The sequence below is a fragment of the Heterocephalus glaber genome, unplaced genomic scaffold (genome assembly GCF_053883595.1).
Source record: "Heterocephalus glaber isolate CG9 unplaced genomic scaffold, H.glaber_assembly_v1.0 deba00000071, whole genome shotgun sequence".
Taxonomy (NCBI): domain Eukaryota; kingdom Metazoa; phylum Chordata; class Mammalia; order Rodentia; family Bathyergidae; genus Heterocephalus; species Heterocephalus glaber.
In genome coordinates this window covers 27,770,805-28,052,168 of record NW_028258137.1, presented here as the reverse complement: position 1 = coordinate 28,052,168, position 281,364 = coordinate 27,770,805, and the positions used below count along the sequence as shown (strand labels likewise).

At 51.5% G+C, this 281,364-nt stretch overlaps 6 protein-coding genes and 1 non-coding gene across 39 annotated transcripts; 4 read left to right on the top strand and 3 right to left on the bottom strand.

Annotated features, from left to right (window-relative positions):
- Positions 1–3,032: 3,032 nt before the first annotated feature.
- Positions 3,033–39,704, top strand: Adgrg1 (adhesion G protein-coupled receptor G1). 4 transcript variants are annotated; one of them, XM_013071614.3, is made up of 14 exons: positions 3,033–3,164; positions 27,002–27,100; positions 27,615–28,037; positions 29,369–29,501; positions 30,026–30,173; positions 30,654–30,785; positions 31,336–31,452; positions 31,682–31,727; positions 31,917–32,020; positions 32,953–33,071; positions 34,496–34,764; positions 35,725–35,833; positions 36,932–37,200; positions 38,270–39,704. In XM_013071614.3, the coding sequence occupies exons 2-14, from the start codon at positions 27,037–27,039 to the stop codon at positions 38,398–38,400; spliced, it is 2,064 nt and encodes a 687-aa protein (XP_012927068.1). In that variant the 5' UTR covers positions 3,033–3,164; positions 27,002–27,036; the 3' UTR covers positions 38,401–39,704. The 4 variants fall into 4 exon arrangements, with proteins under 4 accessions (XP_012927068.1, XP_004843212.1, XP_012927069.1 ...); XM_004843155.4 differs by lacking the exon at positions 3,033–3,164 and adding an exon at positions 9,903–10,089; XM_013071615.3 differs by lacking the exon at positions 3,033–3,164 and adding an exon at positions 19,410–19,583.
- Positions 39,705–42,476: 2,772 nt separating this feature from the next.
- Adgrg3 (adhesion G protein-coupled receptor G3) lies at positions 42,477–68,282 on the top strand. 3 transcript variants are annotated; one of them, XM_087206057.1, is made up of 13 exons: positions 42,477–42,674; positions 51,923–52,097; positions 56,627–56,762; positions 58,306–58,452; positions 59,222–59,356; positions 59,795–59,834; positions 59,931–60,031; positions 60,164–60,276; positions 62,061–62,249; positions 63,035–63,315; positions 63,478–63,571; positions 64,518–64,792; positions 67,263–67,553. In XM_087206057.1, exons 1-13 carry the CDS (start codon positions 42,623–42,625, stop codon positions 67,376–67,378), a joined length of 1,854 nt encoding a protein of 617 aa, XP_087062183.1. In that variant the 5' UTR covers positions 42,477–42,622; the 3' UTR covers positions 67,379–67,553. The 3 variants fall into 3 exon arrangements, with proteins under 3 accessions (XP_087062183.1, XP_004843211.1, XP_087062178.1); XM_004843154.4 differs by lacking the exon at positions 62,061–62,249 and having other exon boundaries at positions 67,263–68,282; XM_087206052.1 differs by lacking the exon at positions 62,061–62,249 and having other exon boundaries at positions 64,518–64,707; positions 67,263–67,722.
- Positions 68,283–73,316: 5,034 nt separating this feature from the next.
- Drc7 (dynein regulatory complex subunit 7) lies at positions 73,317–92,972 on the top strand. 9 transcript variants are annotated; one of them, XM_013071608.3, is made up of 18 exons: positions 73,317–73,357; positions 76,068–76,295; positions 76,887–77,061; positions 78,113–78,238; positions 78,585–78,779; positions 80,480–80,641; positions 81,066–81,284; positions 84,369–84,497; positions 86,685–86,814; positions 87,800–87,928; positions 88,124–88,252; positions 89,399–89,619; positions 90,377–90,592; positions 91,088–91,198; positions 91,277–91,387; positions 91,541–91,735; positions 92,463–92,602; positions 92,689–92,972. In XM_013071608.3, the coding sequence occupies exons 2-18, from the start codon at positions 76,102–76,104 to the stop codon at positions 92,780–92,782; spliced, it is 2,676 nt and encodes an 891-aa protein (XP_012927062.1). In that variant the 5' UTR covers positions 73,317–73,357; positions 76,068–76,101; the 3' UTR covers positions 92,783–92,972. The 9 variants fall into 9 exon arrangements, with proteins under 9 accessions (XP_012927062.1, XP_004843208.1, XP_021112656.1 ...); XM_004843151.3 differs by having other exon boundaries at positions 73,342–73,417; positions 86,685–86,757; XM_021256997.2 differs by having other exon boundaries at positions 73,342–73,417.
- Positions 92,973–97,993: 5,021 nt separating this feature from the next.
- Positions 97,994–119,121, top strand: Katnb1 (katanin regulatory subunit B1). Of its 6 annotated transcripts, none has more exons than XM_021256993.2 (20): positions 97,994–98,213; positions 99,333–99,637; positions 103,836–103,966; positions 107,076–107,193; positions 113,205–113,305; positions 113,596–113,637; positions 114,193–114,276; positions 114,473–114,588; positions 115,027–115,098; positions 115,281–115,431; positions 115,538–115,728; positions 115,799–115,929; positions 116,323–116,373; positions 117,189–117,256; positions 117,369–117,488; positions 117,588–117,737; positions 117,938–118,014; positions 118,095–118,169; positions 118,334–118,450; positions 118,723–119,121. In XM_021256993.2, the coding sequence occupies exons 2-20, from the start codon at positions 99,598–99,600 to the stop codon at positions 118,853–118,855; spliced, it is 1,968 nt and encodes a 655-aa protein (XP_021112652.1). In that variant the 5' UTR covers positions 97,994–98,213; positions 99,333–99,597; the 3' UTR covers positions 118,856–119,121. The 6 variants fall into 6 exon arrangements, with proteins under 6 accessions (XP_021112652.1, XP_021112655.1, XP_004843199.1 ...); XM_021256996.2 differs by having other exon boundaries at positions 98,039–98,222; XM_004843142.3 differs by lacking the exon at positions 97,994–98,213 and adding an exon at positions 98,229–98,358.
- An 812-nt stretch (positions 119,122–119,933) lies between these two features.
- Kifc3 (kinesin family member C3) lies at positions 119,934–205,416 on the bottom strand. 15 transcript variants are annotated; one of them, XM_087205953.1, is made up of 27 exons: positions 205,337–205,416; positions 201,444–201,510; positions 198,825–199,006; positions 198,566–198,700; positions 195,017–197,948; positions 193,558–193,665; positions 189,980–190,084; positions 148,179–148,386; positions 145,668–145,810; positions 141,630–141,768; positions 138,727–138,929; positions 131,612–131,677; positions 130,979–131,128; positions 130,638–130,877; positions 130,029–130,202; positions 129,371–129,518; positions 129,159–129,289; positions 127,803–127,914; positions 126,448–126,629; positions 125,653–125,757; positions 123,404–123,534; positions 122,805–122,928; positions 122,498–122,627; positions 122,186–122,415; positions 121,760–121,894; positions 121,253–121,361; positions 120,776–121,092 (listed from the first exon to the last, which is right to left on the bottom strand). In XM_087205953.1, the coding sequence occupies exons 8-27, from the start codon at positions 148,351–148,353 to the stop codon at positions 120,956–120,958; spliced, it is 2,964 nt and encodes a 987-aa protein (XP_087062079.1). In that variant the 5' UTR covers positions 148,354–148,386; positions 189,980–190,084; positions 193,558–193,665; positions 195,017–197,948; positions 198,566–198,700; positions 198,825–199,006; positions 201,444–201,510; positions 205,337–205,416; the 3' UTR covers positions 120,776–120,955. The 15 variants fall into 15 exon arrangements, with proteins under 15 accessions (XP_087062083.1, XP_087062087.1, XP_087062090.1 ...); XM_087205956.1 differs by lacking the exon at positions 193,558–193,665; XM_087205957.1 differs by lacking the exons at positions 193,558–193,665; positions 195,017–197,948; positions 198,566–198,700; ... (1 more) ...; positions 201,444–201,510; positions 205,337–205,416 and adding an exon at positions 119,934–120,569 and having other exon boundaries at positions 120,777–120,803; positions 121,007–121,092; positions 189,980–190,489.
- Positions 144,631–144,702, bottom strand: Trnaa-agc (transfer RNA alanine (anticodon AGC)). The gene has a single exon. It is a non-coding gene; the product is annotated as a tRNA-Ala (tRNA).
- Positions 205,417–211,326: 5,910 nt separating the features above from the next.
- On the bottom strand, positions 211,327–280,711 carry Cngb1 (cyclic nucleotide gated channel subunit beta 1). Its single transcript, XM_087191941.1, has 32 exons — positions 280,530–280,711; positions 278,009–278,066; positions 277,710–277,782; positions 276,805–276,922; positions 276,662–276,704; positions 275,663–275,699; positions 273,539–273,614; positions 273,221–273,260; positions 272,712–272,859; positions 271,683–271,758; positions 270,152–270,188; positions 265,047–265,206; positions 263,446–263,535; positions 255,844–255,946; positions 255,421–255,457; positions 249,285–249,447; positions 244,127–244,234; positions 241,903–242,060; positions 241,453–241,608; positions 239,689–239,897; positions 238,422–238,472; positions 237,898–237,984; positions 235,536–235,600; positions 234,580–234,702; positions 230,474–230,615; positions 229,703–229,862; positions 228,412–228,509; positions 228,237–228,320; positions 225,827–225,945; positions 225,443–225,589; positions 220,529–220,745; positions 211,327–211,581 (listed from the first exon to the last, which is right to left on the bottom strand). Exons 1-32 carry the CDS (start codon positions 280,704–280,706, stop codon positions 211,327–211,329), a joined length of 3,615 nt encoding a protein of 1,204 aa, XP_087048067.1. The 5' UTR covers positions 280,707–280,711.
- Positions 280,712–281,364: the final 653 nt, after the last annotated feature.

Here is a 281,364-nt window from a genome sequence, read left to right as displayed (position 1 = left end):
CCCTGCTGGGTGAACCAGGTCTCCTGACCCCAGCCAGGGTACAGAGAGATGACCACATCTTGGCAGAACTAGAAGGCTGGACTTGAAGGTGACAAAACACACAGAGGGCAGAGAATGAACTCTGGAAACTTATCAAGGGGAGGGCAGTGCCACCACCCTCCCTCCCTGCCTCTCCTTTCTGGAAAGCATGGGGAGCCCTCTGGGGCTGATCTCGGCACTGGCTCAGAGCTGTGGGCCTGTCCATCCACATCTGGCTGTGGAGACCACTTTCTTCCAGATGCGGCCCAAAGGTAGAACATTTTCCTATTGATCTAATGAAAGGAACAGAAGTCAACTGCATTCAACAGAGGCAATGCTGAGAATGGGAGGAGCTTTCTAAGGCTGGGAATGTGAATTCCCCTTGCATTTGGATGTGGCAAACATTTATTGAGCACTTAACTGTGTGCCGCCAGGGTTCAGAGTACTTTAGCATTTAATCCCCGCAAAACACAGATAGACACTGACACCACCCCTAGTTTGCAGACAAGCAGAGCTTGGTCTAAGGGGGGTGAGCTGGTCTGCTTGAGTGTTCCAGCCCTCACAGAATGTTTTCTGAAGCAGGCCTGGCAGCCAGTAGCTACTGGGCAAATATTAGTTTAGTGGATGAATAGAGGAACTGGTGAAAAATGGCCCATGGAAATTAGCCGGTGAATGGAAAGTCACTTTAGAGACCATTTTGTCACCAAAGATGAGGCAGGTGGCTTCCCCCAGAGATAGAGAGCCCCTCCTGACCTGGAGTCCTGTAGAGGCACAGGGTACTCTTCACATTCCAGACAGGGAAGAAGTCTGCACTTCCCAAGATGTCCACTGAGTGGGGATAGGGTATGAGCAGCCTCAGGCTGGGCTTCTCCCAGACTCCTGCACAAGCTCTGGAGTCTTATTGGCTCCGTGTGACCCCAGTCCTGTCCCTCAGCCCTTCCTCATCTTGCCTGTAGGCCCACAGTACTAGGTAGCCCAGCCTCATGGGGGCATAGTGAGGAGTTCATGGGGAAATCCACACAGTGGCTTTAGCTTGGGGCCTGGTTGGCAGTGCTAGAGCGACTATGGTCATCCCTGTGGCCCCCAGGTATGCAGTTTGGGTGCTTTGGTTTCATTTCATTTGAACTTCATCCCAGGGGATGCATGGGGAGTGGTCCAAGAGACCAAGCCCCCGCCCCGCACATGTTCCTCATGTGTTAGAGAAATTTCCTGACTCCTGTGTCTGGAAGCAAGCAGTGCAAAGGCGCATGTCCTCATTTGATAGATGACCCAAGGGTCTGAGAGGTTAAGCAGCCACCCCAAGTGCACTCAGAAGAAGTGGGCCCAAACCGGGGGCTGGAGCCTCAGCCCCTGATGCTCAAGTGATAGGACTTGGGGACAATGTCACATATCAGGGGCCCCCAGGACAGAGGGGTGGAGTGGAGTATGGGGGTCAGGAGTGGGAAAGTCACTGGCACTGCCCCTGTGTCCGTATCAGGGTGGGTGCCATCTTTGGGCTGCAGGGAAACTCCGGGCCTTAGGGGTCAGGCTGTCTTGCTGCTGTTTCCTCCTGGTGCCCCTGATTTGTGTTCAGCCAGGGAGGTGCATACTTCCTGCTGGGCAGAGGAAGGCGCCTGCCCGCAGATATAGCAGAGGTTGCATCGGCAGCTGGGAATTTCCACAGGGAAGAGGAGCAAAGGGGTGATCTGGGGACCAGGAACCCCAGTGGGGTCCAAGATGAACAGCAGCCAGCAGACAGACTCTGCCTGTGCCTTCTGGGGGGGCGGGTTGGAGCCCCCTCCAACACTTTGCCCAACTGGATCCTCCCTTTTTCCCTTGTCCACCTGTCCATCCACCCTCCCTTCACTTTCTGGTCTCATTGCTTGACCTTTCACTCAGCCACACAGCTGAGCAGTTTCCAGCTATATCCCCCGTGCCTAGCACAGTGCCTGGTCCTCAACAGACACATGCTAAATGCATGGCTGCATCCATCCACCTGTCCATCCATACTTCTGTCCATCGTCATTCCTTCTCTCACATTCCCTTCCTCACCTAGCATTTCTCTGATCCAGGCCCTGAATGTGGTGCCCTGGTGGAACACACGGCCGAGGAAGGGATAATCCTGAGCCTGGGGGATTGGTCACAGGTGAGAAGGTGCCCAGGTGGCTGTAGGAGACGGTGGGGTGGAGGAAGTAAGGGAAGGGTCCCTGGAGCACTGCTGTACACACAGCCCCTAACCCAGGGCCTGGCCCACAGTGGTACCCGATGCCAACTATGTGGCACTGATCAGTGAGTGCCTGTTTGATCCTGGGCAGGAGTAGTGGCTCAGCCAGTGGTCTCAGTGTTGGGGTGTAGTGGGGGTGGGTACCAAGGTGTGGGAACGTTAACCACCTCAACTGCTGGTCTGAGATGGGGTCTGAAGGGCAGAACTGGGGCCAGGCAAGCTCTTCCTGTGGGCTGGAGTAGGGATGTGCCCCAAACCTCTCTGCTGGGGGCAGAGCTGGTCTGGATGACCCTTGACATCTTCCCAGGATACCGGAGGCAGCTGCTACTTCCCCTCCCCAAGAACAAACGCCCATCTCTGTCCCCACCCTTTGCTTTCTTGGGTCCCTTTTTGTGTCCTGCAGGAGGCTGGACATTTTAAGCCCCCACCCCCTGCACTCCACCTTGGGTTCCCACTTCTGCCAGCAGCAGCTGGTTGTGCCTGCATTTGATTGCAGCAGGTGAGTGTGGGCCTGGGTTCAGGTGGGGCCCAAGAGAAGAGAGGAGGTGGGAAAACACAGGAGGTGTTGGCAGATTGCAGATGGAAGGAGCACGCCCCACCCCCCACCAGCACTGAGACTCCGAGACAATTGGTGACCCCCACACTCACCCAGTAGCAGATTGTGCTGCCTTCTCAGGGCAGAGGTTCCGAAAGTCCAGCAGGGCTGAGGCAACAGATGGGAGACAGTCCCCAAAAGCCAGGTCAGGCAGGCCCTACAGGGAAACCCTGGAATGACAGGCTGGTGGCAAGCGGAAGTGGTGCTAACTGGGCAGGCGGAGTCTCACCTGGGCCAGGCTCGCTGAGCGGCAGGACATGCTCTGACTGGGAGCTGGGTGCCCTGGGAAGAGGAGGAAGAGGAGGGAAAAGGTCTGCAGTCTGCAGAGGGGCCTGCCCAGACCCAGAGGTAAGAAGCTGCCACTCAGGTTGGGGACCGGGCAGACAAGGTCAGTGGATATGGCAGCCAGCCTGGCCTACTTGACCTTGGCCGACCCGGGAGTCCAGTTCAGTGTCCTGAGGTTACCTGTTTGGTGCTCCTGGCCTCTTTAGGTTCTGGGTGTCTTCAAGGGGAGGCTCTGAGTTAGTTGGCCGTGCTGGTCCCCCTTGCTGCTCCGAGTATGGTCTGGGCATGCTCATGGGCCATCCACCTGGCACTGGGACACTATCAGGGTGAGAGGTATGTCATTCTTTCAGAGAAGATGGCAGACCCTGAGGGCAGGGCTGCAGCTGGGACCCTGCAACTGGATGGGATGACAGGGGGCACACATTCCCCTGGTGCCACCTGCCTCCCACTTCCTTGAGAGAGCTTGTTTCTTCCTGGGATCCCATGAGAAACCGGTTTGGAAGCAGGTTGGCCTGGGTTGTTTGACTTTTGACAAGAGAGGTGGTAGGCAGCCTTTACCGGGGAGTTAGCAGGGGACGGGCCTAGGCTTGGGGCCCAGTGCCCAGCTCTGTTGTCCCCTGCCCTGGCTGCACTGGGCAGGAGGTGAGAGTCAAATGGTGCCTTCCTCTGTGGGCCAAATCTCCTCTATGGTGGACAGGGAGCTGTTGGGGAGAAAAAGGCCAAGGGTGACTACAGTGGCCTTTGTGGGACCCTGCTTTCCTTGTCTGGGCCCCTTTCCCTGTCTGTCCCACATCGAGGTGCAGGGACAAAGTCTGACAACAAACACTGGAGCCCAGCCAGATGGAGGTGGGGGGCAGGTGGGGAGCTGGAGTTGGGTGGGCGCCTGGTGTCTTCCTGCTCCGCTTCTACCAACTGGGCTCCCTGGGGTGTGTGGGCAGCAAAATGCACACCCCCCCCATTCCCTCTGTGCACGAGGCAGCCCCTGCTAATGAGCGGCAGTCGTCATTGCTCCATTACGCCTCCGGAGCCATCTGTGCCCCAGCACTTAGGGGGAGGCCCCGGTGGCTCCCAGCTGCTGGGGCAGAGGTACTGCAGAAGGCTGTGGTTCTGGGAGGTGTTGGAGGTGTCTCCTGGGCTGGGGGGCTGGGTGCTTTGTGGAATTTTCATGAATAGTTACAATGCCAGCTCTTTATTTTGCCAAAAGTGCAGCAGCCCTGTTTCCAGGTAAGGAAATAGAAGTATCCCTCAGCCCACATTCTGTGCTGGGCACCAACTCTGTGTGTGTGTGTGTGTGTGTGTGTGTGTGTGTGTGTGTGAGAGAGAGAGAGAGAGAGAGAGAGATTCAGGACCCTAGGGACCCTGTGGGTGGTGAAACAAAGCAAATTACCTGCCACAGCGGTGCATGCCTATAATCCCAGCTTCTTGAGAGACTGAGGCAGGAGAATTGCAAGTTTAAAACCAACCTGGGCAACTTAACAAGACTCCATCTCAAAAATAAAGGTAAAAGGGCTAGGGGTGAAGCTCAGTGATAGAGTGCTTGTCTAGCATGCATGAGGCTGGGTTCAGTATCCAGTATTACAAAAACAAAAGTCCAAACACATGCACGAGTGTGCGCACACCCACATACACAGCAAAGTGGAGCAAGTCCTGCCATCTGCACGTGCTGTCCCATCCGTGGGTGGCCACTAAGCCACTCTGGGCCTCATTTGCGTCCATGGCACAGGTGTGACGATGCCTCACTGCCTGACCAGAGGCACCTGGACCAAGACAGGTGTCAAACAGCTGCCACTCAAACCTCCCAGGCCAGGACTAGGGAGCCACTGACAGAAGGGACAAAACTGTCCAGCAGCAGCTGGGATGGCCTGGGTGGGGGATGCTGGCCAGGGTTGGGCCCTTTCGCCCAGGAGGAGGGCTCCTACAGAGGAGTCAGAGTCACTTCTGCTCCCACCCATGGGACATTTGTGCTTCAAAAGAGAACCCAATGGGGTGGAGGATGCCGAACCCCAAGATGGGAGGGTGGCAGTGAGTGAACTCTCGCACTTCCCAGAGGCCCTGGGTATAGGCCGTGTACCCACTGCACACAAAAGAACACTGAGGCTCAGAAAGGTCAGTCAGGACCATCTGATGTCAGATTCCATAGTGGGCTATTTGGGGACTTTGGGACAATGCCAGGGGGAATCCAGAGGGGTTTGGACAGGTTCGGAGGCCCCAGGCCAGGATCCTCTGAGCAGGGCACTGGCAGGGTCCCTGGAGTCCCACCTGAGGAGTGTTGGGAGCAACGTTGCATAGTTCTAGGGAAAAATCATTTGAGTAGGCCTAGTTCTCCTGCCTGCAGTCCAGCTGTGACATTCCAGACATAGTTGTATTTTGGCCTCGGGTCACAACTGAGACCTCACTGATCCCCGGATGCTGTAATGCTCCAGGACAAGACCACACCTGCGGGGGATGCCAGGGAAGAACCAAATCTTCAACTGCATAGTTCCTCATTGTTCTTAGATTTCCACTGCCCCCCAGTCTTTTGTTGTTACACCTTGTTTATCCCAATGTGAGATACTGAACTCTACATTTTACTTGTTACATCGGTTTCCCCATGTACTAAATAAAAGGTGCTGCAAGCTAGGGGTTCTTGTCTTTGCTGCCCAGAGCAGCACTGATCAGACCCAAAGCTCAGCTGCTTCTCAGTCTCATTTGTCCACCTTTCCTGTAATTCGCCGTGTGCTGCCGTGGCTCTCAGGAGACTAGGACTTACTGCAGAGGTTCTGGTAACGTCCCCTTCCCCTGTTCCCTACATTTGGCGCCCGGGCTCAGAGGCTCAGCAGGACAGCCCCATCCTGACCCCACCCCCCTGATTTAGTCTCACAGGAGGCCAGGCCCCTAGATGCCCCACCCTGCACACTGCGAGGGGCCCAGGCTGGCAGCCATGCGCTTGGGCTGCAGAGGCCTTGTTCAAGGTGAGGCTCAGGGGCTTCGGCATGGCCAGTGACCTTCCAGGGAAGTTCTGGCTGGATCCAGCCCTCCTGCCAAGTACCCTGGGGGCTGGGCTGAAGATCAGACATTCCATCACCCCAAGGAAGGGATAGGCCATGCCCCTGTGTACCTTCGTCTCCTGTCTCCAGCAGCTGGGCACCCAGGCATGCCCACCTCCTGGGAGGTCGGCGGGGGTGGTCCTGGGCGGCCCAGCCAGCCCGAACCTGTCTAAGGAGCTGCATTTTGTACTGGCCCCCTTCCCATAGGGCAGGAACAAGGTGACCATGGGGGAGGAAGACTGTGTGCAGCAGGTCCAAGGGGACTTCTTGTTGGTCTGTGGTCAAGATGTCCTTGTACCAGCAAGAGGGTAAGGGGGAGGAAACAGGCCTGAAAATCAGATCCTGGCTCCAATCCTGTGTGACCCTAGGCTAGCCTCAGTCTCCTCTGGCCAGTGGGGCAAAGTCTCCTTGGCAGGGCTGTGGTAAAAAAGGCACATCAGAGGTGAGCAGCAAGGGACCCGTGGGCTTGGAATCTGGAACTGTCAGGGAAGAGGCAGAGAGAGGAGAGTGCTGCCGCCAGGGGTAGACACAGGGGCTGGGCAGGGCATGTGGGCATCTGGGGAGTGCCTCCTCTTTGACCGAAAGCACCAGTGTTTTGAAACCTGGAGTGCAGGTAGGAGTGAGCGGGGCACCTGCTGGCCTCACCCCAGAAGGAGCCACTGGTCTTGGAGCTCCAAATAAGGTCTCAGACACCAGAGTGGACCTGGGCCATCTCCCTGCCCTGTTGCTAGGCCTTTTGTTCCAGTTCCACCTCTGGAACTGGCATCAGCTCTGTGCACCCCAAGCCTGGGCTTGAGTCCCCACCAACCAGCCCAGGAGGGTAGCTCTCGCCTTCCCACCTCTTGACTGTCAGGCTCCTGGCTCTTCCCTGCTGGGGGCTGGGGCCTGGTCAGGGAGGCAGGCCCAGGCACAGGGCACACAGCTCCCTTTGTGAGGGCGGCTGAGTCACATGGGCACCACCGGCCCTGCTGGGCCCTGGGGCGGGTGTGACGGAGACGGCAGCGCTATCACGGGGCTGTGCTGCCCCCACGCTTATGGGCCAGAGGCTTTCCCACGGGAATGAGCAGGGAGGTGGCTGGGAGCATTGGCCATGAAACCTGCCTCTGGCTTACAGGCTGCTGACTTTGGGAGAGTCCTCTCTCTGGCCTCAGTTTTCATCTCTGCTAAGTGGACCAATCACCCCTCTTTTGTAGAGGATGCTGGATGGCAGAGGGCTCTGCAAACTGTAGGGGGTTGGGCCTTTGGCCCTTACACTGACTTGATGGTAATATTGATGACATTATTGATGCTCTGTCACCTTTGCTGGTCTGAACGGCAACACCCTAACAATGCCATCAGGGTGTTTATTCTGTGCCAGGCCTGTGCATATGGCCTCGTTTATGTGCCCAATTGGTGGTGCTATTTGTGTCCTTACCTGACAATGAAGGATGAGTGGGTAGAGAGAGACACTGTGGAGAGGAAACCAGGGGGCCTGAGCCCAGAGTCTGGGTCCCCTCTTCCCAGCAGCATTGCATCTTCTCCTCTGTCCCTGAAATAAAGGGACGTCTTCAGCTTTCTGTGCTCCCACCTCTGACACTGGCCAGTCACAGACCTTCTCTGGGCCAGCGGAGCCCTTCGCTGCCCTACAAGTGTCTCCAGCTGGCTGTTGGAAGCAGGGGAACATGTGCCTGCCCCACATGCCACAGGGCCACCCCCATTCCATGGTGCCCCAGAGCAGCCTCCCCTGCCTCCAGGTCTGTACCCCAGCCTGCACTGTGAACTTAAGGAAAGTTCTGACATCTTCCCTCTCTGTGTCCCTACTCTCCCATATGTGGTGGGGCTCCCAGCCTTGCTCTGGTCCTACCCCAGCACTCCCTTCTGTGTTCACCTTCTTCAAGGCCCCAGGTGGACTCCATCCCCCATCCCACCATGGCTGCTTTGAGCCCCTGGAGTCAGGCCCAGGACTTGTCAAGGTTTACCAGGGACTGGAGGCCCTGGCACCTTATTAAACAACAGGCTCCAATTTGGCGGGTCTGTGAGACACAGCTGAGGCTGCCTCAGCTACCAGCTGGCAGGGCCCCAAAAGATCAACCTTGGGGAAACTGAGGCTGGCAACCTGTTGGGGTCGTGACGTGTCAGAGACACCCATCCCTTCTTGGATAACTCACTGCTGCCCCCTGCTTTGCTGGTCCCCACTGTGGCCCGCCCCTCATGCCCTGGTAACAAGGCAGGACCTACTGTGGCCCGGATGGGAGCAGTACATCTCACCTGGGCCAAATGCTCATTATGGCATCATGTAGGCACATGCCACAGCCTGGTCAGTGGGGCTGTGACTTTGGAGAGCACAGAGTGGCTTTCAGGGAGCTCTGGCATGTACCCCATGACTGTACCCCATAGGTGGCCTTATTGCCCTTCCTCTTCTTGCAACTTGATTTAGCCCAGGCTGGTGAGGGGCTTAGTCCACCTCCAGAAGATCTGGCCTCCTAGGCTGCCTGGAAATCGTCCGGTGGCACTACTGGCATGTTTCGTGGGCAGCTCTGCCAGGCTTTCTAGAATGCAGACCCCAGGGGGAAAGGGGGAAGGAAGTAATCTTAAGTTCCTGAATATCCTCCATGTCTGGAGGCTGATTTGTGCATGGTTAGGAGAACCCTCCACCTCCCAGCTGTGTGACTTTGGGCAAATTGGTTCTCTTCTCTGAGCTTCATTTCTCTGCCTTCTTTATCATTGCCTTCCTGGGGAATATTTATTAAGGGCTCCGGTGGGTACTTAAGGAGATGGCGTGAGGGAAAGGCTGGAATACTGTAAATGGTCAGTAAGTGTAATCCGTGATCTTATTACTGTTATTATTGCTGTTGTCCTCTCTTCCCTCGTTATGTTGAGAAATCCTCTGAGCACTTAGGACTTGGGAGTCATTATCCACCACGCTGCACGGAAGTGGGCACATGGGTGTCCTATTCCACCGGCATTGGTTTCTCCGAAGCTTCCCCACCAGGCTCTAGAGGAGCTGTGAACTTCAGCCAGGGGAGGGAGTAGCTGGCAGTGGCAGAGCCGGGGATGGGGACATTGGCCCATTTCCACATTTGTCTCTCTGAGCTTTTGGAGCCACTGGGAATGACTTTTGCACTTGGGCCTCAGTTTCCCCTTTGGCTTGGCAGACAGACTAAAGAAGGCTGTTTCCAGAGGGCCCTAGGCTCTGAGGATCTAGAAGTCGAGTCTTGGAAGGTTGAGACTGTGGGAGCCTGGGGAGCCGTCACATGGGCTCCTTTGCTCAGAAGGCACTCAGTCAGTGGCCTCCCGCCAGACTGCTGACACCCCCTTCCTCCTGGCGCGCCTTCCGGTCAGCACCGGCTCCTGACCGCTGCCAGGGAGGCTGGACTCTCCTTCAGGAAGGGCTGGGGGCGGGGGCAGGGGCAGCATCCGAGTGGCCTGTTGCCATGGCAACCATGGCCTCTTTTCGAGAACTTCAGGGAGAATAGCCCCAGAGGAGTGACAGCTTGGGGGTGAGGAGGCAGCATCACTCCAGCCCATGTCTGACCCTGAAGTCTGATACCTGTATCCCTGGATGGTGATCAGGGAGGCTGAGGTCCCCCCTTGCCCGGTGCTGAGTCATGGGCATCCCCCAGGGTCACGGCCTCAGCTCTGCCCCCTCCCTCTGAGAAATCCATGACTCACAGTCAATCTTGTCATCCCAGCCCAGCCAGCTGAGGAGGGAGGAGCCCAGCTGGGCTAGGAGGGGGTGCCCCACAAACACAACCAGCCCCTCCCCTGACTCCTTTCGCACTGGCTGCCGCCCTGCCCTGCCTGCCGCAGGAGAGGGGCTCGGGCCTCCCATGTGGGCTCGCCAGCCATCCCCACAGGCAGCAGGGCCGGGAGTGGCAGGTTGAGCCTCCGAGGTGGACCTGGCAAGCTGGTCCAGGCGCCTGGTCCTTCACAAGACCCTTAACTGGCACCAGCTACCTGGCCGAGGACTCAACAGACAGCAGGTGGAAGGAGTGGTTGTGTGTGTGTGTGTGTGTGCGTGCGCGCGCGTGTGCGCGCCCCTGTGTTTGTTCATGTCCTCTCATGCAGAGAGTGGGGACGGCAGTGGGAAGGGGAGTTGGGGGTCTCGGTATCTCACTGGGCTGGAGCTCAGTTGAGCACAGCTGTGGAAGGCTCTGTAGAGCAGAGGACGCACGAAGAGGGTGATGCCTGGAAAGGGATGGAGCCCAGGAGGAGCCGAGCCTTTCAGAGCCACTGGTCATTTGTAGCTGGGGAAACTGAGCCTCGGAGGGGTACAGTCTCTGGGCCCAGCAGGCTGGGGCTGCTCTCTGGGCCATGAAATAGCAGCTCTTATTGCATGGATGGGAGAACTGAGACTCTGGGAGATCACACAGCCAGTCCAGGGATGGAGGAGGCGCCATGGGGGCAGGGTAGGGAGCACTCAGGGCAGTTTCCCATGCAGCTGTCTTGGGGGCCACAGCTGGGGACCCCGTCAGGCCAGGGCAGTGCAGGTCTTTGTCACCTGCCAGCAAGGTCTGACCAGGAGGCACCTGGGGTGTGAGAATCCTGGGAACCAGGGCAGATAGAGGGGAAGCCGGGGTGAGGGCCATGAACCACCAGACTCGGGTGGCCGTCTGCTTGGGATGGATGGGCTTTCCTCCCTGTTCCGCTGGGGGAAACCGAGGGTTCTCATCCCCCCCATGCTCTACCAGCACTTTTGGGTAGTGCTGGGCCAAGTCTCCCAGGGGCCTCATCTTGCTAAGGGTGGATTGGGATGAGTCGAGGCAGGGCCCCTCTTTTATTTTTAGTACCAGGAATTGAACTCAGGACCTTGCACTTACCAGGCAGGTGTGGTAGCACTGAGCTAAATCTCTAGCCTTCTAGGGCCCCTCTTGTCCCCCTGTCCCCACCTGGAGCATCTGTGGTCTGGAGTAGGTGGGGTGGGCAGGAATCACTTTCGTGCTCTTTTAGAAGGTGAAGAAAGTTATTTATATGAACATTTATTGAGTGCCTACTGTGCAGGCTGTACTGCCTGAAGCACGGCAGTAAATCAGGCAAATAACATCCGTTGGAATTTATGGGTGGCCCAGCCCCTGCTCCCTCTCCACAAGTCCCCAGCATCACAGAGTTGGTTCCCTGTCATCAGAGACTGTGAGAAGGAGTGGCTATGGTCAGTGGGAGCCATAGACTCCTGGGGATCCCCAGCACCCAGGCCAGTAGGCCTGTGGATTCTTCCCGTCTTATCCTGGAGTGAGACTAACTCTTGGGTCAGCCCTGACTTCCCTTTGCTGCAGGGACCCCAGGTTCCTGAGGTACAGCCCCACCTTGGCCAAAGCATCACTTGTCTGACCTCTGCCCTGGGCCTCAGCTATGCCAGTGGTACAGGGTATGTGCAGTGGAACTGGGCTCTGAGGGTGGCTGGTGGGGCAGAAGCCTGATTCCAGGAGTGGCCAGTGAGTGGGAGGCTGTGTGTGCAGCTTGCACTGTGCTGTGACTTTACTGCCCTAGGCGGGGGCCAGTCCACCTGGGGTGACACCCTCATCTTGTGAGGGACAAACAAGTTGGTGAGATTGAGGAGGGAGATCAGCTGCCCGGGTGCCAGGAGCAGGAGAGCCCTGGGAGGACCTGGAGGCTGCGCTCTGAGAACAGTGGGTGGGGATTGGGGTCTGATGTATGCAGGAGCTTGGTCAGGGATCATTCTGGGCAAATGGCTCAGGGAATGACGAGGGCTGGAGGGCATTGGATGGTGATGGCATTGGAGGCCAGTATGGTCTCTGGAGGGGATTTGGTGCCAGGCTGGCGAGTCCCAGTCTGCTCTGCAGGGGGAGCCATGGGGGAGAACTCAGGTGTGGCTGTAGCCAGGCCGGGTGGGTGCCCAGCCAGAGGGGAGGGCCAGGTGGGCTGTGCTGTGGACCTGGCCACAGGGTTGAGGCCTGAACTTTGGAACAGGTCCTGGCTGAGGGGAAAGAGGAAGGTGGCAGCCCAACCTTGAGGGAGGGCAGGTGTGATGGGGGGCAGAGCTGGGGCAGTGTCCTCGTGTGTTATGGGAGTGGCCTGAGCATGACAAAGGCAGAAGGGAGAGTGGGGAGGGACAACAGTGAAAGGGGTCCCTTCATCCTGGGCAAGTCACATGTGAGTGGTGGGCACTGTGCTGTTTCAGGGATTCAGAGTGGGCTTCAGGGGGCAGGGGAAGGGGCAGGGCTCTGAGAGAGGCCAAGAGGAACCAGTGGGAGGTGGAGGTAGGGGCGAGTGGGGACATGCGACCACCCGGACCTGGACCCCAGTGCTGTCCCTCATCCCTGTCCTTGGGGTGGCTGCGTGGACCCCACCTTCTGACTCACAGCAGATGGGGGCATCATGTGAGCACACCCAGCAGCCAAGGGTGACCAGACTCCAGGGACCAGGCAGATGGCAAATGGGGGGTGGGGCAGGGCTGGCACAAAGGGCCCTCTCAAGTGAGTGGGGCAGCCAGGCTGGCCTCTGCCTCACAGCCTGCTTTCCCCGAGCCATCCCCCATTCCCTGCCAGGTCCTCCTACCCCATCTGGGCTCCTGGAAGCCCCTGGGGCACCTTGCAGATTCTGGGGCCAGGCCTGGGCTGCTGGGTGAGGGGACACACTCTGCCCACTCCCCTGCTGGCTAGCCCTGACGTGAAGTGGGCTGAGACATCCTCCCAGGCTCCCAAGTCTCCATGGTTCCCTTGTGGCTCAGCTGGGCTGAAACAATCCTACTCCTTCTTCGATCCCAGATTCTGCTGGGCACTGATCTCTGTGATTAGCATGCCATGCCCACTTTAGAGCTGAGGACACTGGGGCAAGGAGAAAGCCACGGAGTCTGGGGGTCCTTTTGCCTCTCTCAGAGGGATGAGGCTCCTTGGCTAGGTTGGGCACTGTGCTGGGTACCAGAGGACACATGCCCTTGTCTTGCACCCCTTCTCTGCCACTGCTAAGCCCATGTTTCTCTAGGACAACAGGACCCAGAGAGATAGCAAGGCCAACTTGCCTAGGGAGAACCTTGGAGTTATTCCTCTCTGGCTGGGTGGGTGTTGGCCTATGCCTCAGTTTCCTCATCTGTAAACTGGCTAGTGATCACATCTTCTTCAGGGAGCTGTTATGGGCGGGTAAGGAGTTTGGTGTGGGGAAGTGTTCAGAAGAGCATCTGGATGTCTTCCTCTCTCCCACCGGGCAGGTGGGCACATTCTGTTGTAACTCAGGAGCCCTTCTTCCCATGCGCCCAGCTCTTCGAGAGCTGGCCACCAGTGTGCCTCACCTCCTGTCCTGCCAGTCTGATCTGTGCTATGGTAGGAAGGCCAGAGTGGTGGATGCCGAGCTCCTGGGCTGGCACCAGCTTAGGTGGTTTTAATGAGCTTGGAAGTTCCATGCAGCCAGAGATGAGACCTTAGCCCTGCAGGAGCTGGCAGCGCTCTGGCACCAGCAGATGGTTCTGGGAGATGAGTTGGGCCAGGGGTGCACTGTCAGAGCCGGCAGCTCTGGTCCCTGAAGGGTCAGTGAGCCTACAGCTATGAGCTCCAGGCTGGCTCCCCAGGGAGGGCCACTTTATCTCCAGAACAAGCTACCGTGAGATATAAAGCCACCTCTGCTACCTCTCAGACCACCCACCCTGTTCTCAAGCTGCTGTCTTCTGCTTCCCAGTCACCCCCACTGGGTCTTCAAGGGCCTCGAGGGAAAGTAGGTGGACACTGAGGACTTCTGTCCTTGTGCCAAAGGTCACAGTTCCCCTGAGCCTCAGTCTCCATGCGTGTAGGTGGCGATAACAGTAGGGTCAGGGCTGGAATGTAAGTCACACACAGCTGCGAAGTGTGTGCTCATCAACATGTATGACTTTGAGAGCCTCCTGCAAGCCTTGCTCAGAGTTTTATCTCAGTGGTGTGGTTGAGATACAGCTAGGATCAAGTCCCCGATAAGTACCTTCAGCCAGTGGCTCCTTTCTCAAAGGCTCATTATTAGGCTATAAAATGGAGATGAAGACACCAAAACCTCTAAGAGCTAAATGAGACCCCATGGGGATTAACGGAGAGGCCGCACATAGGGGATGGTGAGACACAGACGCCATCCCAGCTGTCCCAGGCCTGAGCTTCTCCATCTCCACCTCAGTTCTAGTGCCATCCTCAGTGAAAGACCCTGTGCTTCCTTCTCGTAACTTTTCAAAGGAGCGTGGTAAAAGCATCTCAAGAGGGGAAAGGAACCCATTAGATTTTAAGCACTGAGCATTGTGCCTGGCACACTGTAAGTGCTGTCGTTATTGTCACTGCCCTGAGCCACCACCCAGCCCTTCCTTTGGGGAGCAGCAGAGACTATTCTAGAACCACCCCACACGCTCAGGATGCCACTGGGAAAGATGCCCATTCCAGAGCGCTCACCCCCTCGGACATGCCCATCCGAGGGGTCTTGATCTGCTGGTCTGAGGAGTTGTCTGGCCTGGGGATCCCTTCTGCTCCCCCAGACCTGAAGCCGTATTAACAGACTGAGGTTCACTGCTCACCACTCGAAAGCCGACACTTGGGAGATGAGAGTAGAAAATCAGGTATATTCAGGGCTGGCCTTCTGGAAGAGTGTGCTGTTGTCCTCAAGCTCCTTCTTGAAGGAGTCTGGTACAAGAAAGGTCTTTTACAGGGATGAAAGGAGGTGCAGACGATGGGCAGGAAAGCTTCACACTGAGCAGGCTTTTGTCATCCAGAGTAAGTCTCCTTTCTTCCTCCCTCTGGTCAGAACATGGCAGTCGACCGTGACCTCTGGGGCTGAGCCCCACAGTTCTGTAGGCAGACACACCACTTCGCTGCAAGTTGAGCTTCACAGCAGTGTATGTGGCCTAGGTTAGGTGATGCATGGAGCTAGCAAATAAGGAGGGGTGCCACACATTCTGATGTGATCTGAAGGTCCCCGATGTTCTGGATTCTGTAAGGTTGTAGAAAGACCATTCAGCAGTTAACATCTTAATTATTTGTTTGGTTTTTTGTTTTTTTTTTTTTGGTACTGGGGATCGAACTCGGGTCCTTGTGCTTGCGCAGCAGGCGGCGAAAACACTGAGCTAAATCCCCAGCCCTACATCTTAATTATTTAGGTGCGGCTTCTCTTTAGAATTTAGAATGCTGGCAAGGGGAGGTGACTAACCTTGCAGAGGGAGGATCATAACTTTGAGAAAGAAGGGTAACTCACAGAAGAGCAGCCACTGTGACCACCTGGCCTGGTTGGCCACTATCCTGGGCCTGCAGGCGAGGCTGGGGCTTGAGCCAGGCTGGCTTTCTGGGCTGAGCAGTGGCCTGTGGTCCCTCATATGCTGGACTAAGTTTCCTCGGTCCCTGGGGGCTGGGCTGAGTGGCTAAGACTGGACCTCGGGGTGTGGCTCTGTGGCTGGCCCCCTGGGTTTCTGACCCTGTAGCAGGGGAACAACTGCCCAGACCCACCTGCCTGGATGGTGACAAATGTGTGGCGTAGATCCCAGGGGCTGGATGGGGCAGCTGAGTCATGCTTGGCCCCATTTCCCTGCCTGTGCTGTCACTGTCTGGGCATGTGCCAGACAGCTCAGGGTGCTCATAACCAAACCCGCACCCTGGAACCTCCTCTTCACTGGCTGCCAAGGCTCTCCTTCACTGAAGTGCTGCCGGCCCTCTATGATTTGAATATTTACATTTTCACAGCCGAGGAAGCGGGTCCCAAGCAGCCAGTGGCAGCAGGAACTCGATCGAGCCTTGCTCTGCTGCTTCTAAGCCTGAGCTTATTCCTGTGGTACCACACATGGCTTCTCCCATTGGAGGTAGTGAGCTCCCCATCCCTGAAGGTGTTCAAGTTTTTCAGGGAAGCTGTAGAGGGGAGGTGAGGATCCTTCACAGCTCCTTCCAGTCCTGAGCTTTCCTGGCCCTGCAGCACATCCTGCCCAGCTGTTGTGTAGATGATGCCTCCATCAGGAATCCCTGTCTGTAGGCTTGCTGCTCACCGTCTCCAAGTTCTCCCCATTCGCGCCATCCGCCTGGCACAGATGGCGGGCTCTGGTACCCAGCCGTCCCCTGCCTGGAGGTGGGGAAGCTAGGCCTGGACACCACCTGTCACCAGCTGTGGAGACCCTGCAGGGGGCATCAGGCCAAACGGGTGGCCCATCTCTTTCCCCCCACCTGGGAGTGGGGAACCAGAGTCAGCAGCTGAAGCAACTGTGACTCGGAAGCCAGTAGTGTTCACAGCCCATGTGAGTAGGGCAGGGTGATCCTGGGTTGCAAGCCCTTGGGGTCATGGCTCAGCCTCTCTGGGCCTCCACAGCCACCTCCACAGAGTGGCTGGTGCTGCTGCCTCTCTGTGTCACAGGGCTGGGGGCACATGGGACAGTGGTGTGTGCAGGCTGGATTTGGGTACTAGATCTGTGTCCCTGGATGTACAGCTTCTCGTCTCTGAGCCTCAGTTTCCCCAGCTGTAAAATGGTAGGAGGATCACTCCTCACAGTGGGGTTGTGGTGGCAGGTGCACACCATGCCACTCATGCTGGTACATGGTCCCTGCCCGGCCCTAGCTCCCTCCTGGGTCTCTGGAGGATGGTCCCCAGGACGTGCCCACCCCAGGTCCCTGGACCCTAGGATCCCCGGCCACAGACACCTATCACTTCCCCTCCTGCTCTACCTTGGATGGCCCACAGCGAGCCCACGGGAAGCCTGGTGCTTGGAGCAGGCGGGAGGGATCCACCCTCTCCAGCTAGGCTCCCTTAGCCCTGGACCACAGGCGCAGGGGCACCGGGTAGTAACCTTGCCTTTATATAGAGAGGAAACCCAAGATTTGCTGCTGATGGGATCTTAGCAGCTCAAAGTGTGCCTGTGGTCCCCATGGAGTAAGAAGAGCCTGAGCTCTCGGGGTTCAGCACTGAAAGACTTCTCAGAGCCTTCACCAGGCATCTGTGTGCTGGAGAAGTTTCAGATCCCCGCCTGGCTCCCATCTCGGGAGCCCCTCTCTGGCCATGCACCTGGCACAGGTGTGTGTGCCCCTGGCACAGAGTCTGGGGAAGGGGGACACCTCAGGGCCCCTTGTCCATGCTGCCCCAAGTGGCACTTTAGCTTGGATCCAGAGTATGAGGAGCTGGCTCCTCTTGGGAAGATGCTGAGTGTCTCCCTGACCTAACTTAGAGCCCTGGTGCTTTCTCATTCATTTGTTAACTTAACTAGCAGTCATAAGGCAGCACTGTGGACTGGGCAACATGCTGGGACCCGAGGCTGAAGTGAGAGGAAAATAGAAAAGACAGTGAGCTCTGAGAAAGGAAGCAAGTCATACCTAACACTTCACACAGGTGTTGGTACCCTGAGGATAGTGAAGCGTGTGACAGAGAAGACCATGATGAAAACAGGAGACAGTTTTGATTGGGCAGTCATGGAAGGGATGTCAGGGGTGTGCACATTTGAGTTAAAACCTGAGAAGAGGCCAGTGGGGGAAGGATGCTGGGAAGAATGTGCTGTGTTTTGGGGGGAAAGCATGTGCAAAGGCCCTGAGGTGTTCTGGACAGAGGAGTCTAGGGCAGCTGAACTTGGTGAATGCAAGGTAGTGAGGGGAAGCAGGAGGTGTGACACAGGTGTGGTCACTACCTAGTGACTGTGGTAGCCACACTTCCTGAGCCTCAGTGTCTGACATAAAAGGAACTTCACCATCTCTGTGCCTGCCTCCACTCTGATCAGCAGCATCATTGGAGCTGAGTGAGGACATGCATCGTGGGTCTCTGGCTTCAGGCTCTGGGCTGCAATGAGCCATCCCAGGAATTTTCCTCATTGGAAGGGAGCAGGTGTTTAGGGGCTGCTGGTGGGACGAGAAATGCCAGTGCCTGTTTTTCCGGGTGTCGCTGCAGATAGTAAGCACCAAGTGTGTGCAAGGCCGGGGTGCTCTCCCCCTGGACGCCCAGTACCGCAGCTCCCTGCCAGCTCCTTTGAGGCACAGGGTCCTTTGATCACACCACGGCTGCCTTCTCGGTCCAGCAGGCCTGGAACTCTTTCCGGCGGGTGAAGGTCCCCCAGAGGACAGCAGCTCCTTTCTTTGCTTTCTTTTCCTCTTCCTCCAGGCCTAAAATAGTGCCTGAATGGGCCCGGCTCTGGCGGCAGCGAGACAATAGCTACCTCCTGGCCCTGGGCCACAGCGGTTGCGGGGGAGGTGCGGAGGCTGCAGTGTCCAGGGCCCTGCTGGCCCCCACCAGGGGATGTGATCGCCTCTGGGGTCCCCAGCGGGCTCTGGGAAAGTGCTTGCAGCACCTGGCTGAGACCCCAGTCCCCTGGCCTGCTGCCGGTCTGGAGCTGGAGGCCTTGGCCCCCAGTATGGTTCTTTCTGTGCTGTCCGGCACACAGAGGCCACCATGTAGTGTGGGGGGATCTTTTCCCTCTGAATTATGGATATGAGGGACTCCTAGAGGTAAAAAAAATGCATCTTCTTGCAAGGGAGGCAGTGAACTCCCTGTCCCTGGAGGTGATCAAATAAAGTTTGTGTGTGTGCTGGAGGTTGGGGGAGGGGATAATCAAGCATCAGATGGCTGTCAGGGCTGGAGATCTTCACGTCTCAGAGGAGATCTTGGTTCGAATTCCATGTCCCTTGCCTGCCAGTGAGGTGGCATTTGATGAATCACTTCCCCTCCCAAGCCTCGGTTTCCCCATCTGTAAGATGAGCTCAACAGCCTCACCTTGCAGAGTGGTGGGCCCAGACCTCCAAAATGCCCAGGGAGGGCTGGTGCACAGTGAAGCTTTCAGAAACCTTGCCTCAGTTCTCCCCTCTCAGACTCACATCCACTCTTGACTCCCAGGGAGCTCTAGAAGAAAGCCAGGAGGAGCTCCCAGGCCAGGCGAATTCAGGGGGAGAGTCTTGGTGAGCTATGCAATCTAGGAGGGCTTCCTGGAGGAGGTGGAAGTTTTCAGGGTAGTTTGGTGCACATTCTGGGCTCACAACAACCAGAATCAGGGGTTAGAGGATGTCCACCCTGGTTTAAGGCCAGGGCCACAGGTCGGCAAACTCTAGGGGTCAACTCCAGCTTCTTCTGGGCTCAATTTGGTCATAAGGGTGTCCCCTACCAGGTTCTAAAAAATGTGGTTTAAAGCCATTGTTGACAAACTTGAAGATTTCACTAAAAATCTGAGGTTCTGTTTCTCTTGAGAACTGGGAAGCCCTGGCTCTTAGTGGTCCCCCAGTGCTTGGGTACAGAACTAGTCGGGAGCCCGTGCTGCTCTGCTGGGTCGAAGCTGGCAGTGACGTGGTCCCTGCAGCTGCCAACAGTTGCCAGGGTAACGGTTGCCAGGGGCTGCTGTCACCTGCGCCCCTTCTCTCCGGCTGGCGCTAGACGCTGGGGCTTCTGCGCCTATCTTCTGGCTGCCCTCTTTGTTTGAGGCTCTGGGTAACAGCACGGCTGGGGTGGCCCTGCTTCCCCTCCCCCTTCCCCACCCCTTGGGGAAACGGGGCTGCTGCAAACAAGAAGACCCCGCTAATCATTCCTACTCCTGGAGAGTGCAGCCCACCCTCTGCCTGGAGGAGGAATCCAGGTACAATTCTCCCTCCCCAGACTCTCCTCCTGGTTCCCGCCTTCTTTCTGTCTCCCGCCCTCTTCCTTGGTCCCTTCTCCTCCTTCTTTATTCTCTCCCTCCTCCTCTCCCTTCACCCGCTTCTCCCAACACTGACAGTGTAGCTCATGGAAGAAGCAGGGGTGAAGCTGGGGTGGCGCAGGGGACCCTCGGGGAGCCATAGATGGTTCTGCAAGGGGACTTGATCAATTGAACAGCAGCCTGGAGAACTAGTAGAAGGAAGTGGTTGGGGGTGAGGCTTTACACCCTCCCCTCCCTCCTACAAAGCCCTGGCTACAAAGATCCTCTTTGGCTCCTGGTCTGCAAAGATAACCCTCTGAGAGGCAGTGGGAGGAGGGCTGCCAGGGCCACTGAGGGGCCTGGATCAGGTGGGAGGCGCTGTGTGGGGCAGGGCTCCAGCGCCCCTTGATCTGGGCTTTTGTGGGGACAGTGCCCGGCGTAACCCATGGGAACACCTTTATACTGTGGCTCTTGATGCGAAGCCCTTCCTGACAGGAACAGGTGAGTTCCATCCGAGGGAACGGCCTCCCATCCAGAGTTCGGTGTCCTCCGGAGCAGCCCTGGGTCCCGGCCAGCCTTCCTGGCTCACTGACTGTGTGACCCTGGCCCTAACCCGGCCCCTGGGGCCTCATTGTCATTCATTCAATGTGCATAATAGTGTCTCCTAGGTTTTTAAGAGGATTAAATGTGTTAATGTGTATAAAAAGCTGTGTGTCCCGAGTTCTCAGAGCACAGGGGCTGTGTTCTGCAAGTGGTAAGCTCCCCGTCCATCCGGGGCTGCAAGTGGCGGCTGTGGGCCCCTTTGTGCCGGGGCCTGAATGCTGTGTTGTGTGCTCAGTGAGCTGTCTCCACTTCCCCTCCCTGGAGGGGGCCTCGGGCATGGGGGGCCCTGGCCCCAGGCTTATTTGGGAGGGTGGGTGGCTCCCGGCTTTGTGTCCTGCCTGTCCCTGAGCCAAGGATCTGGGACGTGGAGGAGGAGAGAAAGGGAGGGAAGGTGGCGGCCTTGGGAACCCGGAGGATCCTGCCCTCCCAAGATGGGCACTCTGCCCGCCTGGGGGAGCCGGGCCCCAGCCTTGAGGAAGGGGAACTTCAGCTAGACGGTGGGGTCTGGCTGTGGTTTGAAGGGAAAAAGTCTGGCCAGAGCGGAGGAGCCAGCCCGCTTAGCACCCTCTTTGCCTCTGGCCCTTCCCTCGCCTGTGTGCACCTCCAAGCCTTCTCAGTTGCCTTGTGGCCCTGGAGGACCCCTGGCTACAGAGAAGGCAGGCTGGGGACAGGGATCATAGTTGCCCAATTGACCAAGGAGGACCCCGGTGGACACGGAGCTAGTCTGGACCTTGTGTCCACAACTCGTGGCCCCTGGCTCTGGGAGGTGCATTCCCTGGCAGGGGCTGGCTGTGTGTGCCTGGTGTCCAGGAGGACAGCTGCTCCTTGGACGGTGCCAGGTCTTGGAGATTTGGACACAGCCCTGCCTGGCTCTGCACTGCCCAGGAGCACACGGCCGACCAGGCTGGCGCCAGTCTTTGCATGGCTAGAGAAAACCCTGTGCCCAAGCCCTGCTCAGATGAGACTCACTCTATTCTGGGGCACCAAGTCTGGGCCCCTGGGCTGGGTGTTCTCATCCCCTCTCCTTTCTTGGGTCCCAAAGTCTCTTTGACCAATTCTGAAATTCCTAGTGGCTTTGATCCTCAGCAACTCAAAGCTCTTGTGCCCTCATTTTCTCTCTTCCCCACACCCTAACATTCTGAGTGTCTTGGCTGCTTGAGGCGCGACCACAGGCCCAGCTGGCCGTGGCTGGTGTTAATGGAATGGCCCTTTTGGGGACAGGCCTGGCACTGCCCCTTCCTGGTGAGCTGGTGCTGCAGTGGAGCGAGGTGGGATGGGCCTGAGCCTGGCCCAAGCTCACTGGGGACCTCTCGCCTGGAAGTGTCAGAGATGTGATGAGTGGCCCCAGGGACCACTGTAGCCTAACTGGCTCTTGCAGCCCATCTCCTGCTGGCTAATGGCCTTGGGGACAGCTCAGAGGGGAGGGAAGGAGTGCTGGCAGGCTGCTTTCCAGTGGCATCAAGATTCCTGAGAGCGATAACAGGTGTCCATGCTGAAAAAGCCCCACCATCACCTTGGGCTGGGAAGCTGGGCTTAGCCAAGCTTTGTGCAGAGCCTTCCTGCAGGACTTATCAGAGGCTTTGCTGGGCAGAAGCACAAAAGAATGCAGGGCCCAAAGCATTTCTCTAACTGGAGGACTAGTGCTCCCTCAGAGTGCTTTGGCAAGTTACCTTATGATAAAGATAGGGAGATGGAGTCCCAGGGAAGGAAAGGACTCAGTGGATCACAATGGCTGAACACATGGGCTTCAAGGTTAGACGGGCTTGGGTTGAGTCATGACTTAGCTATGTACTTACTATGTGGTCTTGGCCATGATCTCGCCTCTCTGGGCTTCTCATCTTTGAAATGGCATCATTTCACAGTTACTGTGAGGACCACATGGCTCACAGTACCTTCTTCCTTGGCTTGTTGTGAGGCTCTGGTGTGGGGAATGGCCTGCCTGGTGCAACACTGATTCTGCGCTTGCTAAAGGGGAGCAGGGACCCCTCCACTCTGGATCCCCAGGGGAACCCGTTCAGATCCACACCATCCATGTCCTGCTGGCTGTCCCGGGCCCGGGGAGATGTGGAGGCCCCAGGTGCACCGCACTGGGATCCTCACGGATGTGTCACAGGTCGGCACTGCAGGGGAGAGGACTTCGGAGTGCACAGGGCTTGGAGGAGGGAGGACCCGAGGCCGCACCTCTCACTGGTGTCTCTGAGGCGTCCGAGCACACATCAGGGTCCAGGTACAGGAGGCCACAGGGTGGCTGGCCCCAGAGGACTCGCTCTCGGGAAGGACTCGGGTCCACAGGCCCTTTCCTGTCCTCTTCCTTGGCTCTGATCTGGGACTGCAGTGCCAAGCGCCAGGACACCTGGGTGTGCAGAGGGAGGCTAGGCCCCGGCCAGCGGGGGCCTGCAGCCGGGCTGTGGAAGAATGGGAGACTGCCTTGGCAGGGGGCAGGCAAGGCCTGGCAGCTGCCAGCTTCTGGTTGCAGGCTTTAGCTTGATTTTTATTACCCTTTAGTACAGAAAAATTCCTGAAACCTGAAGTCATTGGGCTGCCCCGGGGGCTGAAGCAGCCTTCTGGGTGAGAGGTGGGGCTTCTGGGGCATCAGGCACCCACTGTAGAGAGGGACAGAGGGAGCAGAGGGGTTCACATTTGCAGGCTGTGCTCCCAGAGTGATATGCACAGCCGAGGGACTGGGGTTGGGCCAGGTGAAGGTGTGGCCCCAGTCTGGTCTCACCTGTCCTGGCTAGGCATGCACGCGCGCGCACACACACACACACACACACACACACGCACTGTGCGTGCACTCCCCCTGCACTCCGCAGGTGTTGCCCCCTCCCCAGCCACATCCTCCCTTCCCAAGCCCCTGCTGGGGCTCCAGGTGGGTGGTGGGCAGCTCTGTGTTGGAGGGCAGCTGAGGCCGGCTGTGCAGCTGGAAGCAGAGCTGGGGCCCCTTCTATGGCTCCCTTCACTCCATGAGGGCTGTTGGCAGGGGGCCTAGGTGGGCAAGACGAGGCTTGTACGGAGACGGGCTCCAGGGCTCCCTCCTTCCCTGTTTGGCTCCCGGCCCCCACCCACCCTGCTTCTCTCCCCATCCTTCCTGCACCATTACCCTGCTAAATGCTGGGCAAACCACGGAGGAGTGTGGTGCGTCTCTGTCGAAGGTAGGGAACAGGCACCTTCCTGGCTCCTGGTCTTGGCCCTGCCCTTTGGCCACCGAGTGTCGTGGAGCAAGTCCTCTCCCCTCTCTGACTTTCTCTAAAACAGGGCTCCTGGTGTTTCTCCGGGCTGCAAGCGTGGTCCCCAAGCCTGTGCTGTGTTAATCAATGTGACACTTGCGAGAGCCAGAACTCCGAGGCCTGGTGTGCCGGGGCTGCAAATCGGCATTGTTGCACAGCCCCTGGGATGTTCTGGGCACCTCTCGGGGCACACCCGTGGCAGTGAGGGCATGTGGTGTTGGCGTGGCTGTGACACGGCTTGGCAGAAGCCGGCTGGCTTCTGATGCGGAATGGGCAGTGGGGTGGAGCTTCTCCGAGTTTGTGTCTCATCTCAAAGCCGAGCTGGAGAGAAGGGATTCCTGGCAAGGGAACAAGGGTCTAGGGGTGACCTGCGTCCTTTCAGGGCTGACCTGGATCACAGTGCACAGGGGAAGGAAGGCCCCGCAGAGACATCGGCCCCGGGAAGGGTTAACCCAGCGTGCAAGTCCGGGCTGCTCAACTTCCACCTCTGTCCTCTGAGGAAATGAGTTTTCCAGGAGCTCGGGCTGAACCAGCGGTGACTGGTAGCTCCACACAGGATGGCAGAGGAAGTGACTCAGGCCCCAGGGGAGAAAGTGAGACCCGAGTCCCCTGTCATCCATGCAAAGGGGAGGGCTGAGGAGGACCCCTTCTACTGGGCAGCTGGCCTCCGTGGCTATGGGATGTCTCTGCTCAGGAGGGTCCTGGCTGTCCTCGGCCCTGCTGGACCCTTGGGGACCCCGGGATGGAGGACCCCATTGTGTCAGGCTGGATCAGCTTGTTCTGTTCTCTGTGTGTTTACGGAAGGCCTGAGGTCAAGGTCAGCTGCTTGGGAAGGGAAACTTGCGGGGAGGGCTCAGCCTGCACCCTCCCTTCCAGACTGGAATTGGTTGTGCTGCCTGTGGTCTTTACTGCCCCTCACTTTTCTCCACTCTTCTTCGGGTGGACCCCGAAGCCTAGGGTGGGGGGAGTCATCTCTGAGACCTTCACCAACACCACCAGCCTGGCAGTGAGGAGGGCTCAGCCCCAGCCCCAGGTGACCTGGGAACAGGGAGCCCCTCCCTGGCCTCAGTTTGGGGAGATCTTTGAAAGGGAGAACTTGTGGGACCTGCCTGTTGTGGCGATCCTGAAGATTTCATGTGATGCTGTGGATGTTGCTGCTGCTGTAATCATCTGGGTGATGCTGCTGACCCCAGCCCTCTGAGACTCCCCTGGCTCCAGCCAGCGCTGTGGGAGGTGACAAGGGCCTTGCTGTCACCTGACACTTAGTCCTAAGATTCTTGACGGCCAAGGCCAGCCAGTGCTGCCTTCCTCATGGAGGCCAGAGACAGGTCCCTGGGCCCATGTGTTCTGGGTTCAGTCTCTAGACCATGGGCCCCTCCTTCCTGGCTAGGCTAGGTGATAGACACAGGGCTGACCCGGTCCCCCTGGAAGCCCTGCTCTAGGTACAGGGGGCTCAGCTCCATCACGGGCTGATGTGGACAGGATGGTGCTCTCCTCTGCCTGGTCTGGGTCTGGCATCCTCTCCTGGTCCCTAGCCCAGCTGTTTTGTCCCCCAGGGGTTCTGCAGACATTCAAGCCTGTTAGTGGAGAGGGAAGTTTTTAGGTGGGGTTTCAGCCCCCCTCTGCTCACCGGAAAGGAGGCTTCATGCTCCAGGAATTTCCCCTTGAGGCCTTGGAGGCTGAGTGGGGCCACCTGGGAGGCTGGCGCTGTGGAAGGGGAGGAGATGGAAGTGGGGCACGTAACAGGCCGGGGCTGTCAAAAAGTACACAGAGCTGGTAGCTCCCCCCAGTGGATATCAATTAATTTAACTCCCATGATTGAATTTCATCTTTGAAGTTGAGCAAAATGAGGCCCAGAGATGGTGAATTACTAGCCCAAGGACATACAGCTAGTAAGTGTGGGAGTCAGGATTTGAACACAGACAGCCTGACTCCAGAGTCCACCTCATTAATGGGATCCAGGCAGCCCTTCCTCACTGAATCCTGGGAGTGCTGATGGGGACAGCATTGTCCTCTTCACAGTGGCTGCTCAAGTAGCTCAGGTGGAAGAGTGAGCCAGGAAGTGTCAGGGCAGTGAGTCCCTTGTTGGAGTCTGAATCCCTTCCGGGGCATCCCGTGGGGTTGCAGTCTTGCTTGTGCCCCTCCAGTGGTGGGGAGCTTATTCTTGCCCAATCCTGGAGGGGCTGCTGCACAGCGGGCAGTTCTGCCCTGTCCGGGGGCCTTGTTGACCATCATGGTGGCTCAGTTTGAAGGTCATTGGCCAGAGGGACACACGAGTTCCAGCCAGCTCCACCCTTGCTTGTTGTGTGAGCCCAGGAAGCCACTGGCCCTTTCTGAGCCTCAGATTCCAACATCCCAAAATGAAGAGTGTGAACCAAATCCTCAATGGAGTTTGGGAGCTTCTGGTTCACAAGTGAAAAGCACGGGGCCTGCCTGGAAGAAGGGATATTTACCAAGGGAGAGGGGTCAGCAACAGGGGCTGGGAGAAAGGAGAACGAAAGGAGGCTCTCGGGGGTACCTCTGTCCCCGGATGCTGGGTTCCTTCTTCGGGGCTAAGGCAGTTTGAAAAGGAACCCAGTGCTGAGAGAGGACTCAGAGTGAAACCGTGGAATCACAACCCCAGGAAAGGAGCCCTTCCCCACAAAGCTCTCGTGTCCTCTGCAAGCCCCAGGATGCTCCAGGCAAGACAGGCAAGACAGGGAGACCACAGGACCTGAGAAATTGGGGTTCCATTCCTCCATTGGGACCTAGGGGACTGGCTTTTGTCAGAGGCTAGATTGGCTTGAGGGAGGCCTGGTCCAGGAAAGAGATAACAACATCCTGCTTGGGCCACTGCTGCCTTTAACAGCACTCTCTAATATTCAGTCCTCCTGTGTTCTTCCAGGAAGTCCTCCTTGATTTCTTCCACACCTCTTGTGTGCCCAAGCTGCCAGGTTTCCTTTCTTTTGGTTTGTGGCAGCTGATTGCATCTGTTACTGCTGTCAGATGAGCTCTCCACAAGATGAGGATGACTGGCTGGGTCTATCAGCACCCAGCTTGGTCACCAGACCAGCTGGTGGTAGGGAGGGTGAATCCACCTGGTATCCCTGTGGGCACCAACCACTGCGGTCCTGCACAGGTGGGGAAAGTCCCTGGCCTGTGTGGCATTCTTGGGCAGGGCATTTAACCCCTTGCACCTCAGGTTCCTCATCTGTGCAATGGACCCTCTGTGGTGCCCACCTCCCATGCTGAAGTGAGAGTTTATGCAGGTGGTGGTGGGGTTATGCAGCAGCACGGAGGCTGCTGGGTGCTCAAGTTATAGCGATCATGGGCAGTCAGGGGGGCATCGGGGTAGCTGGGGCTCCTTCCCTGCTCTGGGCCATGCCAGGTCACATTCTAATTTAGAATCTCCACCTCTGCTCTGCCCCGGCCCTGGCGCCGGCTCCTCCTGGTGGTCAGGATGGGAAGCGCCCTTCCCCTCTGGCCCCTGTACAGGGCACCGTGGCTGCACTGAGTCCACATTGCTGTCCCTGAGGCCCAGCTCTCAGGTAAGGCCATGGTCTCTTCCAGGTGGTGACTTCTTGGGCTGGCTTCTGGGCGAGACAATGGCTGTCCAAGTGCCCCTGCATACGGCACTGTCCCTGCTGAGTCTGCTCTTCCTGGCTCAAGGTAGGCTGTCCAGGGTCCCTGGGACAGTTGCTGGAACTCATGTTCACCGCCCTGTGCCTAGGGCAGCTGGCCGCCTGTGCACAAACCCCTTGGACAGGCATGGGTTTGGCGCACAGTTTAGCTGTTCAGTAGCACCTTGGAGAAAGAAAAAGGCTCCTCTTCCTCTGGCAGACGCCACCCCACAGAGCACAGCGCAGAGTGGAAACATGGATTGGATCTCAGCCCCTCTCAGTCAGCATTTTTGAGCAGTGCACAGATCACGCAGCAGTCTATGGCACTCATTAAACACTTTACTGCTATTACATTCTTTTGGCCTTTGAAGTTATTATTTATTTTCAGTGTTCTCTTTTGTACTCTGAAGCCAGTAAGTTTTGAGCAAGGCAGACTCGAATTTTTGCAGAGCCTTTGATGTATAGGCCTTTAGATTGCATGCAGGCCCAGTTCTGCACCGGTCTTATCCCCTCCCAAGCTGGTGCCTGCCTTGGGATCCCATCTGCAGCCCCTGCCTCCCCAGGTGCCCATGGTTGTGGCTCCCGGGAAGACTTCTGCTTCTGCGGCCAGCGGAACCAGACACAGAGGAGCAACCTCCGTTATGAGTGGACGCGAGAGCGGCACATCGCGATCAGGAACTCCGAGGAGGCCCTCACCATCCACGCGCCCTTCCCTGCCTCCCTGGAAGTGTCCTGGCTCTTCCCGGACCCCAGGGGCCTCTACCACTTCTGCCTCAGCTGGAACCGCCATGCTGGGACGTTTCGTCTTCACTATGGCAGGCACAACTATGTGCTGAGCAGCCAGGCCTCTGACCTGCTCTGCTTCCGGCACCAGGAGGAGAGCCAGGCCTCGGGGCCTCCGCTGCTTGCCACCTCTGTCAGGTCCTGGTGGAGCCCAAAGAACACCAGCCTGCCCAGGGCCTCAGGCTTCACCTTCTCCTTCCACGGTACGGCAGCTGCTGGGCAGAGGGCTGGAGGTGGGAAGGCGGGTGCAAGGCAGGATGGCAAGTGGGCTCCAGATCAGCAGGCCACAGGCCTGGGCTTTGTTCACAGGCAGTGGGAGCCATGGAAGGTGTCAGAGGAGGGGAGGAGTGAGGGCCCAGGTGAGCTTCAGAAGCTGTGTGGGGCACAGGGGAGAGGGTAGTGGGGCAGGAACCTGTGCAGAGGCTGCAGGGAAGATGGAGGTAGAAGAGGAGGAGAAGTGAGGGGGTGGGGAGAACAGAAAAATAGAGAAATTCTGCATCAGCACCCACATGCAGTGCTTTTCCCTGTTGTAACTTAGGGCCGGTGGGATGGATGGACAGTGATCAGGGGAAGGACAGGATGGAAATAAAGATATAATTGCTTGCAAGTCCTGGGGCCCGGGCACCCGGAGGTGACACACACCCATGCACATGCAGGTTAGGGAGCTCTGCTGAGAGAGGGCCCTGGGCCGATGCTTCTGCTAGAGTCCACAGTGCCACCTAGACAGATTCCCCATGGGTGCTTTGATTGGCGGGTTTAAGGCAGCTGACCCGAGTGCCTGGAGGTCAAGGGGTGCTGAGAGGTGGTCGGTGCGGGCTGGGGCCGGTGGGACCCCCCTGAGTAGCCTGTTTCTAGTATCCCGTGGGAGATGAGGCACAGATCTCAGGGACCACACTGAGGACCAGGTAAAGGTGCAGAGCTGGCCTGACCTTGGGTATGGGGAAGTCCAATTCCAGAATGGGTGTTGAGGCAACAAAACCATAGATATTCACTGCAACCTCCATGTCACCAAGGAGGAAACTGAGGCTGAGAGAGCCTGCTGCAGGATGCAGCTGACAGGTGGAGAAGTCTGGATTTGAATCCAGTGACTGATTGGCATGGCGGGTGGGGAAAGCAAGCAGGTCAAAGGTCCAGAAAGCTGGAGGAGGATGCTGAGGTCTGGGGACCGCATCTGCCTGGTGTGACAGGTGTGGAGTGGCCTCTGTCTCCCTTCCATGCCTGGTGAATGGGGCGGGGAAGGGGCAGCAGAGGGCTCATGAGCTTCCTCACAATTGTCCTCCTGGGACTGCCCTGACCCAGAGTCCGCCTGCACACGTGCATGTGTGCGTGCATGCGTGTGTGTGTGTGCCCGTGTGTGTATTTTAATCAGGGTCTCACTCAGTTGCCCAGGTTGGGGTCTGTGAGACCAAGTCCCCGTTTGGCTGCTTCACCTCTGAGTGGCCTGAGGGGTCCCTGCAAAGTCTCAGGGCCTCAGTTTTCTCTTCTGTAAAGTGAGGTAGAGGCACAGAGGGTCACGGCCTCCGTCTGTCTGTAGACCCTCCCCACAGGGCTTCCCCCAATGCCTCGGTGGACATGTGCGAGCTGAAGAGGGACCTGCAGCGGCTCAGCCAGCTCCTGAGGCTGCCGCAGAAAGCCTCGCGCAGGCAGCCGGCCACCTTTGCCAGCCAGTGAGTGTGGTCAGGGAGAGAGGCCGGCGGGGGGCCGGCGGGGGGCCGAGGGAGGCTCCTCAGGGCTGGAAGTGTCTCTGGATTTCCCATCTTTCCATCTGGGTGGGGGGTGACACACGGTCACCAAGCTGAGCCCCGAGTCCCTCTGGATGAGCAAAGACCTACACACCTGGCCAGCCAGCCACCCAGGCCTCTTCCTACCAGCAAAGAGAAGCAACCAGTCCATTCTGGGGCCTGGCAGAGGGGCTCAGAGACCATGTGCTGAGTCCCAGGACAGTGCCGCCTTGTCCTGTCCCTCCCCTGTCCTGTTGTTCTGAGGCCTGGCCACACAGCCGCCCTCGGCTCCAGGTCTCTCTCCCACCTGCTCCTGCATGCAGCCGGCTGTGTGTCCCTTCTGTCCCCTCTCCTCTCTCCCAGACCCCTTCCCCTCTCTGGGGAAGAGAGTGCCACCTCTTTCCTATGCACCTGCCTGGCCCCTTCTCTCTGCCTCAGTCTCCCTGCCGTCTCCCACCTCTCCCCATCAGGCAGCTGCAGAGCCTGGAGTCGAAGCTGTCTTCGGTGAGGTTCCCGGGGGACACGGTGTCCTTCGAGGAGGACCGGGTCAATGCCACGGTGTGGAAGCTGCAGCCCGCAGCGGGCCTCCAGGACCTGTATATCCACTCCCACAAGGAGGTCAGCTGGGCCAGGCTGGGTGGGAAGTGGGGGCCGAGAGAGCAGCGCCCCACAGTCTGTCCGCTGGACCCCAGGAAGTGGGTCCAGGGCCACCTTCCTCAGTCAGTGCCCACCCACCCTTGGCACTGAGAACATCCTGGGCAGTGTGGGGGAAACAGAGGTGTTGTCAGCTCCTGACCAGGGCTCCTGGGCACAGGCCCATGAACAGCAGGCCAATCCCCATGCCTAGGCCTGCACCCCGTCTCAAGACTGCCCTTTGCAGGGGACTCAGCTAGCTGGAGGCTATGTGGATCTCTTGCTGACCCCAAGGCTCTAACCACAGGGCTCCCTGGCTATGGCCAGTGCTGAGGGAGAAGCGTGGGGCCTGTGAACCAGGCAGGATGTGAGCTCAGGGTCGTCAATGTCCAGAAAGGGGCTCGTGTTATGGGGGCACCCGAGGGTCTGTGTTCAGCTGAACCCTAAGAGGGCCCTTGTTTGCAGGAGGAGCAGAGCGAGGTCCTGGAGTACTCGGTGCTGCTGCCCCGTGTGCTCTTCCAGCAGACCAAAGGCCGGCGCCAGGAGGCTGAGAGGAGACTGCTCCTGGTGGACTTCAGCAGTCAAGCCCTGTTCCAGGTTCGAGGTCTCCCCATCACGTCCGCCCCTTCCTGCCCTCCCTGGGGTATCATCAGGTTTTATCTACAGAGAGATGGAGAGAGGGCCTGCAGTTAGCCTCCCTCCTCCAGGGCCACAGCTGGACCTTGTCAATTGGAGATCAGACTGCAATGTGCAGACCTTCCTGGGAGAGGTCTTATCTGTGTTCTCACTACAGTGTGAATGACTTCACACACACACACACACACACACACACACACACACACACACACACACGAGTTGATTCCAAGGAGGAGGATGAGGGGCTGCAAGGGCAGGTAATAGGGGACATGAATGTAATAAAATACATTATACACATTGAACTCCTCCTCCCAAACATGAAACCCAGGGTGAGGTGGGGGTGGTTGAAGTATGTTATGTGCACACACAAATCCGCCCAAGTGAAACCCTTGAATCCGTGTAACTGGTATGCACTAATCTTAAATGTGGGGAAAAAAGAATTGGCTTTGGAGGGAGACGTGTGTGGGAGAGACTCTTCAGCCTCACTCTTCCCCCAACCCTATGCGTCCAGGACAGGAATTCCAGCCAAGTCCTGGGCGAGAAGGTCCTGGGCATCATTGTGCAGAACACCAAAGTGGCCGAGCTCCCGGAGCCTGTGGTGCTCACCTTCCAGCACCAGCTACAGCCGGTGGGTGCCCTGCTCTGCAGACAGGGGCCCCTGGGCCTGGTTCCATCTCCCTGGGCTGGGTCCCCCTGGGCTGGAGGTCCTTGCCTCCTTCCCTGTGTCACCAAGCCATTGCCGGGCAGCTCCAGTATGGAGCAGGGGGGTGGCCTGTCCCTGTCCTGCGTGTCCTCTGTGGGCCCAGGTCCGGGTGAGCAGCTTGTGGGGCCCACACTCCCCGCTCTTGCCCTCACAGAAGAACGTGACTCTGCAGTGTGTCTTCTGGGTCGAAGGTGCAACGTGTGAGTGTGGAGGGGCCCATGGAGCAGGAAGCATGGGGATGGGGGATGGGGGGCAGGGTGCACCAGGAGAAGGCCAGGGATCTACTGGGCGGGGCAAAGGCTGGCAAGAGCCCCGGCCTGCACTGAGGTAGGGGCAGGATGGGGTTCTGGGCTCTGGGGCTGACCGGAGCCCTGTGCCGTCCTCCGCAGTGAGCAGCCCGGGCAGCTGGAGCAGCGCTGGGTGTGAGACCCTCCGGAGAGAGACCCAGACATCCTGCCTGTGTGACCATCTAACCTACTTTGCAGTGCTGATGGTGGGTGACCCTGCCCGCAGCCACACCGAAGGCCAAGTACTTGTCCTGTGCCGGGCACCTGCCCCTCCAAGGGAGTTTCTGCTTCCCCATTGTATAGTTAAGGAAATACTGAAGCTCAGAGAGGATAAGTAACTTTACCCGAGGTCACACAGCTTGTTAACAAAAGAGCAGCTTTGTGAAGCCCTTGTGTTTGCACCCAGATTTTGGCTTGGGATAAAAATGCAGATTCCTTCTCCTAACCCACAGAGCTGGGTCAGCACTGTGTTTCTAAGGAGCCCTGACTAGAGCTGAAGCCTGGCACAGAGGTCAAAAGGTGGGCTTCAGGGTTCTCAAGATCTTACGGGGCTTCGTGTCCCAAGTTCCTGTTCCCAAAGTCCCTTGGGCTTGGGACATACACTTCCTCTGGGAAATGCATTCTAATCATCATGGAAACATTCAGATATTGCTCAACTTACAGTGTGGTCACATCCACCCCAATAAACCCCCAGCAAGGTGAAGATGTATTGGATCCACCTAAGCTGCCTCCCTGCACAGCGGGTGGGGCGGTGGGGGCTCCCCTTGGGTGGTGGGGCCGAGGGAGTGTGGCTCACTGCTGCTGCCCATCTTGGCACCCAGGAAAAGATCAAATTCAAGCTTCCAAGTGCAGTTTCTGCTGACTGCTTTTGTAGCCCCGCAAGGCTGGGAAGATCCTGTCAAACCATCATCAGTCAGGGGATATCTGTCCTTCAGTGCTGGGCCAGCACTGGGGTTCTCTGGTAAAGGGCTCTTGACCTTCGTGGCCTCGAACCCCTGTGGAACTGGGGAAGCTGTCAACCCTCTGCAAACCTGTGCTCAGGGCCCCAGGGCTGCTTGGGTCGGGAACTTCCTGTTCCCAGCCCTACCAGGGTTACTGGCAGCATAGAGCTGGCCCTGAGACACTGCCTGTCCTGCAGGTCTCCTCTGTGGAGGTGGACGCCGTGCACAAGCACTACCTCACCCTGCTGTCCTACGTGGGCTGCGTCATCTCTGCACTGGCCTGCGTCCTCACCATTGCTGCCTACCTCTGCTCCAGGTAGGGCCAGGGAGGCAGGGCAGGGCAGTGTCCATTCTGCCTGCAGGCCAGGACCCCAGAACCAAGGTTCCCTGGGATTGGTGCTCCTGTTGGACCCCAGGATGAGGGAATGCTGGGGAAAGCCCAGTAGAGCTGCTGACCCCAGGGGGCCACCTTTGATCTGAACATCTGAGACTTTTGGGTAGACTCTGATTTACACATTTTAGTTCCTGGCCAGCATTTCAATTGGAAGAGTTCTAATAAGAATCCCTATTTCCCGCCTGCCAGGCGATCAGCTGTGAGACCACGGGGTACTCAAAATAGTCCAGTGGTGATGGAAGTGATGATAGTGAACACTTGCATGGAGCTTTCTAGATACTTTCCAAGTGTCAATTTGGGCCAGCCCACAACTGCCCTATGCAGGAGGGCTCAGAGAGAGTGACTGGCTTGGTTTGTCCAAATCACACAGCAAGCAAGCTTGTCAGATTGTTGGTGCCTTGCTTGGCCTGGATTGGGGTCTGCTTTCAGGCAGGCCGTAGGCCTGTTTGGGTAGTGGAGACATCCTTGGTTCTGGGGGACACCCATGGTGTCCTCATTGTCCCCAATCAGGAGGAGGGGAGAACCAAACCATGTGCAGGTGTGCACGAGCACATGTGTGGACGGATGACCTTGTCCTGTATGTCTACAGATGTCCACTCTGGGGGCTAAGCTGGTAACCATGATGAGGAGGGACAGTTGATGGGCCTGGAGGAAGGCAGAGTGGGAACAGAAACCTAATGGATCACAAACATGCCCAACAACACGGGGTCAGGAGCCATAGGAGCTGAAGTCTCCCCTGTGCCAGACACTCACCTCAACCCCAGGAGGGACCCTCCTCCCCTTCACAGAGGGGTAGGCAGAGCATCTGAGCCCAGGGGAGCAGCCCAAGGTGGTGCCCCAGTTAGAGGAGGAGGGGGGTCCAGGATGGCGAATTCCACAGGGGGCTGAGCACTCAGGGCCCTGCAAGCCCAAGCCCTACACACCCGCCCCGCGCTCCCAGATGCACAGCCAGAGAGGCAGGCACAGCACCTCCCATCCAGCCAAGGTGCTCACATGGCCCACCGTCCTGGCCAACCTGTCTTCCTCCTATTGACTGTACACGTGGTGAGCCCGTGCCCTGTGGTCTGAGAGGCCAAGGTGAGAGGATTTCGAGTTTAAGCTCAGCCTTAGCAACCCAACAACTCAGTGGGACCCTGTCTAAAAATAAAAATTGAAAAGGGCTGGGGATGTAGCTCAGTACAAAGGCCTTGGGTTCAATTCCCAGTACTGCAAAAAACATGTGTGCGTGGTTCCTGGAGTGGGGGGGCACAGTAGGTTCCAGGGACGTGTGTGTGTGTGTGTGTGTGTGTGCGCACGAGCACGCGTGTGTGTGACTCTGGCCCACCTCCCTGCACTCCCACCTGCAGGAGGAAGCCCCGAGACTACACCATCAAGGTGCACATGAACTTGCTTCTGGCCGTCTTCCTGCTGGATGTGAGCTTCCTGCTCAGTGAACCAGTGGCCCTGACGGGGTCCAGGGCAGCCTGCTGTGCCAGCGCCGTCTTCCTGCACTTCTCCCTGCTCTCCTGCCTCTCCTGGATGGGCCTTGAGGGCTACAACCTCTACCGCCTCGTGGTGGAGGTCTTCGGCACCTACGTCCCCGGCTACGTGCTCAAGCTGAGCGCTGTGGGCTGGGGTGAGTGAGTGTGGGTGAGGGGTCCCCAGAACTGCCTTTCCCAGCTGTTTCTGGCTGAACATAGGCAGCTGGCTCTGCTTCTCCTCCTAGGTCCTCAATTCCCTCATGGCTTCCTTCACTCACTGGTTCTCTGGGGTCCTTACCCTGGGCTTGGCCAAGGTCCCCTTTAGGAAGATACAGTGGTGAGCCCTGTCCCCAGGAAACACTTGCAAATTCTCCACACTGTTCACTCTGTTAAAGGGGAATTTTGGGTCAGGGCCTCCATGTACGAATGTGCGGGCTGTGCACTCTGCAGGGACACGTGTTTGGGGGATATGTGTGGCTGCAGTCAGGTTGGCCTACTCACCTGACTCACTTGGGCTGGCAGTGGCCCTGCCTGGGGATCCCCACGGACCTCAGGTGCCAGGTTCTCTGTGGCTTTATCACTTTGTTCGTGGCCAAGGACACTTCATCTGTGACCTAAACCACTCACTTTCCACCCTGATCTCGTGGGCTCATAGCATGGGCCGCGTTGGACATTGCACAGACCTCCGGCCTCATGTCCCCAGGCCCTGTGTCTCTCATGGGCCCCTCTTCATTGCCCCTCCTGTGTCATGGAACTCCTTGAGTTGACTGTGTGTCAGGCCCCAGGGAGCCTTCTGTCCATCTGCGGACAGACATCCCTTTGGTCCCGAACTCCTGCTGTCCCCTGAGCTGCCACCCTTCCATGTCCTCTTCTCTTCCCATCTCTCCTGTGACATCTGTTCCCTGTGCAGGGAACTGTAAACCCTTTCGCCTGGGGCCCCTGGAAGGTTAGGGAAGATCCTCCCCAACACTATGGGAAAGTCCACCTGGAACGGGCAAGAGCAGGGTCCAAACTTGGGGGACTTCCCAGTCAGCTGGTGGCCCCAGACCCATCCAAGGGCAGGCAGTGGCCTCACTGGGATGGTGGAAGTAAGCTTGGGGCTCTGCCACCCCCAGGCTTCCCTGTCTTCCTGGTGACGCTGGTGGCCCTGGTAGATGTGGACAACTATGGCCCCATCATCCTGGCTGTGCACAGGACTCCAGAGAGCGTCATCTACCCGTCCATGTGAGTGGTTGGTATGTGTGTGTGTGTGTGTGTGTGTGTGGGGGGAGTGTGAGCCTCTGGCTGTAGGGGACAGAGAGACTTCTGGGGCCCAGTTTGCTGTAGGGATTGGCCTGGTGGTGGCTGGAACCCTGGGCTGAGGGTCACATGGGTGACAAAAGGCCTGGATGGGTCACTCAGGTGCCAGGCAACCATGCATGGGGCCTGGCCCTTCTTTGAGCTGAGTTTCCTCACTGGTGGAAGGGTGGAGCCCATGACTCCTGCCTTGTCCCTAGGTTGCCCATCTGCCTTCCTGCACAGGTGGAAAGAGAGAGGCCCTGAGGGCCACTCTGGTCCACACTGGGGCTGCTCAAGGGCACCCACTGGGGGGACGATAGGGCCAAAGTCCAGCCCTTGTCCATTCCCATAGTCTACCTGGCTGGTGGCAGCCCTGTCTGCAGTCCCGAGTGAAACCAGCCTGGCAGCCAGGCTTCCTGAACTCCAGCCGAACAGGGAGTGGTTTCCACTGGCTCTGTGGTCTTGGAATTTGCAGCCCTTTAAGTCATTCCCTGCGACTTGCCTCTCCCTTGTATCATCGCTAGCATTATTCACTTAATGTTTTTCTGTAAATCATCAGACTTGTTAATTTACATGTGCTTTAAAACAATTAAGCCAACTCCATAAATAGAGTGGTGGCACAGGCCTGTAATCCCAGCACTCTGGGAGGCTGAGGCAGGAGGAGTGCAAGTTCAAGCCCAGCTTGGGAAACTTTGAATCTTAGCAAGACCTTGTCTCAAAATAAAACATTTAAAAAGGGATGAGGAGGGCCGGGGATTTAGCTCATTGGTTCCAGCACCTGCCTCGAAAGCTCAAGGTCCCAAGTTCGATCCCCGGTACCAAAAAAATAAAAAATAAAAAATAAAAATAAAAGGGGATGAGGATATAGTTCAGTGTGGAGTCTCTGGGTTTGATTCCCTAGTACAGAGAGAGAGAGAGAGAGAGAAGAACAAAGGAAATAGGAAGTACTTGGCATAACAGTAACCATGGCAACAAGTGTGGCGCTGACCGTGGATTTGCAGCCCCAGCCCACGCATGTCTGAGCCCTTGCGCCCTGGCCTGCAGGTGCTGGATCCGGGACTCCTTGGTCAGCTATGTCACCAACCTCGGCCTCTTCAGCCTGGTGTTTCTGTTCAACCTGGCCATGCTGGGCACCATGGTGGTGCAGATCTTGCGGCTGCGCCCGCATAACCAGAAATGGCCGCATGTGCTGACACTGCTGGGCCTCAGCCTGGTCCTTGGTTTGCCCTGGGCCTTGGTCTTCTTCTCCTTCGCCTCTGGCACCTTCCAGCTTGTCATCCTCTACCTCTTCAGCATCATCACTTCCCTCCAAGGTAGGCCTGGAGAAGACCCCAGCCCGAGCAGCTGGCCTGCGGGGAGCACAGGGCTGGAGGAGAGGACCGCGGGCACCTGAGGCTTCCCTGTCTGGGCCTCGGTCGTGTGGTGTTCGGAGCTCAGCCTTCGTCGAGTAGGCTGAGCCTGAGTCCCAGACACGTAGCCATTGAGGGCAACCTCGGAGAGAAGGGCAGTTGGAGTGGGCAGTGCTGTGGGTAGCACGTGGGCCGGCATGGGAATGCTTTAGGGAAGGTGGCCTGGGGGCTTCTGTGTGTAGGAGACAGTTGAGGAAGACAGAAGGACGCTGCCATGGAGAGATCCAGAGCCTCATTACTCCCAGTGGGCTCACAGGCCAGATCGGCATCACTGGGGGCTCTGCTGCACAGATCTGCACTTTAGTAAATGCCCTGTGTGCACTCACAGCTGAGGAGTCCTGGGGTGAGGAGGGAGCTCCAGGCACAAGCAAAGGTTCTGAGGTTGGATGAGGCTGTGTGTTGGGAGAATGGTGAAGAAGAGCATGGCTAAAGGGCAGCTTGTGAGGAGCAGGAGCAGAGGGCAGGATTATAGGGTCCCAGCTTGACACCAACAGAGTCCGCCCTGCGCTGCGCTACCCCTCTGTTGTTTATTTTTGAGCCTTCCTTTTCTCCCCGCTGAAAGGAAGGTGCCCCTAAGAGTTACAGTGAAGTGCACACGGCCACCCAGACAGCACCGAACCACTCCTCCAGCACAGGCGAGTCACAGGCGCTCACGTGAGCAGGCTCCAGAGCCTGAGCTTCCTCCCACCCCAGGCTCAACCAAGTTCCCTTCCCTGGGTCCCCAGGCCTCAGTTTCCTCTTCTGTGAAACAGAGTCATGATGAACAGGAGTAGGCCTGTAGGAGGCTGTAGAGGATGGAGAGGCGAGGACCAGGGACGAAGCGCAGCACCTGGTGCATGGAGGCAGCACGTGTGGGGAAAAGGCTGGAGAGGAGGGGCACGGGCCTGAGCCAAGGTGGCTCTGGGAGAGGTGAGGTGGGCAGGGCGGGGCATCCCTGCCTGCTGAGCCCATGTACCCCCACTGCTTCCTGCAGGCTTCCTCATCTTTCTGTGGTACTGGTCCATGCGGCTGCAGGCCCCGGGCGGCCCGTCCCCTCTGAAGAGCAACTTGGACAGCGCCAGGCTCCCCATCAACTCAGGCAGCACCTCGTCCAGCCGCATCTAGGCCACCAGCTCAGCTGCCCCATGTGAGGACGTGGAGCTGTCCACAGCCCCGGGCCTGGTCCTGACCGGAGAAGGCCCTGGACCTCGGAGAGATGGGCTGCTGCCTTGGTAACGAGACCTGACCTTAGGGACGACTCGGCTCCCAGGTCTGGCCCCCAAAGGGCTCAGGTGTACACCGCCACTCTGGGTGTGTGACTGTCCCCCGCCATTCCAACCTGGCGCTGAAGCCTTGTCTTTCCCGACCACACCTCCCTTGCTGGTGGTTGGGACCTGCAAGCCTCGGGGTCAGGCCTTTGGGTCTTGGAGGCCTGGCACATTCTTACCTCTGTGGCCCTGACCAGGACAAAAATGTGGCTATAGCTGCCCTGTGCCTGGTGGTCACCGAGTAGGATCCTGCAGCCCCTGTTGTTCTAACCCGAGGGGGCACCAGGGCAGATTGAGTGGGGCAGAGCCCCCAGAGTGAGAGGCCCATGGAGCACAGCAGCACTCCCCTGCCTCTGCGCCCAGCCCGTGTCCACCAGCTCCCAGGCTTTCCTCTCCCTTCCCTCTCCTCCCTCCTTCCCTGTGGTCACCCAGTCCTCCCCCCACACCCGGGTCCCCAGTTTTGGGCAGTGGTTCCCAAGAGCTGCCTGGTGCCTGCTATAAACCTTCGTCTACTTCTCAGACCTTGGCCAGTCCCTGCTGGTCTCAGCATGATGCCTGGGCTGGGCCGGATCTGTCAATCTGGGCCTCTTCTCTGAGCTGCCTCACCCCTGCTCTCACCTCAGAGGGGCTTCGGCCTCTCCTCTCCGGAAGCCTGCCTGTGGCCAGAACCAGGGGATGGAGCAGCCTTGTTTTCATCCCAACACTTGGAAGGCTGAGGCGTCCTCCTCTGGTGACGCTGGTCTGGACTTGACTTCCCTAAAGGGTCATCTGAATCCTTGCAAGTGGCCCCAGATATGCTCACTGCCCATCATGGTGAATATTGCCCAACAAACACACGCTGGACTGTCACCAGGTGATGCTAGGTAATAGGGACACAGATGACCAGATCTGGCCTCTCCCTTTGCAAACTCTCAGCCTAGTATGTGAGCTCCAGGCATGGGTCTGGGCACCACCACTCCTGGCTGAGAATCCAGGGAGACTCCCTGTGGGAGGTGGCATTAGATCTTGACCTCAGCCATAAAGATGAGGAGGTTGTTTTTCAGTACTTACTCATTTGTCTTTTGATATGAAAAAGAAGTAATGTCTGTTGTAGAGAATTTGGAAACTGTAGAAGATTGTGAAGAAGAAAAATAAAAATCAGCTCTTGTTATTGTCTGAGAAGCCAGTGCCAACATTTTAGAGCATTTTCTTCCGAGCTTTCCCTTGTGCTCCTATTGGAAGCATTGCTGACCCAGACACCTTTGGGCCAATCAGGAAGCAAGAAAGAAAAACAGGGCTGTGTTTGTGGGAAAGGCAGCTGCTGGGAACCTTTCCAGCCTTAGAAACAGGAAAGGAGGAGAAAGGGCTGGGTGGTGTGGCTGTCAGTGTTGGGGAGGCAACGGAAGTGGGGGGTCTGGTGAAGTGCAGATTATAGACCCCACAAGGAGTGGAGCCAGTGACTGCTTGTGGGAAGAGGCCCCGTGCAGCCAGGCCGCCTACTGTTTCTGAGAAACACAGATGATGGTGTTAAAATCCATTGATTTAAAGGTGTTGGCAAATCCGAAACATTCTCTGGCCAAAGCGCTCAGATCTGAGAGCTGAATGCGGCCGTTGTCTGGTCATGTGACACAGGTGACCAGGCCAGTGAGCAGACTTGAGTGGGTGGGCTGCAGCAATGAACCAGAGTGGATTTCCTCCGAAACTCTTCCTTAACCTTGTTCTGCTTAATCTCCCTTCCTGTCCCGTGGCACGGGTTAGGCAAGAATCTGTCCCCGTCCAGGTCACCTTTGGCCATTAGTGTTGAGTGTGAAGTGCCACTGCAGTGGTGGTCAGAACCCACCCCCTGCGGGTTCCTGCTCCTCTGCCACTGTCCCAGGGAAGCTCGGGCAGGGGAAAGAAGCTGGGGGTCTGCGCTTTGGAGGACAAGCGCCAGGTCGCCTTGGTCCTTCGGGGAAGATGAACTGTGCTCGTGGTGGGGCCTGGATGTGGGAGGTTTGGGGACCTGCAGGGACCTTAGCACGTGGAAAGCCTTGAGCCCTGCCTCTCTTCCAACCCCTTCTGGTGACCTCTGCCACACCTGTCTCCACATAGGGAGTTCTTGTGCCCCCTACTCCTGACCACAGAGCCCAGATGTCCTCACCAAGTCCCCACCACCACCACCAGGTGTCCTGACTGGGCAGCCCCAGGGGCCCTGAAGGACCAATCCTTTCAGCCTCTTGTTTCCTCTTTTTTTGGTACCAGGGACCAAACTCAGAACCTTGAACTTGTGAGGCAGGCAGTAGAACCACTGAGCTAAATCCCTGGCCCCCTTTTAGCCTCTTGGTCCTCACAAGAGGAGCTGTCTTAGCCCCATTGCCAGGCCAGGCTTGGAGGGGGTGAGGTTGCTCCTCCCCGCCTTCAGCCCTCCCCCTGGCAAGTGAGCAGCACCCCCAAGCAAATTCTTTTCTTTGAATACCTGGTTTTGAGATTCAGGAAGCTGGCTCAGGGTTAGGAGGGGTCTCAGTTTGGGTCCCATTTCCTCTGAAGGGCCCTGCATGGGCACCCTGACGGCTCTGTGTTGCTCCTTTGACCCTGATGGCTCTTGCTGGGCTATGGGGCGGTAGGTAACAGGGTCAGCCTCCCACCAGGGTATGGCCAGATGGGCATCTGGAAACAACCCTCTTGCATGGGAAATGGAGTGGACGACCCAGGGGTGAGTGCTAGCTGAATCTAACCAATGGGTTGAGGCCTTGCCCACCTGGACCCATTAGGACAAGATGGGGAGGAGGTGACAGAAGGGGACACTGCAGTTCTGTTGGCCCTGGGATTTGGGGCCCCCAGACTCTGAGTGGCTCCATGCCAGTCCCTGGACTCTTTCAGAGACTGTAGGCGAGGTGGCTCTCCTGGCTCTGCCTGACCATTCCCTGTCATCTTCCCAGCTGCTGGGGTCCTAGCAGGAAAGGCTCTGTGTCCCTGGTGTTGGCCTCCCAGGTGGGCTCGATGCTCTGGGCTTCTGGGTTCTGACCTGCTGCCCCTGCTGGATTCCTACTGCTCCCCACAGCCCACGAGTGATCATGACATTCCTTTTCCACCCCTCCCCAAGCCCAGAGGACCCAGCAGGGGAGTATGTGGGAGGAAGGGGAAATAGAGGCCAGTGAGGGGACCAGTGACTCCCTGGGGCAGAGTGGCTGGCTCTGGCCTGTGGGTCTGAGGGGTTTTGGTGACTGTGCACCTTCTTAGTGAGAGGCCCTTCCCCTTCTTATCTCCCAGTGGCCATGGGACCCAGCAAGGTCCTGCCCACACACAGGCTTCCTTGGGGCCTGAATAGCTGAAGCCCAAGTTGGCGGCCGCACCCTTCCCTCCTGAGGAAGCTCATGTGTATCTGCTGTCCCTGCTTCCTGCCTGGGGGGCCCGACAGTGACCAACAGGGTAATTTCGCAGTACAGATCGTCATCAAATGACAGTGACAACACCCACACCCTGCAGCTCCCCAGGCATCACCTCTTGGTCCGTCACATGCTATGTAAGGGTCATCAGCCAGGAAGTGGCCAAGACAGACGTCAACCAGGCCCGATCACTAGCCAGGGCCCAGGCTTCTGGCCCTGCATCCTGCCTCTCTGTGCTTCCTGTTATCCAGCCTGGAGGGGGAGGCTGGCTCCTCTCTCTTTCTGGCCCCAGCAGGTATGGGCTTGAGTCTGGCTGCATTCAAACCAGGTGACATCCAAATCCTTGACCTCATCCTTGTAGCCAGGCTGCTGTGATCGGAGTGTTAAAGGTCATCAAATCCCAACAGAGCCGCAGGAGGCAGCCTGTCACTGTCACTGGTCTGTACAGAAAGAAGTGAGGGTCAGAGAGGCCCCCAGCTTGTGAGAGGAGGTGGCCGTGGGAGGTCCCTGTGGGGCTCAGCCTGGCTCCCTCTGCAGATAGTCTCCGGTGGGTGAGGCTCCGTCAGAGCACTGCCCAGTTCCCCACACTCACCTTTCACAACCCAACCGATGGTGCCACTGAGCAGGAAGAAAGAAGCCACAGGAAGAGGTGTGGGGCAGGCAGGGGGAAGACAGGCAGCTGGACAGAGCCCAGGACCAGAGGACTTGACAGCCACAGGGCTCTGACTGCTGCAGATGGAGACACCCAGGGGCCTGTGGGCCTTGCTCCTCCTGCTCCTGGCCTCAAGTAAGTGTTGGCTCCTCGGCCCCTCCTGCCAAGCCTGGGAGACCCTGTGCTGCAGATGGGCCCAGGGCAGGGTAGACGGAGACCCAAGAGAAGGCAGGGGCAGGGCAGGGGGATGAGGAGCTAGGGGGTCTGGGACGTGTCCTCTGAGGAGCCCACCATGACCGCCTCCCCCCTTCCTCCAGCCTTGTCCCTCTGGGCCAGTCCTGTCATCCCGATGAACCACGTCAGCGTGTGTCTCAGGTCCCTTTGTCTCTCCACAGTCCCTTGTAAACTGGAAGGTGGAGGAAGCTCCCCTCATCCCAGCTGTGGCTTCTTGACAGGCCTGGTTCCGGGACATGGGTGGGCCTGGGAGGAGCTACTTGGCTGGTCTCTGGGCTCCTGGGGAAGGGGATTGGGCTCTCTGGAAGCTGAGGCTGGATAGGGGTTGCACCCACTCCACCCACACATCCATGTCTCACCACGGCACCACTGTCCTCAGTGACAAGGGCCATGATCCAGAGCTTCTGGCCCTCCACCCTCCCGGACACACAGGGTCTCCAGAAGCAGCTGAAGGTCTGCCTTCCCCTCTCTCCCAGGACAACGCCCCCCCCTCCGCCACACACACACATCCCTCACCCCCTAGCCTTTCTCAGGTGTTCTGCGGCAGCTCTACAGTCCCTTCCCTGATATTCGTTCACATCTGAGCTCCTTGGGGTTTGCCCTAGCTTCAGCAAGTGGCCTTCATGTCTGTCTCCCTGAGTGTCTGTCCTGTATCTGGCCGTGTGATGTTGGCCACAGGGATCAACCTCTTTGGGCTTCAATGAACTCTTCAAATGTTGGGAGATTCAGTGATGGGCAAAGTTCAGTTTCTGGCTCAAAACAGAGTAAAAAATGGAGGTGCTGTCTCAGTGGCCGGGGAGGTCCTCATACAAGCAACCCTGGATGGATGGATTAACTTAATCACTGATGGCGGCCATGACCAGGTCCCAGAGGCCCCCTCAGGACTCGGGGCCTTCACAGAGCTGTTACTCACTGGTGGGCCTCCACGGCCCTGAGTGGTGGTATGTGCCTGATTGGTGTGCAAACTCCAGCAGGGCAAGGCCACAGCCATCCGAAGGACATATGAAGCCTCGTGGCTTCATATCTTGCGGTGGACCCTGCTGTTGTGGGTGTTTGTGTCCATTTGCCGGTCCACTCATCATCCACTCCTTCCTTCTCCCATTCATCCACTTGTTCCTCAGTCACTCCTTCGAGAAGTCTGGAGGCAGTCCTCAGCGCTGTGCCAGGCCCTGTGTTGGTACTGCCACCCAACCCCCAATTGGTCTGAGGAGGTGCTTGAAGCTGAGATGAGGTGCTTAACCCACCCTGAATATAGACTGTTGGAGGCTCCCCAACTCCCACTGTGGAAAAAGAATTTTCAGAACTCATCAGTAAGAGGCACGGGAAGGGCTTACCAGGAGAGATTTTAGTCCACACTCAAAAAATAAAGTGCCAGACCTCAAGAGAGAGAGGCACATTATGGGCTGGAGCTGCATATGTCTCTGGGGTCTTGGGAGCATCTCAGGATGGGTGACCTAGGATGTGTGTTCCTACGGTCTGTCGGTTACCATCTGGCAGGCTTTGTCAGAGCACAAGCCATAACTATGTTTGAAGTTGAGATCTGCTGCCCGCTAATACTGCTGCTTCCTCAAGGATGGAGGAAGCTCAATTCACAGGCGAAAAGGACAGGTCCAGAGCCCAACTTACAGGCTTATTGTGTCTCTAAGACCTTTAGGATTTTTTTTTTTTTGAATGAGTTTCCTGGAAGGGAAAAGGGTTTCAGAGTAACTTTTATGGGCTGGAGCTGTAGGGGTTTTTATTTGTTTGTTTGTTTTTATAAGTATGGTACAATTTTAAAATTCCAATTTCCTTGTCTCCTTTTTACCTATCTTTTATTTCTTCTATCCTACCTCAGAACCACATGGTCCCTGCCCCAAGGTTCCCAGTCTAGCTGAGTGAGAGCTACTTTAGTCCCAAGGAGTGATGGGGATCAGCATTTGGGGACTGGGCTGTTAGGACCGAGCAGGGGACAGATGTATGCTCCCACAGGCAATGGAGCTTTCCTAAAGGGCCACTTTACAAGCTGGTGGGTGCAGGGTCATGTGCCTGTAATCCCAGCATTCTAGGAGGCTGAGGCAGGAAGATCACAATTCCAGCCCAGCCTGGGCAACTTAGTTTTATGACTTAGAGAGATCCTGTCTCAAAAAATTTCTTAAATAAATAAATAACATGGGCTGAGGATGTAGCTCAGTGTGAAGTGATTAACCTCAGGGCCACTGAAAACAGGTAGGGGGGAAGGACCCTTTCCAAAGGTGTAGACTGGGAAAGGGAAACAACAATGTGAAAAAGAAAAAGAAAAGATAGTCTGCCTGAGGGAAGATCTCGGTACTCTGAGGCTGAGGAGCAAGGGAGGGAGTCCCAAAGGAGGGGAAAATGGCCGCTGGTCTGTGTGGAAGAGGGGTTGGCAAATGCCTGCTCTGTCCACCTCCTGCCCTCTGGCTCCAGCCTTCTGCCCAAAGCTGAGCCCATACGGGGTGCTGAGGAGGGAGAGCAATGGGTGAGTGTGGTGGTGTCTGGAGGGCTGAGGGGGCCTCTTCCCACACTCAGGCCTAGTTCAGGATCTACTTGGCTGGGCCAGATGCAATCTTCTCTGTGCTGCTCTGCACTGGATTCTTGCCAAGAGCTTCCTATCAGTGAGTTGTGAAATACAGGGCAGAATGGGAGGGCAACAGGGCGGGAGAACAGGAGGGAAGCTCTGGTCTCAGCCATCCCATGGCCTGCACCTGTCCATAACCCCTGGAGCAGACAGAGGGGCTGGGAGGACAGAAATGTCCTCTCTCCTTGAGGCAACAACTTCCACTCCTCCCTCCTCCGCTTCCCTCTTCCTTCTCTCTTTTTCTTTCCTCCTCCTCCTCCTCTCCACCTCTCTCCCTTTTACTTAAAATGCAACCACACATCCATCACAGAGTGCTCCTCTAGCACCTGCCTTTTCTCATCAAGCAATGTGTGATAAATATCTTTACAAGCTAGGAGAAGTAGCTTAGGTGTCTTCGGCTAAGTCCCAGAAGTTGCAGTCTTCTTACAAAGTACAGTTTTTAGTTATGATTTCCTTGTGTTCTTTCTTTTATTTTTTCTTTCCTACCTCACAACTATATAAAAAATAAGGTGAAAATCTCTTCAAGATATATCAAATGAGTGATCTTATTTGTATAAATTTTTAACTGATCTATATACAGTAATCCCAGCACTTGTCAGGCTGAGGCAGGAGGATCACCATGAGTTCTAGGCCAGCCTGGGCTACACAGTGAGTTCAAGGCCAGCTTACACTACAAAGCAAGACCCTGTCTCAAAAAACCAAAAAAAGGATCTTCATACAGCTGAGCATAGTGCCACACTCCTGTGATCTGAGCTACTCAGAAGGCTGAGGCAGGAGGATCACAAATTCTACTCCAGCCTGGGAAATTTAGCAAGATCATGTCTCAAGAAATTTTCTTTTTATATATACATACAAAATAAACTTTTAAGAGTGGTAAACTCTGGGGGTATAAGCTGGGATCTGCAAGAAAGATGACTTTTACTTTTTCATTTTGTGTTCTTGTGTATAGTTTATCAGTGGTGGCGAATCTATGGCACGTGTGCTGTTTGTTATCACTGAAAGTTCTGAAAGGTTTGCCATCACCAGTTTAGGTTTTTTAACTCTATGGATGTACTACTACCTGTATTGGCTGCTCACTGCAGCACAGGGGTTAAAACCCTTAACAGCAGGCTCCAATAAGAGATTAGCAGTACTGATAAAAGATAGCAACACTGATAGAAACAAACCTCTGAGGTAAGGGCCATTCATTCCTCCTAATGAGTACAGACTCTTTACCTAAAGCCAAAGGTCTTCTGTGAACCAGAAGAAATGTTCTTGTCAAAACTGCAACAGTAAACGTATAATTTTTTAAAAAAACACAGGTTCTCCCCAGAAGAACTACAAGATGCTAAATGATTCAGGAAAGACATTCTCTAGATAATCACATTTGCTGCCAGATCCTCTTTCTACATCCTCAAACCCTTATAAAACCCCAATCTCTCACCCTAAAGGTGCAATTCCTCTCTTGGAAACTCACCCACCATCTCTCTTGACAGTGTGCCCTGACTGAAATAAATTCCTGTCTTTTCTAAATTCCTTGCCTGTTGGTAAATTCCTATTACTGCCTGCGTCATTGGCTTGCTGGCTGTCTTGCATGGCATGACCTTTGGAGAGAGAGAGAGAGAGAGATGTGTAGACACAAACACACACCAATACATGCATATGTGAGTAATCTGTCTTGGAATAAACTTCTCATCTCTTAGTATAGATAATGGTTTTTTGAATACCAACTGATGGGCCATTTCCTTTATGTGTATTATCTCTAATCTTGCTCTAAAGCTTAAAAGGAAGATATTATCAGCTCTTCTTTGCTGATGAGAAGATACAGCCTTAGTTGGCTGTATTCTTTACCTACTACAGTAGGTAGTATAAGAGATAGTTTAATTAGTTAGCTTTAAAAAGTGTTAATTCTAGAGCTTGGGATTTAGCTCAGTGGCACTGCACCTGCCTTGAAAGTGCAAGGTCCTGAGTTCTATCCTGGTACCAGAAGAAAAAAAAAGTGTTAATAAGATGAGTTATCTATTTTACTTGTTAAGATAACTAAGTGCGGACCCCTTACTGAGGAATTACTGAACTAAACTCCACTCTATTCTAAAGGTAGCAATTGTCTGAGCCATTTGCTTCAGTTTTTCTCCACTGATGGGTACAGTTTGTCCAGTTTTTTGCTGGAGTCTTATTAAGCCCCACTCCAAAAATGTCCTTAAAATTATATATTATATGTAACTAAGTTGGGTATAACTAAAAGTTTATGCTTTCTCTGTCTAAAACAACTAGGTTTTCTTAAGATAATGAGATGCTGTTGGTTAAACTTACAAATCTAGATTAAAAGGCAAAGTTTCTATATTTTACTAAGATAGTTTTTCTTGTGTTTTCCATTGTTAGGCTTTTAGTTACTAAATATTGAGCTTTAAGAGTTAAAGATTGTTTAAGTATTGGCTCATAAAATGTTTTCAATAATCAGTTTATGATTGGTTAAATAAACAGTTATTATCTTAATTTATGACACAACCAATATATCTGGGACTAGAGATACATCTAAAAGCAAACTATGTGGTGAGTATATGCTTTAAAATTAAATTTATAAAATTAAAATTAATAAGATCAATACATTCAAAGTAACTAATAGATGCTGTCTTTTATATAATATACATCTAGACCTTAGACATATAAAATGATTAAAAATTTGGCTTCTCTTTAAATTTTACCCTGCCATTTACAACTTGGTCTACATCTATTGGCTTTGAACAAACATTTTGCTATTGTATAAATAAAATATGTATATATAGGGTAATAAAGTCTATTCATAGTTATCAATACCACTTTCTAAATTTTTGTTTTGTTTTGTTTTTTGAGACAGAGTCTCACTATGTAGTTCAGGATGACCTTGAACTGACTATTTTGCCCAAGCTGGCCTTGAACTCATGGTGATCCTCTTGCCTCAGCCTGCCAAGTGCTGAGATTACAGGCATGCACCACCATGCCCAGCCATCACTTCCTAAATTTACAAGAGCTCTAAAGATGTCCTTCAATTCTTGTCAGTGAAATTACACACAATAAACCTGTTAAAAGAGTCTAAATTTTGCTTAAAAATAAAAACTATGTAAATACATGTAAAGATTCCTATATAGCTGTGATGCTAATTAGTGCTAACCTCATGATATATTAAATGTATTTGTCTTTCCCAAATGTACAGGACTTCAAAGATGCAAAACTGAAAAAACATCTTACTATACTAATGACTTCCTGGCTAAAGTTATTTATGGTGGTCAACTTTTTCCGGCTCCAGCAGCTGGCTTTCTCTAACTTATTTTCCAGCTGCTTGTAATAAAATATGCATGCCAATCCAATATGAGACAGCCAGTCAGATAATGTGGATAGATTTTCATGCTTGTGTGATTGTTATATGCAGTGACTGTGTTATAATAGTTAAAGATACTTCTTAAACACTGTGCAGTCCCGACAATGTCACTCTAATAATTAGAGATTGGGCATTAATAACCTATACTCGCTCCAGGGATTTAGCTCAGTGGTTCTGCTGCCTGCCTCACAAGCTCAAGGTCCTGAGTTCAATCTCTGGTACCAAAAACAAAACAAAACAGAACAAAACAAAAAACAACAACAAACCTATACTCTATAAACAAGTATATTTTACTTAAATGATACTCTATTAAAAATAACAAATTTTGGGACCAGGGATTTAGCTCAGTGGTTCCAGAGCCTGCCTTGCAAGCGCAAGGTCCCGAGTTTGATCCCAGCACCAATAAAAAAAACAAAAAATGGCGGGGGTTTAGCTCCTTGGGGCCATACCTGCCTCATAAGCACAAGGTCATTAGTTCAATCCCCAATTGGGGGGGACTACAACAAATTTAGGTAAAAGTTTCTTTATGTCATTTAATATTTTATAATTAAAGATAACTGACTAAAAAGTTATTTCATACTAAAATTGAAATTTAAACATATTTCGGAGATAATAACAAAACCTAATTGTTCAGGGCTCAGGATTTAGCTCAGTGGTGCCACTGCCTGCCTTGCAACCAAAAGGTCCCAAGTTTGATCCCCATACCAAAAAAATCCCCCCAAAAACCTAATTGTTCAAATATAATAATGTCATCATAATTGTCATGCTAAAATGCAATGTTTCTCTTCATCTCAAATTTTTTCTCTAAAACTTTAAAATTGTTATCTGTTAGCAGTTACCGAAATTAGACTCCTAAGACAATCATGATGGGTAAAAAATAAGTTTTCTGGTCATACTTTGTATTTCAAGGTGCTTGATATCTAGTTATTTTTTATTTTAGGGTTTTTGTTTTTGGTTTTTTTTTTTTTTGGTATAGGGATTGAACTCAGGACCTTGTGCTTGCAAGGTAGGTGTGGTGCCATTGAACTAAATCCCCAGCAAGGTGCTTGATATCTAGATAAGATAGTTAAACCTACTGCTCCTGCTGCAATACTGGTATAACTAAACTCCTGGTGTTCAACAACTGAGGTTTGGAGACCGAAGCTAAAAGGATAACTGGGTTAAGAGGACAGTCAATATTTTGGCCCTGGCTCTCTAAGATCAATAAAGACCCTGGATATAAGGATAAATTTCTATGAGATCCTACAACTCTGGTGAGTTACCCAATCTCCTGAGCAGGGAGATTGTTGGGTTTCTAAAGAGAGGAATGTCTCCCGTGCCTCCATAGGAAGCCATATGACCAAGCAAGGCCATAACCCTTCCTGGCAGATGACACTGACAGAGGAGCTGTGAGGCTCTATACATGGTTCCAGAAGTAACACCTGAGGAGCCTTAACTGACCTTGATATGCATAGTGAGAGGTTAATTTTGATTAGCACAGGTCTCACTTTAACTTGGTCTTAAACAGCCAGCAGGAAAGTATAACCAAAAGATATATAAACCAATAATAATATAGGCCAGTAAGGAAAGGAGGCTCCAATAACTGCACTGGCCCCTGATGGCAGTCGCCAGCGACACCTTTAGTTGACCACTGTTATGATTTAATGAGGCTAGAAAGCCACAGTAACATCTATAAAAGCTCAACAACAGTCTTTAAATTCCTTAGCTAAACTAGAGCTCTCCATCTTCCTACAGCAAAAATTAGAGGGATTTGTGCACTAACAAAACTTTTTGTCTTTAGATAAATAATTCAGATCAGGTTTAAAAATTTTTAAAACAATAAAAGAAATATTAGACTTAGAGATGACCTCCATACAGACAGGTCTAGGACCCTGCTGGTTACAATCTCTGTTCCACTCCCTTAAAAATAGTATCTAAAGGGCTGGGGATTTAGCTCAGTGGTTCCGCCGCCTTCCTTGTAAGCGCAAGGACCAGAGTTCAAGTCCCAGTACCAAAAAAAAAAAGTATCTAAACTTGGCCCCTTCCTCCAATTTTCCTTTTCATTCTCGTTCTTGTTTGGACCTTGCATGTTTTTGACAAAAGTTACATTTAATTTACAATGCTTAATCTCTTGATAAAATTTGTTTCTTCTCACCTAGAGTGGAGACGGTCAAACTCCAAATGGTCACACAGATAGGGCCGACGATGATTGTGCCAAACTCCTTTTACTAGGATTCACTAGATTGACCTTTTAAAGAGTCTGAAACTGCTGAACCCCTAACATCTACCAAAGCCCCCTTAGATTAGCTGTCTGGAGAAAGTCCTGGACTGTTGTTTTCCCCACATCTTCTGTTCTCCCTTAGCAGCAGTTAAGGATGCTTCTTCAGAGAGAGGAAAATGTAAAGATAATTTATTTAATTAACATATGAGTGAGGCAGTTAGATAGGGGGAACAGCAGAGGTAGAATTGGGTGGTCTGCCATACCACCAAAGCATGGGAATTTAAATATAAATAGCAAACTAGGACTTTGGACAAGAAATGAACATTCCTCAGCCAACATGGAATGCTGCCCCTCCCTCCTAAAAAGGAGTGAATGCCCCCCCCCCCCGCCCCGCTCAAGTTCCTGAGTTCTGAGGAAATTATATTGCAAAATAACCAGTTCTTTCTAAGATCTCAGTACTGCAAACACTATGTAAAGGAACTGGGATAGTGAGCCTAAGTTCCAGTTGCTCATTTCTTTAGCTTCACAGGGCCACTTGTGACAGGTGACCACTAAACTGTTAAGTAATCCCTGTGCCCTACTTTACCTGTAAGTGATTTTAGATCAAGTGGCCATGCAGCTTCCTGGCTTGGGACCCCTCCTAAAAATCCAGGAGCTATTCTATTCTCCTTCTTGTTTCCCATCAAAACTCTCCTAACTTCCTCTTTTAGTTCTTCAGTATGTTCATTCTTCAGTGTGTATGGAACCACAAGCCAGGTATTCACAGTATCAGTAGCTGTGAGGGTTGTAGCCACAGTTATAAAGATTACAGATTCTGATATGAGGCAGCTCAAAATCCCTGCAGGAGGTAGTAAAGGAGTAATAGCGCTAACAGGAAAAAATTTATTTCCAGAACTAAGTTTCATGTTTTTCCCAAAGCACCCACCGGCCTGTGAATGTGTGTAGATACTTTCTTTCACTTTGGTAACCAAGGCTTGGAGAGGGGCAGGTGGCTGCAGCTGGGATCCTGGCCCTGTAAACTGTGACCTCTTCCTTAGATGGAGCAAAGTCCACCAGTGTGCCAAGAAAGGAAGAGCCAAGAAACCCCTGCAAGAGCCTCCTCAACAAGCCAGACCCGTCTGATCTCTACTACTTGAACGACACAGCCCAGTGCTTTGCTGAGTGCAGGCAGGAAGGGAGCAGTGACTCCTGTGCTCCAGGGAACCTGGAGAGGTGAGAGAAGTGGGAATCTGGGGCTTCCATGTGGGGAGAAGGGGGGTAGTGGGCAGGGACAAGGCCATCAGTCCCAAAGGCACCAGAAAACACTGCTCCCATCTTATTGCTTGACACCCAGTCCCCCACCCCTGACAACTAGGGGTCCCCACTGACTCAGGGGACACAACGACGAATCAGCATCTGTTCTTGTGAGTTGTGGAGGGACCGATGAGAACCCAAATAACCATGACTCCAGAGTGTGTTACCAGCCACTTAGGTTCACACACTCATGTTCGTTACCTCGCTGCCGACAAAATCAAAGGAGGCCATAGATTTTGGTGAAGAGGAAAAAGGATTTATTCAAAGCTAGCTCCAAGGAGATAGAGGGGCTCATTTGCCTCAAATCACCATTTCACTGTGCACAGGTGGGCAGGGGTCTCTTATAGTAAGGACCAGAGGGGAGGGGGTGCACAGAGAGACAGTGCAGACTTCACACTTGCTTTATGCATCCAGCCACCTTCAGCTCATTGTCCCCTTTCTCCCTCTCCCTCTCTCTCACATGCCTGAAATTGAACTCAGGACCTTGCACTTTTGAGGCAGGCACCAGCACCACTGAGCCAAATCCTTGGCCCTATTGTCCCATTTCTTATGGGAAGGAAATAGCTCCAGCCTTCTGGGCCAGCATCTGTCTATTTTGTCACTTCATCTGGGCTGGAGAACAGACAGGGTGTTGGTTATGCACTCGGCAGAAGGAAGCTTGGAGAAGTTGCTTATCTCTAATAGAAAAAAAATATAACTTTAAAGTTCCACTTTGAGATGCCAGTTACATGAACACACAAGGGCAAACAAGGTACCAGTTTACGCCAGAGGAGGGAAATCTAACAAAGCCTCACAGAGGAGGCAACCACGGAAGAAGGGCTTTGAAGAGTGCACAGCTTTCCAGTTGGCTCCAGACAATGGCAGATGATACAGCAGCAGGGCTGCAGAGGACTGCAATACTTTGAACCCTGAGAGTATAAAGTGCTGAGAGATGGAGGCCACAAGGGACAAGGTGGGACAGGTAGAGGACAGGATTAGAAATGCAAGCAGGGACTGAGGAGTGACAGTTGTATAAGCTAGACCAACCCCAGGAAGCAAGGAAATGACAGAGTCAAAGGTCAGAGAGAGTGTGGTCAACTCTGCATCTTAAAAAGATTGTTGCAGTTTAGAGAAGGACATAGAGGTGGAGATGCAGAAGGATCATGGGGTGTGACTGCAGAATGACACTGCCTCCTGCAATGAGAACTGTGCACCTGGATAGGAAAGGACTGGGGAGGTCAGATGATGTGGGGTCAACAGAACCGAGAGACAGGTTTAGATGGGGTGAGGGAGAAGATCTCCAGTGTACAACATCTCAGGAGTCAGCTCCAAAAGTATCTCTGCCCACTGTCCTCTCCCTTCTAATTACATTTGTCCATAACTCCTCCAAGTACCCACAAAAGCACCTAGCTTATGGCTGGTGCTCACTATTTGCTGAAAGAATGAATGAAAACCCTGTACGCACAGGCTTCATGTTAGGACAGCAATCTGACTGAATCACATTCTTCCAGTGGGCTGAAAATGGCCCCATCCTCACCTATAACTCCCAGCACCCAGAATCTATTCTGGGGGCCCCTTTCATGCTGCCTCATGATGGGGGTAGCATCTTGGAAAAAACAGAGGCATGGGCTGGGGATTTAGCTCAGTGGTTCTGCTGCCTGCCTCACAAGCGCAAGGTCCCAAGTTCAATCCCCAGTACCAAAAAAACAAAACAAAACAAAACAAAACAGGGGCATGGGGTGAGAAAATGTGGACTTTGTCCCCAACTCTACCACTTACAAACTGTGCCAAGCACCTTGAGCTATCTCCTTTAAATTGTAATGACCCTTTTGTCTACTATAGTCATAGCATTGTGCTGATTAGATCTGATGAGCAGAAAGCAGCAAGTACTTAAGGTGCCTTAGGAAGAAATATGTGAAATAAACCCCATAAGAATTCAGGGGCCCATCATCTCAGTGAATTTTCTGAACATTCAGAAGGCTGGAGAATGTGAAGAGATCTTTTCAAATTGAAAGATGAGTCTTTAGACCTCATACTGCTTATTATGAAAAAAAGGCACAATGTGGAAAAATACATACTATGCAAACACTAGCCCAAAGAAATCTGAGTAACTATATAAATCAGACAAGGAAAATGATACATAAGTGTCAGCTTTATAGTTAATAATTCAACTGTACATTTATGCTTTGAATTTGTTGAATATGGGTTATCTTTCACAACTTAAATAATTTTTAAAGTACCCTGATGTTGTGATTTAGATCTTTAAGATGAAGAATACCCTTCAAAAATTAAGAAGGAGGGCCAGGGATTTAGCTTAGTGGCACCAACCTGCCTTGCAAGCACAAGGTCCTGAGTTCGATCCCCGATACAAAAAAACAAAGAAAAAAATTAAGAAGGACACAAGGTATGGATAAATATCTTATCACTTAGGGATCCCAGGGAGCACAGGGCACACCTGGAGGCCACAGACATGGATAAGTTAGGGAGTGCAGGCAGGGAGAGAAAGGTCCATGGGCCAAAGCTTTTCTTGGGGCTCAGGGAATTATCCAAACTTTTTCCAAAGGGAGTTTTAATTGGCAGCATTAAGAGAGATAGGCCTGAGCTCCAGTGAGTCACACTGTGACTGAGAGGTGCCCCTGTGTCACATCTGCATGGCCATGCAAGGTTTGGGAGTCAGGAGAGCCAGTAAGTAGGTTGATCTTAGCTATCCCACAGGTAATGGCCACCAGGCACAGGGGTATAAGGCAGCTCTCTGGATTAAACACAAGAAGGAACTTGGAGGTAGTGTAGAAACTGGACACTATGTCAAAAGTGATCCCTGCTTCTGGTATAAGAAAGTCCAAATCAAAATAGATGCCAGTTCAACAGAAGAGCATAAGAATCAGCACACCTAGATATTTTAAAGCAAATAAAAACTAGGATCAATTGGTCTCTATTTCTGGCTGGATGGTTTTCTATGCCTTTTCCATTCAAGCATATTTGTATATATTTGTATGGCTTACTGTTTTGGTTATACAATATATTTTCTATAATCTTTTTAGAGTTTGTTTCCCACCTTGATTACTATTCACAAATGATGACAAAATAAAAGGCTCCCCCTTTGTCTCCATGGCTACTCCTTTCCCATAGTCATAGTCTAGCTGTCTCTCTCTTTGTTCCCTTCTCTCCCAGTACTACTTCAGCCCTCACTTTTCACAATTGCTAGGGAAGAATGGGCCAGAGTTCTTCAGCCCCTGGGCCTGGGAAAAGGAACCTGGTAGACAGTGAGGGTTCAGCACCACGGAGAGCGCACCCGGGTTTCCTCAGCCGGCAAGGGACCGTTGCTATCTTTCATGTTGTATGTGGTTCCAACACCTGCTGTGTTCCCATGCAATCAGTTCCCACACTGCTCAATTTCCAAAAGTTAGATTTCTAGTATTCAATAAATTCACTAATGTGTGTGGAGAGATTTTTTCCAAATAAGAGATGCAAGGTCAAAAAGCACATGAAAAGACGCTCAACATCACTGGTCATTAGGGAAATACAAATCAAAAGCACAATGAGATGCCTCTTCACACCCACTAAGATGGCTACAGTTAAGATAAAACAACAAGTGAAGAACTGTAAGTGTTTACAAGGATGTGGGGCAATCGGGACCCTCATATTTTGCTGGTGTGAGTGTGAAATGGTGTAGCTGTTGTGGAAAACACTTTGGCAGCTGCTTAAAATGTTAGAAAGAATTATCATGTGGTGCAGCAATTCTGTTCTCATGCATATACCCAAAGCACTTAAAGCAACTCTTCAAATAAAATCTCGTACATGAATTTTCACAGCAGCACTATTCCCTATAGCCAAAAAGTAGAAAAGACCCAAATGTCCATCAATAGATAAATGCATAACCAAGATGTGGTATATCCATACAGTGAAGTTGTATTCATCCATAAAAAGAAATAAAACAATGACATGTGCTTCAACATGGATGCACCCTGAAAACATTATGCTAAGTGAAACAAGCCAGACACCAAAGGCCACATATGACTCAATTTGTATGAAATATGCAGAGTAGACAAATTCGTAGAGATTTAAAGTAGATTTAATGTTTGTCCAAGGCTGGGAGAAGGGGGAAGGGGTGGCTGTTTAAAGGGTATGGGGTTTCCTTTAGGGGTAATGAAAATATTCTGAAACTAGTTAGTGGTGATGGTTGCACAGCATTGTTAATGCACTTATTCCCATGGAATTGAACTTTAAAATGGAAAATTCTGTTATATATATTTTATCACAAAAAGAAAAAATAGACACATAAGAGGCTCAGAGGGATCCATGGCCAATTCCCTCAGGGCCAACCTGGTTCCCAAACCACCTTTCTTGTTCCTCCAGTGAGTTCAAGTTTTTGATGTTCTGGGTCAGCCCTCTCCCTGCAGCAGCCTGGTGAGTGGGTACCTCAGCCTGCAAAATGCTACCTCCCTGATCCCTGGCCCCTTCCCTTGCAGACACTGGCTACATTATGAGTCCTACCTGGTGGAGAATTCACTGGAGACAGTGGACAGGCCTTTTGTGAAGTCTTTGGTCCAGAACATCAGCATCGACACCTCAGAAGACCTGCTCTTCTCTCTGAAGCCCTCTCAGGTGAAGGCTTCCTTCCCCATGCCCATTGGCTGGGTCAGATTCTGTGCTCATTTCACAGCTCTGAGAGCTACATCCTGTCCTGGTGCCCATCATGCTTAACCCTCCCAGGTCCCATCCAGTAGAGGTAACTGAACAAGCAGAGCCTTGGCATAGGTGATCCAGGTACTGGTACAGACAAGTGGGAGGTCCAGTGGATTGTGGTCAGGGCACCTAGGTGCTATCTAGTTTTGGCCTTTGCACCACTACACTAGGTATCCTCTGGAACACCCCTCTCTTTCTTTGTGCCCTGGAGTCCTTATCTGTAAACTCAGCACACAGGCTCCTCCAAGTCTAAAATACTCATGAGCTCTTCTGCCCGGGGAACATATTTGAAACCAAGGAAAGGGCAAACTTGGCAACTAAAGGGCTAAACAAGAGGACCCTGCATTTACATTGATACAGATTCAAATTCCAGCCCTTCCCCTTCTCAGCCATTGTGACTTGGGGTAAATTACTTTTTCTGAGCCCCAGCTTCCTCACCTGTAAAATGATGAAGGTATTGCCCACTTCTTAGGTGACAGGGAGGATCAAGTGAGATAGTGCACAGGAAATTTCTGGCACAGTGAGGGCTCATTGAATTTCCAGGCTCCCTGGGGAAATGAACCCAAGGGTGGAGATCCAGGCATCCAGGAAAGCTGGGTATTATCAAGGGCCTTGTAAGTATGTCTGGAGAAGGGGAACTGGAAGAGAGGCCCTTTCTCAACCCTTTATTATATCAGCCAGGCAGCTGAGCCTACTGCACGGGTGTGGACTGGCCCCAGAAATCACCCACATGTCCTTTTGACAAGGGCTGAACTGAGAAGGAGGAAGTAGAGCTCTTGAGCTCTGACTCTTAGCTCCCCTGTTCCAATGTGCACACAGGATTTCTCTGAGGCCATCATCAGGCAGGAGCAGGATGCAGCCCCAGGAGAACCAGGGAGATGAGAAGATGAACAAAACATGCTTTGTAATTACTGCTGAGGCTTATTTTAAGATGTTGACCAGTCTTAATTTTTAAAACATTTATTGTTGGATTTCACATTCCATGTGAATTCTTATGTTCCTGTCATTTCCCTTCCTGAATTTCTTCCTAATGACTTTGTTCTTTCCATTATTTCCAAGGCAGAAGCAAGATGCCGCCACCACCAAGCTCTATGCTAACACAGGGGCCTATTAGGACCTTAATCCAAAGCACAGCACAGTTGGCCCTCTTGCAAACTGAGCTTGCCTGGGTGTCATCTCTTCACAGTTCTTTTCAGCATGGGAGGTGGCCACCCAGGAACATGGTTAGCTCTGTTCTCCACATTGGAAAGGGTGGAGTCCATATGTGCTGTAATTCATCCCTGGGCCCAGAGCAGAGCCTGGACTGAGCCCTTTACCCCACCTCTCAGAGCTGACAGTCTCTAGGTGCTGCTCCTGTACCCAGCTGCCTCAGTTTCCTGTCTCAGCTGGGGCAGTGGCGGGACCTGTGTTGAGGTCTGGAATCCTTGGGTAAAGATGGGAACCCCTGGGTCTGTGGTTGCAGATTCCGAGGCAGGTGATGAAGGTCGAGGACAAGCCTTCTGACAGAGTCTGGCTTCCCAAGAGCTTCTTTGAATCCCTGCCGGGCGACAGGCCTATGGTGCGCTTGGCTATAACTGTTCTGGACATTGGTTCAGGGAACATCTTCAAGGTGAGGAGAGGCCTGCTCACTGAGGGAAGTCCTCACTGAGGACGGAGGGAAACTGTGAGATTCAAAGCTAGTTTCACCAGGGACTCCTACCCCAGCCAGCCCCTGCCAGAGACTCTGGATCAGTGAGGAGGGATGAGGTGGTACTGAGCCTTCAAGAGTGTCTCAAAGCAGCCCGGTCATCCCCGAGCTGGCTCTAGAGTCCATATCCTGAAGACTCATACTGGCACCTCATGCCAATGCCTCTCACCACTTGGCTTGCATGTAGGCACCAAGTCTGTTCACCTACCCTTGTGTGTTCTTGTGCATGCACAAACATGAGTGTCCCTTTCTACCTGTGCATACACAATTGTGTGTGCTCAGGTGTGAACATGTCCATGTTCATGTCCATGCACAGCCATGCAAATGGCACGCATCCCCTCATGTGCAGATACATGTACCCAGGATGTGCATGTGCTCATGCACCTGGAGGCCCCCTCTGCCTCCTGTCTCCAGGCTGATTTTAGCCCTGTGCCCTGAAGTTAAGAGGGCAGAGAAGCCCTGGAGGCCAGCAGTGCAGTGCCATCAGGAACATGGCTTTGCAACCGGTTGATGTGGAGCACAGGGCCTGACCCAGCCTGAGTGGGACACTACAGAGAGTAGCAGGGAGAAGGTTCCTATGCATCCTCATGGCTCTTTGACCCCCTAGCCTCAGACTTTACCTCCAGGCAAGGGTCACAGGTTCTGGAGGTTCCTAGACCCACCAGCCAAAATTTCCCATTTCCCCTTACAGGGCCCAAGCCTCCTCCAGGAGGAGGATGGCAGCGTGCTGAACAACCAGGTGGTTGGCTTGAGTGTGGGCCAAGTGCCTGTCACTGGGCTGTCGGATCCTCTGGAGATCACCTTCTCCCACCAGCATCACCCCTCTGTGAGTCTCCTATCCAGGCAAGGCAGACAGGCAGGCAGAGCTGACGCACATGGGAACTTGTGCCCTCTACCTTTCCATGTCCACCTGGGGGAAGGCACTGGGGCCATACACACAACTGTGCTCAGGGACAAAGCCCCCTTAGGTCACATGTGTGGCTGCACCCATACACACACCTGTGCTCACAGAAGTGTAGATGAGGACCCGGCAAACCCACCTGTGTGCACACTGCACCCCACACCCACCTGCGTAACACTCACAGACACGTAAACTGACCTGCAGTGCCCCCTCACAGCCATGTTAGCACCTCACCCAGGTACATCAATCGATGCAGCTGGTTCTCCTACACAGCCCACAGCAGTGTGGTTTATCCAAGGCTCACGCAGGCTAGGCTGCCCCTCCTCCACCTGCCCCTGCTGAGACTTCATTTTCTGGTTTCAGAACATGACCCTCACCTGTGTATTCTGGGATGTGACTAAAGGTAGGGCATGGAGGACCTCTCTGGGATAGACAGGAGGAGGGTGTGGGCTCCAGAGGACCCCTCTTCATCCTTCCTCTATGTTCCTGCCCCATCCAGGGCCCACAGGAGACTGGGCCTCCAGGGGCTGCTCCACCCAGCTGGGAGCTGAGCAGACTGTGTGCCGCTGCGACCACCTGACCTTCTTCGCCCTGCTGCTGGTAACAGCCCACTCCGATCCCAGCAGTCCTGCAGGCTTCCAGTCCCTGCCCCCCAGGAGGGTTCCCCAGGGCCTTTGGAGTGCGTGGGCCTGGCCCCAGCTGATGTGGTCCCGACTTGGGGCTCATCCACAGAGGCCGATCTTGGACAGGGCCTCCGTGGAGCTCCTTACACGCATCTCCCAGGCAGGCTGTGGAGTGTCCATGATCTTCCTCGTCTTCGCCATCATTCTCTACATGGCTCTCAGGTGAGTGACCCTGTCTCCACTCCACACCCTCTTCTGGCCCTTGTAGTGTTACCCTCTTCACTCCTTATCTCCTCTCTGACAGAGCTGGGTTAGAGGTTGAATGTGTCAGGGCTGTTTTGTTGCAAGTGGCAGAAGCACAACCCAGTCTGGCTTACCTCGGTAGGGCATATGTGGTTCACGCAATTGAAAAACCCAAGATGTATGGACTTCAGGCAGGGTTGGATCCAGGGCCTCAAAAGAAGTCCTTGGGTCCTGGTGTTCTCCTCTCCCAGCTTTGCCCTCCCCTCATCAATCATGTCCGTGGCTTCACACTTGGGCCCCTGGAAGATCCAGGCTCACTTCACAGCTCCTTAGATGCTCAGGAAGAAATATAACCCCAGGATTTAGATCTCTTTTATTTAAAAACTTGTTTTTAAATAATTATAAAGGAACTGAAAATTGCAAAAATTTTCATAGTCCTTTCTCCCAACTTCCCCCAGTGGTAACATCTTATATAACACAGTACAGTATCAAGACCAGGATGTTAATAGTGATGCAGTTCTGCCGACTAGACCTCTTTCCGTTTTCATCATTTTAGATATACATTCGTGTGTGTGTGTGTGTCCAGGAGTAGGGATATAATTTGTAGGACCCAGCCCAAAATAAAAATGCATGGCCCCTTGCACAAATATTATTCAGGTCCGAGGGCTGAGGATTTAGCTCAGTGGTTCCTCCCCCAGCCTCGCAAGCTCAAGGTCCTGAGTTCGATATCCGGTACCAAAAAAAAAAAAAAAGAAATGATTATTCAGGTCAGGCGCAGTGGTACAAGCTGTAATCCCAGTACTTGGGAGGCTAAGGCAGGAGGATTATAAATTTGAGCTCAACCTGGGCTACATAGTAAGTCCAAGGCCAACCTGGATTATGTAGTGAGAGCCTGTCTCAGAAGTCAACATGCTGGGTGTGGTAGTGCGCACCTGTAACCCCAGCTCTCTGGGAGGCTAAGGCATGGGAACGGCAAGTTTGAACCTAGCCTGGGCAACTTAGTGAGTTAGTGAGTTAATGAGACCCTGTCTCAAAATGAAAAATAAAATAGGCTGGGGATGTAGCTCAGCATGAAGGCCCCTGGGTTCAGTCTCCAGAACTACAAAACAATAACAACAACAGCGAAGTTATTCAGAATGTCAGGATGGTCATAGCAAAGTATTAACCAAGACTGGGGCCCTGGTGAGCCCAGGGCCCTGCAGAAGTCACACACCCATGACACTGGCTGGCTCTGTGTGTGTGTGTGTGTGTGTGTGTGTGTGTGTGTGTGCGTGCAGTTTATCCGTACACACAGCAGAGTGGAGTTTTACAACTCTGCCTGGGACCAGCCTGTGCCCACAGGCACTGCTGGACAGGCCTGGCCCACGCCTGCTCTCAGAGTGGAGCTGGCACAGAACTGACCACCACCACCCTGTGTGCTTCGTGGCTGAGCGTGGGGAAGGGTGTTCTTCAGGGTCACCTGGGGCCGTGTCGAGTGTGTGGAGCAGGTGCAGGACAAGCAGGAAGAGCAGAGAGCACTGTCCACTGGCTCCCCCAAGATTTGTCCCTTGCTGAGGAGCCCCAGGACCTGACAGCAGCACCCCAACCTAGCCTGCCTTGTCCCCCACTCCTGCAGCCCCAGCTCACCAAGCCCGGCCTGGAGCAGCACCCCATGGGTCCCCGTTTTCCAGTCTGGGCTCCCCTTCCCCCCTCACATGCCTCTATGCCTCTGTCATGGTGTGGCCCTGGGCTGTAGCCCCATGAGCCCGCCCACCCCACCACAGGCCAGCGCCCCTGAGTGAGTGGTGCTGCCCCACCCATCCCTCTCCGAATGCTGGCCTGCGACACTGTCCCCAGCCCCAACAAGCTGAGCACCACTTGACAGCTGGCTGCATTGCTGGACCCTGTGAGCTGGGCTTGGAGCGCAAGGCAGAAGTGTCACCAGCTCCCAAGGGTGGGGCCTGGCATCTCAGGTGAGGGCGACATTGTCCCTTATGCTCCTCCAAGTTGCCACAGGCTCCCATCCCTCGAATGAGAGTCCTGTGGGATCTGATTTGCAAGGAACTCAGAGTGGGGGCCCCATGGTGAGGGAGGTGAGCCCTGCTGGGAAGCACTGGGCAGAGAGGTGGCCCCAGGCTCTGTGACTCTCAAAGTCCCTGTCCCTCTCTGATTCTCTCTCCCTACTACATCCTAAGCCTCATCCACCCATCCTGTACCCACCCTGTCACCCAAACAATGAATCCAGGGCCCTCCTGCCCACTATGCTGGGGCCCTGGGTCCACAGAAAGATGATAGCAAGAGGAGGATATGGTTCCATTGCACTGCTGGGAATATCCAAATCAGCCTGGGCTCTGGAGCATTTGGGGCAGCTTCCCAAGAAGGAAATGTCCCAAGGGTTGTGAAGGCAGTGTAGGAGTTGGGCAGGCCAAGAAGGGGCAGAGCCAAGGAGTAGGAAAAGGTGTTGAGATCAGGGGGAAGAATGTGCCCCATCTGGGTGGCACGAGAAAGCAAAAGGCACTGAGGAAATGGCAGGCTGTGCAGTTTGGCTAATGCATGGAGTCAAGCGATGACACTTGGAGGACAGGAGCCGCAGGGACCTCAGGCCATGAGACAGCTCCTGGACTTGAACCTGAGGGCTCACACTTGGGCTCAGACAGTGAGGGTGCCAGGGTGGAACCAAGAAGGTGGCACAGACAGGACTGGGAACCTCCACTGAGCCTCGGCTCTTGGGGCCCCCCACTGACCCTTCTTGCCCCAGGCTCTCCCTGCAGAGGTTCAAGTCGGAAGATGCCCCCAAGATCCATGTGTCGCTGAGCAGTAGCCTGTTCCTCCTGAACCTCACCTTCCTGGTCAGTGTGGGGAGCGGCTCACAGGGGTCCAGTGCCACCTGCTGGGCCCGCGGTGCCGTGTTCCACTACTGCCTGCTCTGCACCTTCACCTGGATGAGCCTGGAAGCCTTTCACCTCTACCTGCTTTCCATCAGGGTCTTCAACACCTACTTCAGCCACTACTTCCTGAAGCTGAGCCTGGCGGGCTGGGGTGGGTGCTGCCTGGGTGGGCAGAGGTGCTGGCTGGCCTTGGGCAGCAGGAGGGGCCCTCTCAGATAAGCCCAGGGCTCGAGGGATGGGCAGCTGGAGGGGATTTGGAGGTAGATGTGCCCAGGACCCCCTGGCAATAGCCACTTGTTCTCCTCCTGCCCAGGCTTGCCTGCCCTAGTGGTCATTGGCACTGGGAGTGCCAACAGCTATGGCCTTTATGCCATCCGTGACCAGGAGAACCGCACATCACTGGAGCTGTAAGTGGTGGCCACGGGAGCAAGGTGACACCAGGCTCACATCCTGGGGCTGGAGGGAGGTGGGGGAAGAACATAAAAGCCAGAATCTTCAGATCTACCTAGCTTTGGGCACAGGGATGTAAGCTGAGACCTGAAGAGAGGAAGTGAAATGGGAGAAGGCCCAGGAAGAGGAAGCAAAATAAAAAAGGTGACTCCCCCCCATGCCTAGCACTCAACCTGGTGAGGGCAGGCTGGATTTCAGGTGCCCTTGGGTGGGTCACAACCTGCCCAATAATTCCAGCAGCCCAGTCTCTCCCCTGACTACTAGAGGTGTGTCTTGGGAGAGCCTGGCCTCTCCTGGGGTCCCAGTCTCCTCATCTGTACAATGGGGGAGACGATGGGCAGGCCCTTCAGCCCTTTTGCCCTGCAATACAGGGAGCAGTGAAACTGGGCTGAGCCCCCAGACTCCCACCCAATGATTTTCTAGGGTGCTCATCATTGAGCCCATGGCTTCATCCTATGAGGGGCTACTGGAGCCTTGCCCTTGTCCCCAAGGCCCCAAATGCAGGATCCACGGAGGCCAAATAGGTTATCTAAGTACATGTGGTGGCCAGGAGAGGACTGCAGTGGACTGGAAGTCACCTGTCCATCTAAAGAACTGCTGGTCACCATTAAGAGAGGGTGTTTTATGCCAAGCCTTCTGTTTTCAAGTGTGGCTACTAATTCAGGATTTTTACAATATGATATGGGGCAAATGAAGCATGCCCCTGGAGTTGATTCAGCCCTTTTACACCTGTTGTCTACAGACACCAGGCTGGCCTCTTGCCCAGAGGGAGACCAGGGGCAGATGGATAGAAATGGTGAGAAAGCAACTTCTTGGTCCCAAAAGGTCGGCCAGGGGAGGCTTCTGGGGCTTGCTGTTTAGCGGTGTCCTCTCCCAGTCCCTGTGATCATCTACCTCCTCCAGGTGTTGGTTCCAGAAAGAATCTGCCCTCTATGCCACTGTCCACGGCTACTTCTTCATCACCTTCCTCTTTGGTGCTGTGGTGCTGACCCTGGTGGCCTGGAAGATCTTCACTCTGACCAGTGCCACAGCAGGCAAGGAGCGAGGACAGAACTGGAAGGCCGTCCTCACCGTGCTGGGCCTCTCAAGCCTGGTGGGCATGACCTGGGGGCTGGCCATCCTCACACCACTAGGTCTGTCCACCATCTATATCTTTGCCTTCTTCAACTCCCTGCAAGGTGAGGCTCTGGGGCCAGGGAGGCATGGGCTGCCTGTCTGCCTCAGGGGCTGCTTGGAGGTGGAGAAGAGGGTGTTTGGGACAAAGAGGACTCCACAGAGGCTAGCGCAAATCAGGGGTACTGACTTTACGTATTTGGGGCTCTCTTAGGGTCTAGGGCAGCAAGCTGATTCATAGGGGCCAGTACCAGAATAAGGAAAAGCCACACAAACCAAAGCATATTCTTCTCCCCTCTTTTGTTTTGAAGCTATGTGTTATCTCTAGTTGGGTGTCTGTGGAAACTCCTTCATTTTCTTACTCTTCCCCATTGCTACCATGACCCCAAGTGGCTGCCCAACATGGCTGCCTGTATAAAACCTTGCAAGTCAGCTGGCCATCTCTAGTCCAATCAGATGTGACTAGAATGGCAAGGTCATGTGATTTGATGTCCACATGACAAGGATAGGGTCTCTAAGTAGCTGTTGAGGGAAGAAGGGGATGATTGTTATGTCTGTTACTTGGCCCAGCTCCTCCTTCCTCTGACATCCCAGGAAAGGAGGAGGAGCCCAGAGAGTAGGTCACAATTTCCTTCCCACACCTATAGTCTTTGCTCCTTCATCCCTTATTCACATACACACAGCTCTAAAAGATATCCTGCCTGACTGTGAGGGTATCAGGCAAGAAGACGGTGATAAGATTCATCCTGTCTGGGCCAATCATTGAGAACTTAGCTATCCTAGATGCAGTGGATACAAACTCACAAGACCAGGGGTGGCTCCCAGTGCCTCCATGACACTGTGTGCATCGTGGTTGGGGCCAGGCAGATGTGGATTCAATTCCCAGCTCCATCCACCAGCAAGTTATTCAACAGTTCTGATCCTCATTCATCTCTCTTTTTTTTCCCCATGGTGCTGGGGATCAAACCTAAGGCCTGAGCATGTAGGGCAAGCACTCTCCCAACTGAGCCAGATACCCAGGCCCTCTTCATCTCTAAAGTCAGGACAATCTCAATTCCTATCTCTCCATATTTCATAACAAATAACTAATCAAGCAAATGTAGGACCCAGTAGATCTTTGGTATGTAGGAACTATATTAATAGCAATAGAGATGATTATTTTGGGGACATCTGAGGCTATTCCCAGCTGAAGAATGCTGAATCCATGTCTAGAAAGTCTCACTGGTTAAAGGTTGGGGAGAGATATATCTTGAAATTTTGGATTATGTCATTATTCTTTCAGAAGTTACTTTAATATTTCAGCCTGCATGCCTCACTCTGTTTAGTTAAACTTCTACTGAGTCCAGAGTATTTGGAATTTCTAGTTTCTTCCCAACAGAGCCCTGGGTACATTTTAACTGCCCATGGGACACTTCTCAATATTGTTATTGTTCTATAGCATTTTAGTTATGAGTTTCCTTTAAATGCCCACATATTCTTTCTCAGTCAATGTCTGTACTTTCTCTAATTTCCTATATCCCACACATTCCCTCTTGCTGAAATGCATCCTGTAGTAATTTTTTACAGAGGAACAGTGGCAAAGCCAACTGTGGTAATGGTGGTGGTTTTGTATGTCTGAAAATTCCTTTATTTTGCTCTTTCTTTTCTGTGATAGATGTATGAGGTGAGATTGAAAAATATGGTGAGTGTTTTAAACAGAAAAAAATTACAGCAAAAAATTGTCATTAATAATCCTCAAAATACTTCCCCCTTGCTTTGAACACACTTATCCCATCATTCTTGCCACTTTCTGTCTTTACTTGTGCTGTTATGGCTGCCTTGATGTCCTGATTCAGTTAAAAATGTTTGCTTTTCATGGTCATTTTGACTTTGGAGAAGACCCAGATGTCACATAGTGCCAGATCCAGTGAATCAGGTGGAGGAGGATACACAATAATTTTTTTTCCAGTACCAGGGATCAAACTCAGGACCTTGCACTTGCGAGGCAGGCATGGCACTACTGAGCTAAATCCCCAGCCCATACACTGTAATGTTTTTACAAACCTGCCTTTCCATAGGATGGCGCTCAGCAGCAGCTTTCATCATATTTTTTATCACACTTTGTAAATACACCCACAAAAGACATCCAGCACTGCTTTAAAGTGGCAAGAATGATGAGATAAGTGTATTCAGAGACAGGAGTATTTTGAGGGGGATTCATGGCAATGTGTCTTTTACTATAATGCATTTTAAAAAAAATTTTAATATTCACCTGTTTTTTTTGGTACTGGGGATCAAACTCGGGTCCTTGCACTTGCAGGGCAGGTGGCTCACCTTATTTTTTGATCAGCCCTTGTATGTACATATTTTATTTCAAGGTTTCTGCTTTTCATTTCCAAAATTTTTTGTGGGTTTCTCTTTTTATAGGAGTAGGTTTTATTTTTGCCTGCTTTTTTTCCTAAATCCTTGAACATTTACAATGGAGCCTTTCTGCCCTCAGCAGCCACCGACCAGGCTGCCTAGCACAGGCTCACTGAGTTCCTCTCTCCACCGCAGGCGTCTTCATCTTCTGCTGGTTCACCATCCTCTACTTTCCGAGTTGGAGCTCCACATCCTCCTCTTCCGGCACCACTGCCCACCTGGACCAGGCCCGCTCCGTGTCACATGAGTAGGAGGTGCAGCCCTGCTCTCATCACCTCTGGCTCACTGTGTGGCCTCAGTGGCTCCCTGCCTTGTTCTAGGCCTCAGCTGCCTTCTCTGTACCTTGTGGCTGCAGAGGGAAGCAATGGGGACCAGGTTGGACCATGTGGCCTCAAATGTCCCAGCTAGATACATCTGTGGGCCCGAGAGTCTACAACTTCAGGTTTGCAGGAGGCTGAAGTTCCTGTGGCTCCAAGACCCCCACCAACAAAGCATCACCATCCTCCTGCCCTACCTGCATAGCAAAGCTCTCTGGCTCTCTGCCATTGCCCACCTTCTGGTCTCAGCAGGGGCCTGATCCCAAAGAGGGAGTCTGGTTGGCATAGCCCCTTGAAGGAGCCCCCAGCCTCTCTCCCTGCTCTCCCTGTTACAACTCTGCATCCTGGCTGTCCGTCCCCCTGAAGGCTATTCAAGAGGTTCCTGGGGAACCGGGAATTGTAAACTAGAAGTTAGTTTGGGGGTGGGTTGATCCTAGTCTCTGCCTACCCACCAGCATCATCCTCATGGAAGAAACGCTACCGTTCAGGGGGCAGCCGACCTCCAGGGGGCTGGGAACAATGGTTTTCAGAGATTGTCACCTAGTGTGTGGCTCCCTGAGGTGTGTGTGTCACCTGACTGCCAGGTGGGTGGCTGGACCTCTGATCTGCTGTCATTATGGGAGGCAGAAGCAATGGGCCCAGGCCTTGCACACTGATCCATTCAGTGTGTGGGGTTGAGGGTCAGTGGGGGAGAGGCTTGCTGGGCAGAGGGTAGACCTTCCCTTCCCAAGCAGGGACCTGAGCAGCCTCACTTACCACTCCAGCCCAGCCCAAGCCCAGGGCTGGCCCATGTCAAGCCAAATTGGTGCAATTATTCAATAAATACTCATATTTGCTGGCTGAGTAGATGGATGTATTGGCAGGCCACACCCAGCTGGGGGGTGTCACTTCCAGCAGTTGGGCCTCCTTTCCTAACTGCAGACTGATTTCCCAGGAGGAAGCAAAAAGCAGCAGAAATAGCAGAGATAGAAAAGAGACACAGAGAGGGAGACAGAGAGACTTGACGGACATGGAGAGTGACTGCTGTGACCAGGCCAGCCTCTGTCCACTCCCCACGAGCTCTTGTTCCCACTCTGGCCTTAGCCTGCCCCCTACCTCCCCACCGACCACCCACCCTCTCTGGTGTCACCTTGGACTGCACAGGAGGGGAGTTACTGTCTTTCTCAGATGCTCCCCACAGCCACCCACGCTGTGGGCTGCTCTCTGGGAGTAGGGGTGCAGTGGGGGTGCAGAGGCACCTCCCTTCTTTCTCCTTTCACCCAGCAAACAGGGCACTGGAGCGATGAGACAGGAAGGGAGTGTGCTTTGCACAAGCCGCTGCATTCCTGGAAGGGAAATCCTGGGGTGTGGACACTGTGTCCATTGGGCACAAGTGTTTTTGGGACAAATATGGTGCCTTTGGGGACTTATCTTTGCAGACATCTGTTTCTCATGCTGAAGGTCTTGGCTTCCTTACCCCAAAGTCTCTGACTCAATGACCTGAGTAATCCAAGCAATAGCTGTCCTCATTGGTGGGACAGTCCTGGGTTTAGATCATGGCTCTTCTACTCAGGAGCTGCATGACCCTGGGCCTGTCCCCTCTCCAAGGCTCATTTTCCCCCTCCATTTTTTTCTTTTTTTTGGTACCAGGGATCGAACTCTGGTCCTTGTGGTTGTGAGGCAGACGGTAGAACCACTGAGCTAAATCCCCGGCCCCTTCCCCCTCCATTAAAATGGGGATAATAGGGCCAGGGATTTAGTGCAGTGGTTCCACTGCCTGCCCCGGAAGCGCAAGGACCCGAGTTTGATCCCCAGTGCAAAAACAAAACAAAAAAATGGGGATAATAAAGTCCTTGCTTCATCCTAAGAGCATCAAGTGATGGGATAAAAACAAAGAACCCAGCACTCACTCAGCAGGAACTGGCTGGCTCTCCCTGTCCCCTTTTCTCAGAGAAGGCACTGTGGAAATGGAGGCCCAGCACCCTGCCCAACCAAAGTCCCTTCTGAGGCTGGGCTGAAGCTGGGGCCAGGCTCCTCTCCATAGCTGGCTCTTCTCCCCAGACTATCCCCTGGCCTCCACCCTGAACCTCAGGAGAGGCCTGGGCTGCAGCATTGCTAGACATGCTGGGTAGGGTGCAGGACTGACACACGCTCCAGTCAGCTGGGTTTCCTGGCACAGACTGGGAGGTGGCCAACAATTTTCCAGCTGGCTGTCCAACCCAGGGCGAGGCAGGGGACAAGTGGCCTGGGTCAATGCACAAGTGTCTGAGAGGGCTTAAGGCTCCAAGGCCAGGGCTGATGGACACAGTTCCCATCATCTCCAGGCAGCATTAGTGACCAAGGAGGGGGACACTGTCTCGGTTGGGAACAGCCCTGCTCGACACAGCTCCTAATTGGCTGGGCCTCACATCCTGGCCTGCTCTGCTGGGTGCACAAAGGGAAAATCATGAGACACTGGCTCTGGACTGCCCAGTACCTATCCCCCAGCCCAGCATGAACGTGACCGAGCCAGAGATTTGCCTGGTCCTCACCTGGGAGTGGCTGTCAGTGAGCAGCAGAAAGGCTCCTCTTCGCCAGGGTCTCTGCCTCCTCTCTTTCTGCCATGTCTTCCTCCCCAGTATTTTTATTACAACATCTCAAACGTGCAGGAACTAAGAAGATGTGTTTGCTCTATGCTCTCAGATGACTTAATATTAAGAGATCTAAAATCTTTCATCAATTAATCTATGAATTCAATGCAATCCCAATAATGATTCCAGTTGATTTCATCTTTTAGACTCTCCAAAAATGTACTCTAAAATGTATACGGAGGCATGGAAGCTTTAAATTACTGTCAGTCTTAATGAAAGAGGGCACAGGAGGAAGACTTGACCTCCAGATATGAAAAGATATTTACAAGGTCAGAGTGCTAAACCCTACATGGAGACTTCAGGGACAGGAAGGAAAAGAATGGAACAGAACAGCACACTCAGCCGCAGACTCACATACAAATAATGACAAAGCGGGCAGTGGCAACAAGGATGGGCTGTCTGCTGATGGCACTGGACAATGGCTCACATGAAATAAGATCTGTACTAGCGCAAACACACAGGTGGGCTCCAGGCACATTACAGGCCCAAGAGGGAAGGCAAAACTATAAAGATCAATCTAAGATAGTATTTTGTGATCTAGGGACAAGGAACGACCTCTCAAACAAAAATTCATGAAGTACCTGTAATCTCAGCACTCTGGAAGGCTGAGGCAGAAGGATCACAAGTTTGAGGCCAGCCTGGGCAACTGGGCAAGACCGTCTCAAAATTTTAAAAGGCCTGGGATGTAGCTCAGCGTGAAGGCACATGTTCAACCCCCAGTACCATAAAGAAAGAACCCAAAAATATCAGACCCCAAACTGATACATTTAATTCCATCAGAATTGAAGCTTTCTATTTAATGGAGCAATTGCAGCTGATGTTAACAGACAGGTGCCAGGAAAGGTGTCTGCAACGTCTAAAACCAACACCCATCTAGCAGTCTTATGGCTCAAACCAAGGACTATAGCCCAGTAGAGAAAAACGGGCTGAGGTGTTCAATAGTTTCATAGGAGGAAACAAGTTAGCATAGGAAGCCACACTTAAAATCATTGGCATTAGCTGCACACTGAATTGCTGGGATGGCCTTGTGTCCCTATTAAGCTGGCCACTGTGGGAAAGCTAGATATTGCCAAAGGCAGGGACAAGGGTACGGGGATCCGTCACACATGGCGGCAGGCAGAGAAGGATGGCCACTGTAGAGGTGGCCATCCTGCTCCTGGACACTGATCCCAAAGACATGTTCTTCAGAGCTTGAAGGGATGAGACCGATGATGACATTTGCTACATTCTTTGTCTGTGGCAGGTGAAAGTTGGTGGGAAGTCAATTGGTGTTCCATGGGGCTGGAGTTGTCCCAAAACAGTGGCAGAATTCCCTTAAGAGATTGTCCCAAACCATGCAAATAGGGCTGGTTGGGATTCCAAAGAGAAGCACTGAGCACTCTAGGGTGATGGGGTGTTGGTTCCAAAGTTTGTATGAAGTTCAAAGAATTTGACCCCTTAAGGGATGTTACTAGTTTCTATGTGTTTAGCAACAGGCTTGATCTCTCAGTGGTTCAGGTATCAACCTAAACAATGCAATGTATCAGTAGCTGGTCTTGTTAGAGACCGCTGCTGGATTAAAGCCTGCAGGGAAACATGCAGCTGGGGGGTTCTCAGAGCTGTCAAGGCATGCTGTGTTTCTCAGGACAAAGAGAGAAAGTGGAGTGAGCTGGGGGCCCTGCATTGGGTGTCCATCACCAGAAGGACCAGCTGGGAGTTGGTGTGGATCCACGCAGCATCATGGGTAGAGCTTAACAACGTATCTCTTAGCGGAAATATGAGAAGTGGGACAGGTGACTATAGTATCATTTGCACACATGAAAAACACCAGCATGCAAAACAATACTCATTTTGAAAAAACAACAACAAAAAACAAACACATCAGAATGGTTCCTGGACCAGGTGTAGGGAATGGGAATATAGAGAAAAGGGGTAATAAATAAACAAATACATAAAAGGAATGCAATGTTGCATGGAAAAAAGGAAAAGAGTCAACCTTCCATCCTTCCAACCTGGCACATGGCCCCTCCTTCCTCCCTCTCTTCTTTTTCTGCCTTCGTCCCACACAACTTCCCCCAAGCTCATCACTGTCTGCTGGGTATCAAGGCTGGTGTCCTAGAATGTCCCTAAAGGGCCAGTGTGTTAAGGGCTTGGTTCCTGGCCAATGATGCTACTGGGAGGTGATAGAGTGGGAGATCTTAGGTCATTGGGACCATTCCCTAGAGGGGATCGTGGGTCTCTTCTCTGTCATTCCTGGCCTCATGAGATGAATGATTTCCTCTATCTGCCCTCCCTCCATGATAGGCTATCTCATCCCAAGCCTGAAAGCACAGAGCCAAATGATCATAGACTGAAATGGGTAAAAATTACATTTTATGACTGCATTGTACAAAGATGGGCAAAATCCATAATAATATAGTCATTATTATTCTATTTGTTTTTTCTTCTGATAAGTGTGCATGCTCCAGAGGAGGGGTGTGCTGGGGATAGAACCCAGGACCTCACACATGCTAGGCAGGCCCTGCAGCATGAAGCAATAACTCCAATCCCTCTTCTCAAATTTTAAGAAATTTAGATTAAACATTTTCACAGGCTGCTAACCTAATAGACGGGATTTCCCTGTCCTGAGATGTCATCTGCTAAATCAGAGGGCCCAGCTAGACTAGAACCCAGCACTTGGTCAGGCAGACTGGCTCTGTCCCTCACTCAGGAGTCCCCCAGCAACCATACTGGGTTCTCTTTGCCTGGGTGAACACCACGTTCCCCCCTGCAGTGGGCAAGGGCAGCTTGACAAATGTTTAACAATTGGCTTCCTGAAGAAAAAGCCCTGGTCTGTAGCATTTGCTCATTTCCAAGGTGAAATAATCCCACAGCCAGTTTTAAGCTGTTGCTCTGACATCATTCAATGGAAGCTGGAAAGAGATATGTGGTGCTTCCATTGTACAGAAACCACCTCAAATATAAACAACCTCAAGAGCCCAGGGGAAAGCAAAATAGAGTGAAAAAATTAGGAAGTGATAAGTTTTGAGTATTTATTACTTTTGTTTTCAACATAGTTACTTCCTTGTAGGTTTTTTTACTTCCTTGTAAGTATTTATCATTTAATTTTTAATAATCCTGTGCTTGATAACTGACTCACAAAAATTCCTCAAAGCATAACTAACAATCACCTCTGGCACACTGGTCCTCCACCGTACCAGCCTATAAAGGCTGGGGACCTCGGTGATCACAGAAGACTACATTTCCCAGAAGCCCCCTCTCCCAGGACCAGCCCTCAGCTGTAACCATGGAGATGGCTAACAGATAGTGAGGCTGTCCACAGAGGGTAAGGAGACTGCAGGGGCCTGGGGTGGCTGGATTGCCTGGCAGGGGGAAGAAGAAGCAGGTAGGGTAAGAAGCTTCTTTGAGCTGGAGCCCCCAGCCCTGATCTTTTTGGGAAAGTTTTGTTTTATTTTGGGGTGTGTGTGTGTGTGTGTGTGTGTGTGTGTGTGTGTGTGTGTTTAGTGGGGAGGCGGAGGAGGTTGCTGCTAGGGAGTGGTGTGCAGGGCCTGTGTTAGTCAGGTTCCAGGGAATTTTGAGGGACACTCCCCCCACGTTGGCTGTAGCTGAGGAGGAAATAAAGTGTCACAGGTCTGGCTCCAACCCCATCTCTGACAAAGGTGTTCCATGACCCTGGGCTGAATGCCTGCCCCAGCTACCCCCGACCCCTTGAGCTTCTTCCCATGCTATTTCCTTGCTCACCACTTCCCCACCCCCACCATCCCTCTAGAACTTTGCCATCTCCTGAGGATCTGAAACACACAGGTTTCAGAGCCAGAGGTATGTGGATTCATATCCCTAATCTGCCACTTACTGCTGTGACCTTAGGCAGTTCACTTAACTTCTCTAAGCCTCAGTCTTCACATCTGCAAAGTGCATCCCGTAAGATTGTCTGCCTCTTAGAGTCAGTCAAGGTTAAACGAAGCCCTTAGCATAGGACCCGGCCGGCAGCAGCTGTGCAATAAACTGCACTCCTTGGAATGGTCCCCACCCTACCAGCTGGCCTCCCTGGGCTCTGCTTCTCTGCCTGAGATGCAGACAGCTGGATCTGGCGACGAGCTGTGGTGCTTGGCTGGAGGGAACTGGAGTCCTGACCAGGCCCTACTGGACAGGAGACCTCACCTACCTGGGACTCAGGCAGGCTGACCTCCTGCAATGAGTGCTTCTAGCCCTTCCTGAGTCCCAGGACACATTGTCAGAATTGGACAGAAGGGCGTCCCTCTTTCTGTTTTTGAACTTCCAGCTGGGCTAGTTAGGCCTCACTAGCCACATTGAAGTTGTGTGCAACTTTATTTTCCTGTTTTTATTTTTTAACAGTGCAGGAGATGGAACCCAGAACCTTGCATATGCTAGGCAAGCGCTCTACTTAGCCACACCCCCAAAAGTCCCCATTTTTATTGCAGAAAGAGAAACTGAGGCCCAGAAGGGGTGAGGGCCCACCAGGAGCTGTTGGCAGAACCAGATCTTCCCCTAGCAAAGCTCAGTCCTGACAGGGGACTGTGACTCAGCTCCCCAAGAGGCAGAGCTGGCCTGGGCAGGGGTGAACAGTGGGGAGCTGGGTACCCCTTTGCCCTAGCCCCTTTGTGTGGTGCTAGGGATTCAACCCAGAGCCACATTCATGCTAGGCAAATGCTTTGCACTCAACCACATTCCAGCCCACCCCCCTCTTAGTGCTGGGTCCTCTCCAGGGGGACAAATCTGAGGGAACCCTGCTCTTTTATTTCCATGCCCCCAATGTCTCCCACCATTACTGGTGGGTCAGGGTGCTGGACCTTTGTCCTGTTTGCCATTAGGAAAGCCGATCTAAGGGCTGGTGGTGGAAAGGCCCCAGCTGGAGGCAGGGGACTTCTGGGTCACCTGGGATGGCATTGGGTAGCCTAAAATAGGGATCCAAGGAGAGGCTGAGTTTCCAGATGCACTGGAAATCTGGAGGTGGCAGTTGGGCCTCAGTAGTGTTACTAGGAACCCCAGCCTCCTCATTTCTCCACTGTTACTGTATCCTTAGCAGGCGGGCTTGGTGCTCATGTGCGGACTCCTTACAGGCAAGCCCAGGCTGCCAACCTCCTGCCTCATGTGCATGCTTCAGGCAGGAAAAGGCGAGGGGGCCTCAGGTCCTTAACTCACCACCCAGCAGCTTCTGCTCACTCTCATTGGCCAGTACCAGGTTACCTCACAGGCCAGGACAGTCTGGGCATCAGAGCATTTCAAACCAGGCACATTGCTGGCCCCAAAAAGTGGGTTCTGCTCTAAGGAAGAGGACCTGCATTCTTGGGTAGGTGACCAGGAATCCATGTAAGCGAGGCTGTGCTCTGTGGCCATAGGCCAGGCCTTCCTGGGGGTACCTGAGCCTAGATAGCATCTCAGTGTGGACCAGAGAATGATGACTGTTCCTTGGGCTGTCACCCCACGTCCTTTGTCAAGGTGCCTTGGCAGCAGCCTGCTAATGCTCTCTCTGTGCCTCAGTTTCTAGTTTGGCAAGATGAGATATCATTCACCTGCCACCTTCTTTTTTTTTCTCTTTTTTTGTCATATTTTTTATCACCTTACTATTTGGAATAATTTTCTTTAAGCCAAGTCTCTTATTGGCCGTAATGAATATATCTTAATAGGAAACATTATGCTATGTAGCTTTAATAGCATCACTTGCCAGAAAGAGAAGGTAACTGTTAAAAAATAAAGATAATGACAGCAAAGCCACATTAGGGACTTTGGGATAGCTGCTCCTGCCCAGGGGTGCTAAGTGTCTCCAACCTGAGTCCTAAGTGCCTTTGTTGATTTGCAAGTGGTAGAAGTGTTACAGATGTGCCAAAAGTGTAGATGTGTTAGAAATGTACCAACCAGAGACTTTCTCCTTAATTTAATGGAAGTGTAGCAGGGATCACTTCCCTAAGTGATTGAAACCGCCCGAAACCATGCCCAAGGCCATGCAGGTGGTCTGGATGGCTCCTGCCTGGCCCGACAGGAGTGGTGCTGAGAACATCTGTCCTTCCCTCCAGAGACATCATCTCCAGACAGCCAGAGACAACCAGAATGGAGGTCCTGAAGGAGAAAGTGGAGGAAGAGGAGGCTGCCGAGCGGGAGGAGGCTGCTGAGCGGGCTGAAAGGGTGGAGAAAACGAGGCCAGCGGAGGTGCAGAAGGAAGAAGCCACCCTGACCCAGGAGATGCTCCGAGACCTGGGGAAGCAGCTGTTGGAGATTCAAATGCCCACACCAGCAGAGCCCCCGTGAGTGTGTCAGGGTGAGGGCAGACCAGAGCTGGGAGCCGGAAGAGCCAGGCAGAATGGTGGTAATCAGCCTGGGAGGAAGATAGAGGACATAGGGGAGTTAGCTAAGACTGAGGGCTCTGCTTTCAGGTGGTCTGGTCCAAGTGCTCACCTGCTTCTCCATGGCAGTGTAACCTTAGACAAATCACTCAACCTCCCTGTGCTTTCCTTCATCAGTCTAAAAGTGCTGGTGCTAGCCAGTGGTGCACATCTGTAATCCCAGCTACTCACTCAGGGGGCTGAGGTAGGAGGTACATGTCTGGGGCCTGCCTGGGCAACTTAATGAGACCTGGTCTCCAAAGAAAAAATAAAAAGGGTTAGGGATGTAGCTCAGGGCTCCCTGGGTTCAATCCCCAGTACAAGACGGAAAGAAAGAAGGAAAGAAAGAAAGAAAGAAAGAAAGAAAGAAAGAAAGAAAGAAAGAAAGAAAGGTGACAATAATGATGCCTGGCTCCCAGGTAGCTGTGAGGATTAATAAAGAGGTCGACAGCGGGTTCCCTGAGTGCCCAGCACAGCCTCACTTGGACTGATGCCATCTGCATTGTGGTGCAGGATCGTAACCAAGGACACCGTTGACATCTCCAACCTGCCCCTTTCCTACAAAACCAACACACTCAAGGAGGAGCACTTGCTGCAGGTGGCCAACAACTTCTCCCGCCAGTACAGCCACCTGTGCCCGGACCGCGTGCCCCTCTTCTTGCAGCCCCTGAATGAGTGTGAAGTGCCTGTAAGGCTGGGACCAGAGGGCTGGGCCCAGGGTGGGGCGCACAGGATAGAGGGAGGTGACACTGGTTCTCTGAGGTCTCCACTGAATAGCAGGTCTCCTGCCAGTCTTGAGCTTTTAGTCCCTGCAGCATAACAGCAAATGCCAATGAGCCACATGCTCAGGGTCACTCAGCCCTGCAAGCCCAGGCCCACTGTAGGAGGCAGTGCTGATTGCTGCAGGGGACATTGAGGCCTGGGATTAGCAAATCAAGGGAAAAAGGGAATGGAATGAGGTTTGAATGGGGATCTGATTGCTGAAGGTGGCAGTTGACACAAATGTTAGAAATTTCCATGTGGGCCAGATAAAACGGGGCAGAGGGGCACTGTTGGCCTGTGGGCTGCTGTTTTGCAACCTTTGGATTAATTCCATGCCATTCCATCTACAGATGGGGAAACTGAGGCCCAGAGAAAACCAGGGAGCTGCCTAGGGTTACAGGGTTGGAAGGAAGAAGCCAGTGCTTTGGTCCTGGTGCAAGTCCTGGTCTATTTTGTTCTGTTTCTCTGCCCTTTCCCTGCTGGGGTCCACCTCTAAAACTGGAGCACACCCGGGAGCTGCTCCTACCCAGAACCTCTGTAGGCCTCGGCAGGGCCTCACACTTGGCAGGAGACCTGATCTACTTCAGCCCTGACTTGCTGGGTCACCTTGGCCAGCTCACTTAGCCTTTCTGGGCCTCAGTCTCCCCCATTGGTACCTGGGGGTTGGAGGAAGGGATTCACTCAGGCCCTCCCAGCCGAGAATCTGAATAAGCTTGTTCTGTCTCAGTGCTGATCATATGATAGGTACCTCCAAGCCATTGCCACTGCTCCACCGACAGCTGCCATATGCCAGACCTGGACGCTGCCTTTCCAGCCAGGGGCTGCTCTGCTACCCCAGGGCCCTCAGGCCTGGCCTGCTGCATGGGCCTCCATTCCCCGGGTCTCCCTGTGCTTTGGAGGAAAGAGGCCACTCCAGGTATAGGATTTCAGGAGTCCGTACTGTGCGTGGCCCCCTGGCATGATCTCTCCCCTTACAGAAGTTTGTGAGCACTACCATCCGGCCCACACTGATGCCCTACCCAGACCTTTATAACTGGGATGGCTGTGCCAACTTTGTCTCCAACTTCCTCACCAGGGTGCCTCTGCCTGACCCCCTCAAGCCGGTAGGTGCTCTGCATGGGCTGCATCCATAGCCACAGTAGACCTAAGATGAGAAGCCAGGCAGGGTCTGAGGGAAGGATGCTCAGCCAGGCTCAGGACACAGCTCCTCAGAGACCCTCTATTGGGAAACAGGCCCAGAGAGAGTTGGCTACTCGTCCAAGGGCCCCTGGGCACTGCCTCTTTGCTTCTTCTGCCTCTTTCTGCCTCAACCGCCTCCATGACTCTAGAAGGTGTAGAAAGGCATGGTGGGGGGATGCCCAGCTGCCTGTGGCCCTCAGTTCAGCTCCCTGGACAAGTAGGAGACACTGAGGGTCAGTGGCCTGGCCATGTTGATCACCCACTCCACAGCCCTCGCACCTGTATTCCTCAACCACGGTGCTCAAGCACCAGAAGGGGAACTGCTTCGACTTCAGCACGCTGCTCTGTTCCATGCTGCTTGGTGCTGGCTACGATGCCTACTGCGTCAATGGGTATGGCTCCCAGGCTCTGTGCAACATGGACCTGACTCGGGAGGTCTGCCCACTCACCGTGACACCCAAAGAGGTACGGCCAGTGTCCCCAAGGATGCACAGATCCCGTGCTATGCCATCATCCTTAAAAGATCATGTCTCTGCCCTGGCCACAGGGATGCACCTCAGTCACTAAGCTGCCCCTTGGCTGCCCTCCAGTCCATACTCCAAACCACTGGTGTTTCTCGGTCCTCAGCATCACACACAGCCCATTTGTCCACACTGGCTGGCCCTCCTGCCTCATGAGACTTAGTTTAAGCTACTATGTTCCACTGGTTAAGACTGGTGAATGCCACCCCCCACCAAGACCTGTTCCACATTTACCCTATGCATTTGACAAAAATCCACTTACCACTCACATCTAAGGAAATAATGGATGTGTGAACAGAGATTTTATTCTCAATCCTCTCCTCCTACCCAGGGAAAAAGGCCCTTTTTATTAGAAAAAAAAAAAAGTGGCCCTCCAGCAAGTGGTGGTTTTTTCCCCCTGTGGCCAGAGCTGCTGTGAACACATGACATGCTCTTAAACGAATTTTAGAGATCAGAATCTTCAAGCCATTGCTTTACATGCGGAAAATAGTCCTGCTATAGTGCTTTCCATGAGTTGGATGGACTCCAGGACTCTGTGATCAGGGTCAAGCTGCCCAGGAGACCCAGGATGGGGACTCAGGGACCTGAGGCCTCCAGCAGGAAGCACGGCACCTGCATCACTGAGTCAGCACCTGAGCCCCAGGCTCAAGTGGAGGGAAGGCAAGGAAAAGGGGGTCCCCAGGCAAGCCTTGCTCGAGCAGGTCCTGCTTCCCAAGGAAAGGTGGATCAAAAGCTCCAACATGGCTGCGGCTTCAAAGGCCTCTGAGCTCACGAATTTATTAGCCAAATGTTAATAATCAATATTATATCAACAAGTAATTGATGCAGAGAACTTCATTTTGCAGACCATGTTTATGTCCACACACTCGGTTACTCCTCACAATAGCCTTGAGTGGTAGATGTTATGGCCCTTATTTTACAGATGGGTCTGTTGAGATGAAATAGGAAGGTAAAATCACATGGCCCAAGTCACACCACAGGTGCAGGGAGACCCAGGGACTATAGTGGGGTGTGCTGGCCTCTAAACCCTGGAGATTCCCTGTTTCTTCCTCCAACTGCCACAGGCCCACTTCTGCAGCTCCTGCCATGCTCTTCCCTAGAAACACTTCCACCACCTAACACGTTTATACACACACGGGCACACTCACACATGCACATCTCCACTCACATGTGCATACCCACACACACACACTTCCTTCTTGGGCATGCAAATTCATACCTTGAGTCAACAGGTGAAACCCTCCAATGACAAGATCTGAAAAATCCGACACTCCATAATTTGCCCCACCTTCTGTGTCAGATCCAGGTCACACTAGGCTGGCGTAGGGAAGGAAGAGGAGAAACTCCTGCCTCCTGAGCCCCTCCTTGCCCTGATGGACACCTCATGTGGGCATTTTCCTGTCCCCCGCAGCACAAGCCTGCAGAGAAGTTTCCTAGTATTCTCACCCAGTTTACGGAACAGCCTGAGACCCAGAGGGTTCAGATCCAGACCTTCCACTCCCTCTGCTGTAGGGGCCACTAGGCCTGCAGGCTCCAGGAGCAGCTGCCAGGCCCTGGTGCCAGGCCCGAGAGGTCTCAGCCCTCGGAGCCTTGCAAAGGGTGTGGTGCAGGGCCAATCACACTTCCTCTCTTGCTGGATGACAGACAGTCAAGAAGAAAGAGAAGGCACAGCCCAAGAAGTACACCATCAAACCGCCACGGGACCTGACCAGCAGGTTTGAGCAGGAGCAGGAGATCAAGAAGCAGAAGGAGGCCAAAGCCCAGGAGGAGAAGCGGTGGTGGGAAGAAGAAGAAGAGCACCTTCTGGTGGGTCCCCTGTGGCCTCCACCCCGCTGGGCGGTAGTGGCCACTGCTAGGGACACCCTAAGGACCATGATGGGCACAGTTCTCCTGGAAGGATGAGGAAAGGAAGCCAAATGGTTCCTTTCTTTGGATTCACCCATGAACTCTTTACCTAAGGAAAGAATTATCCTACTTTCACCCAGAACCTCGACACACAGAGCCAGGAGAGCCCCAGTACCTAGACCCGCACAGAGCCCAGTTTGTGACCCCAGACCTAGTTGCGCCTGCCCCCATTTCATTCATTTAGACACTGGGCTCAGAGGTGGGTGATGGAAGCAGCCAGGCAATGGTCCCTCCTGTGGTTCCCCAGCCCCAGGGAGAGGTCTGGACCCCCGAGCCCACACACACACCCAGCTGGCAGGTGGTCACCACCACCTTCTCTGTGCAGGAGGCAGAGAGGGCGAAGCCTGACCCCCTACATGGCCTTCGGGTGCACTGCTGGGTCCTGGTGCTGTTGGGGAAGCGAGAGGTGCCTGAGAGCTTCTTCATCGACCCTTTCACTGGCCGCAGCTACAGCATCCAGGATGATCACTTCCTGGGCATCGAGAGCCTCTGGAACCACAGGAACTATTGGATCAACATGCAGGACTGCCGGAACTGCTGCAAGGTGCCCTGTGGTCACGGGGTAGTAGGCATGAGGGGAGGGCAGAGGGAGGTGTGGGGGTGGCCTGGGGAGAGCTGCCTCCTGGCCACAAGGGCATCTCACTTTCCCGTGGCTGAATCCTCATAGCCTGTGCCATTGGCCATCAGTAACCATTCTGATAAGATTAACATCTCCATTTGGACTTGTGCGTCCTTTAAAAATGTCCATTGTCTGAATGAGCTTTTTTAAAACTCCATATTGGAATACAAGCTATGTGCTGTCACATGTGCACACCCTAAGCATTTAGTCCAGTGGATTCCTATGGATGGAGCATGCCCTTATTCCCTGCATTCAGATCAAGAAAGAGAGCTGGGCATGGTGGCACATATCTTTAATCCCACCACTGAGGGAGGCTGAGGCAAGAGAATCTCAAGTTATGTGTGCATGTATTTTTAACTTATCTGACTGACTTTGACACACACACACACACACACACACACATGAATGTATGTTTTTAAATTTTCACACCCTAAGCCCTCCACAGAGCCAGGACCAGCACCTCAGAAGGGCCCTTGCCCCCCGCCCCGCCCCCCGCCTGGCTGGTCACTAACCCCATCATTGAGCACTATCCCAAATCTAAGCACATCCATCAGTTTCATCTTGTTTCAGGATTCTATGAATTGAATCATACAGTGTAGATCCTTTATGCCTGCATTTTCTCCCCCTAGCTCTTTGTGAGACTCATCCACATTTTGTGTGTAGCTGTGGTTTGGTCATTTTCATTGCTTATTAACTCCCCATTATTTAAGCATGACAGAACTTAGTTTTCTATTCTATAGTTACACATTTAGATGTTTGGATAGTGCTGCTGTGAACCTTTTCCTACATATATTTCAGGAAACACGTACTCATTTTTGCTGAGTAGATACTTAGGAGAGGCACATGTCTCATTTTAGAAGATTCTGCTCATTTCTAGAATCACTGTGCCGGTTACACTCGCACCAGCAGGGGTGAAAGTTCCAGGAGTCCATCCACGCCTCGGGCCTTGTCGTCTTAGCGATTCCAGTGGGCCTGTAATGGTAGCACTGCGCCAAGGCAGGTGCCCAGGAACAAGACAGGCACAGCTCCAGCCACAGGGTACCCCCGGTATGGTGGAGAAGAAAACCAGTAAGCCCGCTGGACTTGCTGGACTTGAACTCGGCCTTCTGGCTCGGAGTCCTGCACTCTTCTTATTTCCAAGGTCCTCTATTCCTGACCAGGCCAGTTTCCAAAGGTAGATCCTCAACACTTTTGCTCCTATTCTAATGTGACTTCCAAGGGACTACTATCACCCACTGTGGGAGACAGGCGGAGTGAACACACAGTGGAGGGAAAATTGTCTGTGTCTGGGAAGAAGTCAGAAGCTGGGTGCAGTGCCACATGCCTGTAATCCCAGCATTCTGGGAGGCTGAGGCAAAGGATCACACATTCTCACTGGGCAGCCTAGTGAGACCCTGTCTCAAAATAAAGAATACAAAGGGCAGGGATGTAGTTCAGCATGAAGGCCTTAGGTTTAATCCCCAGTACTGAAGAAAAAAAGTTCCAAGACAGAGAAACTTCTACCTTCAGCAGATGACACTTCACCCCTACCGCCCTTAAGGACCCTGATGTCAGGGTCTCAGTTCTCACAGAGGTAGGGAAACAACACTTAGCCAGGGCCACGCAATAAGTGTTAGCTCTTAGCACTCTTGTTTCACAGATAAGGAGACCAAGGCTCAGAGAAGCGAAACGCTTCTCCCACGCCACACAGAAGGGGCAGGGCTGAGCCTGTCCTCTCCAGAGCCAGTGTCCCCGAAGGGTAATGGCCCTGTAGACACTGCTGTAGTCCTCCAGCCCCTCTTCCGGCCTGCAGGTCCTCATCCTGTCCTGGGGCACCTACACCCCCAACCTAGCACACCCCGCACCTGCGCCAGGTGAGGGACAATGATGACAGAGATAAAGGAATTATGAGATGAAGGCCAGAGGGGCAGACATGCATAACTGAGGGCCTGAAGGAAGAGATCCTCATGGTCACTGCCACATGAGCCCTGGGGGAGAAGTGCTTGTTCCTCCCGAGAACCTTGAAATGGCATGGGGGGCGGTGGAGGAGGAAGGAAGCCTGGGGCACATTGGAGGCAGAAGTTGTCCATGCAGTGATGCTTTTTCTATAGGAACAGAACTTTGAGTAAAGGAGCAACATATACCTACTGTTTACCACTGATACTCGTGCCAGAGGTTAGGACAGAATGGAAAGAAACACAAACATCTGTGTAACTGGGTTCCTCTTGGCCACACTTTGACTATCCCCAGCTACTGTTGCATCAACGGGCCCCCTGGCCCTCCTTGTCCTCAGTTGTCCCACTTCTCCAGCCACCACCCCAGCTAGGGCAGAGTGGCACTCAGCATCCCTCCCAGGACTTGAGCAGGACAGCAAGCAGGAGCCCCAGGGCCTCCTGAGCACCGCTGAGTGCTAAAGCTCCTCGCAGGCAGCAAAGTTAGTCTTTGGTCTCCTGGAACACGGTGGGGGTGGCATGTCCCCTGCGAGGTGGATAGCCACAGAGGTGCTCCCCACCCACGGGAACTGTCTGCTGAGGAAACAGCGATCCTGACCTCAGACAGGTGGGGTGAGAGGAGGGAAAAGAGCAGCCCTCACCTGCCTGGGTGCACCTGTGCCCCTGCCAGCTCCCTTCTCCCTGACAGGAGTAAGAAGCACAAGGAGGCTCTTCTGCAGCCAGCCATTCCCCGAAGGTTGCCAGATCCCCTCTGATAAAATCTCACTGGTCTGACTGCAGGCTGCTCCCCAGAGGTGCAGAGTGACCTCACACCCAGCCTGTCCCAGCCGGCCAGGAATGTCACCATGTCTCTCCCAGAGACTGGTGCAGGATGTCTTTGTAGGGAAACTGGGCGATGGGAAGGGAGTGCTGACCCCTCCTCTGTGGGGCCTCAGTTTCCCTGGACGTGGACGCTCGGGCCACCTGGAGCTGTCCCTGCTTGCCTCTGGGAGCTGTTTCCCAGATCCTGTGGAGCAGGTGGAGGTGCAGGGAAGGTGCGGAAGTGGGGGAGCACTCAGCTGATCCCTTCCCTCTCCAGGACTTGGTCTTTGACCTGGGAGACTCTGTGAGGTGGGAGTACATGCTCTTGGGGACAGATAAGCCTCATCTGTCCTTGACTGAGGAAGAGGATGAAGGGATGAATGATGACAATGACACAGAAGATCTGGTGAGTCTGGGAGGGGTGGGGAACAGGGGAAGACTTTGCATGCTGCCTTGCTTCAGGCAGCCTGAAAAGCTCCCCCAAGCCATGTGTGCGTATGGAAGAGGGACCAGGTGGACCGATTACAGATCCTTCAAAGCAGAAGGGCTGGAAGGTGCCCTCATCTTATAGAAGGGCAAACTGAGGTCCAGACACATCCAGTGAGCCTGCCCAGGACTCCCTGTGTGGGTCAGAGGAAGGCTGGGCCTTGAGTTTGGGCCTCCTGCCCACCTCCAACAACCTACCCTGTTCAGGGGCTGTCCTGCTCCTATAGAAAGCTCAGCCTCAGAGTGGGGGCATGAGAGCCTCTTTGCCAGCCCCTGGGAGCCCTAGGGTCGACCACTCTTCAGTTTCATCCCGAGGAGCCACTGTGATCCCCCACACCCTGCAGGCCTTTCTTGTCTGTCCTATCAGGTCTTCTAATTGTCACTGGCCCAGCGCTGTCCCCAGATCCTAGATCATCAGGCTCACCTCTGCTGTCCCAGCTAGGGGCCTCCCAGGCAGGTCTGTGTGGGAGGCTCAGGGGCCCCAGGGCCTTTTGTCTGGCTATGTGACCTTGGGCAAATGTCCTGTCTTTGGGAACCTCAGTTTCCTCACCTGTATGCGAAATCAGAGGAGGCACCTTCATAGTAACGATAATAGGTACATTAGGCTGCCAGGGTTGCTGTAGCAAAGTACCACAGCTGGAGGAGCTTGAACAACAGAAACGTGGGTCCCCCAGTTCTGGAGGCTGGACGTCCAAGATCAAGGGGCAGCAGGGCTGTCTCTTCTGAGGCCTCTCTCCCGGGATTGCAGATGGTATCTTCTCCGAGTCTTCACATGGTCTCCTCCCTGCATGAGTCTGTGTCCTGACTTTCTCTCGTAAGGACACCAGCTCTATTGGATTAGGGCCACTCTGAGGGACACATTTTAACTCAGTTACCTCTTTAAAGACTTTATCTCCAAATGCAGTCGTGGGGGGGGGGTCTTCAGCGTGTGAATTTGAAGGGACACAAAGCAACGCCTGTGCGACAGGCAGCATCCACCTGGTCCCCACTGAGTATCCAGCTCTGCTCTGGTGCTGAGCCTGAATTCACGCATTTAAACCTCCACGACCCCCAGGAGAGGTGGATACCAGTGTCATCATCCAAAATATTACCCATCGTCCCCTTCTACAGAAGGGACGCTTACACGCAGTGGGGCTAAGTAACTGACCCAAAGGGACACAGCCAGTAAATGACAGAGCTGGGATCTGAACTTAAAAGCCTGGCTCCAAAGTCTGGGTTCTCAACAGCTGCTCTCTTGGGGTCACTTGAAGGAAACTGAACCTGCAGGTGTGAAGTGCCTGGCCTGGGCAGTGCTGTGACTGGCTTGGAAAAGGGATGGAGCGCTCTCTCCAGGGGGCCTCCCCAGCAGTAAATCCCGGACACAAGCGCCCCCTGCTGGCCCCGAGGTGCAGCCTGGCCCCTGGAGGTCCCATACTTAGTGCTGTGCCACAGTTTCAGTCCCGAGCAGGGGTCCGTCCTTGGGCTGGGAAACCCTGTTCCACCAAGACTGACAGATGCCATCTCTAGGAATCAGCACTCAGCCACCTCTAAGATTTCTGCCAGAGCTCACTGCTGACTTCTTTCCCACTGTGTCTCCTGAAGAAATCACAATTAGATGGCTAGGCATTGCAGATCTGAGCAATCTTTGTGGGAGAAAAGTTACACATTGAGAAAGTCTCATTCAAGTGTCTGTGTGTACCTAGTTTGAGGGCCATTTGTCTACACCAGGCCTTATTTTACAGACGGGAAAACAAAGACAGTAAGAATAACAGCCTGGCAGTAACCCCTAAGCCCTTTAGATACTGAGCCCTTACATCACTGAGCCCTCTCAAGAGTTAAGGGAACTGAAACTCAGAGTAGTTAAGGGTGGCAGCCTTGGTTAAGTGGTTAAGCAGCTGGCTGCCTAGCTGGCGTTGGACAGGGGTGGGGCTGGGTCCACCTGACTCCTCAGGAGTGTGGGCCACGCCAGACAGCGGGCAGGGCTTGCTGCCTGAGCTGACTCCTCCTGACTTCCGTATCTTGGGTTGCACTCCTGACCTCCACCTTCCCCAGGCGAGCTGAGGGCCCCTTGCCTTGGCTGGGGTGGGGACTGAGGCCAGCACCACCCACCCGACCCCTCTCCCCACAGGACAAGGAGAACCAGGATAAGAGCTTCGATATGCCGTCCTCATGGGTGGAGCAGATCGACATCTCCCCAGAAGGTCTCTGCCAATGCGTGTTCAGTGCTTTCTCCAGAACCATCCCTGGACTCCAGGAAGGTGTCCGTCAACAGCCAGCCGGGCAGGGCGACAGGCAGAGGCTGCCCTGGCCCCTCCTCTCCACGCTTCCTGCACTTCTTTCCCTCCTATCTTCCCTCCCTCCCTCGCCCCACAGCCAGCTCTGTGGCCAGGGCCTGATTCATCTGACCCACAGTAAGGGCTCAGTCGACATCAGGACCCCTAAGGACTGGAACACAGCCCTTCCCTCCCTCAGATGCCCATCTGGAGTGGCCATGTGCAGTACCCACAGCAGATGGAGCAGGGTGTCAGGACCTGGGAAGGGCAGGCAGAGATGGCAGGAGAGTAGGCACCGTATGTCCTGTGCTCAGGTCTGCTGCCTGCCTAGGTGCCCATCTGGGAGCCCCAGACCGCAGGGAGGGCACAGGCCATCTCTACAGGGGGTGGGTACTAGAGAGGAGGAGGAGTACACAGGCCAGCCTGGGGTAAGTGACTGGGCAGAGGGCAGGCAGAACACTGAGCTAAGTTTTGTTTTTGTTTTCTTAGTTTTTTGAGACGGGGTCTTGCTATGCAGTGCAAGCCAGCCTTGGACTCACTAGGGAGCCCAGGCTGGCTTCAGATTCACAGTGATCCTCCTGTTTCAGCCTCCTGAGTGCTGGGATTATAGACATGTGCCTCCGCACCCGGCTCAGTGGGCTAAATTTTGAAGGACCTGGATTCAGCCCAGCAAGGGCAGGAGGTGACTGTGTTCCTGGCAGAGGGATCTGCACAGGCGAGCACCTGACAGTGACAATGGTGCGGCCGGTGCCCATCCTCTAGTCCACGTGAATCCCATTCTTGGGCAGATCTGTGAACATCTCTAGGTCTGGAGCCAGTGGTGGTGACCATTCTCTTCTTCCTAGGAGGGGCTCAGGGCTTGAGGTGCTTAGCACATACTGCTATGGGGTGGATGAGTGGCCAGGCAGGTTTGGCCCTCCCTGCCCCAGACTGGAAGGAGAGACCCTAGCACCTCCGTGCCCACTCACAGCATTTGAAACCCACTGCCTGAACGGGAAGAAGGTGCTGCATTACAGGAGGGCACAGCTGGAGAAATGGGCCCCGTACCTCAACAGCAATGGCCTGGTGTGCCGCCTCACCACCTACGAAGACCTGGAGTGTAAGGGACAGTGCTGGCTGGGGGCTGGGACAGGGGCAGCTAAGCTGTGGGGGCAGGAGAGCTGGGTCCCCAATATGCCCTGCGACTTTGGGCATGTCACTGCTACTGTTAGTGTAAATGTGAGCTTTGCTAACTTCTGTGCCTGGAACAGTGGGAGGCTGGCCTAGCTGCAGCGAGCAACCTTGGGCCCCACAGGTACCAAGATTTTGGAGATCAAGGAGTGGTATCAGAACCGGGAGGACATGCTGGAGCTGAAGCACATAAACAACAGCACAAGCCTGCACACTGACTACTTCAGGCCGGGCCACCCCCGGGCTCTGCATGGTTCGTGGAGCCAGGAGCTGGTGGTGGGGTGACACATGCCTTAGAACAGCCTCCACGACAGTGGGGTGTTGGGGGAGAAACCAGCCTCCAGGTATCTGCTCCCTAAGCAAACCAGATATGCAACAGGGAACTTGGAAGATCTAAGGAAGCATGGCCAACACTCCTGCAGGAAGGTCAAGGCCAGGGTCATGTTCCTGCCTAGAGGTCAAGGCTGGGATTGGGCAGAAACCCGGCAGAGGGCACCCAGTGTGGGCCACATTTAGCGTGGGTGAGGATGCTGAGCAGTAAAGCCAACTAACCTCCCCTTCAAGGGCATCACGAAGGGCAGAGTGTGCACAGTGTGGCCACGGCCTGGAGCCCACGAGCTTGGGGAGGGAGGGAGGGGGATGTCTTAGAAGAGAATCAACATCCCTAGCCAGCAGTTCACCAAAGAAGAGTATAGAGCCAATATTCATTGGAAAAAATGGCCTCATTTGGTAGTTGAAATTTAAAAAATGAAATTAAACTAGTAAGGGACCATCTGACAGCCCTTATGCTGGCAAAGATGAAAAGTTGGTCCTGCTGGGAATGAATGGGTGTGGGAAGCAGCAGACAGTTGCTCCCTGTTGTTGCTGGTAGGTCACCAATTGGTTCAGTTTTTCTAGAGGAAAATCAGGCAAAATAGATTAATAATAGCCTTGGACTGGGGTGTGGCTCAGTGGTATTGAGTGTGCTTAGCATGCCCAAGGCCCACGTTCAATCCTTAGCTCTCAGAATAATTATGACCTTAAAATGTGGACACTTTTAGGGCCGGCGATTTAGCTCAGTGGCACCACGCCTGCCTCACAGGCACAAGGTACTGAGTTCAATCCCTGGTACAAAAAAAAAAAAAAAAAATGTAGACGCTTTTTGACCCAACAATTCCACTGTGGAGTCTTTAGTCTTAGCAAATAATGGGCAGGAACAGAAAACTGCATGGTGCAGGTGGTTATCATGGTGTTGCTTTTAATAACAAATGACACAAATTAAACACTCAGCAATGGGGAATCGGGTCCAGCTACCGTTCATCTGTAACGTGGAGCCACCTCCTCCTCCTTGGGCCTGGGGTGAGGTCACCACATCAGCAGTGTGGCCCCTGGTCCTCACGCAGGTGTCTCCCTCCACCAGTGCACTCATACAAGTCCATGGAGCCTGAGAATGACCGTGTCATGGAGTTTTATGAAACAGCCCGTGTGGACGGCCTGATAAAATGGGAGGAGACTCCCAGGACAATGACTCAGTACTATCAAGGACGCCCAGACTTCCTCTCCTACCGCCATATCAACTTTGGGCCCAGGTTCAAGAAGCTCACTTTGACCAGCACAGAGTCGAACCCCCGGCCCATACTGGTAAGAGTTCACTGAGCTTGGGGACAGGCTGCCTGCCTTCTGTGGTGCATAGCAGTCACTCCAGGACAAGGAGAGCCCTGACTCTGGAGGCACTGATGACAAGCCAAGCATTCTACCAGCTGTATGATCCCTGGCTGACTGGGACCAGTCTGAGCCTTCAGCCCACAGGGCTATTATCTCCTTCTAGTTCTAGACAGATACACACCATGACCAAACATCGGGAAAATATGGGGCAAATATAAAGACAAATATAAAATAGAATGGCATCCCAGACATCACTGGATTAATAGGTTTGGTCTTGAGGATCTTTTCTAACTTAACTGACATCTGTGGGTGGGTGTGGGGGTTAGAAACCCTCTATTACCCATTTCACATTAAATTGTGCATTTTTTCTCTGCAAATAATTATACATTATTTGGCAACTGAGCTTAATGGCTGCATCCAAAGAAGCTCTGTCTAGCAGTGAGAGATGTCTAGTGATGGAGTAGGCTGCCTGGAGGGGGGTGAGCTCCCCATCTCCCCATCTGAGGCAACCAAGCAGTCTTGTTGAGGGAGCTGGAAAAAGGCTCCAGCACCATGCAGGGCTGGGGGGGACCTGGCCCTGAGAATGCATGGGGACCCAACAATCCATTGCTGGGGTGTTCTACATGGTCCCCAAACAACCCTAGACTTGTGTCCTAAGTGTCTATTGCTTCTGCCCATGGAGAATCCACAGAAATGCCCTTCTCCTCATCCTATGTATGTTCTGGCCCCTCAGAAAATCACAGAGCGGTTCTCCCGAAACCCAGCGAAGCCCGCAGATGAGGATGTGGCAGAGCGTGTGTTCTTGATCTCCGAGGAGCGCATCCAACTGCGCTACCACTGCCGTGATGACTACATCACTGCCTCCAAGCGCGAGTTCCTGCAGCGCTCTGAGGTGGACAGCAAGGGCAACAAGATCATCATGACATCAGACGTGTGCATCAGCTTTGAGGTGGGCCGGGCCTGTGGAGGCCATAGAGTGGGTGAGAAGGGATTGGACCCCGTGTCCTGTTAATGACTCTGCAGAACCGAGGTGGACGCCCCTGAAGCCAGCCCGGAAGTTTATCTCTGCCCCAAGGGAAAACCCACAGCTCCCATCTGTGACCCTTCCCTTTCCCCCCAAAATGAGAATCCAGTAGGCTGAGACCATTCCTCATGGTCCCTGTCCCACCCCTGGTCAGTGCAGGCCCCAGATCCCAGGGACACATGCCAGAGGGGAGAAGATTCTTACCTTCTACCCCTGCAGTGCCCAGCATCCTTGTCAAATCCACACTCTGCCAGCACATTTCCCAGCCCCTCTGTCTTTTACTACCTGTATTTTTAGAAATGGGCAAACTGGCCCAGGGAGGTTAAGCATTTTACCTGAGCTCACATGGCAGGAGTAGATTTGAACCAGATGGTCCCAGGCCCACGGGCCTCTCTGTCACTGTGATGGTTCTGGTCCCAGGTGGAGCCCATGGAGCACACCAAGAAGCTTCTCTACCAGTACGAGACCATGATGCACCTGAAGAATGAGGAGAAGCTGTCCAAACACCAGGCCTGGGAGTCCGAGCTGGAGGTGGGGGCCCACAGGAGAGAGGGCAAAGGAAGTAATAGGGGGCATCTTAATCATACTTTGTGTCACTTCCCAACTCAGGTGCTGGAGATCCTGAAGCTTCGAGAGGAAGAGGAGGAGGCACACATACTGAACATCTCCATCTATGACACCAAGCGCAACGAAAAGAGCAAGGAGTATCGGGAGGCCATGGTGAGCCTCTCTTCCAGCCCTGTCCTGGCCTTTGCTGGCCCCTCAGTCAGGATCCAGGCCAGCTCCCCTCCAAGGCCTGTAGCCAAGCCAAGGCCTGTGGTGTTCAGAGAAAGAATGCAGATCCTGCTGACCTAGCTGCCCCCCACCCCCCAGGAGCGTGTGATGCACGAGGAGCACCTGCGGCAGGTGGAGGCCCAGCTGGACTACCTGGCTCCATTCCTGGCCCAGCTGCCCCCGGGTGAGAAGCTGACTCGTGTGCAGGCTGTGCACCTCAAGGATGCGTGCCTCGGTGACTTCAAGCAGCGGCTCATCGACAAGGCCAACCTTATCCAGGCCCGCTTCGAGAAGGTGTGGTGGCTGGGGCAGGGAAGGGGAGGAGAACTTGGTCTCCTCATCCAGAAGATGGGCCCAGGGCTCTCAACCCAGCACCACACAGATCTGTGAGGGACCCATGAGGGGATGAGTTTGTCAGTGCTTGGGGCTTTCAGATGGGTTGTTCTTCCTCGCTCTTGTGGATGGATGGATGGAGGGGAGGGAAGCATGATCAACGGATGTGTGGGGAGATGAATGAATAAACAAGTGTGTGGATGGGTGGACAGCTAGACAGGGAGATGGAGAGATAGGCTAAGAGATGGACAGGCAGCTGGATGGGCGGGTACATGAGAGGATGGATGGATGGATGCAGCATTACAACTCCCAATCCTCGACTCCTTTCTGTGGGTGAGGCACACACCACACAGTTCCCATGCAGGGTCTCACTTAGACTTCACATAGAGAACCACAAGGAGCAGGGGTAGGGGACAGTAAGCTTCATTTCAGAGAAAGGAAATTGGAGGCTCTGAAAATGTCCATAACTTGTCCAGAACATGTGGGTGACCCTGCTTTGATCTCATGGACATGGCATCCCTCTAAACATGACTTCTATCCAAGACTTACTGGGAGCCTTGTGTCTCGCTCTCTGGCTTGTGGAGGGTTGGCAGGGCCAACCCCTCTGGGGCTGTCTGGTGACCAATGGGATGGCACCTGCAGCCTGGGTGAGGGTCATCTGGCCCCGCTTGTCTCGCTATGGCCACAGGAGAACCAGGAGCTGCAGAAGAAGCAGCAGTGGTACCAGGAGAACCAGGTGACCCTGACACCAGAGGATGAAGACTTGTACCTGAGTTACTGCTCTCAGGCCATGTTCCGTATCCGCATCCTGGAGCAGCGGCTCAATCGGTGAGGGGGTGAGAGCCAGAGAGGACCCTGAAAGCTGCACCCTGGCTTGGTAACCCCCACTCCCCTCCTTCCTCCCTCTGTTTCAGACACAAGGAGCTGGCCCCCCTGAAGTATTTGGCGTTGGAGGAAAAGCTCTACAAGGATCCACGCCTGGCAGAGTTCCTCAAAGTCTTCGCTTGACTCCTCATGGGCACGTGGAGGAAGCTGTCAGAGATGAAATGGAAGCCTATCCAGCCCAGCCCTGTGCACCTTACACCCCACTGATGCCCATTCCCTCGGGCCTGGCCCCTCGGTCACACTGCCTCCCACCTCTCATCGTTTTCCTGTAAATAAAAACATTTTTTACTTGCCATTTGTGCCTCGGATGCATAAGCTGCAGTCCATCTGTTCTCCCGCCCTTCTTTACCTGTAGCCTGGGACCACCCCCTTCCCACCCACCTCGGCTGTCTTCCTCGTTTGCTTCCTTCTCAGTTGGAAGGTGAAGTTTCCACAGCACCTCTGCACACGGTCCCACGGCCACTGCCAGCAACCCGTTAGACCTCCACATGGTGAGGTGGCCCCACACCCCGAGGGGGAATGGTAAAGCCAAGGTGCACACTCCAGAACACAGGGGCTTGATGTGAGTGCCAGGGCCTGAATCCCACTTCCTCTTCTTACTGTTTGCCCATCTGTGAAATGGAGATGACACTATTGTCTTAAATAAGGCTCATGAAGCATAGAGGACTGGAAATGCCAGCCAGAAAGCACTCAGTAAATGTTAGCTTAAAACATGGTACAGGCAAATGTGGTGGGGCACACCTGTAATCTCAGCACTCAGGAGGCTGAGGCAGGAGGATCACTGAGAGTTCGAGGCCAGCTTTGGTTATAGTCAGTTCAAGGTCAGCCTGAACTACATAGAGAGACCTTGTTTCAAAAAGGGGAAGGGGGCAAAGGACATGAAAATCAAATTCATTAGTCTCCAGGGAAATAAAATGCCACCACACATCAACCAGTATAACAAGTGCTGGTGAGGATGGGAAGCAACAATAACTCATAAACAGCTTTCCCACTGAAGTCCAAATCAGTACAAGCACTGTGGGAAACTGGCAGTGTCTACTGAAGTTTAACTGTGGCCCAACAGTTCCACTTCTAGGGTCAACTCTGCCAACCTGCTGTAGTTTGGATCTTGAATGTGCCTGAAAGGCCCAGGTATTGAAAGAGTTGGTCCTCAGGGAGGTGTTGCTGGGAGAGGGTGGAGCTTTAAGAGGTGGGGTCCAGCAGGAGGGGCCCCAGAAGGAACTTCAGTACCCCAGTATCTTCCTCTCCCTCCTTCTTTTGCCCCTGGCCATGAGGTGGGTGTTTTGCTTTGCCACGTGCTCCTGCCATGATGTGCTGTCCTCCTACCAGAGGCCTAAAAGCAATGGGTCTGCACAATCATGGACTGAAACCTCCAAACCTGTGAATGAAAAAACCTCTTGTCTTCATAAGTTTATTCCCTCAGGTATTTTGTTACAGTGATGGGGAAGAAACCAACAACATATCACCCACCCGTCCATTCATCCAGCTATCCACCTACCTAATGAACAAGGGGAAACAGCAGAAGTAGAAGCCAGGTGTGGTGGTGCACACATGTAATCCCAGCACTCTGGTAGGCTGAAGCAGGAGTATTGCAAGTTCCAACCCAGCCTGTGCAATTCAGTGACATAGAGAGACCCTGTGTCAAAATTTTAAAAAGGGCTGGGTCTATAGTTCAGGGAAAAGGTCTTAGGTTCAAATCCCAGGACCAAAAACAAGACAGAAACAGAAGACAATTATCCACCAAAAGACATGTACTAGAATGTTTACAGCAACACTATTAATAAGAGGACCAGCCAGGCATGGTGGCACATGCCTATAATCCCAGAACTCAGGAGGCTGAGGCAGGAAGAAAGCCTCGAGTTTGAAGCCAGCCTGGGCTACATATGAACTCAAGGCAAGCCTGCACTACAAAGCAAGACCTTGTCTCAAAACAAAACAACAAAAAACTAAGAGCACCAAACTAGAAACTACCCAAATGCTCATCAACAGTAGCACTGAAAGGATAGGTGTGGTGATACATGACTGTAATCCCATCTACTCAGGAGGCCGAGGCAGGAAGATCACCAAATTCAAGGTTGGCTGGGGCAATTTAGCAAGAACCTGTCCCAAAAATAAAATTAAAAGGGCTGAGAATGTAGCTCAGGGCCAGGGTGCTACTGGGTTTAATCCCCAGTAGCAGGGAGGAAAAGCATTGAGACATAAATTGTGGTTGTGTAGGGGAAAGGAGTCTGTAAATAGGGAAAGGCCTTATTGGGCTTTCTGGCTAATCCTGACTAGAAAAAGTTAAAACTTTACTGAGATTGCAATTAACAAGACAAGAGAAAGCTGATAAACCAGGCAGGCACCCTAACCAAGTTAGCCTAGCCAGCCCCAGCCCCTCCCCACCTAACAAAGGAGACAAGGGGCAGCCACTTAAAAGACAGCTCCCTCCCCCTTCCTCCTCCTCCCCCCTCCCCCTCCCCTTACCCCTTCCTACGCCCTCCCATATATATATATTCTATATTGTTTCTTTTTATTTAATTGCTAACTTGACCTTGTATGTAAAGTCCTTTTAAACCCATAAATTTCAAAGGTCTTGACAGGACAAAGGAAAAGCAAGGCTCATGTAGGAATTTGCACATAGATCATGACACCCAAATTAAGGGTTCTTAGGGCCTGAAATAGCCAATCAGGTTGATGACAAACGGGGGGGGGGGGGTGTCTTTCTGCCACACTAATAAAAAGGGCTGGGAACAATGCGCCCATGGGTCCTCCATCTTTCCAGAGCCCTCTACCTTCTCACAAGGTAGCTGTGTGTCCCCTGCTTCTTTTCTTTCTTTCAAAAAAGGTTTTTGTTTTCCTTCTGTAAACTTAGCCTCTGTAATCCTTTACTGGGGCTGGGTTTACGAATCCTAGTGAGCTGCTCAGACAGCAGAGTAAAGCTGAGGTGTGGTACACACACCTCTGGACACAACAGAAGTAATGCTTAATCTGGTTAATCATGATTACTAACTCCAATGGTTTGAGAGACAGCTAGATTAGTAAAGCGAACTTGTGGGAGTGGTTGGTAGGGTGTGCAGCGTGAGCTTGGGTTTCTGTCTGGTCCCTGGCCCCTTTCTCTCTGGCTCGTCCTCACCCACCGTTTTTAGGCTGCCGTGAGGTGAGCAATGTTCTCCACCGTGCCCTTCACCATGATGCTTCTGCCTTGGATCCTGCTCTCCATGGACTGAAACCATGTTGTTTATGTCAGGTACAGTGGACCCTCAAGCTACAACTGGGACAACTGGGTTAATTAGGTTAATGGAAGACTCATTTGTCTCTTGTTTTCTATAGTGTGAATCCAGGTGAACATCCAGATCTCAGCTGTACTGACTTATAACCAACCCTCCCTCGGGAACTAATGGAGTTCGTAAGTCAGGAATCCACTGTATTTCGCTCAAGCAATGAAAAGCTGACTAGTGAAGTTGTCTTGAGATTTTTTGGGGGGTTATCCTAACTGGTTAGAAGAATGCTACTGGCATCTAGTGGGTGGAGACGAGGGGTGCTCATCCCATAAGGCACACGACAGCCCCCTACAACAAAGGATACCCAGCCCCAAATGCTAAGAATATAGAGGTTGCTGTAGAGCAATGAAAAGGAATGAGCCACAATTACATGGGATGACACAAATTTCTCAAGTATAATATTACTAAAAGATTCCAAATACAATAACGTATACACTGTATGATTCCATTGTGTAAAAAACAGGTGAAATTAATGGATGTTAGAAGTCAGGATAGCGGTCATTTCTGGGGAACGAGGGTTAGAGACAGAGAAACACTGGGGGAGCATCTGGGTGCTGGTAATATTCTGCTTCTTGACCATGGTGGTGGTATTTGTGAAAATTCACCGACCTTGCACAGTATGTTACCCGGGGTATGTGTACTATACTTCGGTGTTTTAAAATGCATGTCATGAGTCTAACCAAGTCTTTGGACCTAACTTCCAGTTAACAAGAAATTCAGGAGAAGTGAAAGGAAAATTATACTAGAAGAAAACAGATAAATCCTTTAAGTGGGACAATCTTCAAGGTAAAAGGCTTCATTTCTTCAAGAGATTAGTGAGTTAAAATAAAAAGGTTGAGGAAAAGAAATAGAATGAATTTTAAAGAGCCAAGTGTGTTGAATCTGGATTGGTTCTTGTTAAGGAAATTTAGATAAAACCCATGGCTTCTAGGCAAGTAATCTACCACGGAGTGACACCCCCAACCAGTTTCCTACAAAAAAAAAAGTGTTAAGTATATTTTGGGGGTGACTGACAGGATACATTTTCTTTGATGTAACAATGGTTATGTAGAATAAGGGCCTTATTTTATTTTATTTTTTGGTACCGGGGATTGAACTCGGGTCCTTGTGAAACCACTGAGCTAAATCCCCGGCATGGGCCTTATTTTAAAGAGCTACACGCTCAGGATTGAAATGTTATGTTATCTATAAATTTCAAAGGGTTCTGGAAAAAATACACAAAGCATATGTAGCAAACTGTTGGCAAGTGTCAAAATCTAGGTGGTATCATAGAATCTTTTCAAATTTTCTCTGTAATTCTTTATAATAAAAAGCTGAGGAGGAATGCAGGCTGACCAATATTGGCTCGATGTCATTCTCCTAATCAGTTATTTCAATAAATTCCCGAACAGAACCACGTGCGGGGGACGTGGACCCTCTGCCTCTAGTGCGGCTGCTGCTGCTGGGGTACAGGTGAGTAGGAAATCCCCCAAGCTTTGGCTTTAAGAACAAAGGTTCCAGTCCTGGGGCCCTTACTTTTCGGCTATGTGGTTTTTTACAAGCACTTTAACTGGGGCCTCAGTTTCCTCATCTGTAAATGGGAACAGGAATTCCTACCCCTTAGAGCTCTGGTGTGCATACAGAGACCAAATGGCCCTACTAGCCTTGTGTGAGTGTAGGAAAATCTGGGCGGCTCCGGAGTCTTTCGACAACAGGGCAGCGTCACCCTGATTTGCGATCCCCACAGGGAAGCGGCAGTGCAACTCGAACCCAAAACAGGCGCTGTTTCCGTCTAGGCCTTCTGAGGTAGGACTAAAACCGGCGTCTGGAACTGAGAAGCAGTCTTCAGACCTTGGAGGCACCCCTGGCAATTAAAGGGAATGAGAAGGCAAAATGCTAAGGCTGTTTTGCCCCATTCCAAAATGGAAGGTTTTTGGCTTCACGATGCTCCTCATGTTCCCCTCCCCATTGGCTAGCTGAGAATTGGTTTTCCCAACAATGCAAGCGCTGACTGGTCGATCCAGGACGGTTGCTAAAGCGATTGGCGCAGCCGCTGTTGGAGGGCATCTCGCAAATTTTTAAAAAGCAAACTAGATTCAAGGAAGAGAAGGAAGTGAGGAGAAAGCGTGAGGTAGAGGCGGGACCAAGGAAATGGCATCCCGCATTGGTTCATTAGAGACTGAAGGGCGGCTCTTGAACGGTTCTGACTCGTAATTAGAAGGAAAAGGGAGTGGGTACCTACGAAAAGCGGCAGAAGACCCTGCTTTCATTGGTAATCCTAGAGGAGGTGGAGCGTCTGCGGCAGCTGATTGGTGAGCTAGGTGAGGTGGGCGGGGTTCCAGGCCAGATTTTGTTGTGAGGGTCGGTTGTCAAGCAGCGACCAATCAGGGCAGGGGATGGAGGCAAGTGGGGGTCGCTCTTGGAGCAGAGCCTCGGCCTCCGGAGCCGCAGCTGCAGGTAAAGTGGAGAAGGGGGCGAGAGGAAGATGGGTCTGGGGACTAGGCCGAGCCACGCGGGGCTGATCGGGCTGCAGGAGAGAGCTGGGGCTTCAGGGGGGCTAGAGACTACTCCGCAGGGCGTGAGAAGAGGGAGGATCTGGCGAGGCTGAGGGATCAGCCCCAGCCTAGAGTCAAGCGGGGCTGGCCTGCAGGCCGGAGGGGGAAAGCCCAGGAGGCCGGAAGCGGAGCTGGAGGTCCACAGGAGGATGGTTAATCAGTAGGGGCCGGAGAAACAGGAGCGCGAATGAATGGGAGACGCAGATAGCGGTGTCGAAGTGTGAGAGAGAGAACAGAGGGTCTGGGAAAGGGAATGCCGGCGAGACGGTTCCTGGGAAAGAGGTGAAGTGGCTGTGGGAAGCGGGTGGGAGACTCCATGAGGTGGCCTTTTAGAGTTGAGGAGTCATATCGACGACTCACGCCCAAACTGGAGGCTCAGCTCCCAGCTCTGGGAATTTAATGGGGCAGGTGTAGTTCCCTTGCCAGGAGCCAGAAGACTGGACCCTTAGGGTCCTCTTTGAGATCGTCACCAGAGAGGATTTGAATCGTTGTCGCAGGATTGCCCTTCATAAATAGTCCTCTAAGCTTAGCATCTGACTCCAACCTCCATTCTATACATCAGATGAAAACAGTGATTCCCAGAAATCTGAACTGCAGACACCTAGTCTTCCCCGCCCCACTGCAGCTGCTACACATTAGACAGCCAGCATCCTGGAAAGCAGAACCGCCTCCATCATCTCTGCTTCTTTTGTTCTGTGTTCTAAGTCATTCTGCCTGAGGTGACCCCTCTGCAGATTGTCAAACTCAATTTGCAGTGCAGCTTCTGGCTCTGGCAGCTTTGGTGGGTATCACTGTATCAGGCAGCCTTAGTGATGATCCAGGGAGCTGCTCCTCATACTAAGTGTTTCCTAACACGCCATCACCTCTGTTTTCCAGCTAAATGTTGAACTGAGATGGCTCAAGCCTGACATTCCATGATCTGGGATCCTAACATGTGGACAGGCTGCTGCTATTGCTGCTGTGGATGATTTAAAAGCACCAGGCAGTCTAAGGCCAGGAGAAGAGGCATTCCTTCTGCCTGGATGTGTGGGAACTCCTTGCCAACTTCACTGGTGGATCTGGGGGTGGGGATCCACCCCCACCCCACGAAGAAAGCACAGTCCATTTTGTAGGTGAGGCTTCAGGTGCCAATCCCTGAAGAATGGCCACCCCTGTGGTCACCAAGACAGCCTGGAAGTTGCGTGAGTGGTTTTCATTTTTCTTTTTCACCCAATTTATTATGTTAGCTGTGTATTGTTCGCCAGCTCGTACTCAGCTTTATCTACTCTTGGTGCGTTGTTTTTTGTTTTTGTTTTGTTTTGTTTTTTGGTACTGGGGATCGAACTCAGGACCTTGCACTTGGGAGTCAGGCGGCAGCACCACTGAGCTAAATCCCCGGCCCTATCTCCTCTTGGAAGAGAGGGAGACCCCCAGACTTTGTTGTGAGATAGACCAAGATGGAAATTATAACTGGCACCTGTTAGATTGGCAGTGACATTGAGCAGGTGACTTAACCTCTCTGAGGCTCAATTTCCTTGTCTGTACAATGAGATAATCACACCTAACATTCTATAGTTGCTATGAGATTGAAGTAAAATCATGAATGTAATACAGTACTTAGTGTAGGATTTCCAGTTAGCCTGATAAGGAAGAATGGGGTAAGAAATCCTGAGATATTCTAGGCATTTTGGACATCTTATGAGTCAGACTTCCGTGGCCAGGTGAGAGCATCTTGAGGTAGGGGTGGAGAGGGAGGAAGGGGGGAAGGGTAGGCAGAGGGATGCTGACAGGGCTCTGGAATGTAGCTGAGCAAGAGCTCAGCCCTCAGCTCTATGCTAGTGGATCTAAACACTTTGATATAAGAGCCTCTTAAAAATTATTGAAGGCCTCAAAGTGCTTTTCTTTATTGAATTTACACCTATCAGTATTTACCATGTTAGAAACATTTCTGGGACTTTTAAAACACAAGAATATAGGGCCAGGGGCCCAGGATTTAGCTCAGTGGTTCCATTGCCTGCATTGAAAGCGCTAGGTCCCGAATTTGATCCCTGGTACCAAAAAAAACCAAAAAGAATATAGGGCCAGGGATTTAGCTCAGTGGTACTGAGCCTGCCTTGCAAGCACAAGGTCCTGAGTTCGATCCCCAGTACCAAAAAAATAAATAAAATGAAGACTTAGTTTGAAAAACAAAACAAACACAAGAATATATAATCAAATGTGACACTATTTGATGTCACCACATGTCATGTATCTTCTAGAACGCTCTTCTGTATGCTTGTGAACAAATGAGAGCACAAAAGCCAAACACCATGTTAGTATTATTATGGAATGATTTTGTCCTTTTGGGCCCTCCAAAAGGATCTTGAAGATCCCAAGTGTTCCCCAGACCATGTTTGCAGAACTGCTCTGCATGTTGGCACCACAGTGAGCCCTACCCCAGCTGTCACTTGTTGGCACAGACTTGATGTGTTCCACCTGGTCACACTCTGCTGCACTTCCCTTGGCTGTTTCCATGAGCTGGGGGTAAGGCTCCACCACTTTCCTCATTTATAAAGTAGAGGTGTGGGCTATTTTCAAATTGCTCTTCAAAGCTCTGGGGTTTGTGAAGAACCCTTTTATGGTTCTCCAAGGAGGATATACTTTGTATATACAGAATGGCTTTGGTTTTATCAGGATTATATATCCATCACTTAAACAGCTGGTCTTTCCTGTACATGAGCCAGTGAAGGACAAACTAGACAAAGTCACTATACAATGGGAGTCCCACTTGGGGAGACCATCAGGCAGGAATTGAATAATCACATCCACCCATTTCCAATCCTTCTATAATTACAGGCTGGTGTGTGTGCTTTCAATTAGCAGATGAGGATATGGGATGAGGCAGGGAATGCATGAACAGCGAGTGCAAAGGCTCTGAGGTAGGAAGCTTGTATAACAAGGACTTAAAGGAGGCCAGGACCTGTGGCACAGTGGCAGGGAGAATGTGGTGCCAGATGATGCTAGTGAGTTCTGCAGAGGCTCATGTCCATAGCCCTTCTGAAGTTTTGACCTTACATTAAAGGCAAGGCCAAGCCCTCAACATATTTAACAGGAAGTGATGTGATGTGACCAGGTATATTTGGCATCTGCTGACAATTTCTTGTGCACAGTGGTTTCCATGGTTATAAGATGTCTGAGGTGCTTGAAGCCATAAGACCTCTGGCTCCTTGAGTCTGTAGACTCTGGTAGGGATCAGAAGGTATTTGGCCATCTTAGGTCACTGATGCCCAGTTCTTTGCATCTTTCTTCTGGGACACAAGTCCTCAGCTCCTCTGGCCAGAAGGCAAAGTGTTCCCCAGCTTTGGAGCCTGGGAAGCTGCTGAGGGCCTGCACCATGGGGCAGTACAGCAGCTGTCACCTGTCCTGCCAGAAGACACACTGAGGATTTTGATCTCTTGGCATTAGAATCAGGTCCCAGGCATGGGCATTGGTAGTTGGTGCTCTTCAAGCCAAACTAGAGGGTTAGCTCTCAGCTGTGGCCCACACCACCTCTGCCCATCTGGTCAGCTGCTTAGAGGAGAGGAGCCCTTATCTCAAGTCTGTGCCTTTTCCAGCTCCTTGCCCGGTCCAGCGTCCATCCAGTCACACTGGCACTGAGGCAGAAGGCTTTTCTCTCATTGCCCACAGCTTCCGAGGGCCAGGCCTAGGAAGTACTTGTGTTATGAACTCATGGCTAGGGTCCTCGAGGGTCCTCCAGAGGTCCCAAGGCCCAGTGAGGTGAGGCTCGGCCAGAACTTCCCTGGGAAGTGGAAGAGCCAAGGCAGATGATGGAGGCCTCCAGATGGGTCCAGGGAGAGGGCAGTGCAGACAGGGAGTAGCTTCTGAGAAGGGGACAGGGCTCAAGGCTCGAGAGCAGAGTGCTTAGGAAACAGGTATCCTGTTGTCTTACTGGGTTGAGCAGAAGCTCTCGAACACACAAATGTCTGTGGCCAGGGCCCCATGCCTGTGTCCCTACCATGTCCAGAGGACAGAAGGCTCTGCGGTTGAGATGAGCACTAGAAAAGGGCCCAGCTTCTTTGGATCCAGATGGCTGATGTCTGATCCTGCAGGGAGCTCTCGCCCTTGCTGGGCTGGGTACTGCCTTGGCCAGTCCCACCCGGGAAGTGTCAAACCCCTAAGCATCTTTGATAGCCCCTCCGAGTTGGGCTACTGAGCTTTCCTGGACCCTCTCTAGCTTCCTTGTGGTCTGCAGCTTGCACCAGAGTCACTTGGGCAAGGTGGAGTCTGAGCTGGGGTGGAGGATGGGCCCTGCAGAAAGCTGTAACACCCTTCTCCTCTGCATCACCAAGCCAGCCTCCCAGCTGCCTCAGGGCATCAGCACCTGGGATTTTCCCTCCCCTCTGTGGAGAGACCTGTCTTTTCTCCTCCTCCTTCCTAGGAAGAGCTCACCCAGGGACTGGCCCGGCCTTGTTTTGTGCCTCTCAGAGCCCCGACAAGGCCCCTAGAGGTTCATGGCTGCAGCCCAGGGGTTCCTAGTAGCTGCCCACAGGTTTATCTCCATCTCTGTCTGGTCAGCCCTCCCCCGACTCATCTGCCTGTCTGCTGCCACCTCAGGGACCCTGTGGCTCCTCTGTATTGCTGACCAGTCCTTATCCTGCTAACAGCCACAAGCACCCGCTCCCTCCAGAGCAGGGCAGGGCCCTGTTCCTAGACCTTCAGCACCCCATGGGGCAGCACCATTTTCTTCCCACTTAACAGGCAAGGGCCAGCCTTCAGAGTCAGGTGACTCCGACTTGTTTGAGGCACCTAGTGGAGCTCAGACCAGCCCCTGTGCAGCTCAGTGGTATTATTCTTCTTTTTTGAAGTAAAAAAAGAAACAATAACTTTTGGCAGGTAGTCCTCCTCAGTATCTATGTAGGATTGCTTCCAGGACCCCTGTGCCCAGACACTGAGGTTCCACAGATGCTGAGTGGCTTGATGAAGTGAGACAGGCTTTGCACATCACCAACGTGTGTCTTCCTGTGGACTTTTCTGGGTTACTTATGGTACCTGGTACAGTGTGAGCGCTATGTAAATAGTTGTTACCGTGTATTATTTAGGGATAATGATATGAAAAGTCTGTACCTGTTCAGTACAGATACATTTTTCCCGCCAAACATTTTTAACTGTCAGTTGGTTAAATCTGTGGCTGTGGAGGGCTTGGCCACCTGTGCAGTCCGTCAGTCTACTACCAGTTAATGTGCATAAAAAGGAGAGCTCAGGAGGCCTTGAGGCAGGACCAGAATGACTGAAATCTGAGGCTCAGTGGTCTTTCAGCCCTGAGAGTTTCCAGTTCCATGGCTGTTGGCCAAACAGAGCTGCTCCTCCTCCATATGGGCCATCCAAGCCCTCTGACTGACTTCTTTCTCCTTTTCCATGTAGAAGAGATTGTTGCCCATGCCAGCAATGTGTCCTCGCTGGTGTTGGGCAAAGCCTCAGGACGGCTGCTGGCCACGGGTGGGGATGACTGCCGAGTCAACTTGTGGTCCATCAACAAGCCCAACTGCATCATGGTGAGTCTCAGGGACTGTGGCGGGCTGGGGAGCAGGCGACTTCTCAGGCACCATAGAGCACAAGACACCCATCCTCTGGGGCCAGCCCAGGCAGGGAATGGACACAACACCCTGTCATACAACTCCCGGCTATCTGTTCAGGAAGGCCCAGGACGGCTGGGTGGTGGCCAGCTCTCAGGAATAGGGGAGCCACCTGGCTGTAGGACAGAATTTGAGTTTGCATGGGAAATCCAAATAAGCCCCTGGCCCACGGCTGAACCAAAAGGCTGTGCCTCCTGCCTACCCTGTCACCTATGTGGGGATGGTCATTTTGATTCTTTCCCAACCTCAGTCCACAGAAGGGATTTACAGGGACTCCATTGAGCTGGTTAGGGACCTAGTTCTTTAGTAGTATCTTTTCCTGGTTACACAACCAGATGCAGGACTAGAAAGTGCCTTCCAAAGCAGGAAAGCATAAAGGAGGAAAAACAAAATTAATCACAGACAGTTCTGTTTTCTGAGACCAGTACAGTTGGTATTTTGATCTGTGCCTCTCTAGGTGATGAAATACACAAATACTTGCACACACATACATAAAAAATATCTTCCAATTACTATCTTACTCTTGTGTAACCTGGTCTTTTAGACTTAACAATGTTGTGAGAATTTTCCTATGTCAACAAATATTCTTTTACAACACAATCTTTAATGTCTTCCTGGTATTCCACTGTAGGGATGAGCTGTAATTAGCTTCACCATACCCTGTTATCGGCATGAGTCTGATTCCAGGTTTTGGGCTCTGCTAAACCACACTGTGGTGAGCATCTTCATCTACCCAGACCTTTCAGTGTGTTGGTGATCACTACATGTAATCCAAGGGTGTGTGCTTTTTAAAAAGCTTTCAAAACATCTTGTCAAATTGCCCTCCAGAAACCAATCTACATTCTCACCAGCAGCATAGGAACCCGGCCCCCATCCTTGCCAACACAAAGAATTATTATTCTTTTGACTCTTGATCAAATAAACATAAAGAAGAAATGGTAGGAGGTGACATTTATCAGTAGAAACATAATCACTTCAGTGTTCCTATTAGACCTACCCAGCCCGTAGCCCGTGTGCCTGTCTTCACTAAGGACAGAATTGAGATTCCGTTTTTATTTTACTTTGTAGTTTTTAAGGGTTCTTTCCCTCTGAAATGCCAGTCACATACCCAAGTTGAAAAAAATCAAAAGAGATCAGAAATAGGACCTGAACTGACCCATGCTCTTCCTCCCAGAGCAGGCAGTGAAGTCTGGGCCCTGGCCATCAGCTTTCTCTTTGGATACCAGATGCAGCCTTCAGGCCCCCAACTGGCCTTAACTTGTACCTCTGTAAAGCATCCACCCTGGCTTTGGGTACCACAGAGCCGCTGAAGTCTCCCGCCTGGGCATTTATATCTGTGGTGCTAACTCTGCAAATGGTCTCCTTCATTTATTTGTTTACCTTTGAATAAATGAGACACTCATGTGGCTCAACATTGAAAATAGAGTGAACAGTAGAGTCTTTCTCTCTTCCCTGACTCCCTGCTGTGTCCTTCTAGACTTACTCTGAATACAGACAAACAAATGTATTATCTGTTCCCTCTCCTACTTTTTTACACAAGGGGTATCATACTGTATACACCATTCTCCACCTTTTTTCACCTGAAAGTCTCATGGAGATTAGTATCTTATCAGATTTAAAGTTGTGGCTTATTGTTTGTGGTATGTATGGGGATTGAACCCCAGGCCTTCACACTGAACTACCTCTCCAGCCTTTTATTTTTTGAGACAGAGTCTCCATAAGACACTAAGTTGCCCAGGCTGGGCTTGAACTTGCAGTAATCCTCTTGGTTTAGGCTCCCAGAATGCTGGGATTACAGACGTGTACTGTCACACCCTACTGTCTCAATCCTTTCAGTGGTTAAAGAGTTTTCCATTGCATGGGGGACTGTGGATACCACCGCTTAGCCAACAAGATTCACTGCAGCAGATAACCTTGGGTTTGTGTTGTTTCATGGGCTTGCACACGGTCAGGGCTAGCTCCCCAACATGGAATTGCTGGTTTGAAGGGAATTTGCCTTTCTAACATGGATGGGCTTTGCCCAGTTGTGGTCCAGGGAGTTTGTACACATTCAGACCCCTGCCAGAGCTGAGTGGGAGTCAGACAAGCTGCATGTAAGTATTAGGCCTTGGGGGTAGATCTGCTGAGGAGCAGGTCCCCTCTCCAATTCCCAGTGGAAATGTCATCTTAGCAAGCACTGATGGAGTCACCATTGTCCCTTGAGATGGCCAGGACCAGGCAAAGAATGACAGACACCATGGACTTAGTTTCCAGCCTCCTGTCCAGAAAGCTGGAGATGCTGGTACCTACCACCCTCAGAGTAACCGGCTGAGGTGCAGCCCAGCCCAGCTCTGCTTGCTCTGGGTGGGTGAGAAGCCACTTGTCTTCCAGCAGAAACACTCCTAGGCCCCCTAGGTCCTATGGCAGGGTTCCTGCCTGGGCTGGGAGCCCCTGAGCCAGGAACCCAAAGGGGTGAGATGAACCTGCCATGGCTTCCCCGCTGAGTGCAGTGCCAGATAGAGTGGAGATGCAAGCCGCTTAGGCAGTGGTCATTTGGATTCAGGACCAAAGGATTGGTGTCCGTTTATCTTTTTTTTAGACAGGGTCTTGTTATGTAGTTCAAGCTGCCCTTGAATTCTCTATGTAGCTCAGGCTGACCTGGAACTCAGTGATCACCTGCCCCAGCTTCCCAAGATCTGGGATTACAGGTGTGCACCATTAACACCTGGCTAAGGCCCTTTCTTATCTTGATGAGCTGCTCCCCATCCAGAGGCCCAGGGCCATTTCTGTAGCTGACACCCATACCAGGAACACCAGGGGAGGTGGTTGGAGGATGACTGGGGTTTTGCTGCCTTGTAGTCCTGGCCACTGTGGCTGGGAGAAATGACCATGCAGAAATGGTCTGCAGGAGGGGCAGGGTGTGGCCCGATGAAGCAGCCTCCCTTCCTTAGCTACTCCTTGCTGAAGACTTTCCTCGGGACCCCAAATTTGGGACAGCAGCTAGGGGGTATTCCTACAGTGCACTGAAGCTGCTGCCCTCTTTTCACAGAGCCTGACAGGTCACACGTCCCCAGTGGAGAGTGTCCGCCTCAACACCCCGGAGGAGCTCATTGTGGCCGGCTCCCAGTCGGGCTCCATCCGAGTCTGGGACCTGGAAGCTGCCAAAAGTAGGCCCCTTGCTCACTGTCCTCCCTCAGATGCCTGGGTTCATTCTTGGGCTCAGGCAGGGTTGCGCCGCTATTTCCATCTGACCAGATGGTGTGATGCCCACCTGTCTGTTAGCCTAGCAGCAGTGTGGGGTGCTTTCACCTCAGCAGCTGGCACTGAGGGGTACCAAGAATGTCTGAATGAAAAAACCACGAAGAAGGGCACATTCATGGGTGGGAGGGTGTGGATTTGGAACCTGGAAAGATGTCAGCTGCTGCAGGACACATGGGTGAGTGGGTGGCTGTATGAGGGGAGCTGTGAAGAACTGGGGTACAGGTCCCCCAACTCAGGATGGCCCACACTGAGGCCTGCTCAGTTACTGCAGGGACATGTGCCTCATGTGGCTGGATCTTCTGTTGCTTGTACTGTTTGTCTTAATTTAGTTTTTCTTGATAGAATTTTTTTTTTTTTTTGACACCAATGGAGCAGGGTTTCATTTTTAACTGAGAATCTGGTCCAGAATCCGAGTAGTGGGCAGCCCCAAGGAGACTCCAGAAGGCTAGGTCTGGTGGTGTCTGGGCAAGACAAACGCTTAAAGGTGGAGTGGCCGGTGTCCAGGGTCACAAGTCAGTGCGGGGTACTCAGGAGCCTGAGTGTGGTGAGGCAGTGCCCTCCCAGGGCTTGGGCCTCCGAGGGAGCCAGGATGCTTGGGGTCACCATGGGTGGCCATGATGTGGCGCTTCTCCAGCCCCAGGAGCTCCTGGCCTTGCTGCATCAGCTGCAGAAGCTGCGCCAGGGTCACTAAGGCTGAGGGAGACCTGGCAGGGGTGAGGGGTCCAAGGGCCCAGTTGATAGATATTTAAATGTGTGTTTTAGAGTCCAGGACAGGTGGTTCTAGAATCAGTCATGATGGAAAGAGGAAGCCTTTGTCCCGCTCCTTCCCATTCTCCAAACCCTCACCTTTCTGATCTTCGCCTCTCATTGTGCCAGTTGGGTCCTCTTTGCTAAACGACAGGATGACACTGCAATCTCTTTTTCTTTTCTTTAATAAATGTGTACATTAAATACCTCCTACTGTGGCAGACAAAGGTTTGGCTCTCACAGCCACCCCAACCCTATGTTCACATTTTTTTGTGCCTCCCAGTATCACCATTTAAGTGGTCAGTGTTTTTTGTTTGTTTGGGGTTTTTGTTTGTTTGTTTTTTTGGTTTGGTTTTTTGTGACAGGGTCTAGCTGTGTAATCTAGGCTGGCCTTGAACTCACTGTGTTGTCCAGGCTAACCTCAAACTCATGGCGACCCATCTGCCTCCGCCTCCCAAGTGCTGGGATTACAGGTGTGTAGCCCTATGCCCGGCTGTGGTCAGCATTTCTGCTGTAAGGGCAACAGGAATGTTATTCACAACTGGTTACATTTATTTCTTTTCTTTTTTTTTTTTTTTTAATTCTTTTATTGGTACATTGTAGGTATACAACACAATTACATTTCTCATTGGGAATTGTACCTTTACATAATGCATCTTGGTTCTTATTTTTTCCCCATTCCTAACCCTCCCTTCACGCCCTCCACCCTTTCCTATTTACAAAAACTTTATTTCCATTTTTTCCATTTCTCATCATTTTTCCTTTCCCTTCTTTCCTTTCCCCTGCACTACTCCTACCCCTTTGGACCTTTTCTTCCTATTTTACATTATTGATTATTGATTCTAATCATTGGTACATTTTAGGTATACAATATAATGACATTCATCATTGGAAATTTGCACCTTTGGTTACATTTATTTCTATAACTTTATTTCCCTGGAGTTAAAAATTGTTCCTCCTTTCTTCCCCACTACCAATTCATCCCAGATTCTCAACCAGAAGAGTAGACTTCCTCCTGTTCCCTTCAAGCCCATCCCATCACACAGGTATCTCTTCTCAGAGCTGTGTTCCAAAGGTCCTAGTGCCAGGGAGCATGGGGAGATGCAGCCCTCCTGACCCCTCCTGTGACATCATCTTCCTGTTTTCCTCTTCCTGAGATGGAGTCCATTGTCCTGTGGCTTACTGCGAAAGGGTGCTTGGCAGGCACAGTATTAGTGGCTGTCCCTGACCAAAAGTGACTGTTCTACCCCTGTCTTTTCAAGTTTGATTGTAGAGTCCTGGGTTGGAAATAATTTGTCCTCAGAATTTTGAAGGTACAGCTCCATTGCCTCTTAGGGTCCGGGATCACTGCTATTGTTAGGCCAGATGTTTCAGGTAGTATCTGCTTCCTCCCTCCCTGTCTTCCCTACTCCAAGCTTGTAGGATCTGTGTCCAGTGTTGTGATGTTTCATGGCCATGAGCCTTGGTGTGGGTCTGTTTTCATCCCTGAGGTGGATCCTCCCTGGATCCTCTCAGTCTGGAACTTGCCATCAGTTCAGTGCCCCTAGGAGTCTCGCTTTCCCTGCAGGTGAGCTGCCTCACAGGCTCAGCGGCCATTGTCGTGTGGCAGTAGGTACAGCACTGCCGGCCCCACAGATTTATCAAAAGAATCTGGAAATCTGAACATTTATGTGGAATCCACCCACTTTTCAATGTTGCTGGCTGACTCTGTGTTTTGTAGAACATGGCACAGGCCAGAATGGAGATGCAAATGGAGCTTCTGTTTTTGCCACATCTGGGTGTGCCAGGCAGGAAGTGGTCTTCAACCTATGAGAGTCTAGGTTTTTCTGAGGCTACCTTTGCCAGACAGCCCCTTGTGCCTGACTGAACCTTACAGCCTCTTCTGGGCCTTGCCTCTGGCCCATGTCCACGTCTGCTGCAGGACGGTGCCCATCGGCCATGCAAACCCAGCAGTGAGGTTCACTCTGCCCCAGAAGAGTAGTGGTCTTATGCAGATGGTCTTCAGGAAAGATAGTGCCCCTGGGCCTCGAGTGACACTTGCCCACCCTGAAACTGTCTGTTGAAGAATGACAGAGTTCTGGGACCCCTTGAGGACAAACGAGCTGCACGCCTTGCTTCTTGGCACATGGCCCTGCTGCCCAGCCACACCAGGACCAGGGCTGTTTGGTTCAGGCACCTTTAGCCTCAAGCAAGCTACAAGGAGCATGCCCAGGATGAGAAGGCAACCAACTTGGGTTTAGGGCAGCCCCCAGAAACCTCTGTGTGGACCTGAATCCCAGCACATGACCATTCACAATTCACTGAGGAACAAGGGACCAGAGGGAGAAGCCAAGAGTGCTGTGTCCCCATCCCAGGCCTGGTTAGCCACAGGATTTCACTCATAAGGGAAATGTGAGTGATTCCTTGAGGGGCCAAGAAATAGAAACTGAAGACCTCAGCTTTCAGGGCACTGGCTCCCAGGTGGCTGCTGCGCAGGAGCTTGTCACACACACAGGCCCCAGACCGCCCGAGAACCTGGTTGGTAGTGGGATGGGCCCTATACCCTGTATTCCGTAAGCTTCCAGCAGGTTCTGATGCAGAGCCAGGTTGGCAGGGCCCTGTCATCTAACAGAACCTGGAACTTGAACCTTGGTGTCAGGACTCCCACCCCTGTGCTCTCCGCTTTGCCATCTGCTGCCTTGAGTTGGGGGCTTCCCAGATGGAAGAGAAGCTGGCCCTCAGCAGTGGTGCCAAGACCTCAGGCCACCCTTACCCCACTTGCCAAAGCATGACAGTGACAAAAGGCCAGGTGCAGAAAGGGCTCAGAAGGAGCCACTCATCATGTTAGCTGCCTTGAAATCAGCCCAGTGCCGGAAGATTCAGGCAGAGGCCATGCAGCCACTCCACTGGGAGGCTGGGAAGTCCCTGCATAAGGCAGGCACACCTGAGTGCCCTCTACTCTGTAGTTCCAGGGTCCTCTGACCAAGTCCGGACATCTCCCAAAAGAGTTGAGCAAGCAGGGGCAGAAGTCAGGCTGGAAGAATGTGGTCCTGCCGGCTTTCTACAGCACAGCCAGAGGGTGAGGGTGGGCCAGCCAGCAGATCCCACAGAAGGCAGCGTGTGCCCTAAGAAGCTGGCCCATGCAGGGGCAGGACCTGCCACAACTGCTCAGGGCAGGGCAGGACTTCAGGCTCCTGGCTGGGAGATGCAAAGTGAGTGGATTAGGGGTGGTATGAAGTGGGCAGCATGTACCTGAGGCTCCTTAGGCAGCAGAGGAGTGTGGAGCCCTGGCAGCACAGACCAAGGAGGGACAGCTGCCCAAGGCTGATGTGGCTGAATTGGACATTCATAGGACAGATGTGGCAGGCACCTAGTCACACTCCCTGGTGTGAAGGGACACAGTCCCAGCTCCAGCACCCGATGGCCTGCTGCAGAGGGAACTGAGGCCGCATGGAGCATGGACTCTGTCCTTAAGGCAGATGAGGACGACAGCAGCCACTTTTATTCTGCTGTCACCGAGTTCTGCCCTGGGCTTGTGGCCCCAGCATCGATTCCTCCCTTGCAGGTGAAGCATATTGGAAAGGATGCTCCTGAAGTGGCAGAGCTGGCCCAGTTTCTGGCCCTGCACACCACTCTTCAGCCTCAGGCCAGCAGCTGCACTCTGAGCCCTTGCCTACCTTCTGGAATGGTTGGAGGGACTCAGTGACCTAATGCAGTGACATTGCTTAGCCTGCTAAACACTACGAGTGCTCACTAGACATCCTGGGGACAAGGGAGGTGCCAGATGGCCACAGATCTGGGTGGTGCATTGTCACTGAGGCCAGAGAAGGAGAAGCAAGACACATGTTCCCAGAGGAGGAGGGAAAAAAAGGTCCAGTGTGGAGGATGGACAGGAAAAATTATAACTGGCACTTAGCAAGCAGTTGGTGCATGCCCAGCCCACGTTAAGCACTTCATTTTCTTACTTGGTTCTGACCATAACCCAGCTTGAGGCTCAGAGAGAGTGAGTATCCAAGGTCACACAGCAAGCAAGGAGCAGAGCCAGGACTGATCCCCGTCTTTTCTGGCTCCTGAGCCTAGGCCCAATGTCAAGGGAGGGAGAAGATCACACAGTAGACTTCATTCAGTTTATCCAAAGCTTGGCTCTCAGCACTCCTGTGTCTGAAATACTACGTTTGGAGTCTTGAACACAAAGAGTCCTGCCACAGAGAACTCACTTATTTCACCTTCACTCAAACCTCAGAGTGGCTGGACTATCACACTCCTTGACCCCAGCACTTGTGGGCTGATCAATTTCATCCAAACAGTAGAAGTAAAAATCTCTAAAAGCAAGACAAATGGAACAGATTTGAGTGGTGCTAGAGGATGCCCTGAGACAGTGCACAGTTTTGCCACTAGGCTGGGCCAGGCGTGGCCATGGAGCTGCTGGCAAACTGGAAGGGTGGCAGATGTGGCTTCCGGATAGAGAGGTGATTGGTCCCAGCCTAGGATGTGTCCTCCTAGTTCTCACTGCCTCCACTTGCCATGACAACTACCCTCACTATCTCTCACTTGGATAGGTGTCACCCCAAGGCCCAAGTGAGCATCCAGCCATGCCTGCCCCTTGACCTCACTTCCATCTACCTGCCAGGGCCCCTCATCCCCCACCCACTGACATCTGCTATGAAATCACCGCCTCCGAAGAGCCTTTCTGGATTTCTTTTTTTGATCAAACAGCTGCTCCCAGTGCTAGAGTTTCTCCTCCCTCTCTCCCTCTCTCCCTCTCTCCCTCTCTCCCTCTCTCCCTCTCTCCCTCTCTCCCTCTCTCCCTCTCTCCCTCTCTCCCTCTCTCCCTCCCTCCCTCCCTTCCTCCCTTCCTTCCTCCCTGCTTCTCTCCCTCCCTGGCAGTCTCAGGTGGGGATGTTTGCCCTGCAGACACCCACGGGGCCTGGGCTGTATGCAGTTGTCCTGCTCTGCCACTCTGGGGGCTTTGCTCACCCAAGCTCTGAGGAGCTGGGAGCTTGAGTAAAAATAGGAATGGCTGTCATTGCAAGGGAAGCAGGAACACTAGTGGTTATGGTGGTGGAGCTCTAGCTGATTTGTTTCCCATGCATTTACTACTGAAACACATGCACAGACGGGCCCTGCAGCCCTGCCTGTCTTCCATCTCACTTGCTCACACCATGGCCTCTGCTCTCTTTTGCCTTCTTAGTTCTTCGCACACTCATGGGACACAAAGCCAACATCTGCAGCCTGGACTTCCACCCTTATGGCGAGTTTGTGGCCTCTGGTTCCCAGGACACAAACATCAAAGTGAGTTGCCTCTCTGGGTAGCAACTTGCCTGACGGGTGGGCTTCCATCTGCATCCTTCCCCCTTGATACCATCCACACCTGCCCTGTGAATGGTACATGCAGGCATTCGCCAGACACTGGGGTTAGAATGCCCAGCTGGGGTGAGTGGTGTCCAGGCCTCTGTCATTATGACTCTTGAGACCTGGAGGGGCCCAGAGCCCTCTCTCTGCGCACAGCTGCATTCTGCCCTTGGGCCAGGGTCCTAGTCATGACCTCTTGTGACACTGCTCCTCATCTCTTCTCCCCACAGCTCTGGGACATCAGGAGGAAGGGCTGCGTCTTCCGGTATAGGGTAAGGATGGCACCCTGTCAGTCTGTATGACTAGTATTCGGCATTTAGTGTGGGGTGGGGACTGCAGTCCATTGTGGGCGAGACATGGATTATGGTCTGGAGCGGACTGGGATGCTGTGGGTGGCCCATCCCAACCCCTTGGCTTTCCACCAGTCCCCGGATCATAACCGTGTTTATCCAACTGCTCTGCACTTGATTTTGCAGGCAGGTAACTGGCGTTAGGTGAGAGAGGTTCTGCTCACATGAGTTTAGCAGCACTGTGCTGAACCATTGCTTTTGGAGGTGTTCAGAGCCTCTGACATTAAAAGATGTCATTTAATTCTCCCAAAGGGGCCATAAAATACTTCCCAAATGGTATGATCATATTGTGTCCTGCAGGCTTGGGAGTCTGTGGCTACATGTGGAGAAATGTCCCTGTCTGACATCTCCCAGCTGGGGCTTCCTCTAAGCCTGTTCCCCAGGAAGGCACTGTCGAGCCTAGGGTAGAAGAGCTGGGGAGAGGCCTGCCTGGCCCAGGTCCCCGGGTGAGCTCCATGCACTGTCCTCCTTCCTCAGGGGCACACCCAGGCTGTGCGGTGTCTCCGCTTCAGCCCTGATGGGAAGTGGTTGGCGTCAGCCGCAGATGACCACACAGTGAAGGTAACTCCTGGCCAGATGTGGGTCTGGGGTCTGCCGATCACACGCTAGCTGAGTCCTCGCCTCCCTCCCGATGGGGCTCACATGCCCCAAGTCTGTCCAGGGTGAGAGGTTTGTGGACAAAGAGCTGGGGCCAGATTAGGAGAGTGGGAAGCCAGATGCCTTGTTTGTCCCTGACTGCCACCTGCCCCACCCCCAGCTCTGGGACCTGACTGCTGGCAAGATGATGTCCGAGTTCCCTGGTCACACGGGGCCTGTGAACGTGGTAGAGTTTCACCCCAACGAGTACCTCCTTGCTTCTGGCAGCTCCGACAGGTGAAGAGCTAGGCACATCTGGGACTGGTGTCCCACCCCATCTCTGTTCCGTCTCTCTGTCCCGAGATGCCATATGCCTGAGGAGCCCATGTAGACTGAATTGGCCAAGCCAGGATTGCTGCCTTTTCCCATCTCTCCCCCAACTGTAATTCCTGGATATGTTTTCACGGACAATGCAGGGTCTGAGGCCCCAGTGGATCCACCGAACGGGGAGGTCTGTGGCTACTAGAGCCCTGGGGGCAGGGCCTTTGGGCTCCGCCTCAGTCATGCTCACCCTCCCTCTGGCTGTGCAGGGCCAGACCCTACCACAGCCGAGACTCCTATTGGCCCTGGCCCCAGGGGCTAGGTATCTGGAGAGAAGCTGGCTTCTCAGGCCAGGGGCCTGTGTGGAGGCCTGATGGGCGCTGGCTTTTGGGCACAATGTAGCTCCCTTTGTAGGACGATCCGTTTTTGGGATCTGGAGAAGTTCCAGGTGGTGAGCTGCATTGAAGGAGAGCCAGGGCCTGTCAGGTACCAACAGCTGCATGAGTGGGCCCAGCCTTCCCCTCCCCTCCTCCAGGCAATAGGATGGGGGATGGAGGGACCTTTCCTGTCCCCGCTACTGCTTTCCCTTTGTCCTGTGCCCCCCTGATTTCTGGGGTGGCAACAGGCTAGGTACCCCAAGACCCACAGCCAACTCTCGCCTGGCCCAGGAGTGTCCTCTTCAACCCAGATGGCTGCTGCCTGTACAGTGGCTGCCAGGACTCACTCCGTGTCTATGGCTGGGAGCCCGAGCGCTGCTTTGATGTGGTCCTTGTCAACTGGGGCAAGGTGGCTGACCTGGCCATCTGCAATGACCAGCTGGTGAGACCAGGGCACCCACCACCCACCTCCCCTCAGGCCTGCTCCTTCCCACCTATCCTGCTAGGGCCTTCGCTCCAGGTCCAGCCCCAGCTCTTTCATTTCCCAGATAGGCGTGGCCTTCTCCCAAAGCAACGTCTCCTCCTACGTGGTGGACCTGACGCGAGTCACTAGGACAGGCACAGTGGCCCAGGACCCCGTGCAAGACAGCCGGCCCCTGACGGAGCAGTCACCCAACCCCAATGCCCCACTCCGGCGCATCTACGAGCGGCCCAGCACGACCTGCAGCAAGCCCCAGAGGTGGGGTGCTGGGGGCCTTGGAGGGCATGGGGGACCCAGGGGTGGGCCTGACCACAGCCTTTGATGCCAGGGTGAAGCACAACTCAGAGAGCGAGCGCCGCAGCCCCAGCAGCGATGACGACAGGGACGAACGTGAGTCCCAGGCTGAGATCCAGAATGCTGAGGACTACAATGAGATCTTCCAGCCCAAGAACAGCATCAGTGAGGCCACTCTCCACCCTGCAGCCCTGTGTCCCTGTCTCATGGCAGGGTCCTTCCCGGGGATGGCCTTGCTGTGGCCTTGCATTCCCTTAGCCACGTTCCCAACTCTGCCTGGGCCCAGCTTCTCTGCCCTTGTCCTATGGTCCTTGCTGGGCTATGCTCATGGACTGAGGGTGGAACCTGGACACACAGGCAGAGGTCAGCTGGACCCTCAAGTGCCACAACCCCTGCCCTGAGCAGAGGGGAGCCCACTGAGCGTGTGGGCTGGGAAGGACAGGGTTGAGGGCTCCTGGGTTCAGGAGCACGATCGCAGTGCTGGGGAAGCACCTTCCATGCCCACATACTAACTCACAGGCAGGATCCCTGAGTCCTCAGCATCATTTGTCCCTGCAGGTAGGACGCCACCCCGAAGAAGCGAGCCCTTCCCAGCACCCCCTGAAGACGGTGAGTCAGGCCAGAGCCTGGCCTCCAGGGACGCTGCTTCCCCAGTCTTCCCCTGTCCTGTTATGACCTCCAGCCTCTCCCCCCGCTGGATCTTGTCCCTCCACCTGCTTAAAACGCCTACTATGTCCTGGGTAAGGTCTCACTGACTAAGTGTAAGCAAAGTAGGCAGGTGCTCTCGGCCTATGCCTGCCTGAATGTGTGGGACAACAGCAGACAGATACCCACAGGTGTTCTGCCCTGGACACGAGAGGACAGTGGGGCCACTAGGGGCCACTGAAGATGGAGCTGGGGGTGGGTAAGAGGGCAGGGGCAGGTGACCCTCGCTGGAGACAAGGAGGCCCAGAAGGCCCTGGCTGGGAGTTTGGGATTTATAGTGGGAACATCTCAGGATGGAGAAAGGGCGTGGAGCGTTCTCCATAGCAACCCTGACCCCCACCTGACTTCTCCTTATGGGATCAACTGTCTTCTCATTTGCTTTCTTGGGGCTGGGTTTCCTAAAAGCCTCTCCCTCCTCCACTTCCAGTCTGCCATCTACCCACTAATGACCCCTCCCCACCCACACTCCATTCCTAGTGACAAGATGGCTCTGAAACTCCTGGGTCCCCAGACAACTACGGATGGCCCACTTCTGCCGTCTGCCTCTCCAGAACCCCAAGCTGCTGATGGTCTCCCCTCTCCAGTTCTCCCTGGGCTCCCTACTGTCTGCTGTTCCATCCCCAACTACAGATGTCACCCAGAGTCTTCCCAAGCCCTGCCCTCTTCCCGCCTGTCCCTTCTCCTGGCCTAACCCAATGATTTTTTTCTTTTGTACCCAGACGCAGCCACAGTGAAGGAGGCAGCAAAGCCCAGCCCAGCTATGGACGTGCAGTGCGCAATGCCAAACGTATGTCCAAGCAGAGGCCGTGGCATGGGGCTCGAGGGGCTGCAGGCCCCTCCCTTTTGGGAGGTGAGGGGAAGCCTCAGGCCTGCCGCCTGCTGAGCCTCTGCCCCCTCAGCTCGAGGTCCCAGTCCAGCCCCCAGTGCTGACATCCACGCCTACACCCAAGGGTGAGCCTGCCATCATCCCTGCCACTCGGAATGAGCCCATTGGCCTGAAGGTCTCTGACTTCTTGCCTGTGAGTGGGGACTCAGCCTGAGAGGGGCAGTGGTAACTGTGGGGTGAGGGCAGAGCTGTGCTGCCTGCTCCCATGCCAGCGCCTGGGCCGATCCCATAGGCTGTGAAGATCCCCCAGCAGGCAGAGCTGCTGGATGAAGACGCCATGTCACAGATCCGCAAAGGCCACGACACCATGTGCGTGGTGCTCACCAGCCGCCACAAGAACCTGGACACCGTGCGGGCTGTGTGGACCACAAGTGACATCAAGGCAAGTGCCCACCCCTGCCTGGGGCATAGCCACACTCCCCCCTCCACCTACTGCTCGGGTTTAGAGCTGAACTGAAAAGAGGCCATATGTGGGGTGGGTGAGCCCGGAGGTTGCACCATGGCCATTTCCTCCTGCATCGTCATCACTGGCTGCCATCAGGCCCCCACTGTCCCCACCCCCCGATGGTGCTCTGTTTGCAGACATCCGTAGACTCTGCTGTGGCCATCAACGACCTATCAGTGGTGGTGGATCTCCTGAACATAGTCAACCAGAAAGCGTGAGTGGCCGAGAGGGTTGGGGAGGGGTTGGGGCCGTGGAGCCGCCTGTCAGCGCCACGCCCGCCCGGCCTCTCCCCAGCTCCCTGTGGAAGCTGGACCTGTGCACCACCGTCCTGCCACAGATCGAGAAGCTTCTGCAGAGCAAGTATGAGAGGTAGGAAGGGAGGCCTGCTAAATGAGAGCTCTCCGGGGACTGGAAAGATCTCAGGGCCCTGGGAGGTGGCTGGGAAGCATTGCTGCCCTTCTACCCGCAGGGTGGTCAGAGTGGAAACAGGCCTGTGTGTGTGTGCCTTGTTCTCTGTCTGTCTGTCCCCAAAGCTATGTCCAGACAGGCTGCACTTCCCTGAAGCTGATCCTGCAGCGCTTCCTGCCCCTGATCACAGACATCCTTGCTGCCCCGCCCTCCGTGGGTGTTGATATCAGCCGTGAGGAGAGGTGAGAGCCAGGCTGGCTGGTGCCCAAACAGCTTAGAAAGCATATGTGTCATTTGAGGCCGGGGCCAGGGCATGGGATCGGCATAGCCAGAGCCTGGGTCCCTGCATGGGCTGGCTGCGCCCCCAAGCCTTGGGATGGCCAGGGGATCCTGGGCCAGTCTTCTTTGAGAAGGCGTAGAGTGGCTAGGACAGCAGAGGCCCCAGGGCTGCAGGGGTGGGGGTCATGGTGGGTGGGCATGCTGACCTCCTGAGTCCCTGCCCATCTGCCCCCAGGCTTCACAAGTGCCGGCTCTGCTACAAGCAGCTCAAGAGCATCACTGGCCTTGTCAGGAGCAAGTCCAGCCTGAGTGGCCGCCACGGTAGTGCCTTCCGGGAGCTGCACCTGCTCATGGCTGCTTTGGACTGAGGGATTCAGTGAGGGGCGCACCCAGCAGCCCTCAGGGCCTGGCCTCCCTCCTCTTCCCTGTGTGCCCACTGGCCCATGAGCCTCTGACTGTTCTCTACTGTTCCTGAGGCCATCCTGGAGGTGGCCGAGTGGGCCCTGACCGTGTTCATCCTTCAACAGCTGCCCTGCTTTGCCCAACTCTTGCTTCTTGGGGCAGCAAACACAGCCCCTGGGCTGCTGCTATAATTTATAGGCAGATTTTATTAAATTTGTAACTGTTCCCTGTTTCATTGTGTGAGGGTCATCCTCTGGCCATGCAGCTCACCTATCTATGGTGGCCTTCCCTGGTCTCTGCCCCTCCAAGCCCCAGAGATGGTGCGCTAGGCTATGTGGGCAGCAGGGGGCAGCAGAGTGACAGATGTGTCAGATGTGCCAGGTCAGCTCTGGGTATGAAGGGGAAGGTAGTAGGTCCCCAAGGCTATAGGAACAGATTAGGCCTTTATCCATCTCTGCCACCCTCTCAGCTGTCCTTGAGTCCCTGCAAGATGCCAGGACCCTAGCCTTGTAGGTATGGCCACGAGTAGACTAGCCCAGTGCTCCCAGAGGGAGGGCCAGAAGGGCAGCTTCATCTTCTGCTGAGGGTTCCAAACAGCTTCCGGGAGCCCCCTACACAGGTTCCCTAGGGCTGCACGGTGGTCAGGGTCCTGGGAGTGCCAGGAGGGCAGGGCTAATCTCTGGCCAGTTTAATCAAGACAGGACAGGCTGGGGCAGAAAGGGAGCAGAGGGTGGGTTGGAGCCCCAGCATGGTATGAGAGCCTCAGCAAGCCTTAGAGCTCTCTGGGACCTTAGTTTCCTATGACATGGAGGTGACACCATGGGACGAGCAGATACTGCAGTACACAGGTGCCTCATAAGGGTGACCGTGACCATAAACAGAAAAAGGCACTTCCCCTGGGGCATGGATAGGGATGGCTCCCGGGTCCCCCCAGTTCAGGATGTGTGTTTCTGACTGATGAGGGCGGGTGGAAAATGGGTGTGCAAATGCTCCTCTCCCTGTGATCCCACCATAACGCTCCTGAGACCAACATGCTCAGAGGACACTTGTGTAAAAAGGTTTTTATTTTAATAAAAATGGCTAAATTCCAAAAGTTCTTAAATAGGATTTCAGAGGGAGGAAAATGTCAGGAAGCCAGTGAGCAAGGAGAATACCTGGTGCCAGGCAGGTGAGGGGAAAGAACCTTGCCCACTGGCCTTTTCTGCCAGCCATAAATATAGCCCGGCCATGGCAGGTGGCCGGGCTCCTTTGTACATCTATGAGTACACTGTACCACTGTACACACCCCTGTGGGATGCCCCTCGATGCCCACTAAATCAGACCTGTACCGTGGAGCCCCTGTGCCTTCCCAGAGGCCTCTTGGGCCATGCACTAGAAGGGGGCTGCCGGGCCGGCCCTCTGGCTCAGGAAAGGAGCTGGGCCAGCCCAGCAAGAGGCCTGCCCTACCCATGAGGACCAGCTCTGATGCCCAGAGCCTGCCAGGCAGAATAGGCCATTCCTGCTATGCCACTTGGACCCAGAGCAACAGCCAAGACAGCACTTCCTTCTGAGTCTCTCATCTCTGCTGCAGAACAGGAGGGCCTCCACTTCCATCCCTGATGCTGCAGCAGGAGCAGGCCGACTCCAGGCCCAGTAGGGTGGCACATCCTTGTCCTTACACAGGCACCGGTCTCATTTTCCCTGTAGGGGAGGCAGAGGTCCTCAGCCATCTGCAGCCATGCTTAGGCCCTCAGCAGTGCAGAGGCAAGAGTAGCAGGGAGCCCAGCAGAAGCACATGGACAGCAGGCAGCAAAGCACAGGCCCAGCCTGAACAGCTGAACCTGTGTAGCCCTTCACCTGCAGGTGGGCGGCAGGCAGGCAGCTCTGGGCCGCTGGCCCCACACTCACCTGGAGACTGCAGCCCCAGCCGTCAGGCTGAAATCAAAGTGACAGGTGTCTCACTGGTGGGCTTGTCCTCTCCTGCTAGGGCCCTGCCACCCCCAACCCTCTGGACTTAAGGACTGGCCAGGCCCTTGCATGAGGGAAGCTCACTCCTCACGTGAAGTGAGCCCTGAGCTTTCTGCCCCTCATCCCACAAGAATACCAACATCAAGGCCCAGGGCAAAGAGGCCGCCTGCCTTGGAGGTGTTGTGCGAGAGCCAGGATGGCCTGCCTCCAAGGATCTTGACCTGGCGCCTTCTCTCCTGGGGCCTGGTTTTCCCATCTGTAAAATGGACACAGTGCTGCCTGCCCTGACTTTCCCAGGAGAGGGAAGGTGTGAGACTGGCTCTAAACGTTTTTATAAGCTTTGTAAAAAGGAAAGAAAAAGACCTTCCAGGTAAGGGAAACGCAGTGGCCATGGCAGTCACATGCAGAGAGCTCACCTGACGGCTGCAGCTTCCTCCGGATAGAGCCAGGACGGCTGGAGGTCCCAGAGCCAGGGGCTGAGTGCGCTCGAGCTGTTGGCTGTGGTGTCTGGCAAGTTGGCTCCAACTGTGAACAGGAAGAGGAGGTGGGCTGGGGGGCCACAGCAGAGCTGGCTCCTCCCCACCCCACACTGCGCTTCCTTCCATTCCCGAAATGGGAATGATGAAGGTGCTCCCACCTCACAGAGTCCGTGCAAGAGTTAAATGAGAATTTTTGTGGAGAATTAACTCCTGCTGTGAACTTGCCGTGTGCCAGGCCCAAGGACCAGCTGATGACCCACAAGTACCTCCGAGGCCAAGACAGACTTGGGGCCACAGGGTTTGGGTTCAGGTTTTAGCTCCACCCCTGGGGCAGCTTCCTTCCCCCTCTACCCCAGGCTGCCCCCACCACACGGCTCTCCCCATGCTGTGACCCACAAAGCTAGCCTGGGGCCAGCCTGAGATGGACCCGCAGTAGCTCCATACCTCCAGATGCTCCTGGCTCGACCAGGACCCGAGCTCTGTGCGGCGGGACCCGGGACCCAGCTCCACGGAGCGCACCCTCTCAGCGAACCTGAGGGAGTAGAGCGTCTCGCTGGTGTTCTTCTCCACAGGAGACACCTAGGGGACATGGGAGGTCACATCCCACCCAGGCCAGCTGGCTGCCTCCACAGCACTGGACGGGACAGCACAGTTCCCAGAGGAAGCTCTGGTGGAGAGGAAAGCAGTGGAAGGTGGCAGAGGTGGCAGAAAGGTCAAGGGCACAGAGGGACTGGTGAGGTGCATCAAGTGCCGCACCTGAGGCCAGCTGTGTGTGCAGCTGATGCTGGAGCTGCCCCAATCAGGGTCCCTTCCCTGGCCTCCCCCAGGAAGCGCCCACAGCTGCACAACTTGGGGCAGGGACAGCCTCACCTGCACCACCATAAGTGTCTTGCTGTCGCCACTCAGCGAGTCCTGCAGCAGGTAGGTGAGCTTGGAGTTGCGGAAGGGCACATGGCCCTGGCGAGAGCGCAGGGCAGCAATGACGTCCCCCAGGGCCGACAGTGACTTGTTGATGTGCTGTGCCTCCCGCAGACGGCTGCCCTCAGCACCTGACTTGCCCACACGCTCTGAGCCAGCCAAATCCACCAGGTTCAGCTTCCCTGCAGGGAGGGTGACAAGGAGGTCAAGGCTGCCCTAGGAGGGGTCCCAGGGTCCCAAGCCCAGCTGCCGTCCCTCACTCACCCATGGTGCGGATGCCTGTGCTGCAATCCCGGCCCTGAACAGTCACGATGAGCAGGGCATGAGAGCGGGAACTGTGCTCGTTCAAGTTGGTGAACTCCGTGGTGCGATTCGCATAGCCGAACTCAAACACCTGTGTGGCAGGCAGAGCACAGGGTTAGAACTGGGGCTGTGGGGTCTCCTGTCCCAGAGCTCCCTGCCCGAGGGAGGCTGCACATACAGACATAGCAGACTGCTCTTGTGTCCCCTCCTGTCCTACTCTAGAGCAGTTCTGCTTGGGGTTGGAGTCAGAGTCTCCCTAGTTCCTCACCTTGTTGATGTCAGCCACGCTCTGCACCCGGAACCGGGTCAGCCCTGGCACATACAGTTGCCCACTGCCGTCTGGGCACAGCCGAATCTCCAGCTTCTCCTGAGGCTCTGTCCCCAGCAGGTCCCTGTAGGGCAGGCAGGAGAGTCACCCTCTCCTCCCACTTCTGGCCTCTGCTTGCACTGCACAGGCCTCCCAGCCTGGAACATTCTCACCACCCCTCACACACCTTTGGACATCAGGCTAAATCCACCTCCTCCGGCTCCTCCCCTACGCTCAGCCGGAAACAGAAGACTGACTATTCTAACACTCCTGTGAGACAGAGCCCACGGGCCACCTTCCTGCCACCCATTCACCACCTATCTGGTGCAGCTCACAGGTGGGGAGGGGGCTTCCTGGGCCTCTCAAGCAGCTCAGAGATCGACCTCCCAGGGAACATCTGGGCCCCAACCAAGGCTGTGGCGTGGGTGCATTTGAGTATGGCCCCTTCACGGTCTCATTGGGAACCCCAGAAAGACGCCACTGCCCAACCCTGTGGCCCCAGCCCTGCCCCCAGGGATCCCAAAGCAGCCAGGACAGCTCTCTTGGCAGCCCAGGCCCACCTGAGGATCTCATTATAGATCTCAGCAGCGCTGACGGTGATGGTATACTCCCAGTCGGATGCCTTTTCCCGAACCTCTGAGAAGAGCAGCTGCAGGGCCCGTTGGTTGATGCCTGGGTTCTCGGGGGTTCCCTGGGGGTGGATGACAAGGCGTCAGTGACCCTGCAGACACTTGCATGGCATCTGTCACCCCCAAGCCCATGGTTACCCCTCACAGGTGAGCCTCCCTGCCTGATGCTAGTCTGCCCCCCTCAGAACACCCTCCACCTACTGCAAAGCAAACAACTTTGCCTCTCTGGGCCTCAGTTTCCCTTCCTTTACAGCAGGATCACCCTGCCAGGATGGTCCTTAGATTCAAAGCAAAGGAATGAGGTGGTGGGGCTGGCACAGGCTGCACAAGGCTGCTGAGACCAGATGCACACCTGCCCTGCCAGGACCTGGTAGGGGCAGCAGAGCAGGAATGAGTGATTTCCCTCCCACTGCCCACGTGAGGCTCAACGTCAGGAGGCCATGAGTAGGGCTGTGTGGGTAGTGGACAGAAGGCAAAGCAGAGCAGGCAGTGGCCCCGGGGCCTTTATAGCAGGAAATCTGGAGTCCCTGTCTGGGCCCTGGAGGCTCTTGGGAAGTGTGGGGCTCACCTCCCACCCCTATTCCTGCTGAGAGGCTTCCTGCCAGGGCTCAAATGCGCCTGCTGACCTCAGCCTGCAGTTCCCTGTCAGAAGCAACCTCCCCAGACAGCAGAGGCTGGCTCCACGGCACCCTCAGGGGTCTGTCTGTTCCATGAGCCTCCTCAGGGAGGCTGCCCTGGACTTCCAGGTGCCCATGTTAGAGCTTCATCCTGGCTTTCCTACTCTCCTAGCACCTGATGGGCACCTGCTGATCTGCTGCCCTCAGTGCTGACTCCCTGGTGCCATTTGGGTTCTGAGGAGACCATGTACTGCCTAGTCACACTGGGGTCCCAGTGCCTAGCTGACACCTGACACACCTCAGGTCTCAGCAGAGAGCTCTAGGGATAAGTGCCATGGGGTCCCAGTGGTCACCTCAACTCTGTACAGCCCCAAGACACCTGGGAGCACAGGAGGCCCTCTGCACCCCCAGTCCCTCATTCTCAGCTCCCCTAGAACTAGGAAGACAGGGAGGCCCAGGTTGGGGGGAAGAGGGCTAATTTGTTGGGCTCCCAGAGAGTACACCAGCCCATCCAGACCTCTTACCACCCTGCCTAGGGGATTCCACACACCTTCTGAGGAGCCAGGGAAATTGCCCCCAAGGGCCAGCTTCCCTTTTTCTCTATCCACACTCAAGATTCTTCCTCATCTCATTTCTTGTCCTTGCTGCCTGCTCCATCACACTGTGCACAGGGGGCTGGCTACAGCAGGGAGATGTGGACCTGCCCTAAAAGCTGAGCTCCCCACATGTCATGATTTAAATATGACATGCTCCTGAAGGACACATGCATTGAGGGGTGGACCCCAGGCAGCAGTGTTCAGAGGTAGGGCCTGCAGAGGTGATCAGATGATGAGGGCTGTAACTCCATCTGTGGATAATCCGCTGAGATCTTACTTCAGTGGCATTATGGGAAGGTCATGGAAACAGGAAGTGCAGCCCTATGGAGGCGTGACCTCAGGGTCTATGTCTGGTCCCTGGCCCTTTCCTTTCTGGCTCTCTCTGCTTCCTGGCTGAATGAAGTGAGCAACTTTCCTCCTCCATGATATTTCTGCCTTGTTGCAGGCCCAATGGAGCCAGTTGCCTGCCTATGGGCTGAAACTGAGCCAAAATGAATCTTTCTTCCTTTAAATTGTTATTCTCAGCTACAAAAAGTTAACATACCACATTACATGGCCAGTCTCTCCTACTGCTCTGGCATCTCCTGAGGCTAGCACCCTACCTCATTCAACCTGGTAGCCCTGGGCCCAGACAGCCATGAAGCAGGAGGGAACTTTATATAGGTGGCATGACAACTCCATTCTGAGACATCATGGTGTCCTACCGTGGTCTGGCCCTGGGCCAAGAACTCCTTGACTGGGTGCTGCCCGGCATGCTTGTGCCTCTCCCCAGTACTACAGGGCCCACCGCAGTGCTCTCAAGCAAGGTGTCCCTCATAAGGCTGATGCCCGACCACCCACACATATCAACAGCCTCTGCTCCCAAAGCATGCACCATATAGAATCCCGAGACCCATGAGGGGAGCTCCAGTAGCAGCAGAAGGGGTGGCTTCACTCCTGAACCCCTCTTCCAACAATGGGCACCCACCTCCATCGTGTATGTCTTGCCGGCACCCGTCTGGCCATAGGCAAAGATGCAGACATTGAAGCCATCGATGCAGGAAGTGATCAAGGCCTGCACCTCCTGAAATACCTGGTGGGGTGCATGAGATAGGGAGTGAGGGGCTTCCAGGGGCCCCCACCAACTCTGCGCCCAGCCACCTGCCCTGCCCAGCCTCCTTCCCTGTTGAGCATCATGACTAATGAGTCATTGCCCTGGACCTTGTGACAACGGGACGGCCCATGCTGCCTGCATTCTCCCTCTCTTCCCCACTCTCAAGGCGGGCTTAGCAGAAAGAAGGCAGAGGCAGCCATGTGCTTGGCACCTCCTCTGGCCTGGGTCTGCCTGCCAGTGGACTGAGAGCAAGGCAATGCCGGGTCAGGCATGGAACAGGAGGGCACAGGCAGGACAGGCCTTGCAGGCTGGCCCTGGGCAGGCAAGAAAAGAGCAAAGCTGAGGGCCTGGCACTGGGGCTGGAGGTAGGGGTCATCCTAGCAATGACCATGGCACCACTACCAGTGCCACACAGCCAGCATGGCTGTGCCTTGGCCAGTAGTCCTGGCTGAGGCCACGTGTGTGGGAGGGCACAATCCTGAATGAGGTGGGCCTGGCATGGCCCATCCCTTTCTGAGGCAGGTCTCTGAGGCCTCTGTCCTAGCCCCACCCTCTCCTCTCTTCCAGTGGGAAGGAGAGAGGGACCACATTTCTCCTCCCCCAGACCCTGCTTGTCTTTGCCCAGCCCAACCCCTTCTCCATGAATCTTTCTCCCCCGGATGCACTCACGTCCTGCTGTGAGGCCTGCGGGGAGAAGACCTTATCCAGCTCAAAGGACACTGGCTTGCCCTTGTGCAGTAGGTGAATGATAGCGTCATCATCGGGATCAAAGGACACAACATTGGTCGCATCGGGTCCTTCCCCGTCCTCTTTGGTGATGGGCCGAACACGAGCAATCACCCGGATGTTTCCTGGATTGGTAGTGGATGGAAAGATGAGCCCAGGCTGAGTTAAGACCAGACAGCTTCTACTCTGGTGTCCTGGGCAGATTAGTGGCCTAGGAGTCCCCTACCTTTTAAGCCCCACAGGGCAAGGTGGCCCACAAAGCTGTTATTTATCACTCACACTGTAGTGTGAATTTACTTGGTACATTTCCTTCCTGAGGAAGGAAAATTGAGGGTGGAAGTTTTGCCATGGAGATAGGGAGAAGAGGTTAGTTGTGGAGCTCAGGTGCTGTGCTCGGTCTTGGTGAGACACCAAGGTGAACACTCTTTCTCTTTGGACTTCTGTTTCCTCAACTGCACAATCAGGAGCTTGGGCCTTGTGAGCCAAGGGACTTGTTCTATCATGAATGTCAGGACAGGGCTTGGGCACAAGATGGGCAAACAGGACCATCCAGACAGGGGATGGATGTCTGGCAGCATGTCTAATGGGCACAGCCACGGGGTATTTAGGGGTATAATCTGCTCATGCCACTCTCTCACCTCCTGCCATTTGTGGGTCCCTCTGCCCCTGAAAGAAAGGAAAGCCTCCTGCCCCACTACTGCCAGCCAGCCTGGCCCACCTCACTCCTTCCACTATCCACTCCAGCTCATGAGCCAGGTCTCAGCTCTGATGCTGCCTTGTCAGGAAGCCCCCCACTCCCTCTTTGGTGCTGTATCCAGGGGTTCCCAGGATCCCTCCCTGCTCTGGTAACAGGGTATGTTGAGTGAATGGTGACCACTGTCTGAAGTGAGCACACTGAGAGTCCGAACGGTGTTGGTGGGGCCATGGCCCAATGCCCAGTGTCTGGCCCAGCACCCAGCCCAGAGCAGGAGCTCCCTAGAACTTGGAGCAGCAAACAGTGAAGTCTCAAGCTTTACAAGGCCCAGGTCAGAACAGGTGGCATCCCAGCTGCCACCCCATGCCTCCGCCATGCAGGGCCTGGGAGCAACCTGCCCTGGGCATGGAGCTTCTGAGCTGGGCAGGTCCAAGTTCAAGTCCAAGGTGGACGATTTTCCAGCCCTGGGGCTTTAAACAAGTTCCCTGGCTTCTCTGAGCCTCCATCTATGATGCCTCTTTGGTGGCAGGGCACTGCTGCAAAGATGACCGCTGAGCTGGGTGAGGACCCTGTCCCGGAGCCTAACCCAGCCAACTACAGTCACCTTTCAGCCGCACAAGCTCGTTGTGGCACTTCTTGCGCAGCTGCAGCTCCCGGCGGTACTTGCGAAGCAGGTCATGGTTGTTGCTGTTGACCTCCTCAATGATCTGGTCAATCTGGTGGGGCACGTGCACTGCGTCAGGGGGGCTGGCTTCCTCAGGCCCACCAGACCAACTGCCACCCCATCACAGGTCAGATTTCCCTAGTAACCCCTCTGGGTACCATCCCCATTGTACAGATGAAGAAACTGAACCTCAGAGAGGTTAAGCCAATAGCTCAAGGTCACCCTGTGAATAAGCAAAGAGCCAGGACTGAGCTTTCACTTCTGGCACTATCACCTGACTCCAGGATTTAGCTGGAATCAAATTCTGCTGAGTAGCTGGGGACCTGAGAAAACTGGCTCAATGTCTTTGAGCCTTAGTTTTCTTATCTGTGCAATGGGGGAAGAACATCATCTAACTCAAGAATCTGTGGGAGATGATAGGTGAAGATCTCCATGTTACATTTCCCAGGGGAAAAAGGGCAAGATGGGGAACCACATGTCCAGGATGCCCCCTTTGTTGGGTAAAAGGGAAGTGTAAGTACTTGTCCACAGACAGCAATGGGCATAAGATGCTCTGCACTCTGGGGAAAATGTGGGGAGACCTCCCTAGCAGGAGGGTAATACATTGGCGGAGAAGCTGTTCCTTTCCTCACCCAACCCCACAGAGTTTGACCTCTCACTGTCTTCCATGCATTAACTTTTTCTCTTTTTTGGTGCTGTTAGGGCTGGAACCCAGAGCCTCACACTTGCTACACAAGTGCTTTATCACTGTGCTACACTCCCAGCCCTAACAATTTTTTTAAAGGAAAACTATTTTCTATTCCCAAAGCATATTAGTCTCTGCAGAGGTGTCATACAAATTTGAGGAGCCAACAGCTATAAAAGGCTCAGCATGTAGGAGGCACTTAAGAGACACTGGCTAGTCTCATACTGTACAAGCACAGCTTTAAAAAACTAACTTAGGAGCTGGAGGTGTAGCTCAGTGGTAGAGCACTTGCCTTGCATGTGCAAGGCCCTAGGTTCAATTCTCAGTCCCTCACACACAAACTAAACACATCAGATATAAGAATATGTGCAGCATGTTTGAGATATATATAACGTGTTTGCTTTAAATAATCACAATAAGACAAATACCCGCAAACCTGCCTGACCAGTCTACTGGTCTATTTTCAAACAGGGCCTGCAAGGTCACACGGGGGCGGGGGGGGGGGGTTTGCTGTCCGCGAACTCTGAGTTTTGTAAGGGAGTCCTGGGTGGATGCTGTGTCTGCCAAGGTTCCTGGTCTCCACCAGCCCTGCCCTGGCTTCCCTTGCTCACCTCAGCCTTGGCGCTCTGGAGGGCCTCATCCAGCAGCATTGGGAAGTTGCGCACCTGCCGCTTAAGCCCATTGTAGTCATTGGTGAGGGTCCGCAGTGCTGGCTGCAACATCAGTAGGTTTGTCCGGACACCTATGGGGACACAAGGGGTGTGAGGTGGACACCATGTGAGGCTGGGGGATGGGACAGGCAGGGCCCAGGCAAAGGGCTCACCTGCCAGGTTCTCATGAACAGCCTTCATCTCCACCTGGGCTCTGGCAAAGGCCTCCTCAATGGCCCGGTTCTTGTCCTCCTCCATGGACTGCATCTCCTCCAGCATCTGCCCATGGGCCCGCTCCAGCTCTGTCTCATACATGGAGATCTGGCGGCCAAGCCAGGAGAAGGCTCAGGATGAACCGAAGCAGGTTCCAGGAAAGAAGCCCCAACCCTCACCTCAAAAGCACTTGAACACACACGCTGGAGAGAAGGATCTTATGGATTCTACCTGACAGGGGACTGGGAGCATGGTGCAGCTACCACCTCCCTACATTAGCCCCACTACCAACCTGGTCCCAGGCACATAACAGGTGCATGAGCCATGTGCCCCCCAGGGGGGTCAGAAAGTATCTGTTAGAAGGCTGGGAAGCAGCTGTGCTCACTGAGCACACCTGTGTGCTGGGCCCCGGGCAAAGAGCATCTCGTGACCTGTTCTGGAGTCCCCACTGTGAAGAGGGTTCTGTGACCAGATCACGTTGTAGATGACAAAATGGACAAAACTTGCTCTTGGCCACGTGAGCAGCAGAGATGGGACTAGACCCCCAATTACAGGGTCCCCAAAGGCTTAACCACAAGACATACTGAGGGGAAAGGGCACCCCACATGGCCCACACACCTGTGCCCGGAGCTGCGTGGTCAGCTGATTTGAGCTGTGAAGCTGCTGCTCCATCTCCTTCAGCACCTGCCGCTGCATGGCCACCTGCTCCTGCAGGTGCTGGTTCTGGGCCTGGGACTCACTGAGAGCCTGCTTGGTCTTGGACGACTCCACCTCCACTGTCTTGGTGACATACTGCAAGGTAAGGGGAGGTTGGGCATGTGGAGGCACATGGGATATGGCTGCACTGGGGATGGGTCCTCAGGGACTCCCACCCAGAGCCCCAGGGAGGGCTACAGGAGTTATAAGGTCCAGGCTTTGCAAACTGCTGGGATCAGTTCATCCTATGAGGGGCTACTGAGAGCCTGGCTGCAGTCCAGCCTGGGCACAGAACAGGTAAGACGGGAAAGATGAGGGCAGAATGTAGAAGCTGCATTGCATGTAGGCCAGGCACCCACTGGGCACCTCAAATCAAGCATTTATGGCTGGCTACCTACCCCACACCTGGGCTGCACCACGGGAGGGGAAAGGGCAACGCTGAGTACACAATTGAGGAATTCATGAATTCACCTGGACAAGCCTCTCTCTCTGCCAGATCGAGGGCTCATAACCGCCTGGTGGGTGGCTCACCTTGACAGGTGGAGACTGGGCCTGCAGGCTGGCAATGGTCTCATGGCTGTCTCGCAGGCGTCGGCTGAGCCGCTCTTCCTCCTGTGCCTTCTCAGCCAGGCAGTCTTTGAGCCGCAGCTCCACCTCAGCTAGCCGGTCGGTCTTCTGCTGCACCTCCAGGTTCAGCTCCGACAGCATGCCCTTGTTCTCCGCCACCTCCAGCTGCAACTGGGATACCTTGTGGCGGAGCTGGGTGCTCTCCTGTGGGTGGTCAGGGAACACAGGGGACAAATGGGCAGGGGTCTGTGAGGAGCTGGGGTGGCTGTGAGGCATGGAGCCCCTTCCCCAGGCCCACGGCTCACCTGGCTGTGCTTGCAGCCCAAGCAGGGTGTGGCTGCCGGCTGGGCACACAGCTCCTGCAGCTCAGCCTCGTAGCGCCCTAGCTCCTGCCTCAGCCGCTCATTCTCCACCATCAGTGGGTCCCGGCGCTGCTTCTCCAATTCAGTGCCTCCCTGTGGAGAGCCAGGGCACAGGGGGGGCATGTGGCAAGCGCAAGCCGCAAGCCGGGGTCAACAAAGGGGTAGGCAGCGTGTAAGGAAAGGCAAGGGAGAGGGGAGGAGAGGTGAGAAGCAAGGCAGAAAAGGAAAAGAAGAGAAGGAGAATGGCAAGCAAGCAAGGAAGAGAGAAGAGCAGGGCTCAAATCAAAGAGACACCGGAGAGGAGAGAGTGAGAGGTGAAGCCGGAGAGGCCCCCGCCCCGCTCTATTTCCTGAGTGTGAAAGTAACAAGAAGTCACATTGATGCAGACTTCACACTCCTACTCTATGTCAGCCAGAAGGGCCGGCCCCTCCCCTCAGGAGCTGCAGCAACTCCAAGAGGGCTAGCAGGGCACGCAGTCTGATAGGGTGGCCTTTGCTTGGGTGGGCTGGGAGATGGGGCTGCACCCCTGGGTGGAAGGGCACCCACTCCCCCTTAGGATGGCGTGTGGGGCCTCACCAGCTCGGATCGCAGGCGGGTCACTTCCTGGGCCTGGCTGACGAGCTTCTCCTTGAGATTTTCCACCTGTCAGCACAAAGCCAGGGCCATGGTGAGGCCGGTCCTCATCTCCAGCCTCCCAGGCCTCTTGCCTATACCTCTCATGACATGACGTTTGTTCTGGGCCCTCCGGCCTTTCGGCCTCAGGCCTTCCTGCATTCAGGCCTGGGCTCCAGGTGGCAGGAGGATAGGCTGCTCCTGACACCCTGCAGCACCCTCTCCTACCTGGTGCAGGTCCCAGCCAGTCTGGACTCCTCCTTTCTCAGCACCTGGGCCACCAGGGCAGCTCTGAGGCAGACTCAGACCACTCAGGCCACTCTGAGGCCCTGGATCTGCTTTCCTATCTATAATCTTATCTTAGCTTTCTTAAAAAGAACCCCAGATGGTATAAGCTCCAGGCCCAGGCTGGGGGGTATAGGTCAATGGTAGAGCGCTTGCCTAGTGTGTGAGAGACCCTGGGTTCTATCCCTAGCACCACAAATACAAATAATAAATTCCTGGTCCTGCAAGCCCTGAATCTGTCCTTGCCCAACTCCAGAACTTTTCCCTTTGGTTTCTGACATGAGCCTACCAAGCCGAGTTTGCCTCGGCAGCCGGAGCACATTTGGGACCTGTGTCCACTCCTACTCCCAATCTGCCTTGCAGGAGAGCTGTGGCTAGCCAAGGCTGTGAGAGAGAAGGGGGTGTACTTCATCCTAAGCAAGGGTGCCCAGAGAAGAGGGAGCCACTGTGATGCCAAGAGCAAGATCCCAGGACAATGACCCTTCCCAGGAACTGTCTGCCAGCCCACATCAGCCCACCCTCGGACCTCACCTTTCCCCAGAAAATAATCCAGGCAGACAGACCTCGACAGCCACATTCACTAGAGCTTGTCTGGGATTCCACAGAGCCCTCTGTGATGAGTACGTCACCTTGGAAAAGGCCCAAGGAGTCACACGTACTCTGGTGGCTTAGGGGGTTTACCTAAGTAGCAGAGCAGGCCCTGGGCCCCGATTCCGAAATGAAAGGTGACAACATCCATAGGCTACAGGTAAGACAGGGGAGCTATGCAGGACTAGATGCCCAAGTGCCACCCAAGGAGGCCACCATGATGTGCTCCAGAGGCCCTGACCAGGGGAATGCGTATCCAGCATCACCAAACTCATCTTTCAAGAGAGGCCAGATGCTTGGATGTCTTGAGGGAGTGTAGTTTCCCCTCTTTATACGGCTGAGATGTCATCAGACAAATATGTGGGTAGTGCTTGGCCTTGGTGGTCACTGTCCCCTGGAGCTGGAGGGGGCAGGTGCTGAACACCCCGGGCCTCCACTTCTCCAAGGAGGTCAGAAGTGAGCCATGGGGTCCACCCACATTCCCAAAATGGGCCAGAGATGCCAGGGCTGCTCGCTCAAGGCTGTGAGGGGAACTCAGGGCACAAGACCTAGCTGAGGGCTGACAAGGCCTCCAGGGGACAAGCTGGTGAGGTCACCTTTGTCACCACCTCAAGCTCTGCACTGGGCCACAGACTGAGCAAGGCAGTAATGCTTGTGTCACCTCTCTGCTGCTTGCTACGAGTCCAGAGAGGACTTGGTGTCCAATACCTCTGGTCAAAGGGCTCATTGTGGCCCCTTCCCCGACTCCCCTCCCTTTCCCACACCCCTCTGACACCTGTCCCATCACAGTGGATCGACATATTTAGTCAAAGGAAAAGCCAGGAAAAATATCTGCGTACAACACAAAGGAGAGGGTCTCTGGGCTGTAGCTTTCTAGCTGACAAATTCGACATGCTTTTCAGCAATATCTAAGTTTCAAAGCGTGTGTGATTCTCTCACATCACCTTCCCCTGAAGTAAGCAAGTCTGCTCCCCATCTAGGAAAAAGTCAGCCTCCCTCCCTCCCCAGCCTGCCTGCTGCCTCACCCCTCAGGGCTCTGACCTCAACTCCCACGGTCACTGGTCACCGTGCATCACTGCTGGACACCCAGACCCCAGGGAGGCATTGGAAGTGGGTGGTCAGTGCCTGCTGGGGGCTAGGACACCCCAGCCCCTGCCTGCAGTCATGTTCCAGTTCCCCTCCCACATCACAATGGGAACCTGGGAACCTGTGTGCCTGGGATTGTGGAGGAGTCCATGAGGGGGCCCAGGAGGTGGCTTTGAAGGGACAGGAGGTGGAGGGGAGTTGAGGAAGGGACTGTGAGAGACACCACACCCTAAGCCACTGCTGGGCTTGGGCAGCAGGCAGCAGAGCAGGGGGACCCAGCTGAGACACAGCAGACCGACCCCACGGGGCACCCTGGCCAACGTAGCCATGGCCCAAGCAGTCAGCACACATGACTCAACTACTCTCCGGCCCTACGGCCAGGCGCCATTCAGGGCTGGAAAAAATAAGAAATCACTGCCAGGAAAGGGACCCTTGTTCCCCAACCCCCAGGGCCGGCTTTGGGAGGGCTTGGGGGACGATGCCAAATTTTCTCCTGAATGAGAAGGCAGAGTAGGCAGGTCCAGCAGAGTTAAGGAAAGCAGGCAGAAGTGAGAAAAAACAGACATGGGGCTGGGAGTGGGGAGAGCACAGAGCAGGGAGTGAGAGGGGTCCTCCAGGGGAGGGTCTTGGGCCAGCACACAGTAGGTCTTCAATAAATACTTGAAGCAGCTGCAAAGGGACAGCACAAACATTCCTGAGCCAGAGAGACAGGATGCAGGAGAAAGCAGCCTCCAGACCAGGCCAAGGAAATGGTCCCAGGGTAGCATGGAGGTCAAGCCAGGGCTAGGTGGGGGCAACACCCCTCCCTGGCCCAAGCTTTTCACCAGCCAGAGAAACTGAGTCATGGTACAGGGCCCAACAGGGGTGGGGGGAGTGGGGGGATGCTGTCTGCTGAACTGACACAAACCTGCATTTACACATAGGCAGAACAGCAGGTGGGGCCGCCTGCTGGCTCTGTTTTCTCAGCTGTCTGCTCCTGCTGATTACCTCCCGGCCTCCCACCACGCTGGGCTGCCTAAGTCAGCCATCTTCCAGGCAAAGGGGGCTCCTCCCCTGGCATTGCTGATGGGGGAAGCCCTCGAGAAAACAAAGCCCGGGGATCCCCTGTTTTACAGCTGCCTCCCCAACCTGTCCCAACACATCTCCCACCCAGGAGGCCAAATCCTGGCCATGTAACCACTGGCCAGGCCCGTGTAGCCTGTCCACACGGTGTCTCTGCGGGGATGGCGGGGGAGGGGGGTGGCAAGACTAGCAGTTGGAAAAAACAGATGCCTAAACCAGATTCTAATTCAGACTTCACCTTACTCACCTTGGACAAGACTCCTGAGCTCTATACCTTTCAGTTTCATCATCTGTGTCAGAGGTGACCTCACTGAAGTTGTCTTAAGATTAAATGAAATAATAGATGTGAACTGCCACGGTGCTGCCCAGCACATATGTGCAGTTATGAATTGAATATCCCTTGCCCAAAATGCTTGGGACCATAGTGTTTCTGATTTTAGACTTTTTCAGATTTTGTAATATTTGGCTATATAAGTCCCACTCAGGGATGGAACTCCCAAGTCTAAACACAAAATTCAGTTATGTTTCATAACCTTTACATACATTGCCTGAAGATTACTCTTGCAGTCCTGGGGATCAAACCCAGAGTCTTGTGAATGCTAGGCAAGCACTCTAGCATGAGCTATGTTCCTACCTCTTTTAAAATTTTATTTTTATACAGGGTCTTCCTAAGTTGCTTTGGCTGGTCTTGAACTCATGGTCCTCCTGCCTCAGCCTCTTGATTGGTAGGATTGCAGAGTTCTACCACAATCCCCAGGCATAAGATAATTTTACACATTATTTAATTTTATTTATTTATTGGTACCAGAGATTGAACTCAGGACCTTGCACTTGCAAGGCAGGCACGGTGCCACTGAGCTAAATCCGCAGCCCTTTACCCATTATTTTAAATACTTTTGTGCATGAAATAAATATTTTTGTGCTCTCTGAGGCATCAGACTTGTGGTATCATGTCGACCCACAAAGTTTCAATTTGGGGCATTTTGTATTTTGGATTTTTGGGTTAGGGATATTCAACGTGTACCAGAATGAAAGGTCTGTGAAGGCAGAGACTTTTGTCTGCAGTGCTCAGCACTGAACTAACTCAACAGTGCCTGGCACATACTAGGTGCTCAGTAAATACATGCAGGATGAATGCTAAATAAACAAGAGGCAGGTAGCACAGGCTCTGTGGGTGAGGCTGCTAAGAGTGGAGGCTGCTGGGCTGGGCTGAGGGGCCCAGAAGGATTCTCACTTGGAACTGTGGGCAGTGGCTGCCACATGGGAATGTTGGCCCAGGGGAGCTGCAGCTTCCAATTTTTTTTTTCCGCTTCCAAGTTTTATGACAAAAACAAAGCCTAGATTTCTATGTAAACTAAGATTTAAATATTTGCAATGAATTTTGATTAAAACAGTGAAGCCAATGAGAAAACAGAGCTTGTGGGGGTGACACCCACAAGGTACCGTACTTCACCGTCCATTTTTCTGTCCACTCTCACAATGGATCCATCCAATGACTACAGAGCCAGTTTGGAGACAGAGAACCAGAGCTCACAGAGGAGTTCACTTCCTACTGTGGCACGGCTGGTAAGAGGCACAGCTGGGAATAGAACTGAGCTCCCAGGATTCCAAATCCAAAACTTCCAGGTGATGGTGGCAACACCGGTAACCTGCCGGGGATCATTTCATCCAGAACTGTTATGACTGCTTTACAGATGAGAAAACTGAGGTACAGAGTGGTAGGTAACTAGCCCCACACACAGCCAATGGCAGTGCCAAAGTCAGGGTTTGATCCCAGCCTGAGGCCTGTCCCCACAGGGTCAGACCCTCCAGAGAGCTGCGAAGAGACAAAAGTCTCTGCCTTCACAGACCTTTCATTCACACACATCTCCCAAGAAAGTTCCAGAAAAAGAGTTTGCAGGCAGGAAGTGCACAGGCCCATTCAGACCTCCCACATCATCTGGGGAGCAGGGCAGGCTGGGCTTTCCTGAGGAGACTAAGGGGTAGGGCTCAAAGACAACTAAGTAGATCTTGACAATTAAAGGGAAAAAAAAGTTGTTAAAACCCATTTAGCCAGGTATGATGATGTCTGCTACTTAGGAGGCTGAGGCAGGAAGAACAAAAGTTTGAAGGTAGTCTGAGTAACTTGGCAAGACCCTGTCTCGAAATAAAAATTAAAAAGGGCTGGAGTTGCATTTGTCCTTTGTTGCTTGCTGCTTGCTGCTTTCTGCCTACCATGAACTCTGCAATACCCCTCTGCCATGCCACCCTGCCTTGGAGCCAGACAGCTATGGACTGAAACCTCTACAAACTGTGAGACAAAATAAACCTTTCCTCCTTTAACTTTGGGTGTTGGGCGTTTTGGCACAGCAACAACAACAAAAAAGGTAATTAAGACAATCACCTCAAGTTTGAGGGCAGCCTGGATTATGTAGTGAATTCAAGGCCAGCCTGAGCTACATAGTGAGATCCTGTCTCAATCAATCAAGCACATCGCACACACACTTAAAACCATGGAATTGACCAACTTTAAGCATAAATTTTAAGGTTTATAAACTCTATCTCAATGAAACTAATAGAGAAAGAGAGAGGGAAACTGAGATTGAAAAGTAAAGAGCCACCAAGGGTAGCCTTGACTGGAGGAGCCATTGCTGCTGCTGAGCTCTGGCCTTGGGCAAGATGTGTATCATGCAGGTTGGGCCCTGAACCAACCACAGCCCCCAAGGCTGTCCTGGAGTCCAGTCCTTCCACTGCCACAGTCCCTTTGCACGGGCTGCCCCTCAGCTCAGAATGCTCTGTGCCAGACCTCAGCTCCAGCCCTCCACCAGGGCATCACATCCCCCGACGTGCATGTCTTCCCTGCAGAGCCCTGTCAGTCTGCCCACTTTACATGGACACAGCAAATGTCCACCTTCCCCAGACTCAAGCCTCTGGGTGAAGGAGCTTGCAAGTCTACCTGGGCATCCCCCGTGCCCAGATCAAGAGGCTCCTGCAAACACAAGGAAGGAGACAGGCGAGCAGCAGGTGAACAGACACAGAGCTGCCTGGGAAGAGCTGCTGCTACGGAGTAGACAGACCCAGAGACTAAAGCAACGGGCAGAGGATGTAAGAGACACAGCACAGGGGAACACCCCAAGGAGGCCTGCCCAAGTCAGCAAGGGGTGGGGGCAGGACAGAGTGCTCTGGAAAGGAGCCAGAAGAAATGCTGCTGACTCGAGGTGCAAGCAAACAACCTGCTCCCCAGAACTGAGGCCAGGTCCCAGCCCTGGTGACTTCCTTCCAGCAGATGGGACACACATTTAAGTCAACTCTGGGCTGGCTCGAGTGACAGAGGAAGAGTGTGCCCCACCTGAAGGCAGGGCTGTCATCAGAGAGCCTGGCTGAGAACTCAGGGACCCTATGTGGGGATGATGTGGCACATGGAGCTGGGGACCCTGGGCAAGTGGCAAGGGTCAGACAGCCGCAGAGACAGGGAACAACCATGCGAGTGAGGAGCAGAGCCTGGGGGCTTCATGGAGACAGAAAGAGAAGAGTGAAGCAGCCAGGCACACAGAGGAGGGCCAGTGTCAGCCCCATGGGGTGTGAAGTTCCCAGCTCAGGGTCTCCAAACTCCTCCTGGACAGCTGACAAGGGAGACGGTACTCCTGGCATAAACTTAGGGAGCTCTGCCTCATTTCTGGGTATTTGGCAGCATCCTCCTCCCACACGTGGTCATTGGCCTGCACCTTTCCTGAGACTCAAGCTCTTGGTTCCTGGGGCGCTGTGCATGTGGGGTGACTGACTGCAGTGGTTTTGTCCCCTCGGGCTGCCTGCCCTTTCTTCCACTGTGGAAGAAAGGGTGGACTGAGCACAGGCCTCAGAGCACAAGTGTCCCTGTCCCCTAGCAAGAAGATGATCAGAAGGAATCCCAGGGCCTCTGATTTACTCCACCTCTTTCTCTAGCATCTTCCCAAGCCAGGAGAGGAGACTCCATTTTCTCCTATGCCATTGGCCTGGTGGCGTCCAGGTGTCCCTGCAATGTCCTCTGATCTGCTCCACAGTGGTCAGTGGTCTCTGCCCATCCCTACCTCCCCAGATACCTGGTTTTGCAGCTGGGTGGTTGTGGTTTGCTGGTCACTGTCGTGGAGGGCCAGCCTCTCCCGTAGGACTGCCAGCTCCTCCTGAAGCTGAGCTTTCTCCTTCTGAAGCTGGGACATGGCCTCCACCATCCTATGCACCTCAGGGGCCGCCCCTGGCGACCCTGGCAGGCTCGAGCACCTCCCTTTGCCAAAGAGCCGCCCACCTACAAGCAAAGTAGTGGCTGATCAGCAGGGATGTGGAGGTCCTGCTGGCAGAGGAGGGGCCAGCGTGGCAGGACAGACCATTGCAATGGGAATGGGGTGCAGGCAGGTAGGGGTGGGTGAGGGCTGGAGGCAGTGGCAGCACGGGTCTCCGGGGGGGACTTCAGCAGGCAGTTTCTGGGGGATGGGATTGCCCGGGCCAAAGCTTAGGAAAGCAATTACTGCTGACTGCTCTCAAAGCACATATTCCATGCCTGAAGGTCAAGCCCCTCTCTGTGGCTCACAGGCCATTGACACAAAAAAGACAGATTTTTCACCCTAGAAACACTGTGCTTGGGGGAAATGACTGCTTTCAACTTCAAGCTCTTTCAAGGTACAGAAGAGAGGAGTAGGGTCCTCAGCTGTCCCTGCAAGAAGTGGTCACCTGTGCACAGAGTGGGGCAAGAGGAGTATGTGCAAGTGCAACAGACCAGGACACGGGCAGACCAGCACATGGGGCAGGGGCAGCCAGGCCAGCACTGAGGGTGACACCTGCACATGGGGACCACACCAGCACAAGAAAGGGACAAGTACCAAGCTGGACAGGGCCTTGGCCTGAGTCCTCCTCCTCCCACGGCCTTCCACTGTCCTGTCACCAGGAGCAAAAGAGAGACAAACAGACATGGAATTGAGGCCCATACCTGCTAACGAGGCCTGGGGTGCTTGTCACAGCTCGCTGCCAGAGCACCAAGACTGAGCATGGTCTCCGCAGGCAGGAGCTGGCCAGTGGGTCAGGGGACAAAAGGACAAAGGACAGAGGAGGATGGGGGGGGCTCCTCCCTTCAGTGGCCCAAACAGAGACGGTAGAGTGTCCAAGAGCAAAGAGGCCAGGTCTTGACCAACAAATTTTCCCACCTGGCCTTGAGGCCAGGGCTTCTAGGCTTTCTCAGGGGTGAGGGGCTCCCAGACTCTGTGACTGAAGCCACCTGCACCTGACAGGTCAGCAGCTTGGACCAAAAGGCAAAGAGGCCCTCAGGGCTCTACAAAGGAGACTGGAGGTGCAGGAGAGGGGAGCAGGGAGGTTGCGGTTGTCTTGGGCACGGGCAGGACTATTTCAGAACTGGCCCCAGAGCATGGATGGGGAGGATGGTCTGCCTAGAGAGAACCAGAACACTCTCGGCCAGCTTTCCTTCCTTCCAGAGAGCCGGGGCTGGGCAATCCCTGCTTGGACAGTGGCCCTGGCTCTGAGGCCTGCATGTGACACAGCGTGCAAGTCACACAGAGCTGCCCGAGCTTCTGTGACCTGTTCTAGAAAGAGTGAGGGCAGACAGAGGCTTCCAGGCCCTCACATGGGGCTGCCATGGGTGGCATGTGACCCTGGTGGCCCTCTGCCCTGGCTGACTGCTGTCGTGCAGGAGGTAGGGCACTGGACTCCAGCTGGGGAGCTGGTTCTGCCACTTGAGAGGTGCGTGGGAGGGGCCCCCCAGGGTCTTCCTAGGTGAATGGGGACAGTGTGCCAAGCCCAGAAAGCAGGCTTGAAAGGAGCCTGGAGCCCTGGGGGTCTGTGATGTGGGTGACTGTTACAGCCCACGGGGCTGAAATGAGGCCTCAGAGAGCCCTGTCACCCAGACGTTGTTCTGTCAACAAATGCCTGAAACACCAGGCCCTGGGCTCGTTCTGGGGGCTGCAAAGCCTGGGGAGCCCCAGACGGAGAAAAAAGGTCTCAGAGAAGCTAAGCGACAGTGGAAGAAGGGAAGAAGCGAGGAGGAGGTGAGAGCACAGGGCCACCTGGAAGATCCTTTCACAGGTGCCACCCATCACAGGACCGGGGCTCAGGGACCGTGGGAGCCTGGCCTACAGGCAAGAGCCAGTCCTCAGCCCAGCAGGACCTGGCCTTCTTCTTCTCAGCACCTCTGCTACCCTGGAAGGGAAGCCTGCCTCACTGGCTGCATGATGTTCCCTCCCAAAGCCTGCTGCCCATACTTCAGCCAGATCCCACATCTGGGAACCCGGCTCTGGCATAACCTCAAAGAAGGGCGGACTCCTGCCAGACCCCAGCAAGTTCAGACACACAGATTAACCTTCAGCCACAGGATGAAGGAAACAACAGGAAGTCCAGGGCCCTTTCCTCTGGGCTTCCCCTTGGACTCTTGTGGATGCTCTTTCCTGGTTCTCTATGTGCTTGGGCTTGCTGCTAGGACCCCTGGCATAGGCTGTGAGACTACAAAAGGAGCCTGGAGAATCTTTCAGAACCATCCTTTCTGGGGAAGAACGGAGCTGCCAGCTCCATTCTCTCAGCCTAGAGGCTAGAGAATCCAATCCCTGTCTTGGGAGCCTTAGACCCCCACGGGCCCAGGTTAGAGGGGAAGGAGCCAGGCCTCTCAGCAGGCAGTGGCGTCTGGGAGGCTGCCACCTGTGCCCTGCTTTTGACAGGTGCCTGGAAAAGACAAAAAGCAGGGAAATTCAACCCTAGCCCCCGCTGGCCAAGGCCTCTTATCACTGGGGAGAAGCAAGGGACAGGGGACACAGTCCCTGGATCCGGGAGAAGCAGGCTAGAGTCTCGGAGTTCCACTCTGTGTCAAGTAAGGTGGCCAAAGTCTGCCTTAGCCACCCTGGGGGGTGGAAGGGAGAGGTGTGGGGACATCTCGAACTCCACAAGAGCCTCCCTCCTGTGCTAGTTTTGCCAGGGTGTTGTTCCAGGTCAGCAGGCAGCCCTCCTTTACCTGTTTTCTCTACATTCGTGGCAGCACCAGCTTTCAGGGCCTCTCGGTCCCGCCTGGGGACCAGCGCCTGCCTCTTCGGGAGATTGTCTTCTTTCGTCCCCTGACTCTTGCTCTTGCACCCCTTGTCCTGCAGGGCTTGCTGCCAAGACACAACCAGAATCCTCACATGAAGGGGCTGTGCCAGGGAGGGACCTTGGGACTGGGGATGGTGCACTCTGGAGCTGCTGTGGTCCTCAGGCCAGTGGGTCGAGCCCTCACTGTGCAGGTGGGGGACAATGAGGCCTGGGTAAAAGGAAGTGGCCTGAGATCCCACAGCAAGACAGTGGCAGTACATACTCCTGCCACAGGTCTCTGTACTAGCAAAGAAGGTTCTCGGACCTGAAGTCCTCAGGTCAAGCTTGGGCCAGCCCTGGAGGCTCGCTGGGTACAAATCACCAGCCAGTACCCTGCAGGTCCCATTGACCACAGGGAGCTATCCAACCCCACCACACGCACCTCCACCTCAGGGCAACCACCCCATGCCATGACCTGCTGCCACCCCGACAAACAGCCTCCCCCCTCCAGATGGCACCCTGAGGACTAGGAGGCTGCGCCCAAGTCCAGCTAAGCAGGGGAAGGGCACCCCTGCCTCCTCCACTCTCCCCACCCCATGTGGCTCTCTAGGGACCATGGGACCCCCGCCTCCAGATCAAGGAGGTTTGGAGACAAAGGAAGTGGGAACACAGCAGACCATTGGATGGGCAGGAGGGGAGTGAAAGGAAGAGGAGAAAGAAGTGCCAATGAGCCACATAGGAAGATGCAGAACCATGTGGAAGTGTGACCCATTTGAGAGCGGTAAACATGTAACAGGTATAGAAAACAATCTAGAGAAATAGAAGGATGGTGGCTCTCTATGGGAGGCTGTGGTGCTGGGCAGTGACTAAGTAGAAGCAGGCATCATTTAAGCTTTTGAAGAATAAAAAGAAACTTCACCATGGGAAGGAGGAAGGGAAAGGAGGTGGCTGTCCAGTTCACTCTGAGTATGTCTGGCATTTGAAGTTTTCACCTTGTAAACATCTACAGCATTTTGTTTGTTTCTTAACATCAATAGGGGTATCTGGGAAGCGAGATCACAGAAGCACATGTATGTCTTTGAGCTCTCTATATTCAAAACAGACAAATGGTATGTTTTAAAAAGTCTGGCCAGACGTGGTGGTGCATGCCTATAATCCTAGCATGCAGGAGGCCGAGGCAAGAGGATTTCCACAAGTTCAAGGCTAGCCTGGGCTATATATTGAGTTCAAAGCCAGGGTGAACTGCGCTGTGAGACCCTATCTCACAAAACAAAACAGAACAAAATTTAAAAAAAAACAGTCTGCAATGGGCAAGGCCTGGGTGGACCACCTGTTGTTACCTGTGTGCGGTGGGGCTGTAAGTTACAGTTGTACTTACCTTCCCTCAAGCCCCATTTCTCTCCTTAAATTAGAAAGGATAATAACAGCGCCCCTAGCGCTTGTGTGGCACAACTGCGGCAGTAAAGCAAAACAGATTGGTCCACAGTAACAGCACAACATAGGGCAGCTGTGATTACTATTTCTGTAACTCCTTTTTTTTTTTTTTTTTTTTTAACTTTGATCATCAAAAAGCCAGTAAAAAGAACTGGGAAAGAAGAGGAAAGTCGACCTCAGCAGGGTCCTTAGTTTGCCATCCACTCTCACTCATGTCCTCTCGATTCCAAGCTGGGAAGCAAAGCCCTTGTAGTTTGGAAGATTCCCGCTGACTTAATTTTGTCTCCACCCTTTGACCAACTGCCACACCATCACGAGCAGGTTTGTTGGCAATGGCAGCGACAGCAACAGCTGGAAGTTCCCATTTGTCGACCAGAGCAAAGTTTACACTATTTCTGGCCTGTTGGCCAAGGCACAGGAAGGCAGACAGCCTGGGGCTGGGATTTTTGTAGCACCTCTGAGGGTGTCTTGGAGGCTGGGGGTCCCTAAGCCTATGGGCTGCTCTGCTGTGACTGCGACCCACTCCGGCCCCACATTCACAACCCTGACGTGATAAAGCTCTACGGGGCCCCAGAGGGAAGTGAACAGCGTGGAGGTTGGAGGCCGGCTGAAGCTTCTGAGAGCCTCAGCAGATCTTTGACCCCAGGCCTCGGAAGTACACCCCAACACCCCATAATCAAAGCTCAAGAGCACAGCACCACCCAACTGGAGGCCTTCATTCCCGACCACAGCCTCCCAATTTAAATACCAGTGGTCCAAGTCAGGGCAAAGACTAGCTCTCTGGTTTCTTTAACTGTTCTCTGACCAGACTGGCTTTCCTGCAGTCCTTACAGATAAAAGGACCATCTGGTTTAGTTTTCTGATGAATCTTGTGAGAAGGGCTAGGAAACACCATGGGACACAAGCCTGCCCCTAAAGCAACATCATCCTTGGGCTCCTACTCAAATCAGGGGTTGGGGTCACATGGTGCCCAGCCCAGGGCTTTTGTCCATACTGGAGAGGATTCATTGCAAGGGTATGTGCTACCCAGCCCTCTCTTGCCCATGGTCTGTACATAGCTCCTTCAAGGCTCTATGCACATGCAGCTTCTGGGAAGAGGAGAATCTCTCCATGTGGATGTCAGAAGAGCATGAGGAAGGATTTGAGGGGTGGGGCTGTCAGGCACACCCTTTCCTAGGGCCTCAACAACACAACCCAGTACTTCATCCTCTGCCCCTGCATTTATGGCTCTTATCTGGTTTGCATTCATGATCATTACCTGACTCTGGCATCCCTGCTGGACTGTCAAATGTTTATTCTCTTCCCTGTATCCCTGTACCTAGCACACACTGGTGCATAGTAGGCCTTTCATATGTAACTCTTCAATGAATATATGGATTAAAAATGGGCAGAGCTCATGATGCTCTGGAAATTACTCAAAGCCAGAGGTGTACAAATACTTAAGGGGTTCACCATAATCAGAAACAATACAGAGAAGAAGGTAGAGGGGGGAAAAAAATCTATATACTGATATATAGTGGTACTGGGAATTGAACCCAGGGCCTCAAACGTGCTAGGCAAGAGCTCTACCACTGAGCTACACCCCCTAGACCAATAATAACCTATGGTAAAACCTCAAGTAGAGTATTATGAAGTAGTTTAAAAGAATAGGGAGTTCTCTATATACTGACAGGCTATAAATATAAGCAGTTACATAGGAACAATAAATGAGTAAGCACCAAGTACATCACAGTAGATTTCTCAAGACAGGGGATCACGAGAGGCATTCAGTTTCAAGTACTGAGTAGAATTGCACAATGTGAATTCTTTACATCATGTATTACAAAGTTAGCTGTGCTCAGTGGTTCATACCCCAGCTTACTTTGTGACCAGCAACGAATTATTTAACCTCTCTGAATCTGTATGCTCTCATCTCTAAACCTCAGATAAAACAGTAACTATCTTGAGATAGTTACGAGGATTATATGAGAATATGAGATACACAATCCCTATGTTCAGGAACAATGTTTAACAAACACTAACCACTATACTGCTATCTTTATGTACTATTTCTATAATCAAATTCACACATATATGTAAAGTTTGCCTTTTAAAAATCAGTGGTAATGGTAGGAGGGAAAAATCCCAAGATTTGGTGAAGCCCCTTACCTAGCTTTGGATTTGCACTTCAAACAAGGAAATATAAGTATGGTCCCTAGTCTCACACCTGAGTGGAAATAAACAGCTACCCAAAGCCAACTTGTCTTCCCAATACTCCAGGCCCTGCTCATTTCAGTAAAGGCCCCATATTTTCTGCTTCAACACTTCAACACCTCAGCCAGGGAGTGGCCAAAAAGCTTGTCACCTCCCATGAGATCTTCCCTGAGATACCGTACAAGCAAACTGCCCCATCCAAGCAGGCTCAGGACCAGACCGGCTGTGAGGAGCGGGGCAGAGAGTTGCAAGGCAGGTCTGAAGAACCCTGTCCCGGACCCAGCTGCTGGAGCTCAGAGGACTAAAGGGCACCCTGCCCCACTCACCCGCCTTGTCTTGCTGAAGGCCCAGTGCTTACCCGCACGGTCAGGTAGAGCCTGCGGGGACTCCCAGGGCCTGCCCAGTCCCCGCTGAGGGTTCGGCACTGTCCTAGGGCCGGGCGAGCTGCAATTCGGGCACTGGAGTCCTCGTCACTGCCAACCACTGTGTCTTTTCCACGCCCTGTCCCAGGACAGAGAGATAAGTGAGACGGTCAAAGCACTGGCCACAGACCACTGGTCAGGGCCTCGGCTGGGCTCAGTTTTCACACCCTCCCCAGGCGTGACCAGGAGCGCCTCACACGCCCTCACACCCCTGCCTTGAGTGCAAGAAAGGCCTGGCGGGGACAAGCACTGCCCTTTCTTACCAAAAGCAACCCAGATTCTCTTCTGAAGGGGCACACAAGACCTTGCAGGGGGATCCCATCTCTGCACAGTGGCTTTGGGGACCCACTCTTGCTCTCTCTAGAGACAGCAGCATAAAGAAGCTGACACCACCCTGGGAGGTGCACCCCAGGGCTGTGGCTTCATTACCCAGGCTGCCTCTAGCTGGCAATTTCTGCCCTGCCTTCATTAAGGCCAAACCCACAGTGGGTGGCCTGGTCTGTGCTGTCCCCCAAAGCATCCTTAGGACCAGAAAAAGAGCATCCCCTTGGGCTCTGACACAGAGCCCTGCTGACTGGGCAAACCTCCTCCCCATCTACCCCTCCACCACAGCCTGTGGGACCAACAGGTTGGCAAACTGTGGACTCCCTGCCCCGGGACTCGATCCCATCTGACTGTAGCCACTGGGCAAATGCTTCCCAGGTCCTTCCAACCCTCAGTTTGCTTGTCAGTAAAATGGGGGGGGGCGGGGGGCAGGGAACAAGCCAACCCTAAAGTCGTGTGGTGAGGATCAGAAAAGAGGAGGCATATTAAGTTGCCTACAAGATACTAAACATACAGGAAGTGCCCCCACATACAGGCCCTGATGATCAAAGTTGCCCCGGGCTCTGCATAACCCCAGGGGAAGAACTGCCAGTCCAGAATGGTTAAGGATGTGCCTGGGGTCACACAGAGCCAGTATTCAAGGCCCTGGGGCTGACCCACCCACTGCCTTTGACCCCCTAGGGTGGGGGTGGGGGGCCTGAAGGGGTCGGTGAGGGCACTCAGAGAGGCCAGGGATGAGACCCTCCCCAGCGGCAGACGCCTGCCTTTCACAGTTTATCTGACCCATGTCAAACTTTTAAGTACATTAATGTCTGTGTGGTCATAATATTCATTTTAAAGACCTACACAGATGCACACACAAAATTGTAAGGAGCTATACAAAATGCTGACCTTTTTTTTTCCCTGTGGTTTTTTTTGTTGTTGTTCTTTTCAAATTTTTTTTTAGGTTTTCCAAGGAAAAATGTTCTTATTTTCCTTCTCTCTCTCTTTTAACCAGAAAGGTCACACTCGTTCACATTACAGTTATAATTCTCTGGACAACCTGGTGGGGTGGACCCCATATTCTGCCCTTTTCAAACAGCTGGGTCTGCCTGACCCCCAGCTTTTCCTGGGGACCCCCAGGGTCATTCCCAGCCTGGCCCTACTGTTGAGGAGCAGCCAGCCCTAGGGAACCACAGAAGCGGGGAGACCTTGGAAGGCATTGCTCTGGCTTCTCTGACACCACAAATGCAGTGGTGGTGGAAGAGGGGTGAACAGGAACTTGCTATGTGCCCTCTCTGGGCCTCAGTGTCCCTTCTGTCCAAGGAGAGGCTTGAAGAACAGGCTGGAAAGCTAAACCCGTCCCTGCAGGTCAGCAGCGACAGACAGCAGATTCCTGAAGGGATCTCACTGGAAAGCCCTGTCCCCCCACTCGGTCCCTGGGACTTGCCCCCAGGAAACTCAGCAAGGGGCCACAGGGGGCTCTCCAGCCCCAACAGTCCAGCTTCCACCCGGAATCAGGGGAGCCGCTCACTCCTTGACGTCCCTTTACCAGGGGACATGACCCAGAAAGTCCAATTGGCACCGACAGCTCCCCAGGGGACACCAGGGGCCCAGACTCCAGGACCCTTTCCCCTGCACACCTGCTATGGGGATCTCTACAGAAGCCACCAGGGCGACACCTAAAACTGAGCTCATAGCACCCAAAGCCAGCCAGGCCACGCTCCGAGCAGTCTCACTGTGCTCCTCAAGCCCGTCCAGGGCGAGTCCAGGCGGGATCAAGTGTCAGCGCCATGCCCAGCGCCCAGCGCTTCACCTACCTTGTTTACAGCCGTGGGCGGGCACCAGAGAGAGCCCCCAGATGTGTGCCGGGCAGACCGCAGAACCCCAACCCGGCAGGGTCAGCGAGAACGTGGTCGACTCTCCCTGCTCCCTGAACTGTTAAAGTTTAACCCACACCGGAGCCTCCTCCTGCGAGATTGACTGAAGCTCCCTGCCCGCCTGGGCGCTGCGCTGCCTGCTGCTACCCTGTAATTACCTGACAGCTCGGACTGAGTTTAGGAACCACGAGAAACCTCAGTCTCATCTCTGGTATCTGGAGGAAGGAAAGGAAATAAAGAGGCATTTTAAAAATGCGGACTCACCAGTTCTCAACCTCCCCGAGCCGGTGTGTGAGAAAGGGCGGGCAGCCGGGCTGGCTGGGGCTGGGGCGGGGCGAGCCATCTTGGGCTCTGGCGGCTCCCCGGCCCGGCCCACTCTCCGCGGGCCGGGCAGTGAGGGCGTGGCTCCCAGGTTCCGGGTCCGGGGAGAGGGGACCATGGCCTGGGGCTTAGCAGCCTTCTCCGGGGCAGCCTGCGGAGACAATAAGGGGAGAGGAGCTTGATGTACGCTGAAGGGCCCGTCTGGAAGGGTCCACGAAGGACGGGTCACCTATTAGCCAGAACAGCAACCCTAAATGCAACATCCTCCAAGGATCTCTGGGCTCAGAGAACAAAATTGGGCCTGTCTCTGTGTCAAGGTGCTTGTTACCGAACAGAGAGGCGCAGAAGTGGATGAGGAGTTGGCAGGTGTGCCTGCCACATCCAAGCAGCATGAAGATATGCCAGGTCACAGCCCCCTATGAGGAAGCACCAGGAATCACCAGCATCCGGGTGAGTCCCATCCTCTCTCCCAGACATCTCATTTTCTAATCACACTCAGCCAAGTGCTTAGCCCTCAGCCTGCAGGTTCCTTGGACCAGGCCTAAGAGCCAGAGACCATGTCTTGTCACTAGTAGGGGCTCAGAAGGCCAGAGGCAAGTTAGTTTTTGTTTTGTTTATAGTAATGGATACTGAACCCCGGGCCTTTGCACTGAGCTACATCCCCAGCCCACCCATCCCCATTATTTTTAAGACAAGGTCTAAATCACTAAGTTGCCTGCACTGGTTTTGAACTTTACCTTTCTGCCTCAGCCTTCCAGAGTGCTGGGATTACAGGTGTACACCACTATGCCCAGTGAAAGTCAGGTATATATACAGCAAATAACTTTTTTTTTTCCCTTTGGAGACAGGGCCTCACTATGTAGTCCAGGCTGGCCTTGAACTCACTATGCAGCCTAGGCTGGCCTTGAACCTACGTCCATCGGCCTGCCTCACCCTCCCAAGTGCTGGGATTACAGACATGAGCCACCCTGCCCACCCTGCCAGGTGTTGGCATACAAAGATTCATTCATTTTTCATTTAATAAGTATTTATTTATTGCACACGATGTTCCAGGGAACTGCCAGGGGCCCTTTTTTGGTCAGGAGAGACAGGGCCTCATAGCTCACAGTTGGAAAGGAGATAAACATTTCAGTTAACTCTTATGATGTGAACAGGATATGGGGAGGCTAGAGATACGTGCCAGGTACCAGGTGGTATGGGAAATGGAGGTGGGGCATGGAACACTGGTCCAGGACAGAAAGCTGTGTGAGTCCTTCATGAACTCGACCAATGAGCAGAACAGAGCTTAAGCCTTCCCTGCACATCTTTACTGAACACCTACTGTGTGCAGAGCAGGCTCGAGGTCCTTTAAGCTAAGTTTCAGTGTCAGACTCAGTCCGCCTGGAGAGATGGCATGGAGTTTGGTTTTAAGGTGAGTTGGGGCACCCTAGGGACTTCCTATGGAGCTCCCTGGGCAGTGACCACTTTCTGCCAGGCAGCAAATACATCTGTTGAACTTCTGGTTTCCTGAGGGCAGGACCCACACCACCAGTAGCACCAGCCTTCTGCGCCCACACCAAGTATTCTGCAATGACACACATATACACACTCGAGCTCCGACTGAAGCTTGGAAGAGAGGTCACAGCTGGCCACTGACACTCAGAGCTAAAGGCCATTGCTGCCAAAGGTCAGTAGGCAACCCCCAAAGTTGAGCAAGCAGAGAGGCAACCAGGTAAGAACGGTCAGGGTATGGAAGGTCAGAGAGGTGGTAGGAGCTCTGGACACATGCAGAGTCCTCAAAAGTGACCAGAGAGTGAGACGGAGGAGAGGACAGGCAGATGGCCATGTCTAGAAGAAAGCCCAGACAGCAGAAAGCCTCGGGAGCCCTTCAGGAGAGGACAGCTGAGCAGGGCACAGGGCAGACTCGGGAGGGCTCAAGGAAAGGGGGACAGAAGGAGCACCCACTTTCTTCTCTTTGGGAAGTTTGACTAAGATAGAAGGAGAGGGGGAACCGAGTGGATGTGGGGTTTAGAATAGGGGAAAGCTGACATGTTGTGCACACCGAGAAGCAGGAAAGAATGGAGAAGCAACAAAAGTACAAGTACAGGGGTTGGAGGCCTGATCATCTTGGTATCCGATGTTAGTTGGCAGAGCCATGGAAGAAGCTATAATCTCTTCCTTCCTTGATTGAGGAAGACAGCAGGAGGAGGTGATCCTTGGATACAGTCTCACTGCAAAGCAGATAGGAATGTGAGCCAAAGGACAGGGCAGACTGAGAAACTGAGATGGACCAGAGTGGAGTGGAAAAGCTATGGGAATGGCCACATATCCCTTTCTCTGAGCTGTATAACAGAGATGGGCAGAAACCAACCCTGCAGACTGATGGGGAGGAAGGAGAAAGGCAGGGCTGCCTTCAAGCCCAGCTCCTGGCAAGGTGAGCCTGTACCTGGCATAGAAGGCTGCTTCCTAGTTGAAAGAAGACTTGGAGGGAGATTAGCTGGGGTGAGACAGGGTCCAATGGAGACCACATGTCTATGCTATCAGGAAGGGAAGTTGGAAAGGCAGCCAGGAAGATGTCAGGAAGAAAGAGGAAGGGTGTGTGCTAGATCCCCAAGAGGAAAAAGCAGCTGAATTTAGCAGCTGGAGGGGTGTCAAGGTCAGAAGTATCAAGGAATCTCAGTAAGTCCAGAGTTCTAGGGCAAATACTCTCTCTCTCTCTCTCTCTCTCTCTCTCTCTCTCTCATTTGCATGAGTTATGGATATCTGACCTGGTATCCTGGGGACCTCTACTGCCCTAGGATTCAGAGGGTTGAGTGGTTCCGAATCTAGATCTGCTTAGTAAAAGTGTGTCCTTGGGAAAATTACTTTGCCTCTCTGTGCCTCGTTTCCACTTATAAAATAGAGAGAAGTCTACCTTTGTAGCATTGGTATAACAATTAGACAGTGCATATGTAAAGTGCTTGGAACACTACTGACATACACAAAGAGCTCAAAATTTTATTTTTATTAACTTTGCTCCAGTGGTGGGGACCTGCCTCTCCAGGTTTAGGCCAAGACAGCAGAGCTCCATCCCTCCCTCCTGCCCTAGATTAGGAACACTGGAAAGTTTGGGGCACAGACTCCACAGACTGCTACTGCAGAGAGATCGGTTTCCCTGGGAGAGCAGTCAGAGGGCTGGGACTTGGCCCTGCACACAGTCACACTTCCTGGGTTTTCCAGGGCAATTCAGATTTCAAAGCCTCTGCTCTCCGGTGCTGTTACAGACAGCAGAACTCAGCACCCTGTGTCCCTGAAGTCCAATCACTGCAAATACAGGGCCCCATTCTGAAGCTGTGTTCCAGCAGATGACTCTCCCCGGCCAAGGAAACTGCCACTTTATCAAGGGCACGGGGAATACGGTCAGGCAAGGAAAGGGTACTCACCCAGCCCCGGGGAAAAGGGAAACCACGGAAGGGGAAAGGCCAGGGGCAGTCATAACTCCCAACCTTGAGACAGATGTGTTGGGGGGTGGAGGGGGCCAGCAAACTGTACTTGAGAATTTGGATACGGAGGAACAGGCCCTTCACTACAGCCAGCAGAATTCTGCTCTAACTCGAAGGACAGCATGGAAGGGGGCAGCTTTTGGGCTCACCCTGCCTGCTGGGATTCCCCAGCTGCAGCTGTCAATGGCTCAATTCCTCACTGTCCCGGAGGGCACTGGCCAAGGACCTCCTTCCAATCTCCAGGCTGGGCTAGCACACCCTACCCGCGGCCTGGCTGGGGGAGGCAACGGCCCAGAAGGAGCGGTGGGAGGGACTGAAATGACCAGACCTCTGGAACCCTGCGGGTGTGAGAGACCCTGCAGGGAGGGGGCGGCGCTGATTGACAGGCGGCTCCCAGGTAGGGTCTGCGCTCTATCTAGTCAATGAAACGAGAAGGGGTTCGGAGGCTGCTGAGATCCCATGGGACGTGCAGCCCCTAAGCCCAGCTACTGGGCAATGTCCCGGCCTAGGGCTGGATGACACCAAGGGACGCCGCGCAGGGATGTGTCTAGGGTCCCAGCCTTCTCCAAGACCCCAAGCCGGTCCAGCACAGGGTTCCTGCGGGCAGGTCCGGTCCAGAGGTGACACCCAGAACCGGTCAGCAAGGCGGAGCCTGATTGCCCTACCCGGCTGGGCCCCTACTCACCGGCCTGGCGCAGGAAGGATCCGCGCGTCGCTGCAGCACCGGGGGCTCGCCCGGGGCTTGGCCCGGCCGGCCAGCCGGCTGAAGGCAGCTCCACGCCGCCGCCGCCGCCTCCTCCTCCCTGTCTTCGGCCCGCCCCGCTCCCGCCCCTCCCGTACACTTTCCACAGGAAATGATTAACTCGGGCTGCGGCGCGTTCCCATGGCAACTGGCTGTACCCGGCGGGGAGGGGGGCGGCGCGCGCCCTCGTGCACACACTCGCGCTTGTCCTCACGCACACGCCGGTGCACACGTGTGCTCACCCTCTGGTGCACACATGCCCGTGCTTTCCTGAACAGGCTCGCGCCCTTTGCTTCCAACACACGCCGCACACATGCCTTTACACAAGTGCCCTCAGAGCTCTCTAGGGTCCCACTCCGGGCAGGAAGCAGACTCCTGACAGCTCACACTCGCACCAGTACCCACAGCCTCACACCCGAGTAGAAAACTTTCACACTCTCGAGCCGGTACGCACACATAACACATTTTGCACACAGGCTCTCAAGCGAAAGCATGTTTTCTTCCCGTTCTAGCAAGCACACGTGGTCTTGCACACGAGGTGGTACAAGTACACACTTTCACAAGTTCCTGTGTGCTCTGGCACGCGTGCTGTGCACCTCACATATATGGTCTCACCCCCCCAGCACCCACACTTTGGCCAGGCTGCCTCCTTCCCAGGAGACCCCTGGCGCACCCTGCCCTGCCCCAGCAAATGGAGCTCTCTCAGCTGGGAGCTGCCTGGGGTTAAGGTAAAACCTCCCCCTGAGCGCCAGTGAAAACGGGCCCGGGGGCAGCAGCTCCCTGCCTAGCCTTAGCCCCAGCCCCAGCCCCAGCCCCAGCCTCAGCCCCAGCCCCAGCCCCAGCAGGCCCTCCTCAGGGTGTGCCTGGGAGCCTTGGGAAAGGCCTGGAAGAGAGCAGGGGACGATAGCCAGAGGGACAGCTGACCGGAGGAGCCACTCTGTTCTTTGTCTCTGGAACAGAGGCGGCATTTTGTTCTGGAGTCAGCACCAGTTGCACCCCCTGGCCCCCCAGTGTGTAGGAGGAGGCAGCAGTAACTCAGAAGCCAGCCTGGCGCAGGCCGATGGTCCCGCAGATAACCCGAGCATGGTGGGCATTCTGCCCCTTCCTGTTTGGCAGGGGATGGCCCAGGAGGGCACCGGAGAGGTTGTCTCCTGCTGCTGCCTGGGCACTGGGCTGGCAGTCAAGAATCTCCTCTGGAGATGGAGCCAAGGGCCTGGGTCTCGCAGTGGCCTGGATGCCAGACCAGGACAGTAACAATCCCCCATCTGGAATTGGGTTAGAGCCTGTTTTATTTTCTGAGATTCTGTAGTGAAGGCTCAATAGAGAGTAAATGTCTCTCTCCTAGAATCCTTCCCTGGGGAGTTAGATTTCCAGCCAATGGGAGAGAGAGCCCTCTTATGGGAGTTACTCTCTCAGAACCCCCGTCTGACCAGAAGATTGCTGATCAAGTATCTCCCGTTATTAGAGCCCATATTCACTGATTGGGACAGGTAGATAGTACCTGCTTTAAAGTTTTTGTATAAAGCCAGAAGCCATGTCTTAAGAGTTACTTTACTGACATTAACTACAGGTTCCTTCCAGAAAAGCATAAGCCAGATTTTTTAGGTTAATAACATTTATTGTTCTTTTTTCTCTGATTACAAAATAATAGATGTCCATTGTAACCATAATCCCTCTCCTGGAGATGAATGCTGCCAACACTTCAGGACAGCTTTTTTTCCTGTGCTCATAATAGATACCATTTACTCAAAGCTAACTTTGTGCCAGGCACTGTGCTAAGCTCTTTATAAACAAGATTTAACCCTGATCACCCTAGGAAGTGGCCACCATCATAGCCCCATTTTTTAAGGAATGAAAACCAAGCCTCAGAAAGTTCATTTACAAACCCAGTGTGAGTCAGAGCTGTGCTGTGAGCCCAGTAGTGATCTAAGCACACAGAGCATCATCCCATGTGCATAAATACAAGAGTTTATTAAGATCAAAGCACCTGTGAAGGAAAAGAGAGAACTGACAAAGTGGGAGGAGACAGTTTTGAAATTCTAGGAAATACCTGACTTGAAATATAAAAACTGATTGTTAAACAATTGTTGGAATTTGTTTTACAAATACACACTACCACCAGGAACTGCATACCAACTCCAAGGTCATTTCTATCCCAGAAACTTCACTGATAGTTTACATGGAGCTGCCAACTCTCCCCTGGCCACAGAGGTGGTGGAGGATTTGCCAGAAACCTGACCATCTGAACATGAACCTTTGGTTTTAACTCTTCCTCTGCTAAAGAGGTAGCTGTCCCCAGACAGAAGCTGGTGGCCCAAACACTACAAATCCATACCCATGCCCATCCTGTTCCCCGGCCAGGTCAGCATTGCCATCTTTGTGTTCAAAGGGCCTGATACCCCAACCTCTGATGCATCCATAAGAGATGTAACCAAGGGCCTGGGTTCCTTTCCCTGGAGGGCAGCAAAGAGGGGAAATGAAACCAGATTATGTTTGATCTGATCCCATAGAAACCCAGAGCCAAGTACAAATAAGATGTACATGATTTTCAAGTTTGAACAATTTAACTTGAGACCCAATCCTGTCCTGCCCTTTGCAAATGGTGACCCCTTACCCAAAGGCCTCTTGCTGCCCTCACCCTGCTGCCACCTGCCTCGTATCTGACTGGTTTCTGCTCTCCTTTGAGTCCTGCCAGCTTAGTATTCATCATCCTGGATGCCCAAAGACACCAGGAGGCAGATGGGCCCCACCCTGGACTGTGATGGCTTTTCCTGTCCAGGGCATCCCCTCCTGGGGAGCAGGGCCCTTTCCTGACATGATGACAAGAAAAGCCTCAGCACATGGCATGGTGTCACATGTCTGTTCACTAAACACACACAGGGCATGCAGAATTCAAAGAACAGGGTGCATGAAACATATCCAGACTTTCTTCCCATGTGAATTCATGAAACTTCCTACCAGAAGCAAAAGGATACTTCAAGCAATTATTTGTATGGTCAGTAAGGAGCACCCTGCAGCTATGAATGTGTGCATCTTTTCAGTATCTTGGGTAATGATTTTTTTTTTTTTTGAGATGAGGTCTCACTGTGTGGCCCAGGCTGGCCTTGAACTGCTGGCCTCAAACAATCTTCCTGCCTCAGCTTCCTGTGTAGCTACGACTACAGCCACATGCCATCATGCCAAGCTAACAGTTTCTTGAAGAAAACATTCTGACATTAAGAGTTCCATATTAAGCAATCCTGACTCCATCAGGTGCTGGCTGGAATGTGCATCTTCCTGTACCCCGGAAATCATTATCATGAACTGGGAAGAGACCCTTGGCTGGACTTCAACTTTCTCCTGCCTGTGTCCGCCCTACCATGCCCTGGGGGCTCAGCAGATACTTGAAGGACTAACACTTCTCACCCAGTCCCCTTCCTGCTCCCTCTGGGTTTCCCCTAAAAGCCCAGTTAACAGGGAAAACTATCACCCCATTTTCAGAGGTCCCCGCAAGGAGCCCAGGCAGTGGTGGCCTCTCTATATCTGACCCAGGTGGGACCCTACCACTCTCTAGGGTGAAAGGAACTAAACCTAGTTCTGCCCTGCAAGGAATTTGGCAGAGATTCCCTCCCTCCTGCATGCCGGGAGGAAAGCAAATGGATGCCATTTTTACCTTTATCATTTCCTGTAGTCTAAAAAAATGAGAGGTATTCGAGCATTGGAGAAACAATGTAGTAAGCACCAGGTAATAAAAAGATTTAGCAAGAATGGCTGCAGGAGTAGCACAGCCAGATAAGCCCTCCCTGCTCCTCACAAATGCTCCCCTCTGCTTCACTTGCTGCTCTCAGCTCCTCGCCCCCCATAAGCCATTCTGTGCATTATTAACCTCATTCCTACTTTCCATCTCTTTCTTATGCACTTCTATCTGCTGCAAATTCTAGGTGGCTTTATGGCTTTTAAAAAATTTATTTTATTTTTGTATGCTTGCTGGCTTCCATCTCCTAGACTTAAAGGATGCTCCTGCCTCAGCCTCTCCAGTAGCTAGGACTACAATCTCAGACCACCACACCCTGCACGGTGTTTTTTTTTTTAATTTGATTTTTTTCTACACAAATGTAATAGAAACCAAGAAAAGGAAAAGCCACCCTTATCTTACTGTCATTGACCCAGATTTTCATTCAGGCAAACATATAGTAAAAAGAGACAGAACAGAACAATCATTAGAAGTGGGTTTGGAGGCCAGGCCAAATTAGTCACGATTTAATAAAGATTGTCCATATTACTTTTTCTATCAAGGCCTGCTCTTTTCTGCAGACCCCAGACTGAAATTGAGGCTGAGATCCCATGTAGCACTAGGGTACCACTAAAAAGAACTATTATTTTTAGTGGCTGTATAGTATTCCACAAAGAGGCACTGCCTGGTCCAAGTAGACAATGCCAGGTGGGCCAATATCTGAGCAGCACCCAAGTTTTCACCTTTATATACAGCATTGTTATCAACATTACCTCCCACACAAGCCCATCATTCCCAGGAAGGGGGTGGGGGGGAAAGGGGCTATCTGTTTTATAAACTCTTTCTGAATAGAATCTCTGCATTTTGTTTTTGCTTCTGACACATCGACAGATTGTGCTCAGAAGGGCTGTACCAAATTTACACAGGCGTTGGCAGCATTTTTTGAAGAGAACTACTTTTCACTCTAATTTACAGATTTTCTCTTGATCTCAGATTCTGGCCCTGGCTGGTTCTTCTGAGAGGCACAAGGCATGCAGGGCAAGGTCTGAGTGACAGCTGTCAGCAAAGGGAGCTGCCAGCCAAGCAGAGCCTGAGGGAGCCAGGGCACTGGCTTGGGCTCCCCTCCCCACCTGCTCTCAAGTCCCCAGCCACCTTTCCAGGCGGCTCCATGCCATTCCACTGCCCTGAAGCCTAGCAGCACATGGAGGGCTCTGCCCAGGCAGCCACCAGCCCTGGTTGCTCTCACCTCCCCCTGGAGCTTCCTGCTGGCTTCTTGCAATAAGTCGGTCAGTCACCCTGGAAAGAAAGTCCAGGGGCCAGGGCAGGGACAGTGTCTGTGGGGAAAGTCTTGTTCTAGAAAACCCCAGCCTCAGGCCCTGACCACCGAGCTGCAGCTTCAGCCACGCCAGCTCCTAGCCAGCCTCCTCCCTCTCCCCACCCCCCTTTGGGCTGCCCTTGTTTGCAAACAGCCACGGAAATTTTGATGCTGCTGATTAACCAGCCTCCCACGGTGGGCTCTCGGCTCTTAGTCATCCCCACAAGGCCACTTCCGCCCACCTACTGATGTTACCTGTGCCCAGGTGACAGGGAACAAGGGGTAGAGGATCTCTGGGGTTTCAGTGGCTTCTGTCTGCCAAATCTGGGGGAGAGGTGAGAGTCCCAGGGGCAGCTGCATCCCAGAGAGTGAAGGTGGAAGTTGCTGCTGCCCGAGCCTGGCCCTGTGCACTGGGCAACCTGGGGTCTGCACTTAGGTGCGGCCCTGCAGGGTCAGTGCCAGCGCCAGTGCATACTGGACCCCCAGCCAGAGGCACAGGTACACTGGACCCACAAAAACCTGATTGGCCAATGAGAGCCAGGGGTTCCTTCTACTCCTGTTAGGGCCACTTGGCATTGAAAGGGAAGAACTCCGAGGCACTGCTTGTGGTGTAAATCTCCACAGGCAGATAGCCCAGGACACACCCAGCCACACAGTGCAGATGGCCCTGTCCTAGGTGAACACGGATGCCCCCAGCCATCCTGAGGGGCCCAGCCTGGGGTCAAACCCATGAGCCCACCAAGCAGCTTCAGGCAGTAACTCAGATTTTGCTCTGCTGCGGAGCACACATCCAGACAGGCACTCTGCTCATGCCCTGCAACTTGTGCTTTCGGAGAGAAGAGATCTGGGTACCAGGAGACTCAGCTGCTGAAAAGCCCCAGCCAAGGATGGAACTGAGCGCTTTCCAGGGCAGAAAAGCCGAGTGGCTCAGGCAGGCGGCAGACAGCGGTGGAGGGAGTGCTGGTTGGTGCCAGATGGAGGGCTATGGGGGCCCTTGCCCCTGTGATGAGGTACCCCTCTAGCAGCTGGGTCCCTGTCAGGTCCTGAGCCCCTGCACCACTCTGCCTCCCAGGGTGGTCAGGCCGTTCTTGTCCCATGGCCACTCCTCCCTCAGCATACATCAAGGCTCTTCCCAGCTGCCTGCAGCCACCCTGCCCAGTTTCTCACCCACCATCCCCGGCCACAAGAGAAAGGTCCTTAAGTAGGCCACATGTTCCCACCTTGGGGCTGCCAGTTAGCTGTGTGCCAGCAGCCTGTGCACCTGTGAGGCCCCAGGAAGACACCAGGCTTCCTGACCCTGAGCAGTGAGAAGCCAGGACCCCCTTCCCTTCCCTTAGCTCACCTGGCACAGGAGTGGTAGCTGCTGGGGACTCATCAGCCTCCTCCATTACACCGGAGCTCCCTAATCAGGCTTCCCTACTATGTGACTTGAAGAAGAGACAACCTATCTGAGCTCAGTGTCCTCAAAAAAGGTACTATTTATTAAGCACTTACTATATGCCACATGCTAAGTATTTTATGTGTATGATCATATTTAATCCTTACAGTACCCTATGAGGTGGGTACTATTATCCACATTACAGATGAGAAACTGTTACTGTACTGTTAAGACTACCACCATCACCATTATCCCCCCACCCCACCCCTATTATTGGGGCTTGAACCAAGGAGAACTGAGCTATGGCCTCAGCCCTTCTTGTTTTTAGATAGGGTCTCACTAAGTTGCCCAGGCTGGCCTGGAACTTGCAATCCTCCTGCCTCAGCCTCCCAAATAGCTAGGATTACAGGGTTCTTTCCCTTCTCCCATTAGAGCTGTCTACAGCACAGAAACCATGGTGAACAGGCTGCCTGGCCAGTGGCGAGCTAGCTCTGAGGGCCCTGGAGGCATATTTGTAACCAGAACAGCTTCAGGGTTGATGTTGCCCACTCAAGGGCACAGGAACAGAATTTTCCACCATGGCCCCAGTGTCTCCTAGAGTCCTTGTCCCTTCCACACACCTCCCAGAAGCTCCATGCACTGCCAGTTCTCTGCCCATCACTGCCCACCTGGTCAAGCAGGGGCCACCTGGGCACCTAACCTGCCTCTTCCCCCAGGAGCCCGAGGCTGCCCCAATGGGTGCTGTGCCAGGCAGGAGAAATGTGGGCCCTGAAAAGGAAACTGAGTTGGGCAGTCCTGCAAAACTCTCCTCTACCAGGGGCCCTTGGAAAAGAGAGGGAGACAAGATCTGCCTGCTCCCTCAGCTCTGCCAGCTGTGGTCCGTCCAACAGCACAGTCACCAAGTTCTTCTGTGTCACCCAAACGCCCCCAGACTGCTTTCCTGCCACTCCCGCATGGCGGGCACATGTGCAGTGCTCAGTGCCTGCATTAAGTCTGAGCCCAAGGGGGCCGGGGATCATTCACACACAGACCCAGCAGGGTCCTTGAAATTCAGGGTCCTGTTCCTTTTCCCCAAGGTCTAGGTCTCCTCAGTCCTGGTGTAAATTAGCAGCCATAAACAGGTACCCACAGAGGGGCTGCCGAGCCCCCTTCCCACTGTATCTGAGCGTACCTATGTATGCATGGTTATCTACGTAGATACGCAAGTGTATCTAAGTATGCATGGTTATTCCACAAATGTGCCTGAGATGTTGGAGAGAGAGGAGAGGGTGAGCCCACCTCTAAGAGCTCCTCAAATTCTCAAAACTTCCCCATTACAGGCAAGAAAGCTGAGCCTCTAAAGGATAAAGTGGGGATGTCAGGTGTGGTGGCACACACCTGTAATCCCAGTGTTTCAGAGGCTGAGGCAGAAGGATGTTAAGTTCAAGTCTGGGCTATGCTGAGTTTGAGGCCAGCCTAAGCTACTCCACAGTGAGGCCCTGTCTCAGAAAACAAAGACAAAAGCAAAATCATAGGACTCCTTGCCCCAGACTGAGACGTGGTGACTGACCCTGAGAGGTGGGGAAACAGCTCTCTCCTCGTCCAGCATGGTTCACCTCCAGGAGCTGTCTCCCTCCCTTCCTTCCTTTCCCCTGGAGGAAGCCCCGGGAGCCTTGCCTTGGTGTTGGAACGGGATCCGGGCAGAGGGGCAAGGGAAACCTGGGCTCAGAAGTGCCGAAGTGAGTCAGGGCCTTGAAGTGAGTCAGGCCTAGCCTCTCTTGGAGAGCAGGGGATCAGCTGATGTTCCTGTCTGCATGACAAAACCACAACAGGCTGTAGAGTGACAGCCTGGGGCTCCAAAGTGCCCTCAGAAGGTTGTTGCCAGACAGGTTTGTGAGGCATCCTCAAGCCAGGCTCCAGAACCAGGCTGAGCTGTTCCCATCCCAGGCGGCGCCCAGGAGGCTGGCACAGGACAGCCACCACCCCCTCACAACAGGGACACACAGAGGGCCCCCCAGACCTCAGCGTTAGCCCCCTCCAGGCTCCTGGAAGTCAGCCACCGCCCCTAGAGCAGCCACATGCTTCAGGAAGGGTTAAGGGGAGACCGTGGCCTAGGGCTGCCCTTCCCACCCCACTTCTTGCAAGACTTGGGGTTGGGGGGCTGAAGGGATCCCCCAAACCGGTCCACAGCCATCACAACCTACCTTATCCATAAGTAATACTGAGGACGGTGGCAGTAATGACTGCGTGTGCCGTGGTGTTGAGTGCTTTTCCAGCACTGTCACATGTATTGGTTTCCTGTGGTTGCTGTAACAAAATCACTACCTACTGGGTGACTTAGGACATTGGAAATGTATTCCCTCATGGTTCTGGAGGCTGGAAGTGCATATTCAAGGCTATCAGCAAGGCCTCTAGGGAAGATTCCTTCCTGGCCTCTCCCAGCTCCTAAGGAGTGCTGCCCATCTTTGGTTTTCCTTGGTTGTAGATGGGAAAAGAAGGGAGAGAGACAGGCTCCCAGGGTCCTAATGATACCTTACTGGCCCACTAGTTAGGGGGACATCATGGCACATATCTATAATCCCAGCAGTCTCGGAGGCTGAGGCAGGAGGATTCCAAGTTTGAGTCCAGCCTGGGAAATTTAGTGAATTAATGAGAGCCTGTTTTCAAAATTTTTTAAATAAAATAAGGGCTGGGGATGTATCTTAGTGCAAAGGCTCTAGGTTCAACACCCAGTTCTGGAAAAAAGGAAGAGGAAACCAGTCATACTGGATTTGAGGCACACTCTGATCCAATATAATCTTGGCATACAGCTGCTGGGACCCTATTTCCAAATAAGCTCATATTCTCAGGTTTTGGGTGGGCATATTATTCAACACAGTACATCACATGGAATCCTCTCAACTCATCGGAAACTACTCTTATCCCCATCTTACAGATAGGAGACGCAAGAGTTTAAGCAACTTGCCAGAGGTCACATAGCCAGGATGGAAACCTGGCTTCTCTGTTACCAGACTCCAAGCTATGTGGACCCAGACATTGCCACCTCCATCTCCTCCCAGGGGCCAGGCAACTCATCATTCCTGAGCTGGTCACTGCGCTTCCTTCCTCCAGCCACAGCCCCAAGGAAAGAGGGCTTCGTTAATTAACTCAGCCAAGCCCGCACAGCTAATGAGTCGTGGGTCCACCATGTAAGCCCACCAGGGGACCTAACGGAACCTTTTGGAGCTTTTCCAGCTAAGCCAGCTAAGGCTATTTGTGCCAGGTGATCAGTGGCACTGCCATGTTTACTGATAACACCCACTCAGCCACACCCAACAGCTCATAAAAGGTGTTATAAATCTGTGGTTTAGACTGGCCTCAAGTATCAGCCCAGCTGTTTGAGTGGTTACACAGTGGACGTGATCCAGGTCAAGAATCTGAGTATGATGCCACATGCTCCCAGCACTCTGAGAGCCTACAAAGTGACTATAAACTCCTGGCACTCTCAAGAGGCTGAGGTAGGAGGATCACAAATCCAAGCTCAACCTGACTTAGCAAGACTTTGTCTCAAGATTAAGAAAAAAAGAAAAAAAACCTAGGACCAGGGATATAGTTTAGTGTGAAAGCCCTGGATTCAATCCCTGTATCACAAAAAGGAAAAAGAAAAAAAGGCCTCACAGCAAGCAGCTGAGCTGAGGAGCCAGGAGGCAGCGACAGATGTGGCAGACACTGCTCCTCCCACTGCGAAGGTGGCAGCTCAGGCACAGCCCCACCAGCAGCCCTGAGTCTGGCTGCAAGTGGCGTCCAAGTTTGTACTGAATGTTCACAAGAGCTCCGAGAAGCACTGTTGTTACGTCCACTTTCCCAGAGTAGGAAATGAGGCCAGGGGAAGTTCACTCTGCTGGCAGGCGGGCAGGCAGGGAGGAGGCGGCAAGCCCAGAGGGCTGGAGGCTTGGGCTGAGGAAGGATGAGGCTGAGGATCAGAAGACCAGGACAAGGCAGGGTTCCCCAGGCAGTGCGGCCAAGGGACAGGGCACACAGAGGCCACCATAGGCAGAAGACAGGGCCTGGAGGACTTCTATCTGGACCCCATACACACAGCAGCCAGGGTCTTAACTATAAAGGAGACTGCATCAGTGTCTAACTTTAAAAGCCTCAGTGGCTTCCTGTGGGGCTTACAATAGAACACAAACCCCTTCCTGTGGTCACCAAGGCTGCCCAGGGCAGGCCCAGTGACCAACCCACCTCCTCTCAGCTCCAGTTACACAGGCTTCCTCCTTGTTCCCAAACTGCCACCAGGCCTTTGCCCTTACTGCTCCCTCTGCCTGGAGCGCCATCCCGGGCACTCTACATGTTGGCTCCTCTTCCTTAGAGTCTCAGCTCAGCTGTCCCCACATCAGAGGAGCCTTAGAGTCAGTGGCTCCCAGTTAGTCTCTTATCTTTTCTCCCTGTTTTAACTTGAGTATTTATAGTTTGTTCCTTAATCATCTTCCTCCCATCAAGGCAAGAAATTTGTGGGGGTTTTTTGGTTTTTTTTTTTTTTTTTTTTTTTTTTTTTGCAGTACTAGGGATTGAACCCAGGACCTCACCCATGGTAGGCAAGCGCTCTACCACTAAGCTACATTCCCAGCCCTTTTTATTTTGAGATGGTATATCGCTAAGTTGCCCGGGTAGGTCTGGAACTTGCAACCCTCCTGACTCAGTGTCGCAAGTACCTGACATTACAGGCATGTGCCACTATCCCCCCCACCTAAGGACTTGGTCTTGTTCCCTACTGACCCCAGCACCTACCACACTGCCACACACACAACAGGTCTGCCTGCAGCGGTATTCCCTGAATGGACAAATGAATGAAGGCAGGAGTGAATAGAGATTCACAGTCCCCTCTGGATTATAAATAGCCTGGACTGGCAGGTGGATGTCGTGAGGAGAGAGGCCTGGAGAGCAGGGCCCAAGTGCAACCTGCTGGGGAAATACTAGGAAAGCCGAGGGGTGGCTGGGCCTCAAACCAGGAGGACTTCCTGGAGGAGTGACCAGACTCCATGAGAAAGCTGGGAGGACTTCCTGGAGGAGCGATGGGAAGTCATGAGGTGGAGCTTTGCCTCTGGCTGCAGCTTTGGGCAAGAGCAAGAAGGGGAGCCAGGTGACCCTGTGCTGCCTCTGCCCTGGCCACTGCAAGAGATCAGCCCAGGGAAGGGTCCCTTTGTCCATGTCCTGCTGCCCAGTCCAAGGCCAGGAGTCAGATAAGGAAGCAGAAGTTTTAGACTGGGAGGTGAGCTTTCCCCTGTGCTGGAATCTCTCCAAAGTGCCAAAGGCTAATTGCTGCTTTTTCCTTGCAGCCTGAGGAAAGCATGATGGTCAGCTTTATCTCTGCAGGGAGTGGGACAATTGTAGGTAGGGGAGGATTGAGAACCTTGAGAACCAGTGCTGACCTCAGAGCCTTAAAAGAAACAATGCCTGTAAGTAAAACATCAAGAAAATCCCCCAGGGCACAGTGGCCTGGTGGTTAAGAATATGTGCCCTGGGGTTAAGACCCAGGGCCACCTCTCGTGCCAAGCAGCCTCAGGCAAGGCCCCAGCCTGAGCCTGTGCAATGAAAGTCATGTGTCCTTGTCCCTCAGAGTCTTTGAGGAATGAAGGAGCCAGGGACAAAGTGGGTGCTTGCGGAATACTGGCAGTTCTTAGGGGCCAGGTATGTGCCAGGCACTCACAGTACAACCAGCCTGGTCTCTTCAAACACGTGAATATGGCCAGGGGTAGTGGCACACACCTATAATCTCAGCACTCTGAGAGGCTGAGGCAGGAGGATCGCAAATTCAAGCCCAGCCTGGGCAATTTAGACCCTGTCTCAAAATAAAAACCAAAAAGGGCTGGGGATGTAGGGTAATGAGAAGGCTCTGAGTTCAATCCCCAGTACCACTAAATACATGCATACATACAGTCAATGTCACAAAACACAGAAAACCTCAGCAACTGTTCCTGGATTGAAAGAGACTAAAGAGACATGACAACTGAACTTGGATTTCCTTTTGCCTTAAAGAGCACTTTGGGGACAATTGTGGTCCCCATGTGGTCTATAGATTAGATAGTAGTGCTGTTTCAACATTCATTTCCTGACTCTGCTACACACTGGTCATAACAGACAATTTCTCATTTTTAGGAAGTACATATTTGAAGGGAAAAGTACTGTGTCTGCAACCTCTTCTTAAACAGTGCAGAGGGAGAGACAGAAGTGAGAACAGCACCAATGAGGTAAAATGTTAAGACCTGGGGAATCTGGGTGGAGAAAGCCGGGAAGTCTTTATATTATTCTTGCAGCTTTTCTGTAAAGTCTGTAATTATGAAAGATGAAGAAGAAATGTGTGGTCCCTGGAGGGACACAGAGCCCCTCCGGGGACAGGGATGCTGTTTAACCAGCCCTTTGCCTGGAGCTGGCCTGGTACTAGCACTGAGAATACTCTGCTCTGGAAAATTCCTCAGTCCTGCTCAAACCAGGATATCTGAGCACCCTACTTCCAGGTGAACCTGATATCCATTAAGCATCCCTAAACCCCAAATCCCAAATCTGAAGTGCTCCAAAAACCTGAAACTTTTTTTCCTTTTTCACAGAGCCAGGAATCAAACCCAGGGCCTCACACATGCTAAGCAAGTGTTCTGTCACTGAGCTACAACCCCAGCCCCTGAAACTTTTTAAACATTGATGTCATTGCTTTGACGCAGTAACTGGAAAATCCCATACCTGACCTCATGTGGCAGATCACAGCTAAAATGCAGATACCCTAAAAATAGTATACAAAAATATCTTCTGGCCATGTGTATAAGGTATAGATGAAGCATAAATTTCACATTTAGACTTGGGTCCCATCCCAAAAATGTCATGTGTAAGCAAATATTCCAGAATTCAAAAAACGTCTGAAATCCAAAACACTTCTGTTCCCATATGTTTCAATTATATGGGATCCTCAACCAGCAGTTTAATGTTGTGGGTGCACAATGAGCCTCCTCTGGTTCATGACGCTCCCTGCCACTGAACAGCCCCTGAGGCCAGGGGCAGGGTTATAAGGAGCCGCAGAGTGCAGACCGGAAGTCTCAGCCTACCCAGGAGCTGGGCCAGTGATCTTCTAGCCAAATAAAGGATTCCTTGCATACAATAGTATTTCAGAGCAGTCAAGTAACCCTGAGCCGGATCACCACTGAGCGCTGTGTGTAGAAGGGAGCATGAGGGAGCCAGGCCACCTGACAGCTCAGCCTCAGGCTGAGTGGCTTTTCCTTTTTCCAGTTTTCCGAGATAAGTCCTTGCCTTGAACTATTTGGCCCAGGCTGGCCTCAAGCTCATGGCCATCCCCTTGGCCTCCCAAGTGCTGGGATTACAGGTTTGCACCACCATCCCGGGAACTGCAGGCAAATTGCTAACTGCCATCCCAAGCCCACCAGGCCATCACCTCTGCTAGAACACAATGTGAAGGTTAAGCAAACCAAAGGCGACAAGGCACCTCATGGCCAAGGAATGTGGCCTACAGCATGACTCGCCCCAGCCCAGACCCTGGGCAGTCCCAGGCTGCTCTGCCACCCGGGTGACCTCCCAGGGGATTTCCCTCTGGTGACCTGGTGAGGGGCAAGCCTCACACCCGGAAGGGGAGGCACTATCTTCAGTCTCCTATGCCACTGTCCACATCCCTCCTCTTTGTCCCTGTCCCTCCCAGCAAAATGCCAGGCATCTTCGCAGATTGACTTGCCCAACCAGGAGGGGGCCCCAGGTCAGATGGGCCTGAGCTGAGTGCTTTGAGCTCAATCACGAAAGCTGAGATACATGTGATTACGAGGAGGATACGAGCTTGCATGCGTGCTATTAAACACCGAGGGGAGAACGCCACTCCACGTACCTCCAAGGGGAGAACGCCACTCCACGTACCTCCCGGGCCACTGTGGGGCCAGCTGTGAGTCAGGCTTTGACCTCAGCCACCTGCTTAATTTAGCACAGTGGCAGCTGCCCACCCAAATTAGCCACCCTGCCCAGCCTTGGTTCTGCTACTCACATGCCTCCATCTGCTTTGGCTCATTATTTTGTTTTTTGATTGTTTTTGTTGTTGGGTTTTGTTTTTTGGGGGATAGGGTCTCACTTTGTAGTTCAGGCTGGTCTCAAACTTACAGCGATCCTCCTGCCTCAGCCTGCCCAGAGTTGGGATAACAGGCATGGACTACACCTGGCTTGCTTTAGTTCTTTGAAGCTAAGTTGCCACACTGCTCTGGGAAGCTGTGTCTATTTTTAACCCACCTAAACTCTAATAGTACAGGCTACAGCTTAAAAGTAAGTCTCCTTTCACCCTTCCGAGCCAATGAAAAATAAAGGTTCTCTGTCCAGAAAAAAAACTATGCAATTATTTTGCATTCAATATCTGAATGGGGTTCATAGACTCTCCCACTTAAACTTGGGAAGAGATTCCAGCATTAGGAGGCTGGAGCAGGAGGGTTATGAGTTTGAGACCAGCCTGGGTTACATAGCAAGTTCAAAGACCACCAGGACTACATGGAGAGACCCTATCTAAAACAAAACAAAACAAAGGTCTTGGAAGAAGAAGAGGGGACTGGAAGAGGTGTAGAAAAATTGTAACCCTGCTGGGTGTGGTGGCAAGAGGCTGAAGCAGGAAGATCACCTTGAGTTCAAGGCCAGCCTGGGCTACATAGTGAGTTCAAGGCCAGCCTGCTCTACAAAGCAAGACCCTGTGTCAAAAAAAAAAAAAAAAAGGAAAGAAAGAAAGAAAGAGGAAAAAAACTTGTACCTGACCACTGCCTTGTATGTGGGTGTTTGAAGTTGGCCAAAATCCAGAAAGCCATCATCAGCATGTCCTAGTGTCACAGTCGGTGCAGTTCAGTTCCAATTCCAGAAGTCCGGCTCTTTCATGGGCTTAACTCTTAGGGGCATTATGCTCGTGACCTCAGGCTCCCAGGACATAGCTGTCACACAGAGGTGACAAACCTGCTCCTGAGCGGCGCCAAGGTGTAGGGTCCTGAGTCCCACCGTGGCCCCTGCCGACAGCTGTCGCCTGGGGTGGTGAAACCAGAGGCTGCTGGGAAGGCTGGGCTCACACGCAGTCAGGCATGAATATTTTACACTAGCAGCTGCTAATGACTCAGGTTCACAAAAGTCACTCCAGGAAAGCTGCATCCAGAAAGCAGGGACCCTGTGTCTCCCATTCAAGGTCTACATCACACGAAAGGGGCTCCTTCAGGGAGAAGCGAAAAGGAGCCAGAGAGGTGCAGGCAGAGGCTGGTGTCTGGGACATAGGCTCCACCTTCTGAGCCCCTGGGAGCCACAAGCCTCCCAGGCCACAGCCAGTCCTGGTGTCCCACTGGCTCTTATGTCTGACAACACTGCCCTCCCCAAAGAGGTGGCAATAGCCAAGTCCAGAGAGCCAGGGACCCTGGCTGACCATCTTCTGGGGCTGTCACCTGCTAGAGCTTCACCCAGGCCAGTTTCCACAAATCTGGAGCTGGGCCAAAGAGCCACCCATTGCCTACATGGCAGAGACACAGGACACCTGGCATCCCTTCCCTTCCTCCTCCTTTCCCTCCAAATCCTCTCCAGAGCCTTCTGCTGTCTGGGTAACATGTCATAGCAATCTTCAAGTCCATGGTCACTCTGATAGCGTGGTCATTTTCTGAGCCTGAGGAGTCATCAGTTTGGGCGTTAGTGACCATGAGGCCTTGGGTGGCCGGAAACTCCCTTTTGTTCCCTGAGCTAAAGACTTCCAAGTGATCAAAGAACATGTCTCTCACACACTGGAAAGGACTGAGAACTCCCATGTCTACAATTTCATGTTCCTTGTAGAAGTTTCTATCCAGAAAATTAAAGCCACTTTGCCACCTGGTACTTGTACCAAGAAGGAAAACCAAAATTTCACGTCTACTTAGAGTACTCACTACATACCAGATACCAACTGGAGCATTTTAAGTGTGTTAACATTTACCCAGGTGTGGTGGCATACACTTGTAATCTCAGCACTCTGGAAGGCTGAGGTAGGAGGATCATAAGTTCAAACCCTGCCTGAGCAACTTAGCAATATCCTGTCTCAAAATTAGAAATTAAAAAAGGGCCGGGATGGAGCTCAGTACAAAGACCCTGGATTCAATTCCCCCAGTATCACACAGGCATACACATACACTAAAAAAAATGTTAACATTTATTCTCCCCCAAACACCGTGCAACAAGTTCTATTATTATCCTATTTTCCAGGTGAGGAAGCTGAGGCATGGCAGGGTGAAATACTGGCTCAAAGTCACACTGCTGGCACTCTGGGTTTGTGCCTACCGCTCTGCCTGTGGCCTTTTTCTGGGGCCTCCGCCCCGGTGCATCCTCCAGAAGGGATGACGGAGGATGAAACAGCCCTTGTCTCTCCTCCCTATGAGGCATCCTTGAGTGTGCCCATCACTGCCAGGTGCCTGACCCGTGTCATCTGGTGTCACCCTTACAACTGTCCTGTGAGGCAGAAGTGTGATTTTGTCCCTTTCCCAGGCAAGGGCTGATGTGAAGCAACCCACGCAGAAAGTCAATGGCAGAGCCCGGTTCCAGGCCCTGCCCACGGCTGCCTGTGTGCAGACAGCCTTGAGAAACAAGGCACACGGGTGAGGCCAAGAAGGCCATGTGGGTGGCAGTGTGGCCGCCATCTTTGCCAAGATCTGTTTGGACTGGCTGGGCTGAGGGTGGTGCCCTGAACAAACAGCCCAGCAGGGCCCTAATGGAACCAGGCTGGGACTGAGTTGACTTTTGGTCCCACCTGCTCTGATGCAGGCCACCTCTTTGCAGGTGTGGGAAGAGGGCGGGGCTTGATGATCCTCTGGCTCGAATGCTTCATGACAGGCAGGAGCAGGGCCAACACTGCCTTTCAGGAGGTGCTCAGGAAGCAGCCTGCCCAGGGGACAGCTCTGTGCCAGTCCCTTGCCATGGGCTAAAGCAGACACAGTCACTATACCCATTTTATGATGAGAAAACCGAGGCTCAAATATGTCAGTTTGCTCAAGGTCACTACAGACCCCAACACAAGGCCAGCTTTTCCAGGTGTAGTAGGCCCAATGCCTGGGTCCCTTGTACTTTTGGGGCCCATGAAAACATTTTCATTTCACTTAAAATCAAAAGGGGAAAAATGAACTTTTAGGGTGAAAAAAATGTCTTTCTATACAACATAAATATATGCATCTTTATACCACTATCGCAGTTAAATACATTAAAATTTTCTTACTGGAAAAAAGGACTCACAAAGACAGAAGTCCCCAGGGCTCTTGGAAGTCATCATGCAATCTGAGTAAGCTGAACCTGAACCCAGATCTGTTAGTGCCAGTGCTAGGGGAGCCAGCAAGGACAATCTTGGGGAGCTGCAGAGTCTACACCTGTCCCTGGCAGGGTCACAGCCAGAGGAGTCACTTGGCCTGGGCACAACCCCTAGTGGGTGAATGGCCCAGTCTCAATTCCTGGAGTTCCAAGCAGTCACCAGGGCAGAGAAACCACAGTGGGGCCAAGTCATTCACAGAGACGACCTCCACTGTATGAATTCTGCCTTTCAAAGCCCACGTAGCCCATGGTGGTTAACAGACAGCACCAGCTCCAGAGCCACACAGCCCTGGCTTCCCCACTTTGCTCTTTAGTGTGCTCTGTGGCCTTGAAAAAGTTACTTGACCTCTGTGGCTCCATTTTATCTTTTGTAAAATGCAAATAAGATCAACCCCAATTCCATACAGCTGCAGTGAGAATTGGCCAAAATAAAATGTTTTCTATCTAGTAAAACTGTTGCAATGAGTGAAAACCAGAAGAATATTCATTCATTTGAGAAAAAAATGAGACCCCAGCATCCCTAGGGCCTTGAGTGATTGCTATGCCAAGGGCCTGGCTGAGACATTGATAAATTGGGGGAAGCCATCGAAGCCTTGGTAACTAGGCCCCCACTGTGAGGTCAGCTTCTTTTCCCCTCCAAGCCTTTGACAAGAAAATTTAGACAGGAGGTGTGATCTCGCTAATGAAAGGGGTGCCTCGCCTCCAATTAAAGCATCACCAGAGTCGGAAATTCATCAGCCAAGGTGACTTGGTGACTTACACCATACTTGAGCCTTGCAAGTTCAGGGTTACTCAACCCGAGGCAGAAACCGTGAAATTGGAACAAAGGCCTGAGTAATAAGCAGGCCCAAGGGGTCCTCTAGGTAAGCAGTGCTAAGCAGGGCAAATGAGCCTGTTCCCCAGCAAGTTTCGGTGCTACAGTTAACAAACCACATCTGCCCGGCTAAACCCGCTAGGGCAAGAGGCAGGCTTCCCAAAGCGGCCGAGAGCTCATGGCATTGGCAGCCTGCTCCTAAGACAGCACTGTGCCTCCCCCCACCCCCAGCCAGAGTGGTGTTTCTCCAGCTGCCCTGCTCATGCAAGTCCCCTGGGATGTCACCAACATGCTACTCAAGATTTACTGAGCCTTCGCCCAGTTTCCCTTACATGAGAAACCCAAAGAATAAATAATTTAAAGAACAAAATAAAGGATAGAGCTGGGGATTTAGCTCAGTGGTTCTGCTGCCTGCCTCGAAAGCGCAAGGTCCCGAGTTCGATCCCCCGTACCAAAATAAAGGATAGATAGTAGGAAACAGGAAAACAGATCTTTTGCAAATGGGAAGGGGGCCAAAAAATGGAGGGAAAAGGAGGAAGGGAAGGGGACATAAAAAGAATAAAGATGTGCTAGGTACATGCATTACTTCCCCACAGTGAATTATATCATTATGTGCTGCAAATGTGTACTAATAAAAATAAAAGATATAGTGAGTCTTGAGAGTACATGTTTGACAAGCTCCTGGCAGAGGCTGAGGTGGCTGCAGAACAGTAACCTTGGACTCTCCTCTTGTCCCAGTGACACCTGGGGCTGCCCTCACCAGGTAGATGGGGAGCCCACAGCTGTCTGTGCCCCACAACCCAGCATCCGAGGGGCCCACGGCCCTGCTGTGAACTAGGCGCCCCCCACCCCCAGATTTCCTTTGGAGGATGGTGGGGTAAAAACTGAATTAAACACAAACATTTGTGACAGGATAATTTATCAAAAGGTCAATTAACAGGGACATGGTAGAGCATGCCTGTAATCCCAGCACTCTGGGAGGCTGAGGCAGGAAGGTCACAAGTTCAAACCTAGCCTGGGCACCTTAGCAAGAACCTGTCTCAAAATAGAAATAAATAAATAAAAAGGGGTGGGATTGGTGTGAAGGCCCTGGGTTCAACCAGTACTTCGAAAAATAAAATAAAGGAGTATCATATCCCCTACATATATTTAGTAAATGATATTCCATATTTCGGAAGGCACCATTCTTCTTTTAGAGCAGTACACGTATATAGTTTAGGAAGACATCGTCAAATAAATTGACAAAACACATCAGTAAAGGTAACCATCTGTGGGATAATCTCTGTGCTGTTTCTTAGCAGAGCTCTCCTCGTTTTCAGCTACTCTAGGTCTAGGGAACAAGAGTTCACCTCTGAGCAAACTGCACTCCCTGACATTTTTTTAAACATTAAAAAAAATTATTGCAAAGGTTATACACGTTATAGGGTTCATTCATTATTCAGTAGAAGAGGCACCTTGGTTCTTTTTCAAGTGTTAAGATTCTGAAGCTTTTGTGAAACAAGAATACCTTTGGACACCACCCAGAATGGGAGGAATGCGGGTGAACTCAACTCTGCAGACCCAGTGATTAATTACCACAGCTCTGGCCTTTGCTGTCACTGCTGCCCAATGTCCTTACCCCAGGGGGTGGATCTGGGAAACCTGGGGTGGTACCTGGTGATACCGATGTGCCTATAAAATTCAGGAAGGGAGGTGAAGGCAATAGAAAGGTTCTTGCATGGCTTTGCTGTTTGTCAAAGCTGGGTGATTCCATGCAGGTCCCTCCACCCTGTGAGTAAGAGGGGAAGGATTCTTTCTTTTGTTCTAGGGACAGTCATGGGAGAGATGCTGCCTCTTCCCTCAAGGGGTTTCAGCTCCCCTATTTTAGGAGTCATCATAGGCAATTTCATGATAAAAAACACAGGAAAACAAAAAATAAAAATATCTTTTTTGTGTATGTTGCTGCTGGTGATCAAACCCAGGGCCTTGTGCATACAACGCCCTCTATCACTGAGCTACATCCCCAGCCCTAAGCCTTCTCTTAAAAACAAACAAACAAACAAACAAACAAATAAATTAGCAGGGCATGGTGGTATACACCTATAATCCCAGCACTGGGCAAGAGGATCACCATAAGTTCTTCAAGGCCAGCCTGGGCTACATAGTGAGTTCAAGGCCAGCTTGAACTACTTAGTGAGACCCTGTCCAAAAAATAAAAATTAAAAAATTAAAAAAATAAAGCACTGCCTTCAGGAGGAAAAAAAAAAAAAAAAGCACTGAAGACCTGACTTTGGAACGTTAAGGCGTGTATCTTCTGAAGTCCTTTTCCTTTTTGGATTTCTGTGATGACCGATGTTAATATAACCAGAGCAAATATCTACTGCCTACTTACTCTGAACCAGCACTGCCTATGGTATTTCATTTCATTCTCAGAATAACTCCATGGGGGAAGCACTATTTTTTTTCTTTTCTGTAGTGCTGAAGATAGAAGGGCCTTGGGCTTGCTAGGCAGATGCACTACCACTGAGCGAGCTCTCCCCAGACCCAGGAAGCATGACTCTTGATTGACAGTCCTACTTCAAAGACTAGATCCAGAAGAGTCAAGTGATTTATGCAAAATTTTGTGCCTAACAAATTGTGACAGCCTGACAGCCCTGAGTTCAATCCCCAACATCACAAAAGAAAAAAAAGAAGTCCCAGGCCCTTGCTCCTAACCCTGGACATGGGAGACTGTAAAGCGAAAGTCCACCTCCAGCCAGAACCTGAGCTCATGTTACCCCTGTGAGGTCCCTTGAAGGTTGGTATGGGCATTTTCTCCTCAATCATTATCAGAGCTGGCTCAGGGCTGACAGCAAGATTTTTCCTTGATAAAGGGCTAAACCTCTGGCTCAGGAAGATGCAGAGCTCACCGGGTGTGGTGGCACAGGCTTGTAATTCTAGCACTCTGGGAGGCTGAGGCAGGAAGATTGCAAGTTTGAGGCCTGACTAGGCAATTGAGCTACTTAGTGAGACCCTGTCTCAAAATAAAAAATAAAAGGACTAGGGATATACTACAGAGAAAATCCTGGATTCAATTCCCAGTACTACACACACACACACACACACACACACACACACGCACAATGTAGAGCTCATCCAAGGTCAAAAAGGAAAGTAATGGAAGACTTTTTCTTACTACCCCAAAAAGGCACATAATGAGAACAAAAATGTATATTCTCAATCCAAAAGCCTTCTCCTGGCTCTCGCCCCAGCCCTTTAAGGAAACATCATCACTCTGTCAGTCTTCACAATCCAGAACATACAGTGTGTGTGTATTGTGAATGGGTGACAGAGCAGGGGAGGAGAACAACTGAGGAATTCATAGACTCAATAGAAAAGACCAGCACCACGCTGAAAACGGAGCAGCAAACACATGATTGGGTTGCCACAGCAACCGCTTAATTGATATTTTCATTTCCCCAGCATTTGTTCTGGGCAGGTGGGGGCGGATTCCTGTCCTCAGGGAGGGGTGAGGATAAGGGTGTCCCCGTTTCCCCTTGTGGGTGCTCATCCCTGAGGGAATGATCGCTACAGCTCCCAGACAAGGCTGGGAAACCGGGGTGTTTGACAGTCACGGCAGAGTGGCCCCTACCTGCAGGGCCAACACCACGGTGCACAGGACGGCGAGGAACATCGGATCTTCCTGCACTGGGTGGCTGCACGGGCCAGAGGCTGAGGCTCTGGTGGAGGGCGGTACAGAGCCCAGCCCAGTGACATGGCGGGGGGGGGGGCTGTTCCACACTGGCTTCCTCAGCCATGGTACATAGGGGATGGGCGAGATGGGGCAAGGTGGCAGCACAGATCAAATCCGTCAAGAACACAGGAACCCCTTTGATCATTATCTGCACCAAACCACATAGTGCCACCAAATCTGCTGCCAAAAGACAAGAAACAGAAAAACTGGGGAAGAAGCAGCCTCTGCAAGCTCAGTCATGGACAGAAGTGAGCCTGGATTTACCTGCAAGGGCAGCTGCCATCCCAGCTGCAAACCTCCAGGTGGCCTCAGGCATGCAGAACTCTGGGCCTGCGAGCTACACTGCAGTGTGAGATGCAGCCCTGGCTCAGTCCTTGCAGCCACTCGGTTTTGGAGGAAGATGCACATGGAATACTAAACACAACTCGGGAGCTCCCAACACAGCCACCTGGCTTCCACCCTGCCTGCGCTTGTCTGCAGCAGTTTCTCTGCAGACCCAGAGGTCTGCGACCCAGTGGATGTAGACAAGATGGTGTTCAGAAGGCCTAGCTCCGTGGGGGGAAAAACATCATTTTTTACAGGGATAGAAAAAAAATCTTTTAGGTAGAAAATATTGCTTTTTGTGACTTCTCCAGGAGGAAAGAATGAACTCCAGTAGCAGCCTGCATTTCCCCAAAGGCTAAAGGCTAAATAGCTTTGCTTAATCCAGTTCTTCACAGGTTTTGCCCTGTTGTCTTTACTGTTCAAGCCACTCCTGCTTCTTATAAAAACTCCTCATCTTATAAAAACTGTGGTGTCTGCTGTGAGTGTGAAAACCAAACAACAAAAGGCATCGCCTGGAGCAGCTGCATTAGGCTCTGGGTGGTAGGATGACTTGGAAGAAATAGCGTCTGGGAAATATGGGGCACAGAGGGGTGGGGACACAGGGCCTCTTCCTAAAACTGCAGAATAGCACTGTGGGAGGTAACCCTCACTTTGGGTATCCTCCCATTTGGTATCCTCTCCCCCCAAAAGACTAAAGATTATGATAGAGCATATGCTTAGCATGTGTGAGACCCTGGGTTTAGTCCCCAGCACCAAAAATATTTAATTAAAAAAACTAAAACTTAAAAATTATTGTAAATGTCTCAGAAACTGAAATGTTCTCTCCCAGCCCCCCCAAACCTATAAATGTGTGGTCCTTTCCCATTACCATCCCCTTCATTTTGTTTTAAACTTAACTGAAATTTATCTTATAGTACTTCCTGTGACTTGAGATCATAGACCTTTGAGTAACATTATTCTTCAATGCAATATTCTTGAATGCAATAAGTGTCAGGTTTATTTACCCAGACTTGCTCAGATCTAGGTTTTAGATTTTTTTTTCTAGATTTAAAATTTCATCATACTTGAACAACTTGTATTTTTCAGCTTGACAGTTTCTCCAATAATTTAAGCACTTTTTATCACCACTTTTCTCCATTGACAGCTGGGGTCTAATAGGATTGGGTAGTGACTTCCTGGCTCTGTTTACTCCTCTCAGTCTTCCCAGTCACCATAAATTCTGTTCTCAGAACCTGGGGGGATAAAAGACACCACCTCTGGCAAATTCCTCAAGCCCTCTGCCTACAAGTCCAGGAAAGGCAGACATCGCAGAACAGGCAGACATCAGGCCTCCCTTAGGCCCAGGGCCCCTCTGCCCCTTTCCTGATGTCCTCTACCCAGGCAGCTAGAGAGCCTTGGAAAGCACAATTCAGACCAGGTCAGTTTCTCTTGACTGTCCTTCAATTTGCTCTCCTACTCCAGCCAGAGCTGTCCCAGCACTTGCACGACCTATGTCCCCTGATGGTGGACAAAATCAGAGTGAAATGGAGAGTGTGGTAAAGGACAATAAGGATTATGAGGAAAAATAGCTCAGGGAAGGAGGATGTGAAGCAGTGGGTGGGTGGGTGAATTCACCCCAGTTCTTTAAATAGGGGCTCTTGACCACAGGTAGGGTGGGCAGGGAGGACATGGGTGAAAGGGACATTCATGACCCAGGAGTGAAGGGCATCCATACAGCATCCAGGGAGGAGCCATAGCCTTCTGGGGGCTCTCGATGACATGAGGATGAAACCCAAATTCCTTACCGAGTTCCAGGAGAACCAGCTGAAGCTGCGGTCCTCCTCCATCACCTTGAGAGTGAGCCTCGTTTCAACTCTGGCTCTTCGGCCACATGGGCCTGGAGAGGGCTCACCAGGTCGGGCTCTCCCCCATCTCAGTGTGTCTGCACTGAGTGTTCCCTTCTCCGACCACTCGTCCACTCTGACACACAGCTCACCCCCTTTTCAAGGTTGCTTCCTCAGAGAGGCCCACCCTGACCACACCCACCTCCTTTCTGGGTTTTCATCTCATCACATCTCATTCTTATCTTTAAAAGTATCTTGTTTCCTGTCTGCCTCTACCATCAGGAATGCAAACTCCAAGGGGGAAGACCAAGATGGCTTCTGAGGGTCAGATGTCCCCGCATCAGAGCCAGGTAGCAGCAACATTCCAACGTACATATTTGCAGAGTGAGAGGTTGGTCAATCACACAGCTAACAAACTTGTGAAGAATTCATGCAATTCGTGTGGCAAAGCTCGAATCACTCAAAACCTCACATCCAATCCTTATTTCAGGTGCTACCATTTCATCAAGAACATCAATAGCAATAAAAATAATTCAATGACAATTCAAGAATTCAGTTTCAGGCAGGGGATGTAGCTCAGTGGTAGAGAGCTTGCCTGGGAAGCATGAGGTCCTGGTTTTGATCCCCACCATCACATGCAGACACACAGACGCAATTTCAAAATTCCATTTTGTTCAATCATAGCAAGGCCACGGTGGAACATACTTGTAATTCTTTGGGAAGCTGAGTCAAGAGGATTGCAAGTTTGACCCCAGTTTGGGCAATTAAGTGACAATAAGATCATATCTCAAAATAAAAAATACAGTGGACCCTTGACTTAAGAACTCAATTCATTCCCAAGGTCTGGTTGTAACTCAAGTTGGTCAATTGAAGGCTCAGGCTCTTCTATACAGCCTTAAAAGTCTCTCTCCTGTAGACAGGCATATCTCAGTGTCCTTAGAGAGACTTTGGCCCAGGATTTCTCAACCCCACACAGGAAAGGATGTTGTAATGTTCCTTCCAGAAGTCTTTAAGGGTGAAATCTGTATTTGAGACTATATGGAAACACAAGCACCTGGCATTCAGGTCATAACTCAAGATTTTGGTTGTAAGTTAAAAGTAAAATTCCTGTCATAACCCAAGTTTTTCATATGTCAGGCTCGTTGTAACTGGAGCGTCCACTGTAAAAAGGGCTAGGGATGTAGCTCAGTGTGAAGGACCTAGGTTCAATCTCCAATACCACACACCAAAAAAGGTCAATCAGTTTGGCATGGTGGTACATGACTATAATCCCAGCACTTGAGAGGCTGAGGCAGGAGGACCTCAAATTGGAGGCCAGCCTGGGATATACAGGTAGGATCCTGACACCAGGCCACACAATTGAATTCAAATCCTTCTAAGTATCACAGAGACAGACCACTGAGGCTGGAAATTTCTTGCAAGAAAAGTTGCTTTGTTTTGTTTGTTTTTTGAGACAGGGTCTCACTTTGTAATTCAGGCTGGCCTCAAAGTCATGGTGATCCTCCTGCCTTAGCCTCCTGAGTGCTGGGATATCAGGTGTGCGCCACCAGGTCCAGCTGCAAGCAGGAATTTTGAAGACTGGTTATATCACAGACAAATCAGAGTAAAATGTTTCAGATAAAAGGATTTTTGAAGCTGGTTTTCAAAGCTGCACACCTGCAGACCCAGCACTCTGGAGGCTGAGACAGGAGGATTGTGAGTTCAAGGCTAGTCTGGGCTACATAGTGAGTTTGAGGTCAGTCTGGAACACAGTGAGACCTTGTCTCAGGAAAAAAAAAGATAATTCATAAATTCAAAACTACTTAACATCGGAAGTGAATACCAGACATCATTCTTGAGTGCTGACTGTTAGCGAGGCCCTGGGCTATGGACTTTCCTCACATTATCACCTTGCTTCACAAATGGGGAATCTAAGGCATGGAATGGACCGAGTGACTTTCTTGGGCCCCATGCTGGGAAGTAAAACTCAGGAAGACCCTGAGTAAACCTCTGGCTTCTCCTGCTCCTCGTTCCTTTTGTCACCAGCTCCAGAGGCCCTGGCTAAGCAGCACAATCCCAGGAGTCAGGGACGCTGGGGCTCAAGGATCACCAGTACCCCAGTTGTTTTCATAGGAAACCCAAGTTCATAGGACTTGGGAGGCTGCTTTGTCTCAAGCAAGCTGAAACCACCAATCCTTCACCTGGGCCTGTGCAGGAGTGCCAGTGTCCAGGGGGTGATCTTTTGCCATCAGAGGGCCAAAATGTCACCCTCAGATCGCACTTGATTTTCAGAGATGCATCCTGTAAAGAGCCACCAAGTTCGATGCATGTGCAGACACCAATTCCATCACTGTACCTTACTTCTGTTCACCTCTCCTCATGCCTCAGGCACCCCACTTCTTGTTTTGAGACAGGGTCTTACTAAGTAGCTCAGCTGGCCTGAACTCAATCCTCCTGTCTCACTCAACCTCCTCAGTGCTGAGATTACAGGTTTGTACCACCACATCCAGTTTCCACACCACTTCTTTACCCCATAAATAACCCTAAATCCTGTTCTCTCCAAGGCAGATTGAGGCTAGCTATTCCATCCCTGTGGGGGACTGCCCCATTGATTATACCCAAAGCAGGCTGTAAGCAGTACAGGCTTACAGAATTAACCCCACCACTGGCTTGTTTATAGAAGTGAGTCTGGCCAAAGCCTACCTGCCAAAGTCCCAGTGACTCTTACCCAAATTCCATTCCCAGAATTAAAACCTTCTTTACTAAAAAGACAAGGTCATATGCTAATCACAACCTGTATTTTGTCTGTTCTATTGCTAATTCAAAAATGCATTATCAAGGCCGGGGATTTAGCTCAGTGGTTCCACCTCCTGCCTAGCAAGCACAAGGTCCTGAGTTCGATCCATGGTATCAAAAAAAAAAAAAGCATTATCTCTTTCTTTACAAGTCTTACCTGAATCAACAATGTATCCCTAGTAACTACACATAGCCCCTTTACTGTGACCTAACTTTGATGTCACAATAAATATCAATGACTTTGGCTGGCCAGGGCTTTTGGTTGCTCAAGCCTTTGGTTGCTCAAGCCTCTGACTGCTCAAGCACTGGTCATCCTGGTTCCCTGTATCTGTTTCTTTCATTCTGTCTTTAAGTCTTTCTTCTCGCCATGCATCATAGCACTGAGCAGGAGATTGGGATCCACTGCAGGGGTCTCCCTCGGTGAGGGCTACTCAGAGTGGACAGAGTGTATTGACAACACATGGCTCTTGAATGACAAATGAACTAGGGATGTCCAAAGAGGAAGCAAAAGCCCGGAGCAAAAGTCTGGAAGCAAAAGTAAGTGCTTTCAAAGGGAGTAGGAAATCAGCTGGCATTAAAACACAGGGCAATCACTTTCAGCCAAAGAGCAACATTACACCTAGTTGCTCTGTACCCTTCTTAAATAAGCATGCACGGTGCTGACCAGCAGCTTTGAAAAAATGTTGTAGCAAATAGTTAAATATAATCCTTGGTTCTCACAAACAAGAACCTTAGCTATGGAACTTTGGGCGCATGTCAGAAATAACCTCTGGACAGCTCAGCTAAGAAGTTATCTCCCCTGAGACCTTGACAACCTGGAGCCTGTGCACTCTGTTTTTCAGCCTGTACAACAGAGCCTGGGAGGCTCTCATGCTTCCATTCTGTGGCAATCAGCCACTATCGAGAACTGCTTGGTTTCAGTATTAGAACAACTGTTTGCCAAATCCGCTGTCTCTCACACAGCAGGCTTGGTTCTCTCAGAAAATGTGACATCATTACAGGCAAATCCCAGTGCTCCCCTTCGGAGGAGGTCGAGCTGCCTCCCCCTCCACCTGAGTTGCTAAGACCACAGGTGTGGAGGAGGAGGTTGGGGCACAGGCATGAGGAGAGCTGCTTGGCTTTAGTGTACCATGATGTGCAGGCGAGGCACCACTGTCAGAGTCAGGAAAAGTCAGAAGCCACACCCAGGTTGGAAAGAACTGAAATGTGAAAATAAGTAAATGGAATGAAAACAGTTGGGAAAGCTCCAGAGAGCACGGAGCAAAACAATGCTGCTTGCAAATGTCTGGAAGCCAAAACAAAAGTTGAAAAACTGCAATCGCGCTCTACCAGACATAAAGAGATTTTATAAGAGAATCAAATTACACAGTTAGCTAATTGATAAATGTACTTTTGTTCCAATTTGAGTTGATGTTTAATTGGTGTGCTTAAAACCTTTCTTGTCCATTGCAAATTCTTGAATCGCAACTATAGGGTTAACTTGCTCTTCTCTCTACACTGTTGATTTAAGAACACTAACTCAAGGTTAATGTTCTATTGGCAGCCAGTCAAATTAAAAAATCTAACAATCTGAGAACAGAAAAAAAAAGGGAAGAAAAAAAGACACTTTAAAATTCTAGCCTGGGGCCGGGGATTTAGCTCAGTGGTTTCATGGCCTGCTGTGCAAGTGCAAGGACCCGAGTTCGATACCTGGTACCAAAAAAAAAAATTCAAGCCTGCCAGGCATGGTGGCATGTGCCGATAGTCCCAGCTATTCAGGAGGCTGAGGAGAGAGGATCACCTGAGTCCAGGAGTTTTGGGCTGCAGTGCACTATGCTGATCAAGTGTCTGCACTAATTTGGCATCAATATGGTAACCTCCTGGGAGTGAGGGACTATCAGGTTGCCTAAGGAGGGATGAAGTAGGGGTCGTCTTTTCATTTCAGAGAGAGTTTGAGCAGGCCAAATGAGGTTTAATAAAAAATGATACTTTAAAATTTAAACACCTGAAGCCAAGTTTGTTATAAAAGGTTTATAATAAGTGAGACAAAAGAAAAGACCATTATCCTAGGGCCCACCTTTAAAATTGTTTTTGCACTTACAGGTATAAAGGGCTTTCATTCTTTATGAGTCTAATTGCAACAGATCTCTGTTAATGGACCTACAAAAAGTTTTGACTAGTCTTATTTACAGTTATAAACCCAAAAGTTATAAAATTTATTATAATTCAGTTTGGCCAAATACATCTGAGTACACTCTCTCTATATAAATACATTTTGTTGTAAGTGTATTTGGCCACTTGTCTGTCCAACCTTATAGCTGTTTTGTTTGAGCTCAACAATCTTTTTCCTTTTTAAATTAAAAAAAAATTTGCCTATAATTTATTGGCTTATAGATAAATGTTATTAAAGTTAAAGACATGTTTTTCCCCCAAGTTGCTAGCTGATCAAAATGATATCAAGATTAATTTTACAAATGCAATGCATATTGTTGTCCGTATATAATAACTGAAAATTTTTTCATTGGTTAACAGTAATGTGTTAATTGTTACAATCTGGTTTTTATAGGTTATTTTAAAAATTTAAAGTTATTAAATGGAGACCCTTAGGTTTGGGGAGACTGCTAAACAGGTGAATAAAGGAGCAGCTGCCCAGAAATATTTTCCAGGCTTTGTTCGCTAGGGGGACCCCAAAAGTTTCCATAGCCTTATGAAAGACCCCAATATATATCGCTAAACATTATTGTGATGTGTTTACATTGGTCATCTTCAAAAGGTTAAATTTTCTGTGGGAAAAACAATAAGGTTTTATTTAAAAGATGCTTTTGGTACAAAACTAAAGGATAAAGGGTTCCATATAATTGTGATACTTATTGCTAATTTCATGGTATAATAAATGTATTCATACCTTCTGAGCGTACAGGTCTTCTAAGATATTGCTTATGGTAATAACCTCTTTTTGATTTAGGTGTTTGCCTTTCTGTTATGCTCCAGCTACTTATGATAAGAAGTACATTTATAGGGTGATACATTTTCCTTAAATGGCATCCTATTAAAAGATAACAATTTAGCTGAGAATTTTTTGTATTATTTAATATTTTGTGATCAGATAGAGATTTTTAACTATTTTATACTAAGACGGACATTTAAGTGTGTTACAAGATAATGTCATCATAATTGTCATGCTGAAATATCATGTGTGGCTTTTGATTTTAAGTTTTTTTGGTAAAACTACATATCTGTTGTCTTTTAACATTTTATAGGTCACTTTAACTACTAAAACAACCATGGTTGATAAAAATAACAGTCTTCTTGAGCTGGGCATTTAGCTCAGTGGCACCACACCTGCCTCACAAGGGCAAGGTCCTGAGTTCAATCCCTGGTACCAAAAAAAAAAAAAGTCTTCTAACTATATATTTCAAAGTGCTTGATATCCAGGTAAAATTATAATAGTCAAGCTCATTACTCCTACTGCAACGCTAATGTTATTTATCTTCTTTTCTGGGTGTTTAACAACTAAAGTTTAGAGACCAGAACTAAAGGTAATTGGGCTAAGAAGACAGCCAATATTTTGGCCCTGGCCCTCTAAGGTCAACAAAAACCCAGGACATGAGAGAACCTTTTCTACAAGATCTTACCACTTTGATGAGTCACCCAATCTCCTAAGCAAGGAAATTGCTGGACCCCAAAAGACAAGAATCAACGAAGGCACAGTGGGCCAAAGGAGAGCCACCTAGTGGGAAAAATCTCCCATGTTTTTACAGAAAGCAACATGATCAAGCAAGGCCATGCATGACCCATCCTGACAGCTAACACTGACAGAAACTGAGAGGCTCTAAACATGGTTCCAAAGTAATGTCTGAGGAGACTTAACTGACCTTGATAGATAGAAAGAGGTTTATTCTAATTAATATAGGTCTCACCTTAACTTGGTCTTGAACACCCAGTAGAAAAGTATAACTAAAAGATATATAAAGTCAAGACCATAGTACTAAAGCTAGATATAAGAAGGGGCTTCAATTGCTGACCCCTTCTGGCAGTTTTCAGCTCTATCTGTGGTTAACCACTGTTACAGGTCATTAGAAAAAGCTATGTTAAAATTTGTAAGAGTTTTAAAAATTTTTTAGCTGAAATTCCTTTTTAAAATTATTAAATTTTTAATTTTTTACAGCTAAAATTGAAAAAAGTTATGACAAAATATCAGACTTACAGATAACCTCCCTTATTGGAAAAGTCTAAGAGCCATTGGATTACAATCACTATTTTAGTCTCTTAAGAACAGTTTCTAAACATGGCTCTTTCCCCAACCTGCTGTTTTTAGTGCTTATACTTTGATTATAATGCTCTAATTTCTTTAAAATTTTCTTTATTCTTGTCTATAGGCTGCCAAATTCCAAGTGATCATATAGATAAAATCAATGACAAAGGGGCTGGGCTTTTTTTTTTTTTTTTTTTTTTTTTACCAAGATCCACCAAATTGACTTTATAAAGAGAGTTTCTGATTGCTAAATTACAACATGATTTTTATTTAAGACCTATTAAATTAGCTCCCTAGAAGGGGCCCCTAACTTCGGTCTTCCCTACATCCACACTCCTCAGTTAGATAGAAACTATGCCCCTTCTTCCCTAACCACAGTTGGCAATAGCTCTTTAGTGGGAGAGATACTATAGACAGCTAAGTCAGTTAGACACACTATAGGTCCTTATAACCCATGCAGACATATGTCCATTGGATATAACCCACAAGGACAAGCCACTGTTAAGCGTACTCATCCTTCCCTAAAAACACAATAACAGAAATGAAAAAGGGGGAGTACAACTACCTCCACAAGCTCAATTAGATTTTGTTACTTTCTCTTATTTTCATTTAAAGATTTTTTAATTCACTTATGGAAAGTAAATATACTCCATTAAAACTCCATTGATACAAAATAAATCTACAGACATATCCTAGACACAGTGTTGTGTCAGATATATCCTAGACACAAGTGTTGTCCTAACTAAAAGGTACATTGGTGCAATACAACTAATAACATGGGGGCCAGAGTATGCTTGTGTTCTAACAGAGAATAAAGAGATGCTGTGGCTGCCATTCCAGAACATACAACCATGGATGGAGATGGTAGGTTCACTAAGAGCAGCACAATGTGACACCCCTGCAGAGAGTCATGCAGAGGCTGCAAACTCCCTCATCCATAACTGCCCTTGGACCTGCAGACATCACCAGACCTGATGTGCTGCCCACTGCTGAGACCCAGGTGTGAGCAGGCCCCAAGGACAATTGCAGCTCACCCTGATGCAGCTGTTGCCATTTCCAAAAAGAGAAGGGGAAGATATGGGGGACCAACCCACTGATTATGCCCAAAGCAGGCTGTAAGCAGTACAGGCTTACAGAATTAACCCCACCACTGGCTGGTTTGTAGAAGTGAGTCTGGCCAAAGCCTACCTGCCGAGGTCGCAGTGACTCTTACCCAAATTCCATTCCCAGATTTAAAACCTTCTTTACTAAAAAGACAAGGTCATTTGCTAGTCACAACCTACATTTTATCTATTCTATTGTTAATTCAAGAATGCATTATCTCTTCCTTTACAAGCCTTGCCTGCAAAAACATATCCCTAGTAACTACACATAGCCCCTTTACTGTGACCTAACTGATGTCACAATAAATATCAACCCCTTTGGCTGGCCAGGGCCTTTGGTTGCTCAAGCCTCTGACTGCTCAAGCCCTGGTCATCCTACTTCCCTATATCTCTTTCTTTCCTTCTGTCTAAGTCTTTCTCTTCACCATGCATCACAGCACTGAGCAGGAGATTGGGGTCTGCTGCAGCAGTCTCTAGTACATCCCCACATATTTTGGCTGCCTGTGAATAAACTCTCTTTTGCAAAACTCAAAACTTGTAATTTCAGTGATTAGCATAGTGCAAGGTGAGCAAAAGGGCCTGGCTCAGTAGTCAAAGTGCGAGTCGATTTCTGAACTTAGCCCAGTCGGCACAGATATCCATCATTAGACACACGTGGTAGAGCGTGGATTGGATAGGGGCAATTAGCAGGAGCCTCTGAGGTACACAGAAGACTCACTGGGTGTACACCTATAATCCCAGCGCTTTGGAGGCTGAGGCGAAGAATCTTGAGTTAGAGGACAGCCTGGGCTACACGGCAAGTTCAAGGCCATCCTGTACTACTTAGTGAGACTCTACCTCAAAACAACAAAACCTACAAATCCCTAAAGCACTTACACTTCTGACATGTTTGCAGAGTCTAAAGGGAAACCCCTCTCCTCTACCACTCTGGGAAAGGTTCTTTAAAGACCACATAAACCCCTTGTCCAGGTTGTGTTCTTTTGCTCCTTACCTGTGAGCCAGGGCCCAATATCTCTGTGACCAGGATGCATCCTGGGGATAGGTGTTGGAGTTTGGCAAGAACATCTTCACTGGAGTTGCTGGGGCCAGGTGGGTAGCACCCAGGGTCCCCCTCCGAGGCTGAGCTGGAGTCTCTCACCCACTCTGCCCTCCGCTGGGCCCAGCTGTTCCAGCTCAGCCACACCAGGGCTGTAGCTACAAACATGGCCCCCACAGCACAGCCACCTCAGCCAGGCCTCGGCTGTGCTCCTCTCCAGGCCAGAGCCCGTAGCAGCCCGTGCCCTGGAATTTTCTGCTTGGTTTACCAATTCCTAGCTGGACCCAGCAGTGGCTTTCATATTGAACAAGGTGGGCATTCAGCGTGTAGTTCGGCAATTAAAATCTCTGAGGATAGGATGTCCCTCAGCTTCCAGGGAATGACCTAGGTCACAAGGGTCTTGAAATGGGGCCCTTTGTTCCTGTTTTTGAGACAGGGTCTCACTACCTAGTGTAGTTCATGATCCTCCTGCCTCAGCCTCCCAAGTGTTGGAATTACAGGATAGGGATGCACCACTGCTCCTGGCTTGAACTTTGATTTTCATCCCCCCAAATCCTGTTACCCACTTTCACACCCTCCATCCTATCAGCTACAAGTCCCTTGGCTCTACTTTCAAATCTTACCCAGACTGAACAGTCTCCCCACCTCCACATGCTCCCGCCATCTCTGCTGGGCCCAGTGTAGTCACTTAACTCCGCACCAAAGCTACTCTGTTAAACCCCAGCCAGATCACATCCCTGTCCCACACTCAGAGCCTCCAGTGGCCTCCAAATCACTCCAAGTAAAAGCCAAGCAGGCACAGTGGCCCTCAAGGTCCCTCTGGTCTGAGCCTACCTTTTCCTCCACTCTGTTCCCATAATGCACCAGACACCCCCGGGCCCCTCCCTGCCTGTCCCCACACCTGCTCAAAGGTCTCTTCCTTGAGGACAAGTTCCCAGACCACCTTGTTAATCACAACTCACCGCCAGCCCCTCATCTCCCACCTCTGCACCCAGCTCTCCTTCCCTTCCGCTACTGGTTTTTGTTTTTGTCCTAGGCCAATGGTGGCAAACCTATGGCACGTGTGCCTTTGCATCACTGAAAGCTCTAAAAGGTTCGCCATCACTGTCCAAGGCACTCCCACACCCCCAAACAGAGTGTAGTTCTATTTGTCACGGCCTGCAGTTTGTTACTTGTTTTCAAGCTCTTCAAGGCAGAAGTCTTTATCTGTGGTGTTTGGCTTCTTGGTAGTGGACACAAAGGAAACTCGACCCTCAGGGACATGAGATGGAGGCTATCAAAGCATGCTGTAGGCTCCTGAGTCCATCCATCATAGCTGTGGCACCTGCGGCCCAGGCCCCCAGAGGTGCAAACTCTAGCAGGGGGTGGGGGGATGGAGGGAGACTCACCCTCAATGACCCTGGGTGGGGCTGGGGCATGGGAGCTGCCACCTCAGGGTCTCAGCAAGAGCCCCCTGAGAGCACTGTGAGGCTCCCTGCCTCAGACCTGAAACCCAGCTGGGAGAAGCAGACAAAGCTTCTGGGTGGCCGCCCCCTACCTGTGGCCTCCCAGATGGTACCAACTGCTGAAGAGGCTGAGTGGCAGCTGCAGGTGTGGACTGCAATGCGCTGCTCACACTGCTCACAGGCCATGTGCTCCAGCCTTCTGCCCCACCCCCTGCCCCAGGCGTCTCCACACCTGCTCTGGTGTTAACCGGCAGAGAAAAGCAGATTAGAAATGTCACCTGCACGGCTACTTCAAGGTTGTACCACCTGTCTATATTTGTTCCACTGTGACAGGTCCAACTTCCTTCCCAAACACTCAAGTACTGGGTTGTCGTTTGAGACAGGGTCTTGCTAAATTGCCCAGGCTGGCCTTGAACTTGTGATCCTCCTGAGTAACTGAGATTACCGACATACAGCACTGTGCCTACTGTTACTGGGCTTTGAGAAACCTATTTAGAGGAATTTTGTGAGTTTGACGATGACCTGGGAGAACTCCTTCATGAGCAAAACAAAGAAATGACTGATAAAAAGGATTTGTTTTCTATAGAAAAATACATTTAGTCTTTGTCCTGGGTTCTTGGCACAGAGCTCCTAAAACCTTGACTGATTGGAGGGTCTCTTCAGCCTGGGTGTATGCTAATGTAGGGGCAGGGCTAGATGGCCTGGGGGCATGGCTGGTCACCAGGAGCCAGCAATTAGAAACCACAGCCTCCAGGCTGGGCAGCAGAGGGAGAGAGGGGTGGGAGGTTGTACCCTGTAAAGACTCCTGAAGCCTGAGACTCCATGAGCATCCCAGTTGGTGAATGCAGGGCCTTCGAGGAGGGTGCCACACACCCTACCACCTTGGGACTGAAGCTCCATGCTCAGGATCTGCCAGAACTTGCCCTTTCATTTTGTTCTAGGAAAACATTTATGGGGAGGGGTTCTTCTGGGTTTTTTGAGACAGGGTTTCACTGTGTAGTTCAGGCTTGCCTTGAACTCACTATGTAGCCCAAACTGGCCTCGAACTTGTGACAATCCTCCTGCCTCAGCCTCTCAAGTTCTGGGATTACAGGTATAAACCACCCCCAGATCATTTTGGGGTTTTTTTTGCTTTTTGTTTTTATTTTAGTTTGGCTTAGTTTTTTGTCTTGGGGGATTGAACTCAGGGCCTCTGCACTGAGCTACATCCCTACCCCTTTTAAAATGTTTTATTTTGAGACATAGTCTTGCTAAATTGCCCAGACTGGGCTTGAACTTGCAGTCCTCCTGTCTTGCCTCCCAAGTGATGGTATTACAGGTGTGTCACCATGCCCAGCTCCGGATCTTGCGCTTTCTACCCCTTCATTTTATCCTTTATACTAAACCAGTCAACTTAAGTGCTTTCCTGAGCTCTAGGGGCTGTTTGCTCCAGCAAAATGTTGAATCTGAGGGGAGAGCTGTGGGAACCCCCAAGCGTACAGTCACTCAGATGTCCTGCTGGCTGGAGACTCGCTCCTGGCATCCGAAGTGCATGCAGTCTCCGACCAAGACTTTCCCCTGTGGCATCTGATGCTAACTGCAGGTACCGCCAGAATTGAATGATATGGGTCACTGAGCTAGCATGGAGAATGGACTGGTGTGGAAAAAACTCACATATATTTGGCACACGCTTAGTGTCAGGAGGGTTTGTGGGTAGAAAGGACTCAGAGATTCCAAACTGAGTTCAAAAATGCCACACACATTTCCTGTTCTTCGAGGGGGACAGACACCAGTTCTGAGGGGGATTTCCAGGTGATACAGTGTTTAAGAGCTCAAGACTTCTCCTTTCTTTTGCCCTATTGCTTAAGAGTTATTTATTGATTTCTTGAGATAGGATCTCCCTATGTAGTTCAGGCTGGCCTTGAATTCACTATTTAGCCCAAGCTGGTCTTGAACTCAGAGATCCTCCTGCTTCAGCCTCTCCAGTGCTGAGATTACAGGCATTCCACAACATACCCAGCCTGATTGACTGATTGGTGCTAGAGATTAAACCCAGGGCCTATCCATGCTAAGCACACACTGCACCCCTAAGCTCCACCACCAGCCCCAAGAGTATACTACATATTTTTAGATTAAATCTATATGCCAGAAGAGTTCTTTGCAAAACAGTTTAAAAATACTCTGAGCAATTATAGTTGAAACATCTTTGCCATTAACTAAAAAAATCAGAAGCCAAAGTTTTGTTAGTAAGTCATTATTTCCTGTCTAATGCTTGGAAATTGCCATACATTTTGGAGTCTATTAAAGCTCTAAATTCATTTTACCCAGATGAGAATTAATCTGTTTTTTATGATGTCCTTGGGAAGTCAGAGGCGTCCTTTCATTATTGTTACACAGTCATTGTTTTCTTTGGTATAAAGTTGGATGGGAACAGGCAGGATTTGACTCAGGAGGGACAGCACGGAGAGTGGGAATTCAGGCCTAGCATCGAGGTAGGGCTGGGATGAAGCTGAGTGGCAGAACACATGCTTAGCATGTGAGGACCTGGATGTTTCCCAGCACCACCCCCCAAAAGAAAGATGCCACATGTGAGCATGATGGTACGCACCTGTGATCCCAGCACTGAGGAGGCTGAGGCAGGAGGATCGCCGTGAATTCAAGGCCAGAAGATTTTGCCTGTCGAGGACTTTATGCCTGTGATACCTTCAGGCAACTGTAATGAAAAATGGAGGGGTTTACACATACTCTTTCAAGACTGCACACGTTCTGCTAGGAAAAGAACAATCTCAAGAATTCAGATTCCCTATCGGATGTGAGCTTAAATTCTATTTTCAAGGTGAAAAATATTCACTTAAATTAAGCTTGGTGCTAGGCATGGTAGCGCGTGCCTGTAATTCCAGCACTCAAGAGGCTGAGGCAGGAAGATCTGCAGTTCAAGTATAGCCTAGATAGTTTAGTGATTTAGGGAGACCTTCTCTCAAAAAATAATAGGCCGGGAACAGTGGCCCACGCTTGTAATCCCAGCATTTGGGAGGCTGAGGACAGGACGATCACTAAGAGTTTGAGGCCAGCCTGGGCTACATAGTGAGTTCAAGGCCAGCCTGCACTACAAAGCAAGACACTGTCTCAAACAACTAAAAAAAAATTTTAAATAAATAAGTAAATAAAAGGCTGAGGATGTAGCCATGGGGGAAGACCCTGGGTTCAATCCCTAGTGCTATGGGGGGGGGGGCTATGAGGGAATTTCTAGGATGATTTAATTTCTTTTCACTTCTCTGCCCCCTTAAACATTAATCCTAGAGTCCTGAATGTATCCTTCTCTTGGATGTCATAAGCAACACACTTTTCATGTGCTTTTAAAGAGAACAGCAGTAGCTGAGCAATCTGAGGCAGCAGGGTTTGTACCTGAGCTCCAGGGGTCTGAAGGTGGGTGGGGTTGTTGGGGTCACACGCCCTGCTGAATAATGCACGGGAACGATAGCAGCCCTCAACAAATGCTGATCGCCACACACAGGGCAAGGGATGAATGCACAAAACAATGAAACCCAGATTTCACTCCATTTATCCCCCACAGACGGGTTTAATTGAGATAAATTACCTTGTAGATATGGACAGTGTGAACTTCACACACCAGATCCATTGGGGATAAACTGCTGTGTGTGTGTGTATGTGTGTATAGGCATTCGCTTAGTCATTGCTGATTTAGTTATCCCACAGTCCTTACTAATGCTCAGTGTGTGCATGTGGTACTGCTCTGGCAAGAGTCAGCAGTTTTTAAACTAGAATTAATGCCCTTTGTCTTCAGAGACAAGGAGAACACAAATTCACCTGTAATCCCAGCACTGGAGAGGCTGAGGCAGGAGGGTTGGGAGTTTGAGACCAGCCTGGGCTACAGTGAGTTCAAGGTTGGCCTGGACTATATAGCAAGACCCTGTCTCAATAATAAAAAATGTCAAGTCACTGCTTCTAGAATAGAAGATGAGCGGTGAGGTGCTGAGAATGAGTGTTTACTATTCTTCACAGCAGGGCTGTAAGACTAAAGGACTACAGACTTCACTCTGTTGTAGTGGGGAATATCTTAAAGGGGAAAACTTTAGCGTGGTGCACGCCTGTAATCCTAGCACTTAGGAGGCTGAGACAGGAGGATTGATGTGAACTTGAGGCCAGCCTGGGCTACATAGTGAGATCCTATCTCAAAAAAAGAAGGAGGGACCTTGTTAAAGAGAAAGATAAACTATTTTTTCTCCTTCACTGATACTGTTCCTTAATGGCTGAAGTCTGAGTAAAACCCATTGAAAACACCTGCCTGTTCCAGATTATCTGATTCCTTAAAGAATGAACTTTTCCATCCATTCTGAAGGCCTTTTCAGTAGCCCCAATCCTTTTTTATGAGACAGGGTCACACTAAACTGCCCAGGTGGACTTGAATTTTCCAATCTCCTGCCTCAGCTTCCCAAGTGGCTGGATTACAGGAGTCCACACCATGTTTTGATACATGAATACAGTAAACAGCACTTAAATCAGGTTAGATGCATCTATCTCCTCAAACACTGATCACTTTGTTATAATGAAAACATGCAGAATCCTTTCATCTAGCTTTGTGAAATTGCACTAGGTTACCATAATCTATAGTCACCCTACTGTATGGGAGCACCTGAGCTTTTCTTGTTGGTGGTGGTTTTTTTGAGACAGGGTTCTAAGGTAGTCCATGCTAGCCTCAAAATTGGGGTCCTCCTGCCTCAGCCTCCCCAGTAACTGGGATTACAGGTGTGGCTATACCACAGCTTCTTATTCCTATTATAATTAGAAAATTATACAAAGAATCCAATCTCAATAGATAAGTTACAATAGCCTACTGAAAAAATTCAAGCAATCTAAAAGAGAGAATGTGTTAGTTACTTTTCTCTCGTTGCTGAGACAAAATACCCAAAAGCCGAAGTCCGAGCGGAAGGGGTTGATTTAGCTTACATTTCATGGAGGTTTTAGTCCATAGTCAGCTGGCTCCAAGTCAGGGATGACAAACAGACATCACAGAGAAGAAACAACATGGCACTCACAAGGTGGCAAAGGCAACAAGAGAGCTTCAGCATGTCTTTCTGCCTCTTTTATCCCCTCCAGACTACCAGGATTACTGCAGTGCCAAACCAATCACTCATGTGTAGTGGTTTAGTAATCACTCTCTTTTAATCCCAGCATCACACATTCTAGATTCAGCCACCTCTGACCAAATGAGGCTTTGGGGGGATATCCAGACCCAAGCCATAACATCCAGAAAGGGCAAATAGAGAAAAACAGAGAGGGGTGGGGATTTAGGTCAGTGCTTTTGCTGCCTGCTGCGCAAGTGCAAGGACCTGAGTTCCATTCCCAGTACCAAAAGAAACAAGAAAAACAGAGAGGGGGAAACAGCAGTACAATGGTGAACCTAAATTCAAACATTAACAATTATATTAAATGTAAATAATCTACACACCAATTAAAAGCACAAAAGTTGTTAAGCTGGAATCTTTTGTTTGCTTTTGTTTTTGTTTTTTGAGACAAGGTCTTGCTATGTAGTTCAGGCTGGCCTTGAACTCACAGCAATCCTCCTGCCTCACCTCCTGAGTGCTAGTGTTACAGGTACACCACCACACCTGGCTAAACTGGAATTTTTAAAAACAGATTCACCTACACGTTGTAAAGACAAACTTTATATTTAACAATATACATATGTTGAAAGCACAAAGATCTACCTGGACTACATAGCAAAACCTTGTCTCTAAAAAAAGCATATAAAAATATACACTATGCAATCAAAAGCTGAAGTGGCTATAAGATAAAAATAAAATAAATTTCAGGGCTGGGTATATAGCTCAGTCATACAGCACTTGCCTAGTATGTGTGAAGCCCTGGGTTCCATCCCCAGAACCACCATAAAATTAAAATTTCAGAACAAGACAAATTACCAGGAATAAAGAGGGACATTACCTAATGGTAAAAGGGTAAATTTACCAATATTAATACTCCTAAATATTATGCACATAACAACAAAGCTTCAAATATACACAGCAAACAAGGAGTGAAATCCCAGCACTCAGGGGACTAAGGCAGGAGGATTACAGTGAGTTTGGGGTTATCCTGAACTACGTACCAAGATCCTGTCCCAAAAAACAAAACTAAACAAAAACAGCTAGTTGTAGTGGCACCTACCTGTAGTCCCAGCACTCAGGAGGCTGAGGCAGGAGGATCACTCCAAGTTTAAGGCCAGCTTGAGCTACATAGTGAATTCAAGGCCAGCTTGAACTATAAAGTGAGGATCTGTCTCAAAACAAAACAAAAACAAGCAAACAAAAAACAAAACAATAGCAACAAATACAGCAAAAACTGATAGAAGTAAAAGAAGAAATGGAAAAATCTATAACTACAGTTGGAGACTTTGGTGTACCTCTCAGTAATTAGTATAATAAAGAGGCAGAAAATCACCATAAAGGTAGGAGTAAACAACATATCAACCAACTGGATCATGTCAACATTTATGTAATCACCCAATAAAACAGAATGAATATTATTTTCAAGTGCACATAGAATGTTCAACTCAAGCCATATTCTAGGTCATAAAACAAATCTTAACAAATTTAAAAGAATTTAAATCGTAAAAATTTTTTATCTGGCTGTAAAGGAATTAAATTAGAAATCAAGGGAAAACCTTAAAGTACTCAGAAATTTAAAAATACACTTTTAAACCAGGCATGGTGCTGCATTTCTGTAAACCTGGCCCTCTGGGAGGCTGAGGCAGGAGGATCAAAGTTTGAGCCCTGAGCCTAGTCATTCAGTGACTGGAAAAACCCTGTCTCAAAATAAAAAATAATTTAAAAGGGTGGGAGTATAGGAAAAAGTAACTCACCTACATAATCTATGAATCACAACTGGGGACGGTGGCACAGGCCTATCATCCCAAGCACTCAGAAGGCTGAGACAGGAGGATCGCCATGAGTTTGAGGCCAGCCTAAGTGTCTTAGTTACTTTTCTCATTATGAGACAAAATACCCAACACCCAAAGTTAAAGGAGGAAAGGTTTATTTGGCTCACAGTTTGTAGAGGTTTGGCTGCCTTCAAGGCAGAGGGCCATGGCAGAGAGATCTCACAGAGGAGAAACAGTTCATGGCGGGCAGCAAAGCAGTGAAGCAGTGAAGCAGCAGCAAGTGACAAGCAATGGCCCTCTTTCTGTCCCTTATATTACATCCTTACCCTTAGAGTGGGTAGCGCTCACACCAGGGGTGGGGGACCCTTCCTCCTACCTAGAACTATGCCAAACCAATCAGTGGGCTAATTTAGTACCACACACCCTTGATCCCAGCATCACACACTCTAGATCCAGCCACCTCCAAAAAGCCTCACCTATGAATGCACAAGGCTTTGGAGGAACTTGTAGACACAACCCACAACATCGGGCTGCATACTTAGTCTAAGGCCAGCCTGAACTACACAGGGAGACCCTGTCTCAAAAAAAAAAAAAAAGATAGGGGCCGGGGATTTAGCTCAGTGGTTTCGCCGCCTGCTACACAAGTGCAAGGGCCCGAGTTCGATCCCTGGTACCAAAAAAAAAAAAAAAAAAAAGATACAACATCAGTTCTTCACATGCTCAGAAAATAGACCAGGGAGCACTTACCTCTGAACTCTCCATATACCCAGCATCACCCGGGTACCCCTGAACCTGACAGGTTGGTATCAGCAGTGCTGCCCACTTTGGAGCACGGATCACGGACTCAGCTCACTGCCATCTCTCCGTGTGCTGGTGTCTTTCTGGAGCGCTCCAGGAGGGAAGCACACACTCGGAAGATTCCTCCAGCCTCCTCAGGAGAAAGTGAACCTGCAGGTCAGTGATCTCCACACCTAGCACACAGGCTTCTCCCTCCTTGGCAAAGCCAGCTCCGAGCCTCCTCCAATCCCAGACTTCAATTTGGTCTTCTCTGCTTCTCCTGCTTCCACTTCCAACTTTCCAAGTCTCCCAGGACCCAGACAATCTCCTTTCATCAAACCTCCTGACGTGAGTGAGCCTCAAAGGCCCAGCAGGAAGTCACAGTTTGTCCCAGATGAGGCCTTCCCCTCCCTGGAACACAGAAACAGCTGAAGCCAGTTCTAGGCTTGTTTTATTTTTGCTTTTTGTTTGTCTTTATTTTCTCCTTCCTGTCACACTTCCAGAATGGGTCCATAGGCAATCAAAGCGCACATCAAGACAGCCTGTGTTGTCTCTTGCTGGTGTTCTGGTCCAGGTATATAATTAAGGATCACTTACTTTCTTTAGCTCATGAATTCACATGTATTATTATTATTATTATTATTACTTTTTGGTACCGGAGATCGAACTCTGGTCCTTGCGCTTGCGCAGCAGGCGACGAAACCACTGAGCTAAATCCCCGGCCCACATGTATGATTTTTTAAGTACTGGGGATTGAAACTAGAGTCTTCGCCCTGAGCTACATCCCAGCCTCCCCCACCTCCCCGTTTTGAGACCCCAGCCTCAGTGCACTAAGTAGCTAAATGGCCCAGACTGGGCTCTAACTTGTGAACTACCTGCCTCAACCTCCTTGAGTGCTGGGATTACAGGGGTGTACCACTGTGCCAGGCTCGGCTTTTTTTTTTGGTACCGGGGATCGAACTCTGGTCCTTGCGCTTGCGCAGCAGGCAGTGAAACCACTGAGCTAAATCCTTGGCCCTTTTTTTTTAAGACTGGGTCTCCCTACGTAGTCCAGGCTGGCCTTGAACTCACTATGCAGCCCAGGCTGGCCTAGAACTTGCAGGATCCCCCTGCCTCGGCCTCCCAAGTGCTGGGAAGACAAGTGTGTGCCATTCACATCCATCTAAACCTCGCACCACCCCCCTCCACCAAATTTAAATGAAAACACATAGGTGAATTCTCAAATTTGCTTCCGTGTACATCAAGACAAATGCATAGCAATATACTCTATGGCTTATTCTTTAGCTTTATGAGAAGAGAAGGTAAAACAATACTTCACACTCTTGTCTCAATATATAGAACCAGCCGGGCGATATAGGACCACATCTACTTCCTTATTTCAAAAAAAATACTTGAGCGATTTCTATTCTGGAGAAGTTGGAGTTAGATTTCTTAAAGCTACAGCCGGGCTCAGACCTAACAGTCTTTGGGGCATGAAAGATAGTACTCAGCCCAGCCCCAGCCAACCAAACCCTTCCAGAACAGTCCACACTAACAACTGTCTTCCACATGCCAAAAATAGAGCCTTGACTAATCTATATTCTCTGCTTGAACGTTTTTTTCCTGGTTGCGTTTCCAAATTTAAGAGAAGGCTTAGTTGCTCGCCTTCCTGCCTCAGAGTACTTTGCTGGAGTTGCTGAGGCTCGCATGGCCGTGGATCAGGGAAGAAGGGAGAGGGCAGCAGCTGCAGCTCAGGGGCGGCGCTTGCCTAGCACACGTGTAAGTCCACAGGTTCCATCCCATCCCTGTTTCCCCAAAGCAACAAGAATCAAAAGAAACACTTGCCAGGGGCCAGGGATTTAGCTCAGTGGTTTCCCTGCCTGCTGCGCAAGCGCAAGGACCAGAGTTCGATCCCTGGTACCAAAAAAAGAAACACTTGCCAGGTGTGGGGTATGCCTGCAATCCTGGCACTCGGGAGGCTGAGGTAGGAGGATCACCATGAGTTTGAGGCTAACCTGAGCTACATAGCAAGACCTTGTCTCAAAAAGCCAAAAAAAGAAAAACAGAAAAAAAAAAGGCTAATGATAGTTGTTTCTGCTAAGTTTTCACAAAGGCCCAGCAGGGCCCTAACCCACTCCTGCAGAGCTGCCCTCACCCCACCACTACGATGATGTCTACATTGGCCTTGGAAACTTTCCCTCACACAGTCCTCGTCCTGTGCCACAAGGTAACGCCACGGTCACAATGGCAGTGCCACTGTGTCACTAACTGAAAGCGAAACTGTTGGTTTCATTCCAAAACACATTACCCACAAAAATAAAAAGTAGACACAGCCTTAGTTCTTTCGAGGAAATTCTAAGAGGGTGGAGGAAAGTTCAGAAAGTCAAGCTGGCCACACGGATGGGATGAAGCAGCTGTTCTCTTATCACCCTCTCAGTCTTCGGCCAGTGCCCTTCCCTCTGCCCTAACCACCGAGCAAACCCAGATCCCCCCTCGCTCTCAGCCCCCAGGCACCGAGCTGGCCCAGAAGCACCCAGGGAGACCCTGCAGGCCCAGGTCCCAGGGGCCACTCAGGACCCACTAGGAACCTCAGGCTGAGGGCCAGGGGACAGGTGCCCTGTGACAAAGAATTTTCCCTACAGACAAGATGAGCTCAGGAGTGGAGAGTCAGCGAGCTGTGTGTTGCCATGGGAGCTGGAGCAGGGCTCTGGGAGCAGCCTCTGTGGGGCGGGTCCTGCCCTACTGGGAGATCCAGGGTTGTCCCTTAGATGGCAGCTCCTTCCCTTCATTCCAGTCTTGGCTTTGGAGTCACCACCTCAGAGCCGGGTGTGATGGTGATGTCCATGATCCCAGTCTGGGAGGTTGAGGCAGGAGGATGGAAAGTTTGAGCCCAGCCTGAACAACTTAGCAACTTTAGTGAGACCTGTCTCAAAATAAAAAATAAAAAGGGGAGGATGTAGCTCAGTGCAAAGGCCCTGGGTTCAATCCCCAATATGTAAATAAATAAATAGATTGATAAATATGTATTTTTAAATGTAAAGGCCTACCATCCCTAGCTAAATGAAGTGCTTATTTAATTTGTGTGTGAATACTGAAGTGCAGCCCCTGGCCTGCACTGCAGAGGCCCCAACAGATCATCCCACGAGACCCGAGATCCCATCATGTCGAGGCCTGGGGAGCCCTGAGCATGGCCAGAGAGCCCAGCCTGGCTGCCCAGCCAGGGAGGCTCCTGCAGGAGAGACAAACACCCTCAAGAGATAGGGCCATCACTCTCTCTTACAGAAAACTCCAAACTGGAAATCTGAACAAATAAAAAAGCAATTTTTCATGAGCTTCAAACAGATAGAGGCCCCTCTTTGGGGGGACAGTTGGGGGCACTGGGGGTTGAACCCAGAACCTCAAGCACCAGAGTTCTAGCAGGTCTCTAAGGACCTAGCTACAACCTCACCACTGCTCCTCACAGCTGCCTGTCAGTTCTGCTCCAGAACTCCCTCCCCAGGATGCCTTCCCCCTCCACCACACATGCCCACCCCAGGTCACCTCGCTCTGTACTGGGACTCCAGCCTCCAGTCTGGATGTGTCCTTGTCCCATGTGGCTGCCGGGCTCGTCTTTCCGAAAAGCCATTCTGTCCAGGCTCTCCACTGAGCCATCCTCCTTCCTGGGCCGCCCTCAGCCTTCGGGGTAAAGTGCAGATTCCTGAGCAGAGCACCTCCAGGAAGCCTGGCCCAGCCCCCTCCTCCCCAGGCACAGCCCTTGCCCTTTGGTCTTGGCCACATCACTGCTCTCCTGCATGCTCACCACTGGCCCCGGCCTCCTCACAATCCTGTCGGCCTGGAACGCTCTTCCTCCCTCTCCTCAGCCTGTGAGAACCTCTGTGTCCTTTGGCCTCCAAGGTAACCGCATAGATGTCTTCTCTCTAAACTCCTGTAACAGCTCGGAGGCTGAGGCAGGAGGAGCTCAAGTCCAAGGCCAGCTTGGACCTGTCTCACAAAACAAATAAACAGATAAATAAATACATTTCTGTATTTGTTTGTTTGGAGTTTTTTTTAGGGAGAGACAGTGTCTCACTATATAGTTCAGGGCTGGACTTGAACTCACTATTGTAGCCCAGGCTTCTTCCTGCTTCAGTCTCCCTAATGCTGGGATTACAGGTGTGCATTTCCAATGCTGGCTATAAATCCATTCTTGATACAAAGGCTGGGATGTAGCTCAGTGGTACAGCGTTTGCCTAGCATGTGGGAGGCCCTGGGATTCCATACCCAGAATAACAACTACAACACAAAGTGATGGAGCTGATTACAAAATCCTCTCATTGACCAGAGTATGCTATAATCACCTCCATTAAGCATCTTTGATTTAGGGTGTGACTTTTCCCCTGTCATTTCTATATTTCCACAGAGAAGGTGAGCTTCTACATCCTCCTCTCTGTTGGAACCTGTCTTCTGGTCCCTGAGCTCCAGGACAACTCTCCTCGAGTCTCCGGCAGCGATAACCCGAGACTATCTAGCGATCAGCAGCACCACCTAGTGGTCAGCAGCACACAACAGCGAGGAGAAAGGAGAGGAAGCGGCGGAAGGAAGGCGGAAGGAGACCCAGCTCCATCGTGCGCTGGAAAGAAAGCCGTCCAAACCTGCAAATAGGAAGTTAAACAAAGAAGCCTAATTTTCTCCTTGTAAGAGAATAAGGAATTAAGCTGAGAACATGTATGAGGCACACAATGGGGAGGCCTAAAACAGAGGCTAGGTGCAGTGGTGCGCACTGCTAATCCCAGCTACTCAAGAGACTGAAACAGGAGGATCTCAAGTTTGAGGCCAGACTGGTTAATGTAGAGACCCTGGCTCAAAATCAAAAGGGCTGGGAATGTAGTTCAGTGTTAAGATCCTGGGTACCAAAACAATTCCTGTGGACTTCTTCTTTAAATCAATTTACTTTAATTAAATATTTTCCTGGGGAAATTTACTGTTTTGGTTTTTTTTTTTTTTTCAGTGCTGGAGATTGAACCCAGGGCTACGTCCTCAGCCCAGGAAAAATGCTTTTGAAGAAACCCATGTCACTGGAATCTAATGACTCAGTAAAACTACAAATTAAGTAATCAAGAGTACATATGTATTTTCAAGTTTCTTTGCTGTCACCGCATGTAATAAGAAACCTCAGAAACCCACATATGACCAATTCACACTCTAGAAAAGATTAAAGATGAGTCTGAGAGAAGCAAACAACAAACACTCTCTAGTGTCTACCCAATGATCATGTGTAAATTTCATTGCAAGTTACCAACATAAGTTTTTTATTTTAGTTTTTTGAGATAAGGTCTTGCTATGTAGTGCAGGCTGGTCTTGAACTTACTATGTAGCCCAGGCTGTCATTGAATTTGCAGCAATCCTCCTGCCTCAGCCTACTGAGTGCTGGCATTACAAGCATGCGCAACCATGCCCAGCTCCAACCTAAAATATTTGACCTAAAATTTTTATTAACCTATGTTTGTGTTCTACTCTCTAGTTGCCAAAACAAGACTCAAATAACCAACTGAGCCCCCAAAAAAGTTTAAAAATTTGACCATTTAAATGAAAAACAAAACAAAAGAAAACAAAAACTGACCCTTTACTGCACCTAGGTGTGGTGGCATACACCTGTGACCTCAGCACCCAGGAGGCTGAGGCAGGAGGATCACCATGAGTTCAAGGCCAGCCTTTACCACATAGGGAGACCTTGTCTCAAAAAACAAAACAAACAAAAATTGACCATTTACTGAAGGGGGACTCCATAGAGACTCTGCTATGAGATCATAGCAGGCCTATGTGCCAAGACCCTTTATGGACAAAGCAGACTTTTTCCTGTACTGGGGATTGTACCCAGGGCCATCATACTGGGCTACATCCCAGCCCTTTTTATTTTGTAATTGCCGAGACAAGGTCTTGCTAAGTGACCAAATTGCCCAGGCTGGGTTCACACTTGTGATCCTCTTGCTTCAGCCTCTCAGAATGCTGGGATCACAGGCCTGCACCATCATACCTGGCTGATGCAGACATTTGAAAAGATAAGTACTTTATAGATATTTAGACTAGGAGTCATCCTTGAGTGGGGAGCAAGACCTGTCTGTCCTACATTTAAACCACCTGTAACTCGAGATTCCGCTGTAGCACATAATTACATTTGCAAGTATTAAAAATGTCCACTGGCCTGCATATTACCTTATACATCTGTTCTCACACATCCTACCTTGTAGGGGTCTGATAGGATCTTGGTGATACTTCACTCGTACAGTAATTACCGTTCTGTGACCCCAGAAACATACAGCATAATGTTGAAACTAGACCATTTCACTTCGGTGCCACATTTTCCAAACCAAAGATAAGGGTCCTTGTAGTGACAAAAACATGTGTAGAGAAGCAACCGGAAAGCAGGGGCTGTCGGTACCTGTCACTGCCAGATGGCTTCTCTGTTGGCAAATCCATACCCCACAACTGCTTGAAAGAGGAAGAAACTGCAGAAGGGAAAAACAAGTCAGCATTTCTATGCCAGAGTTGGAATCCGAGGGTAGCTTTGGAGGCAGCCCTGGAGGAACAATGACTCGCTGAGTACCAGTGTCCCAGACACTAACAACACATAAAAAAATGCAGGAAGTTCTCAGGATGGACTCAGGGCAGGCCTGTGCCTGATTTTTCTATTTTCCCTGCCATTCAATCTATGCCTCACCCTGTAAGCATCCCATCCTACAGTAGCTGGGAGACTTTCATGGTTAATACAGCTATAGAAAGGACAATATGTTCCACTGTATCAGTTCAATTTTATTTGACAAATTCAAAAAGCATTTCAAACATACAGAGTTGAGAACAAACTTTCAACAAATAGCCAAGTATGGTACCAGCCACCAGTAATCCCAATACTCTGGGAGGCTGAGACAGTAGGATTTCAAGTCTGAGCCCAGTCTGGGCAATTTAGTAAGAATTTGCCTCAAAAAAAAAATGTGGTAGGGTCTAGGATGTAGCTCAGTGTGAATGAAGGTAGTACGTTCAATCCCTAGTACTGGGAAAAAAAACCCTTTAAAATATTAAAAATTTAAATTTTAACAATGCATAAATAGGTTACCCAAGCCCTTTATGAGAAGGTCTTTTAGCTAATTTTGAAATCATCAGCTTCATAATAAAGCCCAGACAGGAAAACACCTGCCAAGAACCTCAGGACTCCTGTTTTAAAATATATTAGGTTCACATGAAAAATTACCTTCTACAGTCATCTCCATTGAAATGTAAATGTGGTCTTATTCTCCAAACTCCCCACTTGGTCCTGCAATTCCATTTGGAAATTCCATCTGTCCCTGGATGTCACAGCCATCACCTCTTTTGGCGTTGATAAGTGTGCTCTGCGTAGAGCTCTCCATAATAATTATTTTCCCTGTAATGAATGCTCCACCGCTTGGGCTTGTCCTTCCCCCTGCTGATCTCAGTGTCCCTTGATTAATGGAGCTGCCACCTCTGTGAGCGGATGTCACGCCAACAAAGGCTCAGCCTGGAAATTGTCACTTCTCATCCCAGTTGCCCAGGCCCTTCTGTTTGATGAGCTTTGTGACTCTCCCACATGGCCCTGGTATTTCATTTTGGATTTTGTTAAAAATAAGGGGAGCTACACTGAAGTAGATTATTGAATTATTAATTCACTAGAAATCATTTCTTTTGTTCAAATGATGTGCTTCATTTCATATGCATGGTTTTTCCCCCTATTTTTCACTCCTGTCAGCTACACAGCTATTTAACCATTTAAATCAATATATAGATCAATAGAAACATTATTTTTTCTAGATTCTTCCTGAAGATAAAGCCTTGCAATAATAGCATTGTTTGAGGTTTTAAAAAAAGTTCTTAAATGAGAAATTTTTGCTTTGGTCAAAGAATGGATAAAAATTAAATTTGGCCATATGTGGTGGCATATGCTTGCAACTTCAAAGGCTGAAGTAGGAGGTTCACAGATTTGTGTTCAGCCTGGGTAACACAGCAAGACCCTGTCTGAAAAAATAAAATAAAAATGGTTGGGCATGTAGGTCAGTGGTAGACTGTGTGCTTAGTAAGCTTGAGGCCCTGGGTTCCATCCCCAGCACCACAAAACAGACAAAAAAACAATAAAATGAGAGGGCCCCGGGGACACCATCCACAAACATTCCAGTGGCATTTCATTGAGAAATGTAAGTAATAAAACATTCACCTGAGTGCAAGATACAAAAGTTCACCAAAGATACCACAGATGTACAGCTTACTAATGCATGGAACATTAATGACATTTAAGCAAGCACTCAGTAGAGACCAAAGTTTATGTTGAATTAAAACATTAAAAAAATGCAAGCCAGGTGTCCCAGCACTCAGGAGGCTGAGGCAGGTGGGTCGCTGTGAGTTCAAGGCCAGCTTGAACTACAAAGCAAGACTCTGTTTCCAAAAGAAAAGGTGTCTCTAATAATCCTATAGGGGATCTTCTGCTAAGTATTCTAAAAACATCAACAAAAAATGACTAAGTAAAACAACTCTGGATCCTCAGCCAGCATAACTGAGCTACTGACAGAGTAATAAGAGAAATATTCCTGTTTGCATATTAGCAATCTCATCTCTCTCTCTCTCTCTCTCTCTCTCTCTCTCTCTCTCTCTATATATATATATATATTTTTTTTTTTTTTTTGCACTACTGGGTCTTGAACCCAAGGCCTTCACACTGAGCTATAGCCCCAGCCCTTTTTGCGTGCTTTATTTTGGAATAGGGTCTCACAAAGTCACTAAATTGCCCACACTGGGCTCAAACTTGCTATCCTCCTGTCTCAGCCTACAGCAGTGCTGGGATTACAGGCATGCTCCAGCACGTCCACCACCATGTATATTTTTAGATCCTTGCTTATTAGAATTGGGTAGGTGCCCTATGATTCCCTTCTAAGCAAGTCTGAGAAATTCTGTGACTCAACAGCATTATTCGTTGTTTCAGTTTATTGTTTTCAGAGGCATTACTCATGTCTCCAAGTATTACTTCAGATTGCAACAGATGTTTCATATCTAAATCATGCAAAGTTTCTAATCTTTCCTAGCCTTTAAAAATTTCTTCTTGATCAGCATGGCGGTGCACACCTATTATCCCAACTACCAAGGAGGCTGAGGCAAGAGGGTCACATTCGAGGTCAGTCTAGGCAGCTTAGTGAAACCCTGTTTCAAAATAAAAGATACAAAAACAAAAAGAGTTGGGGACATAGTTCAGTGCTCCCTAGGTTCTATCCTCAGTACTGAAAAAATTATTTTCTTTTCTTCTCTATAGTCATTGTGTGATGTTCCCAAGGAGATTAGAAACAGAGGGTCCATCTACCTCCATCCTCAGTTTTATCCATTTAAGTCAATTTTGATTCTGAGAGAATGCAAAGTTTTATTCTCTGGCAGAATCTTCCTCATGATTCTTCCTGGTAATTTTCTCTCTTGGTGGATGCTGCTTATGACTAATTTGCCAAAAGCCGTCACTAGCCGGTCTATTATCATCCATTGAACTGAGAACAATCTGATTTTATGGGGTTTTTGTTTGTTTGTTTGTTTGCTTTTATTTTCCATACTGGTGATTGAACCAGGGCCTCACACATGCTAGGCAAGCGCTGGACCCTTGAGTTTATGCGCAGCCTGCAGTCAATCTGATTTTAAAACTCATTAGTTATTTTAGACATATACATGGAAGCTTTCAGCATTACCTGAATTATTGCTCTGGACCTGTCTGGAAACACTTCAAGTCCTCTCCCCCTTCAACCTTTAAGGATCAGAGCACTTTTGATTTAGGAAATTTGGAAACCTGAAGGATGGGGGCCCCCATCCTCCTAGATTCTTCACTTGCCTTGACAATTAGCTCTGTAGTCATTTTTCAAGTTAATCGCTTTCATCTGAAAGGATAATACATGAACCCTTCTTACCTTTGGGAGAAGGACAGAAGGCTGCGGCTGGGTCAAAGTTCCTAGGTCACCCCCCAAGGTGCCCTGGAGACTCCAGCACGGTAGGTGTTTACATGGCAAAGTGGAAGGCCGGGACCCTGAGCACCTCCAAGTGGCTAACAGGAGACAGTCGGGGACCCGCATCCAGCACCTGACTTTATTTAGATCCCTCCCACGCGCTGGAGTCAGGGTTCAGGCTCATGTGTCCAGGGACACCATTCAGGAAGGGAGGGGATGGCCACCTCCTCTCACTTTCTAAGCAGGGAAAGTGTCCTTGTCCTTCATCTATCGAGCATCCAGTACAGCATTCCTTGGGCAGCAGTAGGGCCTGGGGAAGGAGAGGGCGGGGCGGTGTGTTTATTACAGTACTTACCTTAAGGTAATGAACAGGAAATCTGTCTCTGATCCAGAACACCTCACGTGTGCATCCAGGACAAAATGAATGAAATGTTACAGACCAAACATGGACTATGGACCGAGGCGGGCGCTCCCTCCTCCTCCGCTAATCATGACCAGCTTTGGAGAAGGGCGGGGAGACGCGTCCAATCAAAAGCCTAGTCCCGCCTCCCCAGGCTGGCCTGTGTGGAGGTGCCCGAGGCCCTCAGGCCCAAGATTTGCCGGGCAGGTTGCAGCCCTGATTCGGCAAAACAGAAGAGCTCAATTTTGGATAAATAACAAATACTCTTTTTTTTCTTTACTAGAGATGGAACCCAGGGGATTGTTAGACAAGCGCTCTATCCACTGAGCTAGTTCCCCAGCCAACAGCTATATTTTTTAGCATAGGTAAATCCCAATACTGGGTGAGATGTACTTTCAAAAAAATCTATTGGTTGTTTGAAATTCAAAGTAACTATGAGACAGGGACCACCACCTTGCAACAGAAGCCTGAGATGACAAAATAAGCCCTAGGGGGCAGTGAACTCTTTTTATAGTGTGAAGTGTTTCAGTGGAGTGTTTCAAAAGAGGCCAAGAGCCCTAAAACCACAAAAGCAGCATTTTGCATAAAATGCGAAATTGTTATCTAGAAAACAAAACAAACCCTAAATAAGCTCCTTAGCTTCCCTCGCCCCTTGTCAACTTAAAATCACTAGTTTCAGAGGTCACACTGCTGGGTAACACATGGTCAGCATGGTGCTGGCTGTGCTATAGATAGCGTCTCTGACTGTGGGTAGGATAACCATTACCTGGGTTACTTCCCAGGGACTTGAAGGCCACTTTTCTTGAGAACAGTGACTCTTCCTTGGGCATATAGGTGTCTGATGGGTGACTAAAATAGGACAAAGGCTCACATCTCTGTCTGCATACTGTGTCTGTCCCCTTTGAAGTCTTAACCCTTGAGTCTGTCTCTGCTCGGCCTGTGACATGTTGATCACTTAAGGAACCATCCAAGAGTTTGGCCGATCACCCATTGGAGCTGGCAGTGTGTTTCTTCCACCCGACCTGTGCTTCCCCAGCAGCTCAAGCACGGAAAGTCCTTCAGCCCTGTTGTAAGGTCAGGGTGCACATGCAGATGAGGACCCCAGCTGCAAGCATAACTCAGCAGTTCCTGAGTGAAGCTAACCTCTCATGAGCTCACCAAATACAAGGCCGGGGTGGGAAAGCACCAGATGCAGGAAAATTCAACAGCTCTGGAAAGAGTTCAACATGCCATGTGTTAGTCCAAGTCCATCACAAAAAGCAACATCTTTTGAAACCATAGCCCTGAGCAGTGGTGATTACTGGACTTTGGTCCACCCGAGCAAGTCAATAAACATCTAATGCTCTGATTGTTTTGTGAGCAGCAGTTTGGTTACTCTGTAGAGTAATTGATGGCTCCTTTCGGCCAAAGTCCCAATTCAGCTGAAGCCCCTCCTGCTCCCCTAAGGAAGCTCTGCCTGTGCAGAAGTGAGCGCTGGCGATACTTGGCCCAGTCTCATTTCTGTGATCTCTGGAGAAAAGATCCCATCATCCCCTATCGACTGGACATTCTGTATTTTTACTTGCTAAAACCCAAGATCTAGGCCACCCAGTCTGGGTGTGACTTTTAGTCTAGCACAGGCACTTGGTTTCTATTAGAACCTCTTTAAAAACAGGTCTTGGTTTCTACATGCAAACATCAGGAAGAGACCCCCAGAGAAGAAAATAGGGAAAAGCGGGCCTGTTTTGACTGAGACCGAGTCAAATACTTCCTCAGCCTGCTGGAGAGAGCGCTTTGTCCAGACTCAGTGGTGCTCTCCTGTGGTGAGCGACATTGAAGGAGTAGCAACTAGTACAGTGCTTACACAGAGAAAGAATTTTTTTGAAGTATTAATTGAACGAACAAATGAAAGTGGTCAAACTAAAGTGACTCTGCAGGTTAGCAGCAGAAGTAGACAGCAGCCTGCAGGAGGCTTTTCCCTTGGCTGTTTCTGTCTCTAGCCACAGTACTGATTCCCAGAGAATAAATCCCTTTGCCTGTTTTAAGTTTGAATTTCCTCATCTATAATTTGGCTCTGAATATTCCCTTCCTGGTCACCTTGCAGTAGCTGCCGTGGTGGTCAATGCAGTGGGAACACTATCCCTGCAGCCCCAAATCACAACCACCTTTGTTCTCAGCAAAGAGCAGGTAAGTGGGCTCAGTGGATTGTGAAGGAGGCTCTGTCCCAGGGGGCTTGGGGTTGAGTCCCTTTCAGCGCCAGAGGGAGCAGGAGAAGCCTGTGGAAAATGAGCTCTGATGCCCAAGTTCACCTCACTGGACAAAGTGCTGTCTCCTGCAGGCTGACTGTCCACAGGCAGGTGCTTGACTTTGATCTTGGTCAAAGCAGCCCCCCCTCCCTATTGAGTTTCATCTGATGTTTCCATTTAGAACCAAGACCTGTTCTTTAAGAGGTTCTAACAGAAACTAAGTTCCTGTGCTAGACTAGAAGTCACACCCAGAGTGTGTGGCCTAGATCTGGGGGTTTTTGTGGTTTTGTTTTGTTTTTCTTTTTGTGGTACTGAGAGTTGAACCCAAGGCCTTTTCACTCCAGCCCTTTACTTGATTTTTTTTTGTGTGTGTGTGTGAGACACGGTCTTGCTAAATTCTTAAATTGCCCAGATGGGGCTCAAATTTGCTACTCAGCCTCCCAGTGTGCTGAGATTACAGGTGTGCACCACCAATGCTGGCTCCATTTTCATCTTATGGATGAGGTCACTGTGGCTCAGAGAGGCCCATGAGCATCCATATGGTCAAACTGGGATCAGAAGCCAGTCTGACTCCAGAGCCTGGGTTCCTTAGTCCTCTTTGTCAAGGAACAAATTTAATGGGGCTGCAGAAGTGAAAGCAGCTGGCTTGGTGAGACTTGGCATAAAGAGGCTGGTGATTTGAGATCTGAGGGCCTTAGGATCCCAGGGGTCACGGAGGTGTGACAAGGATATCAGCCTGCTCACAGGAATGCAGGATGGATTAAAGGCCCAAGGGCATGAATGGGAGCTCAGCCAGGAGCCTGAGCCAGGAAATTCACTTAGTATCTCTTATAAAGGTGGCATCATGCATGGGCAGTTTTAAAAATGAATCCACAATAAGCTGGGGATTTAGCTCAGTGGTTCCACCCCCTGCCTCACAAGCGCAAGGATCGGAGTTCAATCCCCAGTACCAAAAAAAAAAAAGTGAATACATGAGCCAGGAACATTTGTCTAAATACTTTAATTAAAATGCATTGTAATATGGAAGCCCAAGTGTACATAAAGTATTCATGTATACTAAGAAAACAGATTAAAATATTCCCAGTAGCTGAACACATTTTGATAATGAATTTTTAAACAGCTTCTTGGTTTTAATTTTATTTAAAATATTTATGTAGGTAAAAAAATAACCTGCTATTCATTTTCTACCAAAATATTGGACATGTTGAGACATTTTAAGTGAGGAGAGATTCAACCCACATAAGTACAGGTCCTGTTTCACCGCAGAATTATAGTATTTCTCAGCTGTGCCATTCCTCAGCGACCCATTCAATCTGGAGAATAACGTCCATCTCCAATTCAATTTATCTACTATATCAGCTTTGCAAAAGTGCTGAATTTAATGAGATAGCTCAGTGAAATTAAGACATGGCTAATCTCATGTCAAAATCAATTTTCCAGGACAATTCTTGGAAACCACAAGAATCTCTCACTTTATATAATAAGCAGGATACATTCAGAGACTGATTTCTAAAAGAATAAGTGCATTCATATAAAAAAAGATTCCTTATAAAATAGGATCTCACAGTGAGAGTGCATGGAAACATTTTGCCAACTACAGAGGGCAATATGTTTACTTTACAGAAGTATCAGAAATACTAGCTACAGGTGGGAGCACTCTCTAGGCCTGGGTCTTAGAAAATATGGTGCAAATATGGGAATGCTAAATGGGATGGCGAGGCGGGGAAAGCCTGCCTAAACAAACTCCCAGACTTCCCAGTTTAAAAATAGTTTGTATAATAGGAAACAAGAAGACAAGGCTAGGATAAAACCTAGGGCCTTGCACATGCTAGACAAGTGCTATACTACTGAGCTTTTACCTCCTGTGCAAGATTTTTTGATTGGATCATTATTTTTGTTTATTTGGGGGGGTTTGTTTGTTTGTTTGTTTGGAGACAGAGTCTTGCTACGTAGTTCAATTCAGGCTGGCCTTGAACTCACTATGTAGCATAGGCTGGCCTCAAACTCACAGCGATCCCCCTGCCTCAGTCTCCCGAATGCTGGGATATCAGGCCTCCACCATTACATCCAGCTTGCAGCATTATTTTTAATAGCACAAGATTGGAAACAGAAAAATGGCCATCAGTGGGAGAGTGGTTTAAATGTCATGATGTAGTAGGCTGGATTACAATCATGAACAAAGAAACATACTCTTTAGGTACTAACAGGGAATACAGTAATCACCAAAATAAACTAGGTGGAAAATAACAGTGGCTCTAGTTGTGTTACAGTTTCTGTTAAAAAATAAACAAACAAAGGCCAGGCATACCTGGAGTCCCAGCTGCTAGGGAGGCTGTGAGGCAGGAGGATCAGTGGAACCCAGGAGTTCAAGGCTAGCCTTGGGCCACACAGTGAGATCCAGTCTCAAATAAATTAATAAATAAGGAAGGAAATAAGGAAAATAAGTATTTCCTTGTGTAAGCATAAAATCTCTCTGAAAGGATACAGAAGAAGCTGCTGGCCCTGCTTGCTGCCAGGGAGGGGCCCAGGGAAGTTGGTCATGGAGGATGGGCAGGGTGGAGAGTTTTTAATGAGTATCCTTCTGTACCCATGTAAATATGGTATCACTTGTTATACTAAATTAACAAAAACTTTTAAAGGAGTAAAATAATAATGTGAATCATCATTAAATTCAAGTTCCCAGACCACGTGATCTGTTCATCACTCTGGGATTTGGAATTGCTTCGATCAACATGGGAACTCCCAAATTATTTAATTTTTTTTGCCCTGGAAATGAATGTTGACTTAAATTGAGCTGCAAGCCCTCAAATGTCACTTAAGCAGCTCGACACACTCCAGGTCCTCCTGGAACTCCGGGCCCTTTGAGTTCCTCGCTGCCGGTGGAAACAAATGTCTCAATGCTAGTTTTCATCTTTGATCATTCCCTCCCCTAAGAGCCATTTGGTATGCAAATAAAACCCTCTCAATATATATATTCATGGCCTGGATGTGACTTTCTCCCGCTCGCCCTCTTTTAATCATAAAAATGTGGTCTGGAGAGACTTTAGGGAGTGTAAGTGGTGTCACATCTGTGAGATTCCATTTTCCAGGATTAATTGAAGTTGTTACCACCATCTCTCTAGCAAGGATGTCAAAAGCAAGCGACAGCCTGATCCCTGCTGGCAAAACAGGGGGCTTTTCAACGTGACAAGCCAGAGACACTTCTACAGGGCCCCTTGCTAGTAAACCCATTTCTGTCCTAACTGTCCTGAGAGGATGGTGCAGGGCTGAGCCCACAGGAGTGTGGGAAAGCTAAGCGCCAACTACTCTAGGAGCCTCGTGTCCCTCACAGTGGGACTGCCAGCCAAGGACGACGAAGTCCCACACTCAGGCAGACCTGCCACTGGCAGGCAGCACAGCTGTCTTCGGAAGAACCATTTCCTGTTCTTGCAACAGGGAGCCAACTCCTGCGGGGCGCCCCCCTCCCAGACCCTGGCCCATGGCTTCTGCAACAGAGCTCCCAGTCTGTCCCTCTGCCTATGAACTTTAAAAGTGGGAAGTGATTTTGTTTTTAAGAATAGCAACAGTCCTGGGGAGCTGGGGTCCTCCATGGAGGCTGGGAGCCTGGGGACCCGGACTTTGGATGGCAGGTGTGAATTTCAACACCAAGCCCACCAGGAGGCGCTCTGGGCAGAGTCGGGCTAGGTGGGAAGGGCGGAACTCCCCCCCCCCCCCCCCGCCTCACTCCCCCGCTGCCTCCTTCTCCTCTGGCCTCTCCACCGCCAGCGTCTGCTCGCCAGACTCCGGGCCCGGGCTCATGCGAATCCGCACCGAGGGCTCCTCTGTGCCAGCCGCCTCCTCCCCGCCGTCCTCAGGCTTCTCAGCAGAGGCCAGCGGGGCAGAGCTTGGGACTGGAGGGCCAGAGGGCTCCTGCGGCTCCTGGGGCGCGGACTGCTCCGGGGCGTTCTCCCCTGCAGCTTCCTGTGCGCTCTTGGCCTGAAATCCAGAAAGGATGACTGGTGAAACACAGAACATCCAGGGGTCTTGGACACCTCCCTGTTTACATGTTTTTAATTTTTTTCTATATTGTGGATTGAATCCAAGGCCTTCGCACTGAGCTATATCCTCAGCTCCTTTTAAATTTATATTATTATTATTATTATTAATTTGGTACTGGGGATTGAACTCTGTACCTTGCATTTGTGAGGCAGGAGGTGGAACCACTGAGCTAAATCCCCAGCCCAAATTTTTTTTATTTTTGAGACAGAATCTAAGTCACTAAATTTCGAAGTCTGGGCTGCAACTTGGAATCCTCCTGCCTCAGCTCCCAGAGTGCTGGGATTACAGCCGGGGCTGGCTTGTGTCCATCTTCATGCACTCCCAAAGAGGAAGGCAGTGGAGTGCCAGGGATGAAAATCTGCTGCATCAGGGCAGCAGCATCAGGGTTATTTGGGGGAAGCAGAATCAGTGGTGGAAAGTTTAAGGATGAAAAGTCCCAGCTGGGCTTTGTGGGAGGTCTTGGGGATGTTTGAGTTCTCAGGTGAGTGGTAGGGCCTGTTGTCTGTTCTAGAGCAGAGCACCTGCCCTGAGCTATTTAGGGAGGTGACCACAAAGGGGGGCCCAGGAAGGCTTCAAAGGCTGACCCATCCTGTGAGCCCACTCGTGTGACCAGGGATGGGTGGTCCTGGAGTGAATGAGAAAAACTCTAAGCACTTGGGGTGAAGGGTAACATAGGCAGGGTCCCAAAGGCAGAGGTCCTCTGGGGAAGAATGGGCTTAGATGGGCCCTACCGAGGTCACAAGTTGTGCGGAACACACTGAATCAGGCCACACCCCAGCAGCAATCCACTGCCCCCCCCACTCCTTTGGACTCTTCTGTGTACAGCCACCTGGTTCCACACTACAAAGACGTAGAGGACACTGGACCACCAGACCACGGTACTGGGTCCTGCCTCTCCCGGCCCAGAGGTAGGGGCTTCTGAGCCACCGTCCCACTGCTCCTGGTCCAGAGGAAGGGGCTTCCTTGCCACCATCCCTCCCGCTGCCCCCAGCCCAGAGGAAAGGGCTTTTGGGCCACCATCCCTACCACCACTCCTGGCCCCTTTCCCACCTCTCCCAGCTCAGATGAGGTGATCCCTGTGGGTGCCAACAGCACCCCCCCCGCCCCCTCAGTCAAAATGAGAAAACACGTAAATAAGTCTCAAAACCAGACTTCCAGATCACCTACAGCAAACCCAAAGGGAAATGAGATGGAACACTTGGATACTCAACCACCAGGACCCACTGAACTGTCAACAAAAGGGGATCTGGAAAAAAGGAAATCAGAAATAATTTCTCAGATAACAGGAGAAATTGTGCCCCTAGTGCAAGACATGATTAATAAATCTAGAGAGGAGCTCAGGAACATGATGGAATCCCAACATAAGAAACAAATGGAATCCATAAAACAGATGCAAATAGATTTCCAGGACATGAAAAACTCCACTGAAAGTGTACACAGCAGAATGAGCCAATGTGAGGACAGAATTTCAGATATAGAAGATAAGATTGCAATTAATGACCAGGAAAAGAAAAATTGCTTCAAAATTATAAGGGAACATGAGAAATCAATCCAGCAGCTGCTAGATGATGCAAAGAAGAATAACATAAGACTGAATGGGCTCAATGAAGAAACAGGAGAGAGTGGAGATGACATAAAAAATCTCTTCACAGAAATAATGGCAGAAAACTTCCCAAGCAGGGGAAAAGAGCTTGACATACAGATAAGTGAGGCATATAGGACTCCAACTAGCCTTGATCAAAAAAAATCTGCACATAGGCATATAATTGTTAAGATTCCAGAAACACAACAGAAGAACAAAGTTCTCCAAGCAGTCAGAGAAAAGAAACAAATCACATACAAAGGAAAGCCCATCAGAATCACAGCAGACTTCTCAACACAAACCATCAAGGCAAGAGGAGCTTGGAGTGACATATTCCAAGCCCTAAAAGAAAACAGCCTCCAACCCAGATTGATGTACCCTGCAAAACTATCTTTCAAAATGGATGGAGAAATAAGATACTTTCATGACAAAGAGCACCTTAGGAACTTCGTGAATACCAAACCAGCACTCCAAAGAATTTTACACAATATCCTAGGAACAGACATTGAGGATCACAACCCCAGGAAGCAAAGCAGAATGAACCCATCTGGCATGACAAGAAATTAAATGTAAAAGGGGAGAACCCAACAAAAAGAAAAAGTCACGGCAGTGACAAGTCAATACATTTCAGTTATACCCATCAATGTTAATGGTCTCAATTCACCAATCAAAAGAAATAGACTGGCAGAATGGGTCAAGAAGCAAAATCCAACAGTATGCTGCATACAAGAAACACACTTAATTCAAAAGGAAACTCACAGACTGAAAGTTAAAGGGTGGAAAACAATACTGCATGCGACAGGAACCTGAAAAAAAGCAGGAGTAGCTATCCTCTTTGCAGATCAAGTAGATTTCAAACCAACACTGATTAAGAGACACGAAGAAGGACACTACATCCTGGTAAAGGGAACAATCCAAGAGGAAGAGAAGACAATCATAAATATCTATGCACCAAACACTAGTGCACCCAACTATATAAAACAAATACTAATGGACATGAAAAGTCATATATGCATTAATACAATTGTAGTGGGGGACCTCAACACCCCACTATCACGAACAGATAGATCAACTAGACAAAAAATAAGTAATGAAATACTAGAACTCAATCGAACTCTTGAACAAATGAACTTAACAGATGTTTACAGAGTCTTCCACCCCATAAAATCAGAATACACATTCTTCTCAGCTGCATATAGGTCGTTCTCCAAAATAGACCACATACTCACACATAGAACATGTTTAAGTAAGTGCAAAGGAATTGAAGTTATCCCCTGTATATTATCAGAACATAGTGTGATGAAATTGGAGATCCATAGCAAAAGAAACTCGAAAAATTTCATAAACACGTGGGAATTGAACAGCACACTTCTGAATAACCAATGGGTCACAGAGGAAATTAAAGAAGAAATCAGACAGTTCCTTCAATTAAATGACAATGACAATACAACATATCGGAATCTATGGGACACAATGAAAGCAGTCTTATGAGGGAAATTCATAGCAGTGAATACACATTTTAGGAAAACAGAAGGAGCCCAATTAAACAACCTGATGCTGCACCTCAAGCTTCTAGAAAAAGAAGAGCAGGACAACCCCAGAGCTCATACAAGGGAGGAAATTATAAAGATCAGAGGAGAAATCAATCCAATGGAGACTGAGAGAATGATACAAAAAAATCAATGAAGCCAAGAGTTGGTTCTTTGAAAGAATCAACAAAATTGACAAACCATTAGCCAACCTAATTAGAAAAAGGAAAGAAAAGGCCCAAATCCATGCAATTAGGGTGAAATTACAATGGACCCAGCAGAAATCCAGAGGATCATCAATACCTACTTCCAGAACCTATACGCCAATAAGATGGAAAACACAGAAGAAATGGACAGATTCCTAGATACATATGAATTACCAAAGTAGAACGAAGAAGACCTAAAAATTCTGAACCCAATATCAACCAATGAAATTGAAAACGTAATTAAAAAATCATCAAGTAAGAAAAGCCCGGGCCCTGATGGCTTCACTGCTGAATTCTACAAGACATTTAGAGAGGAACTGCTGCCACTACTGTTTAAACTCTTCAATGAAATTGAAAGGGAAGCAATACTCCCAAATTCATCCCTGGAAGCAAGCATCACCTTGATCCCCAAAGCAGAGAAAGACCCAACTGAAAAAGAGAACTATAGGCCAATCTCACTAATGAACATAGATGCAAAAATCCTTAGTAAGATCAGTAAGGTCGGCAAACAGAATGCAGAAGATCATCAAGAAGATCATACACCCTGATCAAGTGGGATTCATTCCAGGGATGCAGGGATGGTTCAATATACGCAAATCAATCAATGTAATACACTATATCAATAGAGCCAAGGACAAAAACTGTACGATTATCTCCATAGACACAGAAAAAGCATTTGACATAATCCAACATGCATTTATGATAAAAACCCTACAAAAAATTGGAATAGATGGTCTCTACCTCAAACTGATAGAAGCCATCTATGAAAAACCAACAGCCAATATCATACTAAATGGTCAAAAACTGAAATCCTTCACACTCAAATCAGGAACAAGACAAGGATGTCAACTATCACCACTCCTGTTCAATATAGTTCTGGAAACATTAGCCACGGCAATTAGACAAGAGAAAGAAATAAAAGGAATAAAGATAGGAAATGAAGAAGTCAAATTGTCATTATTTGCAGATGACATGATACTCTATATAGAAGACCCCAAGAACTCCACCAAAAGTCTTCTAGACTTAATAACCAAATTCAGTCAAGTAGCTGGTTACAAGGTCAACACACAAAAATCAATAGCTTTCCTCTACACCAATGACAGACTCACTGAGAGAGAAATAGGGCAAATAATTCCTTTTACAATAGCATCCAAACAACTGAAATAGCTAGGAATCAACCTAATGAAAGAAATCAAAGACCTCTTCTCTGAAAACTATGACCCTCTGAAAAGAGAGATTGAAGATGATATCAGAAAATGGACAGACATCCCCTGCTCCTGGGTTAGGAAGGATTAATATAGTGAAAATGGCCATACTTCCAAAACTGCTATATAGATTTACTGCAATTCCAATTGAGATCCCAGCAGCATACTTCACGGACCTTGAGAAAACAATCCAAAAATTCATTTGGAACAAGAAGAGACCCAGAATAGCAAAAGCAATTCTAGGTAACAGAGACGTGGCAGGGAGTATCACAATCCCCAACCTGCAACTCTACTACAAAGCTACTGTGATAAAAACAGAATGGTACTGGCAAAGAAACAGACCTGAGGACCAGTGGAACAGATTAGAAGATGCAGAAACAATGCCAGACACACTCAGCCATCTCATCTTCAATAAAGGAGCCAAACACCCTCACTGGAGGAAAAATAGCCTCCTTAATAAATGGTGCTGGAAAAATTGGATTTCAACTTGCCAAAGATTAAAACTAGACCTATATCTCTTGCCATGCACTAAATTAAAATCGAAATGGATTGAAGATCTAAATATTAAAATAGAAACACTGAACCAGTTGGAACAGAGGTTAGGTAGAACTCTTGAAGACGTTGGTGTAGGAAAAGATTTTATGAACAAAACCTCAGTCGCCCATGAACTAGCACAAACAATCTACAAGTGGGATCTCTTGTTATTAAAAAGCTTCTGCACAGCAAGAGAAACCACCAGCAGTGTGAAGAGACAACCCACAATGTGGGAAAAAATTTTCACCTGCTCTTCCTCAGAAAAGGTCTACTATCTCGAATCTATAAAGAACTTAAAAAGATCAGACCTCCCAAATTTAAAGACCCAATCTGAAAATGGGCATCTGAAATGAACAGACATTTCTCAGACAAAGAAGTAGAAATAGCAAATAAATACATGAAAAGATGTTCAACATCATGGTCATTTGAGAGATGCAAATGAAAACAACGCTGAGATTCCACTTCACTCCAGAAAGAATGGCTGCTATCATGAAATCAACCAATAACCAATGCTGGTGGAGCTGTGGGGAAAGAGGAACCCTGCTCCACTGCTGGTGGGAGTGTAGACTGGTGCAAGCACTGTGGAAATCAGTATGGAGATACCTCAAAGAACTAGGACTGGAAGTGCCATTTGACCCCACTATTCCACTGCTGGGGATCTTCCCCAAAGAATTAAAGAATCATACCACAGTGATATATGTGCACCCATGTTCATAGCAGCGCAGTTTGTAATAGCTAAAACTTGGAAACAGCCCAAATGCCCATCAACTGGAGACTGGATAAAGAAAATGTGGTTTTTTAATAAAATGGAGTACTACTCAGCCATAAAAAAATGAGAAATTAGAGACATTTATAGCAAAGTGGATGCACATTGAGGCAATACTCTTAAGTGAAATAAATAGGACACAGATGTGTAAATACCAAATAGTTTCTCTGGTGTGAGAAACTGAAAGTGTAAATAAGGACTAAATGTATAATAGGTAATGTGAAATAGGAAGAAAAGGGGCAAAGGGGAAGGAAGTGGGAGGACTAGGGGAAAGGATAGAAGGGAATGGGATTAATATAAGAAAATGGAAAACTAGGAACAAAATCTTTGTAAATAGGGAGGAATGGAGGGGTTGAAGAAAGGGCTGGGCAAAGGTGAAAAATAAGAACCAAGAGAGATTATGTAAAGGTGCAAATTTCCAATGATGAATGTCATTATATTGTATACCTAAAATGTACCATTGATTAGAATGAATAATCGATAATGTAACATAGGAAGAAAAGGTCCAAAGGGGTAGGGGTAGTGGGAGGGACAGGGGAAAGGAAAGAAGGGAAAGGAAAAATGCTGAGAAATGGAAAAAATGGAAATAAAGTCTCTGTAAATAGGGAAGGGTGGAGGGGATGAAGGGAGGGCTAGGAATGGGGAAAAAATAAGAACCAAGATGCATTATGTAAAGGTACAATTCCCAGTGAGAAATGTAATTGTGTTGTATACCTAAAATGTACCGATAAAAGAATTTAACCAAAAAAAAAAAAAAAAAAAAAAAAAAAGAATGGGCTTAGATGCTGCTGATGTCAGTCTGAGCCCAGTGGGCAGCTCCAGCCCATAGCTTGTGCCTCAAATAGGTCAGGTCTGTGGCAGCAGGAAACCCACCAAAGAAACCAAGCCTTCATGGACCACTGCGGCCCTGCCTGCCCTGTCTGACCTCATCTCTGCTTAGAAGGAGCTGGAGGAGGAGTAGCCCCAGAGGACCAGACAGTGTGGCCCTCAGCTGCCCAGACCACTGTAGGAGATGGCTGTGAATTTAAAGGGAGGCTAGGCAGCATGTGAGGAGAGAGCCTGCTGTTTGTGTAAGTCACAGGGTGCTAGGGGCAGGGGGGTGGGGGGGTGGGGGGGAGTGTCCTAGACCCAGGACCACTCTGGGGATTTGCTGCTCCCTCTATGTCTAGCTTCCGTGTGTCTTCACACACCTGTTCCACTCTGTCCTGTGCACCCCAAACTCTGACAACACCCTTCCAGGGCAGGATGCTTGGATAGGACTTCTGGGAGCATCTTGCTATAATCAGAACCAAACTGTGATGGGAAAACTAGGAAGGTGCTTAGCCATGTCTAAAATGCTGTTTAAAGGTGACCAAGTTAGCCTGCCTGGACTATGTGACCCCAGTGGCAACTATGAGTAACCTGGGTCTCTGAGAGCTTAGGGGCTTCTCCAGGGCCACACAGCCAGCAGGTGACAGAGTTGGGATTTGGACCTGGGTTCTAGTTATGAGCTCCGTGCACTCTGCCATTCTGCCTGCTTGTTCTAAGTGACAGGGGAAATGCCTTTTATTGGAACAGTCATGCAAATTTAATTCACATCTCCGTGATGAGCAACACTTAACAAACCCATGTCGGCAAAAGCTTTTCATTGTTCCGAGAGTACTCTTTTTTTTGGTGGGAGGAGGTGTTAGAGACAGGGTCTCACTGTGTGGTTCAGACCAGCCTCAAACTCACTATGTAGGCCAGGCTGGTCTCAAATTCTCATCATCCTGCCTCAACCTCCCGAGTACTGGGATCCACAGGCCGGGCGTTGCAACTACAGTCCATTACCCCATACAGAGGCCAGTACGAAAGACCCCAACCTCCTGGCTCAACCTTGACCTTGACAGCTGGCAAGGCAAGCAGTCACGACTTCCTCAGTCTGGGGCCAGTGGTGGCCAGAACTGGAAACCATCTGGAAATCCCAAGTGGTTTTGATATCACCAGACTCCTGCTGCCCAGTGACCCCTGGATGGGTCCCCAGGACTCTGATGCCAGCCTGGACTGAGGCTGGGTTCACTGGCCTCCTTTGAGCTCTGTCAGCTAGTTTGATACCTGCTTCTCTAAAGAGCCCTGTCCCTGAACACCTGCCTGTCCCCAACAATCTCCTTGCTGGCAGCCTCCCTAAAGGACAGTCATGAACAGACATAATTAGTGCAATTATTCTAATTGGCATTCTTGGCTTTAGTCACAGAATAAAGTCCCAGAACTAATTTTGATAATATTCCCGTTAGAGTTCTGGGGGTGGGGGCAGTTGGCTCTGTGCCTGGCTGTGGGATTTTTCCTTTCAAATTTTTTAAATGATCACAGACACAGTATTAAGTAGGAGAACATCACTGCTGTGGGAGGAGGACATTCCCTGCCCACAGCCTCTTCTCTGAGCTCTGCAACAGCATGGGGACTTCCTGTCGGGGGTCCTCCCCTCCCCACTCTCAGTCCAGGGATGGGCATGTGACTCATGTGACCCACGCCTCCAGGAGCCAGGGAGTCCGTTGGCCACATTGAATGGCTCAGGAATTGGCATGTGACCCAATCCTAACCAATGACAGTAGGTCCTGGAGCTTTTGCAGGAATTTCTGGGAAGAGATACTTTCTGTTGGACTTGCTACCCAGGAGGATGTAATCAAGGAGGCCTGCCTGGAAGTGGCGTCATCGTCAAAGCAACAGAGATGTGAGATGACGGACTAGGAAAACCAGTCCTACTGGCCACCTTTGGGCTTGTATTGATGTACTATCTCTGTGCTGATGAGGATGGATTGCAGGCAGGGTCCAGCATGTGCTAGGCAAATGCTCTGCCCTGAGCTGCACCCCAGCCTGCTGGGCTTCTGCATACACCTTATGTGAACTTGTCAATCATTTGACCCCCACTTCCTTGTTGTCCCAAGCTAATTTGAGCTTGTGCTCTGTCACTTGCAATCATGTAAGTCCTGCCCAATATAAAGCAGGGGAAAATAGTCCCTAACACTGCTGTGACTCTCAGAGGTCCCTCAGCCTCCCTGTGCTGAACCTGAAGGGAACAGATGGCAGGGTCCCCACCACATTACCTGCTCCAGCAACTGCTGCTGCCTGGCAGCTGCCTCCAGTGCAGCCAGTTCCTTGAGTCGGGCCCGGAGGTGGGCGAGCTTGCCACCTTTGCCCCCCTTGCCCATCTTCCCTGCTGCAGCCAGGGCCGCGTTGAAGAGCTTGGGGGTGCCCGCCCGTGGCGGCAGGATGAGCACGCTCTTCTGCTCCTTGGGCTTGTTGTTGTTCCTCAGCATGCGCCTGAAAGACAGCAGCCCTGGCATCAGAAGCGCCCTCTGCAGGGAGAGCTGCATCCACAGAAGATGCCACGGCAGCCTGTGTGGTGGGGGCGGTTGTGGCTGACAGGTCTCAGGGAACTTTCTGCGTAGATCTCATTGAATGATCAGCCCATAAAGAGGTGAGTCTCCTGTCTGCACCTACTGGATGGGCACACTGAGGCTCAGAGAGACTGAGTAACTCTTCTGAGGCCACATAGGTAGGACATACTGAAGGGCATGGCCATGGCTGAGTGTGTCCCCCAGGCCTCATGCACTGGGAGCCTGGTCCTCAGTGTGCTGGGCTTGAGAGGTGGTGTGGGCTAGAGAAATCTTTGGGTCTCTGAGAATGCAGCCTGCAGAAGAGATTGGTGTGGTTCTCTGGCTTCCTGTCTTGCCGTGTGATCTTCCTGTCCAGTGTACTCCCACCACTGCCATGTCTTATGGGGCCCTCAAGCCAGCACCAGGGCCATGCACTTCCCCTCCAGAACTGTGAGCCGAACAAACCTCTTTTATTTATAAAGGACCTGGCCTTGGGTATTTCTTTTCTCTCTCCTCTATCTTGCCTCCCTTCCCCCTTTTCCTTCCTCCCTCCCTCCCTTCCTGCTCAGAATCAAACCCAGGCCCTGGTACACACTAACCAAGCCCTCTACTGCTGAGCTATACCACCAGCCCCAGGTACTTAAACATGTGGAATCAGAAATGGGAAGCCCAGGTGCAACCACACCCAAAGAGGTTTCCTTCCACTTCACTGTCCTTTCCCCAGGGTCACCAATTTCATACTGAGTGTCTGAGTCCTTCACAGACACCCTGGGCCCCCAACGCCCTGCCTGAGGCTCTGGGCTCTGTGTGGCCTCTCCCTGCAGGGTGAATTTGACACAGGCCACGCAAGCTTGCACCTAAGAGAACACAAGAAGGTGGGAGCCAGCACCGCGTGTGTAGCCACAGAGGACCGTGGGCACTGCCCACTGGCTTTGATGAAGCAGCCAGCCACATTGCAGGAGCCCAGGGAGCAAGAGCCAGGGCAGCAGCCAGCTAGGAACAGAGGTGCTGATCCCTCGACCCCAGATTCCGCCAGCACCATGTGGTCCTGGGAGCTGGCCTTTCCCCCATGAAGACTTCAGATGAGCCCCTTCTCAGCGACGGCTTGGTGATAGCCACGTGTCTGGAGCCCGTGGAGGGTTCAGCTAAGCCATCCCAGGCTTCTGAGCCACAGAAATTGAGATAACAAATGTGTGTAGTTTCAAGGCACTAAATTTGTAGTGATGTTACATAGCAATAGATAACTAATATGAATCTCCATTCTCAGTAAAGCCTCACCACAATGCCCACAAGTAGCCTTACTATTCATGCCCATCTCTAAATGAGGACACAGAAGTCCACAGGGGGTGAGTAACCTTCCCAAGGCCACACAGCTAGGAAATGGCACAGCTGAAATTCAATCTCACACTTCTGACCCCAGCAGCCCGGATCTCAATGTTCCAAGGCAACATCACAGTCATTGCCTTCTTCGATGCAGACAATACTTCTGTGACATAGAAAGGGCCGGGATAACTATGGCCCTGACAGTTGGGGAAACTGAGGCTCAGAGCATAGGGGAGTAACATGCCCAAGGTTGTCAGGAAGCAGAATCACAACCCAAATCTCCTGCGATGTACCACTCAGGTTTTCTAAATCAGGACAGAATTCTCCACCAAGGCAGCCCCACCTTTCACAGGGAATTTTTCTGTACTATGAAAATGTGATGAGTAATTTGGCTCCAGTACAAATGAATTTTGTCTGTGATCTAATGGCCTAGACTGCTAATTGGCAAATTCATTCATCAGGGTTCCAGCAGAACTTGTTTGTGTAAAAATGAGCCTATTACCAGCTGCTTATCTAATCAGAGGCAATGGGCTTAACTTTCACAGATTGATATTAATTACAGGAGATTTGCATTTGCTCTCTGAGTTCCCCAGGAGAGCACAAACATGGTAATTCATCAGAGGTCTCTAAGACACCAGCCTGCTCTGTCACCTGTGTTATTTGAGTCCATAATTCATGGTGTGACATGAAGGCTCCGTATGGGGCTGAAATGAGACAAAATCAGTGTCCACGGGGCCTCTGCCATTGCTAATGGCTGTTTCTGTTTTGAAATACTGAGCTGGCTTCTGGGATGTTTCCATATTAAAGAGACTCCTCTTCACTTTTATTTTATTTTTAATTAATTTTTGTTTGTTTGTTTGGACACACGATGTCACTATATAGTCCAGGCTGGCCTTGAACTCACCATGTAGCCAAGGCTGACCCTAATCTCATGGCAATCCTCCTGCCATAGCCTCCTAAGTGCTCAGATTACAAGTGTGCTATAACACCTTGCCTGGCTTTCCCTTTCATTTTTAGATGATACACACTTCTCTATTAGGATCCTGCATTGCCCTAGAGAAAGGACCAGGCATAAGACTTTTCATCTCCTCTCTTGGAGTGGTGAAGCCAGAAATTGGAGCACTTCGCTTTTGGGGGCCTCAGCTCCCCATTTTTTTTTTGGTACCGGGGTTAGAACTTGGGACCTTTTGGTTACAAGGCAGTCAGCAGAACCACTGAGCTAAATCCCCGGCCCACCTCCCCATTTTTAAAGTGGGGATCTTGGGCAGAATCCCATGAGGGGAGATGGCCTCACCAACTCAGATGTCCCCAGTCCCTGTCTTTCCTTTGATGGGCAGAGCTCACGTTCAATCCCCACCCTCAGGGTTAGGGGCTTCTGAATTGCCTTGGGGCCTCTGCAGGCTCCCACCTAATCCAGGTAGGGGACAGAAACAAAAGGCAGGGACCTGCTGGCAGTTTTCAGACATAAGCAGCTGAATCTGCTGATTTGCTATAACTGTCTTCGGTAAGATCCCTGCGAACACGGAGTTAACAAAGCCAGGACCACCACTCCCAGGGACACACAGGTGAGGCTCTTATAGGCCCTCGCAGTGGCCTTGCTCAACTCACCAGGGCCTAACCTGGCCCTGTGTGCACTTCTGGTCCAAGACATCTCCTTTCATGTACATAGTTAAGACGTTAACATTGAGATTTCTCTCTCTCTCTCTCTCTCTGTCAGTTGACATATACATGTGCATGCATGTATGCATATGGCTATAGTTCACGTTCATGCACACAGGTATGTACGTGGGTGTTGCTTAGTGCTGCCCGTGGTGGAGACCCAGGAGCACCCCCACCAATCCTAGATGAGCATTCCTAGGACTCAGATCTTGGTTGCGAAGGACCATTTTCAGCTGCAGGTAGCTCAGTGGTAGAGCACATCCTTAGCCTGTGTGAGGCTGTGTGGTTCAATCTCCAGCACCCACCACACCCCACCATTTCCCATGGAAGGAATCACGCCTCCTTGGAGAAATGGCCCCTTCCTGGGACTCAGCATGGAAAGCACGAGATGTGCCTTTTGCCCCTCATGGAAGCACAAAAGCGCTGTGAGTTGATGGCACTCAGCAGAAGGTCACAAGGGTCAGTCTGAAGAGGTTCCCAGTGGCCAACCTGGGAAAATCAGAGGATCAAAATAATGACTGTAGTCACATGTGTTGGCACACGCCTGTAATCCCAGCACTGTGTGAGGCTGAGGCAGGAGGATACTAAGTTCAATCCCAGCCTGAGCAACTAAGTGACTTAGGGAGACCTTGTCTAAAATAAAAAAGTAAAATTAAATGGGGCAGGGGATATAGCTCAATGTGAAGGCCCTAAATTCGATCCCCAGTACTAAAAAATAGAGACAGACAGACAGACAGAAAGAGAGAGAGAGAGAGAGAGAGAGAGAGAGAGAGAGAGAGAGAGAGAGAGAGACTGTAATAGGATATTCATGAAATAAATCCATGCTCATGTGAAAGATAAATGAATAAACCTTCCTAAGAGGAGAATGCTAACCAGTAGATATAGAAGGAGAATTATCATTTTGCAAACCTTATAGCAATCAGTGATTTAGCAAGAAACCATCAGCTGGTGCTAAAAGCAGTGGTTGGAAGTTCAGTGGCAGATAGGACATGTGAATAGTTCCAAAGTTACTCCCATTGAAAATAATAATTAATTTACTTATTAATTTTTGTTGTTTTGAGACAGGGTCTCACTCTATAGTTCTCGCTGGCCTTGAGCTCACTATGTAGTCCAGGCTGACCTTGAACTTGGCAGCAATCCTCCTGCCTCGGCCTGCCAAGTGCTGAGATTAAAGGTGTGCACCACCATGCCCATCTTATTTACTTAGGTATTACAAAGAGAAAAATAGCAACTTATAGTGCAGAAACCTCCATCATGTGATAGAAGTAAAAATCATCAGCCCCACATGCCCCTTGATCTGCTCACTGAGCAGGATGTGACATCACTTCCGATTGTTCCTGCTGAACATGAAGAGCCTGAGGTGATTACAAGAAAACACCTGGCAAACCCAGACTGAAGGACAATGTACAAAATAACTGGCCTGTATGCTTCAAAGGAGTCAAAGACATTAAAGATAGAGACCATGGCTGCCGGGCACCCTGATGTAGCGTGGGAGCCTAGACTTGACCCAGGAAGGAGAAAGGGAAAAGCACATGTAAAGGAGACACTGCTCGGACAACTGGCAAAATGTGAGTATGGCACACAGGTGAGAGGCTATGGTTATACAACAGGAAGTCCTTGTCCTTAGCTTTTTTAAAAATGAAAAAATAAATTACATACCTGGCTTTCTTCCGGAGTAACTTCTGAGACTCGGGATAATGCACCAAAATTTCATTCAAGTCCTTCTTATCCAGAATGAAGAGGTTGGTGAAGCCGTGCGCCACCACGTTGGCGGTGCGCCGATTGCCGCCCCCGATGGCCAGCAGGCTGGGGAGAAGGGAGGCTGAGGCCCTTCAGAGGCCAGAGGCCGTGCTTTGGACCTTGTTCCACGCTGCCCCCCGCCCCTCCCCTGGAGCAGGGTGGTGGCCCCACAGCAGCGAGCACCCAGGCCTCCCCTCCACGTGCCGGCAGTGCCAGTGCTGCAGGCCAAGGGCCCAGGCCCACCCTGCAGCCTCCCCCTCCCCAGGCCATGCCCAGGCCTCCTGCTGCCCCAGCCCCTCTGACCTTATCTCTCCGAACACGGACCCGGCTTTCAGCATCACCAGCACCGCCTTGCCATCGGGGCCGCCCAGGACCTGCACCTGGCCCGCCTGGATGATGTACATCTCGCGGCCAATCTCCCCCTGAAACAGAGGCGGCCTGAGCCCCTGCGCCGCCCTCAAGCACCCTCCAAGCCAAGGGCTGGGCCCAGACGCTGGTGGCCCAGCAAGGAGGCGCTAAGGCTGAGTGTCACCCTGCACCAGGACTTGCGTGATGCCTGAGACAGCTGCTTTCCTGTCGGGGCTCAGTCTCCTCGCCTGGGGATGGGGAGAGGAGCAGCCCTTGTGCTGCCCGCCCGACAGATTCTGATGGGCAGTTAGTGGTGCCATGGGACAGAAGGTGCCAGGCTGCCTGGGAGGTGCGGGGCGATAGGTTCTGTGGGTTCTCAACCACACCTGGGCGGCGAACATTCATGTGCAGCCCCAGCCAGGAGCGGCCAGCATCTGCCAGCGGATTCAGGGAGGACGACAACAATGGGGTCCTGAAGGTCCTAAGCACTTCTCTGAGCCCTGCCCATGCGGATCTGCAGCCTCGGTCTCACAGCCTGCTCTGATGGGGTTGCACTTTTTTTCTTTTGCAGTGGAGATTGAACACAGGTTCTTTGCACTGAGCCACATCCCCAGATCTTTTCTAAAGTTTTATTTTGAGAAAGGGTCTTGCTAAGTCATTAAGTTGCCAGGCTGGGCTGGAACTTGCAATCCTCCTGCCTCAGCCTGCCGGATTGTACTTTTCTAAGGTCATAAAGTAAGGGTGAAGCCGAGCCAGGATTCAAATCTAGTCTGGTTACTGTGTTCATGGTTGTTACAGGTTGAATTGTTCCCTATTCCCAATCCACATTTTGAAATCCCAATCCCCAGGACCTTAGAATGTGACCTGATTTGGTAGTAGGGTTGTGGCAGATGTAATTAAGATAAGGCCACACTGGAACAAGGTGGGAGTAATCCAGTCCAACCAGTGTCCTCACAAAAAAAGAATTGGACACAGAGACAGGCACAGTGGGAAGACATAGAAGAGACACAGAGAAGTTGGCCTAGGGCAGAGGCATCCAGTGTGTAGTCTGGCAGCCCCACCAAACTCCTACAATGGCTGAGTCCCAAGGGAAATGAATGAAGAAAGGAAGGAAGGAAGGAGGGAGGGAGGGAGGGAGGGAAGGAAGGAAGGGAAGGAGGAGCTTGTAGTCAGAGACCAGTACCAGCCGGCCACATACCTTCCAGTCCTCAGGCCCTTCCTGCCCCTCCTGGCCTGCCACCTGTCAGTAACACCTGGCATGTTTAAAAGTGTCGCCAGGACAAAAACTCCGTGACACAGCACATCTCACGCACACACAACCCTCTTCCCAGACAGGAAGTGTCATGGGTGCCTGTTTCTGTGTGCAGCCAGAAGCCTCACTAGCCAGCACCCTGGGTGTCTCGGGACAGTGTTAAGCAGCATCGGACGGCAGAGGGCGCCGCTTACACAGCCACAGTGCTCGCTTCAACTCGAAACCTCAACCTCGCCAACGCCCGCTGGACTTCCTCCCACTGAAAGCAAACTGCATCACCACGCGGGTGACAGCGACAGCAGTCAGGCCAGCTCTGTGCCAGGCATGGTGCCAAACTGTAGTCCTATACTATTCAGTCTTCCCAGCTTCCCAATAAGGCTACCCATATGCACACTTTATCCGTGAGAAGAACAGGACTCAGAGAGGGTGAGCCACTTGCTCAGGACTGCACAGCAAGGAAGTGGTTCCCATGTCCAGAAAGATCACTCTGTTGTTCCCAAGCCCTTCTTGGCTCCTAAAGCTGAAGCTTTAAGCTCTCAACCATCTACAGCATCCTTTTCTCCCTCTTTCCCCAGCACTCTGCTTCCAGAAATTTCCATGCTGCACAGCATATGGCTAGAGTCAGGGGCCTCCTTGGGCTGGGGCTCCTGAATCTTACAGGGCCTGCTTGGGCAGCATCTTTCCCCTGTACACACGCCCAGCCTTATTGCCAGTTCCATACAAGAAGACTGAGCCCTGGGTTCCTGACCCCCACTGATCTTTGTGTCACCTTGAATCTCAAAGACAGGAAGCACGAAGGGCTGGATCTACCCAGGGTACTGGTTTGCCAAGTGCATGTGTTCTCCCCCACCCCATTTCTGAATGGGAAGAGGGGGACCCTGAGAGGATCCACCATCCCTTCCCTGTTAATGGGGCTCCTGTCCTGGCCCCCACAGCCCCATCCCACATGGGGAGAGCTGCGGAACTCTGTTGCAAAGCCTGGTCACCAGCCAGCTGGACTCTTGGGCCAGTCCCCAGCTGGCACTGCAGCCCAGGGCGTCCCAGGCGCCCCCAGCCCTGCTCCATGGGACAAAGGCTGAGGCCTAAGCAGCTCCCCTCAGCTCCAGCCCTCACCTTCTTGCACACATAGTCGTTGGGCAGGTAGACCACGGAGCGCAGGCGCTTCAGCATGTCGAAGATCATCTGCCGGTCACAGCCCTGCCCAGGGAGGAGAGGAAGGAGCCCTGTTAGAGGGATGTTTAGGCTTGGGGTCCCCAGAGTTCCAAAGGAGAGGGTGCCAGGGGTGTACCTGAAAGAGCGCCACCTTGCTGACAATGTCGTAGTTCACGTCAATGGCAAGGTCCAGCCGCATCTTGTCTGGAAGTTGCACCATCAACTCTGACTCGTCTGTGAACAGGACCTGGGGGGTCAGAGCAAGGGCAGCCCCAACCCTCACACACCTACAGCCCCAGCCACTTTCCTTGCTGCCCTGGATCCCGACACTGTCACCTCCAGGCCTTTGTCAGTACGGTTCCTCTGCCAGGAAAGTCTTATGTACTTCCCTGACTAATTCCTACTCATTCTTCAAAACCCAGCACCAATGTCACCTCTTCCAGGAAGTCTTCCCTGGACACTCCCAACACAGCCTCTGCATCAGTGGTTCTGGGGCTGTAGCACTGGTTATCCCTTCATTGCAGTTGTTGATGAAACACACCAACACACACACACACACACACACACACACACATTAGGAAAACAACATTAGCAAGAACTAGTTTATCTAGCACTTACCATGTGCCAGCTGTGTGAGCATGTGTGGAACTGGGTATTGAACACAGGGCCTTCACACTGAGCTACATCCCCAGACTTTTTTGTGTGTGTATTTTGTGACAAGACTTCACTAAATTGCCCAGGCTGGGCTCAAACTTGCAATCCTCCTGCCTCAGCCCGCAGTGCTGGGATTGCAGGTGTGTACTACCATGCTGGCTTTTAAATCAATCTTTTGTCTTCTTTAATTTTTTTAGTGGTGCTGGGAATTGAACCCAGGGCCTTGCATACGCTAGGCAAGTGCTTTACCTCAGAGCTACACTCCCAGCACTTCGTGTGCCTGATTTTTACAAAGATTATTTTATTTAGTCCTCCCCACCACCCAAAGAAGCTCACTCCTCTAGGCCCCTCTTTATAGACAAGCTGGGGCATGGCTTGCCTGGCACCATGCAGGGAGGCTGCAGGGCCTCAGAGCCTGCACAGGGGTACAGGGCAATGTCCCTGGTGCTCACCATGGGATGCAGGTGCCATGACAGAGGAAAGGATGGGGGAGAGGGAGCAAGGGAGGGACTCCTCCTTCCTGACTCAAACTTCAACTTTGATCTCCAGTGGGGCTGTGTCTCAAGGTGAAATGAGAGACGGGAGCCCAGGAGAAAGGCCTGCAAGTCTTCAGGAGTGTCATGACAACCCAGCTTGGGGCATCTCCCAGGCCTCTTCAGGCCCCTCTCACATAAACCTTGGGGCCATAGCCAAGAGAGGCCTAGTGCTTGGGCCTCAGATACACAGGACAAGGGAAGAACTGGAAGGCATGGGGAGGGGGGTGTCAGTCTTACCCAGCATGCCTTGCGAGTGCCAGGTGTACTCGTACCAGGTCTTGACGCGGTTCTGCACGGACCTGGGGATCTTGTAGAAGTTCATGTACTTCACTGTGCTGTCCATGCAGCTGCGGTAGTAGGTTTGTCCTGCAGTGGCCGCCCCTACCACATCTCTCATCTGGGGCAGGACAAGAAGCAAGTTTTGGGATGCATCACTTTACCCAGACAGGGGCACATGCTCACAGGGGAGGAAGGGAGGGAGGAAGACAGGCATCCACACACAGAGGTCTACTGGTGAGGAAGAGTCCTGCCTCTGGTACAGACGTGGGAAGGGAGCTGGCCCCTCCAAGGGTATCCAAGCAGGGGACACCTCTGGGCTGGGCTGATTCTGGTACAGTGTGGCTCTGCGGTCCCATAGCCACTTTGTCCAAGCCCTTGCTAGAGGAAGTACGGACCTCAGTGTACAGTTCCTCAGGCTGAGGACCTTCAAAGGCTCCTGTGAGGACCCCTGAGTGTCACCTGCCGAATGTTGGAAACACAAGGGGTCCCTCCTGCCTTTCGTTAAGCCATGCAGGTCAGCTCACCAGGATACCCACAGGGACTGACATTTTCAATGGAAATAACCTCAGAGAGGGAAGGGACCTAGACCACTAGCAGCACCTCAGGCTTCCGATTCTAAGCCCAGTGCTCCTTAGTCCCAAGGCAACAGGCAGAGGGGCTGATGTTTCTGGCAGCAGTGGGAGGGGCCCTGAGGGTGTGGGCTGGGACCCCAGGCTGAGTCCCAGCTACCTGTCCAATCATCACAGAGAAAGCGAATACACCCGTGAAATAGTTCAGCAGCTGGAAGACAATTTCAAAGAGCGTCTGGGGGTCAGGCAGCCCCCCGATGGTGATGAGTGTCTTCACAGCCCAGTAGTAGCAGCGAATGTAACTGGAGAGAGAAGAGGAAAAGGACCTCCATCATAACAGGACACACCTGCCGACCTTGGGTGGCCTGGTTCAGACCCCTGTGATAGGTGGGCACCGTGCAAAGAGGGACAGCTTACAGGCCTTAGAGGCATGAACACCTGCCTCTCACGCAGGCAGAGCATGTCACAGTTTGTCCCTGGCTCTGCGCCTCCTCTTCAGGGGCATGTGGTGATCCCTGTGGACAGATATGGAACTAACACTCCAGAAGATATCTAGGGATAGGCCAGTCCTGTTGATAGGCCCTCAATTTCCACAATTGTTTCCTTTGCTATCCCCTGTCATGCTGCTTACAGAAAGCAAGTTTTACAGTTTAGATGAGATGTCCCCACCAAAGCCTCATGTACTCATAGGTGGAGCTTTAGGGAGATTGGATCATGGGGCCATGATGCTCATCAGTGGATTAGTCCACTGAGTTTATGGCAGCTAAACGTGATGGTGGGAGGTAAAGTCCGGTCTGAGGAGGTGGGTCACTGGGAGTGTGGCCTAGAAGGTTCTATCTCCCTCCCCCTCCCTTGACCAGTCTCACTCTGCTTCCCACCACCATGCCATGAGCTGCTACTCCTCTGCCGTGTTGCCCTGCCTTGGAGCCAGTGACTAAGGACTGAAATCTTTATAAACTGTGAGCCAAGTAAACCTTTCTTCCTTTAATTGTGGGCGTCAGGCATTTTGTGCCAGCAATGAGAAAGTAACTAAGACAAAGGACAACATCAGAGTTGGAAGATCCTGTTGGCCCTCGTATCTGCGGGTTTGCATTTGGGGATCCAACCAAGCACAGGTGGAAAATGATTTTTTAAAAATTCTGTCTGTACTGAACAAGTACAGATATCTTTTCTTGTCAGTATTCCCTAAACAATACAGTGTAACAAGAATTTAGCATTTGCATTGTATTAGGCATTCTAAATACTCTAAAGATAACTTAAAGAATATAGAAGCAGTACATAAATTATATAAAAATCCCACATCATTTCCTATAAGGGAATGTGCAGCCTCAAAATTTGGCATCTCCTGGAACCAGTCTCCTGTGGCCTCTGAGAAATACTGTATCTTGAGGGCCACCTTCTCTGTCCCTTCCTCCTGCTCACCCATTTTCCAGGTAATGAAATTGAGTCCCCACCATGGGAAAGGGAACCCCCATGGTCACCAGCTGGCAAGTTCCAGACCCAGGACTGGAACCCAGGGTGCTGGCGGTTCCTCTGAGCTGCCACCCCCAGTCCAGGCTCATGATCAATGGGGAAGGGAGGAATGGGTGCTGCAGGGTCCTGCTGTGTGGTAAAGGGCACAGGAAATGCCATCACAAAGAAGCAAGAGCCCCTACACCTGTCCACACCTCCGGGCTGAGCCCTGCCGGGAGCCAGGAAGGGGGAGGGCAGGCAGGGCTGAGAGATGGGCCGGCTTTCCTGGGCTTCCTGGCTCCACTTGCCAGCTACTTCTGCAGCCCAGGAGCTCAAACTCAGGATCTGGAGCCAGACTAAAGGTACTCAAAGCCACTTTCTAGCTGTCTAACTGGGAAGATAGCTCAATTTCTCCGGTTCTGTCTTCCATAAAATGGTGATGGTGATGGATCGCCCTTCACAGGTGACCACAAGGATAAAATGAGCTGCTGAAAGAGAGAGTGCCTGGCACAAGGTGGGCTCTCCATAAATCAGTGGTCCCCCAGTGCCTACCATGTACCTACAGTGAGCACAGCACAGCATTGCTGAGTCCTCAGGAACCTCTCCAATGAGAATGGGAAGTGTGTGCTAAGTGCTAGGAGGAGGAAGCAGAGGTTGCTGGGGAATTAGGGGCTGGCTATGCTTCTGACCGGATGAGGCTCTGGGCTTCAGGGCACCTCATCACTCTGTTTGTTGCATGGAAACGTCTCAGGACAACACAAACCTGCCCAGTCAAGCCCCCATCATACTGGTCCTGGCCACCAGAGAGCGCACCAAGCACCCCTCCTAGGGATTGAGCAACCCCTAACCCTCCAGACCCCTGGACTGGGAGCTGGGGGACCACGACTGAGGTGGATAGGCCACCAACAGAGAGAGGACATAGGAGTGATGTCCACAAAGCTCTGGCTTCCCTCTATGAGTTTCCCTGTTGGAGTAATCTTAGAGACCTCCCCAAAGTCTTGTGTCTTCCTGCTATGGCTCTGTGAGGACCCTCCCTCCACGTCTCAGAGCCAGAGAGCCCTGGAGCCTGGTGAATGACCGCACATAGAGGAACCCGGGTCCCCTTCCTGCTTGCCATCCTTTCCCAGGACTGCCAGCCCCATTTGCCCCAGGGAAGTGGGTCTTTAGCTTACTGAGGCACAAACCCCTTTGAGAATTGAAGGAAAGCCATGAAAGTCTCCTTAGAAAATTTGACATAGTCTCAAAATTTAGCTCTAAATTCCAGGGGGAGGGATTTTAAACAGGGATGATACCCATTAATACACATTTGAGGCTCATCTTGTCTTCCAGATCCCATGTGGGTCTCACACTGGCAGCACAGCTTGCCCACGACAGCTGTGTACCAAGTGCTGTGTGGCCCCTTGTGGACATCCAGCTCTGGAGGGCAGGGTCTGAATTCCTTAGGGAAGCTGCTTGGCAACCTGTCTCTGCCTACCTTTCTAGAAACTTCCACAGACCCCGCCCCCTTCAGCCATACTGGACTCCAATCCCTGACTCTGTTATCTTGCAATCCCCCACAATTCCATTTTTAAATTTAATCCTATTATTTTATTTTGTTGTGTTTTGTTTTTACAGGGCTATGGATAGAACCAGGGCTGCACGTACATGCCAGCCAAGAGCTCTACCACTGAGTGAAACACCCAGTTCCTTTTATTTTATTTTGAGACAGGATCTCCCTAAGTTGCCCAGGCTGGCCTCGAACTTGTGATCTTCCTGGTTAGCATCCCGAGTAGCTGAGATTGCAGGCATTCGCCACCCCGCCCAGCAAAAACTTCTCACCTCTCTTCATGTGATTCCCTCCCTTTGGGTTCTCTGTTCTTTTTTCCTATCTCTCAAAGCCCAGATGAAGCCTAAGTAGCTTAACTTTTGGTGAAATTGCCACACCCATTCCTGTTCCCACTCCCCCATCCCTCCCCCGGGCACCAGGCACTTTTCTTTTTCCTTGAGGTAGATGGTCCAGCAGTCAAGGCTCTGTAACTATGAACTGTGTGACCTTGAGAGTTCACATTTGTCACTTCCTCTGTCAAGGGGAAGAGTCGGAGTAGCTATCACGTGACTGTTGTAAGTTACTATGTAAAGTGCTTTGATCAGGGCTGCTACATATTAATAGTAATAAGTGTTCTGCAAGGCTTACTGCCGTTGTTATCATCATCATCATCATTGTATTATGTCTCCTATGTGGGAATGGCAAGTGGGTCCCTCTGGTTTGCTAGTTCCTCCATGGCTGGCCACACCCAGGGAGCAGTGCAGAGAAGCAAGCTCGGGGCTCATTCCCACTGGCCTTGCCCCTGGGCTGACAAAGTGCATGCACCTGCTCCATGTATTTGCCAACCCTACAGCACTTTGGGATGCTGAGAGGATCTTGGTTTTTGTTCTGTTTTATTTTTTTGGTTTTTTGAGACAAGGTCTCACTATGCAGTTCAGGGTGGCCTTGAAGTCATTATGCAGCATAGGCTGGCCTCAGACTTGCAGCAATCCTCCTGCCTCAGCCTCCCGAGTGCTGGAATTACAGGTGTGTGCCACCATGCCTGGCTTTGCTAAGAGGACCTTTCCAGCAGGTCTCGTTCGTGTCTCTACCCTCTGCCTGGCACACAGCAGGTGCTCAGGGAGATGTGGAGACTGGGCCATTGAACCTTGTCATGTCAGTGATTCCTTAGGAGCAAGGTAGGCTTGGCAACATGGTGGCAAGGGACTCCTTTCTAGGAGTCTTTGTGCTGTGAATATAAAGAGTAAGACCATCACCCAGGTGTGGCCCCAGGAGGAAGGGGAGCTCACCTGTTTCCCACACCATCGTAAACCCAGTGAGTGGAGCCAATGCCCTGAAAGGCTGATGCCCAGTAGTAAAGACACGAGTTCAGGTGCAGGCTGTACAGCAGGTAGGCTGTGGTCCTGATGACCCTGCAGAAGAAGGGGCATGAACACAGCCATGAGAGGGTGGGGGTGACATCTTCTCCAGGGCCAGGACTGTGGGGAAGCAGGCAGTCCTCACCTACCCTGAGGCCCATCTCAGAGGTTCCCCCAGTGGAGCCATACGGTCCTGCCTCACCACTCAGCAGGGTGGACACCTGGCCAGTCGGAAGCAGCAGGAGCTGAGCTGGCCCTGTGGGGTGCTCTTTAAGGCTATGCCAGTTAGGAATGGTGGCACTCAGTCAGGATCTTGGGAATAGGCCCGGGGTGGCAGAACTACCTGCTCAAGTGAGTTCCAGGCTGGCAGTGGGGCCAGAGGAGAAATGTGGCCATGGGAAGAGCAGTAGGGGACAGGATGTGCAGAGAAGTGATGATGAGGCCATGCACCCCATGAGAGAGATGCGGAGAGGTGGTGGGAGTCCTGCTCCTCTAGTGCAGCCTGGCTGGCCTCATGCCCCACCTTGGGTGTCCGTGAGAAGCCCCCTGTGTCCCCATAAATGATCCCTTCCATTGGAGCTAGGGTGGGGGCTTCAGTTCCCTGCACTGACCCCAAAATACTAGTGAGCCTCTCCTGTCAATCTACCACAATTAGGGGAAATAAGACAATCCTGATTCTCTAAAGAACAAACATCTGTTCAGAGAACAAGTGGAGCCCAGAACAAGCCCGGCTCCTGGCTTCCGCAGGCAATGGGGAATGGGGGAGAGGAGGTGAGAGGGGCAGAAATGGGTGAGGAATGTCTCATCCTGTGTGTGCACACTCACATGATGGGCACATGTGGGCACGCGTGTACATGCACGTATGTGTGTGTGCGTGGGTGTCTCACCTGTAAACGTAGGCTTTGCTGAGGATGGCTTCCAGGCGGTTGTTAAACTCAAAGAAGGCCATGTACTGGGAGGAAGAGGAAGGCATCAGGGACAGCCGCTGACTCAGGGCACCCTGGCTTCACCTCCCTGCCCTCCTGGTGCCTCAGCCCTTCCTCCCTGAAGGAGGAGGAGCTGAGCAGTGAGTGTTCAAGCCAAGGGTGCTTAGTGCATGGGCAGGTAGGGGCTGGAAACCCCATTTAGGAATCTGATGACAGCCACGGCCCATCTTCACTGCGACATTACATATAATCTGTTCTCAGCATTTGCTTATTATTTCTGGGGACTCCCAGACCTTCTGAATCCCATCATGAAACTTTTGGGCATATGTGCATCCCAGGTTAGGAGCCCTATTTTGAATGTTTATTTATAAAGAATATAGTTTTATAATAAAACATTTAATAACCCCCACTTATGTCCTTCAAAGGGTATGTAACAAAAGTATAATGATAACTACTCATCTTTATTGAGCTCCTGTATGATTGGCACCTCTTATACCTATCTTATTTCTTATTTACCTATGAGGTGTGTGTTATCTTTTTTTCAGGGCTGGGGATCTTTTTTTTTTTTTTTTTTTTGGTACCAGGGATCGACCTCGGGACCTTGTGCTTGAGAGGCAGGCGCCAGAACCACTGAGCTAAATCCCCAGCCCCAGGGCTGGGGATCTTGCATGCTAGACAAGTACCCCACCAGTGAGCTACAGCCCAAGCCCTAGCATTCTCCTTTGTCAGAGAGGAAATTGGCACTTGGGGAAGTCTAGCAACTTATCCAAAGCCCACACTGGGAACTGAGAGTCAACTTTTGAACCCAGATCAGACTCAAAGCTGCGAGTTGTTTGCCTTATGCTACACCCCCTCTAGATTTTTATCTACATTGAGTTTCTGATATTTGAAAATAATATTAATGAAGATTTCCTAAGGGAGTGATGATAAAAACTTTTAGAGCTTTCAATGATACAAACAGCCCTCTGCAATGTGCGTGCCATAGGCTCACCACCACGGTCCTAAGGGATGTGCTAGCCAGCATCCAAGTGTTCATTCTAACACCCATCCGGAGTTCACACTGGATGCAGAAAGACCATGGGCTTGGTCCCCTCCTCTAAGGCTCAAAGGGTTGCATCCTCCAAGTTGTGCCAGATGTTAAGCCCGGGAGTTGTGCACACACACACCAACCACCATGTGAGGCATCTCACTTCCACATCTGGGATCAGTCTCGGCCTGTGGACCAAATCTTTCTCACTCTGATGCTTGGCTCTAAAGCAGCTTCTGCAGCATCCTGGAGGCTGGGATGCATCAGAGGAGAATGGTGCTGCTCAGTTTCCTTCTTCTGTGCTCAGTTCCAGCCAGGTGTGCTTGCTTTTCATCTGGCCACCTGCAGTTTTTCCTAGCATTCTCTCCCCTACTTCTCTTACTGCATTTACCTTTTTTTATAAAATAAATTCCCTCATTTACTGATTTTTGGATAAAACACCAGACATCAGCCAGATGTGTGGCACACCCTCTGTAATCCCAGCACTCAGGAGGCTGAGGGTAGGAGGATCACTGTGAGTTCAAGACCTGCCTGGGCTACATAGTGAGTTTGAGGCCAGCCTGAACTGCACAGTGAGACGCTGCCTCAAAACACAAAACAAAACAAAAGCACCAGACATCATGTAAGAAGAAGGATGGATTTAATTAGTTGTCGAGCAAAATCCATTTGGGGCTGTCCACCCTGAGCTTATGAAAGGACAGCTGCCAAGGCCTCAGTCCACACTGTGACTGGCAGTCCCTCCCTGGGAATCTGCTCTGCCCCAGGAAAGGCAGAATAAACACTGGGATTACACCGAGCACCAACCAGTGACCAAGTGGGTAGAGGGCTGGGCACTCACACCCCTCCTTGGCACTTCCTTGCTTCTGCGACTTGGCTAAGTCACCCTGCCTCCCAGAATGCCAATCTGCCCATCTTTTAGGTGGAGATCATCATAAAGCAGAAGCCCCCTCACGCAGCTCTGTAACTACTGAGAGCATCGAGTGGAGACAGATCCAAACTCCACTCCTTCCTCTCCGTGTGACTCGGGCAAGCTGCTGAGCCTGCCTGTGCCCCAGGCCCCTCATTTGTAGGACACGGTAACAACCCTCAAGTCTCAGGGCTGGAGCCAGCACTCGTAAAGCCCCTTGCTCTGAAAGTAACAGATGGTGCCACAGAGGCATGAGCCATTAGAATCGTTTTCCACCAAGATGGGCTTGGAGTGCGAGCAGCTCCCCTGGGCCACCCTTTGAGGACACCTCCCCCTCCCCAGCTGCTCTGGAGGACACGAATATGGCATGGTGGAACTGCCGGTCTTACCTTTAAACAGCGGGGCAGGCGGAGGAGGGGGTTCACGCCAAATTTCAAGTAGAGGAAATCCAAGGGCAGGAGGCAGACCACATCCATCTGGAACCCCAAGGGGACCCCACGGTGTAGCAAACATGTAACCCCAGGACTGAATGTGGGGTGAGTGAAGGCTGGCGTCCCACCTTCCATGGACAGGGGAGGTCAGGATCCCCATGAGGGCCTCACACTAGAGGCCAGGAGGTGCCCACTAAGAAGCCCAGGTGGCTTCCAGGATCACCTTGTCCACTCCAATGCCAGCTCTATTAGCATGACAATGACCACTGTGTCCCCCAGAGGGAGTAGAAGGGAGCAGACCCAGAAAGGTAGCCTTTGAGGACTGCCCAGCCCAAGCTGTTCTTGGGGATGAGCCTATGGGATATACCCACAGGAGCTCTCCCTAGCATCCCTCCAGGTGGCAGGTACCATGTCACGTGGGCCCCCAAACACTCAGGCCCCTGGGCCCCTGCAGCCACTACACCTTTCATCCCAGCACACACCTTAAATCGGCGAGACTTCAGGTAGTTATTTCGCATGTCCTTCTTGTCCATCTGGAAGAAGATAGAATGATGACAGTGAGAGGGCATCAGAGCTTAAGCACTGACCGATGGGAAGCCACCATGGAATTCCCCAAAGAACCCTGACCTTTCCTGTCAGAGTAGCCCACAGCAGTGGAGGCAGAATGGACTCGATGAGCTTCCATGAAAGTCCCTCCAGTGGCTGAGGCCCAGAGGGACAGGCCCTGTCCAGGGTCACCAGCTAGATCCTGCTTCCTTGGATGGAAAGTGAGGGTCCTGAGGCTCATGCTCTCACGTGTAAGTCTTCCTGGGACCACTTGCAACTTAACTCACTGAATGGCTGGCAACTGCTCTGATCAGACCGGGGAAGAGGTGGGCCAGAGAATTCTTTCCTTTAAGTCATTCGTGTTTTGTTTTTAAGGCAACACATTACATCCTCCTGCCTCAGCCTCCTGAATGCTGCTATTACAGGGATATACTACCACCTCCAGCTCCTCCTCAAAGTCATTTCAGAGGCAAAACTTCAACTTGTCTGCAAACACAGGAGCCTGTGCTGCCAATGTGGAATGCTTTTTCCTTTGCCACCCTGGGAGTAAAACCCCAGGCCTCATGCAGCTGGGCAAGTGCTCTACCTCTGAGCTCCATGCCCAGCCTTCAGTGGAATTGCAGAGAGTGACTTCCACGAGGAGGATGGGAACTGTGCCAGCTGCTTTTGCTAAGTCACCGTCAGGGCCTTGGTTGCCTCTCTGGTAAGTGGAGGCTGACTCAGGGCATGGGGTCACAGTGGCCCGAGTAGCAGAGATCATCATACCCTTTTCAGGAGCCCCGGGTTACAGTGATTGCCAGCAGATATGGGAGCTGAGAATGCTGCGCACATCATTTCAACCAATCCTCTCACCACTACTGCCCAGTAGGAACTAGTACCAAACCCATTTTGCAGATGAGAAACTGAGGCTCAGAGAGGTGATCCAGCAAGCGCACCTGCCCTAAAACCCATTCACTGGACCATTTCTCCGTCTTTCCCTCCTCAGGTGGTCCAGAAACCATGTGAACAATATCAATGTGCGTAACTTGAACTTATCAAAGGCATGTGAAATAAGCAACCAGGCTGCTGAACACGGGCCGACAGCTGCCCCGGAGATTTCCTTGTTCCTTTATTTTGTCGTCTATCATAGCATCAGTGATGGGTCCCCTGAAGTGCTGGCTGTGAGGTCTGCCATGCTCCCCCCTCCACCTGCCTGTGACTCACAATGATGTCCCCGCCTCTGACAAACTGCAGGCGGATCTGGAAGATGGTGATGTCCAGGAGGTAGATGAGGTCGCATAGGTAGTCCATCAGCAGCCACAGGTGGATGTTGCTGGGCGTCTGGTAGGGGAAGGCCCAGCGCACAGGAATCAGCCAGCAGTTCCAGTTCCAGGCCAGCACCACGAAGAACAGCCACAGGATGTACATCAGGTCTGCAGGGGAGACAGGTGGACCAGCTGGAGCAACGCGGAGAGGGACTAGGCCATGCAGCAGCCAGGTGGGACTTTCGCCTCTCTGCTCTTCTGTACTTTCCCTACCTGTGGTACTTTTGTAACTCTGTGTGTGTGTGTGTGTGTGTGTGTGTGTGTGCGCAAATCTTTGCTTTAAAAACAAATCACTACTAGGCCCCTATAAACCAAAGTACTCTAAGGAAAGGATATGGTGGTATTATCATTATTATTATTATTATTTTGCTTTTTTTTTTTTTTTTTGGTACTGGGGATCAAACTCGGGTCCTTGAGCTTGCAAGGCAGGCAGTGGAGCCACTGAGCTAAATCCCCAGCCCAGCTTTTTGTTTTTTGAGACAGGATTTCTTTATGTAGTCCAGGCTGGCCTTGAACCCACTATGTAGTCCAGCCTGGCCTCAAACTCCCAGCAATCCTTCTGACTCAGCCTCCTGAGTCCTGGAATTGCAGATGTGAACCACCACACCTGGACACCTGGCTGAGGGTGGCATTATTAATGGATAACTAAGTAGCAAGCACTTTTGCTTGCCTGCCTGCCTGCCTTCCTTCCTTCTTTCTTCAGCTACATCCCTAGCTCTTCTTAAATTTTCAGATAGGGTCTCACTAACTTGCAGTCTCATTAATTTGCCCTTAAGCTTTTCCATCCTCCTGCCTCAGCCTCTGGAGTAGTTGAGATTACAAGTGGGTGCCTGTTTGCTTTCATTTTCTTCTTTTTGAAAATTTTCTAGCAACATATTTCCTGCCTTGTAAAAACAGAATAGTAAATAATGCATGGAGGACAGACAGACAGGTGGGTAGAAGGAAGGATGGATGAATGGACATGATAGGTCATTTGGTCACTTAAGAAACTCAGTGGACACCAAGGTTGGGGTGCTGCCCCCTAAAGGACTTCCTGGGTAACCTTGAGAAAGTCCCTCTCTGGCACCTGCTGGGCTCTTCTCAGAGTCATGGGAAAATGGACGGTAAGAGGCAGGGAGACGCTGTGCACGTATGAAGTGTAACTCCTGAGGACTGTGGAGTAGGCTTAAAGGGAAGCAGAGGGGTTCACACTAAACACACACACACACACACACACACACACACACACACACACAGAGTTCTTTGCTCATAGCAGGGGCTCTGGGAAGGAACCATTATGGCCTGAGTAGAAAGAAGGCTTGGCCAAGGCTCCCAAGTCCTGGGTCTACACTACCTGCTGTCTTTAAGCTGCATAATCTCTCTGTGCCTTAGCTTCCTCATCACAGCATGTGATCCTATGTTCCTGTTCCTGCTGTTACTGTTTTGTTTGTTTGGTACCGGGGATTGAACTCAAGACCTTGTGCTTGTAAGGCAGGCACCGGAACCACTGAGCTAAATCCCCAGCCCCTGCTGTTATTGTTTGTTTGAAGAAATGAGGAAGTGCAGAATCCTTTTGAAGTCTAAAATTCCCCCGGCCTCTCACACACCACCACACCTCAACCCACTCCTACCACCCACTGTCCGGCCCTCCACTCCGCACATTGAACGCCACCCCAGGACTCACTGGTCAGGGGGTCAATGCTCTGGGGGAACTGGTACTTCTTCCAGGGCCGGCGCTTGAACTTGCAGCAGAGCATGTCGCAGTAGTGCTCCTCCTCTGCCGGCTCCACCTCAGCAGGCTTCGTGACTGGGGCTGGCTCAGGGGCTTTCTTGGCTGGGGCTGTAGGATGTCACAGGTGACCATCTGACCCAGGCCTGAGGTCCTAACTGCTGGCCCTGGAGCCAGAACTAGGGACTTCATGTTTATTCCACACCTGCCATGAGCTCCATGTGAAGAAAGCAGTGCAGGCTTTTGCCAGCCCTGCACCTGCTTGTGTATCTGTTTGAACCCCCTTGCTCCCTCTGATGGGAACTCTTTCCTTGGGCCGCCCTCGCCCTTACTGTTAGCTGGGAAGGGGCTTTGGGGCTCCATCCCCTCCCTGGCCAGGTGGGCCACCTCCAGCTCCAGACTCACAGGGCTTGGGACTCTCCTCGTCAGAGGTGACATCAGGGTCGATGAGCTTCTCCTTCACCTTCTCCGTCCGCTCCTTGAAGAGTTTCACCAGCTCCTGGAGCCGGTCATTGATGATGGCACTGTTCTGGCTGGCCGTGGAGGCTGCGCGGTCCTGGCCACTGCGGGAACACCCCTGAGGCTGAGCGACTGAGCGGGAGGGGACCCAGCACCCAGGCTGGGCTGGGCAGCCTCTGCATCTCACCTTCTAGCAGAGCCTGCAGGAGGTAAATCCTGCCCCTGCTTCCTTCTGACATCAGAAACATCAGATACACTTTACTATCTCCTAGGAGGAAATTCAGTCTAGCCATAATACCCAGGTGCTCTGACCCAGCATTTAGAAAATGTACCATGTCCCCTCTGATTCACATGGGCAGTTCCGAAAAACTGTTTATTCCATTTGCAATTTAGCGGGAAAATCATGGAACTCAGTTCAGAGTTCGGCAAAATCAGGCTGTTAGTCCCAGCATGAGTCATATGAGATGTATTTCAGTGCGGAACAGAGAGGGGAACTCAGGAAACAGCTGGAGGAAAAAGCAATGTAGACACATTATAGATCTGTTTAACTTAGAGGAATGAAAGTTTATGCACTGCCAGCAAACAAGACAGAGACAGAGGGAATGAATGGGTCTGCTGACTTTCCTTCCACCAGTGCAGGGCTGTGCCCTGGTGGGCTGGGGTGGGTGTGGAGTGGGTTTTCCTCTGAATGGCTGCACTGTGACCACTCAAAGCACAGAAACCCCAATCCCCCATTCTTCTCAGGCTCAACCAGGGACACCAGGCTGGAGACAACCCGGTGGAGTTCTGAATAACAGGTGGTACATGGGTTGGTGGAGACTCGAGCTGTGCCCCCATATCCATTCTCTCCCATGGTGAGCAGGGGCTGGGATGTGGCCACTCAGCCAGGGACCACACTCCCAGGTGTGGTCATGTGAGCTCTCACCACCAGAACTGAGTAGATACAAGGCACGCAACTTAGGGCCTCCTTGCTGAGGAGAGGCCTGGAGCTCTTCCTTTCTAGTAGTGGCCAGTGGGACTAGGAAGCCACATGGAGAAGGTGGCAGAGTCATCATCACCTAGATCCCTAAATGACTGCATGGAGCAGAGCCTTCCACTGATGTAAAATGTACAACCAGTGCCATGATCATGACATAGGAGATATCTTTTCCTTCAGCTACTGACTCTCTGGGGCCTATTTATTACAGCAGCTTTGCCTATCTACTATTACATGGGTCTCCATGTTGACCTACTTATGCAATTTCTATTATTATACCTGATTCTTGTCATATTTTCTGCTGCTAAGTCCTAACCCCATCCCTATCCAACAGCATAAAATGTAAGTGCACTTTACAAAAGAAGACAACTGGATCACAGGTGAGGTTTGAGATTTTTTCCAACTTCTTACATTTTATGAATTTTTAATAACAGTTAAGCATAAACTGCATGAACTACATGAAGTTATGGATTTTTTTTTAAAAAAAAGACTAGAAGGAGGAAGACAAACCTAATGTCACCTGTGGCTAACACAAGGGATACGGCTAGGGAGTGTGACAGGGCTCCAGACTGGCACCCATGGCTGGGAGACTCACCATCAACCAGGAATTCAAAACCTTTTAGGAAAACATCTCCCCTTGGCCCAGCCTTTGGGACAATTAGCTGTCAGAGACCAGGTCCCAGTGCTGTCACTGTGAGCTCTAAACACTGTTCTATACACCAGCTGCATCAGAATCACCCAGGGAGCTTTTGGAGATGTGGGCTCCCCAGGACCACCATCTGAGGGTCTGGCCCTGGAGAGCTGGGGGAAGCCTAGAAAACTGTATTTTCACAAGCTCCTCGGGATGAAACCCACTGGAGACACTCGTGTCCTTCCTTGCCCCACTGACCTTTGCAGGGTCTCTGTCAAAAGCCAGGATCATTTACAGAGGGGCCTCTGCCTTAAGACTCTCCTGAGCACTGCTGGCTGTGGATACAGCTGGGCCCATGGCTTAAGGCCATTCTTCGGAGTTTACAGGGCTCCTGGGCCACCCAGGAGCGGCAGCCTGGGAGGAGACCCAGCCCTGTCTTACCACTCCTGAGTCCCTAGCCTCATGTAGAGTTCTGAAAACATCCACACTGCCACCACGTCCCCTCATCCACCCATCCCCACCCAGCCTTCTAACTCTGAGGCCACAGAGGTGACCTCACTTACTCAGATTCCTGAGGGGTGGTAGGATCCGACGAGGTGACCACTGGGGACTCAGCTGGTGACATCGCCTTGAGCTCTTCAGCCCCATCATCCTGCGAGGGCAGCCTCTTCCTATAAGGACCCGGGCATACAAAGGGGAAGAGAATGACTTTGACCCCTGAAGGTCACCTAGAACCAGTTTCTGGGTAGAGGACTGAGGGGGAGAGGATAGTACTGCCGTAGGGTCCTCATTTTCCTAGAAGGAGGCACAAAGGAGCAGAGAGGGACACAGCCACTCTTGGGACCTCAGTCTCCACATCTGCTCAGTGGCCCAGCATAAAGGAAACAGCAGTGACTTGGTATCTGGCAAAACTGGGTTTGCATCCCTATCCTGGCTCTTGCCAGTGCATGGCCTTGGCAAATTACTTAAACTCTCTGAGCCACCTCCATTTACCTCTCTGTAATATGGGGCTAAATCTCCCCAACTACATGAAGGACTTGGAAGTCAGGTTTTGGTTTAAACATCCTCCCCCTCCCCCTTCCACTTCCAGTCTGAAGTCTCCATCTCAATTCTCTATCACACCTTCCTTTCAGCCACTAGAGGAGGCCGTGGAGTCCAGTGTCCAGTGACGGTGACCTTGGGCAAGTCCCATCCCCTTCCTGAGCCCTGGATCCCTACCTGAAGAATGGAAACTATTATCTGAGGGCTGAGTCTGCCACAGAGTGCTGCATTTGGAGGCCTTCGCGTCTTGCCCAGTGGTGTCTAACATCTACCTGGATCTCAGGGACAAGAAGCTTCTTGCCCAGCCTGCTCCGGGGCTCCCTTGATGCTATTTGACATTGGCCTCTTAGGTGTTCATTCTCTGGATTTTTCCACCCTCTGTCTCAACAGTAAGAATAAATTGTTTTACTGGAGAACCCAAAAACCTGGGAAGAGGAAAAGGGATCAGGAGTGAGAAATGTGTTAACAGCACCAAGAAAGCCAGCCTCAGCTTTAGAGAAAGAGTCCCGTTTAACATGGAATAGAATTAGCTGATGTACAAATACAAAAAGCACCCAGGCCAGGCCAATATCTATCACTGGGAACGGTGTCTTGTAAGTTAATAGACTGAATGCTGGTGGAAAAGAATGGTCATTTTGTTGTTGTTGTTGTTATTGTTGTTGTTTTGAGATAGGTTCTTGCTAAGTTGCCCAGGCTGGGCTCCAAGTCATGATTCTCCTACTTCAGCTTCCCAAGTAGCTGGGAAAACAGATGTGTACCACCATGCATAACTAAGGATGCCTTTTATATTTTTCTTCTTTTCTTTTTTTCAGTACAGGGGACAGTGCACGCTAGGCAAGCACTCTACCACTGAGCTACAATCCCAGCCTTTTAAATTTTTATTTTGGGTTATACTATGTTGCCTGGCCTGACCTAACACATGTGCTCCTCCTGCCTCAGCCTCCTGAGTAGCTGGAATTACAGGCATGCACCACAGTGGTGGCAAGAATGGTCATTGCTTAATGATTTGTACAACACATAAAACATAAAATGCCAAGTGTTAACACATGAAACTAAAAGTACGAGTGTTAGCACGTGGACAAGCTCACAGAGATAAGTGTCAGAAGAGCTGGGAACGGGAAGGTGAGTTTAGGACTTGAGCCAGAGTGTGCCAGACATGGGTATAATGTGGTAAACATGTGCAGCTGGACCCACAAGGAGAGTCAGCTTTGGGGAAGTGAAAATGAAAGGCAAGCTGGGGGTGTCAGGACGGGAGAGTGGTTACAGAGGCCGGCCCTCCTGTGAGGCCGAGGTGCAGTGCATTAAGCAACAGTGCATCACCAGCCTTGGGAAACACAGGATGGCCTGGCCAGGGTCTTCAGCCTCGCCTCTGTGGGAGACAAACGGTGTGGCTGAGTTCTGGAAAACAGGCTCTGGCACCTGGTCTTCCGAGGAAAGCCTGTGATAACCGTCCACCAGGGTGCTCCTCAAGTCAGTGGGGTTTGATGGGAAATGGATCCACATGGGGTCCCTCGAACAGGGTGCAGTGAGGATCAGCCCTGAAATCTCTGTCAGAACCCTCCTGTGGCTGAGGGCACTGCTGCCTGGAAGAACCCAGAGTGCAACACTGAACCACTGCCCTCCCCCAGCCTGTTCAGAACAGCTCAGGGCAGCCACTACTAAACCCTCAGCACAATTCCCACAGATGCATGGTCCTGTTATCCTCATGGAGGAAGAGGGAGACCTAGGAAGGGCTTCTGACTGGCCTCAAGGCCTGCGCCTGGTAGGTAGGGAGCTGGAGTTCGCTCCTCACTCCCAGCCCAGGCCTCTACACCAGCCTAAACTGTGAGAAGGGCTTTGCATGATGCCCCTCGGTCAGAGCGGTGTTCTCCGTAGCCTTGAGGTCCCCTCAGTTGCCCTCAAGCTCAGTTTGTCCCCTGACCACCATGCCCACTGGCCTCTCGCATCAGGCCTCAGAACTCTGCCGCAGGCCAGGCTCAGGCAAGAGGCTCCACCCATTCTCACATTCAAGTTCAACTAAACACTCATTTGTCTATTTGATTACTTGCTCTCTGTCTATCTCAGGCCCACGGTCAGCTCCAAGAGCAAGTGCAGACCTCCGTCAGGTCTCTCCTGGACATGCTGCTTCCCCAGAGGTGTTCAGTAACCATATGTGTGTGGATGAGTGACCCAGATAAGAGAAGCCTCCCGGGCTTAGCCCGAAAGCAGAGGCTCACATCACCTTGGCCCCTCCCTGCCCCTCAATATGCCCCCAGCCCAGCCTGTGTGTAACTTCCCCGCCCATGTAACTTCACCACCCTTATTGCTTCCCTGCCCACATACAGGGAACAGCAGTGTACGTCTTTGACCGAGGCAGCACCATTTCTGAATAAACTAAGTTTAGTAAACTAACCATGGGCACTGGTAGAGCTGTGAGCTGTGTTCCTAAGCTCAGTGAGATGATGTCTCTTTTTTCTACTCAAATCTGAACCTTTGCACATCTGGCCATCTCCATTCTAGCAGGCTACCGATCTCAGCTGAGAAATTACTCAGGAGCTCATGGGTGAGAGCAAAAATGAAGACAAAAGAACCATCTCTCCATCCAGTCAGTGCAGACGGAGCACCAGCTCCTCCCCTAGAAGCGAAATGCAGTCATTTATAAAGCACTGGGCTGCACTTGACAGTTCGCCTTAACTGTCTGCACAGCCTTCTCCCTGTTACCTGGCTACAGCTGTTCAAAAACAACTAACTACTCCACTACAAATTTATCTCAAGAAGCACAAAAATGTGCATGGTCTTGACCAAGAACCTACTGTGGAGGAGCTACGGACGGACAGCAGAAGACCAAGATGGCCAGGTGCCTGTCTGCACAGCACCCAGCAAGTGGGGACTTGCTCATTCATTCTGCCTCGTGGAGCAGAAGACATCGAGAAGAGGTCACCATGAGCACTGAGGGGGCAGCCTGGCAATAAGGAAAAAAGTTCATGGAAGGAGAGAAGACTCCAAGTTGGGTCACCCTTCAGTGAAAAATCACACAAAATCATGGGCCTGCCAATAAGGCATGGAAGAGAATGCAAAAAAATAAAAACACTATCTGGTATGGTGAGATTATTAACAATTATTCTTCAAAGGTACTTTAGTGTTTCTGTTCGATCATCTAATGATAAAATGAGAGGATGGGCCCAAAAGCACAGGGAACAAAAACAAAAATAGGCAAGTGAAACTAAAATTAAAAGCCTTCTGCACAGCAAGGGAAATAAGCAACAGAGAATGGAGGAAACCTAACAGAATGTAAGCAAATACTATATTTATAAACTTTTTTTGATAAAGGGTTCCTATTCAAAATAAATATGGAATACCTACAGCTAAATAGAAAAAACAAAAACAAACCCCAATTTATTGAACTAAAAATAGACTAAGGATTTGAAGAGACATTTCTTCAGGGAAGACATATGAACAGGTATATGAGGAGGTCCCTGGGGCTGAGGTGCAGCTCAGAGGTAGAGCTCTTGCCTGGCCTGCTTGAGGCCCTGGGTTCCCTCCCCAGGACCACAAAAAGGAAAAAGAAAAGATGCTTAACATTACTAATCACCAAGAAAATGCTAATCAAGACCATACTGAAATATCACCTCACACTTATTAGTATAACCATCATTTAAAAAAACAACCCAACCCAACCAAATTCTAACTGTTGGTGTGAGGAGAAATTGTAGCCCCATGCAGCTACTGAGAATGTGGAATAGGACAGCCACCATGAAAAGCAGTGTGGAGGTTCCTCAAAAAACCAGAACTAGCACCACCATAGGAGGCAGAATTCCTTTTCTGGGTATTCATTCAAACTAATTGAAATTTGGCCAGGCACGGTGGTGCCTGCCTGTCATCTCAGCACTCAGGAGGCTGAGGCAGGAGGACCGTCCCAGGAAGACAAGTACAAACAACTCCACTTACACGAGGCGCCGTAGCAGTGAGGCCCGTGAAAGTGAGAGTAGAGGAGCAGTGGTGGCAGGGCCTGGGTCGGGTGGAGGGGGAAGGACAGTTGCCAGTCCGTGAGCGTGAGCGTGGCGTCCCGTGAGAGAAGTCCTACAGAGTTGGTGCATAACATTGTGCCTACAGTTGACAATACTGTACAAGACATTTACATTTGTTAAGAGGTGAGAAAAAACTTAGGTGTGGTGGTACACACCTGTAATTCCAGCACTCAAGAGGCTGAGGCAGGAGGATCACTGAATTTGAGGCCAGCCTTCAGTATATAGTGAGTTCAAGGCTAGCCTGAATTACATAAGTGAGGCCCTGTCTCAAAAAAAAAAAAAGACCTGGAATATATATATATATACATATATATGTATGTATGTTTTACTAAACAGCATCCTGTCAAAAAAATGAAGTAAAATATAAAATAAAATGAGGGAGTAGAAATTAGTTGTTATATTTATTATAATTATTTTATTATTTATCATAATACTACACCTTCTATCCTACTGCTGAGGGTATTCAGGACAGGGCCTCCAATGAGGCCCTTATAAAAAGCTCTAAGCCAGAAACAAAAAGAGCCAGGAAAAGGGTTGGCATCCCCATCCTGACACCACCTTGCTGTGTGACTTTGGGCCAGCTGCTTCCCCTCTCTGGCCTCAGTCTCTTCATCTACCAAATGGACAGGTGGCACCGAGCTGAGAAAAGCCCAAGAGAACCATAAAAGGTCACCTGTGGGGCCCTGAGGCCGAGCCTGGGACAGCAAGTGTGTCGGATTTGGCAGGCGAATGTGGCGGCAGCCCAGGTGAGGACGGCTTCTCCTCCTCGATGAGGGGATGGCTGTCGGGATCCGTGTCTTCCACCTGCACTTCGGGGTGCTCTTCCGTGGCAGGCACTTGGGGAGAGGAAGGAGGGATGGGATCAAAGAGACAGAAAAGCAGGTCCCCGGGGCCTGGCTGTGTCCTTGGGAAAGCCGGATGCCTGGCTCAGGTCTGCAGGGGCCTCTGGCAGCCTTACTCACTGAAGGGCCCAGGGGTGAGCTCCAAGAATGCATGGTCCCCTGAGGGCCACAGCCACGAAGGGAGAAGCCACATGCCACAGAAACCACCCCAAAGCCCTGCGTGGTTTCTTTGAGCCTGGAGGGCAGCAGTGATGCGGGGGGAGGGGGTGGTAACATTCAGAGAGGACACTGGGAGCCAGGCAGGTTGGGGGTGGCAGATGGGGGCCTGGTCTAGCATAGCCTGGGTCAGCTGCTTCCTCTGACGGAGCTTCAGTTTCCCTGTCCCAAGATAGGGGTGGCAATGCCTTCCAAGCCTGTGGGGGTGGTATATCTCAAGTGCAGACATCTGGAAGTTCCCACCCATGCAGTGGAGCAGACAGCTTCTGTAGAACATGTTAGCCCTCACTGCAGTCAGCCCATCGCTGGGCCTCTGAGAGTCCTGGTGACAGCTGCCTTGCCCCACACCTTAGAAGCAAGTCCTCCCAAGGGGCCTGGACACAGCCCTACCTCAGCTTCATCTCCCCGCTCAGGGACGTGGGGACAGGCCTGCCCCGAATCCAAGCTCAGGCACTGGGATGGTGCACTACCTCCCACACACCCTGGAGAGCACCCAGTATCTCCCAGGCCCAGTGCTTTGCACCAGCAAGGCAGGGGAGGGAGAGCATTTTGGAATCATAGAATTTGTGATCTTTATTCTCCCCCAGTGCTGGGGATAGGACTGAGGGCCACATGCATGCCATGTAAGTGCTCTGCCACCGAGCTCCACCTCCATTCCATGTGCTCTTTAAATGGCCATCTTGGGGAAAACCTGAACTTAGTGGAGTTGCTTATACTTATTTTATATTTTGATGGAGGAAACAAAAGGAAGCCTCAAGACTTTTTGGCATTTGTTTTACTAAACCCTGAGCCCTCTAGGGAAGAGCAGGAATGGGGACATTTTTTAAAACTTCAAGAGACATCTTGCCAGACTGACAAGAGATTCCTGAGGCTGTGGGAAGAAGGAGGGGGCCTCGCCCTGCTGCCCCACAGCAGCCCCGGAGGGTTGATCTGGGTGGTGGGAATGGGGCAGCCAGGCCACCGTAGCTCCAACATGCTTGGAGCGTCTGCAATGAACTATCTGAGGAAGCCAAGGAAGGCCAGGTGTGCCCCAAGCCCTGCCTGGCCCCGGGTCAGGCCCTGCATCCTCCAACTCTCAGGAGAGAAGGGGAAATCCTAGACTCTTGCTGTGTTCTATTTCCCACCAGCTCTGTATGGTGGAAACTCAAGATAAAAATTTGGTATTGGTTTATATTGTGTTGAGGTATAGACTAAGAATAATAACATTAGAAATATAATCATCTTACATTATTAAGTTGGTAGAGAGAATATTTGCTATCAAACACCTCCTATATGCCTGCCAGCATTTGTTTTGCTAGACCCTAAGTTTTATGTATATATACATATATATTTTTTTATTTGTTTTGGAAACAGGATCTTGCTATGTTCCCCAGGCTGGCCTCAAACTCCTCCTGCCTCAGCCTTCTTAATAGCTGAGACTCTAGAAATACACTACCCTGTATTAACTTCTGATTTTCCCAGCTGTTCTATAAAGTGGCTGTTAGCTTTGTTCCATGTGTGGGTGAGAAACTGAGGCACAGAGTACTAGGGCACCTGCTGCAGAGTCAGGACTCGGGTCCAGCTCAGAAGGTGCCCGGCAGCCTCACTGCCATGGGAGCAGCACTATTGCTCTCACTGCTTGTTCCCCTGTCGGGAGCGCCTGCAATCATCATGTGCCATAGCCACTGTCTCAGTGTCACGGGGAACATTTCCCAGTTTAGGGTCTGGGGAGACACAGATGGTTTGAGATGTCCAGACCAGGGAAATGATAACAGAATGAGAACATGACTCCTGTTTTAAGTCTCTCTCGATCCCGAATACGCAGAGGGGAGGTCTTGGGTTGGTGCTGCCATGGCCTCACCTGCACTTCTCGGACACAGCTGAAGCCCTTGGGGCTGAGAATCCAGTACTCTCCGAGTCCCACACAGCCACCAGCAACTCTAGATCCTATTATGTTGCCAGTGTCTGTGGATATTTCTATTGGTGTAGTCTATTTACAGCAAGCAACGCTGGTTTTCCATTTGAATAGGAAGAAGAAGTTTCCCTGTTTACATACATTTAAATAGAAAGAGGATCCCATGAAAGAAAAATAGAAAATAAAAGTAGAGTTGGTCCAGAATGTAACAATAACTGGGGGAGTGGTCTGTGGGGCTGGAGGTTGGGGGACCCTCTGCAGAAGTAGACTTAAGATTTGCCACAGGAAGACAGAGCCTGGGCATTGCCCCTTGTTGCAGAGATGACCTGAGTGCCACCTCGCCCACCCTGTGCCACTGGGCACCAGGAAGGAGAGAGAGGAGGTGGGGTCTCCACTGAGGCAGTGTTTGTTCACCTCCCTGGACTCGTTGCAGTGTCAGTCACCAGACACATGGGATGGAGAGATTTCAGGCAGAAAGTGACCATGGGTGAGTCTGGATGCACAGTACTTCCCCTGGCACCTTGTCCCTCAGCCCAAAGGCCCCTATGGGGACCTTGTCACAATTAAATGGCTCCAGACAGGCCCTCCCTCTCTGCTGCCCCTAAGGATGCCTCCTGTGAGCCTGCCTGCCTACACCTGGCAGCTGCTTCTTTCCTGAAGTGGGATCTGCTGAGCAGGTATCAACAGTCTCGAGATCCAGCTCCCAGCCAGGCAAGGTGGCCCATGCCTCTAATCCCAATTACTTGGGAGGCTGAACCAGGAGGATCCCAAGTTCAAGGTCAGCCTGAGTAACTCAGCAAGGCCCTATCTCAAAATAAGAAGATAAAAAGGGCTGGGGATGTAGCTCAGAGGTAGAGTGCTTGCCTAGCATGTGCAAGATTCTGTTTTCTGCCCTAGCATCTTTCCTCCCCTCCCCCCAAAAGTCTAGCTCCAAGCAAACTCTCAGCACCAGCAGATTCTTACTGCAGTGTCCCCTGTTGTTCTTCCATTTCCCTCCTTTTACTGTCCTTTCCTTCATCAGTTCTCTGTTCAAGCTTTATGGCTTGGGGATCCCAATGAGTGATTTGTTTTAATTAGAGTGTGAGTGACTGCATGTAGAAGAAATGATGACTACCAAAGCAATTCTGTAACCCCAAGAAATGAACTGCTAATTGTGGAATTTTAGGCATAGAGAGAAGAGGACCAAAATCCCTCAAGTGACCACAAAGCAGGATGAAGAAAAAGGAGGTAGCTTTCCATGAGCACAATGATGATCCCACCCATGACCACACATCCATGCAAGAGCACGGCCCAAGACATGCAGAAGCACAAGCCATGGCACAAGCATGCTGGGCGGTGAGGTCACACTACCTAGGCGACGGATGGAGCTCCTGGTCTCCTTGGCGAAGTTGGAGTTGGACAAAGCTGTTCTCCGGGAGATGAGGACAGGGATGCGAGTGACTAGGGGGCGGTAGGTGGGCACGTTGGGGAGGTGCTCTGCCAGGTTTGGGGGGTCAAGCCTGGGGGCCACCTGGCCAGGCGGCTGGTCCTGGACCAGGCGATTCAGCTCCATGTCTCGGCCTGGGTTAGTCATGGTTCTGGGGCCAGAAGGTCGCAGGCAGAGGTGTGATGCTGGAGACTGCAATCACAGTGTGGGGACAACGTGAGTTAAGTGGCACCAATGCAGAGCACCCTGGTGCCCACCTGTGTTGGTAACAGCCCTTTGCAAGGTTGAAGTATCATGCTTGTCCCAAAGCTCAACATCAAAAGTCACCAAAGCATGTGGCTGGTCCACCCAGCAGCTCCAAGGGACAGCACCAGATCCCCCCAGCTTCTAGTGCTCTCTCTGCTTACCAAGCATAGTAGCATTTCCCATCTTAGATTCAAAAACAGACTCAGAACCCAGTACTCATAGTCTCTCAGAGCCACAGAAACCTGGACTCGAGTAATCTTAGCCCAGTTCAAGGTTCTAGCCCAAAGAAACCCTAAAAGTCAATTAATTTCACTTCCAACCAGAAGCAGTCACTTTCCCTAGGGCCCTGGTGCCCAGACTAGGCTGCATACTGGGATGACCAGAGGAGGTCTGAGCCTTCCTGATGGCCAGGCCTGTCCCTAGCAATCTGACTTAATGGTCCAGGTGATGCCTGCCCAGGAATCTTAAATCTCCTCCATGAGAATCTAAACTAGCACAGCCACTGTGGAAATCAGTATGGAGGTTCTTCCAAAAACTAAAAATAGAACTACCATATGATCCAGCTTCCCCACTCCTTGGTATACACCCAAAGGAATTAAGTGAACCTACTACAGGGATATTGGTATACCCATGTTTATTGAAGCACAGTACATCACAGCCAGATATACAACCAGCCTAGATACCCATCAGTGGCTGACAGGATAAGGAAACTGTAGTGTATTTAATATCACCAGGGAATATCATTCAGGGATAAAGAACAAACATCATTTGCAGGAAAATGGATGGAACTGGAGATCATGGTATTAAGTCTGGCCACAATGAAACCCACTACTTTATAAAATTAATATGCATTAGTAAAACATTAAATTAAAATCTCCTCATGAGTCTAATGTGCAGTTGAGTTTGAGAACCAGGATTCATGGCTAACACCTTTCAGACGCTAATGTGTAGACGCATGCCTAGGAGGTCTTGTTATAATGCAGATTGGGATTCTGCAGGTCTGAGTAGGGCCTGGGACTCTGTATTTCTAACCAGCTCCGGGGGTACCAAAGCTACTGGACCTCGGTCCATGCTTCTGAGTGTGATGGACAAATGGCCACCCCTCATTGCTTCTCAGAGTGCTGTTCCCAGAACACCTGCTTCCAAGTCACCTTCAGGCATCACCACTGCACCTGGTTGGTCCCCCCCTTACCCATCTCTCGGAGGTCCTGCACCAGGCCTGGGCTCAGGAGGTCCCTACAGACTCAGGCTGACGTTCACAAGGACCATTTGGGTTAGACAGGGGCCAGAGCTACCTCAGTGGCTGGATGGTGAAGACACACACATGGTCATCTCTGTTATCGACTCCTCCCTCAGAGCCACCCATAATGCTGGGTGCCTCTGACGCACTGTCTCTGCTCCTCTGCAAACTGTCCATGAGGTGGGTACTGCTATTGCTCCATTTTTCTCTATTTGGGAGCCATGACTCAGAGAAGTCACAGAGCTGGCTCTGGGTCACACAGTGAGGAGAGGGAGAGAAGATAGGAGTGAATGGCAGAACTTCTGGCCAAACTGAGTACACAGTGAGCCTCAGTTTTGTCATCTGCAAAATGGTGAGTCTGCCTCATGGGGTGGCTAAAGCACTGGTGGACGGAGGGATGTGGAGGTGTGTGAGGTGCACAATACCACAGGCCTCATGGGTGCAACAGCCTGGCCACTTCGAGGTCCAGTAGCCTCTGTCTCATGGCTGCTGGAGTGCTCAGCATTGGGGCTGGGGTATTAATCTGGCAGAGTGAATGTGCTTGGTACAACCTGGTGCACTCGGTGGTCAGGACAAGCTCACAGAGAGATGGGGTCTAGAATACACCATCTGCAGCCTCTGGGCCACTTATCTGCGGATATGTTTGTCTTTGCCAAACCCTCACTGGGCCCTGGGCTGCATTCCCATTGGAGAGGAGGTGGTGGGAGGGGCTGATGGAGACAGGGCTTCCCCTCCCCCCCCCCCGGGAATCCTGGGGACTCTGCTATTCCCCTGCGACCTTTGAGACACATCATCTGGCTGTGATGATGTGGCCCCAAGACACAGAGGATGGGTTTTGCCAAGGACAGGGCCAGTAGGGAGGAGGGGGAGGGAGAGAAGGGTATGGACGCCCCAGATGGAAGGTGCCCTGGACATTCTGGTATGCATAGTCCGCACCCTACCTACCTGCTGAGCAGACAACCACAGCCTCCTCCTGCAGCTCCTGCAAAAGAACAGAAGACACAGAAGCTGGGAGAGTCACCCTCTTGATCGAACCCCTCCCCACCCCCTGCACTTCACAGTGCACTCCCCCTTCTGGATCTTCCTACAAATCCCCGGGAGGAGCTTTTGGCCCCATTTACACAGGTGGCCACAGAGGCTGAGGGCAGTCACGTGAAGACTCGAGCCCAGGTCTATCTGGCCCCGAAACCCCCTCCTGACAACATGTGACCCCTGGTAAGGAATGTGACCATCACCCTGCTCCCTCTGTCCCATGGGCATCTCACCAGCTGAATCCCCACCCACCCCTCTAAATGCAGTGGACAAGCCCAGTCCTTCACCAAAGCCAGCCCAGGCCCAGTGGCACCTGGCACCTGTGGCTCTACGTACCTGCAACGAGGCCTTCTGGCACTGGGTCTTGCTTAAGTTGCTCTGGTCCACACCCACCCGTCCCACCAAACAGCTATCCAGCAGCACACTGGGACCCAGAAGGCTGGCAGGAGAGAGCAGAGGTTAGAAGGGCTCAACATCCTGACGCTTGCTGACAGCCAAGTTCTGGGCCAGAGCAGGGAGCACAGGGGCCGAGTCTTTACTTGATAAGGCTCCCAGGGTGGCATCCTGTTCACAATCACCCCCTCTAGATGCACTCAGACAGAGGTGGGATGTAGGACGTGACAGGACTCTGCTGGGAAGGGGGACTTCTCGAGGAGGCAGCCTATGAGCAGGGCCTCAAGGCTGATGATGTTAAAACAAGGAACAGGTGGGAAGGACATCCAGGAAGGGCTGACAACATGTGCCAAGAACAGCATGAGGGTGGTGGGGAAAGGGGCCTGCAAGGCCTTGTATCTGTCTAGAGCATATGCCCAGGCTGCACCTGAGTCTCCAGGCCACCTTAGGGCTGTAGGCAGGAAGTACAGAACAATGAGGACCAGAGGGGTAAACTGACCTGGCCAAAACCACACAGCAAATTATCCCAAACCACATAATCCTTGACCCTCAGCCTTGGTTCTTTCTGCTCCCCAAGATCAGAGCCACCTTGCAACTGCTGAAAGTGTCCAAAGTCCCTGGCCCAGGCAGCAGGCATCCATGAGTGACAGGGCCAGGAGGTGGTTGCAGGGGACAGCAAGGACTGTGGTGAATGGAGAGCTCATGTCCACCTGAAGGTAGCAACCCACTCCACTTGGACTGGAGACCTGGGTTGGCCAGACCGTCCAATTTTTTTTTAATCTTTTTTTTTCCTTTGGTACTAGGGATCAAACTCTCGGGTCTTTGAGCTTGTGAGGCAGGCAGTAGAACCACTGAGCTAAATCCCCAGCCCCCTTCCAATTTTTGAGAGGAAGCTAAATCATACATTTCAAAAAGTAGAATTTCCCAATATTTAGATGTTGATATTTAATTCAAATTAATTTGAATATTAATACATAAATATCACAAAGAGCCTTCTCTAGGCAAAATTGGTCCCTTAGATGTCCCATGTAATTTCTGGATTAAAATGATGGCTCAAGATCAAGCGCTTCCCTGAGCACAGAGCTGCCTACCTGTAATCCCAGCATTCTGAGAGGCTGAGGCAGGAGGATGGAAAGTTTGAGCCCAGCCTGGGCAACTTAGCAACTTAGCAAGACTGTCTCAAAATAAAGAGATAAAAGGGCCTGAGGATGTAGCTCAGTGCAAAGGCTCTCACTTCAATCCCTAGTATTGAAAAACAAACCAAACAACAACAAGAAAAAAAAAAAAAAACCCAGGGGCCTAGGCTAGGCATGATGATGTACACCTGTAATATCCCAGCACACAGGAAGCTGAGGCAGGAGGATCACCACAGAGTAAGGCCATAGTGAGATCCTGTCTTGAAAAAAAAAAAAGACCAGGGGTTCATGTGAATTTTGTAGTTGGAATCAGTCCTGGTTCCTGACAGACTCACGTCACCGAAGCACTCATAGAGGATGCTGCGAAAGTCTGCCACCCAGAAACCAGGATTCACCACCCTCCACCCAGGGGCCAAGACTCTGCCACCCTGAGTGGGTGAGGAGGAAAGGATGGGAGTGTAGCTGAGTTTGCATGGGCCCAGCCACCTGGGAGCAGGAATCAGCCCGTGATCCTATCGCCAAGCAGCTCGCATAGGCTGTGTGCCAGGCATGGTGCCAAGCATTCGCACCCATGGTCTCCCTGACTCTTCACCCAAACAACCCTGAGAGGCAGGGCTGGGCCCCAGAGAGGCCTGATGGCTGGTCTACGGTCACACAGCCTGTATGGGGCGAGCCTGGAGAGACGCGGGTGTCTGCAGCCCAGGCCGTGGGCTCACCACTCCTCTGTGGGCTCTCTGGGCATCCACACCGCCCCCTGTGCATGGAGGGGTAGGACAAGTGCCCAGATGATCTGAGCACCCAACTCACTCCATTGTTCTTATTTTCACTGGGAAGGACCTGAATAATCAAGAGAAGAAACCCATCTTCCAGAGATTCCAATCCCAAGAGCAAGGCCGCATGATGACTTTCACAGCTCCTGAGCATGTTAGCTTACATAGGCTCCTCCTCTAAAAATCTATAACAAATTTCTTATGACTACATTCATATGTAGACTAATATATTAGTATTATATCTTCCAAATTTTTGTCTAAAAATTCTTTTTTTTTTTTTGAGACAGGGTCTTATTATGCAGTTCAGGCTGACCTTGAATTCACAACGTAGCCTAGGCTGGCCTTGAACTCTCAGCGATCTTCCTGCCTTGCCCTCCTGACTATAGGCATGCGCCACCATGCCCAGACTTTTTGGACTTATTTTAAAAGAAATTAAAATATTCTCTGGCTGAGGGTGGAGCTCAGTGGTAGAGCACTTGTCCAGCATGTGTGAGGCTATGGCTTCCATCCCCAGTACCACAAAAAAAAAAAAAATCAAACAATAACAGAACCAAACACATTCTCATGGGCCCCTAAAAGTATCTGGGTGCGGTGCCTACTTTCCCAACATGGACTGAGGGCACTGCTCAGCTCTCAGCCTGCCAGTGAAAAGGCCCAGAAACGCACTGGCACATCCCAGCCAGAGCCTTCTGGGGCCTGTTCTTCCCTAAAGTGGGCAGGAAATCGCTGTATGGTCTTGGTCAAGTGCCCTGGAAGCCCTGGGGCTGCCTCTGTCTGCTCATCTGTCAGATGGTCAGGTCTGGCCCAGGCTGTACCCCAGAGTTATTTGAGTGAGGTCCGAAGGGCCATGAGAATCGGATGGGAAGTCAAAACAGACTGTCGATGTGGTTCTTGGGATTCTTCTAGATTCTTCATCTCTAAACAGAAAGAGCTTTCCTTGTCTGCAGCACCAAGTGTTCACTTTGGGGCCAGCCTGACACAGGACAGAACCACCCACTCTGCACTTCCTGGCTCAGCAGCTCTGGACACGCAGGGCCCCCAATCTGTGAAATGGGACTAACAACAGAATCTGCCATTCAGACTGCCCTAGCACAGTATGTGGCCCAGAAAAAGGACTGATTAACTGGCAGCTGGTATTATTATTGCTCTTGTTGTTATTCTTAATCCCAAAGGAGATCTTCATCGATCTGCAGAGTTATGAAATCATCCACGTGGATTGGGGAACATTTTACACAAACAGCCTCAGCTATAGACACCTAGAAAGCCCGATGGTGGCCCTTTCAATATCACCAAAGGCTCGAGGGGAGTCTGTGCCCAAATCCGCATTGCCCCACCTCAACAGTGTGCCCAGTCCTTCTCACCTAGCCCAGCAGTAGCAGCCCACCAATTCCTAGACAGTGCCAGGTCTCAGGGATCTTTAAGCAGAGGATCTAAGCGTGGCTGAGGTGGGCTTTGCAAGGGCCCTGTGGCCTCCAGGTTAAAGCTTAGGATTAGTAGCAGCAGCCAGCTCTCCAGGGTCACTGGTCCTCTCTTCCCGCCCCAAACCCCCAGCAAGCTGTGCTCCCCAAGTGAAGGTCCTCACATCGACTTCAGCAGATTGCTCCCTGAAATGCAGACCCCAAAGGAAGGAAGGAGAGAGCCCTCAGGCAGAGGCAGCCACCTACTTGGGTCTGTTTGTCTTTGCCAGCAAGGAGGCCCATGCTGTAGGAGTTCAGCTGGGGGCCGGAGCATTCATCCCAGGCCTGAGGTTGGTCCTGCACGCAGAGACTTGGAGAGCCGTGGCTAGGCCAGGAGACCAGCTCCCCAGCCAGTGTGGCTGGGATGGCAGCAGAGCCACCAATTCTTCCTGCTTCTAATCAGATGAAGGGGATGTGCAGGGAACTCTGCAGAAGTGCCCCCAGGGAGGCCAGGTGGGGACCAAAAGGCCATGGTTGCTAGGAAAAGCTGAGCTGTTGCCTGAAGAGATGAGGTTGCTAGGCGACCCTCTGCATTACCAGGGCCCTCGCGTCATCAGTCACCTATGCCTCTGTGAAGCTGGCCAAGAGCATCCTTCCCCAGACAGTGACAGCCCAGCTCTGCTTGTCCAGGCCTCATGCCCTCTGGCCTAGCCCTGGGACCATGCACTCTGTCACCACAGGAGGAACCTTGTCTCTCCTGGGCCCAGGGACCAACAGTCCCCCAATTTTCAAGCTCTGGGCAAAACTTTGTGTGAAAGGAGCTGAAAACCCACAATGGAGGAATGGCAGCCTCTTTAATAAAGGATGCTGGGAAAACTGCTATCCACATGTAGAAGATTGAGTTTAGACCCATATAGCTCACCATATACTGAACTAAAATCAAATGGATCAAAGATCTAAGTGTTAAAGAAGAAACAGTCTGCTGGAAGATAAAATAGGTAAAACTCTTGAGGACATAGGCAAGGACTTCCTAAACAGAACCCCAATGGCACAAGTAGTATCAAGAATCAACAAATGGTATCATATCAAATTAAAAAGCTTTTGTACAACAGCAGAAATAACCAACAGAGTTAAGACAGTGTGTGGTTTTACAGAAAGGGAAAAAAATTGCCAGCTATTCCTCAGAGGACTAGCATCTAGAATATATAAAGAACTTTTAAAAAACTTAGACCCTTAAAAATAAAAGACCCAATCAAAAAATAGGCAGCTGAAATGAACAGACACTTTTCAGAAGTATAAATGGCTAATAAATATATGAAAAAATGTTCAACATCATTGACCATTACAAAAATGCAAATTAAAACAACACTGAGATTCCATCTTACTCCAGAAAAAATAGCCAACATCAAGAAATCAAATAATAACAAATACTGGCAAGCTCAGGGAAAATGCAATCCTTCTACATTGTTGGTGGAAGTGTAAACTAGGACAACCATTATGGAAATCAGTATAGAGATTCCTGAAAAAATTAAAAATAGAAATTCCATTTGATCCAGCTATTCTTCTTCTAGGTATCTTCCTAAAACAGTTAAAGACATCATATTCCAGTGATGCGTGCAAACCCATATGTATAGCAGCACAATTCAAATTAGCTCAGTCTTGGAAGCAGCTTATATGACCATCAATAGATGAATGGATGAAGAAAATGTAGTATTTTTTTTTTTCTTTTGGTACCGGGGATTGAACTCTGGACCTTGCACTTGTGAGGCAGGTGGCGGAACCACTGAGCTAAATCCCCAGCCCAGAAAATGTAGTATTTATACACAATGGAGTGCCACTCTGCCATAAAGAAGGATGAACTTGAGTCGTTGGTAGATAAATGGGTGCACCTTGAGACCATAATGTTAAGTGAAATAAATCAGAATTACAAGCTTAAATATCACATAGTTTCTCTTGTATGAGAAACCCAAAAGTATAAATAAAGAACATAATAATAAATAGATAACAGAAAGTAGGGAGAATTTTCAAATAGGAAGGAGAACAATAGATGGAGGGAATGGGGAAGGAAAGGAGGGAAAGGGGATGAAAAAAACCAATCAGCAGAAAAATGGGATAGAGTTTTTGCAAAGAGGAGAAGACCAAGGGATGGAAGGAGCAGGGAAGGAGGGGATTGAGGGGATAAAAAAGAATTAAGATGTGTTATGTACAGGTATCAACTCCCCACAATAGATGTAATCATTCTGTACTGCAAACGTGTGAAACCTTCTCGTGAAATGTGTGGTGTATGTGCCGCATCTGTGGGCAACTGTATGCATGTGCTTCTCTGAGCATGCCCCAAGGGCCAATATGCAAGGGTGTACAGGCTTCCTGTGTGCACACACATGTAGGAAAGGTGCTGTGCGTGCGTGTGTGTGCCTGCACATGCAAGTGTGTGCATACCTTGGAGTGGGTGTCTGTGTGCACCGAGCAGATGTGCATGGGTGTGTTTGTGTGCACTGCACTCTGAGAACATGTGGGTGGTGAGAGCGTGTGTTTAGCACAGCTGGTTTCAGCTCCGTGCAGTGACAAGGACAGGGCTTGCAGGCCGATGTGCTGGGCACACAGATTTAGTGGGGCGAGACTCAGAGCTGTGCACTCTACGCAGAGATAGGTGGAGGGCAGAGGGCAAACCAGGCTGCACCTGAAGTCTCCCTTCCACTTTGGGGTGTGGAGTGGGGAGGCCCAGAGGGCAGAATGAGGGAAGCAGCTTCACTTTGGTACAAGAATAATTTCACAGTCAGAGGCACCTATGGATGGGACAGACAGCATTCCAGAGGTTGTGAGCTCCCCACCCTTGGGGGAAAGCAAGTAGAAGCTGTGTTCCTCAGGCCAAGATGGGAAAGAGTAAATGTGAACTGAGCAAGGGTGGACTGTGAGCAGATGACACCCCACAAGCACCCAGCCCCAAAATCCCTTGTTGGTCTCGTGGTGTAAGCCCTTCCTGACCTGTGCTGAAAGGGGCCATTTGTGGAGATGAGTGATCCCGGACAGAGCGCTCTCTTGGGCCAGGCCTCACCACGTCCTTCTCACAGCCCGCACTGTGGCCCCTCTGCCAGGGCTCCTGCTAGCCCCCTGCTGTGGACATGGGAACTCGGATCGGGCAGGAGCAAAGTGGGACTTCTGATGCCAAAGCCTGGGTTCCTAACAGTCATGGCACTACCCTGCTGTGAGCTATGGCCAGAGGGTGCGGGCCAGGGGTCCATAGTGGGCAGTGTGACAAGGACAGGGAAGAATGCAAGGAACCTGGAGCAGGGGAAAGACTAACCTTCTCACCAACCCCTACCAGTCTCCTTACTGGTTCCCCTGCTTCAAGCTCTTTCCAACACAGCTGCCCTGTCACACTGCTCTCCTGCACACAGACCTTCACTGGCCCCCCACTGCTTTCTGGAAATCAAGCCCAAGACCTTTACAGCCCGTTTTGGAGGCAGCGCCTCCGCAGGGCCCTGGGCCCCACACTCTTCTTGTCTCTCTTTTCAAGCTCCTCCTCAGCTCCCTGGCCCTTGTGCCTCTCCTCTCCGCACACTCCCTCCCTGGCCATCTCCTCCAGCCCCACTGGTCAGCGCCGTGGCTGTGACCTCACTTCACCACTTCACGGCTCCAACCCTAACTGGGCTCAGGTGCCCACTGCCTGTACCTCTTCCTGTCCACCTGAGCCACCTGGCCAGCATCCTCCTCACCCCGCATCTTCACAGCCTTCTCCCTCCTTGTGCTTTCTGCTCTCCAGATGTTAACTTGTCTTTTCCTTGTGTTTTACTGCTGCAGTGCAGATGCGGGTGAGGAATCGGCCACTGACAACAGAGAAGAATCCAGGACGGCCTTGCAGGGAGCCATGAGATGGCTGGGGTGTGTGTGAGGGGAGGCCGCCCTGGCTTTGTTAATAGGAGGGGAAAGCTGTGGGCCCATTGTGTGTGTCCATTCGTGCATCCGTCCCTGCATTTAGCCAATGCTTCTTTAGTGCCTACTGTGCCAGGCACTGTCGTAGGCTCTGGGGACCTGGAGGTGAAGACACCCAGCAGCAGTCCCAGAGTGCACACGCATGTGTGTTGGAGGCGGGATGTTGAGTGGTGAATAAGAGGACTCCTGTGGGGTCCATAAGCATAGCGGAGACCCCAGCTTCTGCCACTGTCTCTGGTCAGTGCCCAGAAGCACACAGGAACCCTGCCTCCCTGGGAGAGCCCTTAGCCTGGCAGACAGGTGACTTACTCAGGCCCCTGCTCCTCCTCTTCTTCCTCCTCCTCCTCCTCCTCGACATCCTCCTCCTCTTCTTTTTCCTCCTGAGTCAGGGACAGCTCCCTGAGTTGGGGTTGGAGATAGGAGTGAGCCCACCACAGACACCCCAAGTCTACCTCTTGCCCCCATTTTCTGTAGCATGTCCCATGACTGCTAGGACCAAACCTGGACTCCCCAGCCAAAGCTTACCTGGGGCCCCCACCTGTGCAGCGCCCCAGCCCCCAGCAACCCCAGGCTCTCTGTGGTGTCAAGTCCTCTTCACTACATGAGGGGCCTCTCCCAGCCCCTACTGTCCTGTGGTGACCCTGGGCCTCTCTGGGCCTCAGTTTCCCCATCTTATCCTGAGGACTGGAAACCTCCCAGCTTGAGTAGCTGTCACTAAGCACCACTAGTGGGAACAGAGATTGTGCCATTCCTATGGAGGGTGATTTGGTGATCACTGTTATTGTTCCCGTGTCCGAGGACCCAGTGGGCCCCCCTGGAGATCCACCCTGCGGAGGTGTGCACACGTGGGCATACACACACGCATACATACATACAGGAGAGCTTGCCGCAGAATTGTTCACACTAATGAAATTTGGGGGTCAATTTCCTATAGTTAGATCCACAATGCCCCCTGAAAGTCCAAATGTTAACAGTGTATTCCCCAGACCGATGCAACTGGAAGGTATAGACCCTTTAAGGGGTGGGGCTTTGTGGGAGGTCTCAGGGCATTGATGTGTGCGCCCTGGAAGGCAGTAGAGAGACTGCAGCCCCATCTTCTATTTTTCTTTCCCACCCCTGACATGAATCAAATGCTTTTGCTTTGCTGTACACTCTCCACTGCTGACCTGCCTCATCAGTGGCCCAAAACCATGGGGCCAAACTACCATGTTCTGAAACCTCTGAAACCTTGAGCCCCCCCAAAGCTTCCTTCTATAAAAGTTCATTACCTCAAGTATTTTGTTACAGTAACAAAGCTAACATATGACCTAAATAACCATCTGTGGAAGATAGGCTAAATAGATTACAGTATGTCCAGATGATGGAATATTATGCAGCCATAAAAACAATGAGTTTGCTGTCTATGTACAGAATGTGGAAGGACCTCAAGGTATATTAATTGAACAAACATAGCAAGGTGCAGATATGTGCATATGATACACTATCTTTTGCACATATAAGAAGAGGGGAGTACATGCTTGTAGAGTACATGCTTGTAGGTGCCCACATTGTCTCTGGAATGGGGCAAAAAACCCAAATAGCCAATGTGACCATGGGGAAAGGTAGGGGAGGCATGCTTGGCTCCTCTCCATGCTTTTTTTCCCCCAGGTATTAGGGATTGAACCTAGTACCTTTGTGCTAAGCTATACTCCCAGCCCTTTTTTATTTTTTTATTTGGAGAGAAGGTCTCACTAAGCTGCTAAATTACCCAGGCTGGGCTTGAACTTGCCATTCTCCTGCCTCAGTCTCCCAGAGTGCTGGAATTACAGGTGTGCATCATCACACCCAGCTTCCATGCCCTGTTTTACCTTTGGGACTCTGTACTGTGTGCTGTTGTTTTACTCTTTCCCAGGACTTCTCTGGCTCCTCACCTGGGCATCTCTATCACAGCCTCATTCTCTTCCTCAAACACCAGAGCTGCCTCTGTCCCCTGTGGGCTGGTGCTGCTGTCCTGCTCGGCATCTTCCCAGTGAGGGTCAACTTCTTCGAGGACAAGGTCAGAATCCACCTGCTCCGTGGGGAGGATGCTGACTGCAGGAATGCAGAGGGGGCCTTTATGGGGTATGAGAGGGAGCCCTGGATGTAGCCAGCAGCACATGAGCTCCTAGCAAGCAACGGGCAAGGAAGGCACCATGGCCAGCACAACCACTGACCACTGGGCCAGGGCTCATGTGATGGGCTGAAGCCCACAGTCATTCACCCTGTCTCCTTTCCTTATTTTCTCCCTTTTTCTCTTGACATGGAGCTTTATGGTTGATCAAGTTTGTTTCTCACTGAGGCCTCCTTCTTAGAAGTTTGTGCTGGAGAAAAAAGTGCTCCACACTACAGCATTGCAGGTGGTGGTGCAGGCTGGTCCTGGTGACAACATCCCCATGAGCCCAGCACTTGCTTCAGGCAGTCCTCCCTGCCCTCCTAGCCCTCACAGCTCCACCTGCAAGGGAACTGGTGGAGAGGTGGGTGGAGGAATCCTCCCTTCAGAAAGCAGTCTAATTTCCAACATTGCTCCATGCACCCTGACCCTGACAATGAAAACACCCAGGGCCTGGAAGCTTAGGAGAAAAGAGTACAGGAGAGTCTCATCCTAAACCCAAGCCCACCCCAAGCAAATGTCAGGGAGCAGGGGCCAGACTGCCTGGACACCAGGTATCCCCCCAAAATTCCAGGGGTCTTGATGGCCCTTGAGCCAAGCATCAATTAGTAACTGTGACTTTAAATAGAAGCTGGTCTCAAGGCTTCTTTTGTGATCTTGGAGGTTATTGCTCATGGTGTAGCACAGTAACAAAGACAGCAATAGTAAGTACAGCTACACTCCCAAGCCAGGCCCTGTGCTGAGTGATTTACAAGGATTAACTCTATTAGTCCTCACAGCAACCTCTGAGATGGGAATAATTACTATTCCCATTTGATTTCTATACTTTTGTATCTTATCCTGTTTTACAAATGAGCAAACTAAGAAGTAGATGATCACTTTATTTTATGGGGCACTTCCCATGGGTCAGGCCTGGGACTCCCAGCTTCCAAGTACAGATATTATCCCTGCTTCCCAGGGAAGCCCCCTGCACACTCTGAACGAAGCTCTTCCACGGTAGGTCCTGGCGTCTCTGGCCCTGCAAATGTCCCTGGGGCTCGATCTCCCTGGAGGGTTTGAGGGAGGTTCCTCCAACCCGACATCCAGTGGAGGGATATGTGAGATGTTGTTGTCCACAGTGGTGTAGCCTCTACACTCCAAGAGCCCCTTGGGACACAAGTTGCTGCCTGGGCACAGCAGGAGACATCCAGGGCACAGAACATTTCCCAGCCTGAGGACTCATTAGCACCCAGAAGACTGAGAACAGAGCTCTGAACTGTATAGACCAAAGAGCCAGCCCAGCCACACAGGAAGCTGGAGACAGAGCCCAGAGCCTGGTGTCCTGACCCCTTATTCCACGGAGCACAGGCAGCCACTTGGTACTAGGTGTCGTCCTGGGTGGGAACTTTCTTCTCTGCAGCAGACCATAGACTGTCCCCAATTTACAGCCAGAGATGCCCCAGCTTGAGAAGAGGATGGTGCCCAGGTCCCTAGCCAGGAGGGCAAGGAAGGGTATTCTTCCACATCACCCAGGGCAGGGCCCTGCAGGACTAGGAAGAAATCACCACCCTGGTCTGGAGCTCCAGCCCCTCTGCAGGTGTCTGAATCTCCCGGATGCTCCAGGGCCCCCAGGAACCCAGATTCTGGTGGCTCCAGCTCACAAGGGAGCTGCTGCTCCACTCAGGGCTGGTGCTTTGCCCCTGGGCTCCTCTCAGATATGCCAGCTCCTGCTCAGTGACCTCTCTGTCCTCAGGGCCGTCAAGTGGCTTTCTGATCCCTGCCAGTGAAGACCAGCAGTCCCATGGAGAAGGAGCCCCAGCAGATGGGTGCCGGGGTACATAGGTTCTAGGCCACCCCAGCCCCAACCCCAGACCCCGGTCACTAACATAGCCAAAGTGCTGGCTCCAAGCTGTCCTCTTGGGTAGGTCTGGGTTGTGACACTCCCTCTCCCTAGTACAGATACCTGGCCCTGAAGCACTGGCCTCTCACTCATTGGACATTTTTAGAAGTAAGGCCCCAGTCCCTCCCATCATCAGAACCATGTGGGGAGGTGGGCACCTCTGGAAGAGACAGTCTCTCAGGCTACCCACACTGTAATCATGAGGTCTAGGGGTGCGACATTGTTGACAGTTGCTCCCAGTTGCTTTAGCTGCTTTGATTGCTTTCCCTGCCTCCGATGCTTGCTCGGCCCTGGTGTAATCTTTGTGAAGTCCCTCCCTCCCTCAACTACCCACAATGGCTCCCTGCTGACTATAGCCTAGTCTCCTTGAGTTAGGCCCCAACAATCTAGCTTTACCTTCAGCATCAAGGATTCGAGGCTTGAATTAGCTGAAGTGTCCAGCACTCTTACCTCCCAGTGTTTTTTCGCTTTATTCCCTCCACTGCAATTATTCTGCTTCATTGCCAGTTTGAGACGCCATGGGCTCAAACCCAAATTTCAATGGTGGGTACAAATGAAGGGCCAGTGCCATTGGTTTTGACCTGTCCTCCCCAACAGTGTGGGTCCCTCACAGCCAGCGCTTCCCACTTTCTGAGCAGGTCAGACTTCCTCTATACAAAGCCTATGCTTTAAATGTTGGTAACTAATTCTAATTTCTAAAATCACTCCTTGACCCAAACAAAGACACCAGGGCCAGCTGGGACCTCAGGCTAGTTCCTCCCTTCCTGCAACCCCGGTACCACCGGACACAGCCCATTCAGTCCACCCCTTTAAAACCTACACACTTGGCACAGGCTTGTTCCAAGCAAGGATATCATGCAATCACAGGTGTGAAGTGCTAATTCATGATTTTTTTTTTTTGGTACTGGGGATCGAACTGAGGACCTTGCACTTGCAAGGCAGGTGGTAGAACTACTGAGCTAAATCCCCAGCTCTAATTCATTACTTTTATTTATTTATTTATTTTTGGTACTGGGGATCGAACTCAGGTCCTTGTGCTTGCGCAGCAGGCGGTGAAACCACTGAGCTAAATCCCCGGTCCTAATTCATTATTTTTAATGTCAGTTAAAATGTCTGCCCTAATCATGGGTAGTCCCCAGTCCTTTGAGGAAGAGAAATGGCCAGGCCTTAGGAGGACCACTTCTGGGAGAAACTGGGTCCCCCAGGGGTGTGGTGTGTGGTCGAAGGGAGGTGCTCAGTGTTGAGGCCTGTGTGGGGATGTGGGCGCCTTCCGGTGAGGAGGTCTACCCACTATGTACTTTGAATCTCATGGCTGCCCGTGGCCAGCCCTCCCCTTGCTGCGGTCTGGCTGCTGCCTCTTTGCCAGGGACACTGAGAGGAGCCTCTGGGACAGAGCTGGGAATCGGCCAGGACCAGGGGTTCGCAGCTCAAGCAGGGGGAGGATCAGTGGCCACCTCTCCCCCTCCCCTGGGCCAGTCTTCTCTTCAGGGTGTCCTTGTGTCCTTTCATCCATCCGTCTGTTTGTACATCTGCGCTCTCCCAGATCCCCTTCTCCCCTGTTTCAGAGGCCTCCAGTTGCCACCACCCCTGAAACAAAGGAGAAGACAGAGGGTGGGCAGCTGGTGGACAGGCGGAGGGGTGGATGGCCGGCTGGCTAGGGGAGGCCAGGGGACAGGGCGGGAGCAAAGAGACACCCCTTTCCCCCGACCACTCAAGTTACCCCAGGAGGTGGCTTGAATAGTGTCCTCCCCAAAGATGTGCACAAATCCTAACCTGTCACCTGTGAATGTGACCTTATTTGGAAATAGGATCTTTGCAGATATAATTAAATTCAGGATTTCAAAATGAGATCATCCTGGATTTAGGGTGGATCCTAAATCCAGTAACAGCTGTCCTTACAGAGGAAAGGAGAGGAGGATTTGACACAGAGGAAAAGGCCGCATGTGACTGGAGGGCAGCTAGAGCCAAGGACCCCTGAGGACAGCCAGCAGTGACCGGAAGCCAGGAGTGGGCAGGGGACAGTCTCTCCCTCAGAGCGTCAGGATGAGCCAACCCTGGCAGCACCCGGATTCTGCACTTTTGGCTCCCAAGTCCTGGGAGAACACACTTCTGCTCTCCTGAGTCACTCAGTTTGTGGTCATTTATTATGGCCACCCTAGAAGACGGACCTGCACCATCTGTCCTCATTGCTGTCTGGCGCCCACCCGTGACCACATACTCCAGGACCTGCAGGGAGGCCCCGACCGAAGCAGGCTGAGACCACCATTCACCCGGGGGCTACAAAGCCTTGCATACACAGTGGGGAGTGGCCCTGGGACCCCCACACCCAGGGTCAGAGGGCCTATGTCCAGAATGGTATAGGGGCTACCACCACCTGCAGGCCCTGAACACTGCTTTGCTCATTGCTAGAGCCTATCACAGGCCAGCACACTGTGGGCTGCCCATTATGTTTGTTGAATGAATGAATGCCTGTCCATCACATCCCTTTCCAGGGGCATGAAGTGAAGGAAGAACAGATTCTGTCCCTTGCCCTCCCTGCCTGGCCTTTGTCCTCCATCCATCAGCCCTGGCTCAGGGCTGGGGTAAAAGGCATCATCACCTCCCAGCCCAGCCACAGTGAGGCGGCGCCTCCCGGCTCAGGGGCACTGGCATCTGTGGGATCTGGCTCTCCCAGGGACGCCTTGTCCCTTTCTTCTCCCCTGACCAGGACTATGCTTAGCCAAACTGACTCACCCTGAAGCCAGGGGCCAGGGCCACTCTTCCTGGTGCTGCCCACAGGAAAGGGGTGCCCATCTGGGGGCTGCATCCTCTGGATGGGTGCTAGATACCACGTCTGGGTCATTCTGGCTCCAGGCTTGGCCCTGGCCAGCCGCACAGGCTGACCACAGGTGAGGCCCACAGAGTAGGAACCCCTGCAGCTCTAGGTCAGTTATGCCCCCCACTTAGACCCAAGGACACAAAGCAACCTCCCAGAGATAGACATAAGGACCCACTAATGTATCACTTACGGGTCTGCACGTCGCACATCTCAGAGGACCTCAGCTGCTGCACAGAGAAAAGGAAAGATGCTATCGTGGCTGCCTTACTGGCCTCTCTCCCCACTTCAGCCCCCTCCTGGCACACCCAGGGCCAAGGGGCTTTCCAAATCCCCCCAAAAGACTCCAGTGCCTCAAGCTCTACCCTTCCCTGCCATCCCCTGCCTCAGAGGCTGCCCTCTGTCCTCTCCCTGTCCCCTTGGAGCCATTGCTTGGTCCCTCTCAGCGTCTTTGCTCAGGTGGCACCTCCACCGGCAATGACCTTTCTTCTGCTCTCTGTGACACCCTCCTCCCGCCCTCCTGGAGGCTGGCTCAAAGCCCCTCCCAGGCCTCTCCATTTCTCTGCCTCACCCTCATCCTCGGGCCCCTTCTCTCAGCCAGGGCATCTCTACCAACCAATTGTTTTGGCCACTGAGCATCCCCAATTCTGAAGCCAGTTCAGCTTCCTGCAGGGACCACATGAATGCAAAGCCTGAAGGCTTAAGCCCAGGCTTCCTGTGTTCTCCCCAGCACAGCCACCAGCACAGGGCAGCTTGGAAGATGGGCTGATGGAAGAGTCCAGATGTGGAGTCCAGACACCTAGATTCTGATGCCAGCCATGTGACCCTGACTCATTTCTCTTGGCCCGCATTGTCCCATGAAATGGGGAAGAAGGTCCATGCTGTGCCCAGAACCAATGAGGGAGCTGGGGGGGGGGGCTCAGTGAGACAGGCTGGGGGTGCCCCCAGATAGCCATAGCAAGGGCACGTGCTCAGAGGAGCCAGGCAAGGACCCTGAGTAGCTGAGTGGCCCAGGACCTGGCCAGGGCTTCCTCTCTCCTGGGCCAGGACATCTTCTCTTACAGAACACTTTCCTGCTTTCTCACAACTCTGGGTGGTGGCAGGATTGTTAGCCCATTGCTCAGGTGGAACAACTGAGGTTTCCAGAAGGCTGGGACCAGGCAAAGGTCACATAGACAGGCCTCCCACCTTCCAGTTCAGGTACTTCTACAAAAATGTGCATCTGTCCCCAAGAAAGAAGGCCAGGTCCCAGGATCTTGGGGAAGGAAAGGACTGAGTGTCAGAGGTCCTGTTGCCCACACCACCCCTGTTGCCATGGAATTCACACAGGACCTGCTGGCTTCGTGTGAGCCCCACTTCATCCCAGAATATCCCAGGTCTCTCTTGTCTCCTGGCCTTTGCATGTGCTTGGAGGTCACCTCCACTGGGAAGCCTTCTTGATGCTCCCAGGAGGCGCTGTCTCTGAGCCCCACACCCTCCCTGTCCCCCACAAAGCAGTGTGAGCTCCTGATGGGCCAGCACTTCCCTGCCTGCGGCCATGGTGCCTCAGAGAGTGTGTGGGATGAACATGCGCCACACAGACAGGCAGGCTGGGGGTCTGTGCGTCCACCACAGGCTCCCTTCTTTTTGCCTTCCCCAAGCGCTCCGGGCTGCCTGTCTCACCCTGACCTGAGCTCCCAAGCCCGCCCCTGTGCCCTCCACCACACTGTAGGCCCAGCACTGACCTGCTCCCCAGTTTTCCCATGGATCACCGGCTGCGGCAGGGCCATCTCCAGCCTGTGCAGGAGCCATGCTATCAACCTGCCATGGGAGAGGGTGAGCTGTATCCAGGTGGGAAGCTCATGGGGAAACTGAGGCCAGAGTAGCTCCCCTAAACCCCCAGACAGATAGCAAGACCGACAAGAGCTAGAGCCTTCCAGAAGCTTCTACCCATGTCTCCAGCCCCAAAGATCATTTCCTCCATCCCCATCGTCCCTAGCTCATCAACTCTAGTAGCTCAGCTACTGCTCAGGCCCCAGCAGGCAGCTCAGCAACCCCACACTGCCCCCTCAGCCCCAGAAGAGCATTTCCGGGCTCTCACTGCCAGGGTGCAGTCACTTGTCAACACCCAGCCTGGTTTTAAATATGTAACCTTCGACCCACCAATTACACTTCCACTGGTTTATTCTACAGATTTACTTGTATGTTAGCCAGTGAGACACATACAAGGCTACTGGTTGCAGCAAAAGTGTGGAAACAAATCTAAGTGTCCACTGAGAGGTTACATGAAAGCTGTTATGCACGTATAATGGAGACCCATGCAGCTGCTGAGGCAGTGAAGGAGAGCCCTCTGTATCAAACGACCTCTGCAGGAGTGTTTTTTTTGTTTTTTTGGTCCCGGGGATCGAACTCAGGTCCTTGCACTTGCAAGGCAGGCGGTGGAACCACTGAGCTAAATCCCCAGCCCACCTGCAGGAGTGTTTCAGGTGAAGAAAGCAAGGCCAGGGAGAGCACAGGCAGCTTGCTCTGGTTAGGTGTGTGCTGAAAGGAAAAGTGCCCTCTTGGCTTGGGGGTGTGGGTTGAGGGAACTTGGGAGAGGACCAGAGCTGCTGGTGGGGGTGATGTGGGGAAGCTCTGCACAGCCCAGTGAATTTTCCCCCAGGTACATGTGTTAATTCTATAATTTAAAAAATTACCTTTGTGAAGGTTGGGTGTTGGCCTGGGCCAAGGCACAATCCTGCTCCTCACAGGAGGTGCAGCATTTGGGGGCTCACCTGGCAGGGTCCCTGGGTGGTGTCAGGGAGGAGGCCTGGAAGCTGGGCTGGGGCTCTGCAGTCGGCTCCACCTCAGGCTCCAGGGAGCCAGGACTGGGCAGGGAGGGTCTCTCGGTGGGCTCCATCTCCAGGGTCGGTCCCAGAGGTTCTAAGCAGCAGGGAGAACAGGAGCTAAAGACCCTTGGCAGGGCTCCATTCAGTCCCTCCAGGGCAGAGGGTGCCAGATTGGAAGCATTAACATGACTGGGTGGGGAGCCTCTTGGGACCACCCCAAAGAGGAGACTTGGCAAAGGCCTCATGAGTCTGCCCCAGACTTGTTTCCCAGCTTGGGCTAGGGAGGAGGCTCTAGTGCCCCCACACACATGCACAATAGCCCACTCCTGGCAAGCTCTGAACCCCTCCCTCATCTGGGATAGGGTTAACAGCCTCCCCCCAAATCCCCCAGGCCTGCTTCCCGCAAGCCCAGACTATAACTACCTTCTGGCCCCTCCCAGGCTCACTCCCTGTACCTGGGCCCAAGACAGCATCCGCAGGCTCAGCTCTGCAACCCTGGACACAAACAGGCAATGAGGTCATAGGTCATGGTTCATAGGTCATAGATCAAAGCAAATCCTATGCACAACACATCCTGGCCAGTTGTGCCCTGGCCTGAGGCCAGTGCAGGGGCTCAGTGCTGCCCCGGAATCCCTCCATCACCAGGCACTCACCTCCCATCAAGAAGGCTCCAAGGAGGAGATCACCCTGTGGTGGGTCCCAGGGAAGGGGACAGCCTGCTAGAGAACCCCTCCCAGGGGCTATGCTGCCCACCCCTCCCCTTCCACACTCACCTCAGGGAGTTTTGGGGGCTGAGGCAGCACTTTCTCCAGATTCTGCTTGAGCCACCTGAGCAGCCATGGGCTAGACCTGTGGAAGGGCCAGTGGGCAGCCTGAAGGCGGGGCAGACATACCATCCTGACTGCCCTCTGGGGGCCTGGCCTTCACCAGCCCTTCCTTGCCCTGGGCTCTTGCTCTGCAGTGGGACCTTGTGCTCAGTGCTCTCAAAAGGCCCCCAGGAGGCGAGGAAACTCCTGCCAACTTGACATTCAGACCCAGGGCTGGACCAAGCTCTGGAGCACCTGACCCAGCTTTGGCAGCAGGTGAGGTGTGGGAGCTACTTGGGGATCTGAATGTGGCACAGGAAGCTCCCTGTGACAGGGACAGATAGAGCTGCCCTCATGGGTGCATGACCTATATAATCACATATAAGGCCCCATACTTAGAAATACCCATTTTGTGTTTAATGCATGTTATGGCTTATATCTAGATGTCCCCCCAAAGCCCCTCGCAGTCATCGGTGGGGAGTCTCGAAGGTGGCTGGATTACAGTGTGTGAATGTAGATTAAGGGTGTAATACTGGGATTAAGGTGGTGGATAATGGAAGCTCCACCTTGGGTATGGGTGGTGTCAATCAACAGGCTTGTAGCCTGGGTGGAAAATAAAGGAACAGAAAGAAGGCAGGCTGCTGCTGCTGATGCCTGGTGCCTTCCTTTTGCCACACCATGTACTGTTTCTCCTCTCCAATGCCCCTCTGCCATGCCACCCTGCCTTGGAACCAGCTAACTATAGACTGAAACCTCTACAAACTGAGCTGAAATAAATCTTTCCTCCTTTAACTTTGGGTGTCGAGTATTTTGTCTTAGCAGTGAAAAAAGTAATTAAGACAAGGCACTACTGTCATAGTCTGAAAATTAACATTTTTTAAAGGAGCCCAGCATTTTCATCTTGGACAGGATACCATCAGTTATATGCTCCCAGGGGAAAATGTTGGGTTCCCAGATCTAGCTGTTCTCCCAGAAACCCCAGCTTCTACAGGGAGCTGCACATTCCCAGGCCAACCCTTCTCCACAGGGATGGCCCAAAAGAAAGCTGGAAGGTCCTGCTGCTACCCTCATCCTAAAGGACTTCAGTGGTCCCAGGAGTCAGCCAAGCAGCTACCTCAGAAGGAAGTAGAGGACCCAAAGAAACAGGGCTGGCACAATGCGCACATGGATAGAGCGTGTGGTTGTCTGTATTCATCTACTCATGTGTCCCATGTGTACGGAGTCCCCACTCTGTGGCAGAACAAAAGCCCTTTTCCTCAGTGGGGTCAACAATCTAATGCATGAATGAGGTAACTGGAGATGAATGCTTCAAGCTTACTTTGGGGACCCACAGTGTCCTGGAAACTTCTGGGTTATAGTTGGCACCATCTAAAAATGAGGATTTTACTTTAAAAACCTTGATTTATGTCTTTTCTTATAATACCAGAGGTTCATACAACACCAGAGCACTTTACAAATGTAAACCATTATTATAAAGCTGTTTTTATCCACAGGGCTCAAAGGACTTTACTATGTCATGTTTCATCATTACAGATTTAAAGATTGTGCTTTGTTTTACAGTTATCACCACTGTCTGTGCCATGCTGAGCCTGTACTCCCACTGAGGCAGAGGCAGTTGGAACTGAGCAGGGTGCCCTGCAGCAGGATATGGGCTCTCCCATTCACCAGCCGGCCACCTTCACTGATGAGGAAGCCACCGTCCGTCAGCTCTAAGGAGTCAGCCACTGTTGCTGACTGTGAGGCTGACACGACTGAGCACCTCAGTGCCTCCAAGCTCTCCTTCTGGACTCCACGTGAACCTTACCCACACAAAAGCCACGTGTAAGGACCTTATCCACCACCTCTGCCTTCTCAGAAGGTGACCCCCCCCCAGGGTCTCCCATTAGCAGTATCACAAGCCACAGGCAGCACATGGACATTGTCCCAAGCCCATGGATAATGAAAGTGAGGTCCAGGAGAGGGAACAGGCAGGTGCAAGGTCGCACACAGAGGCAGCAGCAGGCCCTGCTCCTGAACCCAGAACCTCAGCTGTGGGCACACTGCTCAGCCCACACCCGAAGGTAACAGTAACACACAATGATAGGGACTCACCCAGCATCTTGGGCTCTGGGGGCCCCACTGGGTCCATCTGCAATCCCTTCAGGGTTAGAAAATAGAGAAAGGCACGGAGGGAAAGATGGAGAGAAGTTGATCAACGGGTACTGAGTTGCAGCTAGACAGGAGCGAGTTCTGGTATGCTCTCTACACAGAGTGACTATTGATAGCAACTGGGTCCTGTCTATATCACATGCCTGTGCACACCTGTAATCCCAGCAGTTTGGGTGCTTGAGGTAGGACAATTGCAAGTTTAAGTCCAGCCTGGGCCATTTAGCAAGACTGTGTCTCAAAATAAATTTTATAAAGGGCTCGGGATATAGCCTGGTGTGAAGGCCCTGAGTTCAATCTCCAGTAATACAAGACTTTTTGTTGTTGTTTTTGTTATTGTTGTTATTCTGAGACAGGGTCTCACTATGTAGCCCAGGCTGGCCTTGAATTTGTCCTCCTGCCTCAGCCTCTGAGTGCTGGAACCTCAGGCATGTGCCACCATGCCTGATGTACAAAACTTTTTTTTCAAAGCTAGAAAAAAAGCTTTTGAATGTTTTTAATCATAAAGAAATGAGAAAGATTTGGTAGACCTACTATACAATGTATACATATAACAAAACATCACATGTATATAGTTTTTGTGTTTTTAAGTATCAGTTAAAAAATAAACTCAATTAAAAATAAATTTATAGGGCCGGGGCTTTAGCTCAGTGGTGCTGCACCTGCCTCGAAAGTGCAATGTCCTGAGTTCAATCCCCAGTATCAAAAAAATTAATTGCAAATAAAATCAATGAGAAAAAGAACATAGAGAAAGGTGGTCAACTATAAGAGACTTGCCTGGAAACTGCCCAGGGCCTGGGCAGCCTGGAGCAGGAACCAGAGACCCTCTGAAGCCCAGGTCCAAGCCTAGAGAAGCTCTGGCCAACATGGACTCTCCCAGGGGGCATCCCATCCCAACTGCCCCTTGGCTCCACCCTGAACAGTCCCCCTGCCTCATGGCCTTACCTGTGTCCCTGGGGCTGCAGAGCCCAATGACCTGTGCTCCATCCTACGGGGACAGACCAGACAGACATGGCAAGGAGCCCAGGGGCAGCCTCCCACCCACTGCTCTCCAGCTGGCCCCTCCTCAGCCTCCAGCCCCTGCATACCTCAGCTGGAGCCCCTGTGTCAGCAACACCATTCTGGGCCATCCTGCCACTCCAGGCAGGCTGCGGCACAACCTTCTCCATGCTCTTCCTGAGCCAGGTCAGCACCCAGCCACTGGAGCTGCCAGATCACAGAGAGAGACAACCATTTACCTCAGCCCCAGCCCAGCCCGGCCTGCATGGCAGCCCACAGTGGCCCAAAGGATGAGGCTTGGGCCTGGGAGATTTCAGACCTCTCACTTCCCTCCTGAGCCTCATGGTCCTCTCTGACAAATGGGGAACACCAGTGGCTCCTGTCATGAGGCCAGGTATGCCCAATGCTGTTTGGAGCCCCCCAACCAGCTGCTCAGCACAGCATGGCCAGCCTCTCCTGTCCCCATCCTGTCACCTCGGCTCTAAGCCCCAGCCTATGAACACATACTCAAAGCTCCAGAGAGGTCTGTGGGGTGTACCTCTGGGGTGCTCATCCACATGTGAGGGCTCAGACTCACTGCCTGAGCTCAGTGCCACCCTTAGCCCAGATGTGCTCAGTTGGAGGAGCACTGGGGGCTACAATGTCTGAGCCAACAGGGAGATTCCAGGCACAAGTGTAGATTTCTAGCTTTGCTGGGAAAATCAGAAGCCCTGAAATCAGCCCAGCCCTGAGACAGCCCTGGACTCCCTAGAAGGGGTGCTTGTTACTGCAGCCCCAGCCTCCATTTCTCTAGGTCATGATGCCCATTTGGTCCAGGAGACCCCCATGCTCCCTGAAGCTCTCCCCAGCCAACTTCCAGGATGTTCCAGGGCCCTCTCCCAGAACAACTCCAGAACTGAATCCAGTGCTGCCCTTTCCCCCTCCCCAGTGGCCCACTGGCTTGGAGGGGAGTAGGGTGCTGGCCCTAGGGAGAGGGGGAGGGTGGTGAGGTTACCTGTACACATCGGGAGCCACTGTGACCTGGGCCTGGAGGGCTGTGGGCAGAGGAGGGGCAGCCTCCTGGGTTTCTGGAAAAGAGTCCCCCAGACTTTAGATCTAGGCCCTCCCAGAGGCCCATTTCTATCCCATTGAGAGGCAAGAGAGCAAGGAGACTCCCAAAGTTTAGAAGGCCAGGGTTCCAGTTCGGTTCAGCTGAAAAGTCTCCAGGAGCCCACCCCGAGCTTCTCTGAGCCTCAGTTTCCTCATCTGGGGAAGGGGCCGGCATGAGGCTCTGCTGGGGCTTCCAGCACTCACCCTGAAGGCTGGAGTCAGCCGCAGCCACTTGCTCCTCGTGAGCTGGTTCTTCAGGGGGCTGGAGGGTTCAAATAAGACCATATAAACTGTAGGTAAGACTGCCTGGTTCGACAGGAGGAGCCCTTGATTCACCCCAAGGGACCCGCAGCTGCTGAAGGGCTAACTGGCTCTATTCTTGGCCATCTCTGTAAGTCCTGGTGGCCTCGCTTTCCACCTGGCGCACTCTCTTCCTTCCAGCCCTAGGGGTCCCATACCCAGAGCGGAACCTTCACTCCTACCTCCCAGACCTCTCATTTCCCCAGGAAGCTGTGCCACTTCAGCGACCTTAGAAGAGGGAGGAGCAGTTAGAGTTATGAAGGCCTGGGAAACACGGGGGAAGCGGGAGGGGAGGAGCCCATTCCCTCACCCAGCCAGGGCTCACCCTCCCTCTGGCACAAACTTCCCAGTCCTCTAGCAGACAGAGCTCCACCTCTGCCCTCTGCCTCGCACCTGCCTCTGCAGCCACACCTCCTGCTACTGCATGCACCTATGTGCACATACAGACAAACATTCACATGCACACAAACGTGCACACACTTTCACATGGATTTATATATGTGCATGGACTCAAATATAAGCATGTACACACACATAGGTATATATGCTGTGACACAATATATCTCAGTATGTATATACAAATAAGTGCATTGCACACACATGTGAATGCATGTACAGATGCCAAGTGTACACACACATATTTATGTACACATATATGCTACAATGTATACATGCCAGCACATGTGACCAAGGCATATATACACACATGCATGCATGCAGACACACACATGTATATAGACCTGCCAATGTAGGCATACAGACATGTGCATACACATAGGTACATTTGCATGTCTCTCTCTGCATGTATATATGTATATATGTATACACCACATAAATGTGAGTGCTCAGTATACTCAGTCATATAAACAGGCATATGTACATGTGTGTATTTGCAGACAAACAAATATGTGCATATATGTGTGTATACACATACACAAACTTCTACATTTACATACACAACCATACATGTACATGCACAAAAAATATATATTTAGAGATCTGTGAACATGTGTGCACACATATGAACATACAAGCATGTACATACACATAAAGACACAAATATATTCACATACTCTGAAATTTGATAGACACACAGTAGTATGTCACATATACACGTGGAACCACACACACTAATGCATGTGCAAATGCACATAGACATAAGTACATATGACACAAATGCACACACATTGGCTGGCATGCCCCTATGTGCGCACAGACGTAACTCCAAAGACACCCTGAACACATACACATACATACCCATGTGCACACACACGCACACACCCTATGCCCATTTCCTAAACACACCCTGTATGACCCTAGAAATGGCCTTTCCCCTGACAGGAATGCCCAGCCTCAGCACCTCCCCAGGTGAGAATTCTGCCCAGCCCTCTGAGTCTAGTAAGCACTTCCTGTCTGCTTCCAACCCCCAAAGTGATAGCTTTGTCTTCAGGGCTCCTAAGTTCTCCGTCTGCCACACCCACTCACCCTTTCAGAACAGAGAGCTGAGCTCCATGCTGGGGCTCACACATTCCCTCGGCAGCCCTGTCTCCTGCTCTGGCAGAACAAGCTGACTGGGTGCCTGTCCGCTGGCCCCAGTGGCAATGCCTTATTCATCTTTATGCCTTCAGCCCTGAGCACAGGGCCTAGCATCAATTGGGAGCTAAATTAAATCTGTTCACCCCAGCTGCTAAAGGAGGTGTTGTCAGGCTCATCAAGGGATGCAGAACAGCAAGTTTTAATATGCTTGAAGAAAAGTTCTAGAAAAATGCTCTTCAAGGTGTGGTGTAAGCACTGGTGTCAATCTGAAAACTGTTACTGGTGCACTATGATCAAATAGTGGGCACCAGAATGTATAGTAACTCCCTGCTTTCTTCACTGAAGAAAGTGTTACTACAATACAAATACCAGCTGAACTAAAAGGGTGCCTAGTTACACTGTAGATTTTCACAGTAGATTTTATTCTGAGCAAGTTCCTAATCTCATTGTGGACTGAAGATAAACAGTTCATGCACTGGCTCCTTTGAGTGGTTCTACTCTTGATCCTAGAGGTGGGCAAAATATAGCCATGGCCCATATCCAGACCGGATTTTGTAAATAAAGTTTTCTTGGAACACAGTCATGCTCATTTGTTTATGTATCATCTATTGCTGTTTCCACACTATAATGGCAGAGTTGTATAGCAGAGATGGCATGACCCACAACTTACACTATATACTATCCAGACTTTTATAGAAACTGCCTTGAGTAAGCCCTGTCCATTGGCCTGAGCATCCTCGTTTGTATGAGTGTTGGACTAGCCAACTACTACCACTAGCTCCAGCTTTTTCTATTGTAGGACCATGGGGAGCAGGTGGCCCAAGCTCTAAGTCCCCAAGCAACAGGTCAGCCTGCCCCTCCTCATGACCCCCATCCTCCTGCTTCTCACCAGGGACTCGCCCTCAGGCTTGGCCTCCTCAGGAGCTGCTTCAGGCTCAGGCTCTGGTTCTGCCTCTGGCTCCAGCACCAGCTCTGGCTCTGCTTCTGCTTCCTCTTCTTCCTGCATCTTGGTCTTCTGAGGGGTCCCTGGGGGCTGAGGCAGCACCTTGTGGACCCAGCCCAACATCCTGATACCTGTAGGGAACAGAATCCTTAGACGCCCCAGTGCTTACCATTATTCCCATCATCTATGAGCCATGTCTGTGGGTTACACATTTCTTTCTCTGTTCATCATCTTTAAGAAAATATTTCTGCAATTATATGTCCAGGTATTTACCTTACAGAATTACTCAAGGCCATACACATATACGTATAAAGAGGTTTGTTGCAACACTGCTCTAGTAAAAGATGAAAAATACCCAAATATTCATCAGGAGTAGAAATTGCAAAATATCTAAACATTCATCTGCAGGAGGGCTATGCATTTAGTAAATTACAATACACCCAATAATGGAATACAGAGACCCATTAAAAAGTAAGAAGCAGATCTGTTAGAACTAACACAAGAAAATGTGCATTCCCTGGAGTTGTCATGTGCAGATCAATTCATTAGACTCTCTGTACCTCATTTTACTTGTTTATAAGATGGGGATGTTGATGGCATTTTTCCCATGGGCAGACTGTGAAGATAAACTGAATTGATAAGAACAGCATACTCAGAACAGTAACTGGCACATGCTGATGGCTTCATAAATGTGGGTTAGGACTACCATGGGGTGTCAAGTGAAAACACTAACTATGGAATATCATGTACTGCATAATCTCATGATAAGTCAAAAATATAC

Bases quoted from the DNA above. Each gene is read 5' to 3' on its own strand.
- Adgrg1 (XM_013071614.3), top strand. From the start codon at position 27,037: ATGGCTGTCCAAGTGCCCCTGCATACGGCACTGTCCCTGCTGAGTCTG. The intron at 34,765-35,724 runs GTGAGTGAGTGT...TGCCACCCCCAG, and splicing joins GCTGAGCGCTGTGGGCTGGG to GCTTCCCTGTCTTCCTGGTG. The intron at 35,834-36,931 runs GTGAGTGGTTGG...CCTGGCCTGCAG, and splicing joins AGCGTCATCTACCCGTCCAT to GTGCTGGATCCGGGACTCCT.
- Adgrg3 (XM_087206057.1), top strand. From the start codon at position 42,623: ATGGAGACACCCAGGGGCCTGTGGGCCTTGCTCCTCCTGCTCCTGGCC. The intron at 60,032-60,163 runs GTAACAGCCCAC...GCTCATCCACAG, and splicing joins CCTTCTTCGCCCTGCTGCTG to AGGCCGATCTTGGACAGGGC. The intron at 64,793-67,262 runs GTGAGGCTCTGG...TCTCCACCGCAG, and splicing joins CTTCTTCAACTCCCTGCAAG to GCGTCTTCATCTTCTGCTGG.
- Drc7 (XM_013071608.3), top strand. From the start codon at position 76,102: ATGGAGGTCCTGAAGGAGAAAGTGGAGGAAGAGGAGGCTGCCGAGCGG. The intron at 76,296-76,886 runs GTGAGTGTGTCA...ATTGTGGTGCAG, and splicing joins CCCACACCAGCAGAGCCCCC to GATCGTAACCAAGGACACCG. The intron at 92,603-92,688 runs GTGAGGGGGTGA...CCTCTGTTTCAG, and splicing joins CTGGAGCAGCGGCTCAATCG to ACACAAGGAGCTGGCCCCCC.
- Katnb1 (XM_021256993.2), top strand. From the start codon at position 99,598: ATGGCCACCCCTGTGGTCACCAAGACAGCCTGGAAGTTGC. The intron at 113,638-114,192 runs GTAAGGATGGCA...CTCCTTCCTCAG, and splicing joins GCTGCGTCTTCCGGTATAGG to GGGCACACCCAGGCTGTGCG. The intron at 117,489-117,587 runs GTGAGTGGGGAC...CCGATCCCATAG, and splicing joins AGGTCTCTGACTTCTTGCCT to GCTGTGAAGATCCCCCAGCA.
- Kifc3 (XM_087205953.1), bottom strand. From the start codon at position 148,353: ATGGTCCCCTCTCCCCGGACCCGGAACCTGGGAGCCACGCCCTCACTG. The intron at 141,769-145,667 runs GTAAGCACTGGG...GTGTCTTGGCAG, and splicing joins GGCTCTACCTGACCGTGCGG to CAAGCCCTGCAGGACAAGGG. The intron at 129,290-129,370 runs GTGAGCCCTTTG...GTGTCCCCATAG, and splicing joins TGTTCATGAGAACCTGGCAG to GTGTCCGGACAAACCTACTG.
- Cngb1 (XM_087191941.1), bottom strand. From the start codon at position 280,706: ATGTTGGGCTGGGTCCACAAGGTGCTGCCTCAGCCCCCAGGGACCCCT. The intron at 270,189-271,682 runs GTCAGTGCTGGG...TTCTCTGTGCAG, and splicing joins ATGGGAAAACTGGGGAGCAG to CAGCTGAGGTCCTCTGAGAT. The intron at 225,590-225,826 runs GTCAGAGGGGCT...CCTTCTCCCCAG, and splicing joins TCCGTGTTCGGAGAGATAAG to CCTGCTGGCCATCGGGGGCG.